This window comes from Culex quinquefasciatus, chromosome 3, assembly GCF_015732765.1.
Source record: "Culex quinquefasciatus strain JHB chromosome 3, VPISU_Cqui_1.0_pri_paternal, whole genome shotgun sequence".
Lineage (NCBI taxonomy): Eukaryota > Metazoa > Arthropoda > Insecta > Diptera > Culicidae > Culex > Culex quinquefasciatus.
The window spans coordinates 187,049,853-187,333,562 of NC_051863.1; the positions used below are offsets into that span (position 1 = coordinate 187,049,853).

A 283,710-nucleotide genomic window follows, 5' to 3' on the forward strand; every position below is an offset into this window, starting at 1 on the left:
TTTTTTTTAGCGAAAAAAAAATCTTTTCAATACTTGGTTATTTTGAAAACTAATGATTGCAAAAAAACTGGGAAGGTGTAAAATGCACTTTAAAACACTTTTGTCATTCAAATGTTGGTTTGTTATTTCAATTTTTATATATTTTTTTATTTTATAATGGCAATTATACATTTTATTTGTTTCGATGTTTTTTTGCTTTAGTTTGCACATTTATTTCATAGTCTGGTTGATTTTTAAAAGAAATTGGAGTTATTTTTCAGGTATGTCTTTGTTAAAAGTTCATTGTCAACTGTGCTTTTCAAATTCCTTAAAAACAAATTTGTCCAATAAAAAAGTTTGGAGGGATGGAACAAGGCAAAGCCTTTTGATGTGTGAGAGTTGAGATTTTTCTGACTTTTAAAAACTTGTTGTTCATACACTCAGAGAAAAAACAACTTTTACAATATATTGAAAGAAGGTAAAGATTTATTTAAGCAAATTGCAGTTTATTTTAAGATTTTTTTTAAACAGCTTGCAGGTAGAGGGTAACGAGCAGGAATTTCCGGGAAATTTTACCCGGGAAATTGACCATTTTTGGACCTCTCGATTTCCGGAAAATTCGGTCGAGACTTAAAAATATCGAAGCAAAATTATATAAACTAATCAGATAAACATTTGAAAAATTCCAAATTGTTTAGAACATTGAATGTCCAATGTTCGATGTTCTAGTTCGAATAAGCCAATGTTTCTTTAATCTTCTTATTCAGAAAGTGTAAATTTTAACTTGTCAAAAATTCCAATAACTATAATCTAGAGAAGCCAAAAAAAAGGTGGACTCCAAAATTTACCTTAAACATTATTTTGCAGTTACACCCCAGATATGAAATCAAATGTTATATTTTCAAATATTATTTTTTCTAATTATTTGTAAAAGGGAAAAGCTTTTCCAAGTTAAGTTCAATTTCCATATCTTCTCTTGAGCATAGCAATCCAATCTAGTTTTATTGTGAACATTTGGCCAGGAAAACCCTGTAAATATTTCTTCAATGAATATTTAATGTTGAACTAAAAAATTACATAAAACAATTTCATTTGTTGTTTTGAGTCGTTGTTTATCATATTGCAAAATTCCCGATAATGGGAAATTATATATAAGCTATATTAGTTATTTTCTTAAAAAACTAATAACAAGTTTGTGAAACTTTTGAAAAATCACTCAGTGCGAATTAAGATTCGTAAATATTTTAAACTACAATTTTGAGTCTTGAAAAACTCAAGAAACGGTTTTGTTTTTTGCAGATTCAGAAAAAAAATTCAAAATTTTTATATAGTTCCTCAAAACAATGAGGCTGCTTAAATTAACGTTTCATAGAATTAGTATGAATTAACAGAAACTGAATTCATTTAAAAAAACAAATTCATTACTTTTCATTTTAAATTTTTGACACTGTTGGCGTAGTAAAAAAACTCTCAGGTCCCGGAAATTGCCAAGTTCAACTCTCGATTCCCAGGAAATTGAAATTCTCGAGAATCGTCACCCTCTACTTGCAGGTCATAAGCGATCTGATACCAAAGTAAAATGTTGTACAGTAAAACTTTGTACAGTATACGGATTTTCGTTCAGCAAGAGTTGGTAAAACAAAAACAATATTTTTTTGGGTTCAAGCTTGGCTGTCTAAAAAACATAAATCCATAAAAAAAATTATAAATTTCTGAAGAAAAAGAAAAATAAACTGCAGTAAAAATTTCATAATGTTCTCCTTTTATAGTTAATAAGTCTAAAGCGGAGAACATTATGAAATTTTTACTGCAGTTTATTTTTCTTTTTCTTCAGAAATTTTTAAATTGAATCCAAAAAAAAATTCCAGCGCATTGACAAAAACACACGATTTAGTAAAATCAGCACAGATTGTTTCACTTTTCAGTTTTTTTAAAATATTTTTTGTTTTGATCGGTGAATTTACTAAGTACATGGGTGTTTGGCATAAAATTCCATTCAAAGAGCGCTTTTGAAAATCGGTAAATTACATGGAAATGGAACTCAATCTTTAAATAGCCAATGATGCGACAATTTACCGTAAAATTTAACAGAAAATAAGATTGTGGTATTAATTTATTCTATAATAAAAATATACAGGATTATAATTTTCAAATCGATTAAAAAAATATAATTCCGGAGACATCAAATGTTAAAGAATACTAATTGACTTATATTGAAAAGTCAAAAGCAAAAACTATAACAAAATGTCTCACATTTAGTTCCCAAGGATCTTCATAAAGGGATTTACATGAAACTCTGCAGATATGATGATTTCGACCAAGGTTCAAATAATATTCAAATAACTTTAGAGATGGATATTTAAATTCGATGGATCTATTTTAAAATTGTTAATATATAATGTATGGCATAAAAATCCTTCTTACCTCCTTCCTCCTTCTTATTCAAACTGTAAAATTAATTTTACAAATCTCAAATCAAACCACGTGAGCAACCACCCTTCAGAAACATCCACTGAACGCGGCCAAGAAATCAGAATACATGTTGTATGCACACAACGTCGACTTGCACGCAAAGAGTAGGCCAGCAAGCTCGAAACGTACAATAACAAACGGCTTCCGTCTCCTTCGCTCTTGCTGCTTAGGTATTCCACAGTGTCACGTCCTCCTCGTCCGTGTCGTAGCAGAAGGAACGTCAGTCGTCGAGAAAGCAGCCGTACAAAAGGTATTCGCAAGAAGTGTAGTGTGTAGTTTGCATTGCCTTGCGCTGCTTCAATTGACTTCAATAGGTAAATTGGCGAGTCGCGAGGATCACGCTAATAAATCCGACCGTCGGCGTAACCAGATGGATCAGTAGATCTGCGAGCCTCCTCCGCTCGAGATGTCGTCGTCGAAGTTGATAGTGGTGGGTTGTCTGATCCAGCTGTTGCTGCTGCTGGTGTCCGACGGAACCGATGGCGCGGGTGTGAGCTTGTACGAGAAGCACCTGCTGAAACGACAGGCCGATAGTGCCGTGTCCAGCAAGGACGAAAATACCGGGTTGTATGATAGCAACGATTCGGTCATCTCGCTGAATGCTGCAAACCTGAAGGCGCAGGTGTACGGAAAGTCGCACGCATCGCTGGTGGAGTTCTACAACTCGTACTGCGGCTTTTGCCGGCGTTACGCCCCAGTCTGGAAGCAGCTGGCGAGCGATATCCTGGGATGGAATAGGCAGGTGAAGGTGACCGCACTGGACTGCTCACGGGACGAGAACAACGCCATCTGTCGGGAGTTTGAGGTGATGGCCTACCCAACGATTCGGTTCTTTGCGCCGTACTACGAGGATGGTGATCAGAAAATTGGTGAGTTGGTTCTTCTTGAAGTACACGTCCTCAAAAGATGCTGGGTGAGTGTGGCACACACGTAAATAGCAGGTTGTGCGATAAGGAACAGCATACGTGAGGAGCTGCTTTGGGCAGGAGCGATAAAACAGTCAATTGATCGACGGATGGATCCATGAAGAAGCTGGGCTATCAATTGTTTGAATTCATTCAGCGCACACGAATTGCTGCATTTGAATAAGCAAATGTTCTTCCAGCAGCAACTCTGCCTTATAGTGTGAAGATTTTTTCCAGTAATTGTTACACGTGTATGCCCATTAAAGATATCGAGATTACACATTTGCAGGCATCAAGAGTCCGCAGCAGGTGTGTTTTTGTAACACAGGTTGAAACTGTTTGATAAACAACCAAGCCTGTAGACTGTACAAACTGGCGATCGATTGCTCAAACATTTTCACTTTTTTGGGCTCTATGAACAGAATGGTTTTACAGTAGAACAAAAAAGCGATGATGAATCAAAATATTCCCCCCTTTGCATTTCACGCTCGCACGATCTGATTCAGCAGTGCTTTGACCTAGACGCAACGAAAAGCTTTGCACTTTGCCTGTTTGCTCACCGGAGGCAACATTGTCAACGATCATACCATGCTGAAAGGGTTAGATTTTGGGAGATTTTTTACTTACTTGAGATGTGTCGTTTGGTAAAGGTTGAAGAATTATTTTGAGTGATGCCTTCTTATGTGCAACGAAGCAATTGTTAATATCTACAGCTGGTCATCTGAAATACAAGAAAACTTATGAGAATTCATTTAAGCAACTTTTAAATTGGCCATACATTACAGTTTTTTCTACAAATAAGTAAAAGATCAATTGGATTTTCTGATAAACATAGCTCTTTTTTCAAGAAAGAGTGAGTAATTTGGCCTCCACTCTGTATTACTCGTATTTCTTAAGAAAATTAATAACGATCGCATTCCTCTCAAAAAATGAACGTGTTACGTCTCTTGCAAGAATTTTTACACCCTCATTCCGGACATTCACACAAAGATCTCCCATTTCAGGCGACTCGCTGAGCGCCCACGCCGAAGCCGAGGTCATCAACGCGCTGATCGAGCACATGCACAACGTGACCCACAAGCCATCAGGCTGGCCCGAATTCGCCCCGCTGGATCTGTCCACGCTCAAAAAGGCGGACCTGTTCGCAACCCCGGAAGGTCGCACGGTTCCGCCCAAGTACGCGTACCTCGTCAACGAAAACGAACCCAACGGAACGACTGTGGGTAGTCAGGTTATTCTGGACTTTGTGGATACTAGTTTGGCGGTGGTTCGGAGGACCACGGATAAAACGGAACCGAGTGGGTTGAAGGTGATTGTCGGGGGGACGATGGGTGAGATTCGGTTGCCGGTGGACGAGTTTAGTCGGGAGAAGGTGGCCGGGGCGATCCGGAGGCACTTGAACGAACACCACATTAGTGTGACTGAGGTGTCGACCAAGTCGACGAGTAAGGACACGGTAACGGAGCAGGACATATCGGCGATTATGGAGCAAAAGCAGGAGGAAGCGCTGAAGGAGAGGGTGCAGGAACTGGGGCCGACGGTGATCTATCAAGCAGATTTGGAGGAGGCGGTACGGTTTGCACTGTTCAAGGAGGTGGCGAGGTACAAGAAGATTGACGGAGAGCGGTTGCTTGCGTTGCAGCGTTTTCTGAACGTTCTGGTGCGGTACTTCCCGTTTAATGATAATGGGATGAAGTTTTTGAAGGAGGTGCGGCAGTACGTGCTGAACGCGGAGAGTGAAGTGAAAGCGGAAGAGTATACGGTGCAGATCAAGCAACTGGAGCAGAATCGAGCGCCGGTGTTCAGCTCGACCCGGTGGATGGGATGTTCTAGCGAGAAGGATGGCTTGAGGCGGTATCCTTGCGGCCTTTGGACACTGTTCCACTATTTGACGGTGCAAGCAGCAGAGTCGGAAATCTCCACAGATCCGCTGGAGATCCTACAGGCCATGCACGGCTACATCAAGTACTTCTTTGGTTGTTCCGACTGTTCCAGTCACTTCCAGCAGATGGCTGCGCGGAACAAAATTTGGAACGTGACTAGCAAAGACGACGCGATCCTTTGGCTGTGGTCGAGTCACAACGAGGTCAACAAGCGACTTTCCGGTGACGCTACGGAAGATTCGGACCACCCGAAGATCCAATTTCCAGACGCCGAAACGTGCCCCGAGTGTCGCAAGAAGATGCTTACCAATCACCACAACCACCGGCAGTACACGCTGGACGACGGCCACGAGTGGAATCTACTCGAAGTGTTGGCGTTCTTGAAGCGAATGTACGGATTCGACAATCGTCATCCGCTGGGACTGCAGGAAGCTGGACTGGTGCCGCAACGATTAGTTCACGGCGATAGCTATCATCCTGCGGGAGGCAATCGGATCTTTGGAAACGTGCTGAACGAAATGGACATCCGGATGGGAGCGCTGCTGTGGGTGTTTTGCGTGGTGATACTGGTGATCGCGGTCAAGTTGGTGGTGCGACGGGGCTACCGCAAAAAGTTGTACACGCATGACATTCTTGGGAAGGTGTAGACGCCAAACTTACGCTAGTCCGCACGCAGAGAAGCTAACCGACAAGACTTTTAACCTATACCAGAATAAAAGGGGAACGTTCTTTCAGTCTCTAATTGACACACTCCGTTAAGAATTAACGCTGATTCTTGTGATTTTAGTAAGAAATAAATAAAATTGGTTTATTTAGTTGGCCAACATTCCAAATGTAAACAGAACGCTGTGTTTGTGTTGTTTTGTGTCACCATCCTTGGAGCGATAGCGAAGAATGTCTTTCTCGCTAACCCTTAAGTCGCAGTTGTGCCGGGCTGAGTCACAATCGAGAATCTCGAATGGATTCACGTCCCATTGATCGCCGCGCGACAAAGACTCTCACAGCAGGTAAGGAATCAAGGCGCGCCGCGTCGAAGGGTACTCCTTAAAGTTCTCCCGATACCACTGGTGGGTGAGCCAGGCGTTCATCATCTGATTAGAAATCACCCAGCCGAGCACGTACAGACTGGACGTGTTGCGCCAGGTGAGTCCGTAAAGTGCGACGTACATCACGACCTCGAAGAACATGTGCGGCGACGAGACGAGCTCAAAGTATCCTCCCGGGAATGGAATGCTTTTGGGTCGTGACGGCACCGGTGCGATCCTTGCGCAGGTTGGCGAGGATCAGGTTCGACTGAAACTGATAGCGCCACGCGTAGATGAAGATCGCAATCCAGAAAGCGATCCGCGGGGTCAGCTCGAAGCGGTACGGCATCAACGAAGCGGCAGTGTTCTCCCGGACGAATCCATCAGCTTGCGATAGGAGCGCAACAACTTCACCAAAATAGTGCACGTAACCCACGAGGTAAGCGGACAGGTTCATTTTCAGCTTGCTGGAAAACACCTGCACAAACTGCGTTTCGTAACACCGACGAAGGCACTGGATGGTTATCAGCGTGATGGCCACCATGGTCTCCGTAGGGGTTGCTGAAAGAAAGCGCGCCATTAACTGAAGTCTCCCTTGAAAAATGCTCTTGCATAACTCACTTCTAACCGTTCGCTTGCTGGTGGCCATAATGTCCAAAAAGTCCACCACAAACCCGGGCGTCGGGCGGCCCATGAAGTAGGCATTCACCATAAAGTAGAACCCAGCCACAGACCAGACCGCGGCAAACACGTAAAAGTGCTTGAACCACGACTTGGGAACCTCCAGCAGGGACGTAAAGCGGTCCTGGGGACCCTGGAAGGCGTGTTTGCCATACCGGAACGACTGCCTGATGGCGTTCGGCAGGTACCGCTCTACCGTGGCAATTAAACCACCCAAAACCACAATCAGGACAAACAGTTGCACGAAGAGAAAGTTGATCAGGTTGATCGAACGCAGATCCAACAGCGTGTCCAGCATCTTGGCTTTATATTATTCTACTAATATAACGGTACAATCACCTGTGCCACATCACACACTGTAATTAATCGAACTTTTCTGAAAGAAAATCAACCCATTATTAATCACACACAGAAAAAACTAAAAACTTTGGCCAGGATACTAAACCTGTTTCAGCGACGAGACCACACCTGATTAGCACCTCGCTCGTCTTCACAACTCACCTTTAAAAGAAGTAAATCTTCGCGTGATAAAAGTCTTGGATCCACTCAAAAATTCAACACACATCAACCTTCCCGTGTGATCACGAACTTGGACGGCCACCAACACCTTCCAACATCGCAGCCAACAACAACAACGTCGTTTTGATTTTTTGTTTACTTCCAAAACAGTGCGGTGCGGTGATATCGGATAGGGAAGCTTCGTGAATTTTATGTATTTCCAAGCGTTTGAAAAACGATGAAAATTAAATTCTAAATTGGGTCTTCAAAATTAAGCTTAAATTTTTGATATTATTTTTCACATCGATAAAGCTTATTTTTTTGAGTACAATGACCCTTTGAACGACCGCAAGGGATTCAAAATGGATTTTCAATTCAATTTTTAAAAATTTACTTCACCGCCCTTCTTGACAGAAAAGGTCCTACTTGATAGATCGTTGACCAAGGGGACCATAGTTGATCCTAATCTAATCTAATCTAATCAGACCCTAGCGCAGCCAATCTTTCGAAGGGATCCTGGAGAGTGCCTTAGGTTAGATGACGCCTAGCACTCTTCTTGTCATTTATTAACATTTGTAGTGCGTCATTGCATTGAAATGCATTGAAACATTACAAGCGTTAAAGCGGCCAGGCCTACTGCGTAAAGCCGTATCGCAGAGATGACTCGTAATCGAGAAATTAAAAGTGAGAGTGTGTGCGTGCAACATGGAGTTAAACTTTTCAAAGTGCCATGGGAACCTTCACAGCAACTGCACAGAAAGTTTAACTCCATGTTGCACACACTCTCACTTTTAATTTCTCGATTGGGTTGAGTTTGAGCACTGAGTGTTCGAACAACAACACAATTCTGAATCGACAGGGGAGGAAGAAGCGTGGGGACACACCACCATACGCTCCGAGATTTGGTTGTATTCGTTGGGAGCACCATGCTAAGAAGGTTTGGTACTCCGGGACCCTCTGGGATGGGACATTGTATTTCCACGAATGCCCTGGACACTATTTGCCGTGGTTAAAGCGCCACAACTCGCTCTCTGTAACAGTATTCCTAATTCCTGTCCACGCTCACCAAGTCGTCATGGCCTAGTGGTTAGCATTTTTGCTTACCAATCCAAAGGACGGGGGATTGAACCCCGCCTCGAGCGACTTTGATTTTTCGTTCATATTTATCATTTCAAATTCATGTGTTCTTAACTTTCTCGTTGGGAGCAGATGGGCATCGAACCCAGAACCATTCGCTTACAAAGCGAACACCGTAACCAGTCAGCCACGGCCGCTCCTTGACCAAGGGGACCATAGTTGATCCATCAAAAAAATGTTGTCTTGTCAATAATTTTTGTTGAATGAAAAAAAGTGATCAGAAATGGTTTTTAATCGTGTTTTTTACCGTTGTACATAGAAATTTACAAAGAGCTTTAGTACCTAATTATTTTTTTCTGATCTTTTGTAGATTGCTAAATAATGCTTTAGTGAGCTTAAAAATCGGCTACCTATTTATCAATAACCATATCATACAGAAGGTTTTAAAATTTCACAATAAGGCGTGGTCTGGTTTGTGATACATAATTGACAAATAATTCAGTAAATAATAAAATACATACACAAAAAATGAGGAGCTATCATTTTTTTTATTATTGCTGATTCAGGCTTTTGATTTGATATTAATTCCCGAAATTTAATTTAAAACAAATGTAAGGAAAGAAAAGAACACAGTACTTCAGTACTTCGCATATTTAAAATGCGAACATAATTATTTGAAAACAAATGTGATGTCTTTGGAAAAGTTATTGCACGCAGAAAAAAGTTTTGTAGAATCAGCCTGTACGAGGTTTGAATCAACAAAATTTTTGTTGAATATAATCAACGCCGATTTTGCGTTGAAACAAACCTTGATTTTCTCGATTCCACAAAAGTCTTTTGTTGTTTTGAAAAAGCTGCTTTGACGTTTAGCGTTGATTCAACAAAAAATATGATTTTCAAATCAACAAAACGTTTTGTTGATTCAAATATGCCTTATTTTTCTGCGTGTGCTAATCGTAAGAACAACTCTTGAATTGGGTCCTAAAATGAAGCTTAGATTGCTGATATTATTGTTTACAGCGATAAAGCTTATTTTTCTGAGTACAATGACCCTTTGTACGATCACAAAAAGTTTAAAATGGATTTTTAAATCAATTTTGAAACATTAACCTCGCGGTCCTTCTTGACAGAAAAGCTCCTACTTGACAGCTCGTTCCAAGGGGACCATAGTTGATCCATCCAAAAAATGTTGTCTTGTCAAAAAAAAAAAAATTGCATTAAAATGAATAAAAAGTGATCAGAAATGTTTTTTAGCGTGTTTTTACCGTTGTACATAAAAATTGACATAGGGCTTTAGTACCCAATTGATTTAATATTATAGTAGTTCACGTTTAAAGTGTTTCAAAAAATCTTACTTTTTACGAATATTTGTAGGGGTTTGTTCACTTCTGGAAAGTTATAGAGCCATTTAAACAACTTTGTTGATGACACTAAAGTTTTACCTCGCATTAAATTAGCGAACTTCCAAACGAATGTCGCATAGTTCAAAGAGGCAAACCCGTATTAAATTTGTATAAAGTCCAGACTCGATTATCCGAAGATCGATTATACGAAGGTTAGTATCGGATAATCGAATCATGAAAAAAAAAACTTTTTTTTCTTACTTTCAACATTAAATTTGTGTTCTGCGACCCAATATTAGTCAAATTTGAATAATTGATTTTCAATTAAATTACAAAATGCATTGCTTTCAATGTTTCAATGTCACTTTTTACACAGCGCTCATGCACACTATCAAAACAAACGTTTGGTAGTATGTGTGAACTTCGTGTAAAAGGGGTGTCAAACTAAAAAGTGACCCCGTTCGTTTGACAACAGTTGGTGCCAAACCAACGGGGTTTGAGTGTACAATATAAATTTAAGACATCGGAAAAAATGTGATGTAATTAAATATCCGAAAGGTTTTTTTTCAGGGCGTTCGGATAGTCGAGTTTGGCTTGTATAAAGATGTGTAAATAAATTTTATTTTAATAATTTTAAACAGTTTTCGCTAACATAGCAATTTGTAATGATAACGATATCCTGCCAATTTTAAAAACTTTGCTCAAGTCAAAACAGCAACCGATAAGAATAATTAACGCAGTTCCAAATAACCCAATTTAAACATTGTGAAGTAAAATGATTTTTGTTTTCATAAAATTGAATTAAAGACTGTATAAAAACTGAGGTTGAGGGTTAACCACCACGTTTCGACCATTCGGTCCAAATCCACCACCCCAATGACAACTCACCACCCCAGATTTGATGACGTTAGCTAGCCACTAGCACGAACTGTCAAAAGCCAACATCACTTTCAAAACAACAAAAAAAAACCACCCTCACCAGCAGCAGCAGTACACGCACGATACTGTAGCCAGAATTCCTTCAACTAATTTAATACGGAACCCACATTAAACCAATTCAACAAACATGGTGTTCGCCAAATCCTGGGAGGACTTTGAGATCGCGGCGGAGAACATGTACATTGCCAACCCGTGCCAGTGCCGGTTCACGATGAAGTACACCCACCAGAAGAACCAGGTCGTGCTGAAGCTGACCGACAACGTCAAGTGCGTCCAGTTCAAGACCGAGGTGCTGTCCGACCTGAAGCGGATCGAGAAGTTCAGCGGCAACCTGATGTGGCTGATGGCGTCCAAGGAGTAGCGCGGACGTCCCTTTGAGGATTTTGGGACTTTGTTTACCGGGGAATATGAGGGGAAGTTTCCGTGAGTTATAGCGTGAATTGCAATGGTATCTATCTAATGTAATAAAACTGATGTGTATTTCAAGTGTGGAAGTGGTCCGCAGAACTAAAATAAACTTTGTTTAAAATATTTGAGAAATTTTGTTTTGCTTGCCGGAGAGATATGCGAAATCGCTGTTATCTTAAACTGAATCCCCTAATACACATTTTTAAACTTTTTTACCAGGTAAAAAATCAGGTATCATAGCCAATTAGAAGGATTTTTTCTATTTTCTATTTCCAAACAGACATCTGTCTGTGATTTTTATTTAACTTGCATTTTTATTTACGAATTTTGTTGTTACAAATACCAGTGCTTGAATCAAAACGAAAATCCCATCCCATCCCCAAAGCCACGGAATTTTTTAACGGGTGTAGGGACACATCACACAGACGCCCTTGTTTAACCGTCACGACATTAAGGGTATGAGATGTCGCAAAATTAATAAGCAAACTACCCATAGGCGAACCTTCAACAGAATGCCGGCAATCGAACACTCACAGCGAACGACCAGGGTAGTAACCTACTGCGTATATAGTAATATTGGCGTGGTTTGACTTTAGTGGCGTGTGTGTAGGTTAGAGTAAGTGGAAGAATATTTGTATGAATAAAAAAAGGGTTCACCATCGTGTATCTTTAAATCCCAATCTTCAATAATTTTGACATAGGACTATGTCTTTACTTACTATACTGGGGGGCCAGTTCAAAATTTCGATCCCAAGCGTCACATTTGGCGAACGTTATTTCAAACGGTAATATCTTCATCCAGACACATTGAAATTACATAATTTTTGGACCATTCGATTCGGAAAACATTCAGCAATTTTCTATAAAATTCACAGTATTGGCAGAATAGTATAACTATTCAAAAAGTCAAAGTAGTTATGTCACAGACATAACCGGAATGGCGTAGACTTACGTAAAATTTAGATATGTGGACATGTGGGTTTTCCATATATTAATTTGAAGAATTAGCTATATTCTTTAAATAGATTTACGGAGTATGATCATGAATGGGAGATGGAATTCAGCTAAGGGCGTTATTTCGGGGTGGTAGTGTTTGGTGGGAATGATGAACAAGAAGAACTCTTTCGTGAGAAAATTGGTGGCCCTAAAAAGGACCGATTAGAGTTGGATGGTGGCGTTGGTCGCAAGGCTGCAGCCGGGAGATGTTCTGTCCAGATAGGTGATAGGCCGCGGTGGATGCTGCAGGTGCTGGCGTTGTTGATGGATGCGAAACCGACAAAGTTGTTTAGGAAAGCGTGTAGTATTTGCAAATGATTGTGGTGCGAAATTTATATTAGGCTGGTGTATCAACCAAAGTCAAAATCGGCCGATGATAACTAAAATACGAAACATACCTTCGTGACTGTGTCAGAACATTTCTACCAAAAACAAGGTCAAGGCATGTGCGCCCAAAGGATTGGAAAGCAGATCAAGCTTGAGGTACTCTTTCATAATTCATAAAATCAACAAATTTCAAATTTTCCGGTTTGAGGATATCAATGTTAAAATCCCCAGACACAACAATGCGGATGTCCTGCTTTGCATACCAGAACAAATTCCGGATCAAGAAAGAAATTTTCTGTTTGTATGTTGCACTTGGCGAAATATACACAACAACAAACAATGTTTGAATCCCATTTTCTGAAACTTTTGTGGCACAAATATCCCCAAACGAATCAGCCTCGAGTAAAATTGGATCATGTTCCTCACTTAACTGCTCAAGATCGTGAGGCATGGCCGTCGAAGAAGACGAACGAACGGCAAAGAGAGGAAAGAAAGAGACGAAGGAATTTTAGCGAGCCGAATGGGGGAGGGGAGAGGGGCATAGGGGTTGGGGGCGAGAGCAGCCTCAGAAAGCTGTGCAATCCGTCGCCCCCGAAGACCAAAATTTGTTCCTGAAATTTAAATTCAAATTAGCTCGCTGCCTCGTCCCGGGTGGGACGAGGGCAACTCTTTCAACACTAGAATTTGATGAGACGTAAACCAAGGCTTGACCCACGAGAGGCTTTTCGGCGGAAGGCAGCAGGCGCGCGCCTCATCTTGTTGATGCCTCGTCCCGGGTGGGACGAGGGATGGGGATTGAATCACCTCCGAACCACAGCAACCACGAAAGATCCTAACGGTCCGGCCATCGAGAGGCAACTGGCTGACGGTGACGACGAGAAGGCGATGCGCACTTCTTTTCCAGTTCTGGTCCCTCTCTCCTGCTGCTGCTGCTCTGGTCTCTCTCCTGCTGCTGCTGCTCTGGGCTGAGCTTTCCTGCTGCTGCTGCTGCTGCTGCTGCCGGTCCGACGTCTGAGACGTGAATGATGGAATGGGCTCTGGCGCGCGTTCTTATGTATGATTTCGGCCCGCTACTTCCCCTCCTTTTTCGCGACCGACACTCGGTCGCGTTGCTCGGATGATTTTCCCCTCAATATAGGTACTTGACATTCCCGTCCGTGAGTGGGAAGCGCTCATTTTGCTTGCAAAATCTCTGCATTTTGAAAACATTTTAAAACATTCAATTGTTTCAATAGTTAAACTATTTTGCCAACAATGAAAGTTTTATAGCAAATTGCTGAATAATTTTCGAATCGAATGGCACATAAATCGTGTCGATTCGATTAGAGGGAAGGAAGATATAAGCGTTTGACGGATGACGCAGTAATCCAGGGCCTTCGGCCCGGGTTTTTTGGAATGACACCCCAGTACCTTCGACAAAGACGTAAGTCTAAGTCAAAAATTCAATGTTTTAAAATGCTTAGAAATAGCTAACAAAACGAACGCTTTTGAGGGGAAAACCGCCGCAGCAGAACTGGCCGTCGACGATCGTGAAAAGAGGGGAAGTAATAGGGAAGTAGAAGTATAAAAATGCGTTCTACCCTTTCCACTCCACTTAGTGGCCACCGAGATGCTGAACAAGTCGGGTCGGCTCATAATTTCTGAGCCGCGGACGGGTGAAGCAGCAGCAGCAGGGAGAGAGAGAGCCTTAGCAACGCAAATTCTCTTCCGGAGAAGGATTTCTTCTGAAAAATCACCTTTATTTTCTAGGGAGAGAGAGAGAGAGAGAGAATCGGAGAGCAGCACCGAAGAGGGCAAATTGTGTGCGAATGCCGTAGAATGACACACCAAATGCCGTAGGATGGTAGATTCAAGAAAATTGCCAAATGCGCGTTCACACACACATACACACACTCCCGTTTCATGGTACACGCTGATTGGGTTCGATGCGTCGAGTTTCCCTTCCACGGATGTTCGATTGATGTATCTAAATTCGTCACCTGAAAATGCCATCAGAGACTGCGACCAACTACAGATACACCCGGGGACGAGCAAAACCGCCAGCGGAGGCAACTTTTGGGCACTGGAGTAAAATCGCTTAACCTAGTAGACTGTGTGAAAATTGTTGTAGCCCTGTTGTATGGGTTAGTACAACGAATCTACTACGAGCTCGGGGGGGGGGGATGCACAGCCGAGTCAGTCAGGAAGCTTTCCCCAATTCGTTCGAAGATTTCGTTTACGCAGCCTTCGAGGAAATGCCCGTGTCCGGATGAACTTGTTTGGTTTTTGATACTGAACATGAAAATTGACATTTCGACAGTGATGGCTAAAACCTGGATCTCAAAGCAGGTTCCCCTGGGGCCCGGAGGGCCTTTTACAGAACCATAAGAGTTGTGGCAATATGGGTATCAAAATTTATGGTTTTTGATACTGAACATGAAAATTGATATTTCGACAGTAGTGGCCACAACCTGTACTGACTGGTGCCCTCGAAGCAGGTTCCCCGGGGGCCCGGAGGGACATTTACAGAACCATACGAGTTTTGGCAATATGGGTATCAAAATTCATGGTTTTTGATACTGAACATGATAATGGCCATTTCGACAGTAGTGGCCACAACCTGGAGTGGCCGGTGCCCTCAAAGCAGGTTCCCCTTGGGCCCGGGGTAACATACGAGTTGTGGCAATTTTTGCCGATAAATCTATGACGGCAGTTTTCATTTGACGAGCTCTTTAGACCTGTTCTGGCTGGAATCGAAGATGAAAGAAGAGCAAAATTGCTCAAAGCATTCATTAACTACATCGTCTTTGTTGACAAATGCGCAACAACTGCTATTGATGTAGCTGTCTTAGAGTTTGAGCTGAGCCTGATCTGAAAGTGTAACCACTGTCGCGCCCGGAGGTCCCGGGCCCCCCTGACCACAAGCTACAAGAAAAGTGGAACAGGGAACACCCTCCGGCTCCTCCGGGGTGCCTGGTACTGACACCCCAACGAAGGATCCACGGAGGCGCTCGGGAGACCCGGGGCCCCCCTAACCACAAGTCTTTGGAGGAGTGGAATAGGGACAACCCCCCGGGCTCCTGAGACCCCTGGAAGAGGACGCAAAAGGGGCAAACCCCCATCCCCTCGGACGAACTCAGGATTGAACCCCGGACGATTCAGCAAGTGACCAGGATCGACCAGTACAACACCATTATCAACGGAAACAGCAACCTAGAAGAGAAAAGTGTTTATTTTTGATTTTTTAGGATATCCAAATTAGGTTATCAAATTCTTTCTTATTTTTAAGTATACCAACAAATAAACTATATTTTATTGCAAAAAAAAAAAAATCTGTGAAACAAAATAATCTTATTCCAGATTTCACTAACAATCCAAAAACTCATTCAAATTGTTTGGTCCTATGTCTTTCGGTTATGTCTCTGACATACCATCTTGAACTTTTTTATTTCAAATCCTCAAACAGATGAACTTCCTATGTCCGACTTGATTTCCAGAAGATGTCACGATCCTTAGCTCATAGAATCTGTAGCGACGGTTGGGATGATCGAAGCGGGACCGGAAACACAGGGATATTACTCTCCATGGCCACAAGCACACAAAGTTGATTTGATGCTGGCCTACAGATGCTCTCGGCTGTCTTGAGGTGACACTTCAAAACCGACTTGTACTGCTACAAACGCCAAATGTCCGCCACAGGAATCACAAAGGGCCTTCCAGTAAAGTGATTTCTGTTCATCATAGATATTATGGCATAATTTTTTTTTTTTTCAAAAAATAACACACAAAATTAAAATTTGCATTTTTCTTTATAATACCTTACTAAAAATGCTGGGATTTTTCGGTAATTTCGGTAAAGTAGTTTACCGAACACAAAAAAAAGTTAAATACGAATTCCGAATATTGAGCAAAACATGTCTCATAGTTTTAATGCTAAAAACTATATTTTAGAAGAATTTGAGTATTTTATCTAATCAAGCTTGAATTTGATATTTAGAATTCTTAACCGAATTCGATAGTTGAAAATCGAAAACGAAACTATTGGCACTACGCCCCCCGGGGCATGGCCTTCCTCTAACGTGGGATTTCTGCTCCAGCGCCTCTGACGAGACAGGAGTTGAAAATCGGTAAAGTTTAAATCGGTAAATCACCTGTCAAAATGAACGAAATTATACCGAAAATCGGCAGTACAATGAACATAAATGAACATCATTACCTAATTTCGGTTTTCAGTCATTGATAAATCGGTAAAATTGACCGAATTCGGTAAAAAAAATCTAAGTTTAAAGAATGAAAAAACGCACTTTTTATTAAACGGTAGCGAGAGCAAGCCAGAGATGGAAAAAGCCCAAATAAAACCTTTTTCTTGATTTTCTTATAAATTTAAGGCTGGTACAAATTTTATTTAATGTTTTGTCACCCCCTTCAAATTTGGCCCTAAAATCAGGGGGCAAAAAATATTTTTTTCAATAACTTCAAAATGTCAATGGAAATTTAAGTGAAATCAGCTAAAATTGATTTAAAATGCATTTCCCTGCGTTTAAAGTCATTTTTAGCATGTTTGGGTTGATTTAAAAATCTTTTGAATTTTTTAAAATTTTCGATGTTTGTTTTCGTCAAATCTTACATTTTTTGAAAACTAATTATTGCAAAACAATTGAACTAGTGCAAAATGCATTTTAAAATACTTTTTGCATTCAAATGTTGACACTACGGCTAGTAGTTTCAATTTTTATATTTTCCCTCTCCTTTGTTCTACTGTTCGTAAAATCATTTCATGACCTCTTTTCTTGGGAGGTGCGTATTGGTCCTAGCCCCTAAATTACACTAAAGTGATGTTGAATTCTTAAATTCAATATGGCAACCAAAATGGCGGAGATGAAAAATTTAAAAAGGCATAGTGGAATTTAATAGGAAATCATTAAAATTTGACTAAAATTGATCTTTTAAGAAAGGAAAAAAATAAATAGGTAAAACAATGTGTGCATGGTTCGATTATCCGATAACTCATAGAAATTTACGGAAAATTGAACATTGGATAATCGAAACCTCAGATAATTGAAGGAGGTATAGGACTAGAACAAACAAACACAAAAACTTGCAAACAAACAAACCTCAGAACAAACTTTTTGACAGTTTGCCTGCTTTGTTTGTTTGTTTGTTTGCAGAAACGTCAGCCTGCATACATTTGGCTTTGTTTGCGAGTTTGCCACAAACATTTTTGCGAGTTTGGCAAACTGTCAAATATAAAAAAGTGCGAGTTTGTTTGCCATATTCTAATGCCTCCTTGAGAGTTCGGACTGTATCGGCAGATTTGTAGGAAACTTCTTAACAGATAATTTAAAGTTGATTTTTTTAAGGCTTTCTTTCGCATTCTACCGAATAACAACCAAGGTGACACTTTTTTTTCTCCGTACACTTCCATAAGAGATTCCATTATATAGAGTATAGACGATTTTTTTTTGGTTTGGTAAGCATTTCGAACCTTGACCCCGACCCAAATTCGACACCTATATTGTTGTTGTTCACGTGTGTTTCTTTGTGTAGGTGTGAATGTTTGTGTAACATGTATATAGTTTCATATAATACTTGACTTGTTTTGTGTGTTTGTGTTTGAATATAGCGAAATGTTATCAAATGTAGTGTGTTTGTTATTCGAGTTTGTTTTGTTTGTTATATTTTTGTTATATTCGATTTATAAAACTATGCATCTGGTGTGCCATCTGGTTTGGTATTTTGTATTTTAGTTTTTTTTATGAGAAAGGCGTGTTAGAGGTGAGTTTTGCATGTGTTTGAGTAGAGAAAATTTACTTTTCGGGAGGGTGATACAGATTGAGACATTGAGGAAAAAGTGAGGGGGGAAGAAACAGACGAACCCAATCGGTTTTGCAGAAGATTATTGGTTTTACATATTTATTAGAACGTCTCAGATGGTTGAAACAAACACAGACATTGGTTCTACTTGTAGATGTTTTGTTTTTTTTTTTTAAATTTAACACAATGTTAATTTGTTTTATTTAGTTTTTGGTATCATTTAAATGCCGTACCCATCTTTCGAGAAATGCCGTTACAAAATATATTCTTTGCTTTTAATTTTTTGCGATTTTTCGATAAATATTTTGTTTGCTAATAATTGTTTTAGTTGATCAGGTTCGCGAACGTTTTTGTTATACTCAAAATTTTGCACATATAATCAATGTATAATTACGTTTTTTTTTAATGAAATTGAACGACAAGTTTTAATGGAAACGACATCTTTAAATGGGGGTCCCACTACACCTACAAATGCTTGTTTTTGCTTGTCACACTATTGTTTGTTAGAGGGTCGTAGTTTTCGCTATTTTATTTGATGATTTCACTTTACACAAATAAGATGTCCGTTTAAATATCATTTTGTTGTCATTCGTAATAGAGAAAGTGTTCAACAAAGCGAGCACTAAAAAGAGACATTCGCCTTTTTCGAACAATTTGCTAGAGTTTGTGTGTTAGCTATAGATAGGCCAAACGAGTGGATGGAACAACATTGCGCGCGCGCGCGCGAAAATTTCGCGTTAAGTTTGAGAAAAGACGTGAACGAATACTTGTTGTACGAGAATGATCATCTGGCTTTTTTTTGTGAAATTTTTGGTTCAATTTTTCGTGTAATATCACACTGGGTTAATTGTGTTGTTTTTTCGGTCAACGACTTTTATGAGGAAAGTTAAAGATATAAAGAAATACCATCCCAGAGCACGGGCGCGAGCCAACTTTCCACGTTTGTGATGAAAGTGGTTTTTATTTCCGGTTTTAAGTTGTGCAAAATTAAACGCATTGGCAGTGAAATTACACACGCTTTAAAGGTGAATTTCGTTTACGATTTCGATGCTTTTGCGGTGATCGTAGTGGAAAGTCGACTCGTTAAAATTAAAAGTAACAAATAAAACTGTTGGAAATAAATTCCAAAGGATATTTAAATCTTTCAACTTAAAACTATAAAATAATAAAGAAATCTGTTCGTCGATATTCTTAAATATACAAAAATATACACAACAGAATATAACAGAAAGGAAAGGAAAAAAAAAACGAACTTACCAAACCAAGGCAAAACGATAAACAACGCGCTCCAACTCTGGAACGTTATGGCTGCCCTTTTCTTTTTCGCAAATCCACTCACCGCGGCGGGCCATCATAATTCAAGGGGAAAGAGGAGTGGGCGCGCACCCGGACACGTTCCGTGCACAACTTACGTCTACTATCGGTTGTTGCGGTTGTGACGAATGTGGACCGAGAAGCGCTCACAAAATCAACAGAAGGTCGTCGCCAACCTGTGTGCGGTTCTAACCAGCGTGAACCGACTGGAAAATTTAGAGTTTAAGCGCGATCCCGGACATTGCACATGGAATTGGAGAGAGGGGAAAAAGAAGAGGAAATTAAAAATCAACAAATTCGCAATGAGAATGAGGTGATGTGGGTTTGAAAAAGATCTTAAAATGTGTGTGTTTGAGAGTCTACAACTAGCAACTACGAAAATGTTCGAATCTACCTTCTCATCGCGCTTCAGCTTCAAAAAATGGCTTTGTTCTGTAGTGTTGTGGGGTTTTGTTGGCAGTTTCTGTAGTGTCGTTTGAAAGATGATGAACGGAAGGGAAGGAAGGAGCAAACTAAACGGCAGTGTGAATCGGGGGGAAACAACCACCACCACCTCAGACAATCACCTCCTCGGGATGTCATTCGACATACTCATCCGAAGGAACGTCGAAGATCGCCTGCCGAACGGAAATAGAAGGGAGGAAGGGGCTAGTAAACGGCATTTTTGCTTCATTTTCTACAGAAATACTTCTCTAGTTGGGATTGTGATTCGCCAATTTCGGCTCTATTCTAGTCTGATTCACTACCGACCAATTCTTCCTCTAATACTGAGATTCATCGAGTTTTGTCCATTTGCTAATACTAAAGTCTTCATCTAAACTCTACACCGATCGATTGAATGGAGTTTAATGAGTGTGTGTATGTGTGATGGATGTTCTCATGTGTGCGAGCGCAAGTTTAAATGTACTTGTGGTTTTGATTTACCCGTGAAATGTCCACGCCAGTGATCGACTTGACCAGGTCCGGGATCTTGTTGACGATCTGGAGCACCTCGCCGGTGAGCTTGACCGCGCCGACCTCGCCGGTGCCACTGGACACCATCGTGATCTTCTTGGCCTGGGACAGCGGGGCGGCCACCTCGGCGGCAACCTAGGGGAGAAAAGAACGGTGAAATGTAATGCACTGTAATTTACACAGGGTGGCCACTCAAATCTTATTTGGAGATTCCCAATATTTTGACACCTTCTATAATATCTGCATATTGATCCAAACTCGTATTTTCTTAAGACGACATTTACTCACGATAAAAGTTTATAAACAAGTTCGTAAAAATATTAACCCTTAGGTACAAATGTTTTAAAAAAAAGCTTTATAAAATGTTTCATTAGTGCTTAAAACAAACCTTTTAGCAATTCCGTCGTGAAACAACTTACTTTTCCTGTCATTTTTGAACGACGAAATAGCCTACTTTTCTGTACCAAAAATAACAGAATCGAATAGCAACACTTTTCAAAATAAATGCTGAAAAGTTCTACTTTTCAGCACTGAAATGGGTGCTGAAAAGTTGAACTTTTCAGCACTTGTTTCGAAAAGTAACACTTTTCAACTTTTTTTTTTATTTAAACGATTTATTGACAAAATACATGAAAATTCGACTTAAAATTTCACTCAATGGGTGTTTTTCGAAATTGCAAAAAATGTTGTATGGAACTCGTTGCAAAACTTGATTTTTTCAGCACTCGTCGTATTTATCCAACTCGGTGAACCTCGTTGGATAAATGTACGACTCGTGCTGAAAAAAATCCTCTTTTTGCAACTTGTTGCATAAACTACTATTTTACTGTTTTTTGCAATTTTAATTTTGAAAAATTCAAAGAGCTGAGGTCATTGCAAATTTTATTTAAAATTTTTGTCCACTTCTACTTTAAATATCTCTTAAAATTAAAAACAAAAAAAAAGTAAAGTCCCGCCATCTTAAATTTGAAATTCTAAATTTTAGAGTAGTTTAAAAAAAATTATGGGTCATACTTAAGCTCGACCATAAAAAATAAGACAACGGAAAAAATCGTTATTCGATTGTCCGAAGTGAAATTTTTGCGAGGCCTTCGCTTCGGATAATCGAGTCTGGACTGTACCAATCAATCAAATTAAAATCTGTTTATAAAAAGACATAAAAAACGGTATTTCGTGAAAAAATTTGTATTTCTTTAAAAAATAGCCGAATGCGTAAAGTGTAAGTGTAAAAGAATGCAACATTTCAAGTCGATTGATACCCATATTGCAAATTATGAAAATTTGAGTAGTTAAAAAAATGGTATTTTGTCAAAATTTGAGTATTTTTTGAAAAAATACGGTATTTTGTAAGAACTTTTGTGAAAAACATACAAAAATTCGCTGCGTTTAATACCTATATGCAAATTATGTAAATTTAAATACTTGAAAAAAACAACGGTATTTTGTGAAAAATTTAGTATTTCTTAAAAAAAATCTCAAATACAGTGCAAATTTGATTGATACCCATATTGCAAATTATGGAAATTTAAGTATTTAAAAAATACGATATTTAGATAAAACTTTAGTATTTTTTAAAAAAATACGGTATTTTGTGAAAATTGAAACATTCAATTTCAAAAATACTAGAACAGTAAAAAAATATACCAAATTTTGCTTCGTTTGATACCCATGCTGCAAATCATGAAAATTTGAGTACGTTATAAAAAAACAACGGTATTTTGTGAAAAATTTTGTATTTAAAAAGTACGGTATTTTGTGAAAACTAGAACATTCAATTCTGGTTTTTTTTTTTTGAAAAGGATAAATAAACCAAATTTCCAGTTTTTGCCTTTGGGTGTTTTTGAAACCGCCTTGAGTCAGGGGTATTGAAAAACACCCAAAAAGCAAAAACTGGAAATTTGGTTTATTGGTCCTTTTCAAAAAAAACTCCAGAATTTCAAAAATACTGGAACAGTAAATCTCGGATTAGTTTTCAAAAAGTCGTAAGAGCCATTGGTAAACAAAGTCATTTTTGCATGGGTATTCGACCTGCTTACGAAAAACCAATATCAAAAATGCTCGAAATTGTTCATCTACACGTCCTTCAAGCGCCCCATACTTGAAATAAATTAAATTTTGTTTCATTTTCGCGAAAAACGAAAACTATTGTCAGAGGTCACAGTGGCTCTTACGGCGTTTTGAAAACTCACCCGAGAAATGAAATATACACTCAAACACCGATGGTTTGACACCAACTGTTGCCAAACGGAGGGGTCACTTTTTAGTTTGACACCCCTTTCACACGGAGTTCACACACACTATCAAACGTTTGTTTTGATAGTGTGCGTGAGTAAAAAGTGACGGTTCGTCACTTTATAGTTAGACCTTGTCCAACCAACGGGGTACAAACTAAAAAAGTGTCAAACGAAAAAGTGACTAACCACCAGGGGTTGAGTGTACCAAATTTTGCTTCGTTTTATACCCATGTTGTAAATTATGAAAATTTGAGTACTTAAATAATACGGTATTTTGTGTTTTTTTATTTAGAATTTATGCTTTGAAACTTACCTTATTATCAAAAAATAATAATATCGTTCAAAAACAGTGAAAAAGCATTCAAAATTTATAGTTTGACACTCACATTGCGATTTATATTTTTTTAATATTTTCGAAAAAATGATTTTTTGAGATTTTTTTAGTATTTATATTTTGAACCTTACCATGTTATAAGAAAAAAAATCTAATAAAGAGTTTTTAAGATTTAGCATAATATGGCTGGATTAAATCAATTTTAGAAATATATTGAAAATAAGTTATCGCCCGTTATCGTAAAAATACAAAATAAAAAATCTACATAAAATGAGTATAGTTTATTTAAAAATTATACCAATTTTTGGCAAAGTCCAACACCATAAAATAATTTTAAAAAATATATTACCGCCTTATTAGTAAAAAAAATATTAAACTCCCAACCTTTTCGCACATTTTGTCAAATTTCAGACTTTTCCCGGCTTGAGTGGCCACCCTGTAATTCGCACCGAGAGCGTGCCCAACTTACCTTTGGCAACGTCTCCAGCAGCATGTCGACCATGGCCGCCTCACGGTACTCCCTCCAGGCCTCGGCCTTTTTGGCCATCTGCTCGGCTTCGGCCTTGGACTTGGCCGCGATGGCGAACGCTTCGGCTTCTCCGCGGATCTTGATCTGAAATAAACACAGGCAAATTACAATTTCATCTTTTAATTTTCAATCTCGTCATCCTCACCGCTTCCGCTTCGGCCTCCGCCTCCAGGATCACCCGGTTGCGGTTCGCCTCGGCCAGCTTCTCCAGCTTGAACTTTTCGGCCTCGGCCGGTCGCCGGATGGTGGCCTCCAGCTCACGCTCGCGACGGGCCATTTCCTGCTCCTGCACGGCGATTTCCTGCGTGCGCTCGACCACCTTGATCTGCATCTGTTCCTCCTTGATGCGCTGCTTGGTCTTGGCCGCCTGCAGCTCGTACGCCATCTCCGCTTCGGCCTTCTTCGTCTGCACCTCCACGTCGTAGACGGCCTTCTTCAGCTCAAAGTCACGCTGCGCCTTGGCGATCTCGGTGTCGTTCAGGAAGCGCGCCGCCATCCGTTGCTCCTCGGCGATGGCCTCCTTGATCGTGGCGTCGCAACGGGCCTCGGCTTCACCGATTCGGGCGTCACGCTTGACCTCCGCCGTACGGGCCATTCCCAGACTCTTGAGGTAACCCTGCGGAAGGAGCGGGGACAAGTCGGGACCAGAGAGAAGACAAAATCATTTCAGTCACGGCCAAGTTCAATCCGCCCAAGCACACCGGAAACGGAAATCAAACGAGGCAAAACAATTCTCGTTTTTTTTTTGTTTACGTGTGATCTCTAGTTCTTTCACACTCGTCACGCGTGAGCTGACCTGAGTTGATCGTATAAATCCAACAAAAATCAACAAGTGTGAGTGAGAGATTGTGTGCGCGTGATTGTCAATATTACCCAGAAATCTTACAAACTAAGTCTATTTAGAGCGGAAGTAAGCCTAAAAAGAAGCTACACAGATAAATACCACCCTAACTAAGAGTATACTCAGGAAATGAAAGAGAAATAGCACGTGTGAAAAAGTTTAGGTAAAACAAATCCAGCAAATAAGACTAGACAGAGAGAGAGAGCGCGCGAGAGCCCACAGAGAAGAGACACAACTGGATTTCACTTGCTGCGTGAGTGTTTTATGTGGTGTGTGTTGTGTTGTCTGTCTGTGTTGGTGTTTTTTACAGGAGTGACTAGCGCCGAAGCTGGCAAGATTTATTTACGCAGCTAGTAGCGACATCTATCGCGACAACAAACGTTTCATTTGGCATAGTGTTATGTTTTTCATAGGGACAAGACAGCAAGCGAAAGAGCAACTCTCATAGCAAGCGGGAGTAAATAACAGTACTCGTTCGGTAACTGGGCGTTGTTTAGCTGGACTGCTTTCTAACTGGGCGCTGTAGCCCAGTTAAAACTCAGAAAAACGTAACAAATCAATAAAAAACGAAGTGATCTGATCGATGGGTCAGTGGATGCAAATATACTTTTTTTTCATAAATATTTTGTCAAAGTACAAAAAAATCAAAATGTGCTCTACGAATATTTTTAAGAACATTTTTTAAATTTCTGTTCTAATAAAAAAAATAGTATAAAAGATCCCCTCAAAGCAGCACTCGCATGGCTGATAGCATGACCCAGATGCCGAACATGTACTGTATAGGAAAAGAGGGATAGAGAGAATCTTGAAGAATGAGAGTTTCTCCCTTGTTTACTGTTTTGCCCCGATTTTTTTCTGATTGAAATGCTTTTTCCATGAATTTTTACTTATTTTGTTGGAACTGTAAAAATATTTTTTAAATTGTTGGAACTTTTTGTTGCGGTGTTTGCATAAAATGTGCATGTGTGCTCTCTTTCACAGTGCATTTGTGTAACTCTGTCACGTGTTAGGTGGCGTGTGTTTGTGTGCAAGAAAACAACAACGAATGAATGATTCAGTGTGTACCTATGTGGTGTTGGTGTAGTTGGCATTTTTGTGTGTGGGTGTGTGTTCACATGTGTATGTATAGCTTACTGCGATTTAACACACACAGAGAAAGAAACAGAGGCGAAAGGTGAGATTGGTTTTTTTGTTTTGTTTTGCTTTGGTTCGGTGAAAAACAAGAGCGATTGTTTCTTTGTTGTTGTTTTTTTGTTTTGCTTGCCTTCCCTAAGGGGTTTTTAAATCATCAACATACCTTAGCACCCTTTTACATTGTTTTTCAAATTATTGTAATTGTAGCGGAAAAATATACGAAGAAAAAGAAAGAAAGAAAAATACACATTGGAGAAAAAACTATGTGTGTCTCTTTGGAAGAAGAAATGGAATGGAGTGGGTGTAGCATTTTTTTTACTTTTTGAAGATGGACTATTTTTTAAATGAATACTATTTGTCGAGAGGATGACTACGAGAGAAGACAGAAAGAGAGAGTTGATAGAGAGCCAGAATGAAACAAGTACAGAAAGAGTAAGAGACTAGAGATAAGATTTATGGGGAATTTGCGAACCAGTGTTTGCTTTGCTTTGTAGCAGTACTTTTGCACGACGGTAGAAAAACAAACTTAAGAATGCGTTTAGTTGAGGAATGTTGTGATGTGTGTTAGTTGAGCATTGCTTTATTCATGATTGACTAATATTACGAAGGAATGAATGACGAAATAAGTAAAGAGAGTGTTGTTGTTGAGCGATTACAAATATGTTCTGATAAGACAGCGAATGAAATTGTGTTTTTTTTGTACTGCTATCGTTGTAACAAGGTTTGGTTCTACTATCACTGGTGGTGATAAGGATATATTGTGGGGTGCGGGAGGGATAATTGATCAATAGAGAACTGAAAAGAAGATAGATAAAAATCGAGACGAAAAAAGTGCCAATTTAAGATTGTTGGACTAACTTCTACCAGCGACACCTCATACATCAGCTTGTACCGAATTATTGCACTTTGTTATTTTTAAAATTAACAATTGTAAGAATTTAAACAACTTTTGATAGCAATCCTAACGACTTATTTACCTCACTGGTAACATAAACTTAATACGATTTGTATTTTTAAAATTCATGGAATCTAGAATTCTAAGATCCGAAACATTTAATTTTTAGTTATTCTTAAATTCTTGAATTCTTAACTCTTAAAATTCTAAAATTGTACAATTCTAAAATTCTAAAATTCTAAAATTCTAAAATTCTAAAATTCTAAAATTCTAAAATTCTAAAATTCTAAAATTCTAAAATTCTAAAATTCTAAAATTCTAAAATTCTAAAATTCTAAAATTCTAAAATTCCAAAATTCCAAAATTCTAAAATTCAAAAATTCAAAAATTCTAAAATTCTAAAATTCTAAAATTCTAAAATTCTAAAATTCCAAAATTCCAAAATTCTAAAATTCAAAAATTCTAAAATTCTAAAATTCCAAAATTCTAAAATTCTAAGATTCTAAAATTCTAAAATTCTAAAATTCCAAAATTCCAAAATTCTAAAATTCTAAAATTCTAAAATTCTAAAATTCTAAAATTCCAAAATTCTAAAATTCTAAAATTCTAAAATTCTAAAATTCTAAAATTCTCAAATTCTAAAATTCTAAAATTCTAAAATTCTAAAATTCTAAAATTCTAAAATTCTAAAATTCTAAAATTCTAAAATTCTAAAATTCTAAAATTCTAAAATTCAAAGATTCAAAAATTCTAAAATTCTAAAATTCTAAAATTTCAAAATTCTAAAATTCTAAAATTCTAAAATTTTAAAATTCTAAAATTCTGAAATTTAGAATCTGTGATTTTTTTTAATGTTAAGATTTTTTAAATTTTAATTCTTTAATTTTTTTGTTTTTTTTTAATTTTTTAATCTTAAAATTTTTAGATTTTGAAAATTTTAATTTTTGAATTTTTTAATTTTAAAACCGTAAATCCAATTTCTTTTTTATCAAGCAAGGTCTAAAATTGTAGAATTACTCAATTCAATAAATAAAAAACAAAAAAATACAAATTTAAAAATTTTAAAATTTAGAATTGCAAAATTTGAAAAAAAAAAAAGATTTCAAGAGGAAAAATGTTGTTCTAATTTAAAAAACTAAAAAGTCAATTGACCGAACTATCAACTACTGATTTCGGTAGTGTGATATTGCTGTATCACTATTTTTTTTTTAATATCATTTAGTCATTTAGTCATGTTTTCATACTATTGAAAGTTCAAAATATTGTTTTACCTATTTCCAATAAAAAAAAACCCCATAAAAAATATTAGTTGAAACACATCATGCCCATCAAAAGCTTGTTATAATTGGTGTTAGTGTCAATACGTTGTTTAGTCAAAGAAATTTTAGAAAAATAATCTTGTTTACATATTCAACTTTATTGCCACGCAGATTGGACAAGGGACCATGAGATGCCGCTGGAACCTAACAAATGAAAACGTTCAAAAGTTGAAAAATAACCAAAACATAAATTTCGTTGGAAACTACAGACAAAGAGAGGTGAGAACGAGAGAACAATAGAAGAGAGAATAGAGGGAAAAAGAGATCTTGAGAGCGAAAACGGTTTGGACCGGGGAGTTTGAATGCCGTTCGCGCCGTATTTAGGCTTACCTCCTCGTCACGAATATCCTTCAGCGTGTACGACACCACGGTGATGCCCATGTTGACCAAGTCGGACGAGGCCACCTCGAACACCTGCTTGGAGAACTTCTTGCGATCCTTGTAGATCTCCTCCACCGTCATCGAGCCCATGATGGCGCGCTGGTGGCCCTCGAGCGTGACGAGCGCAATGTGCTGAATCTCCGACTCGGACTTGCCCAGGAACTGCTCGCACGCCGTCAGCAGCATGTCCTCGTTCTGGCCCTGGATCTTGACCTGGGCGATGCCGGTCACGGAAATCGGCACACCCTGGCTGGTGTACACGGTCGGACTTTCGACCTGCAGCGTCATCGTGTTCAGCGAGATTCTGTGTCGAAGGAGGGACAAATTGGGTTTTTTTTTTGCATAATTCAAACATCAACCGGCGCGCACATAATTGAGCAAACTTACCGTTGAACGCGCTGGATCGAGGGCCATACGAAGGCACGTCCTCCGGGAACTAGCAGTGGTTTCATGTGGCAGCATCCTGAACATGGGGAGGGCGGACGGGGGGAGAGATAATGCAATTTAATCAATTAGTTTGATTGACATGGTTAGCGCTGGGAGCGATAGGTTGAGGGTAGTTACTGGTCAACTGTTGCGTAAAGTTCGATTGTTCCGATTTCATAAAATCAAAACTACGGAAAATCAAATCTTGTCAAATTTGTTTGAAAAAAATCCCATCCAACAATCTGAAATAAATGTTTCAAAAACTCTTAATGTCAATTTGATGCGTGCCACTGCACAGCATCCCCCCTATGATGGTGACCCAAGTAAGAATTGATTGGCGCCACCGCATCCATCAATGATGAACATCATTGCTGCGAGAGCACGGATGAAGTGGGTATCCCCCACGGGGGTGGTGAGATTGGTGTTTATAAATAGACACATTCACGGAAAAGCAGGAAGAGAGTTGCTGCTGAAACTTTTAAATCGTGAATAATTTGTGCGACCTGGAAAAGTTTTGTTACTTTGTAACGCAGCAAAACGCAATTTTTTCTCACGAAAGTAAAAAATGAAAAATATTAAGGCAACAACAACAACCAAAAAAAAAGAATACACAGACAAAAATCGATAGCGCTGTGACACTTTTAGGACAACACGACGTTCGCAGCACGACGCGCCACAGGACGCTCGTCGTCGTCGTCGTCGGTCGTCGTGAATGTATCCTGTTTGTTTGCCTGCGAGCTGTGAGGAAGGAATATTAACAACGCCGACATGAGGCAAAGGGCTTTAATAGCAGCAAACACTGACTGCCGGGAGCCAAAAAACATCCCCCTAAGCCGATCGGGTTACACACCGCCCATCACCACCCGACACTTGCGGAAACATTAGAAATGCACTTTTTATGTTAATGGTTAATGCAGCATAAGTGGCATGTTGGAACCAGAAAATTAGTTAGTTGAATGTTCAACATCGATCTTATTTAGATTATTCTAAAATTATATTTTTTCCTATTTTTGATTTTCTTAGGGGACTATGTATAAACCATGTGGACACTTTTTTCGAAGTTTGGTTTATTAAACCTTTTCAAAAAAAAGTCCAGATTTCTTGACCCCTTTTCTTGGGAGGTGCGTATCGGTTTTTAAATAGTTTATGTAATACTGTAAAAAAACCATGCAAAGTTACAAAAAAAAAACACGACATTCTGAAATGTAAAATTTTGTTTAAGAGCGAGTCTACGAGCAAAGCATACCCATCTCGCATCGACCTCACCAAACTGCCTGAAATTTTCAGGGGTTGTTTGTACATATAAAACTAGCATCTGGCCAAAATATGAGCACTCTAGGTCTACGGGAAGTGGGGCAAATCGGGACACAAAGTTTGAAGGTTCAAAAACGTCAAAAATCGTAAAAAGGCTGTAACTTCTGCAAAATTCAATTTAATTTCAAAATTCAAAATGCATCAGAAAGGGCTTGAAAAATGCAACAAAATGCAGGGTAGAACATCTCAATTGGTTGAATCTAAAGAGAGTTATTGGCATTTTAGTGAAAAATAGCACAATTTTCAAACTCAAATAAAAAAGTGTTCCATCCAGATATCAACTCGGTTCGACCTGCAGCTTGTAGGGGACATCTGGGACTACCATCTGAGACTGAGAACGCTTTGGGTAAGGCAGTTTAACATATTAAATAGACACTTTTACTTTTAGTGAATTTTTTGGCTGTAAATTTTTGCTCGGGGGACCCCTTAGATCCCATTTTCTGATGATAATTTTATCATATTCGTGCTCCTGAGACAATTTCACATTAGAAACATGCATAAGAATGTTTGTATTCATCCATTTTAGCCCTTTAAAAAATGAAAGTTAAAAAAAATCTTCGATTCACATTTATTGAAATTCAAGTTCGTTTCCAAGGATACTAGATGACACCAGAAAAAAGCAGCATCTCATTTTTTTTAACTATCATTTTTAAAGGGTTAAAATTGATGAAAAAAAACGATACTTAATCCACCTTTCGGTGGTTGGTGCCTTCCTCACATTCATAAAGTCAATACATTCAGTAAAAATAGCCTTCCCTTAACATGTTTAACAAATCAATTTTATTACTGATTTCTTTTGATAGGGTTCGCAGACCTTCAATTTTTCTGGCTCATCGGCAACCTTTCCAACGAAAGTTCACATGGAAGATTCAGACAATATTTTTATCACAATATCTCAGATCCGGCCTCCAAAAAGTATATAAATAACACTTAAGTGCCAATAACTTTTTATAGGGTTGTCAGATCCTTGATGTTTTGAAAGGTCTTTCAATTATCTAACTAACGATGGGTCGCATGATGGACCCGGACATAATTTTTACTGAAATATCTGAGATCCGGCCTCCAAAAAGTGTATAAATAGCACTTAAGTGCTAATAACTTTTGATAGGGTTGTCAGATCTTCAATGTTTTGGGCTCATTGGAAAGGTCTTTTTAAAACCTTTCTGAAAATGTATAACATGGTAGGGTTTCTTGCAAAAACCACCCTTTTTACAATTTTCCGGACATACGCCAAAATCGTTTTTTAGCATAACTTTTGAAGTACTTAACTAAACTTGCTGATTTTAAATAGAGACCTATGGGACCCTAAGACGGATCGAATGAGACTAATACGGTCAAAATCCGTTCATCCAGTCCGGAGATAATCGAGTGACAATTTTTTTGTCCACCCAACTACACACATCCACACAGACATTTGCTCAGAACATGATTCTGAGTCGATAGGTATACGTGAAGGTGGGTCTACGAGGTCGAATTAAGAAGTTCATTTTTCGAGTGATTTTATAGCCTTTCCTCAGTAAGGTGAGGAAGGCAAAACATTTTTATGCATGTTTCTATTGTGAAATTGTCTCAGGAACACGAATATGATAAAATTATCATCAGAAAATGGGATCTAAGGGGCCCCCCGAGCAAAAATTTACAGCCAAAAAATTCACTAAAAGTAAAAGTATCTATTTGATGTGTTAAACTGCCTTACCCAAAGCGTTCTCAGTCTCAGATGGTAGTCCCAGATGTCCCCTACAAGCTGCAGGTCGAACCGAGTTGATATCTGGATGGAACACTTTTTTATTTGAGTTTGAAAATTGTGCTATTTTTTCACTAAAATGCCAATAACTCCCTTTAGATTCAACCAATTGAGATGCTCTACCCTGCATTTTGTTGCATTTTTCAAGCCCTTTCAGATGCATTTTGAATTTTGAAATTAAATAAAATTTTGCCCAAGTTACAGCCTTTTTACGATTTTTGACGTTTTTGAACCTTGAAACTTTGTGTCCCGATTTGCCCCACTTCCCGTAGACCTAGAGTGCTCATATTTTGGCCAGATGCTAGTTTTATAACAACCCCTGAAAATTTCAGGCAGATTGGTGAGGTCCAAACGACGTCCCATACAAAGGGGTATGCCCTGTTCGTGGACTCGCTCTTAAATGAAAAAAATACCCTCTTGGGTTATTGAAGATTCGATAGGAAACCCATGGCTCATTGGTTGTTTTGAAAAAGTAATCTAGAAATAAACGTTTCCCCTTACCCCTTAGGACAGAATTTCTAGCAAACCGAAGACGGGTCGGAGAAACTGCTGTGTGAGTGTGTGAAGTAATACAAAAATTAAAAAAAAATATGAAAACTCTAAACTTTAAAAAATAAAAAAAATATATCAGATATAAAATTATAAGAACATATCGAAATTCTTAATTCAAAAATAAAAACGTTGCTTAATCCACCTTTAGGTGGGTGGTGCCTTCCTTACATTCATAAAGTTAATACTCTAAAGAGGCTCAAAATAGAGTATAAATAAGACTTATTTTTATCAAAATGTCTGAGATCCGGCCTAAAAAAGTGTAAATCGGTTCAGCAAATCCGGAGATAATTGTGTGCATATTTTTCGGTGCACGGACTCACATCCAGACTCACGCACATACATTTGTTCAGAATTTGATTCTGAGTCGATAGGTATACGTGAAGGTGGGTCTACGAGGTCTAATAAAGAAGTTCATTTTTCGAGTGATTTTATAGCCTTTCCTCATTGAGATGAGGAAGGCAAAAAGACTCTACAAATTTGTAATTGAAAGCTTTTTTTAAATATTGTTAAGGCTGGTACAAATATTTTTAAAAGTTTTTGTCACCCCCTTCAAAATTGGCCCGAAAAATCAGGCGGCAAAAAAAATATTTTTACAATAAACTTCAAAATTTCAATGAAAATTCAAGTGCAACCAGCTGAAATCAAATTAAAATACATTCTTCTGCGTTTAAAATCATTTTTAGCATGTTTGGGTTTATTAAAAAATCTTAAATGTTTTTGAAAATTTTCGATGCAAAATCTTTTTTTTCGATACAATTTTTATTTTTGTCAGATCTTAGATTTTTTGAAAACTAATGATTGCAAAACAACTGAACTAGTGTAAAATGTATTTTAAAACACTTTTTTCATTTAAATGTGAAGACTATGGCTTGTTATTTAAATTTTTATATTTTTTTATTTTTTTGCCCCCCCCCCCTTGACCTCGGCCAGGGCCGAGGGACAAAAACTTTTTTAAATATATGCATCGGCCTAAGTTGAAAAAAAAAATCAATAAACTATTTTGCATTTTCCCCTTTTTTCCTCTCATTTTTCCCGTTATTCATTTAAAATATAATGAAGGTTGCAGTCGCAGTTTAAAAAAAAATACTTCAAATTGTATTGGATGAACGGATTACCCAATTTGGGTTATTTTTGAAAATGACAGTTTGTTTGTAAGAAATTTATTGTAGAAAAAAAAGAAAAAAAAACTGATCACTTTTGAGTTTTACTTAGCCTGCAGTTTTTTGCATTTAAGCGAGTTTTTAATAGAAAAGATGATTTTTTCAGCACGAGTCGTACATATCCAAGGAGGTTCACCGAGTTGGATAGATACGACGAGTCCAGAAAATTAGACTATTTCGTCGTTTAAGAATGACAGGAAAAGTAAATAGTTTCACGACGGAATTGCAAAAAAAAGTACTTTGAAATGCTGGAAAATGAAAAATCGTTTTTTTTTTATTTTAAATTTCTGGAAATGTAAAATATAAAATTCAGAAAAATCTAAAAATTTTAAACAAAATAATTTTTAGATTTTTCTAAATTTTATAAATTTAGATTTCCAGAAATTGAAAATAAAAAAAAAGATTTTCTGAATTTTTCATTTTCCAGCATTTAAAAGTACTTTTTTGCAATTCCGTCGTGAAAACATTTACTTTTCCAGTCATTTTTTTTTTTTCAAAATGTAATGCATGAAATAAAAATTGCAGTGGCCTGTTTTTGTTTTTATCTCTTTTACAGAAAAAAAACGTTGCTTAATCCACCTTTAGGTGGTTAGTGCCTTCCTCTCATTTATAGTGATTACAAAGCCTAAAGTGTCCACATGTTTATGGATCTCCCCTAGAGGTCCTAATAAAAATAAACGATGAGTGAAAAAACAGACTACCTACAGACTTTTTGTCAAGATTATACAGACACGGCCTTAGAGGAAAATGACATCCCTCTACACGGCTAAAATTGAAATTTCTTGAAAATTCTTACTCCGCCTAAAAGGTCTTCTCATATGCTTTCTAAAAATATATAACATGTGAGGGTTTCATGAAAAAACCACCCTTTTTACCATAATTTTAATTTAATATGAAACAGTTTTTCTAGCATAACTTTTTAAATACATGATAAAACTGCATGAATTTAAATAGCAACTTAGGGGACGTTAAGACGGATCGATTAAAACCAAAATCGGTTGAGCCTGTGACGAGATATTCCAGTGACATTGATTTGGTACACATGTCTACATACAGCCAAACATACAGACATTTGCTCAGCTGGTGATTCTGAATCGATATGTACAAATGAAGGTAGGTCTAGGAGGTCTAATTAAAAAGTTCATTTTCCGAGTGATTTTATAGCCTTTCCTCAGTAAGGTGAGGAAGGCAAAAATTTAAATAATATCCCAACTTCTTAAAAAAAAGAACACACGCACAAGCCGCTCATGTTTTATTTACATTCCTTCGTGGAAAAGCGGCACCTTCCTACTATCAACAACAAAAACAACAAACAGAGCGCGCAAGTCTCTCTCCGGCCCGAACACAACCTCAACACAGACACAAAACAGGTTTATGATGTCATCGAAGAAGAGTTCCCCCGTTTTAGAACCACCCTCCCTGGAGTAACTTTTGAAAAAGACGAATTTGAATATTATTGGTTAAAGTTATTGTTTGGTATAATAAAAGGAACAACATTGGGATTAATTATTTTTTACACAAATTGCCCCTTTTGAAACATTTGTCCACTTCTAGCCCTCTTTAAAAAATATGCACTCATCGCAGAGAAAAATTTTGCCGCAGCTTCCCCCTCCGCTTGGCAGGTCCGAAATTTTCAAAGCTCATTTTTACCTGAAACAACAAGCGCCTCGTTGGGACCACACGTTACGAAGCCCCACACCATGGTCGACGATCGATTGCACAAACTTTCCGCACCGGAAACGCACTGGAATGTCTCTTGCGACGCACTTTTTCACCACCCCCCAAAAACTGGACCACTTTTATTTTTCAGCCCGCGGACGAACGACGACACTCACGGCACGGTCCCGTCACTTTGAACGCTTAACGACGTCTGAATGACAAATTTATGTTGCGTTGGGCTTCGAGTGATTCTCCCGATTCTCCAGAGCGAGAGTGAGTGCCCAACGTGACAGGCAAATGAGTTACTTTTTGAAGGGCAGTGGTGCCAGATGACATTTCACAGACTGTGACCAAAACTGTTTGGGTGCACCTTATCAAAAATCATGATTTCTGCGTTCAATATTCCACTTTCCATACGATTTTTGGAGTTCATACCAGAGCTGAAAATGTCAGGGGTCCTGACGCGAAAATCGGCGACCCATAGAGCTTTATGACGTTTCGCGTACACACACTAGCGCACCATTTGAATTTGCTGTCCGGACAAAATTTAACCTCAATCTTTTTCGTGTACGTACACGCAATACATGCGCACGTAGATTACTCTATACACGATTTTTTGAGATCCATTCACTGAACCGCAAAACCGTGACATAAACAAACCCGACTCAGTCGTGAGTGCCCTAGCTCACTGAGCAGCTGCAATGCGAGGCAGTAGTCGACCAACGCTCATTCGACGTTGCACGCACACACATAAAGAAACAAGTTTTTACACAAAAAGTTCGTATTTATGCGTGGAAATGTAATTTTGAATATAAGTTATGGTTGTTTTAAGTGTTTTGCACAGTCTAGAACCATTCAATTGTTTAAAAATAGTCAAAATAGTGTTTAGAGAGGATTTTACGAGTCAGTCATACGACACGAATTGAGTGAGTGTAGCTCATTTTTTCACGTCTCTCATTCTCCAGCAGCCGACCGGCACGAGTCAGGCGGCAGTGGTTGAACGGACACAGTAGGCTTACAGTCAGATGCTAGCAGTGAACTGACATTTTGGTTTGCTTCATGTGTACGCTAGGTTGGAAACAATTTGCAGGCCTGGTTCATACAACCATAAAAATTGTTATATGGGTTGAACTGAAAAATTCGTATGAAAAGTGGGATATTGAACTCAGAAAAAAATTTAATCATGATTTTTGTTTATGTAAGGTATGCACTTCGGAAGGAACCGGTCAAGGAAAATTTCAAATGGGCAGCAGCGGTAGCGAAAGCAAGCCAGAGAGGGTGAAGAAAAGCCCCAAGAAAACGTTCCCTCTTTTTTGTTCTGCCGTTCATAAAGCTGTTTCTTGACCCCTTTTTTCCGATCTGCGTACTAGCCTTTAGGGTGTAACAAAGACTGTCACACTCGCTCATTTCAAAACACCAGGGGTCAAAACTGAACCTGCTCATAAACAAGGGGTTGGAAACTCTTAGAGCTATAATTATTATGTAAACCAGTATTTTCTACGGTTAGTATACTAACAAGTATACTGGAATATCGTTAGTATACTCAGTATTCTTAAGTAATATTAGAGTTTCCAGCCCCTTGCTCATAAATGATTTAAACGTGTTAAAACTGTAAAATTTGGATGAATTTCACTCAATAATCGTTGAATTCAGAGTGAAATTCACTCAAATCTGACAGTTGCCACTTTTAATCATTTCTGAGAAATCAAGATCATGGTAAGAAGCGAGGATAGAAAACAAGTAACTTAAAATCAACAGTATGATTAATAATCGAAGTTATTTATTAGAAAAAAACTTCATAATTAAAAGAATCCAACAAAATTAAAGATGACTTACTAAACCAACTTCAACTTATTTGGGATATATTTATGAGTAATATATTTATATCGAACGCGTTCAAATTCAACCATTATTGTTCACAGACTCGCACTTTTGCCGCCAGCGCTTTGACGGTTTCGTCGACCAAGTACGGGTGAGTTCTGGCCATTTTCCTCCATCCGGCCGATTCGGTCACCTTGCCCGCAATGCTTCCGCTGAAAAATTGCAAGACATGCTCTTCATTTCCGGGTCCTGGTGCGTGTCGGCAAGCACCAACGTTTTCGCACCCGTTTTCCAGCTGAGCTTTTGCAGGATGTGCTGCCGGCACCGATCTTTCAACGACGAAATGGCGTATTTATCGGCCGCCGCGTACAATTCGTGGGCCACCGCGTCCAAACCAGACAGCTGGTCCGTGTAGATGTAGTGCAGCAGTACCTTAAAAACCTCAGGTTTTATATCGCTGATGGAAACGGAATTCTCAATGTTTTCCTGCATTTGGTGCTCGAACATCGAAGCAAATACCGGGCTTCTTGCAGAAAGGATTCCTTTGTAGGCTAGGAATCGCTGGTTTCCGATGTGTATAGTGACATCGCCGAACTTCTGGCCATCGACTAGAGACTGTAAATCCGTGGACAAGCCGCCTTGCGTCAGATTCGGTTGATTTCCTTTGACAGCTCCTGGTGGAGACCCATTGACGAGTTCTACATGCACGGTTATTTCACACCGTATGTTCAGTTGATCAGCTGGTTTCACCCTCTCAAGCAATGTATTACGCTCGACAAAATACGGCCAGCCCCAACTTTATGCACCTTGACCTGATCAAAAGTGTAAACTGATAAGTTATCGTATCTTATAAACCTTTGAAAGGCAAAATTGTATTACCAAAGCATGCCTTAAACCATTTATGAACTATAGTAAGCCCTTTTGAATCTGTAGCATTGATTTCGAAATATGCTAACACTTTAGGTTCCGTTATCAACGGAGAAGTCATCTGCACATATAGGGAACAAGACGTGTCGTGATTCAACGATTGGGGAACATACTTCAAAGTCCATTGATACTGCTCATCTGGTCCAGGTGGAAATTTTGGCGAAAATTGTGCTCCCTCCACATTCGCCTCCCAAAGGCTGAAATTGTGCATGGTCCACGTAAAACCGAACTTGATGGTCTTCATCCCAGTGGAGTACACATCTTGACTGGTTCCCGTCATGGTCAAGAGTACTAGAAGTAATTTAAATTAATTAAGCAAGCTTAGTGTAACGTACAGCTTTCTACTGGATATTCCACGAATAGTGATAAACGGAACCTTCGGGTTGGTGTTTCCAAGTCGGATTCGGATGGTTCTCCAAACTTTGAAGCGGGAACTAAACACTCAAACTGGTAACGTAAACAAACGACAAATGCGCGCCAAAACTAAAATTGCTGTCAGCCCGTAGACGCCACTTGAACGGATGATACGCTTGAAGAATAATTTTTCACCATCTGTTATTGTGCCATCTGTGATGTCTATTTAATTTCAGTTTTTTTAAAAAAAGGTCCTATATCTATTGTGTTTTATATACTCTAGATTTTTTTTTTTTGTAATGCTTATGTGCTGTAAAACTCTTCACATCCAAACGAACTTTTTCCACTTTCCATGTGCATACTGGCGTGGCGTACTCCCTGGACGGCACACAAAGCTGTCAAAAATGAGTTCCCCGCTGAAAGTCGGGCCGCCTCTGGCAACACTGCCACCGCACTCAAACGGTTGATCGCCGCCCATCAGAAATTCGAAATCGTCGACCGTTCAACCGCGAGCCAGGAAAAAAGGCAAATCACAAAAGGCGGAGTGTTTTTTGCGCAAATTTACGGCAACTTTTACGGAAACAGGATGGACGCAAGCAGCGGCAACAACACGAGCAACGGAAAACCGCTCAAATGCAACCAAAATGTGCAGGTTTATCTGCGCGTCAGGTAAGTTGCGGTTTGAGCGTTCCGAAAGGGGAACCGTTTTTAGGTCAACTGTCAACTTTTTTTGTAGGCCCACAAATGCCCGCGAGAAGTTGATCCGGTCACAGGAAGTGGTGGACGTGGTGTCCAGCAGGGAGGTGATGCTGAAGCCGACGTTGTCGGATACGCGGACGTCGAAGAAGTTTACGTTTGATCGGGCTTTTGATGTGAACTCTAAGCAGCACGAAGTGTACCATGCCGTGGTCGCGCCGTACATCGAGGAGGTACTGGCCGGGTTCAACTGTACGGTGTTTGCCTATGGACAGACGGGGACGGGGAAGACGTTTACGATGGTGGGGGAGGAGCAGCCGGAGTTGAGTTCGGGGTGGGATGACGATACGAAGACGGGTATAATTCCGCGGGCATTGAACCATCTGTTTGATGAGCTGCGGATGACGGAGTTGGAGTTTTCGATGAGGATTTCGTACCTGGAGTTGTACAACGAAGAGTTGTGCGATTTGCTGTCGACGGACGATCATGTCAAGATTAGGATTTACGACGATGTAAATAAGAAGGGGTCGGTGATTGTTCAGGGTTTGGAGGAGGTGCTCGTGCACAGTAAAGATGACGTTTATAAACTGTTGGCGAAAGGGCAGGAGCGTCGCCGGACGGCGTCGACCTTGATGAACGCTCAGTCGTCCCGTTCGCACACGATTTTCTCGATCATTGTTCACATCAAGGAGAACGGGATGGAGGGCGAGGAGCTGCTCAAGATTGGCAAGCTCAACCTGGTCGATTTGGCCGGAAGCGAGAACATCACCAAGGCCGGCAACGAAAAGGGCATTCGTACGCGCGAGTCGGTCAATATTAACCAGTCGCTGCTGACGCTGGGTCGAGTCATCACGGCGCTGGTCGAACGAACGCCACATATTCCGTACCGTGAGTCTAAATTGACCCGTTTGCTTCAGGAATCGCTCGGAGGACGCACCAAAACGTCCATCATTGCGACCATCTCGCCGGGCCACAAAGACTTTGAAGAAACGCTCAGCACGCTGGAGTACGCCCACCGTGCCAAAAACATCCAGAACAAACCGGAGGCGAACCAGAAGCTGTCCAAAAAGACCGTCATCAAGGAGTACACAGAAGAGATCGATCGGCTGAAGCGTGAACTTCACGCCACTCGCGACAAAAACGGAATCTACCTGCCGGAGGATACTTACAACGAAATGCTGTACAAATCGGAAGCCACCACGAAGGAGCTCAACGATAAGGTGCAGCTCATCAGAGTCCTGAAGGAAGATCTCGCCAAGAAGGAGGCCATCTTCAAGGAGGTCAGCCTGAGCCTGGTCGAAAAGGAGGAAATTCTGCGCAAAACCGAGGGCGATTTGTGCGTGACCAAGCACGAACTGGTCAGCACGAAGCGCAACCTGAACATGGTGAAGAACCGCTACGTCGAGAAGAAGGCCATCATCGATCGGCAGGTCAAGACGGAGGAAGCGCTGACCAGCCAGGCGAAGGAGCTGATCGAGGTCGTCGAGGACGTGAAGGCCGACACGGACGGGCTGCACGCGACGATCGATCGCAGAAAAGAAACGGACGCCAAGAACCAAACCGTGTGCGAGCAGTTTGTGGACCAGATGCGCACCCGGATGCAGAACATGCAAGCGAACGTGACGAGTCTGACGCAGGGATGCGCCCAGATCACCACTTCGATTGGTCGCGACTGGGAAAAGTATCTGGTGAAGCAGGACACGTTGCAGCAGGATACGAGGGCTCGTATCGCGGCGTTGGAGAGCTTGGCGGAGACGGGGTTGGCCAGTGGGGCAGCGCTCGTGGAGAGTTTCCAGCGGGAGCATTCCGAGTGGACGGAGGGACAGTTGAAGGTGGTGGAGAGTTGCGCTGGGTTGGTTGATCAGGCGGTTGAGGGTTTGCGGAAGACGTTGGCGGGGAATGTTGAAGCGTTGCGGAAGATCTTGGAGGAGCAGCAGGGCGCGCAGAGGAATCTGCTCGAGAGCACTCTCGAAAGCTGTCGGCGGAGTGACGAGCAGTGTTTGGCGTTTGCCAATGCTCAACGGCGGAATTTGGGCGAGATGGACCAGCTGATGGTGCGATTCGGCGAGAGCGGAGTTCAGATTGAGCAGTTTGTGGAAAAGTCTAAGGAGTCGGCGCAGAAGAGGATGGACCAGCTGACCGCGTTCTACAACAAGATGTGCGAGGAGATGCGAGCGGAGGAAGCGGGGTTGGACAAGCTGAAGACCGTTTGCCAGGACGTTCAGGACGCGAAGAGTGCTGCCCAGCGGTTGATCAGCACTGGCGAGACCCAGGTCGAAGAAAGCATTCGACAGCGAACGGCTTCCGCGGAACAGCATGAAGAAAACGGCCGCCAGCTGGATGATGTCTTGAAGATGCAACGGTTCGTCGTGGAAGGATGCCTCAAGGAAACGATTCTCCAACCTCTGGAAGCCAGCTGTACTGCGCAAAAGGAGTCCATCACTCAGCAGCGCCAAACGTTGCAAGCTCTCCCCGAATCCACCAAGACTCGGTGGACACAATTCTCAACCGCCTTCACAAATCACCGCACCCAGCTTTCCTCGTCGCACAGCGCCCAAACCGAATCCCTCGTCACCAAACTAGCCTCCGACCGTACCGAACAGTCCGAGTTCCAAACGACGACCGTCGCCCTCAACAAACAACTCCAGCGAAACATCACCACCTACCAGAACCAGACCAACGCCAACCTGGCCGAAATGACCGCCCACATCGGCCGATTCCACCGCGAAGAACTGCAACTGTACCAACCAACCGGCCAAACCCCGATCCGCAAAACCATCTCCTACCCGAAAGACCTCGCAATGACCTCCCCGCACGACCGCATCGTCCGCCGGTTCTGGCGCGAGCGGGAACGAGATCACGACCTTTCCATCTCGGAGGTAATTCAAGCAAAATCTCAAAATTCCAACAACTCAATTCGCTTTAATTTTCAGCAGGACAACGAGGACGTGAGCATGCTGTGCGCGAGCCTGAACGGGGACGAAATCCGCAACTCGACGCCGCTGGCTCCCCGCCACAACGTGCTCGCCGAGGACCGGAAGCGCTTCAAGGCGCTGCAGATCTCGAACATTGCGTCCAAGGTGGGTTCGGGTTGAATCATTTTGTTAAGGTGACACTACAATTCTTTTTTGTAATTAATTAGGCTGGCGCCGAGCTTGAGCTGGAGGAGCACAACAAGGAAAACATGGACACGATCGAGGAGGTGGCGTAGACACCGTGCGCACCTGCAGAGTGACCGACAAGAATCCGTGCTATTTTTTTTTCTTTTTAATGCGATATTTTGACCATGCTTGCTTGCGTGAGGCGCACAAGCGGGGTAAGTTCACGACTGTTTGTCCTTTCTTTAGAAGTATTTTTTTTACATAATATATTTTGTGCCGTACGAGATGGAGCGTTCGTCTGGAAAAATGTTTAACATTGATCGTAATAGCTTAGAAACTTTAAGAACATGTGGGGGGGGTGTGGAAGCTGTTTGTGTACATAATCGAATTGTTTTAGTATTGTTTCGTATGTATAACACTGACTACGTGCACTTTTAAGACTTGAATAAAAAAACATAATACTAAACAAAAAAAAAACAGAAATATGTTTTTTTCGTTAATTTTTTAACAAGCAACATATGTTTTGATTGTTATTTTTAAAGTATAACATCAAAAAGATGACATTTCCCTTTACTAACTGTACTCGATTATCCAAAGTTCGATTATCTTCATTATCCTTTTTCTCAGTTACACGGCAGTAGAGAAGTGAGCAGTTCTCTAGGATTTCGGTCATTCATTTTTTTTTTGTATTTTTTAATCCGACTGAAACTTTTTTGGTGCCTTCGGTATGCCCAAAGAAGCTATTGTGCATCATTGATTGTCCATAAAATTTTCCATACAAATTTGGCAGCTGTCCATACAAAAATGATGTATGAAAATTCAAAAATCTGTATCTTTTGAAGGAATTTTTTGATCGATTTGGTGTCTTCGGCAAAGTTGTAGGTATGGATACGGGCTACACTGGGAAAAAATGCTACACGGTAAAAAAAAATTAGGTGATATTTTATTTAACTTTTTATCACTAAAACTTGATTTGCAAAAAAACACTATTTTTATTTTTTTTTATTTTTTGATATGTTTAAGAGGACATAAAATGCCAACTTTTCAGAAATTTCCAGGTTGTGCAAAAAATCATTGAATGAGTTATGAATTTTTGAATCAATACTAATTTTTTTCAAAAAATCGAAATATTGGTCGCAAAAATTTGTCAACTTCATTTTTCGATGTAAAATCAAATTTGCAATCAAAAAGTACTTTAGTGAAATTTTAATAAAGTGCACCGTTTTCAAGTTAAATCCATATTTAGGTGACTTTTTTTTGAAAATAGTCGCAGTTTTTCATTTTTTTAAATTAGTGCACATGTTTGCACACTTCTGGAAAAAATATTTTTGAAAAGCTGAGAAAATTCTCTATATTTTGCTTCTTCGGACTTTGTTGATACGATCTTTAGTTGCTGAGATATTGCCATGCAAAGGTTTAAAAACTGGAAAATTTATGTTTTCTAAGTCTCACCCTAACAGCCCACCAATTTTTAATGTCGATATCTCAGCAACTAATAGTCCGATTTTCAATGTTAATATATGAAACATTTGTGAAATTTTTCGATCTTTTCGAAAACAATATTTTCAAAAATTTCAAAACAAGACTAACATTTTAAAAGGGCGTTATATTGAATATTTTGCCCTTTTGAAATGTTAGTCTTGATTTGAAAATTTTGAAAATATTGTTTTCGAAAAGATCGAAAAATTTCACAAGTGTTTCATATATTAACATTGAAAATCGGACCATTAGTTGCTGAGATATCGACATTAAAAAATGGTGGGTTGTTTGGGTAAGACTTAGAAAACATAAATTTTCCAGTTTTTAAACCTTTGCATTGCAATATCTCAGCAACTAAAGGTCGTATCAACAAGGTCCGAAGAAGCAAAATATAGAGAATTTTATCAGCTTTTCAAAAATATTTTTTCCAGAAGTGTGCAAACATGTGCACTAATTTAAAAAAATGAAGAACTGCGACTATTTTCAAAAAAAAAAGTCACCTAAATATGGATTTAACTTGAAAACGGTGCACTTTATCGAAATTTCACCAAAGTACTTTTCGATTGCAAATTTGATTTTACATCGAAATATGAAGTTGACAAATTTTTGCGACCAATATTTCGATTTTTTGAAAAAATCAGTATTGATTCAAAAATTCATAACTCGCTCAAAGATTTTTTGCACAACCTGGAAATATCTGAAAAGTTGGCATTTTATGTCCTCTAAAACATATCAAAAAATAAAAAAAAATGAAAATAGTGTTTTTTGCAAATCAAGTTTTAGTAATAAAAAGTTAAATAAAAAAATCACCAAATTTTTTTTACCGTGTATCATTTTTTTCCAGTGTAGCCCGTATCCATACCTACAACTTTGCCGAAAACACCAAATCGATCAAAAAAATACAAAAAATAAAATTGAAGAAAAAAGACCGATTTCGTAGAGAATTGCTCAAGTACAAAAAAAAATTTTTTTTGTGATTTTATGAAATTTTTTTTTTTTTTTTGTAAAATAGAAGTTTTACTCGACATTTTTTTTACTTCACTTTTTAATGTAATTTCCAACAAAAAACTTTTAAAAATATTTGTACTAGCCTTATCCGAAGTGGATCTGGGCTGGGACGGGACGGCTGGATAGAGTCTTTTTTTGAGTGTTTACGTTTGTATTCTTCTTCGTTTTTTTTTTGCAAGAAAATTCGTGTTCGAATACATATATCAAGCATGGTTAAAATGTTGTTTAGTTTTTCCTCGCAGATTTTTTTTGAATTTGGCTGTTAAAATTTGTGATTGGACGTGGGTGGAGAATCCTGAGTTTATGTTCCATCGTTTTACGGTGGATCCGTTCATAAGGAGCTGCCGGATACAAATTAATTGAAATGGTTGGCAAATCAAAGATGACTCGAGGTCACACTCGAGGTAAATGATACGATACGATCACGACGAGTCAAAAAAATTCAATTGCAATTTTTACACAACTAATGCGAAAGTTAACATTGCAGGCCAAGGATTGATACCTAAGAGCATGCAATGGCACTGACCTTGTTGCGTGCTCTTCGGTTGACGTCCACGTAAGGAACATCCTGGAAGGAGCGTAACTAACTACATCCGTAGTTCTGTTAGATCATCCGAACTATCTTGATCAGAACAGTATAGCTCTGGTTCCTTGCGAGTGTCCTATTTTCTTACCTCCACGTTGGCTTGGTTTTCATGATGACCTAGCTGGTGGCCTGTGGAAACGGATCGTAAACCTTTGACCACCGCGGGTCAGAGTCGAGACGGCTAAAAGAAAAGGGCGCGACAATGTGGGAAAGGGAAGTAATTTGTGATTGTAGACGGTATTGTTTTGATTCGCTGTATGTTGAGTCAACTGCTGTGGATGTACCTGAAACATCGCACAACGGGGTTTCTCTTCTCTTCATTCTCAGCTACCACCTATCTCCTATTTTTGTTTTGCTCTTCTGATTCCCAATTCTTCACTGATTCTTCTATTTAATATCCAACATTTGATTTAAATGTTACTAACTTTTGATTCTCTTATCTCTCAAAGCTTTTCCACTCTTTTCTATCAATTGATACTGCTTTAAAAACTTTGTGTTTTTCATTAAAAATATACTTTTCCTTAATGTACTAGTAATATCAAGTCTATTGTTCATTTGCCTAATCTTTTTTGATTTTATTGCGAATGTATTTATTTGAATAATTCTTTATCTGTCCTATAAATTATCATTACTATAATCTAAGCTTGTTTTGCATCTCTATTTATTAACTATTGTCTAATTTTACATCTAATACATCTAGCTTCTCATTTTTATTCTTCAAAATACGCTCATCATTCTCTTACTATTGATACTTGATTTTTATAAAATAAATTCTCTTTTACTGTCTATTGTTTTCAATCTTCACCCTTTTTTCAAACAAGTGAGGTTTGAGCCCTTACTCAATTTATGGAAGGGTTAAAGGATTAACACAAATATTACTATTGTAATTTTGGTAAACTTTTATAACATGCTTAGGACCAAAAAATTGTAACAAAACACCGCGACAGAAGAAATAGCAACAGATTAACACGACTCAACATTAGGGAATATTTCAGGAGAAAACAATACACAGTAAATAACAATAAGTTTTTGAATTCAAACTAAAAATAAATCAGTATTTGCTTAAATAAAAGTTGATAGGCACACTTTAAATCGTTAGGCGCTTATACTTACATCAATCCCTACGTAATGTACCACCCCCGGCCGAGTTAAAATGCGTAACCGGAAAAGAAGGTGTGCATGCCTGGCACGAACACTCAAAGCGTGTTCTAGCGTGCTGCTCGTACTGACTCAGAGCAAGGGTGAGATGTAGGTGTAAGGGCAGTGCGTGTTCGTCGGGAACCTGGTGCATAAGATCGGTCAAGGCCCGTTCTTACACTGAAAATTGCGAATTGCGAACTAATGCGAAAGTTAACATTCCATAGGTCGCACGCCCTAAGGCGTCAGAATCGAAAGAAATGGCTGGCAGAAAAAAAATTAAAATTTGTTTTATTTTATTTTTTTCAACTCAAATTACAATACTTCTCATTTTCTCCTCATAAGAAAGAACTGGTTTAGGTTGACAGAAGCGGCCATGTTGAAAGTGATTTAGTTTGACAATAGGTTTTTTTTTTCTCTTTGTTTATCCCATCCCAGGATCTGGGCTGTACCATCAAATTCCTATGTACATTACTATGTACAGTCCAGACTCGATTATCCGAAGGCTTTGGCAAATTTTCACTTCGGATACTCGTAACTTCGGATAGTCAAATCACGGTAAAAAATAGTCGTCTTATTTTTGATTGTCGATCTTAAGTATGACCCCTAAACTACTCTAAATTAATTTAAAAATTTTTAATCCAAGATGGTGGCAAATATGGCGACGATAAAAAATTGAAAAAAATGCATATTTTAATTTAATAGGCAATCAACCATTCAAAATTGACTAAAATTGGGTCGCAGAACTCGACTTTGATTTTAAAAGTAAGAAAAAAAAATACGTAAAACTTTTTTTTGTTCATGATTCGATTATCTGAAGTTCCATACAAACCTTCGGATAATCCAACTTCGGATTTTTTTTCCACTACTTTCACAACCAGCTTTAAATTTCCAGTCTATAATATATATTTTTTTCCATTTCGGGAAAACCGGGACAAAATATAAAACTTTCCGGGATTCAAGAATTCCCGGTTTTCGAAAAATTGACTGGGATGGACATGTGTATTTTTGTCCGTGGAATGTCAAGTCCAGCTGCAGGAGTCGTTTCACTGGAAAAGAAAAGAAAAAGCCGCTTCCGTATAGTCGCTGGTAGACAGTTGGATTTGCAATCCATAGGCCGTCTGTTTTGAATCCCGGGGTAGATGGATAGCTACATAGCATAGGCTTAAAAAGAGGTTTGAATTGCCTCATTTCATTTCAAGTCTTCGGATGTCTTGTTTCGGGTAAGGGATTTTGCAACTGATTACAAAAATATAATAATATTTAGACTATTGAACAAAAATACATTTTTTATTTTAATAATTGCTAAGATAAATCGATAAAATATTGTTTGATTAACTTGATAAACATGCTTAAAAATATGATAACAATACAATATTAAAAACATGGCTACTTTTTGTCTGTAAACTTAACCTGAGACCTTTTTAAATCATCACATTTCCGGTATCACTTTTTTAACATTGCGTTTGAAACAGCAACTTTCCAACCAAATTATCACAGCATTTCAGCATTTTTTTTATCACCGATTAAAAAGTCTTCTTTGGAGATCAAAAGTTGGTAAATATTGCGTACTATCCGAACCATACAATTGACGAGGTTCATTGCCCATAGTGTAAGCTGTAAGTTGGCTCTGAAAAACAAATAGTAATAAAATACAAAAAAAAATATGTTACATAACAAAATCTTTTTGCAATACGCACCGTAAATTGAGGTGACTTTGATAGGGAGTCCAAAGTGTAAAAGCCTCAAAGCTAACATGATCATTTTACTTATTGAGCAAAAAAAATTGAAAAATTGCTGATTCCATTTTCTATTAAAGATATCCCATCAATGTCATCTCAGTTTCCGGTAATAACATTTTAGTAATCCTAGTCTTGATCTATGGGAATCTCTCGAGTTTCAAGTCTGTCGTGACCAAGAGCTAATCCATCATCCATCCTTTCATAATTTGACTGTTCAGTTTGTTTTAAATTAAACCGATAAACTTGTTTAAGCTTTTTTTAAAGAAAATATTCGGTAGATATTTCCCGTCAAACTAGTCCAAAATTACTGATATCAATTGTAAAATAATCTCAACATGTATGTTCCTGTACCTTCTTGTGAATCTCGAGAGGAAGTAGTGCTGCCCTAAGGCAACTCATTTTTGGTGTATCCTTTCTGTACCCTGTGGGAAAATATGTTTTAATCGTTTGCTATTGATTTCCTCTTAAAGACCGTTTTTACTCTTTAGGCATCAGGACATAATTCCAAAATGTTTGCCTTCCGTTTTGGTAACTCGTGGGTTTCCAGATTTGAGCTGCTTTACGGCTAGTTCCCAAGCGTCGCGTAGATCTTGCCCTTTTTCACGACCGTTGATCGCCTCAAACCAACGCGTTTTAGGTTTACCCGTACGTCTTCTATTGTTCACGACAGGAAAGCTTGCTTCGATGACCACTCTTTTTGCGGGTTCATTGTTCCACATCCCAGCGACCTGTACCGCCCACCGTACTTGTCTAGCATTTACAACACACATGATAGGTCTGCAAATGTCTGGTTGCTTCGCACCGTTGAATATTGCTCTTAGCATATCGTCTTCAAACTTGACGAGCATGACTTCTCTACTGGCAAGCACAGTCCACGTCTCACACCCTTCAAGGACTCTGGATCGTATTTGCTCGTCGTATATTCTCCATTTCTTGAGAATATCTTGCTCTGATTTTAGCATCTTCTCGTGATCTTCGAAAGTGCGTTTTCCGATTTTAATACATCTCTCGATTTCTATGTTGCAGCTGTTGTCCCAAGTCACTAATGATCCGAGGAATTCGACCTCTTTCACCATTTCGATTTTATCACTCGCTATGGTCACCGAGCCACTTTGCGGTAGTTTCCCATTAGCTAACATGTACTTCGTTTTCGATGTATCAAGAATCAGACCAACTTTCCCGGCTTCATCCTTGAGTCTAACGTACTGAATTTCAACATCTTGGATCGTTTTTCCGATTATGTCCACTTCGTTGTCGTGGCAGAGAACCAACCGAGAATTTTCAAAAACTGTGCCCTCCATCTTGAGTCCCGCTCGTTTCAGAACACATTTTACTGCCAAATTTAACATGACAGATGAGTCGTGTTTCCCAAGAGTTTTGGTTGAGAAACCATTCTTGTCTAATAGGTCCATTAGTTCTTTAAGCTTCGCTGTTTCGTAATCATTTTTGAAAAAGACGAATAAATGATGTGTATCTTTTTCCTGAAATTCTCGACTTATTTGTAGAATTTGTCGCAACGTAAATATTTGTTTGTTTGGTGATGCTTCTTCTGAATAGCTCTGGTATTGATTGTTATCCTCAGCTTGTTCAAAAACCTTATTTTCAACATCATCTTCTCTATCTGTTGCTGTTACATTACTTCCATCACATTCCTGCTTACTTTCTATTTGGCCTGTTGTAAGAATGTATTTTATTTGTTCGTACAAAAGTTTAGCAGTTTCGTCTATTGCTCCTATCTGGTTATCCCGATACAAAAACTCTTGCAGTGATTCCTTTATAGTTGAGAGAACTGGGTTTTCGTATGCCTTCCAGTGATTTTTTGCGTGCTCAGTGTGAAACTTTTGAAACATTGATTCAACCCATTCTCGATTAATATATTTGTGTTTTCGATTTTCCTTAACACAAACCCAATCAAAAAGCTCTTCTCTTAGAAATTTGATCCCAAGTTTAGAGTCCATTTGCTTGGTTTTCCTAATTTCTGCTTCAATCTTCTTGCACAAATTATTAAGATTCAGATGCGCCACAGAAAGCATGAAATTATCGCAAAAATCACCAGATGGATTTAGCTTCTTAATACTTTCGTTTTTTTTGTCATTCCAGATCTTTAAGAATTCACCGGTTTCTAAGATACTTTCAAGTAAAGACTGATTTGAACACCTTTCAAAAAAAATTCTCGCTTTAACTTGCAACGGTCTGTTGGTCAAAAACACGTAGGTCCATTTTTCAGCTGTCCTGTACCGAGCTATTTGCATCTTTCGGCACTCTTCAAAAGAATCATAATATTTGTACAGGGAAAATGCTTCATTAGAGCTCCGATTATTCGGTAGAAGCATACCCGCCGTCAGATTGCTACCGTCTGAGCAATGCTTAACCTGTATCAAAATCTGTTCACCATTCATCTCGAGCCAAATATCGTCAAATTCGCCAACTATCGGATCCGTAGGTTCCATCCGAAGCCTGAAATCTTGCCTACGTTCAGAGTAGCTGTTATAGGCTCGCAGCAAAATGTACATCGTCACACACAGTTGGTATTCGGTTCCACGAATGCCATTGTGAATTCCGGATATTCTTTCCGGGTTTTTGGAATTTTTGGGAGATTTCCTATGAAAATATGATGTACAACAAGAATTTTAAACATATTTAAAACAAAAATAAATTCCACTCACTTTGCTTTAACAGGCGTTGTCATTCCGGGCATTGTTCAAATGATTAATTAATCACTGATGAGAAAAATTGATAAGGTTATCTTAAACCGTACGAAAAATCAGTAAAATAAAAGTGACCTTATTAAAATAGCTCAAATTTGATGTACTAAGCCTTTATCCCAAATTTAAACTCGATTGGACAAATAATCATGTAATTTTATCATTTTTCTTTATCTGCGCATCGTAGTTCAAGTGATTGATAAGTAAGTGCCAGTGACTCATTTACTTTCGCATATATTTTATACTAGCACACACAAAAGTAAGAATTTATCAGTGACAATGCTTCACACATTCGAACAAAAAAGCAAGGCGAATTTGTCCCACCGAATTCGGTAAAGTTTACCGAATTTTCAACTGCTGAACAGTTTAGTAAACTGAAAATTACCGAATTCGGTAAAAACTCGCCGGAATTCGGAAATGCAGTTCATTATTGTACATCGTACAACCGAAGTTCGGTAGAATTTTGTTCATTTTGACAGATTGTTTTACCGATCTAACCATTACCGATTTTTCAACTACCGAATTCGGTACAAAAATGTAAGTGTGTAGTTATGAAACAAACTGTATTGTTAACTCAAAAATGACAAAATTACATATAGGACGAATTTTCTTTAGTTTATGAAAACTTTTGAAACTAGTTTGAAAAGATCAATCCTTACCCAGCACTCTTACTCGCGTGGCGTTTCACCGAATAGTGCTGATTTGATAGTGCCGCGGCAACGGGCAACTGAAACGCGAATGCGTGAGTGTCTGTGTGATACTTGACAACTCTGCGCAAAACAGCCAATCGAGGAGGGATTTCCGGGACTCTTCAGAAATCACAAGACTGCAAGTTCGTGGCATTTTTGGTTATGGTTTTAGATTTTTGAGTTCTTAAAAAAAACTATTATTAATAAAGTTATCTTTTCTTGTTATTTTCGTTATCTTAAAATCTTAATTTGGAAAATTTGTTTGTAGTCATAACGAAGACTATAGATTTAAAAAAATATATGCCAGATTTATATCCATTCTACAACAAATTTAGAAATTTATTGCATCATGCTACAGAATTGGATCTGGTGGCAACAAAATTAGATATTTTTATAAAAAAAACCTATTTCAGATGAATTTTGATCCAATTTGAAACTTCTTATTTACTTAACCTAAAATGTATATATATTTAGAATAAGTTATAGATCCTAGTTAAACAAACATTTCATGGTGGATTTTTCAAATAAAACATTCAAAGTAACCTTACCAATTTTTAAATTAACGTAATGAATTGAATATGCACACTTTTACGCTAAAATTTGAAAGAAACACAGTGAATATCAAAGTCACCCCGGTTTTTAAAATAACGTGTTTTCCCATATGAATTATTATTTTTAGAGGAGGCGCATGGTGGCTTAAGTAATTTTTTATAATTTGTAAATAAGCCTTATTATATGTTGTTTATTTTTTCAAAATGTTTCACATTTCTTTAACCTATATTTAATAAAAATTCAAAAAGGTATTTTTAATCATATTTTCTAAAATTATTATTACAGTAGTTGTTCGGTAACTGGGCTGCTTTTTAACTGGGTGCTCGAAAACTGCCCAAGTAACCAATCAGCACTAAAACAAGTCAGATTGCAGCACTACAAGCGCTTTACCAGCTGTGGGTTACAGCTAAGTTGTTTTGACATCTGCACTAAATGCGACCATGGACCGTAGCCCAGTTAAAAAGCAGACAAACGTCAAAAAACCAAAACAAACTGAAATGACCGAGGGGTTAATGGATGCAAAAATCATGTTCAATAAATAAAAAACTTTTTTCAAACTTTTATTTTATTTCATGTTACAATTAAAGAAATATGAAAAGTAAGCATTGTAAATAAATTTGAGTACCTTTTATTTTTATATTTCATCAGGAAAATATTATGCATCGTTGTTCCCCTCGTAATTTTTCATTCAGCCCAGTTAGCGAGCAGTATTCGGTGCCTGGGCTACATTCTCAGCCCAGTTACCGAACAAGTACTGTAGTACTAGGCGTCTCCATTAGTATGAAAAACACTTTTTTCTTAAAAACGCAATTTTCACCGATAGAATATTTTTAATCGTTAATAGTCTTATTAAGAAAGATGAAACACAACTTCTATGGATTAATCTCCCATGGGTCAAACATGATCACTCGATCACAAGATGATCACCAAACTTTTCAAATGCTTCAATTATCATATTGCTGAAAATTCGTAACTGTAGTGCACTAAGATTGTTATAATTGAATAATGGCATCATTAGAGCGCTGGCAGTGGGGACGCGTAGTCTTGTTTTTGTGTTACACTGATTTTTCATCGGTGTGTTAGATTGGAAACAGCTATGCGAAAAAAGTCCTTCCTTAATCATCGTTGATCGGAAGGCACGCCGTCGGTTTAGTTCATCGAGGTTGTTGTGGTAAAACATACTTTTCAAATACAGAATCGGCAAAAATCGACCAACAGTGATTTTTTTTTCGAGTCGAGTGTCTACCCAGCAGTGGAAGCGCGTGGTTGTAAGAAAATTATTTGTTGTTTTTTTGTGTGCTTTTATTGAGAAATTTTGTTGTAATTGTTAATGTATTTAAGAAGTCCTTCCTATATACTCGTTGATTGGAAGGCAAGGCGTCATGAAAATTCATGCATGTGTAAATGTGTAAAATGTTCGAAGTGATCAAAATCTCTGCTATACTATAAGAGATAATAAGTCCTTTCTATATCATGGTTAATCGAAACGCACGCAGACGGTTTTGGCGTCTGGTTATCTATTTGTTAGACGATATGAATTTCGCTTTTGCTTTACATTAAAACATATATTTAAACAACTTTATAAATTTATTTAGGCTCTTCTTAAGATAATAAACTCCATCTTCATTTTAATAATAGATATTATGTAAGACAAAACAATACAATTTCTTGTCTGTAAGCTGAGACATTTATAACTCATCCCTTTCCTTTATCACCTTTTTATCATTGAGGTTTAAAACAGCAAGTTTCGTACAAAACTATCACATCATTTTAATATTCCTAAGTCCATATTGCTTTATGTATCAACGACTTAAAAGTCTTCTGTGGAGATCCTAATCACTTGGTGAATGTTGATTGAAGTCGCGTGCTATCCGAACCAATACAATTGACGAGGTTTATTGCCCATATTGCGGAATCTTGTAAGTTGACTCTCGATGGTTGTCGCTTTTTTTGTTGCTTTGCAACTCATTGTCCTCATACAAACTTCACGGGCTCACAGAATCAAATTAAATCACCCTAGCTAGTGCTCTCCGCTTAGTGTCTGTTTTACTCTTCTTCGGGGCCACTTAAAAGCGAAGAGACCTGATTCCACCATCTCAAAATGGTTTGCATTGCGCCTTGGTTACTCGTGGGGGAGCCCTTTTTGAGCTCCTCCTCTGCTAGTTCCCAAGCGTCCCTTAGATCTGGTTCTTTTTTACGATCATTGATCGCCTCGAACCATCGCATTTTCGGTTTACCTCTGCGTCTTTTATCGTTCACGGCAGGAAAGCTGGCTTCGATGACCACTTTTTTCGCGGGTTCATCGTTCGACATCCCGGCGACCTGTCCCGCCCACCGTACTTGTCTAGCAGTTACAACACTCATGATAGGTCTGGTGCAGGTGTCTGGTTGCTTCTCACCGTCGAATATTGCTTTTGCCATATCGTCTTCAAATTTCTTTAGCTTGGCTTCTTCACTTGCTAGCACAGTCCAGGTCTCGCACCCCTCGAGGACTTTGGATCTTATTTGCTCTTCGTATATGCTCCATTTCTTGAGAGTATCTTGCTCTGATTCTAGCATCTCCTCAAGATCTTCGAAAGTGCGTTTTCCATTTTTTATACATCTCTCGATTTCTATGTTGCAGCTGTTGTCCCAAGTCACTAATGATCCGAGGAATTCGACCTCTTTCACGATTTCGATTTTATCACTCGCTATGGTCACTGAGCCACTTTGCGGTAGTTTCCCATTAGCTAACATGTACTTCGTTTTCGATGTATCAAGAATCAGACCAACTTTCCCGGCTTCATCCTTGAGTCTAACGTACTGAATTTCAACATCTTGGATCGTTTTTCCGATTATGTCCACTTCGTTGTCGTGGCTGAGAACCAACCGAGAATTTTCAAAAACTGTGCCCTCCATCTTGAATCCCGCTCGTTTCAGGACACATTTTACTGCCAAATTTAACATGGCAGGTGAGTCGTGTTTCCCTAGATTTTTAGTTGAGAAATCATTCGCGTCTATTCACCCAACTGGCAGTCGCATGATTTTGATGCATGGCGGCATGAAAGTATATCAGAATCTGCATGAAATCTGTCCTCATGCATTTTTTGCGATATAGGTGTTGGCGCCAACGCCAAAGTAGATTTAATTTGCCCAAGAAATGATTTTAATCTTAAAAGAAATAGTTTCCAACCGATATGATTTTTTAACAGTGTCAGGTAGAGTAAATTTGCAAAAATAATCCATCCATTTCCACAGTGTCAGTTAATCCTTCCATTGTTTCAAGCACATAACACAACACAAATGTACCCGCACATACACGCCACACATTTAAGAAGAAAAGAAACAATAGCATGTAAATAACTGCAGACCAACTCACCATTCGTGTCCTTTCCCTTTCACACCAGTTTCGTTCATGTATCTCACAGCACACAATAGGCTCAAGCCGCGCAGCGCGTCTGAACAGGCAGCTTGCGCAAACAGACCAATAGGAGAGCAGGGAGTAGGGATGAATGAAGTAAATGAATGGAAAGAAGAAGTGGCGTGTACATGGTTTAGGGAATAAGGATTGCGCACCCGAGAGGAGATTAAATAATAAGAATATTTTTGCAAAGAAGATTCGGGAAGAAATGCCGAAGTTTTAGTTATAAAAATCAAATGAATTTGTTAGTCCGTAAGTCAGTTTAAGCTTGTAAATATAGAAGTTAACATCGTGAAACAAGCTATTTTCTTGCATCCTGGCCAAAGGAGTCCACTGAAGGAAAAACTCGTGAATACAGTCCACTCGCCGATTGTCGCCTTGAAGCTGTGTTTTGCCACGGAATTCCCTGCAACACAGTGGAAAGGTTGGACAATCATCAAGCCCTCCTGGAGCCGGGCCTAGCGCTCCTACATGGTCCTTCAAACCGGATTTGTGTGAAGTGTTCGGACCTACAAGGTCCTTCAGACCGGAATTGTGCGAAAAGTGCGGACCTTCATGGGGTTTCAACCCGTTATTCTGTGAACGTTCAATGAGAGTCGCCAACCGGAAGTAAAAGTGATCCGTCAACCCGGACATGTGAAAGTGGCCTTTAGCGGATGCGAGGAAGAACTGACAAGTGGGTCTAAAGAGACCAAAGTGAAGCACAGCCAAAGTGTTTTACAAACCAAAAACTCGTGTGCCAAAAAAGTTGGCAAAGTGCGTCCACGCCGTGGGCAAAAAGTCGCAACAAGCAAAAGGTTGCAAAAGTGAACTCAAACTTTGAGACACAAGTGAAGTGAAGTGAGAGCGCCAAAATGGTGTTACACACGCCAATGAAGCAGCCCGTGAATACAGATGAAGTGAAGTCGCTGATTCATCAGCGGGGACAGGTCAAGGGAAAAGTGACGAGAATTAAGAGTGCCCTTGACGAAGCCAAGAAGAACCCGCAGAGGATTACCAAGGCGACGCTGAAGGTGTACGAGAAGAAGCTGGAAGCGCACTACCAGGAGTACGTGTTGCGCCATCGTGAAGTGATCGAAGTGGTTGCCAATGACAAGAAGGAGGAACAAGATGATGTGCTCGACGTGTTTGACCAGCTTCACACCGAAACGCTGGTGCTGGTCGAAGAGCTGATGGAGATGTTCAACCAGCCGGTCGCTGGCCCCTTTCAAGTCGGTGCCAACGGAGTGGCGCCTCAAGTGATCGTGCAACAGCAACCTCTTCGAGCACCGATACCGACCTTCGACGGGCAGACGGAGAACTGGCCAAAGTTCAAGGCCATGTTCGAAGACCTCGTCGGTCGCACCCGCGATTCCGACGCCATGAAGCTGCATCACCTCGACAAAGCCCTGGTCGGTGATGCAGCTGGGTTGATCACCGCGAAGATGATTCAAGACAACAACTACGAGCAAGTTTGGAAGGAGATCAGCGAGCAGTTCGAGAACCAACGTGTCATCGTGGATACGCACATCGATGGATTGTTGCAGCTCAAGCCAATCACCAAGGGAAGCTACAAGGACTTGCAGGCGCTTACCAAAGCCTGTGATCGCCACGTCGCCGGATTGCAGTACCAAGGACTCGTCGTCGACAAGCTGTCAGGACTTATCATTAACAAGCTAGTGGTAGGGTGCTTAGATGATAGTACTAGACAGCAGTGGGAAAGGACGCAGAAACAAGGTGAGTTGCCAGACTTTAACCAAACATTGCAATTTTTGAAAACCGAGTGCCAAGTCCTTGAACGTTCCCAAAATTCGCGCGTCTTGAGCTCAGCAAAGGAGCAAAGCAACACCAAGCCATCTTGCCCCAAACCAACCCCAAAAGCCCATACTGCCACATCTGCAAAGGTCGCCAAGTCATGTCTGGTTTGTGGGGCGGATCACCGTCACTTTGAATGTTCGAAGTTGCTGGCGATGACAGTTTCGGAGCGCAATGCCAAAGTTAGTGAGTTGAAGTTATGTTTTAACTGCCTCCGAGCTGGTCATCGACTTTCTAGTTGCTCCAGCAACCTGAAATGTCAGACTTGCCACAAGAAACACCACACCTTGCTCCATAACGACTCTTTCTCCAAAGCTCAAAGCGTAAGACCAACCCCAAGCCTCCAAGTAACGAACCCTACAACACCTCAGTCTGAATCTCCCAACCATCCCACGTCCACTACACTGAGTCAGAACCTGCAGCAGCAAACCCCTCTCAACTCTTCATGTTCATCCAACCATTCCCAGAGTTTGAAAACTGTGATGTTGCTGACGGCTCTTGTCCTGATCGAGAATGATGGAGATCCCGTTCCTTGCCGTGCGCTTCTTGATAGTGGTTCGCAAGTGAACTTTCTCTCCGAGCGGATTGCCGACAAGTTGAAGGCCCCTCGTGAGTCGCTGTACGTTCCGATCGCTGGTGTAGGTGGGTCAAAGATGTATGCTAGGGAGAAAGTCCGGGTAACCGTTCATTCGAGATACTCGGCCTTCGCCGCCAGTATCACATGTCTGGTGGTTCCAAAGGTGACTGGAATCATCCCCGGATCGAAGATTGATGTTTCCTCCTGGTCGATCCCAGTGGGAATCCAACTTGCGGATCCAGAGTTCAATGTCCCCGAGAGAATTGATATGTTGATTGGTGCCTCCATGTTTTTCAGCCTGCTTAAGTCAGGACAGCTGCACCTGGCAGATGGTCTGCCAGAGTTGCGCGAAACTCATTTCGGCTGGGTATTTTCCGGCGAAATCGAGAATTCTGTGAACCATTCACACATCGCGAACAACGCTTCGTTGGATGTGCTGAATCAAACGATTTCTAAGTTTTGGGAGGTCGAGGATCTTGCCGATCCAACGCCCCCACCCTCTGATGTTGATGAATGTGAGAAGTTGTTCGTGGAAACGCATAGTCGTTTGCCGTCAGGTCGATTTGTTGTTAGATTACCGTTTCGTGAAAATGTTTCAGGGTTGCCAGACAACCGTTCGCTCGCTCTTCGTCGGTTCCTGCTGTTGGAGCGCCGTCTCAACAGAGAACCAAGTCTGAAGCAGCAGTATGCTAAGTTCATTGATGAGTATGAAACCCTTGGTCATTGTCGTGAGGTTGATGAGTCCAAGGATGTAGACCAGCATCGGTACTACATGCCCCACCACGCCGTCCTGAGGCCGACGAGCTCGACCACGAAACTGCGAGTAGTGTTCGACGCGTCGGCCAAGCAAGGTTCTACGGCGAAGTCGCTCAACGAGGTTCTCCACGTTGGAAAGCCGGTCCAAAGTGATTTGTTCAGTATCCTCCTCAGATTTCGTAAAACCCCATTGCATTCACTGCCGATATTGAAAAATGTATCGGCAAGTGCTTATCGACTCGTCTCAGACGAGGTTCCAGAGAATTCTGTGGAGGAGTGACTCTTCAAAGCCGATTCGCGTGCTGGAGTTACAGACGGTAACTTACGGTACAGCAGCTGCCCCGTTCCTCTCGACCAGATGTCTAGTTCAGTTGTGTCAAGATGAAAGAGAGAATTTTCCGCTAGCAGCTGAGGTGGTTCGTAATGATTGTTATGTCGATGATATCCTTTCCGGTGCTAGCTCCGCTGACGAAGCTGTAGTCGTCCAGCGGCAGATTCGAAAGATGCTTGAGTCTGGAGGTTTTCGTGTCCACAAATGGAGCTCGAATTGCCAGGAAGTGTTGAGTAGTGTTCCCGAATCTGATCGCGAGAAACTTGTGTGCCTCGATCAAGGAAACGAGGTCGTCAAGGCACTGGGTCTGACATGGTGTCCCCAGTCTGACGAATTTATGTTCGTGGTGCGTCTTCCAAAAGATGTCACCGAATTCACCAAGCGAAGTATTTTCTCTGAAATCGGCAGGTTGTTTGATCCCATCGGATTTCTATCCCCCGTGATTGTTGTTGCGAAGCTTTACATGCAGAAGTTGTGGTTGATTGAGTTGCCATGGGACGCTAAGGTCGAAGGAGATCTTCTGGCGTCGTGGTTGTGTTTCCGTAGAGCCCTCCCCAAGGTTAGTGAAATTCGGATTCCACGCTATGTTATCAGCCCGTCGACTGTCGCGATTGAGCTTCATGGATTTTCCGACGCTTCCGTTGTTGCTTACGGTGCAAACATTTACGTCCGGTGCATCTTGTCCGACGGTAGAGCTCAACTTCGCCTCCTCTGCAGAAAATCCAGAGTTTGTTCGCCCAAGAAAGATCTCAACATTCACCGCAAAGAGTTGATGGCGTGTGAACTGTTGGCTCGCATGATGGTTAGAGTTCTCGAGACTGTCAAGTTCAAGGTAAGCCAAGTCGTACTCTGGACTGACAGTCAGGTGGTCCTCGCATGGCTTAAGAAGTCATTGGCGAAGCTCGATGTGTTCGTCCGGAACAGAGTTGTCAAGATTCTTGAGCTCACCGCAGGATTTATTTGGAAGTATGTCATGTCAAAGGACAACCCCGCTGATATTGTTTCCAGAGGCATGCTTCCCGAGGCTCTAATGTCGAAGTCCGAGTTCTGGGAAGGCCCATTCTTCCTGAGAATCGAAGTTTACGATGAGGAAATCCCCCCAGAAATTCCCGATGATGAACTCCCCGAGTTGAAGCTTGGTCCGATCATTGCAACCCCTGTGTTCAATGAAGACCAGCTTCCGGTGTTTACCAAGTTCAGTTCGTTCAGAAAGCTTCAGCGTGTGATGGCATACGTGCAGCGTTTCATCCAAAATTGTCGTCAGAAAGATCCGTCTTGTCGAGTGTTCATGATTCACCCAACGATTCCTGAGTTGCGCGCTTCGCTGGAACTGATCGTGAAAATAACCCAGCACGAAGCACTCAGTGACGAAATTTACCGTGTTCAGAATGACGAACCGTGCAAAAAGATTGCAGGTTTGCACCCATTCTACCAGGACGGTGTCCTGAGAGTTGGAGGTCGGCTTCAGCAATCCTCGCTGTTGTTTCACTCCAAACACCCCTACATTTTGCCGAAACACCCTGTAGTTGACCTTTTGATTCGCGCTTACCATGAAGAAATTTTGCATGCAGGTCCCAAGAGTCTGATCGCTGCTTTGAGGACAAGATTTTGGCTGATCGACGGAAGGTCGTCAGTTCGCAGAATCACTCATCGTTGCGTCACGTGTTTTCAGGCTCGCCCGAAGGTCGCTAGTCAGTTGATGGGAAATCTTCCTGCATATCGTGTCAACCAAGCTCTGCCGTTCGAGGTCACAGGTGTTGATTACGCAGGTCCAGTTTATGTCAAGGAAGGTCGATATAAGCCCAAGATCGTAAAGGCTTACATCTCGGTGTTTGTTTGTATGGTCACTCGAGCCGTACATTTGGAACTCGTTTCAGATATGAGTACAGAGACTTTTCTCGCAGCTCTGAAACGCTTCGTAGGTCGTCGAGGACTTCCCGAGAAATCCACTCCGATAACGGAACCAATTTCCGCGGAGCGAAAACCGAGCTACATGAGCTCTATGAATTGTTGAAGTCCCAAGTCACAGTCGATGAAATCGCTCAGTTCTGTCAGCCTCGTGAAATTAATTGGTCGTTCATTCCCCCCGAAGCCCCCAACTTTGGTGGTATTTGGGAAGCCGCCGTTAAGAGTACCAAATTTCATTTGAAGAGAACTATCAAGGAAGCCAAGTTGTCCTTTGAAGAGTACGCTACAGTTCTGACTCAGATAGAAGGAATTTTAAATTCTCGTCCTCTCTATGCTGCCTCTTCAGAACCTAATGATTCAGAGATTCTCACCCCCGGACACATTTTGATTGGTCGTCCCCTGACCGCCATACCTGAACCCAGTTGTGAAGGTGTTCAGATAAATCGGCTCAGTCGCTGGCAGTACATGCAGCGATTGCGCGATGAGTTTTGGAGAAAGTGGCATCGCGATTATTTGCAAACCCTTCAACCCCGCGGTAAGAATCGAGTCAAGTCCGCCAACATCAAACCAGGTATGATTGTTTTGCTAGAAGAAAAAGATGCACCCGTGCAGGTTTGGAAGTTGGGAAAAATTACAAAACCTTCCCGGGAAAGATGATTTGGTGCGTACGGTAGAAGTGCAGATCGGTACAGTAGTGTACAAGCGGGCGATCCATAAGATTGCTGTTCTGCCAATCATTGATAATGCAAATTTGGTTAAGGTCACAGAGATTCCATCTCTGCCCGGCGGGAGTATGTTGGCGCCAACGCCAAAGTAGATTTAATTTGCCCAAGAAATGATTTTAATCTTAAAAGAAATAGTTTCCAACCGATATGATTTTTTAACAGTGTCAGGTAGAGTAAATTTGCAAAAATAATCCATCCATTTCCACAGTGTCAGTTAATCCTTCCATTGTTTCAAGCACATAACACAACACAAATGTACCCGCACATACACGCCACACATTTAAGAAGAAAAGAAACAATAGCATGTAAATAACCGCAGACCAACTCACCATTCGTGTCCTTTCCCTTTCACACCAGTTTCGTTCATGTATCTCACAGCACACAATAGGCTCAAGGCCGCGCAGCGCGCGTCTGAACAGGCAGCTTGCGCAAACAGACCAATAGGAGAGCAGGGAGTAGGGATGAATGAAGTAAATGAATGGAAAGAAGAAGTGGCGTGTACATGGTTTAGGGAATAAGGATTGCGCACCCGAGAGGAGATTAAATAATAAGAATATTTTTGCAAAGAAGATTCGGGAAGAAATGCCGAAGTTTTAGTTATAAAAATCAAATGAATTTGTTAGTCCGTAAGTCAGTTTAAGCTTGTAAATATAGAAGTTAACATCGTGAAACAAGCTATTTTCTTGCATCCTGGCCAAAGGAGTCCACTGAAGGAAAAACTCGTGAATACAGTCCACTCGCCGATTGTCGCCTTGAAGCTGTGTTTTGCCACGGAATTCCCTGCAACACAGTGGAAAGGTTGGACAATCATCAAGCCCTCCTGGAGCCGGGCCTAGCGCTCCTACAATAGGAGTATGACATTTTTGCCCGTTACCGACAATTATCGACATTACCGACGGCTTTTTGGTTGTATTTCACAAAAAAAATAACTTAGCAGAACGTGTATTGAACCACCAACTTCTTGGTTATTGATCCGACACGCTACCACCGCGCTATGGCGCTTGATGTAAAGTGAGTGAAAGAGAACCAACATATGCTTCTCTTTGGAGTGTTACTCGGGGACGGGCCAGCATTATATGTGTTGGTGAGAACTGCAGATCGCTGAAATTTTTACACGCGGGCAAAAATGATCTACGGGCTTGCTGCAAAAAATGTTATAAATATGACATTTTCTGCAGCAAATCCAATGTTGCAGATTTTGAGGTATATTTTTCCTTTGGGTGTTGGGTTCATTAGTTCATCAAGCTTCGCTGTCTCATAATCAGCTTTGAAGAAGACGAATAAATGATGAGTATCTTTTTCCTGAAATTCTCGACTTATTTGTAGAATTTGTCGCAACGTAAATATTTGTTTGACTGTTGATAATTTTTCTGGAACGTCCTGGTCAACATCATTCCCTCTATCTATTGCTGTCAACTCACTTTCATCACATTTCTGTGTGTTCTCTGTTTGACCTGTTGTAAGAATGTATTTTATTTTTTCGTACAAAAGTTTAGCAGTTTCGTCTATTGCTCTAATCGGGTTATCCCGATACATAAACTCTTGCAATGATTCCTTTATTGTTGAGATAACTGGGTTTTCGTATGCCTTCCAGTGATTTGTGTGCTCAGTGTGAAACTTTTGAAACATTGATTCAACCCATTCCCTATCCATATATTTGTTCTTCCGATTTTCTTTATCACAAACCCAATCAAACAGCTCGTCTCTTAGAAATTTGATCCCAAGTTTAGAGTCCATTTGCTTGGTTTTCCTAATTTCTGCTTCTATTTTCTTCCGCAATTTGTGAAGATTCAAATGCGCCACAGAAAGTATGAAATTATCGCAAAAATCATCAGATGGATTTAGCTTCTTAAAACATTCGTTTTCTTGGTCATTCCAAAACTTGTAGAATAAATTGGTATCGAAGATGGTTTCTATTGACGACTTTTTTGAACACTTTACAAACATTTTTCTTGCCTTCACTTGCAACGGTCTGTTGGTCAAAAAAACGTACGTCCACTTTTCATCAGTTCTGCTTCGGGCTTTTTTCATCTTTTGACACTTTTCAAACGAATCATAATATTTGTACAGGGAAAATGCTTCATCAGAGCTCCGATTATTGGGTAAAAGCATACCCTCCGTCAGATTGCTCCTTTCTGAGCAATGCTTAACCTGTATTAAAATCTGTTCACCGTTCATCTCCAGCCAAATGTCGTCAAATTCGCCAACTATCGGATCCGTAGGTTCCATACAAAGCTTAAAATCTTGCCCGTGGTCAGAATAGCTGTTATAGGTGCGCAGCAAAATGTACATCGTCACACATAGGGGAAATCTACCCATTTTAATCCTAATAAGCGGTCGTGTTTGAATGATGCTGGATAATCTAGAGTCTCCCTTGAATTTTACTAAAACCAAGTACACCAACGAGTAGAGCAAGTTTTTGTGAACATTTCTGTTTATTTTCACTTTCACTAAAAGTTATTATATTTCTTTACCAAGCATTTAACAAAAAAAAAAAATCCCAAGGGTATTCTAATCGAGGCGAATGCATTGGGCCACGCCCATTTTTCTAATATCGGCTTAGTTCTTTTTTCTTCCAACACTCTGTCGAGTGTTGCCATTTGCGCTGACAGTTCAAACGAATACTCACGAAAAGTGGCATTTATAGGGAAAGTTTCCTGGCATCGCTGGCTGTGCTGCTGGTGGTGTTGACGGCCAGCCTTTGTTCTTTTTTGCCTTCGTCTCTCGATCGGTTTTCTTCAGCCTTCGATTTGAATGGGTCGTCAAAAGTCAAACGTCAAACGACTTGGCGCGTTTGTTTTTTTGATGGCGCTTGCTAATTTATTACATTTTTCGGGATTATTCTTGAAGTGAGTGCCTTACTAATGATCAAAAGAACATGTTGCCGGTAGTTGGAAGCAATTTCATATCTTAAGCGCCGTGAAAAAGTAAGCGAAAGTGAAAAGTTAATTTTGGCGATATTCATTAAGCGTTTGAGGGATTCTCGTGTGTGTCACTGTGTGTGCCAACAAAATGATGAGAAGTGGTCTCGCAAAATACAAATTATGATCAAAAGTGCATTAAATGTGATCTTTTTGGCCAGTAAGTGGCATACATTTGCGTGCTTACTCGAGGCGGTACTGTTGCTGGTAAGTTTATAGCCCAAATAGTGTTTTTGGAGCTTTAATCGAGCATCAAACTCTCCATATGACGAAGATAGGTTTTTGATTGGAAAGGGTAGATTTCCCCTAGTTGGTATTCGTTCCCGCGAATGCTGTTGTGAATTCCGCATATTCTTTCCGGACTTTCGGAAATTTTGGGAGGTTTCCTATGAAAATGGATAAAAATCACATTAAATTAACAATATTTAAATCAATTGGAAAAAACACTTACTTTTCTTTAACAGGCGTTTTCATTTCGTCCATTGTATAAACTTTCAAATCAATACTCAATTACTGTAAAGATAAATGAGAAAAAATAGCATTTGAGAATTAAAGAGTCCAAACTTGATTCTCTCTCGTTTCACTCATTCTGCGCACCATGGTTTATATGCTTGATAAGTTTATGCCGGTGAATCATTTGCTTTCGCATTTCATTCGTAACCTACACTATCACACACAAACCACAGACTACTATCAGTGGCATAGCCTGTTCTACTTAACATCTTACGCTAAATTTCAAAAGCTCAAAGGTGTAAACACGTACCTGCATGCAATTTAAGGAAAACTCTCAAAAACTTGTTAAATGTTGATAATCTTCACCCGGCACTATGTTTCTTGCGTCGAATTTTGTCCAATAATGCTGCCTTTGGTGCGATGCAAACGCGAATGAGTGTATGCGAGGAATGGCAGCAGAGCAATTCTCTATCAAATCGGTCGATTTCCAGAAGTTCCATTTTTTTTTGTCTGAAATATTTTGAGGGGGTGAAAACTATTTTACTCATACTTTTCCGTGGCTAAATTGTTGGTTTTTAATATATAAAAAAAAAAATTCGGGAATTTCACGTTTTAAAAACAAAATATTTATTAAAAAAATTGTGATTTTTTTAGAGAGTAATTATTTTTTTTTAATGACCTACAAACTTTGCTGAAGATACCAAATCAATCAGGAATCCCGTTCCGGAGTACAGCTTTTCGAACATTTACCTACCATTTTGTTATGGACACAACATAATTAATACAGATTTTTTCCAGAAGAGACGCAGACACTGCTTAAGCAATGTGGCAACCGGGCGATACGCATGCAAGGGGGTGTGGCTGCCAATCCCCCGCGTGGTCAGACCAAAATCCCTACGCATGCTGCGCGACTCTCGCGCGTAAGCAAAAAGACCCGGCCTTTGAGGTTATGCAAAAATCACCCTTTTTTGTAGCTACAAAAAACTTTTTCTTGGCATAACTTTAAAAGTACTTCACTAAACAGAATAAAATTTAATAGGGTCTTAGGGGACCCCAAAACGAACAGAATAAGGCGGATCCGGCCAAAATCGGTTCAGCCAGTTCTGAGATAATAGTGTGGAAAAAAAAATCATGTCTACACACATCCCCACAGACATTTGTTCAGAATTTGATTCTGAGTCGATAGGTATACGTGAAGGTATATCTAGGAGTCGTATTTAAGAAGTTCATTTTTCGAGTGATTTTATAGCCTTGCCTCAGTGAGGTGAGGAAGGCAAAAAGATGAAATCGAATCCATTTCCGGTTTTCGTGGAGAATTGCGTGCGCAAAAAAGTCCGGTTTAGCGGGACGCAACTCGGCGCACACCGCGAGTCGCGGAAGGGGACATACTACAGAGGACACATTACTCTGCAATTGAAGTTTTAAAATAAGGCTTTAAATTATGTTATGTGTTGATGGGAATCTGTTTAGGTAATTTTTCTTTATTCTGATGTTTTAAATTTGATTTGGTTTTGTCACCCTATTGGATTTTTTTTGTTTAATTTAACCGTTTATCCGACACTTCAAAAGGAACTATTTTCTTTTGCTACCGAAAATTGACACATTCCGATTAAAACTGCAGTAGATCACATTCTTAACATTATTGTATAGTGTACATTTTGTTTTGCATTCTTATCAAATAACCAGTGTTGAAAATCCGATGACTATGATTATTTTTGCGATTAATCGTTACATCCCACGAATAAGACTGCTGAGATTAGTCTTAATTCTAAAATTGCCACGACTAGCTGTCATTCGTCAAGAGTGCAGCCGATGATTGTAACAACCCATGACTGCTGGCGGTAAATAGGGGGATGGCGTCGCTATTTTTAGACCACGTTTTCCACTTTTTCTCATCGAAACCGACTACTTTATCGACTTCATTTTGATGGGCGAGATAGGACGCCGTCTATTTTTAGACGATGACTCAGCACCTTTACACGAGGTGGCAGCACGATGTAACGCCACGTCCCTATAGGGACGTGGCGTTACATCGTGCTGCCACCTGGTTTTTTTAAGCGCAAGAGTGTAAAAGTGCTGAGTCATCGTCTAAAAATAGACGGCGTCCTATCTCGCCCAGCAAAATGAAGTCGATAAAGTAGTCGGTTTCGATGAGCAAAAGTGGAAAATGTGGTCTAAAAATAGCGACGCCATCCCCCTATGGGGAAAATTGTAATCAGATCGCAGCAAGTTGACGACTAAACCCAATCATTCAAATTTTTATTCGTGGCTACCACACTCAGCGATCAATTGGCAGTCGGGGAAAACGAGATCAAAGCATACTCAGGGGAATTTCTTCAGGCAATCATTATTCGCTCGAAGAGATTTTTTTTCAACCTTGCAAATAACTATTAACTCTAGAGGCTTTATCAGCTCTATACTGCCGCTCTAATCGTGTCCGTCCCATATGTAAAAACAGCAAGCCGAGAAAAACGCGTGTCAAAGTTGTCCCGCCCATAAGGCTACGTGTTAGAATTTCACGAAAAAGTTGATTTTCTCCGGCTTTCTAGAACAAAGTACTTCATTTTATTGGTTTTACTGATAGTTTACATGATTTTGAACCAAACTGCTTCATTACCTCAAAATTGACGAAATTACATATGAGACGGACTAGCTTCGAGCGGCAGTAGGGGAGCTGGGGGTAAGACGGCCAGGCGGGGTAAGACGGCCACCCCACTGTTTTAATAAGTATACTAATGAATATTACTAAAATGTTCAGCAATACTGTTCCTCATGCTAAATAATGCATATGGAGTCACCTTTGCCAGAAATATTGTTTGAAATAGTATAAAAATAGCTCAAAATAAACAAATAATTTTTGAACTTGAAACTGGATGTAATTTTCATGAATTACAACTTAGGCATTTTTGTTAAATAACAATATGTTTTTCGATCTTCAAATATTTTTTCATGTTAAATTGAAGTTTTCCCTAGATTATGTCCCTCGAAAAAGTTCAAAAAATGCAATGAAAAGTTTACAAAAAATGTTTAAAAAAATAATTTATTTGGGGGCAAGACGGCCACCTCCTCCGGGGGTAAGACGGCCACCCGTAATTTGTAGATTTTATTTGATATAGGTTATATTTTTGACGGTTTTCGACTATTAAGACATATTTGTAGACAAAGGAAAAGCATTTTCAATAAAACTATCCATTTTTTATCAAAATGCTGTTAACTACCGTTTCGACAACATTCTTTACTGTGATATAGCAAAACTCATTGAACAGTATGAAATCCTATCAAACTTTTCGTAAAAATCGCTAATTTAATATTGTTTACATAATTTTGATTTACTTATTCTAATCGAAATACATAAATTATTTTTTTTTGTATCAAATTGTGTTTGTTTTGTAGCAAAAATTCATAGTTTATCATAAAATGTGGTCGCAATAATATGAAATTCACTGAGCCAAAATATGAAATTTTTTAAATAGTATTTTTCTTCACATTTGAAACCTGATTTTTTCAACCAAAATAGTTATGATGTTCAGAGAAGTCTGTTGAACCAACTATGTAGGTGTTTGGGTGGATTTAGCAAAGTTATTAAGTTAATTTTTAGCATTGGCCGTCTTACCCCACATGGGTGGCCGTCTTACCCCGCGTATTTCATATATATACGATTTCAATTATTTTTTTAAAATTGCTGAAAAGTATTGAAAATTGGTTTTTAGACCAACTAATTTATGTCATTTCTATAATGGACTAGTAGTAGAACAATATGTACGTAACTTGAGATCAAAATAATCTGTTGTGTAAATTTTATTAGACTTCTCCCTTAGGGTGGCCGTCTTACCCCCATCTCCCCTATATGATGTTTATAAATACCTATACAGTAGTTGTTCGGTAACTGGGCTGAGAACGTAGCCCAGTCACCGAATGCTGCTCGCTCACTGGGCTGAACGAAAAATTACTAGGGGACCACCGATGCATAATATTTTCCTGATGAAATATACAAATAAAAATTACTTAGATTTATTTACAATGCTTACTTTTCATATTTCTTTGATTGTGACTTGAAATTAAATAAATGTTTGAAAAAGTTTTTTTTTATTTGTTGAACAGGCTTTTGGCATCCATCAACCCCTCGGTCATTTCGGTTTGTTTTGGTTTTTTGACGTTTGTCTGCTTTTTAACTGGGCTACAGCCCAGTTATCGAGCGCCCAGTTAAAAAGCAGCCCAGTTAAACAACGCCCAGTTACCGAACAACTACTGTACCATTGTAGCAATTATGTATAAAAAAGATATTTTACTCCACGCAACTTCTTACTTTATTTTAAAAATATCATTCAAAATATACAGCGTTTCTTACCTTTTTCTTTACGCATTCCTCCTAATGTAATCAGAACCAGCGTTTTGTCACACTCCGCGTTCTCTCGACGAATACGGGCGTTTTAAACATCAACGAATAAGCATGCACAACTTCAAATTAGGCGCGGGGAATCCCAGAGTGTCTGCAGAGTTCTCATCAATACACAGAAACAAATTGATTACCGTTATCGTGAATTGTTATTGATTCCATATAAATTTCCCCTTTTTCTCGAGCTTGGGAGTATTGGTGTTAACAGGTGGTGAAAGGGATTTCTTTTTTTTTATTATTATGTCAAAATGTTAATATGACATGCTTTGCTTTATTCAAATAAAATTGTTATTAAGCTTTTTTTTTCTTCCTTCTGTTGTTCATGCACTGCTTTCTACCATACAAGTTTTTGAAATCCATACTCGAATGCTCACACGAAATATTCTTTTATTTCAAACGGATGCTGTCTAAAATGTTCACAAACGCGAGCTTCGGGCGGAAATAGTTTCGGAATCGAAGGTATTTTATCGTATTCTTCTTTCAAGCGATAAAGTTTGAAGGATTGGTCGGCAGAAGTTGCATGCTCCAACTGCTTAATTTTATCATTTGTATCTACGTACACCACGACGGACCGAATGGGTGAAGCTGTATAAAACATCTTCAGCAAATCGATGTGATTTTCCTCCAGGTCAGCGTCAAGTTCTGCATCGATCATCAAAACAACATTTTTTGGAGACTGTCGAAGGTATAATTCTACAATGCTACAGTTCAGAGGATCGTCCTCTTCTGAGCGGTACCATTTCTCAAGTAGACGTTTTAATTTCTTTAATTGTGGATTGGTATCGTTCGGGAGAGAATTATGAATCTGTGACAGGCTAATCACATCGGCATGCAACACTAAAGTAGTTTTATTTCGCCAACTTGCCTCACAAGCAAGCATGTGTATCGGAGATGCGAAAAGGTCCGTTTCATCGGCACATTTTTTACATGTAGGAATTACCATTTTTTTGTTTTTCGAAACAATAGCAAACTTGTGCTCAAGTAGCTTATCAAGCGAACCGTAAAATGTGTCCGCTAGTGGAATAGTGTAGTTTAATTGTGTTATTCGATGCATCCAAGGTATAAAATAAAACGGATGCTTCTGACCAACGCAAATTGGTTCGTTCAACGCAATGTATTCTAATGCTCCGTTTGTAATACAGTATTTGCGAATATCTTCATGTAATTCATGAAAATTTATATAGTTGCTTCCATATGAAATTACGTAATTTTCAATCATATTTATAGATTCGCTTGTAAGGTCCATTTCAACTGCTGGAATAGATTTTGGTAATGGGTGTTTCAGTGAAACAACCAGTTTACATTTTTGTGAAATGCTTTGGCAATTTTGCAAAATAAATTTGCAATTTTCACACTCATCTGAACCGATGGTATTACAATCCAAATTATGAATTAAAACCAACTCCACCTTATTTTGTTCGATGATTTCGTCAATTTTGGTACGAATTTGCACGTTTTTCAACATCCAACCAGGAACGTGGTAAACAGTACCATTCCCAAGTTTTAGATATTGGCATATTCGAGCTGATTCTATAGCATCATACACAGCAAAATATGTGCCTTTTTGTCCACTTTTGAGGTACTGTTCAAAATTGGTTAAATTCGGAATTGGTTCCTTAAATTGAAATTTATTGTACTTCAGTCCAGCTTCTGCGGAATGCAGCTCAAGTGCTTCTTGGTGCAACTGTGAAATAACTGTTTCTACTGAGGATCCATGAATTTCGATTCCTTTGAAAAAATCAACAAACTTGTATTGCAATCTGACGAGCACATAAAGGGGATCTCTGAACAACGTTTTTGCACTAAGTTGTTTGTAAACCAGGGAATTAAATTCTACTTGCGTGTATCCAACGCAAAATATCTTTAATTTTCTGTTGATACTAAAAACCAAATCGTTGTAAATCTCAATATCATTCCATTGATATGCATTCTCGGTTACTGTTAGCTTTTTTGGATCCGGATCAGGGTAAATTTCTTGCAGAAATGTTTTTATGCTTTCTGTTTCTTGATGATTTGTTATTTCATCGAAGCTTGTGCCATACTTTTTCTTTATGGAAATAATATAGTCTTTCAACGCTTCATAATCAGTGGTAATTAAAATATAGTCGTTTGCTATTTTTATAAGAATGCTATAATCATTCTTTTCCAAAATCTGTATTGATGCATTGATAAGGTTAGGCAAATATAGGAGCAGCAGCAAAAGCATGTTACGAGCTTCGGTTCTTTTGTAACTGTCAAGAGAAACTGCTGTGAAATTATTCAAAAAGTATGACCTCATTTCAAATTGTTTGCTCCTATATGCCACCATGATGGGATCATATCCATTAGTGTCAAGTTTTGTTAGGCTTAGACTCCCGGCTTCACCTTCAAGTTCTCGAGCAATTTCAATAGATCCAGCTTCAGCGGCCACGTGTAGCAGTGTTTGGCCGCTAGCATTGATACTGTTCTTTAGTGACGGTTGCTTCTGAATAATATCTTTCACAAGTGAAATCTGTTTAAACTGAACTGCGGCTTGTATTGCCCTGTTAGGGTCACATTTTATCCAAATCCTTGTTAAAATTTTGATAACATGATTAAGCATTTCATTTTGCAGCAGATATTTCAAAAACATGGAATAATTCCGGCTGCATTTGTACCTTAAGGGAACCGCTGTAATTATAGCCAGAATCTGTTTCATTTTCAAATTAACGCCTTCGTTATTATTTGATTCCATCTTTTGATAGAAAAACGTACTGACCAGCCCGTCCGTAACCAACGCTGGACTAAAATTTTCCCAAAATTCATGCATACTTTCGGCTCGAATAAATTTAGTGTACATAAACACTGCAGCGTAATATTCTGCGTAGGATTGATGAACAAAACGTGATCCAACTATAATCTCACTGCATGTTAAATCACCTAAAGAATCCCGTGACAGCTCCTCCCAATCATCACGATCGTTTTTAGCGAAAAATCGACCAACATGCTCGTTAGAATAGAGTCCTTTTACGGCAATTAGGTGAAAATCGCGACAATAACTTTGTTGCAGTTTCGGTATATCTCTGCTTCGGATGTAGTTCTGCCCCAAGTTCATTTTGGATTTTTCTGTGAAATATCTCTTCAGAATGTTGTCCATAAAAACTTCAAACAAATCGTAAAGTGTGAAGCTGTCGGACAAAAATCTGTCCACTTGATGGGGTGAAATTTTCGACAACATTTGTAACACCAAAGGTACTCCTTGCATGATGTCCTTCAGCTTAAGATCCATTTCTTCAACTATGGCTTTGGCCTGTTTAGCTGTTTTTTCCTGGGCACTCCACAATGATTCTATCATTTCAACACACTCTTTCTTTGTCAAAAAGGTGAGTCGATAGCTAGCCGTTGAAAAGTGCCTTTCAAGTTCCTGCTCATATTGTGACCGCGTGCTCACGTAAACACGTTGAACGCCTAAAGCGACCAGTACATCAATACATTTTAGCACTCCAGCTTTGTACGTAGGACAAGCCTCATCGAATGCATCCAAATAAATCACCACATTTTGAGCATCTTTGTTCATGCAAGCTTCGAAGTACGGTCTGTCCTGTTTCACTGCAATGAGCTCGCTAAGTAATTTCACAGCAAAATCCTTGGTTATTAAGGCATCATTTGCGAATTCCTTGTATCTGGCAGTTTCAGTGTTTAAATCAACATAAACAATCCAGGTAGAAGGATGATTGTTCTTTTGAATATTTGCCAGTTTAAGAAGGGTAGTACTTTTGCCCGTACCAATGTCACCTGCCAATATGATTACCTTTTTGGGAAAATCTTCAATTAATTTATGGAAATCTTCTTCTTTAACATCTTTTATCCTAGCACACCATTTAGCCTTGTGTTTAAAAACTTCTTTTCCAAAAACTTTTTCCCTTCCAAGTGATTTTTTGAAATAGCAGTAATCTTCACTAAGTTGCATGAAAACACTAAAATATTTTGGTTTTGCGATTGGCTCTTCAATTGATTCTAAATCATCTTCCTCACTTATTAAAATGATGTAATGTACATTGCTACTTGCATCAATATCTTCTGCGCTTTCCACAAAACGAATTTCGGAGTTTTGTTCCATTTGTTTGGTATTAAAAAACATTCTAGACATCCACAGACTTCTTGGCACATAATGTGAACAACGCGCTTCAACACAAGGTAAACCAATGCCAATTTCTATGGGATAACGATCAATGAGGGCTTCCAAGCGTGATCCCGCTAAATTGGATTGGAATCCAGCTAGGTTCGGTAATAATTCAATTGGGATTGTGCAACCTTGAAACGAAACAGGCTCTTTTATCAATTTATCTATGCTTTCTTCTGATAAATCTGCCATTGTAATTTCACCAGAGTCTAATTTAAATAAAACATTTTTCGCGCGATACTCATTCGCTAGTTCATGTGCCACCTCTGATATAATGATTATATTTTCGCAGTCTTCTTTTAGTTCCTCAACTAATTTAAATGTGTTTGTAGCATTTCCGCAATCATCAAGAAGTATCAAAACATAATTTTGCATTTTTTCCTGTTTCAGTGCACGTTTCATTTTAGTTCTTATGGTGTCGCTTTGCATTCGACTGAACAATACAAACGTTAACATTTTATTGTGGGCGCTTTGATAAGCTTGCTTCATACGCATTATAGGAGACTCTTTGAATGATAGGATGATGTTGATTTTATTTTTTTCTACTAACCACTTTTTGAGAGCATTAACTTTGCTATCATTCACATTTACATGTTCATAAAACTCCAACCGAGCTGTGAATTCCTGATAGTAGGCATTTACAATCCTCTGGTAATCAGATTTAATTGTTTTAATAAAATCTTTAACCCATTTCCTGTTTATATATTCTTTATTTTGTCTCTTTTCCTTATCGCAAACCCATTTGACTAGTTTAACCCTGAGTCTATGAAAAGCATACTCGCCATCCTCGCACATTAGTCTTTCGATTTCATCCTCAATCTTTTTTTGCAGATCACGTAAACGAGTTTTACCAGTATCATTGGTATTGCTAGAATCGGTTCCTTTTCCTGCAGAGAGCAAAAAATCCTCGTAAAATGCATCAGATGCTTCGAATTTTTTGGGGTCTTTTTCTATCTGTTTTGTTTTTAATTTGAGCAATTTTCCAACGCCTATGATATGGTATGGCATATGTCTATCATTTAAATCCTGAAAGCTGTCCTGAAGATCTTTGTTCAGGGGTAAATTAGTCATCAAGATACACCAACAGTTTTTTACTCGTTTTTTGTGCAATGGGTTGATAAATTTTCCGTGAGATTTTTGATACTTTGAAAGAGAAAAAGGATCGCTATCTCCTTCCAACAGAACCATACTTTTTGTTAGACTTTTTTGTACAGAATTATGCTTGGCCTGAATGAACATTTGTTCACTTCCCACCTTGAGCCAAATGTCGTCAAATTTGCCAGCATCCGATTCGGACCGTTCCATCATAAGCCGAAAATCGTACAGTGGATACTTGTTGTGGGCTCGCAAAAGAATGTACATTGTCATAAAGATTTGGTACTCATTGCCACGAATGCCGCAATGAATACCGGATGAGCTTCCACGTTGATCGGTTGTATCTGAACTGTTCGATTTCCTTAAAATAGACAAACCCAACATAACTTTGTGTTCGATTCACCTTCCTTTAATATGTACTACTTACTTTCTCTTTTTTGGTGTCGTCATTGGGACAAACTTTGATGTGAAAGTTTAGTTTGAATGAGCGCCTATGTAGAAAATTGAAACATTGTTTTTAGTAAAGAGTCAACGCAGGACTGCATCTATATAGATCTTATTTTGACAGGCTTCACTTCCTTGAACGTTATCATCAAGCATAAACTTATCCGTTATCTACAGTTTAATGTTTTATAAAAAAAATAGGTACAAGTGTAACTTTATTTTATTTTAACGCTCATTTTTTTTTTCAATTGATAAGATTTTTATGAACCATATATTTTATTCCCGCCTATACATGTGCACTGCTTACTTTGTTGGTTAGGGGTTTGAAATACATTTGAAGTATGTTTCATAAAATATTACAATTTACAACAACAATTTAAAGCTGATAATGATGCATGAATCACTATTATGCTGGTAATTCCTAAAACTTTGAGTATATGATTGACTCATGCTTCACTTACACTCAAAACGTCTGATGTTGAAACTTATTGTATATGATTTTGTTAAAAATTTCTAAATTAAAAAAATAGGTGCTTTCCTATTCGTGGCTGATGATTTGATAACGCTTTTAATTATAATAAGATAATTTCAATTCCAAGCCATTTGATTTGCATTTGTATAGTTTTACTCATTTTAAAATCAACTATAAAGTTGGAAATTTTAAATTTGAAGGCAATAGGTATTTGAAAGATATCGATTTATAATAATTCGCTTGCGCTGCGCCATGATTAAGTATGATTGTACTTACTTTTATAATGTTGCTGTCGATAAGTCGCACCCAACACCATCCCTCTTGGTATTTCTTTTGAAAATGAAGTTGATAACGTGAAGCCGATCACACCAATCCCAAAACACGAAATTTGTGAGCGACAGCGACCACTTGTGACTCCGAAATAAGGCACGTCTTTTTATTTGGTAATTTGTTATAAGTTATATTGAAATGCGAGGAGATTTTTTAAAATAAATTCAAAAAATATTCGCTCTACAGCATTGCCTTGGCGTTCTCAATTGCGAGATTCCTACTCGAAACTAGGTGTCCGAAGGCTTGAGGCAATTGCAAACCTCTTTTCACACCTAAGAGCTTCCATCCACCCCGGGATTCGAACTGACGACCTGCCTAGCAGCGACTCCACCGAGGCAGGACCCAGGAAGACGCCTCCTACACCTGGACTGAGCTAGCGACCTAACCTCTAGGTTAGACCGGGGCCAACATTTACTTCCTCGTCCGACGGAAGGCGTGATCAGACAAATTTCGTCTCGAAAAATGTCACCGGGACCTTCTGGGATCGAACCCAGGCCGACTGGGTGAGAGGCAACCACGCTTACCTCTACACCACGAATCCCGATAAATAAATGTACCTACTTTAAATATAACAAAATAAAATATCTAGCCAAAACCCCATTCTAGAACTAAGTTCAAACATCACACATGAAGCTAAAATCGATTTTGGTGTTCAAAATGGGAATGGCACGATTGAATATTATCTTATCAAAATAATTCCAAGAACACAATCTGATTGTTACGTCTAACCTTCATGAAAAAAAAAATGCTTATATTCTTATTATTTCTATTTATCCATCGTTATCATTTTGTTGTTAGATTAAACCATGCACATAATTTTGGGAAAAGGCGAATCTTGTGAAAGCATAGTGTCATGAGTCATAGGGAACTTTTCTTATTTTGCAAACTTTTTTATTCTTTTTGTGTACATATTTTCTGTTGTTTACAAAAATGAGGATAGTTTATTCGTGCTAAATGGCAGTGCTTTCAATTTATTTTAAGATTTGCTTAAGTTTTCTTAGGGACCATTCATGAACAACGTGGAAACTTTAGGGGAGAAGGGGGTTCAATATTCCAAGCCTCATACAAAAAATCTTGGGGGGAGGGAGGATCTGAAATTTAAAAAAAAATTATCTACGTGGTCAATGGACGCCCCCTATATGAAATTTTGATAAAAGCCCTATCTTTGTGCAGAGTGAACAATCTTGAACGTTACAGACTCAACGCCACCAATTCAGCAATCCAAAACGCTAATAACCCGAGCATAGGTACATAACAAGGGAAATGCGTAATAATACCTTTCTCTGGTATCAATACCAAATTTTGGTATTCCTGGACCCTTTAAAATTTGTCTTGAGGATTATGCAAGAGCAAAATGTGCTATCATACCAATTTAAGGTATTGTTTTGATATTGCAAAATTGCAGAATTTGTCAATGATCGAACACCACATTTTGGTATTCTTTTGGTATTACTGTATTTTATCAAATTCCTCTGAAACTATGGGAAAATTTTGACCAATTTTGACAAATTCATTAATTTTGCACTAAAATGATGTCTCAAAGCGAATGCTTTCATTGAAAACCGGAAATTTCAAACTTGATCTTAAACATTTTTGATTTACCCCCTACAGAAATGACTTGAAATTGTGGAAAATTTTCTAAATCAGGATGGCACATTGGTATTGAAAGGTTTCGTCAATTTTCTCTGAAACTATGGGATTTTTTTACCAATTTGGACAAGATAATAAATTTTGCGCAAAAATGACTTGAAAAAAAAATGTTAAAGCTGGTTTTAACATTTTTTGATACACCCATTAAGATTTTTTTTAAATTGTTGAAATTTCTCTAAGTCGGAATAACCAAATACTTTGAAAAAAGAGTCAATCGAAAGATTATTGAATTTTGGTGAATTTCAATCCAGTTTCATTTTAATAACACTTATTTTTCAATCTTGTTATTTTTCAGAAGCTTCAAGAACTTCAAGCACAGGCCGTTCATCAATGACAAATGCATTCGGTGTGGTGAAGAATATCACTAAGAACAACATGGAATCATCAGGTGAGTAGATTTGGCTGTTGCATATGGATCATTACCGTTTTTTCACTAACTGCAACTGCTGCACTAAAAATGGTATGAAAATACCAAATTTTGGTATTACTTGTTCAAATACCAGCGACCATAATGTGCTCTTGGTTGCCCAGTAATAGATGGTAAAATACCATCAAATCATACCAAAATCGTGTATGTGGAAGACCACAGGAATACCAAAAAATGATTTTCCAAGGGCGCGGGAATACCTAAAATTAAAACCATGGCAATAACAAAATTTTGGTATTTAAGCAATGTTCAAAAATCCAGAAGACCTCAACTTGGTATTGAAATGGTTTTATTTTGAGATATTATTTTACCCTTGGAATAACATGGTTTGGTATTGTTGTGCCCTTCCACATACAAGACTTTGGTATGATTTCATGGTATTTTACCATCTATTACTGGGCAACCAAGGGCTTATTTTGGTCCCTGTTATTTGCCCAAGTAATACCAAAATTTGGTATTCCCGTGTTATTTACCCCTGCTCGGGAACTGTTTTGATTTGGAACTAAAATAAAAAAAAATGATACAAATTGAGAACTGGGTTTTCAACGGCTAGTCTCAGTGGCTCAGATGGGTGCCACTTGGACTCGTAACCATAGTTGGAAGGATTCTAGGCTCAAGGGAGGTTTGATTGCTCTCTCCAATCTAGCGATTATTTTCAACATCACTGGCCAGATCCTTATGCAAGTTTTGATACATATAACTCATGTTGGTATATCTTACTAAACATACTGCACAGAATAAAAAATCATGGTAATATTACATCTGGGAAGGGGTACATCTTTTATGTCAGAAAAAAGGTGTAATCCCGAGCAGGGGTAAATAACACGGGAATACCAAATTTTGGTATTACTTGGGCAAATAACAGGGACCAAAATGTGCCCTTGGTTGCCCAGTAATAGATGGTAAAATACCATGAAATCATACCAAAGTCTTGTATGTGGAAGGGCACAACAATGCCAATCAATGTTATTCCAAGGGTAAAATAATACCTCAAAATAAAACCATTTCAATACCAAGTTGAGATCTTCTGGATTTTTGAACATTGCTTGAATACCAAAAGTTTGTTATTGCCATGGTTTTAATTTTAGATATTCCCGCGCCCTTGGAAAATCATTTTTTGGTATTCCTGTGGTCTTCCACATACATGATTTTGGTATGATTTCATGGTATTTTACCATCTATTACTGGGCAACCAAGAGCACATTATGGTCGCTGGTATTTGAACAAGTAATACCAAAATTTGGTATTTTCATACCATTTTTAGTGCAGCAGTTGCAGTTAGTGAAAAAACGGTAATGATCCATATGCAACAGCCAAATCTACTCACCTGATGATTCCATGTTGTTCTTAGTGATATTCTTCACCACACCGAATGCATTTGTCATTGATGAACGGCCTGTGCTTGAAGTTCTTGAAGCTTCTGAAAAATAACAAGACTGAAAAATAAGTGTTATTAAAATGAAACTGGATTGAAATTCACCAAAATTCAATAATCTTTCGATTGACTCTTTTTTCAAAGTATTTGGTTATTCCGACTTAGAGAAATTTCAACAATTTAAAAAAAATCTTAATGGGTGTATCAAAAAATGTTAAAACCAGCTTTAACATTTTTTTTTCAAGTCATTTTTGCGCAAAATTTATTATCTTGTCCAAATTGGTAAAAATCCCATAGTTTCAGAGAAAATTGACGAAACCTTTCAATACCAATGTGCCATCCTGATTTAGAAAATTTTCCACAATTTCAAGTCATTTCTGTAGGGGGTAAATCAAAAATGTTTAAGATCAAGTTTGAAATTTCCGGTTTTCAATGAAAGCATTCGCTTTGAGACATCATTTTAGTGCAAAATTAATGAATTTGTCAAAATTGGTCAAAATTTTCCCATAGTTTCAGAGGAATTTGATAAAATACAGTAATACCAAAAGAATACCAAAATGTGGTGTTCGACCATTGACAAACTCTGCAATTTTGCAATATCAAAATAATACCTTAAATTGGTATGATAGCACATTTTGCTCTTGCATAATCCTCAGACAAATTTTAAAGGGTCCAGGAATACCAAAATTTGGTATTGATACCAGAGAAAGGTATTATTACGCATTTCCCTTGTTATGTACCCATGCTCGGGATTTTACCTCTGGAAATGTGTAATTTTACCACTTTTCTGGTGTAATGTCTCTTTTTCAGTCTAAATTGAGGTAATATTACATCATAAAAGAGGTAATATTCAACCTTCAAAAATTAAAGCTTCCAAATTTACATTATTTTTTTCTGTGTGTAGTCCCGATTTACCTCAGTTGTATTCTGATTTTTTTTATTCTTCCAAAACAAGTTTAAACTTTATTGTCATTGAAGACAATGCAATGTTTAAAGGTATAAAATAATAATTTGTAAATGTTTGAACAGCACATTTCTTTGATTATCCTTGTGTTGAATAAATGAATAGATAAATTGTAATTCATATTGTAACTATTTGAAAAGTGTAATCGTTTATGTAGGTACCTTTTTTAATGAAGGCTCCAATAGTTAACCACTACTGTGTTCAACGATTGCGAATGGATTTTGCTTGAAATGTTCACAGACGCGGGCATTCGATGGAAACGGTTCGGGTATCGATAATTTATCCCTTGATTCATTGCTGTTATCCCACTCAGTCCAATTGTATAACTCAAATCGACAAACGGTCGCAATTTTTGCCCGTATCTGATCCCAGTTCTCGTCAGAATCTACAAACACGAGCACGGACTGAAAGTTTGCTTCAGCAAAGTTCGTTTTCAGTAAATCGATGTGATTTTCCTGCAGATCGACGTCCAACGCGTCTATCATTACTATAACACGTTCGGGATATTTTTCCAGATAAAATTGTACCCAGCTGAACGAAAGAGCATCATCTTCTTCAGTTTGGAACCATTGTGTGAGCAGCTGTATTGCGCTTGGGCAGTTTGAAATTTCCGACAGCGAAAACAGGTGAGTGGAAATTACTAATTTATCTTTGAAACGCCAACTGGCCTCACATGACAGCATGGACAGCGACGTTGGGGAAAGAATTGTTTCGTCACACTCCTTACATGTGGAAATGACGAGTTTTTTCGTGTTGGATACTACTGGAAATTTGATGCTGAGAAGCTGATCAAGTGACTCATAGAAATTATCAGCTAGTGGAACTTCTTCTGAAAACTTTCTTATCTTGTTTCGCCACGGTAAAAAGTAATTATGATGAGTTTGACCTAGGTAAATTGGTTGACTTAGTGCAATGTACTCCAAAGCTCCATTTTGAATACAAAATTGAAAAGAAATCTCTTCTAAATCACCTAAACGTATGTAATTGCCCTGTTTAGTAACGCTGTACATTTTAACCATGTTTACAGTTTCATCATCGAGATCTTTAATGGCAAGATTTGGTCCTGCCAATGGATGTTTCAATGAAACGATGACTTTACAAACTTTTGAAATGTTTTGGCACTGATCCAAAATAAGTGTGCAGTTGTCACAATCATTGTTATTCGTTAGCTTTGAATTGCAATCCAAATGATGAACTTGAACAAGTTGCAGGTTTTTAAATTTTTCCATAACGATACCAATCAAATGTGCGTCCATTAGCATCCTTCCAGGCACGTGGTAATTAATACGATCTCCAAGATAGTGGCTGATTTTAGCCGATTCAATGCTGTCATTAATAATGTACGGAACACGTTGCTCACACTGGAGAAAGGACTCCAAACTTGGCAACTTTGAAACAGGTTCTTTGAACTGAAATTTTCGGTATTTAAATCTTGCTTCTTCGTTATGTAGCTCCAACGCTTCCTGATGCAACTGTGAGATAACCATTTGTGCAAATGTCCCGTCCATGCGAATGGATTTGTTCAAAAAGTCAATACACAAGTGTTGCAACCTTAACAGCGCGTACTGTGTATCTTTGAGTAAAGTTTTTTCGGTAATTTTGTTCAGCGCTTGAGGATGGAAATCCATTTCCGAAAATCCGACGCAAAATACTTTCAACCTTTTGTCGAAACTATAGAGCATGTCTTCACTTGGGTCCCAAGACGCTTGAAATGGGTCGGTTGTTTCCTTGAACATTCTCTTCGGATCCGGATAGGAAGCGTGCAAAAAAATTAGAATGTCGTCGGTGTCTTGTTGATTGGAAACTTCTGCAAACATTTCTGTATCCTCTATGATTGATTCTATGTATTCTTCCAGATCCTTGGTGTTATCGAGGGTGATAAGAATAAAGTCATTATTAAGCTCAACAAGAACTCTAAGATGGCTTTTTTCTTTGATTCGTAATGTTGCTCCGGGGAAATTTGGCAAATGCAGAACCAATAGTAAAAGCATATACAAAACTGCAGGACTTTGGAATTCATCAAGGGGATCTTCGGGAGTTTTATCTAGGGTATATATGTCATATTGTTTGCTTTTGTACGCTAATCTGGAAGGTGTATTTCCTTGTCCATCTAAAACATCAGGTTTGAGGCCACATATTAAAAAATATCCATAAATATCAGTGTTTCCGAATTTAGCAGCCAAGTGCAACAGTGTTTGACCTCGTGCATTAGTATGCGAAATGAAAGATTTGTCTAGTTCTATAAATTCTCTTGCAAGTGAATTTTGATGGAATTGTATGGCGATTTCAATCGCTTCAAAGGGATTAATTTTGAACAGAGAACTTATAAATTTTTCTCTAATTACGCTCATGTGTTTATTTTGAAGAACATGTTTTTTAAACATAGACAAATTCTGTTCACTTTCATATCTTATTGAGACGCTTAAAACTAGCTCAAATAACTGCATAACTTTTGATTGGGTGTCATTATTGAAGTTCGAAAATATCTTTTGAAAGAAAAAATCACTCACGAGCCCTTCCGCAACCAACGCTGGCCTGTAATGATCCCAAAATTGTTCTCCGTCATTTTCTTGAATAAACTTGTCGTAAATGAAAACAGCAGCGAAAAATTGGGCATAAGACTGATGGACAAAGCGGGATTCTTTTATAATTTCACTGCACGTCACGTAAACAATTGGTTGGCGAGATAACTTTGTCCATTCGTCATAGTCATGTTTCGAGAAAAACTTTCCAACATGATCTTCAGTGTACAGTAATTTGATAGCAATCAAATTGTAATCTCTGCTGTAACTTTCCTGCAATCTTGGAATATCCCTGCTTCTTACAAAGTTTTGATTGATGTTCATTTTAGATTTTTCAACAAAGTATCTTTCCAAAATGTTTTTCATGAAAACTTCAAAAAAATCGTACAGTGTAAAACTGTTTACCATAAAATTATCAACATCTTTTGATGGAATTTTAGCCAACATTTTAAATACCATCGGTACACCTTGCATAAAATGCTGTAATTTATTATTTATTTCCTTAACCATTTCACATGCTTGTTGCTCTGACCGTCCTTCTTCTTTCCACAGTGATTCCAAGAGACTAACACATTCTTTCTCATCCAATGGATACAAATTATACGTAATCGTGGAAAAATGCTCCATGAGCTCCCCTTCAAACTGAGTTCTAGTACTGATAAAAATACGTTTGACGCGCAAATCAACCAAAACTTCTATAAATTTCAAAACACTGTCTTTGTAAATTGGACAAGTTTCATCGAAGCCATCCAGGTACACAACCACGTTTTCAGGATCATTCATAACGCAATCTTCAAAATATTCACTGTCCTGTTCCGTTGCAACCAGATTGCACAATAATTGCACAGCAAAATCTTTTGTGATTGATTCTTCGAGCTCAAATTCCTTGTTTTTAGTGGTTTCAGTGTTGAGATCAGCAAAAATGACCCATGTTGAAGGATAGGCTTCTTTGTGATTGTTGGCCAGTCGGAGGAATGTCGTACTTTTTCCTGTGCCAATGTCTCCGGCTAATATGATTGCTTGTTTGGGATAATATTGGGTACGTTCAAGAAACTTGTATTCGTCCTTACCACCTATACACCAATCTGCGTAATACGATCTGCGCGTACGTAGGAAATTGAAATGTTTGTCACAATTATCACAATTTAATGATTTTTTCATGTAACAATAATCTTCAAAATACTCCACAAACACAATCAATTTGCTGGATCCATCGATAAGGGCTTCAATGTCGATTAGTTCGTTTTCATCTTTAATAACTAAACCATAAAGTAAATCGTTATTTGTATCAATTTCATGCACGTTTTCCACGAAACAAACCTCATCATCTTCCCTCAATTTGGATTGCGAATAGTAATTTGAGCTTATCGAGCTAAACCTTCTTCCTACATAGAACGAACACCGTGACTCAACACTTGGTAATTTAGCACCAATTATCACCGGATATCCATCGATCAGTGCTTCAAGACAAGCTCCGGATATGTTTGATTCAAATCCTGGCACATTTGGAAGCTCTTCAATCGTTTGTTCAATTCCTTGAAATGTAACCGTTGATTTGGATAGATAGTCCTTAGTGCTAGTAGTGAAATCAGCCATTGTGATTTCTTCAGAATCTAACTCAAAGGAAATATTGTTGGCGTTGAAATTGTCTGAAAGATCTCGTGTCATTTCAGATATAATGATTATCGTGGTGCACATGTTGTGAATTTCCTGTGTAAATTCAAACAAGTTTTTAGCATCTTTCCGATCATGCAGAATAACCAAAACATTTTACTTGAGTCATTTTGTTTCAATGCATTTAGCACCTTTTCTCTGGTTGAAATATTTTGCAATCTACTGAATAATAAATACGTGAACTTTTCATCCTTAAGAATCTGGTAAATCTGTTTCAAACGCAGTATTGACGACTCTACGATCGACAGTAGAATAATCTTCTCGTTTTGCATGCATTGCTTCAATCTATCAACTCTTCTATCCCCTATAGTCACATGTTCATATAATTCCAATCTATCCTTAAGCTCGAGCCGATAGGCCTCTATAATCGATTTATAATCACTTTGTATGTCTTTGAAAAAATCATCAACCCATTTCCTGTTGAAATGTTTCTCGTCCCTACAAATTTTATTGCAAACCCATTTCACTACTTTAACACGTAGTCTGTGAATTGTATGCTCGGCATCCTCGAACATCACCCTCTCTATTTCATCCTGTATAATCCTCTGAAGTTTTTTAAAACAGGATTTATTTGTTTTACGCGTTTCACTTCCCACGGAAAGTAAAAAATCCTCATAAAACTCTTTCGACGCACCAAGCTCCTTTTGCATTTTTCCAGTTTTAAGTTTCACCAAATCTCCTGTTCCCAACACTTTAGTCAGCATACAGTCGACATCGAAACTTTCAAAAATATCCGATACCTTCCCACTCAGCGGAAGATTCGTCATTAACACGTTCCACCAGATTTGCTTTCCCCGTTGAGGTGCGGCTAGTTTTCTGCACTCTTTGAACGATTTACTGTACTTGTAAAGTGAGAAGCGATCATCCTTTCCTTTCGATTGTAGCATACCTTCGGTCAGCGTTGGACTAACCGAGTCGTACTTAACCTGAACAAACACCTCCTCATTTCCCACCTTGAGCCAAATGTCGTCAAACTTGCCCACTTCCGGTTCCGGACGTTCTATACGCAGCTCGTAATCCTGGTGCGCAGGATACTTGTTGTGGGCTCGCACGAGCATGTACATCGTCATGAAGATCTGGTACTCGTTGCCCCGAAGTCCACAGTGAATTCCGGACGTGCGATTCGGTATGGTTTTCCTTGAGGAAAACTTTAAATTTTATTTGTTCACCTCACTAAAATTTCGACTTACGCCTTTTTGGCTGGTGGTGCCATTTTTCAGCAGAAAAAAAAACACTTGGAGAAACCCGGTTTTGCAGTTCTGCTCTAAAGCTGCGTAATCCAAAGAATGAATTTATTCACCGTTGCGTGAAGAGTTTTATTCACTTACGCAGATATGTACGGCACTGATAAGCCGTAGTATTTTTGTTTTTGCAACGGTCGATTGCTAATTGCAATGTGAGATTTTACTTTTAAGAAAGGAAGACAAGTCTTTTGAAAGTTAGTAAAGTTGATAGCGTCGAAACCAAATTTAAAAGAAGCAGAACTGCTAAATGCAAACAGTATAGGTTATCTTTAGACATTACATTAAGGCACGTCTTTATTTTAAATAAAACTTTTTTTGTCATGCAAATCAACATGATGTGAAATTTGCTCGTTTTTAATTTACTTTAATAATAAGTAACTTTTTTAATGGGTTGTGCAATTTCTAGGAAAAAAATTACTCCATGAGGCTATCCTTATCAGAATGTTTTGGCTTTGCTCACCTTTTGTGACTTCCATGAAGTCAACTCAATCCGTTTGTCGAACAAGTGTCGAAATCGTTCGTCGAATATTTAATTAAAGACCGTCAGCTCGCTGCTAGATACACGTAGGTGGTGATAAAAATGTTTGAAAGCTTTCAAAATTTCAACGGAAATAGAAGTGCAATCAACTGAAAGAGGATTTAAAAGCAATTTTCTGCATTTTAGCAAGTTTGAGATTTTCCAAAATTAGCAAAAAATTGTTTTCACGTTTTTTAGATGATTAATTTTATCAAAAAATAAGTTCTTATAATCAAAGTCTAACCAAAGCAAAGCAAATGTCTGTGCGTGTGGATGGACGTAGAATTTTTTTTCTCACTCACTTTTCTCGGAACTGGCTCGACCGATTTTGTCCGGATCTATGTTTTTGGATTTGCCTTCAGGTTCTTTAAGTCTTTTTTAAATTTCATCCGGCTTGGTGCAGTACTTTAAAAGATATGTTCGAAAAACTGTTTTGGTTGATACTAAAAAGGGTCATTATTTACATAATTTGAAAGCTCCGGCGGATAGCTGTCGGAACTTTACGCTCAATGCACGCACACAAACACTGCAGTGCTTTCAAATGGTTCATTAAATTTATCATACCTAGATGGCAGCACTCAGATATATAGTGTCTTTACTAAGTAAGCGTTAGCCAAAGCTTTCGTAGTGTGTGGTTGCAAGGCTTTTAGGAGGAAGGCAGCAACCACCTTCCGGTGGATTAAGTAACGTTTTTTAAATAAGGTCATTGCAAATATTTTTCAAAGTTTTTGTCACTCCACCACCCCCCATCCACCTTTAAAATTGGTCCAAAAAATCAATGGGAAAAAATTTTTTTCAAAAGACTTCAAAAATCCCACGAAAATAGAAGTAAAATCAACTAAAAACAATGTAAAATGCATTTTTCTGCATTGATAATCATATCTCGACATTTTTTTGATTAGGTCCTATAAACATATGAAAGACAATAGCATATTTATATATGGCAATAGAATGTTTAGGCTCGTTTAAAAATGTTTTGAAATTTCATAAAATTTCGATGCACCTTACAGCACCTTGAAAAAAAAAATCACATAAAGTAAAAAAAAAATCGTCAATACTTAGATATTTTGGATACCGTCATCAGGTGACATTAGGTCTGGGGGTGAAATTGGGTCATACAAATTTCAGCATTTTTGTATGACCCAATATCACCCCTGATGACGGTGTATGGTGTATGCTGCCCACCATTGAAAAAACGGCTAATATCCACTTTTGGCAAAAACGAGATATTAGCACCAGTTGGTAGAGGATGTTCCAACGCATCTTCTGGAACTCGAATTTCACTTAAAAAGTGTTTAGACTTGGCTGCCGATGCGAAAAACCAAACGGCTAATATGCAACTCTTATGGGAAATTGCCTTGACGGAGATTTTGTGACAAACACTAAAACGCGTTTTTCTCGGAATACTTGATTTGGCATAATAGCCGAATTTTCAATTATGGGCAGTATAATGCATTATTTGCAATTCCGTCGTGAAACTACTTACTTTTCTTGTCATTCTTGAAAGACGAAATTGCCTACCTTTCTGTACCAAAAATAAAAGAATCAAATAGCAACACTTCTCAAAATAAATGCTGAAATGGGTGCTGAAAAGTTGAACTTTTCAGCACTTGTTTCGAAAAGTAACACTCTTCAACATTTTTTTATTTAAACGATTTATTGACAAAATACATAAAAACTTGACTTAAAATTTCACTGGATGGGTGATTTTCGGAAATGCAAAAAATGTTGTATGGAACTCGTTGCAAAACTAGATTTTTTCAACATTCGTCGTATTTATCCAATTCGGTTAACCTCGTTGGATAAATGACTCGTGCTGAAAAAATCCTCTTTCTAAATCTAAATTTTATTTGATTTGATCAGATTAGATTGGAAGACCTCAACATTTAAAAGAATATAGAAGTGTTAAAAACAGAAGCGTTAAAAACAGCTTTTCATAGCTCCTTTTCAATATTCATGCGTTTAGCTTCACATCAAAAGTTATTTTTGAAAAAGAAATATTTTTAAAAAATCGACCCTTTGCCCTTTTGACGTTTTGTCCATTTGACCTTTTGGCATTCGGTCTTTCGTCCATTCGACATTTTTTCCATTCGACCTTTTGTCATACATTTAGTTTTTCATGTGACTGTTTTTTTTTTTCTATTTTTTTATTGTTTTTCACATTTTCTACCAACAAACACAAAAAAATCCGAATGTTACATCATTTATGATGTAACTTGGATGTAACACATTTAAATTTAGATGCAATTTGATGTAAATTTGCAACAAATTATACGTAAAAACATGATTTTACGTGTAATTTTACCGTTTGCGTCCAATCTCACGTCTACATCAACTGAGTTTACATGTGATTCATGTTTTCAGTATCGAGTAAATTAACACTTTTTTATGCTTAAATAAAATTATCATTTAAATTGTAAAGAAATGCTTAGAGGCAACAAAAATTACTGCATACTTATTTTCACATAATATAGAGAAATTTTTTAGTATGTAACACAGCCAAAATTGACCCCAGAAAAGGATGATATTTTTAAAAGCATTGGCAAAGTAACACTTCCAACCTTGGAATTTTCTCAAGTTTTATGAGTTTTAGAGTTTTTTTGTAAAGGTCCTATAAACTATTGGGTTTTATATGTTTTCAGGCCCTTAGCTAAAAAAAACTCTGAAGTTCTTCTTTCCAATGCTTTTTATACCTAGATCGAAAATTGGTTGAAAATAGATTTTTGGCGAATTTTTAGCTCGAAGCCTGCGGGGTTGGGTTGCAGATGGTTAAACAACACCAGTGTTATCGAAACATAATAGGAATAACGACGGTAAAGGAATTCAAACGAAATATATAAAAAAAAAACAAAAAAACACGAGAAGTAAAGTTTATCGTAGAACAAAATTTGCTCAAAACGACCTCCTGAACACGGGAAAAATAAAAATCATCGAAAAAAATTTGAGCAGTAGAAGGTTAAACATAACTTCCATTTTTTATAATAATGATTAGAATGATGTTCGAAAAGTTCAACTTCTTCTCGAAAAACTCCTCAATCGCTTCCCCAAAGCCCCGCGCCAAACGCCACCGTACCGCTTCTCGGCCAGCTCGAACCCCAGAATGACCGGTGCCAGGCCCGTCACCCAACCCATCAGCTGCATCGCAAACAGGGCGTCCACCATGGCGATCGGATCAAAAACGCTATCGCCCAGGCAGGGCGGCTTCCCGGTGTAATGGGCTTCCGTTTCGCGCGCTTGAAAGCCCCTCTCCCGTAGCGCCAACAAGCTGAAGGTGGTTTGGGGAATGTGTGAGGATCGTTTGGTTTAGTGTGTCGCTTAGTGATCGTACCCGACTTTGATGTGCTCTACGTACGGGGAGTTCTTCGATATTGAGTAGTATCCGTTGAGCGGGATTAACTGATTGATCGCTTGCAAGTTACACTTTTCCTCCTCCTTGTAGTGATCGATCATGTAGCGGTAGATCAGGTTGGTATCGCCATGAAAGGCGTACAGACCCGCACGAATTCGATCAGCACCTTCCGGCAAGGGTACGAAGCCGTGCTCGTTGGTTTGGTTCGGCAATCACGAATGTTTGAAGAATTGCGGTTCAGAAACTTACCAGTGACTCACCCCGATGAAGATCCTGTTGATACGATCGTCCTGTACGGTCAGTTCCATTCCAGATGCACGCAAATCCCCCAGAGTACGAATCGTCCGCGACGGGGACTGTATCAAGCCCACGATGTTAGCGGAAAAGCTAATGTACAGGAACATCAGGCTGAACAACATCACCACGCTGAGCGTTCTGGAAGAGATCGTTCGCGACGCGATCAGTACCTCCTGCTGGCTGGCGAGACTGATCATGCTGAGCAAAACTCCGGCGAAGCTTCGGTCACGTGGGTTGTCGGTGTGGACCACTGCGCGATCAACGCGTATTATGACCACCTGGATAACCGTTGCCAGCAGGATAAGGCCCAGGATCGACAGCCAGACGCGGTAGTGGAAGGCCACTGCAAAGACGTTATGAGTATAGGACAGCTTCGGTGACCGGAATATGAACTTGTAGTCTAGCGGTCCAGTCATGGCTAGGAAGTGGACCTGCTTGAGTCGTTCGGTGGTAATGTATGTTGGCGTTGCGATCAAGTCCACGTCATCCCCTTGACGGGCGGCTTCCCAGGCCTTGAAGCACACGAAGTTGATCGTGACGTTGAGAAGGAAGGCCAACTGTTTGGTGAGTTCAACGTTCATCAAAGTTGCGCTTTGATCAGCCGAACTGTTGCAAACGATCGCGGCTTTGAGGATCACCCCCAAGTTGAGGTTTCGGGATGGAGTGATCATTTGGAGGGTTTCGTTCTGCCAGCTACCGATCAACTCTTCGATCAGCGGACCGTTAACGGTGTAACGAAAGACACTTTTGATATTGTAGCCATCGCCGGACTTGACCACGGCTAGGACTTTGCTTGCCACGGTTATGTTCTGCGATGCAAGGATGTTCAAAAACTATGAAGAGTTACTGTTGAAGTAAATCCACTGAATTTTTGAACGTTCTTTTTCTGACACAAACGATACATTTTGACAAGCTGTGTCCGTTACGATCACCGATCTTTGACTAGGGGAATCAATTGCTCTTCCGAAGCTTATCAGGCTGTTTTCACTAAACAATTTGTGAAAGTACACTTCTTCTTCCGAAGACCAACAAGTTCGAAGAACAACTTGTAACGGCACATTTTGATGTGATATAAGTTGCTCCAGTAAAGGGATAACACTACACTTTACTTGTGACAAATTGTAAGTAAGAATAACCCACAGAATAAAGTTGAACTGAATCATTTTAGAAGTCAAAGTTTACTGTCTGGGAGCAAACTGATTGCAGTACAGAGTGAGCCTCTTTTATATATCCTTGATTAAATGGTTCAATTAGATAAAATTGAGTTATTATGTTCACCTAGTAATTTCCGAATAGGGACAATTGATATGTCATCCCTGGATTTAAACTACAAGCTAAACTATATACAATTTGAATATATTTTTAAACATAACAATTTAACAACTCCGACTCAAAGTCACACTACTGCGAAACATTGTCCAAAATCGTAATTATTCCACACGCAATCCGACCTCCTACGGTGTCTTCCTCTCCCTGGAATGACACCGGATTGTTGATGGACAGATCCGGGAACCGGTACACCTCCGAAGGCTTCTCGTGAATCACAATCGAACGGCCAATAATCCCGGCAAATCCAAACAGATTCACGTACGGACTGTGAAAATCGATCATCGCATTGCCGTCTTCCTTAACCTCAATGTTGCCAATCTAAAACAACAACAAAAAAGTAAAACAATTCAAAAATCGTAAGGATACTTACGATGCTACTCCGGAAGTGGGGACCGGTCGACTTGCAGCCCTCCTTCATGTCGCCGAACGCGTGCACGTGGACGGCGTGCTTTCCCACCGGCAGCCCGGTCGCGTTGATTGCCGTCTCCACGTGGCCCGGGGCCCACTGGCGGAACGAAATGGTGCCCATAATTTGCTGCTCGGGGTTGTCCGCCACCAGGGTGGCGCCGGCCTTCCACGACGGTTCGGGCTGTTATTAAAGTTGAACAAACGTATTACAAAACAACAGCTTTAGTTTTATTTATTTGCATAAGAAATTAAAGATAAGCTGATTCGTTTATGAGAAGCAGCCCAAAAAAAAAACCATTTCAAAAAAGTTTCATTAAACTTCTAGTCTGTTTTAATTTTTCAAAATATGAAAAATGAATTCCTATTTTTTAAAGAGGAAGAAAAACAACTTTAAAAACAATTTTAGCTAACTTTAGGGGAATTGCCTATGACCAAAGAATTGATTTTGCACCACATACAATTTTGGCAGCTGTTCATATAAAAATGGTATGTAAATATTCTAAAATCTACGTAGTCACAAAATGTGAAACTGTACAAAACCGTATATTTTTCACATCTTTTTATTTGTTTTAGGTGGCCACAATGAAGCATGGACAAAAATTTCTCGGAGATATGTTTTAAAAAGCTCATGATTTTTCAAAACTTATGAAAATGCAATTTAAAAAAATTACTAAGTTTTTTTTAAAAGAAATATACATTTTGCAATCGATAAAAGTTTGAAAACAGTTGTATTTTCAAGTGAGGCCAATAAAAATTTTATTTCAAGTTTGTTCAAAACTTCCCCAAAAAACAGGGAGCAAAAAAATGTATTGCTAATAATTTAAATTATCATTAAAAAAACCCGATTTAATCCCACCAGGGGTGACATAGAGCCTTTCTTACTAAAGAATATAACATATCTCAATTCACAACATCGACTTGATACAAAAAATCTTATGATGAGAGCAAGGTATTATTAATGATGTGTTTTCTAAAAGAAATTGAAAATGCAATTTTCACCTATCTAATATTTTTAATCGTACAAATTCTTAGCTTCCAATGCGCAAGTGACGACACACACCGCGGTTTTGGTTTTCTAGTTTTGGTACGAGCCCAAAACCGAACAAAGCAGGCGCAAAGCAAAACCGAGTTAACCGCACAGTGGGAAGCTTGCCATTCAGCGTCTACGAAAGTGAGAGAGTCAGAGATAGATATTTTTACAACCGCACCACTACACACTCAATCGCAATACCTTTGGTAGATAGCCATTGGCGTCGCGAGCATTGAAAACTTTGAAAACGATATAAAGCTTAGAAGCTTCGAAAGCTCCTATTGGAATCCAATGAACTCTGTTAAATAAAACGACACGACAAATGAAGCCTACTTAAAGGCGATTTTAGGAGCACACGGGAAACAAATTGATTGTACCCGGATGAATGTCCTATGTCAAAAAAGTTTTTGCATAAACATTGGACAGTTATGCAAAAACGGACAGAGCAAAAGAAACCAAAAAGCTACGATATCTTACATGTTGAAGGAAACATCGGTAGACAAGCTACTACGAACGAGTATAAGTCGAGCCGAAACATATGCGCCAGCATTCTCGCGCCAGTATTCGAAGCTCAACTTGACAACTTGGCGACGAAGCGTCGAAAATCGCTGCAGTGTGATTTTTTAGCGATTTTTCGGTTTAAAATTCATGCTGAATCGACATATTTACGAAGCTGGAAATGACGTCCTGGCTTAAAGTAAAACCTATACCTTTCTTTAGTAAGAAAGGCAAAAAGTAAATCGATCTAAAAATTGATCGGGATTGCCGATCGATGTCGAATTTGTTTCAGATGCTCACTTATGGTCTGTACTATGAATGTAGCAAGAAATTTCGAATAAAATCAGAAATGAAAAATGTTGGCGAAGGTCACCAGGTGGGCTTTTACCTTTTTTTAGGGAATTTGTTTCTTATGGTAGGTCAATCAAACGGCTCTAACTCCAGAACCATATTATGAATCTGGATGAAAATTTGGGAGGTTGTAGGGCTCGAAAAATGCAATTTTTGAGATAAATAAAAGGTATGAAAATGAAAAATTTTGACCATATTTTCATTTGAAAACTGTGTATTTTCTGGAAAAGTCTGGCCGCATCCGAAAACAGATGGATAATTCGAAATTTGCGCGGCAACTCGCCCAGGTTCAGCACACTAGCTTTCATCTGCATTTAGGAGAATCGAAATCGGATTTATGGGAGCTGAGAACGGCGCGACACAAAATTTAGCAAAATTTTACCACATACGAACATCACTCGACCTCCACGGAATTTATTTTCTCAAAATTCGAGGGTTCGAGATAGACGAGTTTTATCAAGGTGAATCGATAGAGCGTCGAAAATCGCTGCAGTGTGATTTTTTAGCGATTTTTCGGTTTAAAATTCATGCTGAATCGACATATTTACGAAGCTGGAAATGACGTCCTGGCTTAAAGTAAAACCTATACCTTTCTTTAGTAAGAAAGGCAAAAACTGTAAAATTGATTGTTTACTATTGTTGAGACAGGCGGGAAGGTGCTACTCCGGGCACCGTTTTCGTGAGCATGTGGGAAATAAAAGAATTTTTTTTTTTATTTAGAACAAATTGCATAAAGCTTATTTGTGCATTTTAAATTAAATAAAAGGGTAATTCTCAACCAACTTACACGTATTCGTGTTAAGTTTTGAAAAAGTTGGTCGTCATCGATCATGGCCGTTCATGGTCACCCGCGACAGACACGGACGACGAAACAAAGGAGCAATTCTCTACCAAAACCGGAAATGGATTTTATTTGTATTTTTTGATTTGGCTCAAACTTTGTGGGGGCCTTCCCTATGACCAAATATGCTATTTACAAGTCTCCTATGCCCATACAAGTCTCCATACAATTTTGGCAACTGTCCATACAAAAATTGTATGTAAATATTCAAACAGCTGTAACTTTTGAGTGAATTTTCTGATCAATTTGGTGTCTTGGGCAAAGTTGTAGGTATTGTTGAGGACTTTTGAGAAAAAAAATAGGTACACGGAAAAAAATTTGCAGATTTTTTAATCAACTTTTTTTTCACTAATACTCAATTTCCCAAAATACGTATTTTTTGATTTTCGAGATTTTTTTATATGTTTTAGGGGACAAAAATCCGCAACTTTTGAGCTATAGAGAAACATGGTCAAAAAATCTGACGCCGAGTCATGATTTTTTGAAAAAATAGTGATTTTTGGAAAACATCGAAGTTTTATGCAAAAACAAGTTTGACATTATTTTTTAATGCAAAATTGAATTTGCAATCGAAAAGTACTTTACAGATTTTTTGATAAAGGGTTTCGTTTTCAAGATATAGCCACCGAATGTTTGATTTTAGCGAAAAATTTGTGACCATAAGTGACCATTTCTAAAAATATATTTTTTGAAAAGTTCAGAAAATTTGCTATAAAATTGTCTAAGAGACGTTGAAGATTGGACATCGGGTTGCTGAGATAGAGCCGCTTTAAGAAAAAGAAACACGAAAATTGAGTTTTCTAAATCTCACCAAAATAACCCACCATTTTCTATTGACGATATCTCAGCAATTAATGGTATGATTTTCAATGTTAATACATGAAACATTCGTGAAATTTTCCGATCTTTTCGAAAAAAATATTATGAAATTTTTTAAATAAGACTAGCATTTTAAATGGGCGTAATATTCAGTATTTGGCCCTTTTAAAATGTTAGTCTGTTAGTCAATATTTTGCAATTATTTTTCATGCAATTTTCCCTTCTTAAATATTCAACCATTATAAGGGATGTACATTTTTTCTTACTTTAAATATCTGACAAATGAGTAGTTATGAAATTTTCCCTTCTTTTATTTTAAATTCAACTTTTAGAAGGGAAAATTTCTAAAAAAACTTTTTGAATGTTTGACAATTGAGTTTGTTTATGAAATGTTCCCATCTTTTATATAAAATTCAGCTAATAGTAGAAAAAGTCTCTTTAAAGATCCAAATTTTGCCACTCTTTAAACGTTTGATAATCGCTTTATTTTTATGTTTTCATGTTCCTTCTTTAAGATTAGTTTTGAATAAATACAAGAAGGGAAAATTGCATAAACAACTTTATTGCAAAAAATAAAGCGACAGAGAAAAAATGTGCAAAAATTATAGAAATGTTTAAAGAGAACATCTATAAGAAAATTTGTCTTCTTAAAGTTGAATATAAAAAAGATGGAACTTAATTGAAAATATTTAAAGAATAGCAAAATCGACATCCCTTCACCCAAAATACAGGGTCGAGAGTATTTTTCCATCAGGTACCAAATCATACCTGCAAAACAATTAATTTCTTTAATTAATTAAAACAGTAAATCTTCAACAAGAGTCATAAATCGACATCTGACTACTCTTGTGTCACCAAGCTGTTGTGGCCAAGGCAGTTTAGTCATTGAGTTATTCTATTAAAGGTCCCTGGTTCAATTCCCGTAGACAACACTTCCGGAGTTTTTTTTTTTTTTTTTAAGAGGTCCAATAAACCAAATTTCCAGTTTTTGGTTTTTGGGTGTTTTTGAAACCGCCTTGAGTCAGGGTTATTTAAAAACACTCAAAACGCAAAAACTGAAAATTTGGTTTATTGGACCATTTTTTTTTTAAACTCCGGACTTTTGTTTTGAAGGATGAACTTTTTCTTGGAATGGACTCGAGGGCATAATTCTCTCGGTCATCTAGAACTGTGTTCTCTGTGTCTGTGAATTTTACCGCAACTCTCGTGTCGGACGAGTGCTGCCCAGTTCTGGATGTTCTTTAGGTTGAATTCGAAAAAAAGAAGGGACAAATGTGAATTTATTTAAAGATTTTTCCTTCTTCAAGTTAAATTATGATCAAAAGAAGGGAAAATTGCATTATAACAGCTCAATTGTCGAAGATTTGAAGAGATTTTTTCATCTTTTAGTAGAATTTTAATTGAAAGAAGGGAAAATTGTATTTAAAAAATATTATTGCTAATTATATTGAAAGGGGAAAAATGTAAAGCTAACAAGAGATATTTCCGTCATTAAACTAAATTTTCAATAAAAATATCGCAATTTCCTTCAAAAATTTATTCTGAATTAATCAAAAAGGGAAAAAAATTCTATTGGGGAAATAATATAGAGATACCAAATTTTCGAAAAAAAAAGATAATCTCTTATAGTTATTAAAAGGTAAATAAACAATACATTTTCATTCGTGAAAATGAGGAATACTCATAAAATAAAACAAAAAAAAAATCTAGAAATGACTATGCCCAACGTCCATTATGCCAAACGTCCATTATGCCAAATATCCATTATGCCAAACGTCCCTGGTGTCTTGGAGCAATTATGCCAAACGTCCATTATGCCAAACGTCCTTCTTAAAAACCCGTTATGCCAAATGTCCATTATGCCAATTTGGGTACACCCCATAAAAAGGATGGATTGGTCTTCAAAATCCAAAGGGTATCTTTCAAAAACATATGAAAATCTTGTATAATTTGTACCACCACACTACTTTTATCATGTTTTCAACCGAATATTATCGAAGGGCCTGTAAGCATGTAAACACTAAAAAACTAATTTATTCAGCAATGACGATAATGTCTAGTTAACATTTCCTCCAACACTTGTCGATCAGTTTTAATTTCCCTTCCTCCATAAATTCACACGCGCTTGATCTTGAACAACACAACAGTTTAAGCCGTTTGAGAGCTTCACGAGTATTCCCGCGTCATTCAGTCTAATGTATGTTTCCACGATGTGATCTGGTACGCACGATAAGCACCCCCCCACAACAAACAATGCATTTTCCCATGGGGCCCGGAATCGATCAACCCCCGCGGGCAGTCCCTGACCGCGTCCGTTGAGTTCAGGTTCAGGGCGTGCAACACAGATTGATCACACCGCAAACGTGATCACCTTCACGTTTTTTCCACGAAAAACTTACTCTGGGCAAAATCTCGATGCCCCGGAAGCCTCGTGGCCCTCCGAGGGGACCCAATCCGACCGGTCCCAACCCTCCGGCGTTCGGCGTGATGAACTCGACGTCGTCGTTGATGGCTCGCTGGAACTTGGCCCCCGTAACGGTCGTAACTGCCACCACCACGAGCAGGATCGGCAGGAGTTGGCTGGTTGCCATTGTGGTAGAGTTTTTTTTATGGTTTCGAGGAAAATGGTACGCGCCGCGGAACCGTCCAGATTAACGATTCTAACTAAACTGATGAAATACCTTTGGTTTGCAGGTTGTATTAATAAGCTTCCGAAGGGAGTGGGGAAAATGCACGGCGAATTCCGCAGCGCTCGTTGTTCTATTGTGGACGTCATCGTTGGAGTTGCGATAATTGCTGCATCAGTTGTGATGAGAGCGAAAATGAGTTGAATGGTCATTCGAGCGATAGTAGCTCAGTTTTATTACATAATTGCCACAGCAGTAATGTACGTGAACTAAATTAAATTGGTATGAACTGAACATGTCAAACGAGATTACCTAAAAAATACAGAGACGCGAGAAATTCAATTTTTTTGCCCCAAAAAATATATTCAAACTTATTTTAATTGAGAAAATCATGGTTTAAAAACTTTTTAAACATTGTTGAAAACAACTTCTTTAGGTAGTTTGACCAACTTTCTACCATACTCAGTATGGTTCCATACCATTCTGTTCATATTCAGTTTATTAAATCAACAAGTTTTACGCGTTGTTGAAACAGAATACAAATATTTCTTCTAATTTATAAGCATTTTCATGAGAGAAAATCTTGGCAAATTTGAAAAGCTGTTGATTCATGGTAAAAAATTGTTTTGATGAAAAAAATGTCTATTTATTTTCATGAGAAAAACAATATTTTTCGCATAAATTTTCAGCAAGTTTGTAAATATTTATTTGTTTATGGTCAAAATGTACAATTATTTTCAGTAGCGTACCCAGCTCCTTGAATAAGGTGGGGCAATAATATGGAGGTTTCGAATATTACGTCTTTTATGGACACCCCCTGACCAAATTTAGAACAAATTTCTGAGGATGGTGGGGCAGTTGCCTCATGTTGCCCCACCCTGTGCACGCTAGTGATTATTTTACTTAAAGTTTGTAAAATACACAGAAAAAAAAATATGGTACATATAAACAACCATGCACCTCCCTTAAAATGAAATTAAACTTAATAATAATAAAACCAATATGTATGACAATAATAACTAAAAGAGAAAATGGGTTTCTAGTGCCTTTGCAAGTTCAATACTTGAATGTGCATTCATACAAATATGGATCTACAATACAAGAAATTGAAAACTTAAAGAATTAAAGGAAAGATTCAAATAAATCAATAAAACTTAAATAAAAGCTGCCCGTTGACATCACAGACAATTGTACCAAAAGAAAAAAAAATCTGTTGACTGTGAACAATGTGCAACACTTGTACCAACTTGAGAACTTTGAGAAAATTGAGTATAATTAAAAAGTTGTGTTGATTTACTTCGCTTTTTCATAAAGTTTCTCAAATATTGCGCAATACCCACTAACTTGGACTTCACACTAAATTATTGCTATCGATCGCACTATTGTGACTTGTCAAACTGGCATAGGATATTTGAAATTTACTCAAAAATGATCAAAGTGAGCCTAGCAACAATGTAAATAAACAACGAGTGGTTGCCTAGTTTTTCAAATTTTGTTGTCAAAAGTGCGAAGGAAAAGTGCGGGCAAAATCCAAGTTACAGTGAAAGGATCAATATTTTAAATGTTTTATTAGAAAAGCTGCATTTTCATGAAAGTAAAATAAAAAAAAAACATTTTTCTTTTGGTACAATTGTATGGGAAGAGGGGGTAATATGCACCCCCGAGGCAAAATTCACCCCCTGCTTTTCTTGGTATTGGGACAAATTTTCCGGGAAAAAATCATAGAAATCATGTTAAGCTTCCATTAACATTGCAAAACTATGCTGAAAAAATTAGAGCATCGTAGTATAAAAACAGATTAAGTTAGCAAAACTTTAAAATGTTGTGTTTTCATCTAATTTTGATTGAACTTTCAAAATAATTTTTGGGCAATATAAAAAGCGTTTATTGATATTGTAATTGTTGATTTATATAGTTTTTGTCAGTTTTTGCCCCGTTGTTGTAGTGCATTTTGCCCCAAAGTTGGGGTGTATATTGCCGCGCATGATTATTTGAAATGAATCGAAAATGTTTTTAGAAATTTGATATTTTCGATCAATTTTGAGGTTTTTAAAGACTTTTTCACATGGATGACGAAGAATATTATTTGTGTTGTAACATCGAACAAAATTCTTCCATAGAAATGCTTTTTTAGTTGGGAAATCATAGTTTTCCCTTAGGGGGCTCTCCCCTTATGTGGTGTTAATGGGCAGCTTTGATAATAGTTCAGCCCTCGGAAATGGCAAAAAAAACATCTTTTCAATTCATTTGCTTAATTTCCGGTGAATTAAAGTAACAAAATGACCTTTTCGCAATTCCACTGTGAAACTGTCAACTTTTCCTGTCCTCCTTGAGAAATAAAACGGCCTACTTTTCCCTACCAAAAACCTACCTGTGCTTTTCAGAACTGAAATGGGTGCTGAAAAGTTGAACTTTTCAACACTTGTATCGAAAAGTAACATTTTTCAATATTTTGTTTTGTTTTGAACGGTATATTTACTTAACTCATGGAAGTTTAACACAAAAGCGTTGTAAGAAACTTGTTGCAAAACATGATTTTTCATGTACGACAGCTTTTTGCAACTTGTTGCATAAACTACTAGGGGAAATTCTCGTATGTTTGGCAGGTTAAGCACTCGCTCCTAATTCCTGATTATCAATATTTCAACAACTTTTTTTGAAAAATGGTAAATAGAAACTTGCTTGCTCACTTCCTATTGAGCTATTTATCACTCGATATCAGTTGAAATCGCTTTTTATGAGCTGTAATTGAACGTCAAAGTGCTGATATGGCAACATTAGAGGCACGCTGGAATTAGATGATCTTCCCCTATTTTATCGTCACCAATATGCATTAAAGCACTCATTTCAGAACTGAAAAGTTCATCTAATTAAATTGATATTTTTTATTGGTTTTGAGCTGACCAAACACATGGACGCCAAACTAAAACGAAAAAAAAGTTTCACTATCAATTAAAATTCAAAACAATATTTTTTCTTAATTCTTGAAAAAAAGAAACTCTTTGCAAAACTCGATTTTGTTATATATCTCGTGCTGAAAACGGTTTACAATACACAAACTTATTTATACCATCGATAGTTTTCCATATTTTTTTGCATAAATCATTACAAAATACTCTCCAAGTCTTTAAATATTAATATTTATAATTAATTGAAAAAAAAAATCAAGTTTGATTAGGAATCATTGAAAATACATGAAAGAAACCTTCTGACGCTTTTAACACTTGAAAAAATAATTTCTAAATTTCTTAAAATTTGATAATTATAAAAGTTTTAGAGTTTGAGTTGAGTATCAAATATCATAAATGGAGCCTAACATTTCAAAAGGGCACATAACTTTTGTAAACAATAGTGTATCCCTTTCACTCAAATGACAGTTCACATAAGGTGTGACTCTTGGTTATAAAAGTTATGTACCTTAATGAAATGGCAAGCACGAAATCTCTCAAATCGTCGCCGTCGTGCTAACTTGTCGTACGTGCATTTTGGGCCAAATTGAGTTTAGAACGCCATTTTGTGCAGCTCACATTGCCTCACCTTTTGACCTTCACAGATCCCCAAAATTCGATTTCAATCCTGACATGTTCAACGAAATCCGAAAAAACTCCATGCATTTTTGTCACTTTACTTATGAAAGTAGTTTCAACCTTGTCGTGCAACTGGCCAAAGGAGTTTCAGGACAGAACGCGTTTGACGCACGTACAAGTTAGATTACCGTAAACATTTGTAATTATAACTCGGGACTCCAGCAACCAACTTCAACCAAACTTCGGGACAACGCACATAATAGTCAGCCAAACGAAACGTGTTTGTTATTGTTAACATTGCGTGCTTTCGTTTTTTTTAACCGCGTTTTGCTCGAAACGTCGAAATGGCGAGTGTGACAAGATAGCACGACGACTTCGAAATGATTTCGTCCGTGATTTTGTTTGCAAATATTCTTCGATAAATTCTTCAGCAAATTACCAGCACGTGTGCAGCACAAGCTCAAAAGTAAGCAACTCTTCTCGACCCAGTCACGGCCACACGAGGGTGCAAGTGCACGTACATTGTGCAAATATTTCCGGCACCGGAACTGACCATCCGTGACCGGGGGACAAGCCACGACCTCATTAGGCATTCTCTAGAACCCACATTAGACTTGATAATGAAGATGCGCAGCCTAAAGCTGTTGAAGAACAAATCGCCGTAATGGGTACTCTCTGGCGCTTGATTTTATTAGCGAGTGTAATCGGCGGGTTTGCAATCCAAACATACAATCACTTGAATCATTCAGGTGAGACCCCCACAACAGGGGGTGGAAAATTATAGTCGTGGATTTAAAAACTTTCCGTTTTATTTCTAGATCAAACAAATGGAAAGAACTATGCTAATGACCTTCGCATGTGTTGGATAGAATTTTCAATTATTGTTTTAAAATAAAACAAAAATCTAATTCCTCGTGCCTTTAAGGTTCTTATTTAAAATTCCGATAGAAGAAAACCCATAATCTGAATAAGTTATGTTCAAAATTCCAAAGCAATGCCGCTCTTATAAAACGTGACCCCCATCATGAGAGCGGAATCACTCCAGAAAAGTCATGCAGTTCCGAAGCATTTTTCTCGCCCTAAGTGTCCTAAATGGCTGCACTTCTTTACCAATTTTCACCGCCGTGGCCGATCTGATCCGCTGTCTAAATTACCCCGTCCAGATAACGGTCATGCAGGACGGCTGCTGGACCGATCCCGAAAAGACTTACCTTTGGCGCGAATTGGCCTCGATTCCAGCAGCGGTCAGATTTTGCGGACTCGACGTTGGTGATCTTCCCTGGGACGATCCCAACCAACATCGCAACCTGCTGGTGGTGGACGCGAGCTGTCCCGGAACGAAGCGGCTGCTGCAGCAAGCTGGACAGCTTTTGTACTACCGAGTCAAGTGGATCGTGATCGACAGGAGTGGTTGGGATTGTGGGAGGTTTTTGAGGTTCTTTGACGATCTTAAGGTGTTGATCAGTAGTGAGGTTTACTATTTGTGTGCTGGTGAAGGAGTTGACGGATATTCAATTCGTCAAGTGTATAGATATTCGATTGAGAGTAGCTTGAGGGAGGAGGTTTACGGCTATTGGTATCGTGGAGTGGTTGTTCGGAACGATCAGGCCGCGATCGCGGCTTCCGTTCGTCGGCAGAACCTCAACCGATTCAAACTTCGAGCATCGGTAGTGATCACCCATAATGCCACCTTCAACCACCTGGAAGACTACAAGGACAAGCACGTGGACACGATCACGAAGAAGAACTACTTTCTTACAAAGTACATGATCGAGAACCTGAACGCCACCGTCCAGTACAGCTACGTCAACTCGTGGGGCTACCGCAATCCAAAGACAGGTCGTTTCAGCGGAATGATCGGTGAACTCCAAGCAGACCAAGCCGATCTCGGCGCTACCGCCCTGTTCCTAACAGCTGATCGCATCCGCGAGATCGACTACCTCTCGATGACCACCCCAACACGGGCTAAGTTTGTTTTCCGCTCGCCGAAACTATCCGTAACGGACAACGTGTTCATCCTTCCCTTCAACGGAACCGTCTGGATGTGCATCATCAGCTTCATCGTCCTGTCCGCGACCCTCCTGCTGATCATCATGCTTGTCGAGTTTCGCTACACAACCGTCCGGTACGGATCGTTCCGTCCCACCCTGATGGACACGATGATGAACATGTTTGGGACGTCCTGCCAGCAGGGATCGTTTATGGAACCCAAATCGCTGCCGACCCGGTGCCTGATCCTGCTGAGCTTGATCGTGTTGATGTTTTTGTACGCGAGCTATTCCGCGAACATTGTGGCATTGATTCAGTCGCCGTCGAGGAAGATCAGGACGGTGGAGGACCTGCTCAACTCGAGGTTGGAAACTGGGGCGGAGGATACGGTGTACAATAAGTACTACTTTATGGTAATATTTGTTTTATTTTTCTTTTGGTTTTTGAACGTAAATTGCAGCAAAGAAGATTCGTTGAATTGAACAATCTGTTTTTTTTTTTTTTTTTCTTCCAAATGCCAGCACGAAACCGAACCAATCCGGAAGGCCCTCTTCGAGCGCAAGATGCGGAGCCGCGACGGCAGTCTGGACCGCTTCATCCCGCTGGAGAAGGGCGTCGAGCGGCTGCGTCGGGGACTGTACGCCTTTCACGTGGAGCTGGGCGTGGGCTACAAGGTGATCAGCGAAACGTACCAGGAGGACGAAAAGTGCGGCCTGCAGGAGATCGAGTACCTGAACATTATCGATCCGTACTACGCGGTCCAGAAGAACTCGTCGTTCAGAGAGATTGTCCGGCTGAGCTTGTTCAAGCTGCGCGAGTTTGGCATTCAGGGCAGGGAACACTCGATGCTGTACACGAAGAAACCGACCTGCAGTGGCGGCAGCAGCTTCATCCCGGTGACGATCGTGGACGTTTGGCCGGCGCTGGTTTTGCTGTGGTGGGGCTTTGGAATTGCCGCTGGGCTGGTGGTGGGGGAATTTGGGTTGAAAAAGCGCAGGGATATTCGAGGACGGTTCTTCAAACGATCGCGAGTCAGTGGAGTTAAGCCGATGGGTTTATCTTAAATGTTTAAAATCTATATGTATTCAAGTTAACTGTGTAAAATATTGTGATTTTGGTCTACGCTCCCGTGTAGAATACTAAGCGCACTGTTCCGTCACGGACACATCAGATACACACACACACGCCGCTCAGCTTAGATTATATCACTTTCTGTGGCACTTTCAACGATGCAATTAAAAAGTTCCGTTCAACAACCTTAAAACAGAGTGAGAGATTCAATCGTCCTTTAGAAAGTCCTTCCGGGTGATGATACCGCGGACGCGGTTCTCTTGTGTGACCACCACCAGGTGGCGCAGGCCAACGGCCCGGAACAGCTGGAACAGGCGCGGCACGGACGTGTCCGGGTTCACCGAGTAGGGCGAGGGGTTCATGAACGTGCTCATGTCGACGGTGTAGTTTTTCAGCGTTTTATCCTCGCTGATGCGAAGGTCCTGAATAAGAACGAATCACAATATGAATGGCGATAAAAACAGATAAAAAACCAGTTGAGATTGATGTTGACATTTCCGGATGACACCTGAAACTTACATCAATCGTTGGATAGCGCGGGTACTCCTTGCGGAACTGCTCGATGGTGACCAGATCGCGCCAGTGTCGTTCCGTTTCGACGTACATGCTTCGTTTCAGAATGACCACCAGCTGCGATCGTAGAATCAATCCGATCAGCTTTCCGTCCTCGCGAGTGTCCTAAAAATTTCAGCGTTGAATTAATTGTTCCAAATTTCCAAAGCAAACTTCCTCACATTTTCATCACTCTCAATCACCGGAAATCCGTTGTGGGTCGTGTTCTTCAAAATATCGATAATGTAGTTGACCTTTTCGAGTTTTCGCACGCAAACGACGGGCGCGTTCATGATGTTCTCCGCCAGTTCGTTCTCCAGCCTGGGTTCGACGTGCCAGGGCAGCATCGGCACCTTGGACGTCCGAATCTGCGTGTCGTAGATGCCTTCGTTGAAGTAATCCCCGCTCCACTTGGCCGACATCAGCGTGATGATGATGGGTAGCACGAAGGCGATGTTTCCGGTGGTTTCGAGCAGGATTACGCTGAGACTGAGCGTCATCCGGACGATTCCACCGAGCTGGGCTGCGGCTCCGATGAGGGCGTACTTTCCGGGATTCATGAACACGCTTGAAGCTGGGAAGGCGAGGACGACGAATGAGGCAAAGAGACGACCCCAGGCGGCGCCGACCAGGAGAGTTGGGATGAAGATTCCGAGCGAGACACTGAGGCCGTACGTGATGCAGGAAAGTGGGTAGTAGATGAGGACAAAGACGGCCAGGGTTAGGATTGTGTGGGAGCCGGGAGGATCGTGAAACAGGGCTTTCACGGTAGCTTCCGGAGTTTGGAACCAAAGAGCGGCTGCCGCGTTGTACTCGTTGTCTTCGCAAAACAGCTGAACGGGAGTTTCCGTTGGATCGTTGCCCAGTGGGCGGCAATCGTTGAGGCTGTAGGCCATGGCACAGGCAGCGGTCGCTCCGATGATCGCGACAAAGGCCGCTTCCATCACTTTGGCCCAGCGATACTTGACGAAGCGTGCCCGGAACAGGTTGATCCGCGTGTTGACACTGTTCCAGATGGCTCCGGAGACTCCTCCCAGAACTCCCATCAGCATGAAGATCGGCAGTTCGTAGTACTCGAACGGAAGTGGTTTAAACTCTCCCAAATTGAAGAGACCACGATACCGGAAGCTGCTTAAACCGTGATAAGCTGACAGTACGACGTTCAGCGTAAAACTACTGATGATGGATGCGAAGAACGTACGCCAGATCAATGACTGGTTCCAAAAACTTGCCGCTTCCTCCAGCGAGAACAGAATCCCACCAATCGGTGCTCCAAAAGCCGCGGCCACACCCGCCGCCGCTCCCCCAACAACAAAGTCCCTCTTCTCGTGATCATCCCGGAAGTATTGAAACACCTTCATGTCTTTCTGCAGCGTGGTACTCTTTCCCTGGGATATCCCAGCAGCAATAACCGCCCCGCTGTGAATCATCGGTCCTTCCTTACCCCCCGCCAAACCCCCAATCACCGACGTGACCACCCCCACCGCCTTCACGGCAAGTGTCTTGATCCGCACGATCCGCGGCACCTTCACCCCGTTCAGGTAACACTTGACCTGCGGAATCCCGCTGCCTGCCGCAACCGGTTCCACGTACGCCACCAGCGTCGCCCCGATCAACACCGGAACCACGTTCAGCAGCACCCACCACAGGTACGGAATGGCCAGATCACCCCCAAGCACGTTCTCGTCCACGGCTCGCTTCAGAAAGCCGTACTTGAGCCGCGACACCTCGTCAATCACGATGTTGATGGCACAGGCGACCAGCGCGGTCCAGATGCCAATCTGCATCGAAATGATCCACCGGGAAAAGTCCTTCCGCACCGTGAACCGGGGCACGATCTTCCGGTGCTCCTGCTGCCAGAGGACATTTTCGCACACGTCGTAGTCGAGGCTCTGCAAGTTGAAATGGTTAGATTAGTTCAGGCTACGCCTCTGATTCAGGTAGGTCAACCTCAATGACGTCAACCGATTTCGTTCGAGTAGGACGAAGCTGGGAATACATCGTTTCAGCTGCATTGCGTTTCTTAGACTAGTTTTAGCCCTGTGATAGAGTTGCAATTGCAAGGAATGTGAGTCATGTTTCCCTCTTGTTGAGTTGTTAGTACGTGGTCGTGGTTATCTTTGCAAATATCAGTCGAAGGGAAAGTACCTTCTGTGTGAGCGATATCGTGGAGTTATTAGAACCCATCCTCTTTATTTTGTCAATAGAGTTGTCTTCTAGGAAATCGTGTTTCAATGGAGACGCATGGCAGTCGAATATTTTTCCATAATTGATCTTGAACTGCCATGCGTCTCCACTGCTTTTTATTTAAAAGACACTTTCGATGGAGACGCATGATATTTTAAACAAAATTTGAAGACAACACGGAAAAAAATCAGCACACAGTAACCAATTTAGCAGAGTTTAAAATGCTTAAAAATATGCAACGTAAACTGTATTCACAGTTCCAGCTGTTGTTTACGGTCTGACTAAGGGCGTGAAAATCGACGCGCTTGGTCGATTTCTTTCGACACACTCAACTTTGAGATAAGCCGTATCGTCGCGACTCTGTTTAGCATTTCTCTGCCCATGTCGTTCTGATATTTGCTCAATCTGGTTCGATTGATGAACCGCGTGTAAGATGATGATGCAATCGATCGGAAGTAGGCCTAGGCATGCTGCGCATACTTTGTAATCTGGACTTTGCAATTGAATGCGAACTTGTAATATAGAACTTACCTCATATGGAGACTGCCCCTTTTTCTTTCTCTGCCTGACGGTAAATGTCGGTCCATTCTCCTGTCGATCTTGTTCCTCATCGTCCGCAGGTATGGGAACGGAATATTCCAGCTGGAAAAAAATCAAGGTTCCAATGTGTAATCCAGGAAATCTAATATTTTCCTCAACAACCTACCCTTGAACTGCCGTTTTCATTATCGCTGTCCGCGTCGTCGGAGTCGCGAACCAGTTGCTGCTTGAGGGACATTTTACCAAAATTGTTGGAAGTGGAATTCCGCTAGAATCTGACCTTGATGTGATGTTTTCAATTTGTTGTCAATTGGGGCATTTGCATTATTGTCCCGCTGGTCACAAAGATCGAGCACTTAATAACACTAAGGGAAAACAGCACGAATACACCTGGGCCTCCCGTTTTAACGAGTGATGACTAAGCTAGCTAGTATACAATACAGCGACTTGAGCGCATCATTTACTGATAGCTTTGTTTTGATTTCAAACGTCAGATTTATTGCAACTAGTTATGGTGTTCTCACACATAGAGGCGCTAATGCGCCCCAACCTGGTGGGACGGATGAGGAGGCCCTTACTGTTTTTATGCTTTCATGGCGTCGCAAATAAATGAGGAAAAAGTGGCGACGCTGCCTATTTTGATGTAATGTTGGGAAATCGTGCGTCTCCATTGCCACTTTTGCGTAATGTTTATGTAATTTCTAAGGAGCAGCAGAAATTATTTTAAAACAATATTTATGATGTTAAATGATATCAATAAAATATGATTACAAATTTAAAATAAACATAACATTAATCTGCTTTAAAAAAAACAACAGCTCCGTTTGAAAAAATCATTTTTATTGATTCTTTATTAATGTTCAAGTTATGAAAGTAAAAATATTTCTAAATTCTTCATTCGTTGCACTGGATTTCAAAATAGTTTTTGTAAGTTTCGATGATTATTTCAATAGTTATTTTTTTTTAAACAGTATTCTCACAAAGTACTTACTCTGTGGTATTCTTCCAGTCAACGACGCATCATTCGTATATTTTAAGCTTAAGTTCAAAAACTCAAAATACCACAGTTCATCCCGTCCAATATCACAAACACATTACATTTTTGATGAGAAAGCTCTCACATACAGACACAAAGCTCCATTGACGGCTCTCTGTTTGTTATGCTTCAACTCAACCTCTATGGAAAAAGGTACCTGCCTGTATGAATGATTTCATTTCTCTTCTTTTTATGTTTGATTTCTACTGAACCAAACTGGTGTGCAGATGATATCGTAGTGTTGAATGAACGAGCGCAAACGTGTGCTAGTGTATTGGGGGATGATACATTAGAGTGATTCATGTTGTAACAAAAGTTTGTTGAATATTTATGATTTATTTAAATTCTGTTAGGCCGTTGCAAATATCTTTCAAAATTTATGTCACCTCCCCCCTCCATTCAAAATTGGTTCGAAAAATCAGGAGTTTTTTTTTTCATAAAACTTCAATGGAAGTAGAAGTCGAATCAACTCAAAGCAATCTAAAATGCCTTTTTCTACATTCATAATCATGTTTAGCTTGTTTGAGCTTGTTTAAACATATTTTGAACTGTTATGAAATTACAATGTTTAGCACCGCAAAAACTTTTTTTTCTCACAAAAATAAAATTTTCGTCAAGATTCATAGAAATTCATAGGAAACTTATGATTGCAAGCAACTGGACAAGTGTATAATACATTTTAATAGTAGTTTATGCAACAAGTTGCGAAACAAGATAGTTTCAGCACGAGTCGTATATCCTACGAGGTTTGCCGAGTTGGATAAATACGACGAGTGCTGAAAAAATCCAGTTTTGCAACGAGTTGCTTACAACTTTTTTTGCAATTCCGAAAAAAAACTTTTTGAATGGAATTTTAAGACAAACATTCATGTGTTAAGTAAATTCACCGTTCAAAACAAAACAATAATAAAAAATGTTACTTTTCGATACAAGTGTTGAAAAGTTCAACTTTTTAGCACACATTTCAGTGCTGAAAAGAAGGACTTTTCAGCACTGGTATTAAAAGGTATTGATTTTTAAATCTGTTATTTTTGGTAGTTTAAAGTAGGCCGTTTCGTTTCTCCAGAAGTACAGATAAAGTTGACAGTTTCACAGCGGGATTGCAAAATAGTAGTTTATGCAACAAGTTGCAAAAAGAGGATTTTTTCAGCACGAGTCGTACATTTATCCAACGAGGTTCACCGAGTTGGATAAATACGAAGAGTGCTGAAAAAATCAAGTTTTGCAACGAGTTCCATACAACATTTTTTGCAATTCCAAAAAACACACAATGAGTGAAATTTTATGTAAAATTTTCATGTATTTTGTCAAAAAATTGTTTAAATCAAAAAAATGTTGATAAGTGTTACATTTCGAAACAAGTGCTGAAAAGTTCAACTTTTCAGCACCCATTTGAGTGCTGAAAAGTAGAACTTTTCAGCATTTATTTTGAAAAGTGTTGCTATTCGATTCTGTTATTTTTGGTACAGAAAAGTAGGCTATTTCGTCGTTTAAGAATGACAGGAAAAGTAAGTAGTTTCACGACGGAATCGCAAAAAAAAGTTTTTCGTTGTCTTGTTATATCATTATGCCGGCCAAAATGGCGGTTATGAAATATCAAGAGAAGGCATTTTTTAAATGTAACTGGCAATTAAATACTCAAATTTGGCTTAAATGGAGTCGCTGGACACAAATTGAATGTTATTTGTAAGAAAATAAAAAAAGTTTTTTTTTTTCAATGATTCGATTAACCAAACTTCTGAAAACCTTCAAGTCTGGACTGTATCATTTGTTTTGGTTCGTTTTGAGTGATACAAATTTCTGAAGTGAAATTTTGCAATGACTTCGGTTTGGACTGTACATCATCTAGCGGTTCAATCTTTGTATTGTCTTTAGAAAAAAAGGTGCGGGTGGTTATGTTACACATGACCAGTATGACAAAGAACTTTGCAAGATGGTTGTTGAAATTTTCGATTACATTGTCTGGTCCAAATTTCCCAAGATTCACTAGATTCATAATTACCATAAAGTTTGATACCCATATTGCCCCTACTCTTATGGTTCGGCAAATGTCCCCCCATCGGAACATCCGCGGGGCCTCCGGCCACTCCGGATTGTGGCCACTACTGCCGAAATATCAAATTTCATATCCAGTATCAAAAACCATAAAGTTTGACACCCATATTGTCCCAACTCTTACGGTCCGGCAAATGTTCCCCCATCGGAACATCCGCGGGGCCTCCGGCCACTCCGGATTGTGGCCACTACTGCCGAAATGTCAAATTTCATATCCAGTATCAAAAACCATAAAGTTTGATACCCATATTGCCCCAACTCTTACGGTCCGGCAAATGTCCCCCCATCGGAACATCCCCGGGGCCTCCGGCCAATCCGGATTGTGGCCACTACTGCCGAAATGTCAAATTTCATGTCCAGTATCAAAAACCATAAAGTTTGATACCCATATTGCCCCAACTCTTACGGTCCGAAAAATGTCCCCCCATCGGAACATCCGCGGGGCCTCCGGCCACTCCGGATTGTGGCCACTACTGCCGAAATATCAAATTTCATATCCAGTATCAAAAACCATAAAGTTTGATACCCATATTGCCCCTACTCTTACGGTCCGACAAATGTCCCCCCATCGGAACATCCGCGGGGCCTCCGGCCACTCCGGATTGTGGCCACTACTGCCGAAATGTCAAATTTCATGTCCAGTATCAAAAACCATAAAGTTTGATACCTATATTGCCCCAACTCTTACGGTCCGAAAAATGTCCCCCCATCGGAACATCCCCGGGGCCTCCGGCCAATCCGGATTGTGGCCACTACTGCCGAAATGTCAAATTTCATGTCCAGTATCAAAAACCATAAAGTTTGATACCCATATTGCCCCTACTCTTACGGTCCGACAAATGTCCCCCCATCGGAACATCCGCGGGGCCTCCGGCCACTCCGGATTGTGGCCACTACTGCCGAAATGTCAAATTTCATGTCCAGTATCAAAAACCATAAAGTTTGATACCCATATTGCCCCAACTCTTACGGTCCGACAAATGTCCCCCCATCGGAACATCCGCGGGGCCTCCGGCCACTCCGGATTGTGGCCACTACTGCCGAAATGTCAAATTTCATATCCAGTATCAAAAACCATAAAGTTTGATACCCATATTGTCCCAAATCTTACGGTCCGGCAAATGTTCCCCCATCGGAACATCCCCGGGGCCTCCGGCCACTCCGGATTGTGACCACTGCTGCCGAAATGTCAAATTTCATATCCAGTATCAAAAACCATATAGTTTGATACCCATATTGCCCCAACTCTTACGGTCCGACAAATGTCCCCCTATCGGAACATCTGCGGGGCCTCCGGCCACTCCGGATTGTGGCCACTACTGTCGAAATGTCAAATTTCATATCCAGTATCAAAAACCATAAAGTTTGATACCCACATTGTCCCTACTCTGATGGTTCGACAAATGTCCCCCCATCGGAACATCCCCGGGGCCTCCGGCCACTCCGGATTGTGGCCACTACTGCCGAAATGTCAAATTTCATATCCAGTATCAAAAACCATAAAGTTTGATACCCATATTGCCCCTACTCTTATGGTTCGGCAAATGTCCCCCCATCGGAACATCCGTGGGGCCTCCGGCCACTCCGGATTGTGGCCACTACTGCCAAAATGTCAAATTTCATGTCCGGTATCAAAAACCATAAAGTTTGATACCCATATTGTCCCAACTCTTACGGTCCGGAAAATGTCCCCCCATCGGAACATCCCTGGGGCCTCCGGCCACTCCAGTCCAGGTGGTGGCCAGTTCCAATGATCGACTCCCGCGACTGCCATGTCTTAGCTGGTCCTTGCCTCCAAGCCATCTACTCCCAGACGTCCAGGCCGTCTGCTACCTGGCCACCAGGCCATCTGCTTCTGATGTGTTCTCGTCGACGTCCAGCAATAGAATGAATTTTCGGGACCGACCGAGCCGAGTTTTGTTGGCTCGTCGACGATCCGAAAATTATGAGGTGGAGTAGGGGTGATTTTAGATACATCAATCTCACGTCTCTCGATTGACTGATTGGGAAACGTTCGTTCATCCAACCGGCGTGCACCAAAAAGAGGGGAAATTTGCCGAGAGGGGAATTCGTCACGTAACGTTTTCGCTTCGCGAAAATTTTGGATTGACACCACGTATAGAAACCTTAGGACAAAGTTCTTTGTCAAAACATCAAAATTTCAAAATAAATAACTTCTATTATCACCCTAACCAAAGCTACAAACAAACTCCACCACCATACATTCATTCATCCACTCATTGAAGTTCCCGATACACGCCTCAAGTGCCCACATCCACAACGACGACGACCAGTCCCATCGGCGCAGTGTTGGTTAGTTCAAATCATTAGCAGTTGGAACGTCGAGTAGTGCGGACGTCTCTTTCCCGTCGGTTACAGCTCGCGTGTTGAAGTTCCCCCCCGCGCCCGCCAACGAGGTTACCTGTTCCGTGTGTGTGAAACAGTGTGCGTTTGGAGACCTCCGCAGGGTGTGGTATTCCAGTTTGGGGCCGCGCGACCTGTTAAATAAGCGTTTTTCGTGCGTTTTGGAAGTGAAGTTTTTCCTTTTTCCCCCGCGGGATGAACAATCTAAGGGTCGAGATGCTGGTGCTCGTGGGAGTCCTGTGGCCACTGGTGGTCATGGCCCAGCGAACGCCCTCGATTTCGTACATCACCCAGGAACAGATCAAAGATATCGGCGGAACGGTGGAGATGGAATGTTCCGTGCAGTACGCCAAGGAATACTCGGTCCACTGGATCAAGACGGGTCGCGATCGGTCGGACGTGGTCTTCCTGTCGACCGGAAGTGCGCTGGTTCTGAAAGATTCCCGGTTTGCGCTCCGGTTCGACCCGTCCTCGTCCAGCTACATCCTGCAGATCAAGGACATCCAGGAGACGGACGCCGGCATCTACCAGTGCCAAGTGGTCCTGTCGGTGACCAACAAGATCACGGCCGACGTGGAGCTGCAGGTGCGCCGTCCGCCGATCATCTCCGACAACTCGACCCAGTCGCTGGTCGCGTCCGAGGGCGAGGCCGTCATGATGGAATGCTACGCCTCGGGCTATCCGCCGCCGCAGATTACCTGGCGTCGCGAGAACAACGCTATCTTGCCAACAGGTCAGTACAAAACCAGGGGTTCCTCCCGTTTGTTCGCTCGGGAACTTCGACGTGAGACTATGCCGCGGGACTCCGGGAAGGGAGAAAGGGGCTTCGATCGCAGGTAGCGAAGAAGAACAAAAGAGAGCTCCATCAACTCCATGGCGATTGAGGTGGTATTGGGTTGACGATGATTCATGTCTTGGCGTTTGGGAGTGTGTGCGTTTCTCGTGTAGAACGTGGAGTAATTGCCAGTGGATCACATCACTTGAGTCAACCGTTGTAAAGTGTGTATGATGCACTTCTTCGCAGCATGACGAATATGAGGGGAGATATGTTTGAGAGCTTTGTAGGATTTACACGTTCTGAGCACGGTCGTAAACAATATAAATTATCAATTAAACATGTTGCTTCAGACTGCATGTGTTGAATGAATCATTTTTGTTTGGATTGTATAACGGCAATGCCAGTTTGCATTCCAATAAACTTTAAAATTTGAGGTCAAATTGATATTCTTGAATCTTGAACTATGATATTTTTGAAGCATTTGAACAGGGGAAAAAAATAAAGCTGCTTCTCAAATCAAATCCATCCCGAAACCATAGTGACTGTTGACAGAGAAAAGCGATAAAAGATGTCAAGCATTTTTCGGCTTCCATAAAGAACACATGTGATACAGATGAGACGATATGCGTGAAATCACGAATGATTCTTAAAACAAACTTAAAAAAATAATCTGTTCCTATTTCCATCTGGCAATCAATTTTAATTAATTAACGTTATATTATTGCTTCTTAAGAGCGATTTCATCTGTAACCAAGTAATATTATATAATAAAGCTTAGTTTAAATTGAGAAATCTAAATTTTATTATAACATTCATAAAATAATTATTATATTATTTAAAATTTGTTTATTCAGTGTGAACCGGCTAATGTGATGAAAGTAGAACCAAACCTTTAGCTTAAAATAAACTTTTAAAAATGTATAAACAATATATTTTCTAAAATACGAAACAAATTTATAAATTTTCAATAGGTGCTTTTTTATAGAAGAGCAATCCTCTACGAAATGAGTATTTTTTTCAATCTGACTTTTAGGGTTTCTTTCATATGCCTAAAGAAGCCATTTTGCATAATTATCACGTCCATGAAAAGTTCCATATAAATTTGGCTGCTTTCCATATCTAGAGTTTTTTTTGAATAGGTCCTATAAACATATGAAAGACAATAGCTTATTGGACCTTATTAAAAAAAACTCAAGATGTACAAAAAGGAAAAAAAAAACTACACGGGATAAAAAATTTCCTGGTTTTCCAAATCACTTATTGTTATGTACTTGAAAACGATTTCCAGAAAACACTATTTTATTTATTTTTTCCATGTAAAATGCCATCATTTCAGAAAATATGATACATATTATGTTTATTGAAAATATGTTTTTTTTTAAATATGGTAATTTTAAGAAAATTGGAATAAACGGTCAACATATTTAAAAAAAAACAAAACTAAAATAAAAAAAAACACAATATTAAGCCCTTTTGAAAAGTTAGTTATGATTTCAAAATGTTATTTTTTTATCAGAAAATTTCACAAGGTTCAAATTTTCTCAGCTGGGCACTATTTAAAAAGAATTGAAAAACTACGGCTTTAAAAAAAAGTTACATGTCACATGAAAACGGTACCCCTAATCAAAATTTAACTGAAGTACTTTTTGATTGTAAATTTTATTTAACATTAAAAACTAAAATTAAAATTATTTGTTGACTCAATTTTTAATGTTTAAAAAATAAATGTTGTCTTGTCAAAAAAAATATTTGCATTAAAATGAAAAAAAAGTGATCAGAAATGGTTTTTAATCGTGTTTTTTACCGTTGTACATACAAATTGACATAGGGCTTTAGTACTCAATTGCAATTACGTTTAAACAAAACAATAAAATAATTCCATTGACAGTCCGTTCTTACACTCAAAAACAATATTTCCGAATGTTACATAATTAATGATGACGTGACGTGCATCAATCATTTAAATTTAAGTGCAATCTGATGTAAATTTACAACAAAAAATACGTAAAAACATGATTTTACGTGTGATTGTGAGTTAATATGTGATTCATTTTTCCGTGTCGAGTTAATTCACATATTTTTTCAGTGTATGTCGCTCGAATCAGATGTTTAGAGATCTAAACTTTCCCAATTTTTCAACTACCGAATTCGGTAAAAAAAAATATATGTGTGTTAGCATAGAGAATAGACAAAGTTTTATCTAAACTAACTAAAAAAAGATAAATAAAAGCCTATTTTAAAAGCGCAGAAATGCTTACTACAAAAATCGGCTTTTATATCAAATATTGCAAAAGATTTTTTTGAAGTGATTGTACTTTTTTCTATTTTTCAATCTTTGCTAGTGCGTCCATCCCGGGACAAAATTCCCGGGATTTTTCCGAAACCGGGAATTCACGAAACCCGGGATTTTTCAGAATATGTCCCGGGAATTCCCAAAATTAAAAAAAAAAAAACAATGTTTAGTCTGGAAATTCAGATTTGGTTGTGGAAATAGATGAACAGTTGAATACCTCATAATAGACAATAATTTTAGAGCATTATAATTTGTATTCGGCATAAATCAGCATGATTTGGTGTATTAGGGAAAACTGTTGAAATGTTAGTTTACCGATCTGCAAAATGCCTAGCGTTTCAAAAAAAGATTGAGATATCTAGGTATATTTATGATTTAAAATAAAAAAAAAATCAAATCAAATTGTTTTTCATCAAACACTGCCATGTGGGGCAAGTCAGAACAAATGAAACGAATTAAGCCACATACTTAACCATTTTTTGCATAATGTTTTGAAAAACTTTGGTTAAAACAGGAACAGAACAAAACAATTTCACAGAACACCGAGTTTTATATTTATTGCTCTTAAATCTACTTACGTATTCAGACTGTATTCCTGTTTTTTCCTAGTTGTCGGAAGAAACTCAAAGATTATTTATAAAATATGTTTCTTGCTAAAGTTTTTTTTTTGTAAAAGTTTTACTTTTAATTGCAAGTATCAATAAGTATTTTATTTATTCTTTTCTTTTTCAATTTTAACGGTGAATTTAATTAACACATGGATGTTTGTAAAAATTTCTTTCAAAAGGCGTTTATTCAAATTCAAAACATATCGAAACTTATATAAAATTTTACTTAACTGTTGTTATTTTATTTGTTGTCGTCTCTTTTTGTAAGATATTTTCAAATAAATTTTTCAAGCTTTTCTGATCATGCCATATAAAAAAGGAATGTATTTATATAAGCTTGTTTAATTTGAATCAATTTGTAGTTCATTTCAAATCCAAACCACAACAAAAAACAAAAAAACTTATTTTAATTCCCTTTAAGCGAAAACATAGATTTTATTACTGTTTCATAAATTTCCCGGGAATTCCCGGGATTCCAAAAATATTTTTCCCGTTTCCCGGGAAATTTGGACGCCCTAATCTTTGCCATCCAGTGAATAATATTTGGATCAAAACGCTAAAGTCCAAGGAAATTAAAAATAATAAAGAATAAAAAAAGGAAAATAAAACATTTCCAGCGTTTTTTTTTTTCTTAATTTTTTTTTGCTGAAGGGTCTAATAGATGCTTGTAATTCCAAATATAAGAACGTCTAAAAAAAATACCCCTAGATTTGTTTTGAACGCGCTAGTCAAAAATTAAGTAAACTGCAACTCTGTACTAAAACTGAGTGCTAACAAGGAAATCTAAACGCACACTTTCCTCGCGTTCAAACAACAACAACGCCAAGCCGTCCAAAGTCGTGACCGCCATCGGTGGGAAAACCGGTTCGGAAACGGTCGCGATCGTTGTACCAAGAAACGATCCCGCGTGTTTTGATTTCAAACGCGTAGCCGAAGGCTTTCCAGGAACCGAACTGTAAACACTGCCCCGGACTACCGTACTACCCGGAACGATTCGGTAGAAGAAATTTGTTTTTATTTCGAGAAATCGAGATGATCATGTGACACGTGACCAGAGTTCACCAACCTGCGTAGGAGTGCCGGACCCTGGTGAGTTATTAATTACGGCTCGGTCCCCCAAATCCCAGCTGAATGGCGCAATAAATAATATTTTTCTCGCCCGGGTCCTAACCCAGGTGATAACGGGAATGCCGCATCCAAGTAGGCATTTTTTGTGGGCATTCCTACGATCCCTGAACAAAGTAGGCTTGGCGCGTCCAGAAAATTTCATCGCTCATCCGAGCTGAAGAAGAATCGATTAGTTTTGTCCCAGCCGAAGATGGCCTGCTGCGATGCATCAGCATCAAGGGTCTATCGAGCGGTTCTACCGTTGGTTGGCAGGTCGGACAAAGCCCCGTGTGGAACGCCGTGTCCAATCGCGCGCGGCGGCTAGCCATGATCATCAGCAACCGGCCTACTATACAGACTTGCTAGGTCGATGACTCTTTCTCTCTCGGTGAACTGTGCTGCACGATCAATGGCAAACTAATCTGAGGCTACTTTCTTGCGGGTTCTCTGCTCCGTGTCCACGATCTGGTGTATTGTTGATCGTAGACTAATTGAGTGAGTTCGGAAACCGCGCGGAATTGCAATTTCTGTGCGATGAGAAAAAAAAAACAGGGTGGTCACTTGGATTTAGAAAATGGGCAGCAAGTTGATACACTGAAAAGTTCCCGGTTTAGTTCGACCAGCAATTTGTCAGCTTGGATTGATCGATTCAACCACAATGGGTGCGCGCAGCGAACGAATGGAAACCGACCAACTTTTCATCAATTAAATTCTGAGCCGGACATCTGCGTGAGCAGAACATGACACGATAACTACAAACAATTTCAAGTTATCGTGGTCATCGCGTCTAGCCCCGTTTTGGTGATATCTGACGCGAAGCAGAGTGTCAGCTGGCACTAAGTCGCTTGGTCCGTTAATTGTATCAATTAAATTATGTTTTTTTTGCTCGATGTCGGTTGATGTGACATAATTTCACTGCTGTTTAATCGTCGTTTGGAGATCGCACTGGAGGTTGGCCGATCAAATGAAAATTGATTGCACTTAAACGAACGAATTTGCCATGCTTTCTGTCGGCTCGAACTCTCTCCTCTAACAATTGTTAGGATTTTGCAGAATCCTACCCGTCTTTATTTGTGGAATTGAAAGTAAACATTTCTGTTGAGCTGTCGTAAAACTCATCGTCCTGCATTGTTTGCCTTAGACAGCAACAGGTCCGTTTACGGCCGCCATAAAAGCGGATCCTCCTTCCCTTCAAAAATACACTGCGATTTGTTTAGGACCTCGGAAAATAACGTCAAAAAAAGAGGACGAAAAGATGGATCACTTCTTCAAAATTTCTTCGCCCTAAACCTTTGTCTAGACGGTGAAGAAAGAACAACACAACAAATTACAGCACCAGATGCATGCAATCTGCTTTCACCCGAGGTACCTGTTACCTCCGAAGACGAAGACCCTTGAAAAAAAACAGGGGGCTGCGTGAAGCCCGAGAAGTGTTCGGAGACCTTGCATTCTCGGGAGACCTCAGGAAAGGAAATGCGAACGATTATCTCCCGCTCGCTTGAATTTCTCGCTTCTGACAGGTTTGAAATTTATTTAAATTACTAAATGGTTATTAATTGAGGCTTTCGCTCGATGCAAGTGGGAAATCTCCAGAGAAATGCTGCTAGCTGAATTAAATCAACACGTTGAAAGTCGTATATACGATCTGAAATGCAGTCGAGGGTGCTAAAATAAAAATTGTTATTGCCTGCGATAGAATCTTTGCTGCTGAGCCTTGGGATGGGAGCCATAGTTTTATTGCCACAGAAGATTACACCAAATTTGACTTAGGTAAACGTGGGAAGAGAATTGAGATTGCTTTGGGGGATTTTCTTGTTCTGGCGCCAAAATGGTTGAATTCTGGTCCGGATTATTTGTGAATTATTTGTGTCTTCAAACAAACAAGCCACACAACTTTTTGGCGTTTGACAGTTTACCTGGTCAGCCATATTCTTTCCCTTAAAGCTTGTTTACAGACAACTTTTACACTATTGTCCGTTTCTCTCGAAGGTACACGCCGCGCGGCATTTCAGAATGTGCTGCAGACATTGTTGCCAGCGATTTTCTGCACTTTTGGTGCAATAAAAAACTTACCCGGCAACAATGCCATGCGATTCGAGGAAAAAGATCAACAAAAACAAACACGCATTTGCCGAAAGGGCGGCGCGTCGTTTCGAGGCTGAAATGCCGCGTGTCTTTTTCGGGAATACGCGCAATACAATATTTCAGTTCCCCTCCTTACTTTAAGTTTGTTTTTGGAGTGTTTTTATTATGATTTTGTCTACCTAGTTTGTCATATTATCGGCCATGGATTGCGATATGGTTTGCCATAGTCTAATGACTTCTTAAGGAATGGGTGCAAGTCAATCGAAAAGTTGGCTTGTGAGGCAAATTGTCTAGGACTTTTTTCACAATTTCGACACAGAACAAAAAACTGAGGAGTGTTCAATTTCTAAAATTCGTAATTCTGAATCTGATTGTCAGTGCCATCTAATATGCCTTAATTTTTCAAACCGCGATTCTCGGAAACTATTATTGGTTCGATTGCGAATGGTAAAAAATTAAACTTTATTGTAATTGTTGTGCTCCCTTCTTAAAAAATATTAGGAAAAAAGAGTAACATTAAAAACCAAAAAAAAACATGGACAATTTCAAATATTGGGCTTGATTTTTAAATATCGAAATTATTGTTTTTGTAGAAAATTTCACTGTTTCTCAGGAACCCGCAGTCCAATCGACGAAGTCAAGAAATTGTAAGAAAATTTATAAGCTTTTCGAAGAAATCGCGGGGTGCTTTCTCTTCATAAAGTATTTTCAAATGTTAAAAAACTACACATTTTTCGAAAAAAAAACACTCTTATAGAGCAATTCCATGCCAAATAGAGAATCGGTTATACTCAACTCTCTTCGATATCATAGAAACCGTTTATGTGTATATGGAGACAGTAGCCTTCGACAATGGTATTTGAGAAGAGCGTAAGCTCCAAAAAGTGGTCAAAAATAAATATTTAGGAAATTTACGGGCATTCTGGAAAAATGGTTCTCCTACGAAAGGCCGAATCTCAAAAGGCCGAATCCCGAAAGGCCGAAATTCAAAAGGCCGAATTACTCAACAGGCAGAATTGTGATAAGGCCGAATCCCAAAAGGCGGAATGCTCAAAATTACGAATCTCATAAGGCATTATTATTTTTACAAACCATAGTTGTGTAACAAAAATTGGTTTCGAAATAAAGAAGGCATTACTATCTAGGATTGCTTCTAACTAAATTTATAAAGTTTCTATTTATTTGCTTTTTGCGGCAAATAAATAGAAACTGTAAAAATTTATTTAGTAATTTATTGCAATAATTTAAATTCATGTATTATGAATTATTAAATTTCAGTTATCGTCACCATAATTCAATAAACAACAAGACTGAAACACTTTTGAAATGTGAATGCAAAGAGACGAGTTGTTCCTTTTAATTCCGCTATATATTTTTAATATCTTGACAGATACGTATTTCGTCTACTACTTGCAGACTTCATCAGTGTTCTGTTCTCGACTCGAGAACAGAACACTGATGAAGTCTGCAAGTAGTAGACGAAATACGTATCTGTCAAGATATTAAAAATATATAGCGGAATTAAAAGGAACAACTCGTCTCTTTGTATTCACAGTAATGCATTCTGCTAAAACGCTCAACCAAACCACAACTTTTGAAATACTTTAATTCATTCTACTCTACTCACTTGTATGCATGGTAACAATATGATTGGTAAAGAGAAACAGAATGTACTCATTATGTACTTATTTCGCCTAAAATTACAAAAAACAGTTTGTTAGTTTACTGAATCTTTGAACATCATAATCAATGAAAATCGTAAAAATGTGAAGAAAATTCTGAATTCCACATAGGGGAAATTCTCGTATGTTTACCAGGTTAAGCACTCGCTCCTAACTCCATCCAATTGGCTGATTTTCACTGTTTAAACAACTAATTTTGCAAAACTTCTTATTGAGCTATTTATCATTCGATTTCAGTAGAAAACGCTTCTAATTAGCTTAAATTCAATGTCAAAGTTCTGACCTGCCAACATTAGAGGCACGCTGGAATTAGATGCTGTTCCCCTATATTCTGCCTTTCGAGACATTCAGCCTTTTGAGTCGTTTTGCCTTCTGAGCAAAATACAAAATTCGGCCTTTTGAATTTTGGCCTTCCGAGATTCTGCCTTCTGAGTTTCGGCCTTTGGAGGCAATCCCGAAAAATACACTGAAATAAAAATACACACTACTTATACCAGTTATACTTATACTAGTTATACAATTTTTTCATCATTTCTCGCCTATTACTTTTAAAAGGTGCATTTTATATAAAAAAAAGTATGTAATCATTTTCGAATGCTAATTAAATTTTGCATCTGAAATAGATTTTTGAAACTTAGTTTGACTATATTTTAATTTTTTTTAAATTTTTGTCAAAAAACCATAGCTTTATAACCCTAAAAAAAATCAAAACATTTCGAAAATTTCAACTATGTATTTTGGCAATTTAACTTTATGTCATGAAACGTTTTAAACAATTTATTTTTGTGTGTCTTTTTTGTGAAAGGTTTTAATCATATCCTAAAACTTATTTAATTAAAAACGAATTTCAATAAAGTTATATTTTTTAATAAAAGAGAAACCAAAATTAATAATTATGAACCCTTCTTCGGGGTGGGTCAAACAGAAATGACGCGGCCAGCAAAAAGAACGCTCAAAATGAAAACAAGCCATAAATTTGTTATCCGACGGACCAGAACCAACCAAATAAGGGGGATGGCTGGGCAAGGTGAAAGTTAGAACGTTTTTAATTTTCGATAAAGAAATGCGTCTAGAAGGTGGAACTTTATCGCACCTGGATATGTGATTGGGAGAGGATTCAAGGGAAGCAACAACAAAAAAAAGGTGTGGAATTAACACGAAATTATCGGGAACAGTTAATTAGTTGGGCCTTTCTTGATGACCCCACTTTTTTTTGGGTGCAGGAAGTTGTTGTTCAAGAGGAAAAATATTAATTTAGATTTTGAGTTTGAGCAACAAATAGGAATGCTTTGTAGTTTTACTTTGTATTTCACGCTAAATTTGTCTTTTCAAAAACAAAGTTAAGTTGCTTAAATGCATTTAGTGCAAACAATAAATATATTATACACTGAAGGCATGAATGCTGCCCGAGCGAAATTTGATGTCATTCTAAACCAAGGGGAAAACATTCCTTGCAAAAGCCAAAAAGTTAATCCAATTTAGATTGTCAAACCCATCGAAATTTATTAAAACTTCTATTACCAAGTCAAACGTCACGTGTCATCAACAAACCCGCATGATTTGTGTCACTGTTCCCAAGCTAGTTCCACACACTTTTATTGCACTCCGAGAAAAAAGTTTTATTTTTCTGATGCGTACTCCTCCGCCCAACACTTTTTCCCACCCGCGGTCATTGTATTCTAATTTCAGTTGCCGCGCTTATTTGTTCCTTGAAGTAATAACAAATTTAAATGAGACCAGTAGCAAGAGGCGGCCAGGCAGTGCGGCCAGTCGTCTTTTAACGAGCCAAAACTGACAGCCGCTGCGCGGCTAAACTAAAAGCAATGGCGTCCAGACCAAATTTGTCACGGGGCTTGAGTTTTGCTTTATTTCATGCTGCAACGAATGCAGTTACGGTGCAGTTTTAGTCCAAATATTATTTCAAGGGCTTACCACCGGGGAACAGATCTTCGCCGGATGACCGGTCGCGCAAAATAGAGGTTATGTTAGGGAGGCACTGAGAAAATACATCAGGAGAAAATTGTTCGTTTTGTTCGTTTTTTTTCTGATGGAAAGCATTTGTTCGTTATCACTCTAGTGTGAAATTCCCCTCGGCGTGCGTCTTTTCAAAACTTCCAAATCTATAAACATAAACCGTCTCTATTTCGGTGTTCCATCAACAAAAAAAAAAACAGAGCAAATACAGCCAACAAGGAATTATGACATCGAAGCACAATGCACCGTTAATTGGAAGAATTTTATTCTACCTTTCCTCCCGATTTTCACCTTTGCTGGTTTCGATGGTGGAATTGCACACTCACTCTCAAAATTGTGCCATTAAAACCAGTCGAGGGATTTTCGATTGGGCCGCAAACCACAAAACCAAACGCAAAAGGGCCCTAACCTAACCTCACACCATTTCTCTCCCCAGAAAATTGCTTTCGCGTCCGGCGTGCCCTTAATAACAACGACAAATTTACAACTTTTCCGCTTAGTCGTTTTGATACGATTGTTATTGTTTTATGGCATTTTGTTTGGGCCGCCGGGGATAGCTGTCTATCAAATAAACAAATTAACATGCATATATTTGCTTCGGGCTTTCCCGTATATTAAACGCCGAAAAAACAACCGTTTCGAAACCAAAACGGGGGTTGCAAAAGGTGCTTTTTGTAAGAAATGCCCCGAAAAAAAAGAAGGCGCCCAAGGGGCTAGACAGTAGCCGACGCGCGTGGTTTATGACGTTTGGCTGCCACCCGCACGATTTTGTTTATGCGTGTACGTCGTCGTCGCCCCCTTTGGAAACATGTTAAACCCCTTGTTTGTGTTGTGTGTTTGGTAGTCACGCGAATCTAAAATTAAAATTTCTTGGATTTTTCCTAAACTCCAACCCTACTCCAGGAAACGTCGAAAAGTTAACTAGTCCCGTGGACGCGTCGTCGCCAATTTAGATAATTTCTAATTAGTGGTGGCGGGACCCTTCGGGAATGCTGGGCATTCCTAGGAGGGATTCTAGCCAAACTAAGGGGAGACTCGAAGCGTGAAATTACTACAAAGTTTTGAGGTTTGGGCCATCAGGACCGCCCAACTTAATGAAAAGAGTGCGCGCGCTAATGGTCACGTTTAAGGGGACACTTTAGGCGCGGAAAAGGTGGTGTGGCCAGCTTGGCGTTGTTTACGAGCAGTTTAAGCTGGGACACCGCCTTTATCAAGATGGGTGCGTGAACGAGTACATGCGGCTGTCGTTGGCAGGTAATTGGGGCGAATCACGGAACGAAATCTTGGTTAATGTTTTAAATTACACATGATTGGATCAGCATTGCAGCCAAACTTTTAAAAAGTAATTTTGTAAAAGTTTAAAGTAGTGCATTGCTTTCCATCTGCAACATAATTTTGAAAATTACTAGTCTTTCAAGGACGGTTCTTGTAATTCTTTTTGAATTTACATTTTTCACAGATTGCATTCTTGTCAATATCGCCTTTGCAGAAATTTTTATCAAAATTTTCAAAGATAAAAGCTAAAATTATGCTATAAATAACTTCTTACACAGTCTAATTAATCATATGTGTTAGAACCAGTCTTCCCGAAACGCGCGCACGCCGTACACGCCGTACAAGTTTTCAGTGCAGATGAACCTCAAACACACCAGGCTGCCATGTTCGAGTTCTCCCCGCACGGCGCACTCAAGTTTACACGCGGTGTAAACACGGGGTGCACACCTCGGGTGCAACGCCGTGCGAGCGAAGAGCGTGTAAAGAGACGAAAAAATGACTGCTTCTCACTCTCTCTGTGGCAAACACTGTAGTGTGACTGCAGCGGAGAATGAAACACGGAAGGAGCGTGAGGGAACTATTTTTGTCTCTTTTCTGCGTCGTCGGCTTGCACGGGGTTTGTACCCGGGGTGCAAGGTTCGGTTTTAAACTCGAGGTTCGTGTGCGCGTACAGACTGTACACGGCAGAGTTTAGGTTTGCTTGTACGCGTGCACACGCGGTGCTGGTGTTTGATCGAGTACAGAAAACAGAGAACGCGGTTGAACGCGGTGCACGGGGATCACTGGTTAGAACTTTACTAAAATGGCAATTCGATTAGGCGTCAGAAACGATGTTTTTTTTTTTTTTTTTTGGTTTGCTGTTTTTATGCCAAATAAGCTTTTTTTTATCATCCATTCTTCCATACAAATTTCAAATAAATATTTTCAAATTTGTAGGTAAAATAATCAAAAATTCTGAAAACAGGCTCAAATACCATCTTTAGAACCAACGCAATGTAGCCCAGGCTGTGTTTTAAAAATAATTAGGCCGCCGCAAATATTTTTTGAAGTTTATGTCCTTCGATCTTGACCAAAATCGATGGTATTTATCTTTATCGAAGTCCGCGAAACGATCCAAGTTAACCCTGACGAGTTATAAGCGATTTAAAGAAGGCGTTTTAGCATGAAAAGAAATTTTTTTCATCACATTAACAGTCAAGTTGCACAGTTACTTATGTTTAGCTAAGAATCGAGCCATAGGATATCCCTGATGACATTTTTTTTTTATTGTCGCCAGTTACTGTCGAATATGTAATTAGTTTCCAACATTTCTAAGCATTTACAATTTTTTGCCGAAAAAAGGTTTTTATGGTTCTGTTTTTGCGGTAGTGTATATTCGATTTCATCAAAATTCAAAATATTTGTAGATGAGCCCAAACATGTTAAAAATGATTATCAAAGCTGAAAAAATGATTTTCAGATTATTTTCAGTTGATTAAACTTCTATTTTCATTGAAGTTTTTAGAAAAATTCTTTCGATTCTGCTATTTTTGGTGAAGTACTTTTACGCCGTTCCGTAGTTTCACAAATAAATTGCAAAAAATATTTAAAACAGACAATTAAATTCTACATCACAAATTCACAACACTAACACAATTTTAACATAGGCGGTGTGAACTGTCTGTTATGGTTAAAGTAATCGTGGTATGCTAGATTCGTAATAGTCTGTCGTGTGAATATTTTTAAACTTCAAACTTAAAACACAAACCACATTTCAAACAGATCGGAGTCATTTTGAAACTGGTAGAACCCCAAAATTCGCCTTGATTTTGTCAAAGGCTTTTTCAAAATTCAACATAAAAAAATGTTGAAACAATTTTATTGTTTAAGCACATATAAACAGTTTTAAAAATTCGTAATAAATAAAACTGATAACTCAGAACTATCAAAAGATCAACAACGTTCATAAAAACACTGAAAAAAATAATACTTTGAATTGAAAATCTTGCATGCCATGAGCCTTGAATGCCTTGAAACGCTGGTGCAATTTTGACAGTTTGAACTGATGTGAAAACGGTGACAGATTACACCATCCCAGTCACGACGTTCTAGCAGGATTCTAGCAGAGTTCTCACAGAGCTGGATATTCTTACAGCATTCTAGCAGAAATGTTCCACCGTTCTAGCAGGATTCTGGCAGAACCAGCTCTGCTAGAATATTTCGTGACTGGGATACAGTTTTAACTAACAAATTTCGCTAAATCAAGTTTTTGTGATAAACGCCAACTTAAGAAAAAGTTTTTCTGTGTAACTAGTCCAGCTCATGACGTATAACTTAGTTCAAGACACTATATCGATCAGGAAATCCTTTCTCAAGATACAGCTTTTCGAATATATTCTCATAGCACTTTTGTATGAACAGCCCAGACATTTGTATGGAGAAACCAATGCACAGTGGTCGAGATCTCAAATTTAAGTGGAAATTGGATTCTCCGAAGTTTTGTTTTTTTTTCGAAATTGTTAGTGGCATCTTTTGGTTTGATTGCAAATTAGGTTAATTCACAAAAACGGTATTTTAAAAAATCTATATTTTCTGAAATATTTTTAGGATTTTTTTCTCTTTAAACTTTTATGTGTCAAACATCGCATTTTACTAATTTTAAAAAAAGCATCAGAGCAAACCCTCAAAAATCTATCAACAAAAATAGCAACTCAAAGGTGTTCGGAGAACATTTTGAGCTCTGAAAAATAAACATTTTCTTTTTCGAAAAATTGGATGATGAAAAGTGCCTTTTTTGAAAAAAAAAACAAACATTCCAAAGGTGAGTTCGAAGTTTTCACCAAATCAAAAAATACAACATAAAAACATCGTTTGCCAACTATCTGAAATTACAAAAACTGTAATACCTTGTAGTCCTTTCATGTGCTATCAGCAAAAGCTTTCATTAGATATGATTTGAGCAAGAGTTGTTGTTCATTCGTAAATCAAAATTAGATTTTAAAACTTGTCGTGATTGACTTAACAAAAAATATCGATGTGTAAAAAACGTAGCTGTTGGGAATTGTGAAGATGTTTTGATACATTTTGAGTAATTCTAAAAGAACCTGGATTAAATTTAATTACCTACAATTTTTTTATTTAGAGAAAACTCGAGCTAAGCCTCCCAAGTAACAATTAATTAAATGAGAAATCCTCCCAACACACCTTCCGTTGAACACTCCCTGTTTGGGCACAAAACTAGTCACATTCGTACCGTATTTTAGTTCCAATTTATCCACGCCATAGATCGGTATCGGATCTATGTATCTCTTACACACAGCCCAGTAATTTTCTACCGGCAAAACAGAGAAAATCATTCCTATAAGTGGATCAACCCTCGAAGGGATCGCAATCAGGATAATGCAGTTATAATAACAGTTATTTCGTTTTTTTTCTTTTCGGTTTGCCATCCTAGACAAAAAAAAAATAGTTTTGCCTTGACTTAAATAGGCATAAAATTAATGCCCAACAAAACATCAGATGGTTACCAAAATTTCTGCTCGGCAGAAAATTTTCACCGAGAGTGTGATAATTTTGCTCCGATCTGTGGGACTCTCTGGCAGAGGGACCGCTCAAAAACCCGAAGGGATCGGTGGTTGTTTTGTGTCTGAGGTTACGCTATAAGTAGATTAAGTCTGGTCACAAAAGGCAGGGTCCCGGAAATTGTAACAGACTTTTGAGTTTGAATGGCAAGACGGGTCTGTGTTGCGGTGCTGCTGCTGCTTTTTCAGCTGGCACTTTCCCGAAAAATTTCAATTGGGAAACAAGCTGCGCATAGAGAGATAGAGAGGGGATCGGGACGATCAAATGCGATTTACATAAATGCCCTGGCCCAGAAACTGGCTAAAGCTACAGTCAATTGAAACTCAGTAAGTGGATTATGTCACATGTCTCTCATCCAGCTGATTAAGCCCATCGTTTGCATTTCGGGTTTAGCTTCCCTTTCACTTGAAGGTTTAACAAATGTGGTGTGGTGAAGTTTAAACCGTTGAGTGAAACTGTTACAAAACTGCACCAACATAGTCGCCCTTCAGGCGTTTCCCCGTTTTCCCCACCAGATGTCTCTGCTCAATTTCAGCGCAACAATAACAATTTACCCCCTTTAAAAACGACGATTCACTCAACGATTGAAAAGGTGCTAATCAGCGTGATTCGTCACGGCTCAATACACGTGAAAATATGCTAATTGCCGCGGCAGCACCAAACTCCCAGTGAGAGGTCCTTCGTCAGGACCCCTTCCTCAAATTTTAACATCACTCTCTGTGTAACTAATACGGTTCGGCGGAATCACGAGAGCACGGCACAGATGAATGGGTTGTTTGAAACCTGGCAATTAGAGAGCAGTGTGTGTGTGTTGATGAAAAGAGATTCAGATCCAGGAAGGCAGGAAGGAAGCTAAATTGCCCGTTGAAAGGAGGAGGGAACGTGAACGACATTTTTCGCTTCTCTCCAATTTTGTTTTTAAAAAAGTATATATTTTTATGATGCATTGTTACCCTTTCGAACTTGAAATCGAAGCGCACGGGGTTGGTCTGGGGCATGTGTGAGAGGGAAAGAGACGGCACGAGGCGCAATGTGCGGAACGTAAATGGCTACTTCCGGTCCGGGGGACGAAATTAGCTATTCGTTATGGCAATGAATCGGTTATTTTATGGGGGGGTCGAGAGGGTTGCACCCGGGGACAAAGCAAAACGGGCACGGTTATTAGGGGTGATTTAGATTGATAATCAAGCAAGGATTTGATTTTGAAATGATACATATTGCAATAAAATGTGTGATTTGAATTCAAATGTTGAATAAACTGAAAGTAATTTTACCGAAGTAGTGTCAACTTACAAAAACTGCCGAAACCGTTAAAAATATTAAATTTCTTTCATAAAAAATAACTTTAATTAAATGAAGGAGCAAAATTAATGTAACAATCTAAAATAAATGAGTAACAAAATCTATTTTAAAGATTTACAAAGATCTGTTCGTGTTTAAAATGCAAATGTTCACAAAAATTGATATTTTTTTATGAAATTCTAACGTCTGCAATAATGTATTAGCTACAGAAATGGAATTATAAAAAAAACTCTTTTTTGATATCTGGACATGTTCAATAGAACGCCGAATCTCATAGAAAGTTATATTTTACAAATCTGTTATTTTTCAAAGCACTAAGATGTATCGAAAAAACACATCAATTATTGCACAAAACATTTGAATGAGCAATTATTTGAGACTCCGGAAACGATTTTTTTTTTTGGCATTTTTTTGATTTGGTTGTAATTTTGTATGTACTTTTTCTGTGTCCAAAGAAGTCATTTTCCATCATTTGTTTATCCGTTCATACAAAAGACTATTTAAATATCCAAAAATCTGTATCTTGAGAAAGGATTTTTTTTATCGATTTTCTAGTTTTCAATAGGGGTTCGTTTTTTACCCCAAATAAAGATAATTTTATGGTGCATTGACTTTCTTGAACTTAGTAGTACTTATCTATCTAAAGTTCAATTTTTAGGGCTTAAAACCATTTTACTTTTGCATGAATTTTATTTGCTGGTCCGATGTTTGCAGAAATACCTTACTTAGAAAATTTCAAATATTAGATCAATATGGCCAAAAAGTGACTTTTCTCATTAACTTACACCAACCATTTTTTTAATTTACCCTAAAATAAATCAAAAACCCGAATAAGAGCTTTCATGGTAAAAATGAAGTATCAAAATCCCGCACCACCATGAACCTTTTTTGTAACATTCAAACCAAACATTATAAAACACATTTTTTGAAAAATGTTTAGTCAAACCGAATATGGTTTTAAAATGTGTACTTTCCTCTTTTCATACAAAAGAATAGCTCTTTAACGCGCATTTCATGTGCACCCATAAATTACCGTTTTCAAGTTATCATCCTGCGACAAGAGTGTGCTCATTGTGCCCTTCACCCTGGGTTCCATTACACTTCAACAAGAGGGATGACACCCTCTGCTGGGCCCACCCGAAAAAAAGTGCACTCTTTTATGCTTTACCTCTCTCTCGAAAAACAACCCAAACCCATGCTGTTTCCAAGCCCAAAAAGAAACGACAAAAAGTTAACTCAAAATTGCGCCCATCGTCACGCCATCAACGCCTGCTATGGCTAGACTTTGTCAGACGAGTACCGGAGAGGCTTGTCATCACCACCCGCGTCTGGTGGCGTGGGTCTACGGTGCGCTACCGCATCGACTGCAATGTTGGGCTGGTTGCATAACGTGCAGGGGTGACCCCCGAAGAAACGGTCGCGTCGCGACGCGTGATTGATGTCAATGCGGCAGTTTTATTTTGCCGGCCGGTCTTTTTTTAAAGTTACATCGAAGTAAACATTCGCTCCATGGTAACGTTAGGGTGGAGTGGGAGGTTAGTTTGCGAATCAATGGCCTACTTGGACGTACCTGCATTTTGAAATTTTTATATTCGGGAAATTTCACGCTTCGCGGTTTTATAGATAAGATATGTGTCCTTTTTATCGGAACACCCATCTAGCAACTGTTACCGGGCTTTCGTAGTAAAAGCAGTAACATTATTCATGAGCACGTTCCACCCCATAACAATAACATTATTGGAAACCTTCCGCCATCTGTCCCGACACCTTGTCCTACCACGCCGGGCCCCGATAGAACAGATAAAACGGTTTGACAAATCGCTTAAAACCGCAAAAAAGAACTCCTTACTGCACCGGAAGCACTTTTCCTAAAACTCTTCAGCTCTTTTTTTCCTCTCTCTTCGTGCGCCATGTGACGCTTACACGCATAATGTGAGGTAATAAATTTTAAAATTTGTTTTTTTCTCCTCCGTCCTTCTCCTGCAGGTGGTGCAATCTACACCGGAAACGTGATGAAGATCAACTCGGTCCGGAAGGAGGACCGCGGCACGTACTACTGCGTGGCGGACAACGGTGTCAGCAAGGGCGACCGGCGGAACATTAACCTCGAGGTGGAGTTCTCCCCGGTCATCACGGTTCCGCGGCCCCGTCTCGGCCAGGCCCTCCAGTACGACATGGATCTGGAGTGCCACGTGGAAGCGTACCCCTCGCCGGCCATCGTGTGGATCAAGGACGGCGTCTACCTGTCCAACAACCAGCACTACAGCATTTCCCTGTTTGCCACGGCGGACGAGTTCACCGACAGCACGCTGCGAGTCATCACCGTCGAGAAGCGCCAGTACGGCGAGTACACCTGCCAGGCCACCAACAAGCTCGGCCAGAACGAGGCCAAGGTCGAACTGTACGAATCCGTCATCCCGGTTTGTCCACCGGCCTGTACCACGTACTACGGCGGCGATGCCGGAGCGATATCCGTGTCCACGTTCCTGCTCCTGGTGACCGCGCTGGCAGCCCTGTACTAGGGACCCCTCGGGAAAAAATCGCACAAACAGTAGGCCACGCCCTGCGACGCAACGACCAGCCAGCAAAATCCAATTAGAATCCGCGTAGGCCACAACCTTCCAACTCACCCCTCCCGAAACGCTGTGCGAAACATTTGGAAGCAATTTTTAACTACTAGAGCAATACCGCTACCAATCACCGAGCAGGATTAGATTCTTCTCGGCCAACATCCAACAAAATAAAAGAACTCCACAAAAAAAAGTGTAACATAAAAGTTTAACAAAAGTAGTGCTATAAGATAAGCGGCGACGACAATTGAAGATGATATTTAGATAACGAATCTCATGGTTTGCACATGATTGCAATTCCAATTCCGTAACAAAAATCGAAACAATAAGAAAAACCCGAATCTCCAGGAACCACTAGCAACCGTCCAAAGTGAGCTCCGCCGTCCAAATACACACACATTCCAACGACACATATGCATTCTACTTTCATTTTATCATCTTCCGAGTATTTTTTTCTGTAATTTGTAAGATAAAAAGTCGTGAACGAGTAGAAATTTAAAACGATTCATTGAAAATGCCACAAACATTGGATAGCATAATGATAAAAAAAAAGTGAGTGAAAAAGATGAAAAAATATGTTGCATTTTAGGTGAAGATCGATTGTCTTAAGAATAAAGAATGTTTTAAGAGAAAAACAATGAAACATGTTTTTTTTTATTCCCATGATTAACAAACTTTCAAATTTTTTCGCCGAAGAAACACAACTCGACATTTTTGAAGTTGTTTACTGACACCAACTTCAATTTTCTCAAGGTATGATGGGTTTATGCTCCGTGAACACGCTCCAATCGACAGAACTGAATTTTAGTCCACCACAAGTCCACCAATAAAATTGAAAATTTCGGGCATTTACTAACATCGATAGGGCTAGTGATTTTTCACGATTTCACAGAGGCCGCGTAATCCGTAAAATTTTTACTTGGCCGTGAAATTTGGTAAATACCATGAAATGACGTAAATACCAAAAAAAATCGAAATAATTTGTTGTAAAATTGCTCCTCAATTTTTGAACATTTCAGTTAAATAAGGATAAATCGTAAATTTAAACGATGAAACTACTACAAAGTTTCTCTAATTTAAGGTTGTTTATTTTTTGCCGTGATTCCATGAATATGTTGTGTCGAGGGGTTATATTTTGTACATTGAACTTCTGCTAACTTTATCTGTAACTTTCCTGTGCACAATTATTCGAAAGTAACATTTTTTGCGTTTATTTTAAGTATATTTCAGAGTACCTCGAAGAATACCTATCGTGAAATTCCCGTGATTTGTAGTTGGCGTGCAGTGAATTTTTTCCCGTGAAAAATCACTAGTTTTAACTTCATATGTTGAGTTGTGAAATAGGTAGGGGAATTAGGGGCAAGTGTAAGAAAGTCTAAACCAGTGGTCCAAAGCGAAATAAACCTCACTATTCACAAATCAGACGAAAATTCGAACAAGATTTAAAAAAAAGCTTAGAACATTTTTTTTGGGCTGGTAAATAACTGATTTTAATATTGTTTTCATATTATTAGCTAATTATATTTTTTTTAATATTATTGCTTGGCTTCAATTAAATATTACAAATTTTTAAATGCTGAATAAAATCATTAAACATTGGCTGACGGCTTACAAATTTGGCTCAACATTCAAAAAAAGGTAAAATTTTACAGATACCAGGCAAAATATCCAAGTAACTAAAATATTTGAAATTTCTAGTAATAAAAAAATACAATATTTCGTTATGCACAACATTGTCGATCAAACTGTTAAATTTATTTAATTATTGATCTACCAATAATTAAAAGAAATTCCAGTATCAATAATTAAAACAATCAAATTTTTTTTTTCGCTTTAAAAAGTACAGAGACCACATTTCATGGCCAAATAATGTCCTTGATAAAATTAGTTCAAATTTTGCCATAGTTCTGGCCTTATCATGCAAATAAAAAAAAACAAATTGGGTTATGGAGCAATTCCAGCTCAAGTACCCGACCCTCTCCGATTTCAATGAAACTTTGTAGACATGTTATCCTAGGCCTATATAAGCCATTTTTGTGCATATGGAGCAAATAGTACTCTAGAATAACATTTGAGAAGGGCGTAAGGTATTTAAATATTTTTGTATTCTGTAATTTAAAAATTACTGTATCTCGAAGCCATTGCGTCGTATCAAAAAGTGGTCAAAGACAAACTTGTAGGAAATTGGACGGGCTTTCTGAAAAAATACACTGAAACAAAAATACACGCCACATCTATGAGATTTTTTGACTTTAAGTTTCAAAGTTTAATTTAAAGGTGATGTCACGATTTTTTTTCGTTCAAAATTTTTGAGGAAATAGCCTAAGATGATACCAAAAGACTAACGAAAAATGCAGGATGGTATGTCTCTCCTAAAAAAATAATCATTTACTAAAACTGTTTTTTGAAAAGTGGTCTAAACGTCAAAATTTTTTAAAACCGGTAGTGGCAATCGATTTTCCAGACAATTTTACATAAAAGTTTCCGTATTGACCATTGTCCTATACCCAATCATTGGGAAGATACAGCGGTTTTAAAAATAAAAATTTTTGGTGGTTTTTGACAATTTATATATGACAGACTTGGGTTTTCAGTCTCGTAAATATTTTTAACGGAAAACTCGTCCAATTTCCCATAAGTTTGCCTTTGACAGTTTTTAAATTGGATGTAAGGGCTTACAGATATAAGCTTAATTACATGGCTTATAAATGAAAATGAGAAATTATGGGAAATTGGACGAGCTTTCCGGTAAAAATATTTACGAGACTGAAAAACCAAATCTGTCATATAGAAAATGCCAAAAACCACCAAAATCCCGTTTTTTCAACATTTTTATTTATAAAACCGCTGTATCTTCCCAAGGATTGGACATAGGACAATGGTCAATATGGAGACTTTTATGTATGGGGAATCGATTCCCACTACCGGTTTTTAAAAATTTTGACGTTTAGACCACTTTTCAAAAAAACAGTTTCAGTAAATGATTTTTGTATTTTTTTAGGAGAGACATACCATCCTGCATTTTTCGTCAGTCTTTGGTAACATCTTAGGTATTTCCTCAAAATTTTGAGCGAAAAAATCGTGACATCACCTTCAAATTTAACTTTTAAACTTAAAAATTGAAAAATGACATAAAAGTGGCGTGTATTTTTGTTTCAGTGTATTTTTATCAGAAAGCCCGTCCAATTTCATACAAGTTTGTCTTTGACCGCTTTTTGATACGATGCAACGGCTTCGAGATACAGTAATTTTTAAATTGCAAAATACTAAAATATTTAAATACCTTACGCCCTTCTCAAATGTTATTCTCGAGTACTATTGGCTCCATATACACAAAAATGACTTATATAGGCCTAGGATAACATGTCTACAAAGTTTCATTGAAATCGGAGAGGGTCGGGTACAAAAGTACCAGAAAAAATTTTGATTTGAGCTGGAATTGCATGGACACTTAGAAAATTTTCGAACAAATTGTTGATTTCCTCAGGGAGTATTTCAATAATTAAAAAATCAACATTCATTTTTTAAATTTTTAAACAAGTTTGGTATAAAAACCACAATTCATATATCAAAATACTAAACTTTACAAAATTCATATATGTATATTCAAAATACTTAACTTGACAAAATTGGTCAACATTTACCCATAGTTCTGACAGTATTTAGTAAAATAAAAAAAAATATAACAAATTTTGTTATGGACATTTAGAAAATTTTCGACTAAATTGTTGATTTCCTTATAGGGTATATCAATAATTTCAAATATCAACTTTCAAATATTTCACTTAATAAATTGGTATACAGTATTAAGACCACATGTCATTTCCAAAACAATGTCCTTGACAATATTGATCAAAGATTTTCCGTAGTATTTAGCTAAATAAACAAAATAACAAACTGAATTATCAACAATTGATCAAAATTTTCGCATAGTTGAAGAAAATTCAACAATAAAAAATAATAACTAATAAGGTTATGACTGATGATTGTTTTTTAAGAGTTTATATATCACATGATTGATTTCATGAGTTTCCATATTTCACACATTGAGTTTTTATTGTCTTACTCTTTTGTAAAATCTGTTGAATAAAATTTGTTAGACTAAGTTTTGGAGATGTTATTATTTTTTCTTCTCATTACCGATGATCATGACTTTCTGATAACAAAATTAGATATTTTAACAGAACTTGTTATTGCAATTACCTTCGTTTTGTTATTCCCACCTGCCCGGGATTATACACCAATCTAATTGTTTTGTTTTCTTCTTAAAATATTGTCAGCCTTTGTGCCATTAATTTGAGCGATTAAATGTTTCCAAAAAACACCAAAATTGTATGTTTAACAGCACTGCTTTGATTGTTTTTGCCGCTAAATCTCAATCCAAAATTATCACGCAAAACGAAATAGTAGAACCAGCCGCCGGTTGAAAAACTCTATAATGAAAAATAAAAAAAAATAAACAAATGATTGGTTTGCTGTAAAATATTGCGAGTTTTTTTGTAACTTTTTTCAACTCAGTATGGGCTTTTGTATGGAAAACTCACTTTTTCATTTATATTTTTTTCCAAATGAATGCCACACACTCTAAATTATAAATTTCAACAAACAATAAAACAATTTTCAAAAGTTCAACAAAAAGTTCCATGATAATAATACCATAAACGAAAAAAGTTCCAAAATAACTTGTTCAATATAACAAAAATTCTCAAAAGTTTATCCAAGACACAAACCTCCATTCATACCTTTAAAACTGTTATATATCTGTAGTTCTTTCATTCGCCACGAAAGCTTTTTCAACCTTCTCAAAATTCAAATTGATTCAAAAGCGTGCACTCGCTTTTCGGTTCATTTTTCGTTTCTTTCATTTCCCGCCAAACTCAAAAGCTCTCTCTCAAAATCTCTCATTTTCCATAAAATTCACTCTCACCAACACGCAGCAAGGACATCAAACCGGAAAACGGAAGAACCACCGACCGGTTCGCATCCTCTCTCGCTCCCAATTCTCCCACAACACACAGTAAACATCTCTCTCACTTGGTCAGCGTCGTCGGAAAACCTTCCCTGCCGCCGCGACGCCGCCGCCGTCTGATTCTGTAATGATGTGATGATGAGAGTGAGTGAGTTTTCCGCGCGCGGCTTCTGCCAAGTGGCTCTCCGACGTCGACGTCCGTCAGTGTGATGTAGAGCTTTGAACGAGAAACACGACCCCGACGACACGCGGACCTACAGCTCGAATTCCGGCAGGACCACCCTAACTGCGCCAAAGACGCCTAGCCTCAAACGGAGGAGGGACGAAAAAGGACTTTGGTCTAGCACCCGCGCGCCAGTTTTCCGAGGAAATCGATTATTTTTGACGTGCGCGCGTGTGTCATTGTGCGAGTGTGTGTTCGTCTGCGGGACAGAATTTTCCCTTTTTGCCGAAAATTTTCCCAATTTTTCATCCTCTGTCGCCGCCCACAGGAGGCTGCAGTTTTTCGTCTCGTTCTCTCACTCTTTCTCGGGCTCACTCTGGTGTCATCAATTATTTGCAAGTGATAGAAGATAATTTGTCGCCAGGAGAGAAGAAGAGAGCACTCAAAAGAGTGTGTGTGTGTGTTTTTGGGGAAAATTCAAACGACATCGCAAGGAAAATAAGTAACGAAATCAAAAAATCGATCAACCGTACAAGAATGTGGAGAAGAGCAAAAGAATGATGGCAGTGAGGAGTGCATAAGAGCCAAAGAAGCAAAAGAAAAAAAGCTGAACCAGACGAAATTTCTCTGTGATTTTTAGTTTAAAAATACGAATAATTCAAGTAGCAAAAGAAAGCGACACACACAGTGACAAAATAAGCAGAAATAAAAATCATCAAAAGAGTGCAAAAAGTTCACACATCCAAAAAACCAAAACCAACACCTAAGGTTTCGCTGTCTCGCAGCATCCGAAAAATCGCCAAGTAAAACATCTCAAAAAAGTAGCCAAAACCAACCACAGCAAAAATGACAACCACGACGGCCGGACCGGCGTCGGCGGCGGTGACCAGCAGCGCCCAAAACACCCAACGGATGGGCTCCATCGTCCTCAAGAGCCTCTCCATTCTGCTAGGGTTGTTCTTCATCTTTATCGGGCTCATGAAACTGACGCCCCACATCAGCAAGGAACTGCACCGGGATCTGGTGAGTTTACGCAAGCAAGGAAGGAGGCGTCGCGACGCCCCTGTGTGCGCAAACATTCATACACTCGCACGTGGCTGTGTGTGTGTGTGTGTTTGTGGAAAAGGAAGAATGTAAACAGAACCACCCTTCGGGGTGTTTTCGTGTGCTTGGGGGGTAGAACTACCCTCGTGACCTTTTTTATTTGGGTTTTTTTAAGTTAATAATTTTTTATTTTCTTTAAAAAAATGTAATTGTTAAAACCCTTTTTAAAACATACCACCCTAAATCAGCTTTTACATCATTGATGGGTTCTTGTTTGCATATAAATGCGAGACTACGAGGTCGCGGATGGCAATGGCAAATATGGTTCTGGCTAGCTCCACGGCGAAAGGATCTCGTCTCTGGTATTCAGCTATTCAGCAGCAGCGGATACACAATTTCCTGTACCCCAAGATTGGCTGGTGACTATTTAATAAAGTACTGACCTAGATATGAAACGGCACTCGTGCTGAAGCTCAGTAGATACCTTTATGACTTTTTTTTTCAAATGAAACAGGAACTCTTGGTTTAGTTTGAGTAAGGAATTTATTTTTTATTAAAACTAAAATACCTACACATCGAGAAGTTGTTTCGGAAAAATGTTAGAATTAAACAAATACAGCTTGGCTGATGTAAAATATTATATTACATCGGTAAAAACTGTGTTTTTTTAATTATTTAGGTTTCCTGTTATTTTACCTACCTATTTTAAATTTCATAGCTGCAACCGAGCCACGTAACGAAGCCGTAACGCTTTCGCCAAGTGAGCGGAAGATCGGGGTTCAAATCACGGCTTGGACCAACAAAACTGGCGATCTTTCCCTTCTGGATTACATTGCTTAGTAAAGGGAAGACTAGTTTTATCAAAAGCATAAAACTCTTTTTATTTAACGTAGCAATACAGGGTTGAAAAGTTTAGAGACTTTGCAAAATAAACATTTTCGTTTTGGAACAGTTGATTTCGGATTAATTGGTCAAAATTTACAGTCATTTTAAGGTATAAATCTCAAATAACTCGAAAAAGCGCGAGCCAATTTTTATGTTTCATTCGTAAGGAGAGTTTTAGCTAACGCTGAAAAGGGATTATTAGCTTTCTACAAGATACATATATTTGAAAATGACAATTTTTCAAAGGCAAAGTGTACAGTACCACCCTAACGAAATTCAAAGATTGTCCAACTCTATGTTTTTCTGTTTAATTTTGTCCGTTGAATCAGAATCTGCTCTCAGAATTAAACCAAAATGTTGAAATATCAATTATTGGAAATATTTTTTCATTTCCAAAAGTTTTTTTTTATGATTATTTTGATGGAATGTTAGAATTGGCTTGCGCTTAATCGAGAAATTTTAATTTGAAAATTGCATATTTTTTATCTTTAAAGCTATATTTTCTGACCAACAAGGCTAACGAATTTTTTTCAACGCGTAATTGCTCCGTTTTTTTAAAATACTCAAGGCAGACAATTGGACTCAGTTGCGAGACAGTTGATGTTTATCTTTCACAGCTGACTGTGGAATGAAATAATCATTCGAAAATCAGTTGAATGATGTTTTTATTGTTAAATTTTGATGAAGTTTTCCAAGAAATTTTCTAAACATTTGAATAAAATTAAAGCTTAAAAAAAATATTTCAAAAAGACAACAATTTGTGTGTTTTAGTACATTTGAAATGTTATACTAGATTTTGAACTTTTGAAAAAATATGTATTAGTAAAATCGACTTATTTACATGTGTGCAATTGGGTCCTAAAATAAAACTTAAATTTGTGATATTGTTGTTCACAACGATAAAGCTTTTTTTTCTAGTACAATGGCCCTTTGAACGACCGCAAAGGATTTAAAATTTATTTTTAATTAAATTTTGGAAAAAATGCGTGAAATAAAACAAAAAGTGATCAGAAATTGTTTTTAAGCGTGTTTTTAATCGTTGTACATCAAAATTTACATAGGGCATTAGGACCCTATTCTCTACGAAATCGATCCATTTCGTACATTTTTACGGAATGGTCTGATAAGTGTGGTGTCTTCGGAAAAGTTCAAAGAAATCAATTCCCCAAAATCCTTACTTCTAAATTTTGGATTTTTTATGTGTTTTCAAGGAAAACACATGCAATTTTTTAAGCATAGACACGCACAGACAAAAATTTTGCCGACGTTTTCGTGATAGAGACACTCACAGTTCGATTTTTGATTAAAGAAAAATGATAAAAAAGCTAAAAAACAGTTCAAAAAGATTTCTATACATTTTTCTTAAAAACATAGAAGATTAAACCTCTGATTGCTGAGATAAAGCGGATAAAAAAAGGAACATTTAAGTTTTCTATATTTCACACAAACATTCCCCCATTTTCTACTGTCAATATCTCAGCAAACTATTGGTCCAATATGATAAAAAATCAAACAGTCGAAAAAAAATTTCAAGCTCAACAAAACAAAATCTGAATTATCAAATCAAGACTATTTTTGTAATAGGACCTAATATAAAAATTTTGTTGAAAAATTGTTTTCTTTTTGCGTAAAAAAAAAACTGGCATTTTTTTCTGGTAGAAGCCTTTATAACACTTTATAAGCAACTGGGGTTGACTGGGATTGAATCCAGCTTTTCTGATCTCTTTCTTTTTATTTTCAAATGAAACTTTCTGTCAATAGAGGTCGTGATCCATTTTTTCCAAATTATTCAAGAACTCATTTTAAACATTTGTTGATGTACAAAGTTTTATTAAGCCCATATAAGTAATCGTTATCTTTATATGTAATAAAATAAGCAATCTAAATACGATTATAGGACCTACTTGTGTAGTTGTACTACGCTTAAATCGCGAATATGAACTCGGTTGGAAAACTCAGGCAGCCCCAGCCAAGTAAATTTTTTGTACGAATATAAAAAGCACTTTTTCAATAACAGTCATTTTTTCGCCAACTTGTTATGATATGTTTGGTATACCCAACTTTGAACACTTGAGCTTCCTGGAGCTAAAAATATGCATTTAGAATATATCATCTCCCTCATGTTGAAAACCAACTCATTTTAAAATAAAATACAGTGGACTCTCTCGTTGTCGGTACATCGTAAATCAATGCAATCTATTTGAAGAACTGAACATTTTATTGACAGCTAGAGCATTATTGATATCGAGATGATCGACGGCCAGAAGGTCCGCTGTATTCGCCATAAACCAAATCCAAATATATTTTTTAAAGCTATTCACAATGTTGGTTTTTGAAGGGACTGAAAAATGTATTGACAGCTGGAGCAATATTGATATTGAGAAGATCGACAACCAGAGAGTCGACTGTATATTCAAATTTCCAGCTTGTAGCTTTCTCAACAAAACACAATAACCCGTCATCAGAAGAGTTTCTTTTGACACTCACTAGAAGAGTAATTTGAAAGAGAACGTGTCGATCCTCTCTCATATACGAAATATCTATAAAAAATAAAAAAAAAATACAATAAATATAAAAAAAATTTGCAATTCCGTCGTGAATCTGCTTACTTTTCCTGTCATTCTTTAACGACGAAATAGCCTACTTTTCTGTACCAAAAATAACAGAATCGAATAGCAACACTTTTCAAAATAAATGCTGAAAAGTTCTACTTTTCAGCACTCGAATGGGTGCTGAAAAGTTGAACTTTTTAGCACTTTTTTTCGAAAAGTACCACTTTTCAACATTTTTTTAATTTAAACGATTTATTGACAAAATACATGAAAATTCGACTTAAAATTTCACTCAATGAGTGTTTTTCGAAATTACAAAAAATGTTGTATGGTACTCGTTGCAAAACTTGATTTTTTCAGCACTCGTCGTATTTATCCAACTCGGTGAACCTCGTTGGATAAATGTACGACTCGTGCTGAAAAATCCTCTGTTTGCAACTTGTTGCATAAACTACTATTAGAGATTAGAGATTCCGAGGTAAAATTCAAATTTTCATACTTTATTTGCAGGATTGCAGGTGGATCGCCAAATGTCGAAAAATGACCTGTTAATTTTTCTACATAAACACAATTACAGAACAAAATTATTACTTTGTAATTGTGTTAACAGTGAAATACTCGCAAACACGTTTAATAATTTATTTTCTTTTGGAACTTTTGGGAGAAAGTTTCATTGTTGTTCCTCACCTTCTCTCATTTTAAGATTATTCGATCTTTAATTGTTATGGTTTTTTAAAGATTTGTATAATGACTTAATCGTAGTATCACGTTCCGGTATTTAGAATCCATGTGGTGTGCGTCAAATAACACAGTTTAAGTCGGTATTATCTACCGTACCATGTTGTGCGTCATTCATTTTGCTCATCAGCTGTAGGACGGATTGGCTGATTACTTTTTAAACCACGCACAGCACTCTGTACTGTTACATTTGAGGTTAAGTGACCGCCGAAAAGCCGTCGCCAGTTTACCACTTTTCAGAAATAATTTCATATTTATGGTATGTTTTGGTTGTGTTTCTTTATTTTCGTTAAAATTAGTTTGCTCCACAGAATTTCGCGTGTCCCGCCGTGGCGTATGATATTTTCTGCTCACGACAAATCCACCCCCCGAAAAAAAAAATCTCAAAAATCCCGCCATTCCGAGTTTCGGTCATTGTCACACATAAATACAACCGAAATTTCGCTGGTTTGGTGCAAAATAATTTGGTTAAGTCTGTGTGGCAACAGTAAATATCACCTGCAAACCCAGTGCCAAACGAACACTTTGTTGTGGTGATCGTGAAGTGCAGTGATGTCGTGAGTCGGTACGTGCGACAATTCCTTCCCATAAGAAATCACGAAGCGTCGACTTGCGGCCAACGCAAACGGTTCCACGTTGGCAGAGGACGACGACAACGACAGAAACGCGTGCTTGTCTTCTTCTGGTCGCGTCGTGTCAGTTTGAGAAATTCTAAAATTATCCTGCGACGCGCCGTTATCAGAAGGACTGTGTGTAGAGGAGATAATTGCTCTAATGGTATGAAGAGTTTGAAATTTTGTTAAACTCTATTTTATGAAGCATAAGTTTGAAGCAAATTAAAAATCCAAAATTAGAAATTTGATAATCCAAACTAGATAAAACTAAACTCATGAATCACATTTGACCACTAAGTGGACACTGACTGAAGGGAATGTGATTTAATTTATGTGTCGTTTTACAAGCATAATGAGCCATGAATATGACATGAAAGCACAGACTGTGATGAAAGCAGATTTGTAGCATCCTCTTAACCCGATCGTGAAGCTATATAAGCAGTGTTGGCTACTCTGTTGATTGGCACTCTTGCTACAAGATGTCACTATTTTTGCCTTGAAAATTTACACACAACAGAGATATTCAGTAGGTTTTTCATCTGTTTGACCTTTTTGCAAAACTCACATTATTTTGGATTTCTTAAGTTTATTTTTTTTAATATTGCTGTTTTCATTTGAACTTAGCAAAATCAAGATATGCTGATTTTTCACTGAATTGGGTACTAAAGCCCCTATATCAATTTTTATGTACAACGGTAAAAAACACGATCAAAACCATTTCTGATCACTTTTTTTTCATGTTAATGCAAAAAAATAATGACAAGACAACATTTTTTAGATGGATCAACTATGGTCTCCTTGGAACGAGCTGCTTATTTTTCTGAGTACCTTTTGTACGACCACAAATGATTAAACATGGATTTTTAAACCAATTTTGAAAAAAATACTTCGTGGCCCGTCTTGACATAAAAGGTCCTACTTGACAGCTCGTTCCAAAGGACTATAGTTGATCCACAGAAAAAATGTTGTCATGTAATCAGCGATGGAATAATCATCATCAATAGAAAATCTTTGAATGCTCATCAAGAGAAAAAAATCCAAAGGGAGCATGGCTCTCCTCTCTCGCGCACGAAAGATCGGTAAAAAGAACCTAAAAAAGTCATCATCTTGATTATTCGGTGGAACATCTTTTTCACTACTACACTTGCAAGTATAACGTCACACGTCGAAAAATGACCTGTCACATTTAGTTGATGGGCAATGTGTGTAAACAAAGTGAAATAAATATTTTTAAGTGGTGCTGGCAAGGAAATTCACAAAAAATCATCAGCAGATTGATTTTCTTGGAGAATTTCGGGAGCGATTTTCTTATGCGTGATTTGCCTCCTCTCTCTTTCGCGGTTGAAGAAAGTTCGCAAGCGAAATAGATTTTTTTGCGATTATTCCATCCCTGCGTGTAATTTTTTTTTTGCATTAAATTGAAAAAATGTTATCAGAAATAGTTTTTGTTAGTGTTTTTCACCCATGGTTCATAAAAATTTACATATCGCTTTAGGACCCAATTAATTTTAATTTTGTGTGAATGTATTTGAAAAACGTTACTTAATCCACCTTTAAGTGGTTGGTGCCTTCCTCACATTAATAAAGTCAATACATTCAGTAAAAATAGCAACATTCCCCCTTAACATGTTTTACAAATCAACTTTATTACTCATTTCTTTTGATAGGGTTCGCAGACCTTCAATATATCTGGCTCATCGGCAAGGTCTGATAAAAAACCTATTCAACGATAGTTTGCATGGAAGATTCAGACAATATTTCTATCACAATATCTGAAATCCGGCCTCCAAAAAGTGTATAAATAACACTTAAGTGCTAATAACTTTTGATACGGTTGTCAGATCCTTGATGTTCTAGGATAATTTGGAAGATCTTTCGATTATCTAACTAACGACAGGTCGCATGATGGACCCGGACATAGTTTTTTTTTGGAAATATCTGAGATCCGGCCTCCAAAAAGTGTATAAATAACACTTAATTGCTAATAACTTTTGATAGGGTTTATCTTGCAAAAACCACCATTTTTACAATCTTCCGGACTTACGCCAAAATCGTTTTTTTAGCATAACTTTTGAAGTACTTAACTAAACTTGCTGAATTTAAATAGAGACCTATGGGACCTCAAGACGGATCGAATGAGACTAACACGGTCAAAATCCGTTCATCCAGTCCGGAGATAATCGAATGACAATTTTTTGTCCACCCACCTACACACATCCACACAGACATTTGCTCAGAACATGATTCTGAGTCGATAGGTATACGTGAAGGTGGGTCTACGAAATCGAATTAATAAGTTCATTTTTCGAGTGATTTTATAGCCTTTCCTCAGTAAGGTGAGGAAGGCAAAACGGCTCAAATATTCTCAATACTACGTTTTGATTGCAAATTCAAATTAACATATATAGGGTCATCAAAACCCTATATTCGAACCAGCGACCTTTGAAGTGTTAACTTTTGATCCAGTAAAACCTTGTCAATATTACAATTTTCAAATGCTTTAGCGCAAACTGATTTTGAGTAACTATTTTTTTTATGTCTTGCCAATCCCCAAAACCACCGTTTTGAAGATTTCTCGATTATTATAAAAAAAATAATTATAAAATCACTTCTGTAGTCATAGGCAAGGCCCCCGAAAAGATTGATCAAAATCAAAAGTCGAAAGAAACAAAAAAAACTAAATACAAGTATTAGAATTTATCTCAACCAAGACTAGCATTGTATTTTTCTCATTCATGAGATTTTCATCATACTAATCAATGACGGTTTCAGAGTTCAGTTGTGTTCAATGTTCTAGTAACACACATTGGCCGCCCGGCATTGTTAGCCATTAGACCAACAGTTATAATTAACGACTAGAAAATACGGCCAGTGACATAGTCCCTGAATTTTCCCATTAGCAGTAACAGCAGGGTGGCAACCAAATACAAACAAACAAAAATATCAGCCATAAAGATGTCAAACAGCGAACAACAAATGATGCCCGATTCAAAACAATGCAGCCAAAATTCCCCCCACGAAAAATTACTTTCAACGCCTCGTATCGCGGCCAATGACAATATTGTATTTCTTCTTTTTGGTTTTGTGGTCCTTTCGGGGTTTAATTTTAAATTTGTACAACAAAATCCTCAAAGATGCTCTGTGATGCCCACTCCTCACTCACTCACGACAGCCAACCAAGGTCAGCTGACAGACCATGGGCAAGTCCACCGCCAAAACTGTGAAACTAAAATTGGGGTGGGAAAAATTCTAAACACAAAAAAAATCCGTCTCAAATCCAACCACTTTGCACGCGAACATATCTCGGCCTCATATTATGCAAGTGGGATGCAACTGCCTCGCCACGGATGGGTTCGTTTCCGGGGGAGGTGGGATTTGGTGCAGTGAAGGATGCTGCGTCCCCTTGCCAGCAAATACTTTCTCAAACAGATCTACTCCATCGAATTTCTCGACGGAGAGATATTAGCAACAGAAATAACGCAAACATCGTGTTTCGAGAGTGCATTTCCTCACGGCATTGACTAGTCTGGTGTTTGAGCAGCGTATATATGAATAAATTTCAGTGCACTCATGAAAGTGGCGATCTGAATTAGACTGGTTCTAAATTATGTCAGCTTAAATCTATGGTGATTTATTTTACAAAAAAAAAATCAGCGAAATAAATTTTGAAAAATATTTGCAACGGCCTAACTTGCACTTAAAAAATCAACAATATTTTGGTGATGTATAAAAAATACTTTTATTTTTCCTGTTTGCTTTTCTTTCAGAGCCGGTATCTTTGCACCTATTAGATGTGAGGAAGCGTTTTTTTTTATTATGATAATTATTATAATTATTTATAAATTTGGATTTGGATTAATTTTGGACCCCCTCAAACCCCTCGTAATAAAATTTGCCATCAATTTAAAAATATTTGTATGGAGCGTAACACGGCCTTTGAACCCAATTGTAATTTAATGTAATCTTTATTTTTCATTTTTAAAATCAAGATATATGAATCATATTTGCAACACTATTTCTTTTATGTATTTGCTTTAAAAGAACCGAATCATAAGAAAATTGAAAAAAAAAGCGTTTACTTTTTCAGCTTTTATCAAATATTAATTCCGGCCCGCCTCTGCTTTAGAAAAATCAGATCTGGTCCGCAGGGCCAAAAGGTTGGACACCCCTGCCCTAAACGCTACCGAATAAGTTTTGACTTGTGCCACAGCTCAAAAGATCTAAACCAGTGTTTCACAACCGGTGAGGAATTCCCCCCTGGGGGGGAATTTGGCCATTCTAGGGGGGGAATGAGGATTCAATAGAAATTCAATGTCTTCAAACGCATTTACAAAAAATAAAACATAAATCATTATTTGACAATTCTATGCAACTTCCAGTTTCTTTGATTAGTAAGAACGACATTAGTTTTTTCCTAAAATTTATTATTTAAGGTTTGACCCTTGAAAATAACGAAAAATGGGGGATGAAGTTCTTAAAAATAAGCCAAGGGGGGAATGGAACGCAAAAGGTTGAGAAACACTGATCTACACATTTGCTGAAGCCACCGAATCGATCACAAAATCCGTTCTCAAGATACAGATTTTTGAATATTTTAATAGCCTTTTTGTATCGACAGCTGAGCAGTTCTCTCAGATTTTGGTCATTAGATTTTTTTTGTATTTTATAATTCGGCTGAAACTTTTTTGGTGCCTTCAGTATGCCCAAAGAATCCATTTTGCATCATTAATTTGTCCATATAATTTTCCATACAAATTTGGCAGCTGTCCATACAAAAACGATGCATGAAAATTCAAAATCTGTATCTTTTGAAGGAATTTTTTGATCGATTTGGTGTCTTTGGCAAAAATGTAGGTATGGATAAGGACAACACTGGAAACAAATGATACACGGTAAAAAAATTGGTGGTTTTTTATTTATCTTTTTGTCACTTAAACTTGATTTGCAAAAAACACAATTTTTATTTATTTTTTCATTTTCTAATATATTTTAGAGGACATCAAATGCCAACTTTTCAGAAATTTCCAGGATGTGCAAAAAATCATTGACCGAGTTATGAATTTTTTAATCAATACTGATTGTTTCAAAAAATCGAAATATTGATCGCAAAAATTTGTCCACTTTATTATTGTAAGTAAAATCATGTAAAATCATGTATGCATGCATGTAAAATCAAATTTGCAATCAAAAAGTAGTCTAGTGAAATTTTGATATGAAAAAACGAAGTTGACTTTATAGCTGATGATTACCATTGCTAGTACCAACCACTAGTGTCTTCCTTTTTATCTACAAGGACTTCGCCGCCCTGGGCTCCTAAGTGTATGAAAGTATGGCACGGAGCGACGGCGCCGAATACCCATATTTACACAAAGAATTTTAGAGCGCCCGCCGCGGGATTCGAACCGGCGACCTCTGGATTGTGAGTCCAGTGCGCGGTCCGATTGATCCACAAGGGCGGGACAAAAAAAATTGATATAGTGCATCGATTTCAAGTTAAATTAATTTTTAGGTGACTTTTTTGAATTTTTTTAAAAATAAGTGCACATCTCGGGTGAGTTTTCAAAAAGCCGTAAGAGCCACAGTGACCTCTGACACTAATTTTCGTTTTTCTCGAAAATGAAACAAAATTTCATTTAATTCAAGTATGGGGCACTTGAAGGACGTGTAGATGGACAATCTCGAGCATTTTTGATATTGACATGTTTTCCCACCTTTAAAAAAATATTTTGAAACGCTGAGAAAATTCTCTATATTTTGCTTTTTTGAACTTTGTTGATATGACCCTTAGTTGCTGAGATATTGCCATGCAAAGGTTTAAAAACATGAAAATTGATGTTTTCCAAGTCTCACCCGAACAACCCACAATTTTCTAGTGTCGATATCTCAGCAATTATGGGTTGGATTTGCAATGTTAAAATATGAAATATTCGTAAAATTTTCCGATCTTGTCAAAAAAAATATTTTTAAAATTTTTAAATCAAGAATAACATTTCAAAAGGGCGAAACATTCAATATTACGCCTTTTTAAAATGTTAGTTTTGGTTTAAAAAATTTTAAAATATTTTTTTCGGATAGATCGGAAAATTTCACGACAGCTGTCAAATTTGTATGGAAAATTATATGGACAAACTAACGATACAAAATGGCCGAAGGTACCAAAAATGTTTCAGCCGGATTAAAAAATACAAAAATTAAAATTGAAGAAAAAAGACCGTTTTCGTAGAGAAATGCTCAGCTGTAAAAATTGTTTGGACGATCTCATGATGTCTTCTTTGGTCATAGAAAATCAAAATAAAGAACTTATTGCGTTTTGTTTTTGTGAAGTAGGTACCAAATACAAACAGAACGCAATGCTAGAACCCGTCTAATTCACCATATCGAATGCTTCCTTTTGCTCCCCATAAACTGGTGGTTGGTTATTATTATAGATTTATTAATTTATGTACTCAGCACATGGCACAACTCGCCAAAAATGGGCGATCTGCCGAAACGATGATGATGCTCGCAGCTGGTCGGTGGGTAAACCGAAGAGTTTCCTCAACTAGATACAACGAAACAAGTGCAATTCTTTGAATGTGTCCGAGTCTGTGTGAGTGGGTGTGGGAGGATGTGTGGCAAGTGTCTTATAAATTTCCCGATGTGAATGTTCGATTTCAAGATCAAAACAGCAGAGCATACATCTTTACCTCTGAAAGGGATTTATTTATACATCGGGGCGTACCAGTTAAGTGTGTATCGTGATTAGCCAAAGCATCAGGTTGGTTTGTTTATTTTTGAAATTTGGTAAACGTTACACCATGTGAATTATGATCGCGTCGACGACGATGGAAAAGGGCATGCGAGAAGGAAAGTTGGCTTTACGAAATTCAAGTTCAAAAACACTTGCCACACACCCTTGATTGGTGCAATTTTGAGAAACAGGAATTTACTGGACCACGGCTAGTTTGGGCGTGTGCAATCGTCGAACCAGCGCAAGCAAATCGATTTCCCATTAGTCGTAACGAATTGGCATTAGGCTTATGTATTGGAACCGAAATGAAAATAAATCGTGGATAATTTACGAGTGCTCATTTCGTATTCAAACCTTTTTCTCACATATGTTGTGCAACCCTCTCGGGACACGTACATCAAGTGCTGGGGAAAATAATTCCCCAATTAGGAAATTCGAAGAATGGTTGATCAATGACTAACATATTGTACAAGAACATTTCGAAGAAAAGTGTCGAAAACCGTTGAAGTTATTTATGATGAAATTTCTTTTTCAGGAAATTGAATCAGTTTTGTTTAGTGATTAACTCACCTATTCTTGAATCTTGTTTTTTTTTTCAGTATTTTAGTATGCAATAATAATGTTCACATTTATTTCTCCAAAACCTTCTGTTTTTATTTTGCAATGAAATTTAATTCAAAAAAATAATATCAATGCACAAAGGCATTTTAAATTTGGTTTGCTTAATATGTCCAGTCAAAAAGCATTGAAACTTTGAAAATCAAATTGTATTTAATTAAATACACTCAACCCCCAGTGGAAGGTCACTTTTTTGTTTGACACTTTTTTAGTTTGTACCCCGTTGGTTGGTCAAAGTCAAATTAAAAAGTGACGAACTGTCACTTTTTACACAAGACTCACACTTACTATCAAACCAAACGTTTGGTAGTGTGTGTGAGCTCCGTGTAAAGAGGGTGTCAAACTAAAAAGAGACCCCATTCGTTTGACAACAATTGGTGTGAAACCATCGGGGTTTCAGTGTAACAGCATCTTAAACAATTTAGAATCGATTGTATTTGCCCACGTGACATGACATGTGTTTACAGTCAAACAGTTTCTCCACTCAGCCACTAAAAATACTCAATGCTGAGTGCATTATGTAATCTCGTCACACAGCACCAGTTCCTTAACTGGATCTATTTGCGTTTGACGGTGATACAAAACCATATGACGCGATGACGTTGACAGGATTTCATCTCAAAAATAAGATGTGTGAAAAGAGTGAAGACTGAAACGTACCGACAAAAAAAATCTGATCCATTCTGAACCAAGAGCAATGTTTCGGTTATTTATAAACATTCGCAAGTATTCACGACTGCGGGTAAATTGTTAATTGTCGATCATCGGTTAAAATTAATATCAATCTTTTTCAAACAAAACACTCTTTTTGATTTTACATTCCTTGTTATGTCTCAATTACCGGACACTGGCGACGGTTGTAATCCTCTTCACCGCAAAGGTATTCGTACCAATGAACTTGAGGAATCTCCCAACCCACGGTCCTATTAACACTCCTCCGTCCAAGGCATCCCGTACTTACACGAACGACCAAGGCGGAAAAAAAGTTGGAACGCTAACTTCAACTCGCTGGTTCTCAGCCAAAACTCAACCAATCTGGATGATTCCTTTTTCCAGAGATTTGTACGGATCTCCAGATGAGCCTAGAACTTTGCAGATCTCGATTTGATCAATCCTCTAATAACTACGACTAAATTAGTCGGAGCAACTTTTTTTCCGCGTGTATTTCCGAAAACGACTCAAGCGGGAACATTTTTGCTACGCTGCAAAAACACAATAACTTTGCTAAAATGTTAGCAAAACCCATAAAATTATATATCAAAATTTCCGTTATGATCTCAGGATTATGATGAGCTTCTCAAATTTCCATTATTTTAACAAAAAAAAATCACAAAACTACGTAAAACTACAGAAAAAATAAAAATGTCTCATTTTATGACTAGAACTTTATGGTAAAATCATTGATTTCATTGATTTTTTTATGAAAATGTTTCAAATGATCTAAATTATATGTTTCAGAATCATTCTGAGTGTGTTTTTTCCTGAATACTACAAAATTTTACCAAAACTACGTAAAATACAGAAAATTTGATACATTCCTTTAGAACTTTATTTGCTTCATGATAAAATCATTGATTTATTTTATGAAAATGTTTCAAATAATCTAAATTACAAGTTTCCGAATTATTCTGAGTGTGATTCTTACTGAGTACTACAAAATTTTACCAAAACTACGTAAAATACAGAAAATTTGATACTTTCCTTTAGAACTTTATTTGCTTCATGATAAAATCATTGATTTAGTTTGTGAAAATGTTTCAAATGATCTAAATTACAAGTTTCCGAATTATTCTGAGTGTAATTCTTCCTGAATACTAAAAAAATCTTCCAAAACTACGTAAAATACAGAAAATTTGATACTTTCCTTTAGAACTTTATTTGCTTCATGATAAAATCATTGATTTATTTTATGAAAATGTTTCAAATGATCTAAATTACAAGTTTCCGAATTATTCTGAGTGTGATTCTTACTGAGTACTACAAAATTTTACCAAAACTACGTAAAATACAGAAAATTTGAAACTTTCCTTTAGAACTTTATTTGCTTCATGATAAAATCATTGATTTAGTTTATGAAAATGTTTCAAATGATCTAAATTATAAGTTTCCGAATTATTCTGAGTGTGATTCTTCCTGAGTACTACAAAATTTTACCAAAACTACGTAAAATACAGAAAATTTGATACCTTCCTTTAGAACTTTATTTGCTTGATGATAAAATCATTGATTTAGTTTATGAAAATGTTTCAAATGATCCAAATTATAAGTTTCCGAATCATTCTGAGTGTGTTTCTTCCTGAATACTACAAAATATCACCAAAACTACGTAAAATACAGAAAGTTTTATAATTTTTATAATTTTATGTTGGTATTAGAATGTAGAGCATTGTTTTGGAAGCTGTATGGGAGCAGTTCTCTACAGAATCAGTATTTTTTCTTTAATTTTATTTTTTGTATTTTTAATCCTGCTGAAACTATTTTGGTGTCTTCGGTATGCCCAAAGAAGCAATTTTGCAGCATTGGTTCGTTCATTTAATTTTCCATACAAATTTGGCAGCTGTCCATACAAAAGGAGCGGCCGTGGCTTACTGGTCACGGTGTTCGCTTTGTAAGCGAACTGGGTTCGATTCCCATCTGCTCCCAACGAGAAAGTATAGGAAATATAAATCTTGAAACTCTGAACATGAACGAAAAATCAAAGTCGCTCGGAGTCGGGGTTCGATCCCCCGTCCTTTGAATTGGTAAGCAAAAATGCTAACCACTATGCCTTCGCGACTTCGTGAGCTATGACTGGAATTAGGAATACTGTTACTATCAACTATATACGCGCTGGGTCCTTGTCCATTTGACAAGGGTTCGGAAGTTCTAAATAACGTTTGAATCCGATTGGTCCAAACGTTCTTCAGGGCGGGGCTTGTCGATAAAAGCTGAAGTACCTCGCGCTCGGCTAGCCAGTGTAGAAATGGGTCACCGAAGCTCGGCAGAGCTAACACCTTCCAAATGCCTATGCGAGTTATTTGCATGTATAGAATGTAGATCTAAAAATACATGGAAACAACTCAATTTGTAAGAAGCGACCGCGTGGTCCCGTTTGGTTGGTTGCACACACACACACACACACCCAAATTTGGCAGCTGTCCATACAAAAATGATATGTGAAATGTGAAAATTAAAAAATGTGTATCTTTAGAAGGATTTTTTTGATCGATTTGGTGTCTTCGGCAAAGTTGTAGGTAGGGATATGAAAAAAAAAAATGATACACGGTAAAAAAAATTTGGTGATTTTTAATTTCACTTTTTGTCACTAAAACTTGATTTGCAAAAAAAACACTATTTTTATTTATTTTTTTTGATATGTTTGCCAACTTGATATGTATGCCAACTTTTCAGAAATTTCCAGAATGGACAAAACATCATTGACCGAGCTATGATTTTTTGAAGCAATACAGATTTTTTCAACAAATCGAAATATTGTTCGCAAAAAAACTTTCATCTTCATTTTTCGATGTAAAATCGAATTTGCAATCAAAAAGAGCTTCAGTGATTTTTTTTATAAAGTGCAAGTTTTCAAGTCAAGCTATTTTTAGGTAACTTTTTTGAAAAAAGTCGCAGTTATTCATTTTTTTAAATAAGTGCCCATGTTTGCCCACCTTTGAAAAAAATATTTTTGAAAAGCTGAAAATATTTTTAAAAGGGCCTAACATTCAATATTATACCCTTTTGAAATGTTAGTCTTGATTTTAAATTTTTGAAAATTTTTTTTTCGAAAGGATCGAAAAATTTCATAAATGTTTCATATTCCAACATTGTAAATCGGACCATTAGTGTCTGAGATATCGACCTTAGAAAATGGTGGGTTGTTTGGGTGAGACTTAGAAAACATGAATTTTCCTGTTTTTTAACCTTTGAATGGCAATATCTCAGCAACTAAGGGTCGTATCAACAAAGTTCAAAAATATAGAAAATTTTCTCAGCTTTTCAAAAATATGGGCACTAATTTTAAAAATGAACAACTGCGACTTCTTTTCAAAAAAGTTACCTAAAAATGACTATAACTTAAAAACGGTGCACTATATAAAAAAATCACTAACATACTTGTAGATTGAAAATTCGATTTTACATCGATAAATGAAGTTGAAACATTTTTGCGACGAATGTTTCGATTTTTTTTTAAATCTATATTGATTCAAAATTTATAACTCGGTCAAAGATTTTTTTTTGCCCATTCTGTAAATTTCTGAAATGTTGGCATTTGAAGTCTTCTAAAACATATCAGAAAATAAAAAAAAAATAGTGTCTTTTGCAAATCAAGTTTTAGTGACAAAAAGTGAAATTGAAAATCGCCAAATTTTTGTTTACCGTGTATTACTTTTTTTCAGTGTAGTCTATTTCCATACCTACAACTTTGCCGAAGACACCAAACCAATCAAAAAATTTCATCAAATGATAAATGATTTTTGAATTTTCGAATATCATTTTTGTATGGACAGCTGACAAATTTGTATGAAAAACTATATGAACGAACTAATTATGCAAAATGGCTTCTTTGGGCATACAGAAGGCACCAAAATAGTTTCAGCCGGATTAAAAAAACAAAAAATAAAATGACCGAAATCTCAGTGACTTGCTCATGGGTGTTTTGAAAGATTTTCATAAAAAAATTTATCAAATTTTCCTACAACAGATGATTTTTTACAGAACTGTGAAATTTTCTGTATTTTACGTAGTTTTGGTGATATTTTGTAGTATTCAGGAAGAAACACACTCAGAATGATTCGGAAACTTATAATTTGGATCATTTGAAACATTTTCATAAACTAAATCAATGATTTTATCATCAAGCAAATAAAGTTCTAAAGGAAGGTATCAAATTTTCTGTATTTTACGTAGTTTTGGTAAAATTTTGTAGTACTCAGGAAGAATCACACTCAGAATAATTCGGAAACTTATAATTTAGATCATTTGAAACATTTTCATAAACTAAATCAATGATTTTATCATGAAGCAAATAAAGTTCTAAAGGAAAGTTTCAAATTTTCTGTATTTTACGTAGTTTTGGTAAAATTTTGTAGTACTCAGTAAGAATCACACTCAGAATAATTCGGAAACTTGTAATTTAGATCATTTGAAACATTTTCATAAAATAAATCAATGATTTTATCATGAAGCAAATAAAGTTCTAAAGGAAAGTATCAAATTTTCTGTATTTTACGTAGTTTTGGAAGATTTTTTTAGTATTCAGGAAGAATTACACTCAGAATAATTCGGAAACTTGTAATTTAGATCATTTGAAACATTTTCACAAACTAAATCAATGATTTTATCATGAAGCAAATAAAGTTCTAAAGGAAAGTATCAAATTTTCTGTATTTTACGTAGTTTTGGTAAAATTTTGTAGTACTCAGTAAGAATCACACTCAGAATAATTCGGAAACTTGTAATTTAGATTATTTGAAACATTTTCATAAAATAAATCAATGATTTTATCATGAAGCAAATAAAGTTCTAAAGGAATGTATCAAATTTTCTGTATTTTACGTAGTTTTGGTAAAATTTTGTAGTATTCAGGAAAAAACACACTCAGAATGATTCTGAAACATATAATTTAGATCATTTGAAACATTTTCATAAAAATCAATGAAATCAATGATTTTACCATAAAGTTCTAGTCATAAAATGAGACATTTTTATTTTTTCTGTAGTTTTACGTAGTTTTGTGATTTTTTTTTGTTAAAATAATGGAAATTTGAGAAGCTCATCATAATCCTGAGATCATAACGGAAATTTTGATATATAATTTTATGGGTTTTGCTAACATTTTAGCAAAGTTATTGTGTTTTTGCAGCGTAGCAAAAATGTTCCCGCTTGAGTCGTTTTTCGGAAATACACGCGGAAAAAAAGTTGCTCCGACTAATTTAGTCGTAGTTATTAGAGGATTGATCAAATCGAGATCTGCAAAGTTCTAGGCTCATCTGGAGATCCGTACAAATCTCTGGAAAAAGGAATCATCCAGATTGGTTGAGTTTTGGCTGAGAACCAGCGAGTTGAAGTTAGCGTTCCAACTTTTTTTCCGCCTTGGACGGAGGAGTGTTTAGGGTCATTTATTTCCTTCCCTTGGGGACTCTTGTCGAATTAAAAATACAAAACCCACTTTGAGAGACGCGTGGCGGGGGTTGCGACAGGTCCAAGGTACGCGGAGGACAGACAACTCTCTCTTTGCCCCATTTTTCTCGCACTCTCTCTCTCTCGCGGGGGACGTTTCGTGAAATATTTTTTTTCTCGTTTTTGATTTGTTTTTCTACATTTTTACGAACTCTTTGACCGTACTGTAAACAAATCTCGACTTGATCGACTTGATTTCCGATTCACACCACACACACGCCGCTCAGTCGACAAGGTCGACCGTCAGTGGATGTGCTGAAATATTTATCGCCGGGGATTCTCCGGAATTTCTAAGCATGATCTCTTCACAAGTCTATAAAACCTATATGCTCACAAGTGGTTTCCTCGTGTCGGAACGCGCGATAACCCGCGTTCTCTCTTCAGAGATGTGACGTCAGACGGGTAAACCGTGACATCAGCCAACGCAGTTGACCATGGTCACCGGCAGGCGGCTTGAAGAGTTGCCAGACTACACGCTGGCTGACCTGCAGGGCAGATCGTAGCAAGCGGCGACGTTGTCGTCGTCGTCGCGATCGTTAAAAATAACCGCAACGACGCTCCCTGGATTTGTCGTCGAATGACCGACCGGCACCGGATTTGTCGACCCCATGCGGCGACCAAATGAGTAGCGTAGGTTGCCATGACAATGTCAATGCGCTCTTGGATTGATGGAGACGGGTGGTATTTGATGAACGCAACTTAGGCATGGCGTGACTCCATGGAATGTGGATTGCTCGGAAGTGTGATCTATTTTTAAGTCAACTGGTCAATTTTCAAATTCAAATTTCAGAGAACCTTTCATTAAACACCCAACACGATCCAGCCTCTCCACCAAATTCCAAACCCGAAATTGGATCTCGTTCCAAAATTAGACCCTCATTCCGTGCGTCAATCACCGCATCGATCCTCGTCGACCCATTAATCGGCCGTTAATTTATCACCCCGGTTTCGATCGGGAACGCCCAAACAAACCACGTAAAATACCACCAAATTGACCGGGCTCTCCCATCTTCTCTCATTTCAGCGCAAAAACTACGTCAAATACGCAAAGGTGTTCCCGTGTTCGACGCTGTTCGACTTCAAGCTGCCCTCGAAGTGGTACCGCCGGTCCGTCGGCGGCCTGGAGGTGCTGTGTGGCCTCGCGATGGTACTCATTCCCAGCCGTAAGTGATTAACTGATTAACTTTGGGTTTAAAAATGATTCCGCTGAAGCACCAGGCGTCTCCTCCATTATGTTATTATGTGGATTTTTTGAAAATAATGTACATTTTACACTCGGTTATCCGAAGCCTCGATTGTCCGATGTTTCGATTATCCGAAAGTTTAATCGCAATCTTTGACCCCATTTTAGTCAAATATGAGTAGTTGATTGCCTTAACATTACCAAATGCATTTTTCAATGTTTCATCATCGCCATTTTAGCCGCCATCTTGGATTTAAAATTCTAAACCTCTTTGGAGTAGTTTAGGGGTCATGCTTTTTAAGTTCGACAATATGAAATAATCTAATCTGATCTAATCTAACCCTAGCACAGCCAGTCTTTCGAGGGCATCCTGGAAAATGCCTTAGGTTGATTAACGCCTAGCATCCTCTTGTCATTATAAACATTTGCAGTGCCCCATTGCAATAGATTGCATTGAAACATCACAAAACGTTAAAGCGGCCAGGCCAACTGCGTAAAGTTTACCGCAAAGATGATTTGTTGAAGCATATTGAGTTTAAGCACGAATGTTCAAACAACAATACATTTCTGAATCTACAGGGGAGGAAGAAACGTGGGGATCCCCCGCTCTCGTTCCTGTTTGTTTGGGTAATTAATCGTTGGGAGCACCATGCTAAGAAGTTTTGGTGCTCCGGGACCCTCTGGGATGGGACATTGTATTTCCACAAATGCCCTGGACACTATTTGCCGTGGTTATAGCGCCACAACTCACTTTCTGTGGATGAGATACAATATAAAATAAAACAACGAAAAAAAAAGTTTTTCGTGATTCGATTATCCAAAGATTTGATTATCCGAAGTGAACTTTCAACAATCTAATTGTAAAAATAGGCATATTTTGTTGTAAATCGCTTCGGGGATGAATAAAAAATATATCGATAGTTCCCGTAGTTTCGAAAATACTAACATATCTCGACGCCGTCGTGCTAAGTTGTCGTACGTCGCTGTTTGACGTTCCGAGAAAAACACATTTTAATGTTTGATCTTGAATAAACAAAAACGAGAGCACACAATGTAAACAATAACAAACATGCTTTAATTACGGTAGGTTGTTTACGGTAGTCGTGCTCGTACCTGTGTCAAACGCGTTCTGAACTGAAATCCCTTTGGCCAATTGTCGCACTTACATCAATTTTCAAGCTGTGTCAAGATAGCACGACAAAATTAAAACTTCTTTCATATGGAAAGTAACAACAATGTACCTACTGAGTTTTTTTTCGGTTTTTATTGAATATCACAGAATCGACAAGTTAGCACGAGAGCGACGAATCTGTAACAAAAATCTTGGTGCAAAAGCCAAAAATGTATCTCATTTGATTGCAACATTAGAGGCACTTTGGCAACATTGAATTTTTGGTATTTTTGGATGTTTGAACACCTATAATTTGATTTTAACAAGAAAAACTATGACTATCAAAGTCACTCCGGAATTTAAAATGAGAATTTTTAACGTAACTATTTTTCTGAACATTATAGAAAAATAACTTTTTCCAGAAATAGTGCATGAACTTTGTGTGGCCTACCCCAGTACATGTTTTAAAAATAAAAATCTTGAGAAAAACATTTCCAGTTGGGAAATATTACAAAAATTAATTGAAATCCTATCAAAGTCACCCCGGTTTACGGTACTTCAGGTAGTTGATTTTATTTTAAAATCCTTTTAACTTTTGATAGAACCAACCAAATAGGATGTTTTCCGTTGCAAAAGATCCGGAATTGGGTCCTAAAATTAAGCTTTAATTTGCGATATTATTGTTCACAACGATAAAGCTTATTTTTTCTGAGTGCAATGACCCTTTGAACGACCACAAAGGATTTAAAATGAATTTTTAATTCAATTTTTAAAAGTTAACTTCACGGCCCTTCTTGACAGAAAAGGTCAAACTTGACAGCTCGTTCCAAGGGGACCATAGTTGATCCATCGAAAAAATGTTGACTTGTCGAATTTTTTGGCAGTGATCAGAAATGGGTTTTAATCATGTTTTTTATCGTTGTACATAAAAATTGCCATAGGGCTTTAGAACCCAATTGCTTCTAGTTTACACTGACGGAAGAACGAAAAATTTGGTCCAGGTTTATCGGAGATATTCCGGATTGCATTGGGGTAGGTTTTTTTTCGGTGATTTGAGATGTTTGGGAATAAACTATTTACAATTGCATGATATGGCCAAGGCCTCCGGGGACCATGGAACCGGTTCAAAGTGGCCATATAATGACCCAATGTTGGTGCATTGATGCAATTGTCAAATACATCGCGCGGCACACTTGAATTAATAACACTCTGAAGATGTAAAAAACTCAGTTAGTGGCCAGATGCCCAGTTTTGGCCAGCTTCGGTGAATCCGGAATTCCGGTTCCAGTTGAAGATTTATTCAAAATGTTCAATTATGTTAAATGAAATGTCGAAACAAGTCTTTGGAAAAATTTCACTTGTATAAATTTTGTGTCCTCGACTTGGGTGAACGAGGTGGTGATGGTCGAGGCACAAAGACAATAATTACACATTAAAACTACATTTATTAAACAAATAACTAAACAGTACAACGAATTAAAACTAGCAGCGCCAAACGCGCTGGCTGCGCGCGATGGCGGCTGGAGCTCTTTTGGTGGATGTCGAGCTCTTGTGACATCATCTGTGTGGTAGCTTTGCTACCACCAGTGAGTCTAGCTGACGAGGGATGTCCATTTCTTGCGTATGCAACATCTCCCCCCTTAAATTCCTGTTCCGGCGTCACCATCTAGACGATCTGCGTTGAGACGTCGAGGGAGCCGAACAGCAGGAAATACGGTTGATGGTCGACTGCGTAGGCACGTTCGTTCTGCTTCACCGCCACTGTCCGAGTCAAACCAGTTCGCTTTTTGGCAGACTCCTTCTGAACTTGGCGATCTTCCAGACATCAAACCGACTGGGTGCGATGCAGTCGACAAACAGTTTGTTTTTGTTGATCACGCGATGATCGTTTTCTGCTGCTGTGACCCTTGAACGGCGGCGGGTCATCTTCTGGACCAGAATTCCGCAGGTGGATGATAGCTGGTCGTGCGACTCGCTGTGCAGGTGCAGGTGGTTCCAACGGCCTGCCTCCTGGCGTGATGCTGCAGAGCCCTTCGTGTGCTGAACCTCGGCCTGTGTACTGCAACTGCGATAGGTGTGGAGTCGCAGTGTGTGTTTGTGTGTGTGTGTGCGCATGCTAATGTAGGACCCGTCCGTGATGACGGTCGTTGCTGAAGCTCGCGGTGCGAGCAGGTGAGGTATCCAAAGCTGATACCGATGCTGACCTGCTGATGCTGCTGCTGCCACCGGGACGTTGCTGCCGAGGAGGGATTGCGCTCCAAAGCTTCGATTGACCTCTCCAAACCAGCCCTGATGGCCCACCTTGAACTGCTCCTGTTGACAGTCGTGGCGCCATTGCTGTTTGCTGAGCTCCTTCTGGCTCCCGGTGCAGATGGTGGAGGATCGAGAATCAGCTGCTACCGGCGACTCCGTGCCGACGACAGGCAACCACAGCTGACGATCCGCTGGTTCCTGTCGACGATGTCCCGGCTGGCCAGTGTTCTTCCTGCTTCCTCCCCGCGCAGGTTCCGGACGTCGGCGAAACATGCCATTCGGCAACGTCCGAAAATCCTCGTCGCCACTTTTGTGTCCTCGACTTGGGTGAACGAGGTGGTGATGGTCGAGGCACAAAGACAATAATTACACATTAAAACTACATTTATTAAACAAATAACTAAACAGTACAACGAATTAAAACTAGCAGCGCCAAACGCGCTGGCTGCGCGCGATGGCGGCTGGAGCTCTTTTGGTGGATGTCGAGCTCTTGTGACATCATCTGTGTGGTAGCTTTGCTACCACCAGTGAGTCTAGCTGACGAGGGATGTCCATTTCTTGCGTATGCAACAATAAATAACCGAATCACATTTTTTTTTTTGCTGTGTCTTGTTTTGACCTCAAAAATATTCTAAAATGATTGAAATTACAAATCCAAGATGGCGGTCAAAATGGACGTGATGAAACGCATTTTGTAATGTAACAGGTTATCAATCACTTCATTTTTAAAATTGGGTCGCAGAACTCGAATTTGATGTTAAAAGTGAGAAAATAAAAAACACGGACGTGCGTACTTGGCCTTAGCCAAAAAAAGATTAACTTTTTTCTGATCTAGATTTTGACCGAATTTTCATTTTCATGTGATTCCAATACATTTTTTTATCAAAAGTTTAAAAAATAATGGGACATTTGTACATTATGGTGGAGCCGCACGGTACTTTAGATAGCATCTAGAAATTGTAATTCAATAACTTTTTTCAATTCGATTCCCACAGATAAAGTGAAAAACGTGGCCAACGTGACGCTGCTGATGCTGATGTTCCTGGCCGTCTACTCGCACTACATGGTGAGCGATCCGTTCGAGCGGTGCGGTCCGGCCCTGGTGTTCACCTTCATGCTCATCGGCCGGCTAGTGATATGGTATCAGGTATGAAACCCGATCAAGCTTACTGTGGTGATTAATTAGCCTGTCTAATTTGTCGTTTTTTGTCTTCTTGCAAATTTCAGTCCAGCAGACGGGAGGCGCAACTCGCCAGCGACAAAGCCACCAACAATGGCCTCAAGCAGGAATAAGCAGCCAGGCGTTCGCAATCTCTGATCTCATCAATAAATAACAAGCAGCCGAGCGGAAAATAGAACATTGCAGTACCCAGCAGGATAACGAGTCCTCCTACTCCTTCTGGAGCCCAAACTGGAGCTCCTCGTCGAACAGCGGCATGCGGCACCCACATGTGAAGAAGAACAAGATGAAGAAAATGAACAAACTCGCGGTTGATGTTTCTCGTGTTCACAAACCTACACTGGTACACACACTTACACAAAAAAAAACACACACATACACTCACCTTCCTAAGTGTAAAAGAAAAGCAAAAAAGAGAAGAGACTCTACAAGGATCCGCAAGGATTCCACTACTAACTTAACTAATTAGAATATCTCTATTCAACGACCAGAGCAGAGCTGGAATCTTCTGCCTTTTTTTTTCTTTGGAATATAACACGGAATTTCCCTTCGACCCTCAACGAGCAGCAAAAATATGATTTCCTCCCTTTTTTCTTTCAATTATCGAGGAGAATTCCCACACCAGACGAACAACAAAGTTTGTTTATAGTTGAATGTGTTCATTAGAACAAGAAACTCTACCATCTCTAGTCAGTTGTATAATTTCTTAAATAGCTAATCAAGTAAAGGTTAGGGAGAACTAAAGCGGCTCGAGGCTAGCGCAAATTTCTGTTGTAATTTTTCGTTCTACTCGCGACTCGCACCCTCGGTAACTCCCGCGGGTGGGAAAGTTTCAAAATCTAAAACTTATCTATTTTGAAGATAAGCTTAAAAGACTTCGGCGCAACTGTTTCTGTTTTCTCCCAATTAATTGAAGGCACTGTAACTTGTTTGTAAAAACCGAGAGAGGTGAAAATCATTTAAATTACACTGAATGTAATCAACCATTGCACAACTAAGAAAAGCACACAACAAACAAAAGCAAGCAGTTTCATTAGCAGTTGGAGTAAGTTAAAACTAATAACTTGATCATTGAAGCAGCACATTGTAACAACTTATAACAATTATTACGTCTGCGTCCGTGTGTGTGACTCGAAACAAGTGAATTTGATGCTAGGGTTTTAATCACCAAGAATGTAAGAGAATAAAAGACAACCTTTAACCAAATAAATGAAATTATACTTGCACAAACGTTGTTTCAAGAAAAGAAGTTATTTGCAGCTATCGCAAAGATTACCGAAACAAGCCAACTAAAAAGGCATAAACTCTCTAAAACAGGCGAAAGGCACTCAACAAAATATCACTACATTTTGCAATAGATCAACGCTGAACAGCATCAGACAACCCAGAGTTACAAGTAAATAACCATTGAACAAACGAGACACTACAGAAGCAAAATAGCCACACTCACAAAACAAATTACTGAAAGTTTATACGAAAAGGCAACAAAAATAAAGTAAAATCATTTTCGAAGGAGAAACAAACTTGGTTTTTATTTAACTTGTGTTTTTAACTTGTTACACGTTTCAATGTGAGTCATCAGGTAGAAAAAAATCGTACGAATACGAACGCAATCACTTATCCGCCTGAGCGATCCTGCAGGCCGCCAGGGCTTTGACCATCTCATCGACCAGGTAGGGATGAGTTCGAACCATGTTCTTCCAACCGCCGCTTTCGGTCACCTTGCCCGCCTCGCTTCCACTCAGGAACCGCAACGCGTGCTTCTTCATCTCCTGGTCGTTGTGCATTTCGGCTAGCACCAACGTTTCCGCTGCCGACTCCCAGTTGAGCTTCTCCAGGATGTGGCACAGACAGAGGCTCTTCAGCGTGGGCATGGCGTACTTGTCGGCCGCCGTATATAACGAGTGGGCCATCGTGCCCAACGAGCTCAACTCGTCCGTGTAGATGTACCGAAGTAGCTCTTTGAAGACATTCGGCTCGACATCGCTAATCGTGACGCAATTCTGGATGGTTTCTTGCATCTGGTGGTCAAACATGGCAGCAAATACGGCGCTCCTGGCGGCGAGGATTCCTTTGTAAGCCAAGAACCGGTGGCCGTCGATCAGGATGGTCACGTCGCCGAACTTCTGTCCGTCGACGAGGGTGTTGTAGTCCTTCGACAAGGAGCTTACCAAGGGTTTTGGCAAATGCTTCCTGATCACCTCGCTGTTAATTACTTCTTCGACCAGAATCTTGCATTTTATGACAAGTTGGTCATCGTCTTTAACAGCTTCCAGCAATTTGTCCGTGCGGATCCATTTATTAAGCCCCCGACCGTGTTGAACAAAAAAACCATGTTTTAAGGATCTCTGCCTAATAGTTTCACCAGTCGAGTTCTCCATTTTTAGCTCAACCTGGGGAAACACCTTGTCTTGTGATCCTTTCTTCGAAATTAAAAATAAAAACAATGAACAGTAGTTTTTATCCTTCTCCGATTGAGGATAAAACTTCAAAACCCATTTAAATTTATCATCAGTTCCGGAAGGAAATTCTTTGGAACGTTGAATCTTTCCTTCCACATTTACACGCCAATTGCTGAAATTGTTTATAACCCACGTAAACGCATATTTGTGCGGCATCCAGTACGTAGTCATGCTCTCTTCGATGTTGCTGCCGGTCTCCATGATTCTGGAAAGATAATTCAAAATGTTGTTGTTGGTTATTCATTTATTTCTGGCAGCTTTAACCTTCATGGTCATTCGCTGCCCTAATTCAAAATGATCATAAATAACAGTATAGGGAACAGCATCTAATTCCAGCGTGCCTCTAATGTTGGCAGGTCAGAACTTTGACATTCAATTAAAGCTATTTAAAAGCGTTTTCAACTGAACTCGAGTGATAAATAGATCAATAAGAAGTGAGCAAGCAAGTTTCTATCAAAAGTTTTGCAAAATTAGTTGTTTAAATAGTGAAAATCAGCAAATTGGATGGTGTTAGAAGCTAGTGATTAACCTGCCAAACATACGAGAATTTCCCCTAGTAAGCTTAAGACATACAATAACCGTACCTCCCAGCTCCTGAAGACAAAAAAAAACCAAACCAAACCCAAGCACGCCGAATTCACCAAACTTCCGTTTCGGATCAAGTTCCGGCACAACCCGCAACGGTTCCGAGATTTTTTTTTTCCTTTGGGCTGACAGGCTAAGACACGGTTCCGAGATTTGCGCTTCACGAACTGGAAAACCATCGAAATCAAAATCAACACAACTCAAAATGCGCGCCAAAAAAAATTAAAACAAAATGCGCCGCGAATGCAACTGTCAAAGAGCAAGATTTAGTGCACTGTAAAAAATCGCACTTTGAGTTCGTTTTCGCACTTTCATATGATTTTTTCAGTTCGACTGCGATTGCACAAAACGTGTAATCGCAGTCGAACTGAAAATCGTATGAAAAAGTGCGAAAACGAACTCAGCAAAGTGCGATTTTCAGTTACAGTGTGGAAAGAATTCGAAAATTACGTTACGCATTTTGTCTTTTCAGCACCCAGATGAAGCCTATCGAAATTGGGTCTTAAAATGAAGCTTAGATTGCTGATACTATTGTTTACAGCGATAAAACTTATTTTTCTGAGTTTATGACCCTTTGTACGACCACAAAGAATTTAAAATGGTTTTTTAAATCAATTTTGAAAAATTGTCCTCGCGAACCTTATTGACAGAAAAGCTCCTACTTGACAGCTTGTTCCAAGGGGACCATACCCAAGTAACCATCCAGCACTAAAACATGGTCACTATTTAGCACTGATAGCGCATTTACAGCTGCGAGTAAAAGCTTAACTGCTTTGGCATCAGCACTAACAGCTACTCCTGTGCTGAATAATTGCCGAGTTTGGACTTTTCTCGGCTGATTTAGTGCTGGCCCCTACTGTTGTTATCCACCCCTGCAGAAAATGTCAAAAAGTTAAGAGAGGCAAAAATATTTCTTTCTCTCCCTTTACTTCTGCTCCCTATGCTATTTTTATCCGGTTTGTTTACTCTGTACTTCATTACCGACACAGCTGACTGAGTTACGAATATGAATAAAATACTTACATTCTTTTTCCAGCAACCAGCTAAAGCTACGAAAAAAGGCAAGCAAATGTTGACATTTCACCATGAAAACATTCTATTATCCGCGCACCACCAAACCGAAGTGCGCATCTCTTCTGTTCCGCAAAATCTGTTGCGCCATACAAAAATTGAGTAGTTTGTCGTAAGCGTGTACATCAGCCCGTGGCGCAACAGGCATTGACAGGTTGCGCTCGTATTATGATTTTTGTCTGCCTTCACAATATCTCGCTCACTCTTCTTACGCGAGCGAGGCCGTGATGCCAGTTTTATATAAATTGATAAACACAGTTGCCAGCACCAGCACTTACGCTGCACTAAGTCAGCATTGCTGGGTGCTGTGATCTTAGTGCTGATTTGCATTTACACGTGCTGTCGCATGACTAACATGCACTTGAATGCTGAAATATTGCTGTTTAAGTTTTTGTTTTAATGCTGGATGGTTACTTGGGTAGTTGATCCATCGAGAAAATGTTGTCTTGTCAATATTTTTTTGCATTAAAATGAAAAAAAAGTGATCAGAAATGGTTTTTAATCGTGTTTTTTACCGTTGTACATAAAAATTTACATAGGGCTTTAGTACCCAATTTAAGCTTAAGCGCCATTGGCATGATTTCGACGGTAACATTTCAAAGGCATCATGTACATTTTGACACTTTCTGGGTCATTGCATATTCTAAAAGTACTCCTAATAAGCTACCTCTCCACCAAAAATGAGCAAAAATTACTTCAGTAAAGTCTGTTTAATGATGATTTTAAATAAAGTAACATAAACAAAATCTCTGCTATCAGCAGTCCCTGTTTATATAGCTCTGTCTAGAGCGTCCAATTTCCCGTTCCGAGAAAAATTCCGGGAATTCCCGGGATTTCCCGAAAAAATATTTCGATCCGGGAAATTTGTAAATTTCCGGGAATTCCGAAATTCAAGCGGAAGTATACATTTCTTAAATTTTTTGAACTTTGTTTTGAAAATGCTCTGAAAAAATAATATTATGCAGCTTCCACCAAACCGAAGTGCGCATCTCTTCTGTTGCGCCATACAAAAATGGAGCGGTTTATCGTAAGCGTGTACATCAGTCTGTGGCGCAACAGGCTTTGACAGGTTGCGCTCGTGTTTCGGGTTTTGTCTGCTTTCACAATAAATGAACAAACTTAACATGATTTTGTTAAATTAAATGTATTGTTTGGTTTATATATAATTAATCAGATTATCAGAAATTATGACATCAGAATTATTTCTGATAATACGAATTTTTAAGGCAGCTGGGAATAGATCTTGTTTAATGAGTATTAAATTATTACAAATTAAATTATTATTAATTTTCAACAGATTGATGTAATTTAATCAAAACAATATTAACTCTTTACCTCCAAATTAAAATTGAGATTTTTTAACGTTTTTTTTTGTTCACCATGATCAAATGAGACGAAAATCGAATTTGTGCAAAAAGAATTAATTCAATTGGTTGAGTACCTAGTACTAAAGAAATTACAATTTGAAGTAAAAGAATTATGGAGCACTGGTGCAACTACAGGTGTTAGAGGGTTAAATGTGAAAAATAAAAGACTTTTAGTGGATTGATGTTAGTTTATCGTGTAATTTAAATTATACAACATGATAATACAAAAAAAAAATCATTAATAAATTACTTTCTATTGTTTGTTCTCATAAAATGCAAGAATATATTCAAAGTTTGCTCAAATATTTGAAAACATTGGGTTGTGTGGAGTAAAACCAACACTAAAAAGCTTTACCATTTGTTCAAGAGCTGAAACCAGTATTTGTCATGAAAAACATAATTTCTGCATGTTTGTTTTCATTTCAATAAACTGGTCACACAGGCATGTTTAAAATTTCTCATCAAAAAATACCAAAATACATTTTCTTGTAGTTGAATGATTTTTTACATGCAATCAAGCTGTTAATTGATCTTCACACTTATTTAAACCATTAATGTTGATATCCTATACAATTGTGTTGCTTAATATTAATTAATACCAAGACCATAACAACTTTCAATAAATTTAAAATTTCCTGAATTCCGGGATTTCCCGGGAAATTTGTAACCCCGGGAAATTGGACGCTCTAAGCTCTGTCAAAATGTCAAACAAAAGACTACATGAACCTCGTGACGAAAAAAAAGCATCATGAAAAAAGCGCCATGTACATTCGGCGAAGAAAAACGAATCATAATGTTTTATTGAATTTGGATGAACAAGTATCAATAAAAGCAAGGGTTTTCATCGTTTGTTATCATTAGAACATCTTATTTTGCTTTTATATTAAAATGGGAATTGAAAATGGATGCTCAACATACAAATGCGTTTTTCCCAAAAAGGATAGTGTGTACATGATGCTTTTTAAAATGTTGGCATCGATTTGTGTAAAAGTGTGATATATAAAAAGTCATGAGGAAATTAATTGAAAGGAAAAATACGTAATAACTTTATTGAAAAAATGAACGGAAATAATAATATGATTTAAAAAAAAACATTTGGCGAAAAAATACCCAAATTACGCGCCACGCCCTCGGTGCACACGGCCACCTGGCGTGTAGTTTGGGTATTTTTTCGCCAAATGTGCTTTACGCCTTATGTGATTTTCGCCTTTTGAAATATTTCGCCTAAAGAATTTTTGCCTTTTGTGATTTCGCCTTTCGCCAAACGTAGGAGACCAAGTAGGAGACTCAAATTAAAGTATCCTATCTGTACAAAGAATACCTTTGAGCTGTGTTGATTTGACAGCATCTGATTTTTTTTTTCAGTTCAGCGTTCTGTCTTTATTTTTGGCGCGGTTTTGCGCGTTGCGTGTGCAGGTCCAGTTCGGAAAGGTATTCTACGACAAACGGAGGATCACCCCGTGTTTTTCGACCACAAAAAAAAAACAAGAAAAATTGTAATTATTGGTGGTCTGTAAATAGTTTGTTTGCAATTTATATATAACGATTATTTTCAGACTGCCAACCATGTCGGAGTTGAACAACGTCATCGTACATGGGGAAAAAAACGTCACGTCCGTTCGATCCAGTCAGTATGATTACACGTGGGAGATCAACAATTACAGCGTTTGGAGCACCATGGTACGTGGGGCCCAGTACACCCCCGTTTTTCCGTCTGGCCAGCACGAGCCAATTCAATGGCAGTTGAAGTTTGATCCCAAATCATCCCAAAACCCTACTTTTGCTTCATTGTTTGTTGAGTTGGTCGTTCCCATTCTGAAGGAGGATGAGAAATTCCATGCTGGATGCGAGATTACCTTGGAAAACGTCGACGGAACCACTATTTTTGTGAAATCCTTCAAAAGTGACAATGGTTGGAATCAAGGCTGGGGATGGTCTTCTAATCGAATGTGAAGCGCTGCATCAGGCCGTAATGCCGGAGGACAAGTTGATTATTCGCTGTAAGATTATTGCCAACACTTTGATCGTCACTGAAACGATCAAGCAAAACTTGAAGAAACTACCGGAACCATTGTCGAGCAGCTTGGGGCAAGATTTAAAAACGCTCATCGATGATAATAAATTCGGAGATGTTGCCATTCTGATCGACGGCCAGCAGTTTTTGGCACACAAGTGCATTCTCACTGCTAGGAGTCCCGTGTTTGCTGCCATGTTCGAACACCAATTGCAAGAAACCATCCAGAATTGCGTCACGATCAGCGATGTTGAACCGGGCGTCTTCAAAGAGCTGCTTCGTTACGTCTACACTGACGAGTTGACCACTTTGGACACGATGGCCCACGCGTTGTACACGGCGGCCGATAAGTACGTCATTCCAACGCTGAAGAGTCGCTGCCAGTACCACATCCTGGATAGGCTTAGCGACGAAACGGTAGCCGAAACGCTGGTACTCGCCGAAATGCACAGCGACCAGGAGATGAAGAAGCGTGCCTTGAAGTTTCTCAGCGAAACCATGACGACCGAGGTGACCGAAACCGAGGGTTGGATGAACATGGTGCAAACTCACCCTTACCTCGTGGACGAAACGGTCAAGGCGTTGCTGGAGGTCAGGAAGACTGTTGGCAAGGAATGATGAGGCAGTGATTGATTGTTTTTTCTTATTTGATTTTTGTTATTAGATAAAAACTGGAGAAAATTTTCTTCTAAAACTAACCTTGAATTAAACTAATATGAGATATGAATAAACGCAATGTAGTTGGCAAAATCGTTCAATTCTTTCTATTATTTAAATGCATGTTTTAAAAAAAAAGTTAATTTTAAAAGGTTTTTTGACAAAGAACTTTTTTTAAGGGCTCTATAGCTTCAAATTTAATCTGTATACAGATTTCAATAGAAAAGTCTGCACCCATCATCCCCCATTTATCTGCCATCACTGTCCCGCAAACGTCAAACTAGTGCCAGCTCCAACTCCAATCTCAAACGAGTAATTCGCGATTAGTGTGCAGTGTGGTGTCAAGCAAAAAAAAAAAAGACGCAAACGAAAAACAAGCTTCAAAAGGATTCTAAAGTTGAAATCCGGATTTCGTTCCGGAAATGTTGTGAAATCTGGCCAAACACGGCGTCAAAGTGCACCGCAACTCCCCAATTAATCCGTAACAGTGGCGATTGTCAGCGATAATCTCAGTTTCGAGCGCTATTTTCTCCAGAAAATGCAGGTGAGATTTGCGTTTCGGGTTTGGCCATCTTTTTTTCCCTCGCCCCACGGCCTGCTTCGGTGGCGTAGTTCTAATAAAATTTTGTTTTTGTTATTTTTGGGTTGTTCCGGCGGCAGCAAGTGGACGATCCCCCATATTTGACTGTCGGCACGGAGGTTAGCGCCAAATACAAGGGGGCGTTTTGCGAGGCCAAGGTCCGCAAAGTGGTCCGGAACATCAAGTGCAAGGTCGCGTACAAGCAAACCGGCCTGGGCTCGGGCGTCGTCTCGGATGAGCAGATCAAGGGCGCGTTGCGGGTGGGCGCTTCGGTTGAGGTGCGGCATCCGGAGCGGAAAGAGTACGTGGAAGCGACGTTGACCAAGATTCAGGACTGCTCGCAGTACACGGTGGTGTTTGACGACGGGGACATTACGACGTTGCGACGAAGTGCGCTCTGTCTGAAGAGTGGGCGCCACTTTAACGAGAGTGAAACGCTGGACCAGCTTCCGCTGACGCATCCGGAGCATTTTGGGAATCCGGTGATTGGTGGACGGCGTGGTCGAAGATCGCGCCATCTGCTGCAGGACGATAGCTCGGACGAGGACGATGAACCGGCGTCCAGCTCGCGGTCGAACGTGGCCGGTGACAAGGAGGAACACATCGGGAAGGTCGTCTGCGTGGAGACCAGCGATAATAAGAAGAAGAATCCCAAGGAGAATTGGTTTCCGGGGCTGGTGGTGGCACCGACGGCGCAGGACCAAGTCCGCATTCGCATCAAGGACGAATACCTGGTGCGCTCGTTTAAGGATGGCCGCTACTACACCGTCCCCAAGAAGGAAGCCTCGGACTTTACCCGTGACAGCACCAACAAAAGCGAAGCGGCCGCCGTATCGGCCGCCCTCGACTTCATGGACAATGACACGCTGCCGCCGCATTGGGACCGCGAGGTTCTGTTCGGAAACGCGGGCAGCTGCTCGGACTCGGAGCAGGAGCTGGAAACGGACAGCTCGGACGACGAGCCCACCGAGGAGAAGGACCACTTTGTGGCGCAGCTGTACAAGTTTATGGACGATCGCGGCACGCCCCTGAACAAGGTTCCGTCGATCATCAACCGGGACGTCAACCTGTACCGACTGTTCCGAGCGGTCCAGAAGCTGAACGGTTACAACCGCGTCACCAGCCAGAACCAGTGGAAACAGATCGCGCTACGTCTAGGATTCTCACCGGCCACGGCCAGCATCACAAACCTCGTCAAGCAGGCCTACAAAAAGTTCCTCTTCTCGTTTGAAGAGTTCAACCGAAAGCTGGGCTGCACGATGGTCCCCCATCCGCGTACCAATCGCACCAAGGGACGCAGTCTGGTGCGCGCCAGCTCCGTACAATCACCCAAAACGACGGAAAAGGACAAACCATCCACGTCGAAGGCGTCGACCTCGGCTGCTGCTGCCGCCGCTCAGGAAGCTGCCTCCAGCAGTGCCGTTGAAGAGTCTGGAAGTGAATCGAGTGCGGCCGAAACGCCACCAACGAGCACGGCCAAACAAGCTCCGCCGGCGGCGGCCACCAGTACCAAGCGAAAGCTGTCCGGAGCTGGCGTTGGCAAGGTCAAAGCGCTCGTGGACAAGTTTGAGGAAAAGGAAAAGGAGCGCGAGAAGGAGAAGGAAAAAGAAAAGGAAAAAAGCAAGGAAAGCGTGAAAAAGCAGGAAGAACCTGCTGTGAAAAAGGAGCCCAAGACTCCGAAGCAAGCGCCGCCACCGCCTCCGGTGAAGGCGCCGGTTGAAAGTGAGAAACGTGGCCGGAAGCGGAAGGAGACCGATTCAACGGATTCGAAAAAGGACGACAAGGATAGTGGAAAGGGTTCTTCCGGGGGTGGCAGCAACAGCTCCGCTGAGGGTGGTCCCGGAGGTGGCCCAGGGTCAAGTGGCGGCGTCAACGTGGCAGTCGATGCCAAGGAAACGAAACGAAGCGGAGACTTCCCGATCGAGGTCGGTGACAAGCTGAAGGTTTACTACGACGAGCAGAAGGTCACGTACGAGGCGAAGGTCATCGAGATTGCCATGCAGGAGGAAACCCAATCTACCTGGTGCACTACACCGGCTGGAACACACGATACGACGAGTGGGTCCGCAAGGAACGCATCGCGGAGAATCTCACCAACAGCAAAAACACCAAGAAGAGCAAATCCGAACGTAACAGCAGTGGACCGCCGGGCAGCTCCGGCCCAACAACACCCGCGACCACTCCGAAAGCCTCCAAGCGCATTCGAGGCAACTCCAAGGGTGACATCACCGCCACCCCCACCACAACAACGACCACCACCCCGGTTCAAACCCCGTCACTCCAAGCACCTCCGCAGCGTCCTCCCAGCGCAACAAATCGCCAGCATCCGCCCCTCCCGGTCCCGGTCACCACCGCCGGCCGGTAACGCGCGGCGGTCACCCGCACTCTTCCTCGCGCCGGCGCACCTCCAACAACACCGACATCTCGTCGCTGTCCATCGCCACCGACGACAACACCAGCGACGACTCGGAGGACTCGGACTCGGTGCCGATCAAAAAGTGCCCCACCAACACCAACAGCTCGGCCTCGTCGTCGTCGTCCACCTCGTCGAGCAGCAGTCTCAGCTCGAGCAGCACGAAAGTAAGTACAACGGCCGAGGCGGGTTCGTCTTCGGAGGCGGCGGCCATCTCGGCGGATGAGTTTAGCAACGGAGCCTCCAAGGGTCGCGATTACGATCTGAACCAAGTAAATTTCGGGGTTTGTCGCCTCAATATCTCTCTAACCACCAGCTACTCTGTACACACTCTGTCTCTTCCCTCTTTCTTCTCTATTGTTCTCTCTACACACAATGCTCTCGTAACTGTACTCTCTATTGATTTCCGATTTGTGTCTGCTTCCGTTGTTTTTTTTTTTTTTTTGGTTTTATCTCTGGAAAACAGTGCTGATTTGTGTAACTTGAGTTTGAAGTTTTTTTTCTGTAGTAGTTTTGGGTAATACTTTTTTTGCACCGTATTATTTTCTTCTTCCAAGCGCTGCTCACCGGATGTTTGTTAGAAGTTTGAACTACGCACCACAAATTGAAGGCGGTCAAGTTGGATGCCACCCCAAAATTTTACAAATCGCTGAACCCGATCGAAAAAGACAAAAAGGATTAAAATCGGTTCAGCCAGTGCTGAGATAATTGAGTAAGAATTTGTCGGTGCACACATCCAAACACATACAGACTTTTGTTCAGTGTTTGATTCTGAGTCGATATGTATACGTGAAGGTGGGTCTAGGAGGGTAAATAAGGAAGTTCATTTTTCGAGTGATTTTATAGCCTTTCCTCAGTAAGAAGAGATAGGCAAAATGATTTTCTGACTTATTTATTTTTGTGTGCATTTTCAATTCTCTCCATAAAACACTATCTTTTCAAAAAATCATAACTCGGCAAAAAACGTCAATCGTACCCTTAAAAGTTATCACTCTAGTAACGTGGTGATTATTGCATTCGATTGTAATATTTCGATCGTAATTTTTCGACTCACGATCGAGATTTCTCGATCGTAATATTACCATCGTTATTTGTCGATGGTAACTCGTAATTTGTCGATAGTAGATCATTCGATCGTAATTTCTCGATCTACCATTGACAATTAACGACTGACGATCGAGAAATCTCGATATGTGTTTTAAAAAATTCAATCTTTGAAAAAAATAAGAAAATTGAAAAAAAAACAAAAAAAATCAAAAATTTCAAAAACCTTTAAAATTTAAAAAAAATCAAAAACTTTAAAATTTTTAAAAATTTTAAGAATTTCAAAATTTTTATAAATTTTAAAATTAAAAAAAGCTAAAAATTCGTATTCTAAAATTTCGAACATTTTAAAAAAGTTCAATGTTTTAAAAAATTAAAAAAATTAAAAAAAATAAGTTTTAAACATTTCACAAATTTAAAAAAAAAACAGAATCAAATTTTCCAAATTTTTCAAATTAATATTTTTTTTTTGATTTTTTTAGATGTTTGGGATTTTTAAATTTTATAAAATTTTCAAAATGTTTGAAATTTTAAGTATTTTAATTTTTTTAAATTTGTGAAATTTTAAATATAAATATTTTTTTAAATTGCATAGAAGCAATTCTCTACCAAAACCGAAAATGGATTTTATTTGTATTTTTTTATTTGGCTCAAACTTTGTGGGGGCCTTCCCTATGACCAAATATGCTAATTTGTGTTATTGGTTCACCCATACAAGTCTCCATACAATGTTGGCAGCTGTCCATACAAAAATGGTTTGTAAATATTCAAACAGCTGTAACTTTTGAGTGAATTTTCTGATCAATTTGGTGTCTTCGGAAAAGTTGTAGGTATTGTTGAGGACTTTTGAGAAAAAAATAGGTACACGAAAAAAAATTTTAGAGATTTTTTTATCAACTTTTTTTTCACTAAAACACAATTTCCCAAAATACGTATTTTTTTATTTTCGAGATTTTTTGATATGTTTTAGGGGACAAAAATCCGCAACTTTAATAAAGGGCTCCGTTTTCAAGATATAGCCACCGAAAGTTTGATTTTAGCGAAATATTTGCAGTTTTTCAATTTTTAAAAATAGTGACCATGAGTGACCATTTCTAAAAATATTTTGCAGTTTTCTAAATCTCACCAAAATAACCCACCATTTTCTAATGACGTTATCTCAGCAATTAATGGTCCGATTTTCAATGTTAATACATAAAACATTCGTGAAATTTTCCGATCTTTTCGAAAAAAATATTTTGAAAATTTTTAAATCAAGACTAGCATTTTAAATGGGCGTAATATTCAATATTTGGCCATTTTAAAATGTTAGTCTTGATTTAAAAATTTTCAAAATATTTTTTTCATTGAAAATCGGACCATTAATTGCTGAGATATCGTCATTAGAAAAAGGTGGTTTGTTTTGGTGAGATTTAGAAAACTTCAATTTTCGTGTTTCTTTTTCTTAAAGCGGCTCTATCTCAGCAACCCGAGGTCCAATCTTCAATGTCTCTTAGACAATTTTACAGCAAATTTTCTGAACTTTTCAAAAAAAAAATTTTTTAGAGATGGTCACTATTTTTAAAAATTGAAAAACTGCAAATATTTCGCTAAAATCAAACTTTCGGTGGCTATATCTTGAAAACGTAGCCCTTAATCAAAAAATCTGTAAAGTACTTTTCGATTGCAAATTCAATTTTGCATTAAAAAGTAATGTCAAACTTGTTTTTGCATAAAACTTTTCCAAAAATCACTATTGGAAGGGGTAGGCGTGGCTGAATGGTTACGCTGTTCGCTTTGTAAGCGGAAGGTTCTGGGTTCGATTCCCATCTGCTCCTATCGAGAAATTATGGAAAGAAGGAATTATGAACACTTGAATACGAACGAAAAATTCATTAGCTCGCGGCGGGGTTCGATCCCCCGTCCTTTGGGTCAGCAGACAAAATGCTAACCACCAGACCATCGAGGCTTAGTTGTCTAGAAGGATTAAGAATGCTATAAGAATCCAAGAAACTTGATTGGAATCTGTGTGAACCTAAGAACAGGAAAATGCAATATTGAATGCAAGTTGAAATCAAGGACATTGGTTGCATAATTGTTAGGCGAATATTGAACTTTCAACACGACCAGAATTCACCACAAAAAGCTTGGTGAACCGAATTGGAAAGCTTCCAAAAATGAATCCAAGAACATACGAAGAATTAAGGACTATAAATAGATTTGACCGGCCGCATCACTTACCACGGTGAATCCTGGCTTCACACCCATCTTACTAACACCCTCAAACCTCACGTGATACTTTGTCGAAGACGCAGCTGATTTAGCGGTCTTCATCACTCAAGTATCGGACTAAAATTCCTATCCACTTCCCCCGTGTCTTACCACTGGTCGTGGCCGGCGCTGTGATTGGCTAGCATGATAGGGACATTTGAGAGTTGCGAAGTGGTGATGATTGGTTCCTACTCTTCATCTGTGGTCCACGGAGCAATTCTTGGAGGTCCTGGTCAATAACAGAGTTGCAACTACGGGTAGACACCAATGCTATGCTATGCTAAAACTTTTCCAAAAATCACTATTTTTTCAAAAATTCATAACTCGGCGGCAGATTTTTTGACCATGTTTCTCTATGGCTCAAAAGTTGCGGATTTTTGTCCCCTAAAACATATCAAAAAATCTCGAAAATCTAAAAATACGTATTTTGGGAAATTGAGTTTTAGTAAAAAAAAAGTTGATAAAAAAATCTGCATTTTTTTTTCCGTGTACCTATTTTTTTCTCAAAAGTCCTCAACAATAACTACAACTTTGCCGAAGACACTAAATTGATCAGAAAATTCACTCAAAAGTTACAGCTGTTTGAATATTTACATACCATTTTTGTATGGACAGCTGCCAAAATTGTATGGAGACTTGTATGGGTGAACCAATGACGCAAAATAGCTTATTTGGTCATAGGGAAGGCCCCCACAAAGTTTGAGTCAAATAAAAAAATACAAAAAATAAAAATGGTCGAAATCGGCCGATTTCGTAAAGAGTTGCTCATAGTTTTTAATTTCTTCAAAAAAATTAAAAATTTCAAAGAATAAAAAAAACAAAGAAATTCAAACAAAATCAGCATTTTTTTTTTAAATTTAGGCCGTTGCAAAAAAATTTCAAAGTTTATGTCGGTCCCCCCTCGCTTAGATATTTTGGAAATTAATGATGGCAAAACGACTGGACAGGTGTAAAATGCCCTGTTCAGCATTGATAATGATGTTTAGCATGTTTGGGCTCGCTTAAAATAATTAAACATATTAGGTATGGAATTCCAATATAAATCATCGCAAAAACTTTTTTTCTCGCAAAAATAAAATTATCGTCAATGCGTAGAAATTTTGGAAACGAATTATTGCAAAACAACTGGACAGATGTGTAATGCATTTTTTTTATCTTAATTCTTTTAGTTTTTGGAATCATTTAAAAAATAATTAAAGATTTTTTTTTTAATTTTTTTTATTTTTGAAAACATTTTTTTTAATTGAAAAAATTTAGATTTTTTTGTTTTTTTTTTTAACTTTTAAAAAAATTAAACTTTTTGAAATTTTTGCCAATTTTGAAATTTTTGTAAAAAATTTAAATTTTGAACTTTTTGAAATTTTTTAAATTTGAAATTCCGCTTAAATAAAAAAACAAAAAATGGTATTACAAATTACGCTTGTAATTTCTCGATCCACGATCGAGATTTCTCAACAGTAAAATTTCGATCGTAATTTCTCGATCGTACATAAATCAAGATTGGTCGAATCTCGATCGGGAGTCAAGAAATTACTATCGAAATATTACGATCAAATGCAATAATCACCTAAAACTAAAAAAATTAAGAAAAAAAACGAACGTTAAACATCAAGTTTTTGTGTTCAAAATTTATTTGAAAAATTGAATTCAATTAGCACGGTTGATGCCAGAAATTGAGCGTGTGATTAGAAGGCACGACGTCGCATGAATTGTTGCATTAACCCATAATGTAATGTTTGTAATGGTCAAAGTGATTAAAATATCTTTCGTACAAAAGTCCTTTCTACACTCAACCCCGGTTGTTGGTCACTTTTTCGTTTGACACTTTTTTAGTTTGTACCCCGTTGGTTGGCCAAAGTCAAACTAAAACGTGACGAACTGTCACTTTTTACACGGCACTCACGAACACTATCCAAACAAACGTTTGGTTGTGTGTGTGAACTCCGTGTAAAATGGGTGTCAAAATAAAAAATGACGAACGGTGGTGTCAAACCATCGGGGTTTGAGTGTATATCATCGTTGATCGAAAGGCACGCTGCCGGTTTGGGTTGTCGAGGTAATCATTCAATAACGGAGCAGCAACTCATTTGGCAATCAACCATGACCATGCTTTAAAGATTATTTTAAGAAAGAGGTAAATTTTGTTTTGGGTGTATGGGTGCATTTTCATAACTCCAGAATTCATGTTCTTGAATTCATGTAACCGGTTCAACTTTGACATGAATTATTTTTCAGCAATTTTCCGTTTATTTTTGATGAAGCAACTCGAAAAAATGCTTGCTTACTTGAAACAAAGTGCCTCACATATTTTTTTTCATAAATTCGTAATGAAATCTTTGAAAAATTTGATGTTGAAAATTCGATGTGAGCGGGACAAAAATTGAATTATTGTTCGACAATAAATCAATTCTTGTCGTACAAGAATTCAATTCTTGTCGAGCAAGAATCAGTTTATAGCGAACAAAAATTTGTGCTATAAATCGGTTTGACAGATGTTTGTGTACATTTTTAATATTTTTCGATTCGCTTTGATTGAGAATGTTGTGGTGCGTGCCCCGTTCGGTCCCGTTTCCGCCAGCATCGCGTAGGACAGCGATTCTCAACCTTCTTCTAGGCTGGTACCCCCTTCCATGTTAATCAAGTAGGCCCGGTACCCCCGTTGGGAATCGCTGGCGTAGGACAAAACGTCCACACGTCAATTTACCTGGCTGTTTTCCATCTTTTGTTCTTTCCGTTTTTGGATGCCGTTTCGGTTCTCCAAGAGAGCGTCCGGATCACTTCCGCAACGGAGGTGATCGACCACGGGGATGAGATCGTGCTTGGGCAGGTCGACCAATCATTGGACAGACGGAGCTGGGTCGTTTGTCAAATTGAAGGGGTGAAGCGAGTTCGGAGCTTCCATCAGGTGCTGACTATTGTTTTGACTCTGCCGGCCATTTGACACAAACTGGGTGCATTTGGCGATTTGGAGTTCGACCTGGGAGGTGAGCTGAGTCCGATGGAAAAATCGCCGCGCAGAAGGACGTTTCCACAGAAATGGTCTCTCTCCGCGGTTCCCTTTACATCGGATGGCAGAGTTCCGACAGTCCTGACTCCCGGAATAATATTATTTGTTTTCTCTTGCCGCCATCCAGGACATAGTCCGCTGTCCGTTCTTCTTGAAATGGTCCTCCATTTCAACATAGGGGAAAGTGGGGCAAGTGTAACAAGCTAAGGAAATGATCGTAGTAACCAATTGAAAACGTCAAAAATCCGTTGGATTTTTAAATAATCATCTTATTCAAGGTCTTGACTAAGACTGTGATAGAACAAGTTTTCAAAAAATCCTGTTTTTTAATGCAAAAAATTGATTTTAAAATATTTGATTTTCTGTTCGTTCTACTCAACTAGTGAGGCAAGACGAACAACCCGTTGGGGCAAGAAGAACAATGCATGAAACAACATGTTAATTTGTTAACTATTGATCTTTTATTACTTAGATACATTAGATTAGGATGTATTTGAAACGTTTCTTTCATTTTTAGATTAAATAATATTATTTTACTAAAAATATGATCGTTTTTACGAAAAAATATTACTTCGATGAAAAAAAAGGAAATTTTCATAATATCACTATATTTGGTATGGACAATTTTATAAACAATTGTTTATCAGTTATTAAGTACGTTTAGGTATTTATTTCCCAAAAAAATATGTTGTTGCAGCAATTCGTATTTTTTCCATACTAAAAATCCATATGGTACACTTGCCCCACCTGAACAAGATTTTTTAAAAGCTCTCAACAAAAATAACCAATAGTTAAATCATACTTTATGATAGGTGCAAGTCATTGGAAGGGACACTACTGATCTAGGAAAAATTTCATTTTGATAAAATGAGCCTTAAAACGAACCCTAAGCCTTATTTTGTACTTTCCAAATATTGAGCATGAGCATGAGCATGGTACTTTCCAAATATTATAAGAAAACAGGGGTTTGTAAAAAAAACTTCATTAAATCTTATGCTCCGTGGCGTTTACGTCGTTTTGGCGGTTATGTGGTAGTAGAATCAGCTAATTGCATTGCTAGCAACAATTCCTCATATTTGAAATAATCAAAATTGTAAAAAATACGGCCATACGAGCGATTGTTCCTCTTGCCCCATATGGTCGTCTTACCCCACCTTCCCTAACAACAATGCAATGTGCAGGAAAGCCAGGTTCTTAGTCGGAGTCGGCCGAGAATAGGTAGGGTGGCCAAGATTAGCCAACTCCGACCACAAGCTGGTCTAAATAAAGCTAAATCATGGAATTTTGAGACTTGCTCTCTCGTTTTGTGGACAATTGTACAAACAATCATAAATACAAATCATTAAAAAATATATGGAGTGTGGACAATCATCTCAACTTTCTGAAAAGTCTCCACCATCCCTACTCCATACAAATTCAGCGATGGTTAAGGTGTTTGGAATCGCCTTATTTCGAGACTTTTGTAAAATTTAGTAATTTTATTTTATTTTTATGCGCATTTCGTCAAAATGAGGCCTTTTTTAATTTGTTTTGCATAAACCAACATTTTATCAAGATCTCCATTTTGTGCGCGGTGTTAATTTTTTCACCAGCTGATATTGACAGCAACATGACATTTCTCGGGAGTTTTCACCGCGGACGCAACGCATTTTGGTTGCGTTGCTATAAAATTGCATGCAACTTTGCACCGGTTCGGAACCGGTTTGACAAGAATTCAGCAGCAAGAAACAAGAATTCTGGAGTTATGAAAATGCACCCTATAAGGGACCATCCATAAACCACGTGGACACTTTTTGGGAATCTGTTAACCCCTCGTGGACAATTGTCCATACAAAAACTTTTAGTATGGATCGTGGACAATCGCCATACCCCCTCCCCCTAAAGTGTCCACGTGGTTCATGGATGGTCCCTAACTAAATTTTCTGAATTTTCTTCTCGAAATACAGATTTTTTAATGTTTTCATAGCTCTTTTCGATGGACTGCCACCAAATTTGTTTTGGATGATTAAATAACTCAGGTTTTTTTTTTTTTGGCGAAATTCTAGAAAACTGCTCTTCTTGCTCTCTGGAGTAATCAGCAATCAATGATTCGTGAGCAAACTTTTGGCTTAGAATTACATATTGTTTAAAAGTATAACTGGTGTTTCAGGAGGATTGGTAACTAGGAATGTAGATCTCTCTCCCAACAAGTCATGATTATAGCTTGATTTTTGAACAGTTAAAAGAAACCATTTCAGTAACCATGAAGAATGGATTGAGAGTACTCGGCCAAGCAAGAGCTTCAAACTAGATTCTCACCAAACAAATATTCTGGAAGTGTTGTGCACAGTTCGTTGAGCAGTTGTTTCGTTCAAAACTACAAGAAGAAATGCTTTACCTACTTCTATTGTTGCGTAGTACCCACTCGTTAGCATGCACTGGTTGTTTTTTTTTTTTAGTAAATCTGCACTGTCACAAAATATTTGTAAACCAGCGCACCCCGTATTGTTTGCACTTTTTGTTTCGTTCGATAAACGCAGCACTGTTTTCCAACCCACCGCGTCGACAAGCCCATAGCGATCCGTACTAACCAGGGGTTCCCAACCATTTCTTTCTTTTCTTCAACCCCGTTTTTTCTTTCGTTGTTCTCACAAAACTTTCACAAATCTAGATCCGGTCCGAGCTCAAAGGCTTCAAGGAGCTCAAATCTCCGGCCTCGCCAGCCTCGGACAGCACTGCGACGGCCAACACCGAAGGTGTCACCGCCACGGCATCCTCCTCCTCCCCGAGCAAGGACCAACCGGAGAAGAAAGCCGTCGATGCCGACGATGTTTCCACCTCCGGCTCACCCACGACCACGCTCAAGGAGGAACCGGCCGAGGAGGAGGGAACCGCCGAAGAGGAGGACATCGACGCCAAGTCGACCGAGTCGGAAACGCTGTGCAGCGAGGAGGACTCGTCGCAGTCTTCGAACAAGGCGTTCTCCAGCTCACCCATCACGGCGATGGTCGATTCGGAGGACACCGCGCCGGAAGCGCCGGTTCTGGAGCCCGCTCCGAAGCCGGTTGTGACGGCGACGACGACGGTGGTGGCAGCGAGTACGGTTAGTTCGACCGTTTCGGTTATTACGGGTCCGGTGGTGAAGAGTACGACTGTGGTTAAGGTGGTTGAGGTGAAGTCCGTTGAGAAGGAGAAGCCTCAGGAGAAGATGGTTAAGGCGGTGGAGGAGAAGGCTGGGTCGATGCCGGTGAGGCCACCGCTTAAGACGTACGGTACGGAAGCTGCGATTCGGGCCAACGCCGAGAAGGATGCGGTCAAGTTTGCGTTCAGCACGATTATTCGAGAAACTGAACCGTTGGACGCGCTGCCACCGATTCCCGTTGGAAGTGGTGCTCCGTCGACTTCTAGTGCAGCTTCGACCTCCGTTGTCAAGGAGGTCGCCCAGATTGCTCCGGTCATCTCCAAACCGTCCCAACTGCTCCACGAAGACAAGCCGAAAGTGGAGAGCAAACCGCACCACCAACCGATACAACGTGGAAATCCGTCGGCATTTGCTTCCACTTCGGGGCCAGCGGTCAAGGCAACTCCTGCTGCGCCGCAACCTGCAGCTCAACCACCACAGCAACCGCCAGCGACGGTCGCGACACCCCTGAAGAGTACAAAGCTGATCAACGTTCAGGACGAGATCGTTGCCACCGTGATCAACAAGTCGGCGATCGCTGCGGCCACAACGGCGACAGCCGTATCGGCGGCCCTTTCGTCCACAATCCCCGGAACTGCTTCGTCGGTCAACGCTCCAGCCGTACCCGTCCCGGTGGCCACACCAACTCCGCCACCCGCAACCACAACCAGTACGACCACGTTGGCGGCTCTGCGCGCCGAAAAGAAGCTGACCGGAGACAAGAAGGTCGAAAAGGTCATCCCGTTGAGCAAGCTAGCTCCCAGCAGCTCATCGGCGACGCTGCTTCCCACAGAGAAGAAGCTGTCCTCGTCGACGCTGACGCCGGCCCAGAACAAGCTGCTCAGCAAGGAGGCACTCTCGATCAAGTCGATCTTCGAGTCGAGTGCGGCCAAGCTGGACGACAAGATCACCGACGTGTACGAGTTCAAGGACGTCGAGTTCGACATGGAACCGAAGGGAAGCGCCGTAACGGGTGCGGGCACTCCGCGCAAGCTTGTTTCGGATGTGCCGCAGGCGGAGGTGGTCAGCTCGTTGATTCCGGCGTTGCTAGTTGAGGAGAAGAAGGTCGTAGGGCTGAAGAAGGGATCGCTCGTGCGGAAAGCCGACCCGTTGGCCCTTGTGGACAAGAAGGTTAAGAAACCTTCACCCATCAAGGAAACGGACAAGCTCAAGCTGGTTCGTCGCGAGAAGGAGCGCGATCCGGAAAAGGAGAAACTCTTGTTGAGCGAGTTGGAAGGTGCGGCAGCGTCGTTCAGCAGCACGATGACGACGACCCCGGAGAAGTCTTCACCGCACTTTGCCGGATTTTCGTCGGCGTCAGCTACCAAGATTGAACATTCGTTTGATGTTCTGCGCAAGTCGCCCAACTTTAACGTGGCTCCGCATCGTGATGAAAAGGAAGAGGTCAAACCGGAACCGGCCAAGCTGGCCACCGTGACCAAGGGGATCTTCACACCGGTGATGTCCCCAACGGGACTGGAGTGCACCGAATCCATCAAGAGTCCGTTACGGGTGGAGGAGAAGGTAAAGGAGGAACCGACGCTGGAGAACTGTAAAAGTACTTCAACGACATGAACTTTGAGTTTGATGCACCGAAGGTCGAGAAGCCTCCGTCGATTGCGGACAAGGTGCTGAAGGCGCTGAGTCAACAGCAACAGCAGCAATCTGGTCACGGAAGTACCGTCAAGACGGAGTTCCCCAAGTACATCATACCAACTCCGGTTCACAAGCACCATCCCACGCCATCGGTGTCCATCGAACCCGTAATCGCCAGCTCGGTGACTCCAATCCCAACTGCACCACTCAAGTTTGAAGCGACCAACTTTGCAGCGGTCATTCCAATCATCCCCGTTAAAACAATCCCCCCGCAACCGCTACCCTCGCGGAACCACCCAAAATCGAGCTGCCCAACATCATCCTGAAGAAGGAGATTGACCTGTCCAAAACGATCCCCGTCGTGGCGACCCCACTTCCCAAAATCCCGTCCACCTTCACCGCCATCAAGCCGGAGATTCTTCCCCCGACGACCTGCACCAAGAGTCAAGATCTCACCGAATCCATCAAAAAGCTCGAAACGTCCAACCTGGTCCAGGCCGAATCCTCCCGCTTCACCCACCACGACGAGGACAGCACCGACAGCAACGACTCCGAGCATCGCCTCGTCATCGAAGATCCGGAAGCGCTGGACCACCCCAGCGTCGTCACCACCCCAAACCAACAAACCGACTTTGAAAAGCTCATCAAGGTCGAAGTCGAGGAGAAGCCGCACATTTCGCACGTTGACATGCACTCGGCAGCGTCCGCCGCGGCCGTTGCCGCCGTCGCCTGCAAGGAAAAGCTCGTCTACAAGACGGAACCATCTCCGGTCGAGCTCGTCAAGGACGAATCCAAGCCCAAACCGGCCAGCATCCTCGAAACCATCATCCAGAGCGAGCTGAACACGGCCGCTAGCCGCGGCATAGGTTCCCAAGGCTACCTCAAGCTCAAAGACCAACAGGACTCGTTTGCCCAAAACGAGCTCGAGCGCTTCGGCGCGAGGAACAACTCCAACAGCAGCAGCAACAAAACCAACCTCCCCCCTCAAACCCAACCCCACAACCCGTTGTCGCAGAACCTGCAGACAAAAAAGCCGACTCCAGCACCGGCAGCACCGAATCCCTCTCTCTCCTGCTCTGCGAAGAAACCATCCCCGGATCGCCGGCCCCCGTCTGTGGCGTCTCGTCGGCCGCCGCCCAGAAAGAGTCCACCAAGGTGTACGCGGAAACGGGCAGTTCGTTCCTGCAGCCGCAGAACATTGCAGCCGCCGCCGCCGCGTCCGATCTGAAGCCGGTCCCGATGGACCTGGAACCGGTGGCGGACACGACGATGAATCCGGCGAGGAAGGCGGCGGACACCGTCGATACGCCGACCAGCTCGCCGCGGGACTCGGTTAGCCAGGATGAGAGTGAGTTTTGCGAGCTTAGCAAATGTGATTCTTGAAAATTAACGGGGGAAGTTTTATCTTTAGATCAAGAGCCGGACGCATCGCCCACCAAGAGACGAAGGCAGCGGAAGGCCAGCGAAGAGCCGACCATCAAGCGGAGACGAACCGCTGCTTCAGGGGGTGGTTATGGTTCGCGTGGGGGTCACCGGAACGTGCCCAGCAACGGTAAGTACACGTGGCACTGCATTTTCAGTTTACACATATTTTTTTGGCCATTTCCAAATGTCAGTCGTGAATTAAAAACTAAACATTTATTTTCGAAAGGATCGGCGAATTAAAGAATGTTGCAATTTTTTACATTTCTGATTTATTTTTTAAATTAAATGTTGCTAGGGTGACACAACTCTCATTTTATAAATCGACTTTTTTTTACAAATTTTACATGTTACAAAACTTTAAAATTTCAAAGTTTTAGGAATTTAAAATATTAAAAATTCAAAAAGTTAGGAGCTTAAAATTTAAGTATTTCAATATTTTGAAATATTATAAATTCTAGAATCAGGGCGGCCATTCGAGTCGAGAAATCGGGAAAAAGTCGGGAATTTGCAGGGTTGTTACGGACGGCGCGGATCGCGAGGATGGCGCGAATCGCGCGGATCTGGCGCGGATTTGCTGGCTAATTTTGCTTAGGCGCGGATTTCGCGCGGATAGCAATTTTGATAAACAAAATAATTGCGAACGATAGAATTTCTTTCAATTTACAAAGGAAAAAATTATTAGGAATTGAATAAATTCAATCTTTTTCGTTGAGTGCGAAAACATCAATTTCTAAAAAGTTGTTAATGAAGAAAATTTTCTTCTAAAAATTATTTATTTTTTTCTTAATACGAAACATCGAAATAATCTTCAAGGAGCGATTTTTTTAATGCATCGAGATTTGTTATATAAATTTAACATTACATTACAACTCATTATTTTTAAAACAACTACTTAACAATTCATATTAATAACAATTTTATTAAAATCAAAATAACAAAATTCGAAAAATTACAGAATTTCAAAAATTTGAAGCTATGAAACTTGTTACATTTTCTAAGTTTCTTCTATATAAAAATTATTTTTTTTAAATTTTTGGTTTATTGAAAAGTTGAAAAATTATGTTGCCACTCTGATTCAGGTAGAATTTATTCTACTCCCAATTATCACAACATGACGAAATTCACTTATAGCAATCTGATAAAATATCCGTCTAAAAGCGAAATATAATGTCAATATTTAAAAAAATAAGAAATCTGGAATTCAACAATTTGAAATTTCAGAATTTACATATTCAAATAATAAATAAAATAGAATTCGTAATTTGAAAAAAGTCAAAAGTACGAATTATTAAATTGAAAAATTGCGAAGTTTTACAATTATTTTTTTTTTAAGAAAGTTCTTAAGTTATGAAATTATTAAATTATTTTATTATTAAATTATTAAATTATTAAATTATTAAATTATTAAATTATTAAATTATTAAATTATTAAATTATTAAATTATTAAATTATTAAGTAATTAAATTATTAAATTATTAAATTAATAAATTATTAAATTATTAAATTATTAAATTATTAAATTATTAAATTATTAAATTATTAAATTATTAAATTATTAAATTATTAAATTATTAAATTATTAAATTATTAAATTATTAAATTATTAAATTATTAAATTATTAAATTATTAAATTATTAAATTATTAAATTATTAAATTATTAAATTATTAAATTATTAAATTATTAAATTATTCAATTATTAAATTATTAAATTATTAAATTATTACATTATGAAATTATGAAATTATGAAATTATGAAATTATGAAATTATTAAATTATTAAATTATTAAATTATTAAATTATTAAATTATTAAATTATTAAATTATTAAATTATTAAATTATTAAATTATTAAATTATTAAATTATTAAATTATTAAATTATTAAATTATTAAATTATTAAATTATTAAATTATTAAATTATTAAATTATTAAATTATTAAATTATTAAATTATTAAATTATTAAATTATTACATTATTAAATTATTTTATTATTAAATTATTAAATTATTAAATTATTAAATTATTAAATTAATAAATTATTAAATTATTAAATTATTAAATTATTAAATTATTAAATTATTAAATTATTAAATTATTAAATTATTACATTATGAAATTATGAAATTATTAAATTATTAAATTATTAAATTATTAAATTATTAAATTATTAAATTATTAAATTATTAAATTATTAAATTATTAAATTATTAAATTATTAAATTATTAAATTATTAAATTATTAAATTATTAAATTATTAAATTATTAAATTATTAAATTATTAAATTATTAAATTATTAAATTATTAAATTATTAAATTATTACATTATTAAATTATTAAATTATTAAATTATTAAATTATTAAATAATTAAATTATTAAATTATTAAATTATTAAATGTTATTTTTTGCCATTTTCGTTAGCTATTATTTTCGGAGTCATATTTTAGTTTAGAGAAATTTAAAGAAGAAAAGAATAGAAATTTCGTGTTTCGATTATCCAGAGTAAAATTTTGGCGAGAATTATCAAGTACAAAATCGCTAGACTTTATCATTTGGTGATTTATTTTATGGTTTTAAATTTTTAAATTTTTGAATTTAAGTTTTTTTTCCTGAATTTGTTTTCAAAGCAACGATATTTAAAGTGCTACAAAAATGCTTATATTGTTTCGGAATGGCAAAAAAGGTTCCACTTGGTGCAGGTGGGATATGAATCCACATCTGATCAACGGTACTGATCCAAATGCTTTCTGTATTATTCTTTTTTCGTTTGAAATTTTATTCATTATGTTACCCTCTTCTATGTTTGTCGCGATTTTTTTTACATGGCGCGGATTTCGCGCGGATTGGGTTTTGGGGTCGGCGCGGATCTGGCGCGGATTTTTTTCCGACTTTGCCGTAACAACCCTGAATTTGTGATTTTATGTTAAAAAGTCGGGAATCCCAAGCATTCTTGTTTGAAAATATTCAATCTATTTTAGAATGAAAAAGCGATTTTAGACAATAAAAATTCTAATAAATATTGGCTGGTAATGATGGTGCATTTAATAGTTTTTTTTTTTTGTAATATTTTTTATGAATCAAGGGTTTGACAATAAAACCAATATGTGAAATAAGCATAATTTCAAATATCAGCCTAAAGTTATGATTCTGCTTCATTTTAACACATTGCTTAAATATTTTCTATCTTTTAAACTAATTAAAAGAAATTTTCAAAATCGTTGAAAGATTAATAACTGTAATCATGTGTAAAGCGTTCTTCGATAAAAAATAAAAACATAAGAATAAAATTTTAAATTCAGATGCCTTCAACTTTTTGTCATCTTCTTTTCCATTGGCAGTTGAATTGAAGTTTGAAAAAAACTTTTTAATTGGCAATTTTAAAAATAAACACTAAAATTATAGGTATCATTAAGCTTTCGGTTATTTTTCAAAGACTGAATATTTATGTTTTTACTCTGAATCAAAACTATGCTTTAATTTTTGAAATGAATTTTTTAGGAATTTATTGTTTAGTAGTTATTACTAAAACTGTCAGTAGTTTTTTTCTAATTCTGTCCAATGGTTGTATTGACTTATTCATAAAGAGTTTTTGGAATCATTTTTCAGATAAAAATAAATGCCTATTATTTGAGGAACTTTAAAAGTCGGAAAAAATCGATAATTTAAAAATGGGATTTGAGTGGTCACCCTGTAAAATGATAATATTTATATGTTTATTTTTTTTCCAAAAAATTTCAAGAATTAAATAAAAATCAGGATTTAAAAAAATCTGTGATTCAAAAAATGAGGAACGAAGAAAGTCAACAATACAAATCCATTCCAGACTCGATTATCCGAAGGAAATTTTGATATATAAAATAATTGAGAGATGAGAATTCTAAAATTCTGAAATTCTTAAATTCTAAAACTTTTAAATTCTTTAGTTCTTAATTTTTTAATTTTTGACATAGGACTATGTCTCTACTTACTATATTGGGGGGCCAGTTCAGAAATTCGATCCAAAGCGTCACATTTAAGCGTTAAAAAAGGGGACATTTTGAACGCTTATATCTTTTTTCCCTGTGAATCAATCCAGACGGTTGGACCACCAATCGAAAGAGGAAGACTTCAGCTATTGTTTAACTACATAGATAGTTTGACTAAACATAGTTAAAGCACTTAAAACATGCAATCAAAATGAGTAATTTTTCAGTACAAATCGGACAGATGACCAATCAGAGCGAGCGTATGCATTCGAGACCGCGCCCCTTTTGTGCCGTTCTCCGGCTCTGCCGCTATTTAAGCAGAAAATTTCGCAAAAGCAAGTCACTTTGGAACGAGCACTCGAACTGTGCACGTCGGGCAGGCGCGGAGCAGCAGCAGCAGCAGCGGCCAATAGAAGAAGAGGACCAGCAACTAGAAGGAAGAACCACCAGCAGCAGAAGGAGGAAATTCGAGCGAAGCGGACCGCGTTGAAGCCACTATGATGCGGCGGTTCTCATGAAAAATTTCGAATTGATGGTGGAAAAAACCTGGAGTGGCCGGTACCCTCGAAGTAGGTTCCCCCGGGGCCTGGGGGAACTTTTACTGAACCATACGAGTTGTGGCAATATGGGTATCAAAACTCATGCTTTTTGATACTGAACATAATAATGGCCATTTCGACAGTAGTGGCCACAACCTGGAGTGGCTGGTGCCCTCAAAGAAGGTTCCCCCGGGGCCCGGGGGGACATTTACAGAACCATACGAGTTGTGGCAATATGGGTATCAAAATTCATGCTTTTTGATACTGAACATAATAATGGCCATTTCGACAGTAGTGGCCACAACCTGGAGTGGCCGGTGCCCTCAAAGAAGGTTCCCCCGGGGCTTGGGGGGACATTTACAGAACCATACGAGTTGTAGCAATATGGGTATCAAAATTCATGCTTTTTGATACTGAACATAATAATGGCCATTTCGACAGTAGTGGCCACAACCTGGAGTGGCCGGTACCCTCAAAGAAGGTTCCCCCGGGGCCTGGGGGGACATTTACAGAACCATACGAGTTGTGGCAATATGGGTATCAACATTCATGGTTTTTGATACTGAACATAATAATGGCCATTTCGACAGTAGTGGCCACAACCTGGAGTGGCCGGTGCCCTCAAAGAAGGTTCCCTCGGGGCCCGGGGGGACATTTACAGAACCATACGAGTTGTGGCAATATGGGTATCAAAATTCATGCTTTTTGATACAGAACATAATAATGGCCATTTCGACAGTAGTGGCCACAACCTGGAGTGGCCGGTGACCTCAAAGAAGGTTCCCCCGGGGCCTGGGGGGACATTTACAGAACCATACGAGTTGTGGCAATATGGGTATCAAAATTCATGATTTTTTGATACTGAACATGATAATGGCCATTTCGACCGTGGTGGCCACAACCTGGAGTGGCTGCTGCCCTCAAAGAAGGTTCCCCCGGGGCCTGGGAGGACATTTACAGAACGAGTTGTTGCAATATGGGTATCAAAATTCATGATTTTTGATACTGTATATGAAAATTGACATTGACAATTGACATCCTGGAGTGGCCGGTGATCTCAAAGCAGGTTCCCCCGGGGCCTCGAGGGTCTTTTACAGAACCATACGAGTTGTGGCAATATGGGTATCAAAATTCATGGTTTTTGATACTGAACATGAAAATTGACATTTCGACAGTAGTGGCCACAACCTGGAGTTGCCGGTGCCCTCATGGAAGGTTCACCTTGGGAGAACATTTATGACAATTTTGCCGACAAATCTATGAAACAAAATAAAATAATTTTATTCCAGATTTCACTAGCAATCCAACAACAATTTCAAATTGTTTGGTCCTATGTCTTTCGGTTATGTCTCTGACATACCATCTTGAACTTTTTAAATTTTTAAATTCTTAAATTTTAAAATTCTTAAATTCGTAAATTCTTAAATTCTTAAATTCTTAAATTCTTAAGAGCGAGTTTTTCACCGATGTGAAACAGGTCGTATCGAGGTGCTCCGATTTGGATGAAACTTTCAGGGTTTGTTTGTCTATACATGAGATGAACTCATGCCAAATATGAGCCCTCTACGACAAAGGGAAGTGGGGTAAAACGGGCATTGAAGTTTGAGGTCCAAAAAACATGAAAAATCTTAAAATTGCTCGCATTTCCGTAAAACTTCATCAATTCCAACTCTCTTAGATGCATTCGAAAGGTATTTTAAAGCCCTTCAAAATGTGCTATAGACATCCAGGATTGGTTTGACTTTTTCTCATAGCTTTTGCAAATTACTGTTAAAAATGGATTTTTAAAACCTTAATAACTTTTGCAACAGCCTCCAACACCCATACTCCCATAGGTCAAAAGTTAGGAAATTTCATGGACTATAAGCCTACGGTATTAACTTTTGGCCAATCGCAGTTTTCTCATAGTTTTACGATTTTTCTATAACAAACATTTTACAGCGTTAGTTTTTGGCCTGTAGGCCTCCAAAGAGGCACTTTTTGGTCTCAATTTTGACATATTCGGAATCCTCAGAAAAATTTACATTAGATTGAGGTGTTGGAATTTTGAATTTGATTGGAAAAATTGGGAAAAATGCCATTTAAAATTAATTAAAATATTATTTAGCATTTTGTCGGATTAGGGGTAAAACAAGTTTTCGCCTACTTGATACAGCATTTGACGTATTGATCATAGGGTAAATATGATCTATTTCTTTTTCAAAATGTTTTATTTAATTATTATTTAAATCAAAATTACAACTCCAATACTTCTAACTTACGTGAAATTGTCCGAGGATTCCGAATATGACAAAATTGAGACCAAAAGTGCCGCTATGGAGGCCTACAGGGCATAAACCAACGTTGTGAAATGTTTGTTCTAGAAAAATCGTAAAACTATGAGAAAAACTGCGATTGGCCAAAAAGTTAATACCGTAGGCCTATAGTCCATGAAATTCCCTAACTTTTGACCTATGGGAGTATGGGTGTTGGAGGCTGTTGCAAAAGTTATTAAGGTTTTAAAAATCCATTTTTAACAGTAATTTGCAAAAGCTATGAGAAAAGTCAAACCAATCCTGGATGTCTATAGCACATTTTGAAGGGCTTTAAAAGACCATTCGAATGCATCTAAGAGAGCTGGAATTGATGAAGTTTTACGGAAATGCGAGCAATTTTAAGATTTTTCATGTTTTTTGGACCTCAAACTTCAATGCCCGTTTTACCCCACTTCCCTTTGTCGTAGAGGGCTCATATTTGGCATGAGTTCATCTCATGTATAGACAAACAAACCCTGAAAGTTTCATCCAAATCGGAGCACCTCGATACGATCTCTAGAACAAACCGAGCAGAATCTACAAATACTGCCTCTTAAATTCTTAAATTCTTAAATTCTTAAATTCTTAAGTTCTTAAATTCTTAAATTCTTAAATCCTTAAGTTCTTTAATTTTTTAATTCTTTAATTCTTTTATTCTTTAATTCTTTAATTCTTTAATTCTTTAATTCTTTAATTCATTAATTCTTTAATTCTTTAATTCTTTAATTCTTTAATTCTTTAATTCTTTAATTCTTAGATTCTTTAATTCTTTAATTCTTTAATTCTTTAATTCTTTAATTCTTTAATTCTTCAATTCTTTAACTCTTTAATTCTTTAATTCTTAAATTCTTAAATTCTTTAATTCTTTAATTCTTTAATTCTTTAATTCTTTAATTCTTTAATTCTTTAATTCTAAAATTCTTTAATTCTTTTATTCTAGAGGAAGCACCGCAACGAAGGAAGTTGTTGTCTTCTTATTCCAAAATTGTCAAACTTACAGACCCAATCCTGCAATTACGGGAATGTAAAATTAATCAAACTTTGTTGTAAAATACTTTGTAGACAGTACTTTAGGGGATGAATAAAAAAATATTTTGATAGTACCCGTAGTTTTGAAATACTAAAAATCTGGGTGCAAAAGCTCTGGTTGATGTGCACCATGTGCACCGTTAAATTCTTAAATATTTTAGGTTAAAGATTTAGAAATATTGAAAAGAAAAAAAACTACAATATCGGTAATGATTTTTTTTATGACTGAAATTTTAGCGAGGATTTTGGAATACAATCTGTATTTAAGTTCAATAAAAAAAATCAAACCATCCACATTAACGACCACCGGGTCTTTTGTGGTCTCTATTGCAAGTTTCTGCTCGAACCTAGGAGTCCGAAGGCTTGCATGGGGAGAGCACCCAAACCTCTTTCTACTCCAAGGAACCTTCCACCCCAGTGTTTGAACTGACGACCTTTTGGATTGCGGTTCCACCGGAGTAGGCTTGGTTTGGTGTGTTGTTTGTACTTATGGCATGGAGACGACTCATACACTTGGAATGACTTAACGGCCTAACAATCAAGGCCGGGATCGACATTTTACTTCCTCGTCCGATGGAAGGTGTATTTAAGTTCATATATTTTGATTTTTTAGACTTTCGATATTAAATTTTTTGATTTTGGTTTATTGTTGAGCTTGTATTTTAGAAGTTAAATTTTATTTATCAGATTTTTGAATATTTTATTTTTTATTTTGTTAATATTGGTCAAAATTATTGTTTATAAGTATATCTGGTTTGCAAAAGATTTTTTCATGACACTTTCCTTGACGTTTTCCTGAGGTATTTTTTTTAAAGGATTATTTGCTTTCATTCTGTGTGCATGACGAAGGCCGATTTTCAAAAACATTTTTTTTCATATAAAAAAAAATCAAAAGTTTTTGATTTCCTGAAACTATCAGAAGTGATTTGAAATCATCTTTTGAAAGGATTTGATAAATAATTGGAAATATGAATTTTAAGGTTTTTACATTTATGTTACCCTTAAAAACGCATTTTTCAGTACTTCATCGCCATTATGACCGCCATCTTAGATTAAAAAAATAAGTCTTTTTAGAGCAGTTCAGGTGCTACTGAAGCTGAACAATAGAAAATAAGACGACGAAAAATATTTCTTTTTAGTTTTCGATTATTCTAAGTGAAATTTTTCCAATGTCCTCGGAAAATCGAGTCTGGAGTGTATTAAAAAATGAAAATCTTTAAAATTCTAAATATTTTTTTTGCTTCAAAAATCTTTTTTGACTTATTAAATGAAAATTCAAGTTATATCAAAGCTTAACTTGAATGGTGAGGAACCTTATACTTATTCGAATAGCCTAGTTAGAGTTTTTTTTATTAAATATAATATATTCTAGATCCGATTCCCAAAGCTTAGAAGACTTAGAGGATTTCTAAGGAAATTCGGATGGTTTTTTATGTTTTTTTATTGTCATCATGGATTCCCAAATAACTTAAATCATTTTTGGTCATATTTAAGATATTATCGTGACTTTAGAAAATAAATTCTGGTAGCATTTATAAAAAAAAAAAACGTTTTCAACAGAAATCAAAAGGTAGAACTATTTGGTCTTGCTTCTACCTAAAAAACAGGTATAAATTTAGTAAAAAATCAATTTAAAGTAAGCAAAATTAACCCAACTTTGCCACAGTGCTCAAATCCCTATCCTATCTAACTCGTGCTGTTTCTATTCTCGTCACGATGCATCTCCGCTCCCACCAAACCGGCACCGGTCGGTCCTCGTTCCGTTCGATCTACATGGTTCACCGCAACGCTTCCGCAACCACTCCTACAACACCCCGGAACCACGACGACGATTCCGACTACTCCGACACCGATGACGACTGCGACGACATGCTGCTTCCCCCTTCTCTAGCAGCCACCGACTCGGAGGACAACTCGGACTCGATGGCCTTCCAGCGAGGCGCCTCGGCCGGTGGCAACACGTCCGGAGCCGGAGGCGGTTCCAGCTCGGCGGCGTCCCTGCCGGGGGAAATCGGGCCGTCCCTGTCAGTACAACTTTTTGGTCAATTTGGGTGAGTTTTTTCGGATTACTAATTTTTGAAGGAAGTTTTACTAAATTGCCGTTCCGTTCTCGGTTTCCAGATCCCGCCCTCAACAGCGCCCAGCGCGTGGCGATCCTCAAGAAGAAGATCCAGGAGCTGCGCAAAACGTACAACGCCATCAAGGCCGAGCTGGCCAGCATCGACCGGCGGCGGAAGAAGCTGCGAAGGCGCGAGCGCGAAAACAAAAGCAGGCCAAACTGGCGGCCGCCGCAGCTGCTGCCGCCGGGGCGGCCAACAATTGAACATTACAACAAATCGTGTAACTTTACGAGTGATTAACGTTTAAGCTAATTGTACAAGAACCTCAAGCAGAAAGGTGAGCAGGATTGTGTTTAGAGAGTTTTCAAAAGGGTTTTGAAAAGATAGTAAGTTATTTTTGTCTAGTTTGAATTTTTACTTTTATTCAAAAGACGCGTACTGTTGATGCTCTGGGCGAGCAGAGTTGGAGAGATTTTAGTAGCACCTTTTTGGCCAACCGATCATGAAACACAAATTTAGTTTAGATTTTAGAGTTTTTCATTTCAGTTAGCATTAAGAATCAACATACATTAAAAAATGCAATTTTAAACGTAGAAGTTAAACCCTGTTAAAATTAGCTAGAGCAGTGTAGAGATAGAGAAAGCGCAACTATCAGGAAAGTCAAAACAATTTTAATCATCATCCAAGAAGCAAAGTGAAAGCACCCGTAGCAGCAGATAAGAAAGGCAGTTTCGATTGTAGAACGCTCAGCTGAAATAACAATTGTATATAAAATATACAGCAAAGCAAAGTAAACAGATAACCAGTAGTAATGAAGAGAAGCAATCACAAAATTTGGAAGCAAAGTAGAAGAAATTATTCAAACATGCTGCATGATTCATCCAACAACTTTTGTCAGTTTACATTAAAAAATTGTGTTTAGAAATGTAAGAAGAAGCAAATCAGTTCATACACTCACACTCACAGAGATGGCTATTTAAACATTACTAATAAAAAAGTATTCAAAAAACGGTTGAGTTATTCTTTATTATTTAGAGAACAGTTCCTGGACCATTTTGCGGACAAGCAAAGTGAGGGTCGCCACAAAAGAAATGATTGTGTGCTGTCCGGACAAACGAGTTCACATTTGATGGAGACACGTTGCGTTGGAATGAAGTTTTTATGCGCAAAAAAAAACGATTTTGTCGCCCACTAATATTCATCTTTGCGGATTTTTATTTGCCAACAACCTAATTTTACAAACACAATTTAAAACTTTTGATTGCATGACATTTTTTTTATATTTTCACTTGAAAAACCTAAGATACTTAAATTTGAAACTGCAAACTTCTTAATAAATATACATTTTTTAAATTCTTTTTTCAGTTTTGATTTTTTGTTTTTTTCGTTTTGTTTTTTTATGTTTCTGAACCCAAAAATAGACATCACACCGTCTTTTCAGACTGAATTTACTAACTAAACGGGACAAACACAGAACACCCAGAGGAGATGGACGGGAATCGAACCCGGGCCCCTTAGCAAACATGAGGGATCGGCAGCTGAAGCCGCTAACCACCGCGCCACGGGGTCCTCCAAGTTTAGTATTTAATCCTGGGATTCTTTAATTCGAAATTTTAAAATTTCTAAAATATTTAAAATAAAACATATTTCCTGAAATTTTATTAATTTTTTTTATGATTTTAAGTTTTTAAAAAAATATTATTTACTGCTTCCAGTATTTTTTTTTTGCTTCTTTTTCACATTTTTCAAAACAAAACAGAAACAGTTCAAGTTAACTATTTAATCCTGGGATTCTTAAATTCAGAATTTTAAAATTTAAGGTTGCATAATTTTTTAACATTCCAACGCCCAAGGCTCCAAAAAAGTTAGAACGTAACTTCAACTCAATGGTTCTCGGGCATAACTCAACCAATCAAGATGATTCTTCTTTCCAGTGATTTGTTAGGATGTCTAGATGATTCTAGACCTTTGCAGAACTTAATTTGATCAAATCTGTAATTTTTGCGATCAAAAACATCGTTCCAACTTTTTTTTTCGCGTGCAAAAAAAAAATCGCCGAAGATTCCGCGGAGGCAGTCGTTTAAAAAAAGTTGGAACGATGTTTTCGGTCGCAGAAATTACAGATTTGTTCAAATCAAGTTCTGCAAAATTTTAAGATCATCTAGACATTCTTACAAATCACTGGGAACAAGAATCGTCCCGATTGGTTGAGTTATGCCGAGAACGGGCGTTTGAAGTTACCGTTCCAACTTTTTGGGAGGCTTGGGCGTCCGTGTAAGTTGGACATGCGTTGGGCGTTCCAGTGTTAATAAAAAAATGTGTTAAAAAAAGATCATTTTTTAAAATTTTTCTTTTTGGTTGTTTTTGAAACCGCCTTGAGTCAAAAGGGATTCAAAACACACAAAAATCGAAATTGGAATAAAAAATAACTTTTTAGGTTTTGGACACCTTGAAATAAAAAAAAACGAATTCTGATCTTAGTTTTTTTAGTTTCTCAGCCCCAAAATTCTTGAATACACTCAAACCCCGATTGTTTGACACCAACTGTTGTCAAACGAACGGGGTCACTTTTTAGTTTGACACCCCTTTTACGCGGATTTTCCACACACTACCAAACGTTTGTTTTGATAGTGCGCGTGAGCGCCGTGTAAAGAGTGACAGTTCGTCACTTTTTAGTTTGACTTTGACCAACCAACTAAAAAAGTGTCAAACAAAGTGAGTGTAAAAAAAGATTCAAAATTTTCGTACCTCGGCTCTAGCTGAGGCAAGGCAGGAGGAGTAGAAGTAGGGGGGTCATGAAAAAAGTGTTTTAAAATGGATTTTAAACTAGTTCAGTTGTTTTGAGACCGAGCCTCGTGGTAACGCTTCAGCTTCGTAAGCGGTAGATCGTTGTTTAAATCCCGGCTCGGACCAACACAACTGGTGATTTTTTTCCTTCTGGATTCGATTGCTTAGTAAAGTGTATCGTCACAAACTGGACCTTATCAAGATACCTTAGGAAGACAACCTATGGAATGTTAACATTAACCTTAACATGTTAACATTGGGTTTATTAATAAACTGTCCCTGTTCCCCTCAAGAACTGGAAAGATTTACTTTTACTTACTTTCTGTTGTTTTGCAATCATTAGTTTTAAAAATCGACGCCAACATTTAAAAAAGCATCATGTACAAAGCATGCGTTTTGAGAAAAAACGCATTTGAATGTTGAGCATCCATTTTCAATTCCCATTTTAATATAAAAGCAAAATAAGATGTTCTAATAATAACAAACGATGAAAAACGTTGCTTTTATTGATACTTCTGGAGTTTTTTTGAAAAGGTCCAATAAACCAAATTTTCAGATTTTGCTTTTTGGGTGTTTTTCAATACCCCTGACTCAAGGCGGTTTCAAAAACACCCAAAAAGCAAAAACTGGAAATTTGGTTTATTGGACCTTTTCAAAAAAAACTCCAGACTTGATCATCCAAATTCAATAAAACATCATTTCCGTAATTTTATTTGAGTAAAACAAACATAACTCCTTTTGAAATCACCAACGTCGATATCACCCTGCTGTCACTGAGGGGGGCGCTTTGTTATGATTCGTTTTTCTTCGCCGAATGTACATGGCGCTTTGTTCATGTTGCTTTTTTTTTCGTCACGAGGTTCATGTAGTCTTTTGTTTGACAGGTTGACAGGGCTATATAAACAGGGACTGCTGATGGCAGAGATTTTGTTTATGTTACTTTATTTAAAATCATTATTAAACAAACTTTACTGAAGTAACTTTTGCTCATTTTTGGTGGAGAGGTAGCTTATTAGGAGTACTTTCAGAATATGCAATAACCCAGAAAGTGTCAAAATGTACATGATGCCTTTTGAAATGTTACCGTCGAAATGTAAGATTTCACGAAAACAAAAAAAAAATGCGAAAAAAAACCCTTTTTGCACATCGAAACATCGACATCGAAAATATTCAAAAATTAAAAAAAATTAAATCAACCGAAACGTGCTAAACATGATTTTAAACGTAGGGGAATGCATTTCTTCAGCTGATTGCACTGAGAAAAAAAAAATACAAAAACAGAAACTCCAGAAATTTATTTAATTTTTTTATGTTTAAACTTTCTAGGTTTTGGAAACTCTGATTTTTTTTATTACAAAATTGATTCCTGAAATACTAAAAAAACGAACTCATAATTTGAGATTTGTTAAATTTCTGTGCCTCAAAATCCTTAAATATGAATATATATGAATGTTTCTGATTTTTTTTGTTTATTCCAATGCCTTTGAAATTTTTAATTTTTTTAATTCTTATAGTTCTAAATTTCAGATTTTTTTACCTTTTTTTTAGACAATTTTTTATTTTGTTTGTTGTTTTAATGTTAACAATTTTCTTTTGATTCTGATTTTTGCATTTTCTGTTTGAGCCATTGCAATTTTGTTCAAAGTTTTGTTTAACCCGAAGTGTTATCATGAAATTTGCATAATTTTGTAGTTTTTTGAATGACTTTAAACTTTGAAAAGTTCTAAAAATAAAATTTTATTTACATTTTTTTTAAATTTGAAATCTTTTTTTCAATTTGAAATAAATTACACTTATTTTGAAATTATTATGTTTAATTAAGGATTAGTTTTGCATTTTTAGTTTTGAAAATGATTTGTAACTTGTAACATTTTTAAGAGCGAGTTTTTCTAGATAATGTCACAGGTCATAGCAAAAAAAATATTGGGGATTCAAAAAAAAAAAACTTTTGACAGCAATTTGCACATGTAATGAGCTCCGTTTTAAACACAGAAGAAAAAAAAAATCCGTAAAGTATACCACATAAATTAAAATATGTTATTTCCTTTTAGAATTTAGAAATTTTAAAATAAAAAAATGATTTTGAAACGAAAAAAAGTCGGATAGCTTAAATTTTTTAACTTTTTTAAGTTAACTGAATTGATTTTTATTATTTCTGGTTTATCTCCTTTTTTTAAAAAAAAAAAACTTTTCCAAATACTTTAACAAAACTAATCTCTAAAGCAAACTCAATATTCAGGTCGTTGTCAAGCCCACTAATTAACATCATAGCTCTTTTGGCACGTCGGCGAGTTTCAATAGTCTCCCAACAAAAAATTAAACTCGAATACACTTTCCTATCGAGTCACCGCTGAATCAGCACACAACGAAAAGTCCTGATACTGACTTGACCTTTTCACTCTCCATCGACTCGCGGCTTGTTCTACCGCTTTCTTCGTCAGTTTCAATCTATCGCTCGATCCGTAAGCAAGTCCGTCTCGTCTTCAAACGACTCTCAACGTTCCCGTTCGTTCACTTTGTGCAACATAATCAAATTAGCGCCGCCCAACGATGCGGCTCGCAATCGGCGGACTACTCGGCGTAGTTCTGCTTCTCGCCGGCGGCGTATCCGGCCGCTTGTTCATCAACCCGTATCCGCGGTATCGGGCGCTTCCACGAGCCGTTGGTGACGCCGACGTTGGTGCGCCGCTCTTTCTGACGCCATTTATCAAAAATGGCACCGTCGATGCCGGTCGTCAGGCGGCCAAGGTCAACCATGGCGCCATTCCGGCCGACATTCCAAGCTATTCGGGATATCTGACCGTTGACGAACAGTACAATTCGAATCTGTTCTTCTGGTACTTCCCGGCCAAGGCCGACGCCCAGGCCGATGCACCGGTGGTTTTGTGGTTGCAGGGTGGTCCTGGTGCTAGCTCCATGTACGGACTGTTCACCGAGAATGGGCCGTTTTCAGTCGACGCCAAGATGAAAATTCATCCCCGGAAGTACTCGTGGCACCTCAATCATCACCTGATCTACATCGATAACCCCGTCGGCACCGGGTTCAGCTTCACCGATCACGACGAAGGTTACTGCACGGACGAGAAGAAGGTCGGCGCGAATCTACACGAAGCGCTGGTACAGTTCTTCCAGCTGTTTCCGGATCTCCAGAGTCGCAAGTTCTTCGTGACCGGAGAATCGTACGGTGGAAAGTACGTGCCAGCTGTGTCGCACGCGATCCACCGAAACAACGACAACGCCAAGGTCAAAATCAATCTGGCTGGACTGGCGATCGGCAACGGACTCTGTGATCCGTTCCACCAGCTCGTCTACGGAGACTACCTGTACCAGCTCGGCTTGATCGACTCGAACGCTCGCGATCAGTTCCACGCTTACGAAAAGAAGGGCCGCGATTGCATCACCAAGAAGGACTTCAACTGTGCCTTCGACGCGTTCGACGCCCTCATCAACGGCGATCAGTTCCCCAGCGGTTCGCTGTTCAAAAACGTGTCCGGCTTCGATACGTACTTCAACTACCTGCACACCAAGCCCGACGCTAGCGATGAGTTCATGGTCAAGTTCCTGACCCTCCCCGAGACGCGCCAGGCGATCCACGTCGGCAACAACACATTCCACGATCTGGACAGCGAAAACAAGGTCGAAGAACACCTCAAGCAGGACGTGATGAACTCGGTTGTCCCGTACCTCGAGGAACTGCTCTCCAGCTATCGGGTGGCGATCTACAACGGCCAGCTGGACATTATCGTGGCCTACCCGCTGACGATCAACTACGTTCGTACGCTCAACTTCCCGGGTCGCGATCAGTACAAAAAGGCCCCGCGGTACATCTGGAAGGTTGACGGGGAGGTCGCGGGATATGCGAAGGAAGCGGGAAACCTGGTGGAGGTGCTGGTGCGCAACGCTGGCCACATGGTCCCCAAGGATCAACCCAAGTGGGCGCTGGATCTGGTCATGCGGCTGACCCACGGCAAGGGTTCGCCAAGTGAATTGGTAGGGGATGATCTACGCCTGAAATAAATATTATATTTTGTAAAAAAAAGAGTATTTAAATACAACACTACACAAAAGCACCACGTTGAATGAAAATATCCCTGCCCCGATAAAAAGTTTTAAGGGACGCAGGGGCGCCGACTCTGGGGGGGCACGGTACTTTTAGCCCACCTTAAAATTAGGCTAAAGGGGCAGCCCATACGTTGTGCCCTCCAAGAAATTTTGGAAAAAAATATCCTTACAAAAAAAATCCCAGGAGAAATTGAAAATTATATTTAAAACATAATTGAAAAATTGTTTGTACACATAGATAGAATTTTTGTAAGCCGTTTTTTTAACAAAATCGTTCACAATTTTCTGGATTAAGATGCATTTTTTTCTAAATCAAGAACGTTACTAACTAGGTAGGAAAACCAGCAAGCTTAGTACAAGAGAAGAGCACAGAGGCATCGGTATATGATTCGAGAGATGTCGTCAACATAGATTTTACGGTTTTGTTCATAAGATTTCTATCTGTGTATGTTTTTCCAAAAACAAAACCAATACATTTGTTAACCGTTGAAATTCTTAAATTCTTAAATTTTTAAATTTCAAAATTCTAAAAATTCTTAAATTTTTAAATTTCAAAATTCTAAAAATTCTGAAATTCTTGAATTCCTAAATTCTTAAATTCTTAAATCCTTAAATTCTTAAATTCTAAAGTTCTAAAGTTCTAAAATTCTAAAATTCTAAAAATTCTTAAATTCTTAAATTCTTAATCTAATCTAATCGAACACAAGCCCAGCCAGTCCGAAGAAAGCATCCTGGAAGAACTTGTGGTTAGATTACGCCCCAACTTCTTTCTTGTCAATATTAATAATTACAGTACATCCGAGTTACCCCGAAACTGTATAGCAAAAATTAAAGTGGCCAGGCCTACTGCGTTGCATTAACCGCAGAGACAGATTCTGTAAACGGATCACATTTCACAGAATCAACAGGGGAGGAAGAATGCGTGGACATACCGTACCAAACGCTCCGAATTAGTTGGGTGTGGTGTGTTAGTGTGAATTGGCAATTATTTATATTTTTAGGGGGAAAGTGGATATGGGGAAATTGGGTTTGGAGAAATTGAGATTTAGGAATGGGAATGTGGGGAAGGGGTAGGAGGGTTATTAAATTTATAATATTATAATAGTCAAATTAGAAATAATGATGGAAAGCTCTCACCAAGGAACAGCATATCTTCAAAAGACACAGCCAGGTGGTATCCCGATCGTCAGCCCTAGGTTCTTAACAAGAAATAGGCCGATCGGATGAAGTGGAAGTGTTCCTAGCACCGAATATCTCCACTCCAAACAAATATAACAAAATCTCTTGAAACAGCATCCTCCGTATCCTCCACTTACTTTTCACTTACTTCCTGATTCTTGGCAGTTTCGAACGAAATTCACTTCCAACGACAACAAGAATCAGAATTCCCTTAACACAAAAAAACCTTCTTAAATTGAACAATTTTCAACGGCTCAACACTTTTTGCAAAAAAATGGAATGGAAATGGAAAAAAAATGGAAAAATGACGCGAAGTGAAAAAGTTTTCCAACCCTCTTAAATTATTAAATTCTTTAATTCTTAAATTTGAAAAATTGTTGATTTATATATTTTTTAAATGTGTATTTTTGAATTTCTAAAGTTCTAAATGTTTGCTTTTTTTATTCTTTTTACTATTGACTGTTTCTTCTAAAAATAAATGAGTATATGCTCGACACAGCCACATGCTCTTTCTCTTTTCTCTCTCTCTCTTGTTTGTGCTGTGCTGCGTGGTGACAGCAATCAGTTGAATGCAGTCATGGGGAAGGTGTTCGAACAGTCTCCGTTCAGTGAATATTTCGAATGTGCCCAAGCCGTGACCAGCAAAACAGCAAATGAAGTTTTTTTTAATGTTTTATCTGGATTCTGTAAATTGATTTCAAAATACAAATAAAATAAAATTCGGTGCACGAACATTTTTTTTTAAATTTCGGATTTTTTATTCAAAAAATCAAATTAATGTTTTAAAAAAATATGTTCAGAACTTTTAAAATTTCAATATTCTTAATTTTAAAAGCATTACAATGTTTATAATAAAAATAAAATCCAGATTATAGTTTTTTTAGATTGCTTTTTTTTAATTATTAAGGTCACGTCAGAAAACAAAACAAAAATGGGAGTGTTGTTAGTAGAGAAAAGAAGTTTTAAAGCAGTTTCCAGTTTATTAGTTTTGAAGCATTTATTTCTATATCCAAGCTTAAAAATAACCTAATACTAGTAACTTGCCAAAGAAAAATATCAAGCAAGGTTCATTTAGTCAACGACTACAGCTCTAATCCTCTATAATCAACGTGAGAAAACGCAAGTTTGATCTTCAATAAATAGTAATTTAATTTCGGCAGCAACTCCGCTCAGTTCGTGCCCGCTCCGCTGCCGAGCGATCGCATCAGCTGGTAGCACTGCTGCAGCCGCTTCTTGTCGCCGATCCGCTCGAGCGTTTTGGCCGCCTCGCGCAGCATACTGGTCCGCTCGCCCGGCGTCGCCAGGCACGGTTCCGGCAGATGTTTGCAGGCCACGTACAGGGCCGCAGCTCGTTCGCGTCCTCCGACCAGCTGCTGTTGGGCCGCGTTCCGGTCCTTGCCGCTGCAGATGATCGAAGAGCGCGCGTACCGCTGGCGTAGACTGTGTCCGAGCAGTTGCTGGGTTGGACCCGGGGCGGCTCCGGCCATCAACCGGCAGACGGCTTCGTACAGGAAGATGCGCGACTGGGCGTTCGGGATTTCGTTGGTGACGGTGCGGAGGGAATCGAGGTCCTTTTGGAACTTGGCCAGGACGGCGCCGGAGACCGGGATGTACTCGCCGGATTGGCTCTGGAACTTTTCGTTGTCCGATTCCCAGAGGGCGGTGCGTGCTTCCAGCAGCCAGTCGCAGGCGAGCAGTTGGGCTAGGAGTTTCAGCTGGATCGGGCTTTTGCAGATGTTCATTGTTAGACTGTCCTCGAGGAAGCGACTTCCGGCGTTGCACTTTTGAAACACGCGAATCGAATCGTAGTGGGGCCGGCTTAGGAGTTGTTTCTTGGCGTGGAAGGCGGCGAGGAGGGCTTTCGGGAGGGTGTCTTCGGCGTTGATTAAATCTTGCGGTAGATTTTCAATGTGCGAATACAGCAGTTCAGCTTCCATGTCTTCACCGAGCAACCAGTGAGCGGCAATGCTGAACAGGCTGGACCACCAGTGAGCTAGACGGTCTTGTTTGCTGAGACAGTCCTTCAGTAGCTCGACAAAGTGAAGCACGTTGCTGATCTGGCAACTGGAGTACGGATAGTTCGTGGATTTGGCGTTGTCCGACTGCTCTTCCTTTGCGTCTTTAGCTTCAAGAGGCTGCTGCGCATGCTTCCAGTTGATTTGTCCCGATCCAACGAGGCACTGGATCGACTTCCGGAGCAGGTTCTCGCGGTAATCTCGCAGAATGTACTCCAGCGGATCCGCTCGATTGCCCAACATGGTGAACATCTGCGATTCCGGGTGTTCCTCGAACCGAACGGCGTGATTCGTGAGGAAGCGAAAACCAAACGACGTAAACGCCCAGCCGAACTTGCCCTGCTCCATGGTTTCGCCCAGCTGCTTTGCCTTGGCCAGATAGTAACGGCAGAAGTACTGCATGAACCGGGGGTAGCTCTTCTTGACGCGCAGCGCTGCCATGATGTAAATCTCGATGGTGTCCTCCGGAGAAATGACCGCCGCGGCAGTTTCAGCCATATTGACGGCGTACAGCGACATCATGAGTCCGTTGCGATCGGGTTGATTGGACACGAGCGACAGCTGATTCAAGCGATGAAACAGCAGAGCCAATTCTTTCGCCGAGTTCAGCGCGTCCTGTCGCTCGGCATCGGGCTTGAACAGTCCACCAGTGCGGCGGGAGAGCCAGCGACCAACGTAGATCCGATGCAAGAACATCCGAATGAACTGCCAACCGGTGGTGGTGACCGTTTCCAGACGACTGTCCGGGATTGTAATCCCGAACGTTGCAAGACACCGTTTCGACTCATTCAGCGAAGCAGCCACATTTCCACGCTCAAAGTCCAAGTCGGATTGCTTCTTGTGCTTCCAGTAATCGGTGGATGCCTTCGAACGAACCGGAAGTATCGGATCACCGTAAACAAGCAACTTGATCAACCCAAACGCCAAAACAGCAACATTTACCGCGAAGATCAGCACCGACGAAGCCAACCCACTCCACGAGAAGAACGGTTCGTCCACGGTCAAGATACGACGACTCGTGCCCGGATCGATCTGTTCATCCGACCCTGCCGACAGGAAGCTTCCAAACGGATTGATCGTCAGCACGGCCAGCATGAACATGCAGAGCGTCAGCCGCGAGTGCGCAGACATTCCGTGCACGTTCGGAACCATGACATCGTCCAGCATAGATTCGTCCGCGGAGGACGTCGTGCCAAACGGAGACGGTGGCATCGAGTTGTCCGAGTTGTGCGACGGCGACGAGGACGGAATCGACGATTGGTCGCTCCGTGGAGGCGTGGTCGGGCCGCCAAGCTGGCCCAGCTCGCTCTCCGAGACTTTCGTGACGAGCAGATCCTTCAGCGAGTACTTTTGGTTGTTCATCTTTGCCTTGAGATACATGTTCTCCTGTTTCAGGCTGTTGTTTTCTTTTTGAAGATGGCGTATGTGATCCAAAGCCTTGCGGAGAATGGCGGACTTGTTCAATTTGGCATCGACCCCGACGAGCATGTTCTTCAGCTCAACGATGCAGCTGTTGATTGAGGTCCGGTAGCGACGCTCGATGGCGTTGTGAGCCGAACGCTTGACCTCCTTCACCTTGGGCTGTGGGTTGAGCTGCAACTTGCCGGGATTCTCAACGGATGCTGAAGAAGATTCCATCACCAGCGGAAGTCCGGTCGTTATAATGGGTCCAGTTACCACGGTGTGAATGTTTTGCGCTGGGTTCGCCTGAAGCAGAATCTGGTTGTTTCCGGCCGTTTGGAATGTAAACATCTGCGGCATAACGGGGACCGTCGTTTTCACAACCGGAGTCGGAGCCGACGTCTTCGGGAGAATGGTCTGCGGGACGGTTGTCGACGTGGTACTCGTTGTCGGCACGATGGTCTTGATGTAAGAATAACCCGGAGGAGCATTCTGCAGAACGATTGTAGATCCATTCGTCGTGATGTTGGCGACTCGGTTCTGGGTGAGGATGATCGGAGCCGCAACGCTGGTCGTCGTCACCGGTTGCTGGTGGACCACGATCGGCTCCTGCTTTACGACGCTTGAAGTGATCGTTTGCTGCTGCGGTACATTGACCATCATCGGATCCACCGATACCAACTGCTGCTGCTGGGGCTCACTCTTCAGCAATCCGGAATCTTCTTGCTCCATATCCAGCGACGGGTCGTTCAGCGAATTCAGGAACGGAGATGTGGTCGAATCCGGCGACGCCTGCTGCCCCTCCCAGCTGTACTGGCTGAGGAACTCCTCGTTCATAATATTCATCAGCTTTTCCTCGTTTAGCTGGTACATGTCCGCAATATCGTTGATCAACTCGTCCTCCTTGAAGACATCCATGGTCGACGGGAATTCACTCCAGCCGCCACCGGCGCTACCCATCTTTGCTTTTCCCACGTAGCACTTGTAATGATGAACCTTTCAGCACAACAATCAGCTCGCCAAACGCACAAAAATCAACTCAAATTCGAGAAAAACTTCGGACCTCGCTCCACAAAGATGATGAAACTTGGAGGCAAACTTTTTGCGTGCTGGCCACAACATTGGAGCGGACCAATCAGAGCGCAGAACGGAGTATCGTATGATTTTTCCTTTCACGCACGGCAAGCTGTCAAAAAAGGAAAACAACAACACACGCTCAATTTGAAACAGTCAACAACAGCTAAAAAAAAACGTTCCGAGGATTTGTTAAGTTAGATTTAACGTTTCTTTTAACGTGTAAATATAAAGTACAAAATTTTAATTCAATTTTTTTTACAAATAATGTCTGTAGTTTTTTTTTTGAAAAGGACCAATAAACCAAATTTTCAGTTTTTGCTTTTTGGGTGTTTTTTAATACCCCTGACTCAGGGTGGTTCTAAAAACACCCAAAAAGCAAAAACTGCAAATTTGGTTTATTGGACCTTTAAAAAAAAAAAACTCCAGATATATATTATGTAACACCGACTTATTTTTTTTTGTGTTACTATGAGATTTTGGATATCCGCTTTTTGCTAATTTATTTTTCTCTAGCTGAAACTCAAAAAAAGGAAAAAAAAATTTTCTCAGTGCTCCTCAATTTTAAATCGCAGGATTCCGATTTTTAATTGTGAAAATTAAATCATGTGATCTTTTCACGGATCTTTTCAATAACAACATATTTTGAAATTATAATCAACTTTGTGAAAGGGTCAAAAAACACTTGTTTTAACATTTTCAAATGCCGGGTAGATTTTTTTTTTTTTTGAAAATTTGACAATATAAAAAAAATAGTTTTACATTGTAAAATCAATTTTTTTAAAATCCTGTCCTGCTTTTTTGTTCTTTCTGGAATTTTCTGAAGTTTCATGTCCTCTTTTTTAATATTTGAAAAACGAAAGCACCTTAATCGTTTCGGCCGCAATAAAAAAAACTGATCGCTCGACAGATAAAAAAAAAATACAGTTAATAGGATCTAAAGCCCTGGTGAAAATTTTTATGAACAACGGTAAAAAACACGCTGAAAAACCATTTCTGACAAGATTTCTGATCACTTTTTGTTATTTGAATGCAAAAAAAAATTGACAAGACAACATTTTATCGACGGATCAACCACTAGGAACTTTTCTGTCAAAAAGTAACGCGATGTCAATTTTTCAAAATTCGCAATTCGCAATTTTCAGTGTAAGAACGGGCCTTGATCTTATGCACCAGGTTCTCGACGAACACGCACTGCCCTTACACCTACATCTCACCCTTGCTCTGAGTCAGTACGAGCAACACGCTAGAACACGCTTTGAGTGTTCGTGCCAGGCATGCACATCTTCTTTTCCGGTTACGCATTTTAACTCGGCCGGGGGTGGTACATTACGTAGGGTTTGATGTAAGTATAAGTGCCTAACCATTTATAGAGTGCATAATTGACAAAGGGAGCGCGTGGTCGTAAAAAAATATTCGGAGTGAAAAGTGTTTTTTTTTGTGTGAGCCTTTTGTTTCGCATTTTTGTCATGAATTGTGCGCTGCGAGGAGAAGAATACCCTCCGAAAATGCAGCGTCATCAGTGCATAATTGATAAAGGGAGCGCGTGGTCGTAAAAAATATTCGGAGTGAAAAGTGTTTTTTTTTGTGTGAGCCTTTTGTTTCGCATTTTTGTCGTGAATTGTGCGCTGCGAGGAGAAGAATACCCTCCGAAAATGCAGCGTCATCAGTGCATAATTGATAAAGGGAGCGCGTGGTCGTAAAAAATATTCGGAGTGAAAAGTGTTTTTTTTTTGTGTGTGCCTTTGAATTGTGATATAGTTTTCGATAAAAACGATCCGAGTTCGCTAGGTTTATCGCGTAACAAAATTATTTTGATTCATCAAGAACGTCGTGTGGTGCGCGAGTCTTTTTTGTGTTGAAAAGACCTTCCCATAGCTCCGTAGCTCGGAGGGCTCGACGTCGGTTGTTTGTGTGTTAAGCCCTCTCCATAGCATCGTAGCTCGAGAGGCAACGAAAATCAATACCTTATCTAGCTAATAGAAAGAAGATAGGAAGGCACTTGATGATTGAGTTCGTCGCGTCTATTCCGTAACAAATTCATGAACTAAATGATTATATAATTAAAAATCAGACTACGCTATCATTGCAGCATTGCGTTTAACACCTCATTTTATAAATAAATATTATTTGGTTATATCTTTCCACAGCCGGCTGTCTAAGATTAAACCATTTCATTAAAAATTTAACAACAGTTAAACGGGAAATGTCTCATCCGCAGCAACCGATTGTTTGCCTTGAGAATAATATATAAAACATTTCAACAAACACTATGATTTTGGGTCGCATCATCATCTTCTATGATGAATTCTGACCAAACACCCTATCCTACTAACAAATTTTCAGGTTCCTGGCGCTTGTGGGGTGTAAGCACAGAGTAAATCAGCTGCCCTAGTAGCAACCTGCGCTAACTAACATTCCCGTCCCTTAAAATCGAGATCTACAAACTGACATGGCGGGCGCCGTTGGTGGCCAATGGCTGTTACCTATTCGCAACTGATCTTGTTTTGGCAATCATGGTGTTTTATCTTTTCAGCGCATTCATATATGCTGTTGATAAGGGAAATACCACTTGGTAGTCGAAGCCTATGATCAGTAGTGCTGAAAGGATATTACGGTTCTGTTCAGCAACGGAGAAGGACAACCATGGGTGGTCTCTCATGCTCATGCTCATGCTCAGTATAAGTGCCTAACCATTTATAGTGTGCCTATCAACTTTCATTAAAGCAAAAACTGTTATATTTTTAGTTTTGAATTTATCAAAATTGATTTAAAAATCCATTTAAAACTCTTTGAGGTCGTACAAAGGGTCATTGTACTCAGAAAAATAAGCTTTCTCGCTGTAAACAATAATATCAGCAATCTAAGCTTCATTTTAGGACTCAATTGGGTCCTAAAATTAAGCACGAAACGCGAGGTTAATTTTTCAAAATGGATTTAAAAATCCATTTTAAACTCTTTTTTCTTAAAAAAGAGGCATTGCACGCAGAAAAATAAGCTTAATCGTTGTGAACAATAATATGATCAATCTAAGCTTAATTTTAGGACCCAATTGAGCCCTAAAACGAAGCTTAGATTGCTGATATTATTGTTTACAGCGATAAAGCTTATGTTGCTGAGTACAATGACCCTTTGTACGACCTCAAAGAGTTTAAAATGGGTTTTAAATCAATTTTGAAAAATTAACCTCGCGGTCCTTCCCTACTTGACAGCTCGTTCCAAGGGGACCATAGTTGATCCATCGAAAAAATGTTGTCTTGCATTTTTTTTGCATTAAAATAAAAAAAAAGTGATCAGAAATTGTTTTTGATCGTGTTTTAATCGTTGTAGTTAAAAATTACTCAATTGGGTACTAAAGTCATATGTCAATTTTTATGTACAACGGTAAAAAACACGATTAAAAACCATTTCTGATCACTTTTTTTCATTTTAATGCAAAATTTTTTTTGACAAGACAACATTTTTTCGATGGATTAACTATGGTCCCCTTGGAACGAGCTGTCAAGTAGGAGCTTTTCTGTCAAGAAGGACCGCGAGGTTAATTTTTCGAAATTGATTTAAAAATCCATTTTAAACTCTTTGTGGTCGTACAAAGGGTCATTTTACTCAGAAAAATGAGCTTTATCGCTGTAAACAATAATATCAGCAATCTAAGCTTCATTTTAGGACGGAGTTTGTAATTTGTTTCCGCCAAGCTTAAGATGTTCCGTTTTCGGCCGAATTCTTCCGAATTCAAAAATCAATTCCGAACAGGTATGTAGATTTTTTAAATTTTGGGATTTTTTAGTTTAGATAAATTCAAGAATTATTGTATGTAGAATAAATGAATTTAAGAATAAACAAATATGTTTAGGAGGTATTAGACAACGGCAAACAATCAAACAAACAAACTCGCACATTATGACAGTTTGTCTGCGTTGTATTTTTTCCTATATTTTGTCTTTTTCTAGTTTGCCGCAAACAAATTTGCGAGTTTGGCAAACTGTCAAACGCGAAAAAGTGCGAGTTTTTTGTTTGTTACCACAGTCTAATACCTCCTTTAGAATCAATTTGGATCAAATTTGTAATTTTGATATTGTAGAATTGAGGAATATTAGGAGATTAGAACTACAGAACCTGCCATTTCTATTTTTGTTGCAGTTGAGTAATTTGGGAAATTTACATTTTTGAATTCAAGAACATAAGATGTTAAAGCTTTATATTTTAAGTATTTTCCAAAGTATTGAAGAATTCTTTGAGATAAAAAACCATGATATTTTAGAACCACCGCACTTCAGAGTTTTAAAATTTTAGAACATTAAAATTAAGAAACTAAGATATTAAGAATTTCCACATTTCAATTTTGTTATGTTCAAATTTCAAATGTCGAACTGTTTTTTTTTTGAAAAATAACAAATCAGTTCAGTTAGAAATCGAAAATTCAGGTCATTTCAAACATCAAAACATGACTAGAATTCCAATAATTTTAGGTACCTGTTATTTATATGTTTGATATAACAACAGTTTTTTATATTCTGAGATTTTTGAATCAATATAAGTTTTTCAAGAAAATGTGATAGTTAATAATTTGTTTGCTCGATTCTCTTTTGATACAACATTATTTAATTTCTAACTATTAGTACTTATTGTACACATTTCAAAGCCTTTCAAAGCCACAAACTCACCTCGCACCAATCCTTCCTAGACAAACGCTCGACACAGCGCCAGCGTATGATCCACGCCGCAGCTAATCTTCATCACGCGCGCACTGACGGCCACCTTCAGCGGAAAGAACTGATCCTTTCGGTCGCCAAACCCGAGACACCCGTGCCGATTGTGGCCCCACATGTACAGATCATCCCCGTCCGTTATCGCTCCGCTGTGGGTGAGGCCGCAGTAAATCGCCCGCACTCGCGAAGCTGGGTTGAAGTCGTTCCTGCCGAAGAGGGTGGCCGGGATGAGGCGAGGTCGCGGCTGGTGGACCACTTCCGGTCCGAAGCCCAGGATGCCGTAACCCCAGGCAAACACGTCACCGGCTTCGTTGAGCGCCAGGCAGTAGGAACCACCGGCGGCGATATCTACGATGCGGCCGCAGTCCCGCAGGAAGGTCAGATGACGGGGGGAGTTGATTTGGGGCGTTTCGTCGCCGTCTGAGGGGAGTTGGCCGTACTCGGTGTTGCCCCAGCCGAACACTTCGCCGCGATCTGTTTAAAATGTCGCGATTTTTTTTTTAATTTTTTGAATTTTAAAATAACCCATCAGCTTACCATTCAGCGCTAGTACCGTGTCCGAAGACCCGGTAACTTTGGTCACCACTTCACCCTTGAGGTCCCCTCGACAAGTCCCGGCGTGCTCACCAATCCGAACCGGCCCTGTCCAGTTTGACCGTCGTCACTCCACCCGCACGAGAACAACCGTCCCGAGCGCGTCAAAAAGAAGCTGTGATCCTGACCACAATCGACCTCCTTCACCGGATCGTCCGTACCTCCCAGATCCTTTATCCGATGGATCGTCGCTTGATTGAAGTAGTCCTCGTCTTTGATTATCTCCCGACCGCACTGCCCATACGAATTGTTCCCCAGCGCATAAACCGTCCCGTCCTCACCCAACGCCAGCTGATGTGCCCGCCCGGCCGCAACCCGCACAATCTGCACCTCACTGTTATTCCCCGCGACCGAGGCCAAATCCACCGGTGCCGGGTAGATCAACAGTTCGAACGGTTTCCGCTGCTGTCCGCCCAACTTGTGGAACCCAATCTGCGCGTCCGTATTAATCCCGGTGCCCCACAAACTCTTACCCCCACGACAGGCCGTCGCAAAGCTCGAGAACCCGTACCCGGCGGCCACGTCCAAACACTCCCGATTCTCGGCGAAGCTCAACCGGCTCGGATGTTGGACCACGTCCGTGTGCACCTGGGCTTGCTTCTTCACAGAGGTTTGCACTCCGAGGGCACCGGTTGCCGCGAGACCCCACACGTACACCCGGGCGTCCGAGGGCCGTGCGATCGGATACTGGTGGGCTGCAAATAGGAGGAAACCAAAAGTGGTCAAAAACATCTTTAGCTACGGAAGGATTTTTCAGGACTCACTTGGAATTTTGGTGCGATCCTGGCGGAGGACACTTCGGCGTGCGGCGGATGTGTAATGACGGACGAGGCCGGTTCCTAGGGCGAGTGACCGAATGTGGTTCATTTTGATGATTTTGAACTATTTTTCACTTAAAAACTATGAATTTATTCAAACTTTTGTAGCAGCATTTTGAAGTCGTAACTTATGCACGTTCTTTTATTTACAAATTGATATCAAAACAAATCGGATTTGGGGGGTCCATAAATTACGCAAAAAAAGGACTAGCAAAGTCCAATACAATACAATTAAATTACGGGAGTTTTTTTTTTTGAAAAGGTCCAATAAACCAAATTTTCTGTTTTTGCTTTTTGGGTGTTTTTTAATAAAGCTTTCTAGTCAGAAATTTACCAACACAAAAGTTTTTTTGTCAGGCAACTTCTAGCAGGTTTTTTTGACTGACCGCCCGATATGTCAGCCAACATGCTTCGCAGGGCTGTGACAGCTCAAGCTCGATCATTAGGTCTATTCCCGTACTTGCAGAATTTCTGCAGCTTCTGTAGAATTCTGCAGCCAGCATAAGTCACTTTTTTGCAGCACGTTCCCGTACTTTTCAGCCCGCTCTCTTCATCTCTCTCTTTTGCAGAAGTTCTGCAAGGAGAGAAGCGGCAAAAAATTTGCCTGGGTAGCGCGTTCCAGTACTTTTTCTGCAACATTGTACACAGTTGAGTGGATTTACTCAAATTGGGTATTATTATTTTTTAATTATTTCGAAATATTTTTAAAAAATGGTTGACAAAAAAAGTAATTGAAAGAAGTTTACCTCTAGAACTGGAACATTATTGTTTTATGCAGCACAACATTTTATTTAAAAAAACCAAGGATGTATTATTTTTTTAAGTAACTAGAAATTAATTATGCTTAGGTAGAAGTTATATATTAGAAACAACATAACAATTTTACATTAGGTAAACAATTTTACAAATGAGAGTGGCAGGTACGTTTAAAGATATGATAAAAAGACAAACAAAGTTTTATATAGAAGGGACCATAAATACATGTTTAATAGCAGAATGTTTGAAAGATTATTCAGGATAACATAAATGAATTATGACTGGATGTCACATGAAAGAAGAACAGTGACGCAGTAAAATTGACAAATAAAAGAAATGATCACAAACTCAAAAATTTTGATACACATAAATTAAGCAATCTGGAAATTAAGAAATCCATAATTAAAAATATATTTAAAGAAAACTAATATTTCCACATCAAGAAACTTAAAAAACATTAAATCAGATATTTGAGAAATTAAAAAATGCAAATAATTATATCAGAAAAATAAAAAAAAACAATAAAAACTGTTGCAGTGAGAAGATCGAAGCAAGCCATGAATTGAAGTTGTACTTCCAAACCATTACTATTCTAACTATCGTAAAATAAACACACTACTATAGCGTACTCTCGATAGGTTATGGGCCTATCACTTTAAAAAGTTTAAAAATGTCAAACGGTTCCGGAAGTCGCGCGGATGGCGCAGTAGCTGGGAGCTCCAACACGGGATCCGGCGTTCCGGGCCTCGAAAGGCTGGTGGGACGAGCGAATTGGAGAACGTGGAAGCTGGCGACGAAGACCTATCTTCAGCTGGAAAAGCTCTGGAGCGCAGTGAAGCCGAAGCGGAAGACGGACGGAACGTTCGAGGCGGTTGAGGAGGAAACGGATCTTCGGGCGAGGCTCAAGATCATCACTCTGATCGATCCGTCGCTGTACGTCCACATCGAGAACGAAGAATCTGCGCGGACAGCCTGGGACAGTCTGGAGAACGCGTTCGAAGAAAAGGGCCTGGTCCAACAGGTCGGCCTTCTCCACAAGCTTCTCCGTTTGACCCTGGAAGCGTGCAGCTCGATGGAGGATTACGTGAATCAGGTGATTTCTGCCACGAACCAGCTCAGGAACGCGGATTTCAACATCCCGGATCTGTGGGTCGGAATGCTCCTGCTCGCGGGACTTCCGAAGGATTTCAAGCCCATGATCATGGCGTTGCAGAGTTCCGGCGTGGCCATCACCGGAGATTTCATAAAAACCAAACTTCTCCAGGAGGAGGAAGGTTTCTATGGCAACGAGCAAAACAGTCCGGCCTTCGCAACCACCAAACAACCTGGTCGCCACGGTAAGCAAAAGCAGCAGCAGCCTACTTCGTCCAAAGGTCCCAAGTGCAGGAAGTGTCAAAAGTTTGGCCACATCGCTAAGGACTGCAAGGACAACAAGGAGCAGAAGAAAGGTGGCAGCACGTTTTGCACCGTGCTTTCGACGTTCGATTTGGGCGACGCCGATGACTGGATCTTCGACTCGGCCGCGTACGCTCACATGACGGCCAACAGGAGCATGCTGGACAACTTGGACAACGGGTGCGGTAAGGTCATGGCAGCGAACGGCGGACTGATGGACATCGTCGCCACTGGTACTGCCGAAATTTGGCCGAAGTGTTCCGGCGGCAAGGACAGCGTGACGATCAGTGAAGTGCAGTTGATTCCGTCGATTGCGGCGAACCTTCTCTCCGTGAGCAAGATTGTGGAGAAGGGTTACGCGGTGAACTTCACGAACCAAGGATGTGAGGTGTTCAACTCCGACGGCGACCTGGTGGCAACTGGGAGCCACGTCAACAACCAGTTTAAGCTGGAAAAGATGTGCGGCTCGAAGGTTGCGATGGCGTGCGGTGCTGCTCAAGGCATGGACCTGTGGCACAAGCGCCTGGGTCACCTCGGTGCGGACAACATCCGCAAACTCGCGAACGGTGCAGCAGATGGAATCCAGATCAACGCAAAAGCTACGAAGGATTGTCGGATCTGTCCGATGGGCAAGCAGGCGCGGTTACCATTCGGGAAGAACGGATCACGAGCTTCGGAACTGCTTCAGTTGGTGCACTCGGACATCTGCGGGCCGATGGAGGTGAACTCCTACGGCGGCAACCGTTACTACATCACGTTCATCGACGACAAGTCTCGGCGCATGTTCGTGTATTTCCTGCAACGAAAATCGGAGGACGAAGTCCTGGCAGTGTTCAAGACCTTCCACGCGATGGCGGAGCGCCAGACCGGAATGAAGCTGAAGACGCTGCGCACCGACAATGGTAAGGAATACATCAACAAAGGCATCCAAGGTTACCTGCGGACCGCAGGGATCCGGCACGAGACGACGAACGATTATACCCCCGAGCAGAATGGGATGGCGGAACGCGCCAACCGGACTATCGTGGAGAAGTCTCGGTGTCTTCTGTTCGAGGCGAAGCTGGCGAAAGGCTTCTGGGCTGAAGCTGTGTCGACCGCAGTATACCTGATCAACCGATCGCCAACCCGTGGTCACGAGATGACCCCCGAGGAAGCCTGGACTGGTAAGAAACCGAACCTTTCGCATCTCCGTGTCTTTGGCACAAAGGCCATGGTCCAAATCCCGAAGCAAAAACGTCGCAAGTGGGACGCCAAATCCCACGAATGCATCCTTACCGGTTTTGACGAAGAAACCAAGGGATACCGGTTGTACGACCCGAAGCAGAAGAAGGCGCTGATAAGTCGCGAGGTGATTTTCCTGGACGAAGGAGTCGCCGAACGCGGCGAGGTAGCAGCGCAGCAGGTCAAGCCGATCCCGGTGGTAACACTGGACGTTTTGGACTTTGGAGAGACGAGGTTGCAGCCGGCTCCGGCGGAGCCTGTTCCGGTCGAAGCTGTACCGGACGCCCCGATCGACCCCCGATCGGACGATGAAGACGAGGAGGAGCAGTCTGAAGCTGACTCGAGCGGTGAGAGCGATTCATCCACGGGAACGTTGACCGACCTTGTGCTCCCTCCGCAACAATCTTCACAACCAGCTCGGTCACAGCTGTTGAGGCGCAGCGGACGGGAGCACGCGTTACCAGGCAAGTACAAAGATTTCTCTGTCAAGTGCCCTGGTCTCCCCGGTTTCAACCCTCCACAGGCAGTTGCATCTGAGGACGAGTTTCCTGGTTCCTCAGACGACGACTACGAATCGGCCGACGAACACGGCTTCGCGGCGATGGCAGCCGGGTCATAAAGGGCTACTCGCAGCGAAAGGGGGTAGACTTCGACGAAACTTACGCCCCGGTCGTTCGATACAGTTCGCTGCGGTACCTGTTCGCCCTGGCCGCGAAGCACGACCTGGCTGTGGATCAAATGGACGCCGTGACTGCCTTCCTCCAAGGAGACCTCGACGAGGAGATTTACATGGAGCAGCCACCATGTTTCACCGACGTCGAACAAAAGTCGCTGGTCTGCAAGCTGAACAAGGCGCTGTACGGGCTCAAGCAGTCGAGTAGAGTCTGGGATCAGAAGCTGGACGCAGCTCTGAAGAAGTTCGGACTGGCCCCGACGAAGTACGATCCGTGCGTCTATCTCAGCAAGAGCGATGGCAACATCCTGATCGTGGCCATCTACGTCGACGACCTGATGATCTTCAGCAACAACAACTCGAGGACGAACAAGCTGAAGAAGCAACTCAGCAGTCACTTTCGCATGAAGGACTTGGGAGCCGCGAAGCACTGCCTCGGAATCCGGATCGAGAGGACGGAAGATGGAATCGCCCTGGACCAGGAAGCGTACATCGAATCCGTTCTGAAGCGGTTCAACATGAGCGAGTGCAAGCCGGTCAGCATCCCGATGAACGCGAGCGAGAAGCTGTCGAACGAGATGAGTCCGAAGACCGAGGCCGAGACCGCGCTGATGAAGGACGTCCCCTATCAAGAAGCGGTCGGCTGCCTCATGTATCTGGCCCAGAGCACGCGGCCGGATATCCTGTTCGCGGTCAACACCCTGAGCCGGTTCAACCGGAACCCGGGACCGAAGCACTGGAACGCGGTGAAGCACCTGCTGCGATACCTTCGCGGCACAGTTACGCGCAGGCTGGAGTACAAGCGGGACGCTGAGTCGGAGATTGTCGGCTACTGCGATGCTGACTGGGGATCGGACCCGGACGAGCGCAAATCCACAAGCGGATACATTTTCCTGGCGCAAGGAGGAGCGATTTCGTGGTCCTGCAAGAAACAACCCACGGTGGCGCTCTCGACGTGCGAAGCCGAGTACATGGCGGTGTCTGCGGCTGTCCAGGAAGCGTCGTGGTGGCGACGGATTTCAACGCTGTTTGGATCCAACCAACCGATCGAAATTCGGTGCGACAACCAAAGTTGTATCGCCATCGCCAAGAACGGTGGCTACAACCCCCGCACGAAGCACATCGACATCCGGCATCACTACATCCGTGATTCCCTAGAGCAAGGTGTGGTGAAGTTGGAGTATGTGGGCACGGACAACCAGATTGCCGATGGGCTCACGAAGCCGCTGCAAAGGACGAAGCTGGAAGTGAACAGGAGTTCAATGGGCATCTCTTCATCTTCAGGAGGAGTGTTGCAGTGAGAAGATCGAAGCAAGCCATGAATTGAAGTTGTACTTCCAAACCATTACTATTCTAACTATCGTAAAATAAACACACTACTATAGCGTACTCTCGATAAAAACACAAATTCAATGCTTAAAAATCAAATAATTAAAAACTAAATATTTCAAAATTATTAAAGTTATAATAAATCCTTATTTAAAAACTTTAAAATAAAAAAACGTTGAAAAAAAATCGAAATAAAATAACAACAGTTTTTTTTTGTTATAATTATTAGTTCAGAACACAACTATTTCAAAAGCTACAGTTAAAAATAATAAGATAGAAACTTAAAGAAATTATAATTTCAAATACAAGTAAAATTAAAAAATCTGTAAATCAAAACTTTTAAAACTCAAATATAAATAAAATAGGAACAGTCAAAATTTCCAATCTCAAAATCCTCTAAATTTGAGTTTCTAACCTGAAATATGACATCAAAAAATGTGTATTTATTATGATTCAAGATGGCGTAGAAATTAAAAGTTCAAGAATTTGAGAATTTAAGAATTTAAGAATTTAAGAATTTAAGAATTTAAGAATTTAAGAATTTAAGAATTTAAGAATTTAAGAATTTAAGAATTTAAGAATTTAAGAATTTAAGAATTTAAGAATTTAAGAATTTAAGAATTTAAGAATTTAAGAATTTAAGAATTTAAGAATTTAAGAATTTAAGAATTTAAGAATTTAAGAATTTAAGAATTTAAGAATTTAAGAATTTAAGAATTTAAGAATTTAAGAATTTAAGAATTTAAGAATTTAAGAATTTAAGAATTTAAGAATTTAAGAATTTAAGAATTTAAGAATTTAAGAATTTAAGAATTTAAGAATTTAAGAATTTAAGAATTTAAGAATTTAAGAATTTAAGAATTTAAGAATTTAAGAATTTAAGAATTTAAGAATTTAAGAATTTAAGAATTTAAGAATTTAAGAATTTAAGAATTTAAGAATTTAAGAATTTAAGAATTTTAAATTCGACAAAATAACATATTTTTTTTGGTTCATATAAGAATACAAATTGGTAGCGCCGTTAAAGGTATAATTTATTATTTACCAATTTAATTTACCTGTTATTTAACACACATATTTAATGTATCCCGAGGCATATTCAAAAACAATTGAAGATCAAAAATTATTCCTAAACAAATATTTATTTGAAATTATTAAACTAAAAAGAAATGTGTCTTTTAAAAGTTTTTAAAAACTATTTGTTTTTATAGTAACATTTTTTGGGTACTAGCCGTGCTGTAATACTATGGCTTAAGTTATCAATTTTTTATCAGGTAACAATATTAACACTAAAAAAATCGCTATATCACTTAGGGACCATCCATAAACCACGTGGACACTTTTTCAGGAATCTGTTACCCCCGCCCCCTTCGTGGACAATTGTCCATACAAAATAAATCTTTTTGTATGGATCGTGGACAATCGCCATACACCCCCTGAACATGAAATCGTTAACATAGAAAAAAATCGTTCTCAATATAACCGGGCATAAAAAAAACTACCCCAAAATAATGTATCATTACAACTCATAATAAAATGCTTAATTTCACCCAACTTGCAGATTTTATGTAAGCGTGTAGTCAACATCCATCACACCAAATTGCAGTAACTTTTCAACAAGAAAGAGAAGAGAGAGCTTGCAGAAAAGTACGGGAACGGTTTTGCTGCAACTTCTACCTCTCTCACTGCAGAAGTTCTGCCTGAGAGAAAAGTTACTTTTGTTGCAGAAAAGTACGGGAACGCTCTGCTGCCGTTTTTGTGCAGAATTGCAGAATTCTGCAATACGGGAATAGACCTATTGTTTGCATCAGGACACTGTGACGAGAAGTTCGTCATTTTTGTGTTAAATTATATTTTTTTCACTGGGCCTAGAAAGCCTTATACCCCTGACTCAAAGCTGTTTCAAAAACACCCCAAAAGTAAAACTGGAAATTTGGTTTATTGGACCTTTTTTTAAATAAAAACCTCACAATTGAAATAGATAAGAAACAAAATTTTCATAAATTCAATATTCATAAAATTGAGAAAAGTGAACCCGTACGTAGTTTAGAGACGACCACTCAAGACGTTGGGGGTGGCAATGTGGAAAAATTTGAATTAAAAATGGCAATAATATATATTTTTAAATTTTTAATTTCACGATAGCTATTGTGAAAGCAGACAAAAATCAAAATACGAACGCAACCTGTTGCGCCACAGGCTGATGTACACGCTAACGACAAACCACTACATTTTTGTTCGGCGCAACAGATTTTTTCGCGCAACAGAAGTGTTGCGCACTTCGGTTTGGTGGTGCGCGGATAATATTATAATCCAGCAGGACTCGATTATCCGAAGTCCTCAGTACATGGAGGCCACTCAAGTCGGGTATTCGCAAAAACACGAAAAAAAATCGAGAAAAAGTCGGGAATATGTGATTTTTTTCAAAAGATTATGAAAAGTCGGGAATCCTAAGCATACTAGTATACTCTTTTGAAAATTATTTTCTAGATCTTAAAAATTATTTTAGTATTTTAAACAATTTTCAATCACTCAATTTTCGCCTTCCTCACCTCAATGAGAAAAGGCTATAAAATCACTCAAAAAATGAACTTCTTTATTCGACCTCGTAGACCCACCTTCACGTATACCTAACGGTTCAAATTCTGAACAAATGTCTGTGCGTGTGTCTGGATGTGAGTCCGTGCACCGAAAAATATGCAAACGATTATCTCCGGACTGGCTTAACCGATTTGGACCGTTTTGGTCTCATTCGATCCGTCTTGGGGTTCCACAAGACCCTAGTTATTATTATGAAGTTTAGAAAAGTACTTCAAAAGTTATGCTAAAAAACGATTTTAGCTTAACTTCGGAAGAAGAGAATGAAGCGATTATTTAAGACATTAGAATTTCTAATAAATATGACACATATATTCATGATATTTTTAACAAGAGATTTTTATTATTTTTGGATATCAAACAAGAGGTAACATTGGTCTTAAAACAAAGTTAATGAAAAACTTATATAAAATAGAGCCTAATTTTAACGATTACTACCAGCGTAAAAAAGGGTGAAATAGGCTGACAATCGAGGTGTCAATAAAAAATCGACATCAGGGATATTCAATTCCTTATGCAAAAATAAGTAACTGTGATTTTTTTTAGTGAAATCGGTTAAGGGTTGCGGTCGTTTGCGGTCTTCGATAATAAAATTTAATATAAGAATCTCACACTTGACAATGATCCGGCACATTTAAATCCACATTTTGACGGAATTGCGAAATTTTTGCTTTTAAAAAGCGACCCTTAACCCTAAACCGATTTGGCTAAAAATTGGCACATGTTACTTATTTTTACCTGAAGAATCTAGCTAATCTCTTACGATTTACTAAAATTTTATTTTTTTCTTGTCTCCCTCTAGGGTGAAGGTGCCTTTTTTCAACTATTATTTTTTTGTAATTCTAAGTCAATCTAGAAAAAAGCAAAATATGTATCCAAATAAAATGTGATGTGTGATGAAGAATCTATGCTTTTTATAATGTTCGTATCTGGCAAAAATTAAGAAAAATTTGGTCGAAACTCTAATAAATTTTAAGATAAATGTATGTGTTTTCCTCCAGCTTCTCCAAACCGTTTAAAAGTGATTTCATACAAAAAATGTATTTCTTGAAATAATAAGCAATATTTTCTTTTTAAACGAGATTTCTGCAGCTAGAGTTTCAAAATTACGCAAATTAAAAAAATATCTTCTGAAAGTCTACTCTACTATTTTGGGCTGTTTGATGAAGATTTGCTGTTTCTTGGTGATAGCTTTCCATTATTATTTGTTAGTAAATAATATTATAAATAAAATAACCCTCCTACCCTTTCCGCACTTTGTCCTTTCCCAATCCCAATTTCCCCAACCCCAATCCACCCTCAAAATATAATTATTTGCCAATTTACATTTACATTTTTTACACCACACCTAACTGAATCGGAGTGTTTGGTACGGTATGTCCACGCATCCTTCCTCCACTGTTTTTTCTGAGAAATTTGATCCGTTCACAGAATCTATCTCTGCGGCTAATGCAACGCAGTAGGCCTGGCCGCTTTAATTTTCTTTGCATTTTCGGAGTTACTCGGATGTACTGCAATAATTAATATCGACAAAAAAGGCATGGGGCGTAATCTAACCACAGGTTCTTCCAGGATGCTTTCTTCGGACTGGTTGCGCTTGTGCTTAGTAAGATTACAGTCATCCCACATATTCGGAACACTTTTGTGATAATTTGTCAATAGCATGCCAAATGCATTTTTTCTGTCGCCCCTGCCATTTTTAGGACATTTATTTGGATATTCTTTTGCTATTTCACTAGTAAAAGTAGTTCATTTTGGACAAAAAACTGCATTTCGAGACTATTTTATTCAGAGCAGCAAAACACTGCCTCCAAATTGCCCGTTCCATAATTGTGGGATGTTATTGTGCCTCCCACAATTGTGGAACACCTGGATTTTACTGATATTTTCACAAAAAAGTTATCAGACCATTCATAAAACATTACTAAGCTTGAGTTTCATTGATTTCAGTTAATGAAGTCATTATTTTGTAAAAATTATGTACTCCAAGAGAAAATCAAAGTTTGTTTACATCCGTAAGAAAAAGGTGTTCCGAATTTGTGGTTTTCATGGGTCAATGTTTTTCTTCAAACACTTGATAGAAAAGGTAAAATTTGCAGTTGTTTGATACAGATTTCAAAAGATCGCAAGGATAGCTTTCAAATGAAGGTAAAAGCTAATCATTATGTTCAATTATCGATTTGCTATGATTTGTTGAACATTGGCCGATCTGTAAACTGTTCCGAATATGAGGGATGAGTGTACATTGAAGGTGGAAAATCGACTCAAAAGTGGTCAATTTAAAATGTACGCAATAAAAAAAAATTATCAGAAATTGGTTTTGAGCGCGTACGTTGTGCATAAAAATTAAAATAGATCCTTAGTTAGGATCATATTTACCATCATCGGGTCTGGGGCTTTGTCTGGGAAGTGAGATTTGGTCATACAATTTCCTACAAATTTATAAAACCCAATCTCACTCTCAGATTCAATATTTTTTTAGATCTGGTTTTGTCATCAAATTTAATTTAATATAATTTTTTATAGATTCATAATTGTTTGGGTTTGTAAACATTCAACATTCTTTATTATAAACAGCAGTGTGTGTTGTTATTAAAAAAAAGTTAAATGCATTAAAAATATCCTTCAGATTTAATTTATGACCACTAAACCAAAACACATTGTCCCACAGTGCAAACATTACATAACCTCGAAAGTGTGGTTTGACAGTACAAAAAAAACTTCGAAGGCACGGAACCAGGTCGCGTTTGTTTTTAGTATAAAATCCGGATTTTCCTGAGTAAAATAATGGCACTGCGACAGGTACGCGACAGCACTCGTCAAACACTAACAACTAAACACTAAAAGTATGATCTTTCTCCCCAGATCGTCCCGTGGTTGGTTCGCCGAAACCCGATTCGTCACTTTTCCGCCAACATGTACGAGCCGCCGTACCTGGAGGTAAGTCTCAGCGAGCCCACCGTTCGCGCAGGTACAGCGCCAGGTTCATGTCCTTGGGCATCATCGTAACGCGTTCCCGGTGAAGCGTGCACCGGTACGCGTCCTCGAACATCTGCGTCAGGTAGATTTCAGACGATTCTTGCAGGCAAAGCAAGGCCTCCGGGGTTATTCGCAGGTTCCGCTGAGAATACTGCTGCAGAACTTCGCGAATAAGCCGGGCAAAGGGTAGCTTCGGGATCAGTAGGTCTGTGGTCAGCTGGAGACGGGTGATTTCCCGGAGAACGCGAGCTCCGTGGAGTCGAGTTGGCCGCGCGTTGCGCTGCTCCGAGCGCGATCGGGACATTCGGGGCAACCGGTAGCTACGATCGTCCTCGCTGGAGCTACTGCTGTCGTCTCTGTTGGCGGAACGTCGCGGTTCGGACCGCGAACGGCGGGATGACCGAGTGCCTGCCCGGGAAGGCCCAGCTTCCTGCAAGTCTCGTTGGGATGGCTGATTGCGGGACGAACCGGCACGCTGACCGTCCTTGGCCGATGGTTGGGGCGGGATGCGTCGTGGTGGGGTTCTTACGCGGCGCGGCATTTTTAACGAACTTGTGATTCCTTCTACGCCGGATGTTCCGGATTCTTCGGTTGTGATTGAAACGACGCCGCGTATTTTTTGAACTTGCAGCCGACGGTTGCTGTGTTGGGCGCGCAGTGACGTTGACAGTTCGGTAGACTGGTCGTTGTTTTGCTCATGCACGCAAAACTTTGTTTGGAACAATGGATTGAATTTGATGAAATTTGAGTTAGTACTCAAATTTGAGTTGAACATGACGCACTCATTTATTGCGTCAGTTGACCTTTTATCGGAGCATTTTGGGAGCATTGGTTTTTTTCATTTTGTTTAGAAAATCATTTACTTTCGGGATTAATTTTTATGTGCATTGAAATATTTGAAATTGCATTTTCATACACTCAAAGTAAAAAGTATTCTTTTTTCAAGTTCACCCGTCGTCACCCTTTAAAAGGGTATCGAAAATGTACTGAATTTGACATACCCTTTTAAAAGGGTGACGCCGGGTGAACTTTAAAAAAGGATAGAGAGTATCCTTTTTGAGGATTGAAAGTACCCTTTTGAGGGATAATTCTGACTTTGAGTGTAGATCTAGAGTTTTTTTTCTCAAAATTTATTTTCCCTAAAAGAGCACGCAGCTAGCAATATCTAAACTTAGAAACATGTAAAGGCTTATGAATTGATCTCAGTTGAAAGGTTCCCCAAATCTCTGAATAACAAATGTAACGTCCTGGAGCAGAACTGTTAAATTCTAATAAACACCAATTGAATTGAATTGAAATTGCATTTTCAATAAATTTTATTTATTTAATAAAAATCATGCCATTTTAAAACGGTTCTTTCAAAAGACTAGAGTTTGAAAAAGAACCGCGGTTCTTTTTTTGTAAGCCACGGTTCGTTCGCTCTTTTCAGTAAAACGGCTCTTTGAGCGGCTCGCTCTTTTTTGCCCACACACCACTTAAAAATATTGATTTCACTTTGTTTACACACATTGCCCATCTACAAAATGTTTCCTTTCACCGATCTTTCGTGCACGCGAGACGAGAGCCAAGCTCCCTTCGGATTTTTCTCTTGATGAACGTCCAATGATTTTCTTTTGATGATGATTATTCCATCGCTGTGTGATGTTAATGAATTTTTGAAATTTAAAATTCTTTATTTTTTTTTCAAACTTCAAAATATGTTTTTGTTCAATTTAGATTTTTTTAAATATAATTCAATATTAAGTTGTGTTTTTGAATTTCTAAATATTCGTATTTTAAAATTTTTGTTTTTTTATTTTTTAAATTATTATTTGCTTGAATTTTGGAATGTCTGAATCCTGAATTTGAATGTTTGAGTATTTGTTTATTTATTAATACTTTTTGAATTTTAAAATTATTTGTTTTATAAAAAAATAACCAGGATTTTTTTTATTTATAAATTTGCGAATTATTGATTTTTTTTTGTAAGGAAATTAAATATTTTTTTTAAGATGTTTTCTTTAAGTCTTCGGATAGTTAATAAATACTTTTGTTAAGTGAAATTTAAGTGAAAACAGTACAAAATAAAATATTACAGTATCCCTATATCGCTATTTTGGTCAACATCTTAGATTACACAAAACCGGATTACTTTGGAGCATTTTGGAGTCATATTTCAGGACAAAGACCTAAAATTTTGTTAAAAATAAAAAAATACTGAGTTGACCATCTGAAGAAGAAAAATTTTGGCACGAACTTCGGCGATAGGCGATTTTAAAATTTCCATCACCTGGAATCCGACGAGCGTCACCAAATCGATCCGAGGACCAAACACAGCAACTACATACATTTTAATCTTCCCGTCACTCTCCCTTCCCAGAAACTCCGCCCCAAGCACCCGCTGTACAGCACGCTCAACGTCACCGTCAAGGGCTACGACTACCCGCTGCTCGAGAGCTACCAGCGCTTCATCCACAACGTGGCCGACACCATGGACCTGGAGATTGCCGACTGCTGGGCGCAGCCGCCGCAAAAGTTTAACGTACAAAAGTTCAAACCCGCCTCGGCCATCGTCGAGACCGACTACAAGCTGACGGTGTACGAGCGGGTGGTGCAGATCGCGAACCTGCAGGCGCCCCTTTACCCGATGTTTGTGCGCGTGCTGCAGGGGGCGCTGCCCGAGGGCGTCACGCTGGCGGTGAGCGAGCACACGGGCGAGGTGGACGATGCCCGATACGTTCCAGACAAGGACCTGCTCGACCTGAAGCAGAAGCTGGACGAGATGGGCGGCGCGAGGGATGCCAAGAAGTAGGAATGGGTTTCGGTTGTAGAATACATTTGTAAAAATTATGGTTGGTTTTGATCTTGATAGAACTGAAAGAAGTTTTAAATTTCATGCATAAAATTTAATCATTGCAAGGCGCTTTGGTTTTAAACCAATTGAATAGTTCCACTTAACCGTGTCCGCTGACAGTTCGCAGAAAGTTTGTGTTCAAAAAGTTGTTTACATTGCACGGAGTCGCCGCGGTGCAGTTTTTCCCCGGTGAGAATCGGTCGCTTTTTGTGCGCCCTCCATAATGGAAAGCTCAAAGCAGGAACCGGTTGAGGAGTCGTCGTCTGCTACTGCTGCTTCTGGTGTCGTCGAATCGACGGATTTGGAGCCGGGTGGTGAGATATTGGAGAAGTTAAAGGGTGACCGGATTGGGGAGACGATGTACAGCGAGCGGTTCGTATTGTCCACGGTGCTGAAGCTGCCCCAGCTGGAGACGCCGTTGGCCGAGGACGAGGACTTTGAGAAGGATTTGTGTAGTTTGTGGGACATGACCATTGAGGCGGATGTGGTTCTGTTTTTGCTGAAGCACGATGTAGTTGAGCTGTTGATAGGGTTGGCGGAAGGTTCGGAGGATCATCGACTGGTGGAAATTCTGCTGGGGATTGTAGGGAATATGTGTTGCTTGGAGGAGACCCATAAGGTTCTGTACGAGAACAAGTCGCTGTTTTTGAGCTTGTGCGGGTTTTTGGAATCGAGCGATACTTTGACGCTGGTTCAGTTGATGCGGATTTTTACGACGATTTTGGACAAGTCTGACGACGAGGCGTTCTGCTGGTTCAAGGTGATTCGCGAGCAGGAGGACATTACGGAGAAGATGGCGTTTATACTGAGCAGCACGACTAGCAGCGAGTTGATTCAGCACACGCTGGAAGCGGTTCACGCGATGGTCAATCGATTTACCGAAGCCGAAGTCGATTACGCTCAGTTGAACGAGTTCTACAAGATGTTTGCCAAGCCCTGCTTGATTGAGGGACTCATGGAGGGATTCAAACAAATCTACCCGGAATCGGGTGCCGTCAGTCAGTTCGAGGAAGAATATCTCACCAGCAAAGATCTAAAAATCATCCAGAAATTCCTGGAAATTCACGAAAACTTCATCATCAACGCCAACGAAGTCTACGCCGACAAAATCGAAGCGATCGTTTACTGCGTTCACCGGATTCTGATCCCGTTGAGCAGCGACGGGTCGCTTCTCCCAATCTCGAAGGCCCACGTCCGGATCTTGGTCTGCATCAACAGCATCTACAGCGCGATCGTCTACCACTTCCACGCCGGAACATTCTTAGCTCTGGTCAAAATCTACACGATTCTAGCCAAAGTCCAAGAGCAGACCGGCGCCAAAATTTCCGAACCCATGGACGCTGATGCTGAAGACGACGACGCCGGTTCCGACGGGGAGTTCGACATTCAAACCGCACTCGGAGAGACCCTCGAGACGCTCTACTTCATGGCGGAACCGATCGACGGGCTGACGATCTCGAACGCGCTGAGGGCGAGCACGCTGAACGAGGAAACCATCGCGAAGCTTTGCGCGGCCCTGCGGGAAACGATGGCCGGCGACCCGCTGCTCGGGAGAACGTGCGATCTGCTGCTGGAGAGTGCGCGCCAAGTTTGGGGACAGCAGGAGCGGGGTCGGTCGTAGAATGAGGTTCAATAAATTGCATCGTTGAAACGAAGCTTAAAAGTTTTTTTTTTCTTATCACAGTCCAGTGACAGTTTTGGCGCCTGCGAATTGCAAGCTTGAAATTCACACAAGACAACAAAACCCAGTGCAGACGGCCATGTCGGCCAACGTTTCGCCGCCGCGTCCGAGTGCGCCTCCCCGCGGGGAGCCCGACCAGCAGCGGGTCAAGTTTCTCGTCAACAGCGAGCTCCTGTCGGACGTTTCGTTCCTGGTGGGCGCCAAGGGAACGCTCATCCACGGGCACCGCTTTCCGCTGGCCGCCGGCAGTGACGTGTTTTACCGGATGTTTACCGCCGAGAGGGGTGCTCCTCCGACGACGGGTGGCCCCATCGTGGTCAGCGACGTCGAGCCGGACACGTTCCTGGAGATGCTCAAGTACGTGTACTACGACAATCCCACGATTAGCGAGGACAACCTGGTGGATTTGTACTACGCTGCGGCCAAGTATAACCTTATGGGGCTGAAGGACCGGTGCCGGAAGTTTGTGGCCACCGAGGAAGGTTCCGTCATGAAGATCTACCAGGCGAACGTAAAGCATGGCTTCGAGGAGCTCAACGATGCCTGCTTGCGGACCATTTCGCGTAATCCGTTGGTCATGTTCCGGAGTTCGGACTTCCTTGAACTCCCCCTAGACCTGGTGGAGCGAATTTCTGCCGGAAGTAAGCTTCGCTGCAACGACGACCAGCTGATGGACGCCCTCCGAAAGTGGTGCAAACACCAGCCAGAACACCAAACCGAACACTTCAAGAAACTCTCCGATCAGGTCAAACGCCAGCGCGAGCAAACCCGCGACTACCGGTGCCGGAAGTGGCTGTTCTTCGGACCAATCTGCTACACCATCGACCCCTGCAAGGGAACCTTCCACGTGACGGCCCAGCGAGAAGTGCTACACCTGTACGGCGTCGGGATGTACGTCGGATGTCACGAAAACGACCAGCCGATGTCGCTTTCGGTTGTGGTCATGGACGGCGAGAAGATGATCCGCCGTAGCCAAGCGAACGTCCCACCGCGGGACGATATCTACGTGTACGATTGCATGTTTGAGCGCGTTTCGTTGCGCGCTGGGACGAAAGTCACCGTCGTGTGCGACGGACCGCGGCGCCAGGGCGAGACGCCGTTGAAGAAGTTTACCTTCTGGAATCGGGGGTTCACCTGGACGGGGGACTCGACGGTGCTGAAGATCGAGGACGAGCGGAACTACGAGCACACTGCCATTGCTTATCTCTTGTATCAAGTGAAGGAATAATTTTGGGATTATTTTCAATATTTGAAAATGTAAGTGAAATTCAATGAATTCGAAATACGCATAAAAATAAAGTAATATCTAAGTAACTGTTGAGAGTTTTTCTTCAAATCCAACCTAATTTAAAAATATTTTAGATAAAAACTTACTCACAAAATCGATTTCAAAAACAGCGATTTGACTCTAACCACCACGATCATTCGCGCAGTGCGCTCGTTCTTTTGAATTCTACCGAAATTTCGATCACCTTCCTCATGACTGCATTCAACTGATTGCTGTCACCACACATAACCGCACAAGAGAGCAAAGAGATAGGAAAAGAGCATTCTTTTGCGGCAACTTCGTGTGTGCGTGCCAACCGACGGTCGCATCCAAAAGACGATCATGACCGCAAAAAAAAAGCCCGTTAATAAAAGCTTTTTAAGGTAAAATACACTCTTTGCATCTACCAAATTAGGCTAGTACCCCCAAAAGTTCAATGAACATTGAGGTGCAATCATCTGAAATCAATTTAAAACGCATTTCCCAGAGTTTTGAATCATTTTAAACATGTTTGAGTTCATTCAAAAATCTTTTGGTTTTTTGAAAAAAGATCCCTGAAATTTTTGTTTTCGTTAAATCTTTCATTTCTGGAGCAACATTTGAAAGGGGCGGTACGACATTTCTCTTACGGCCTTTCGTCCTATTAAACGCGTGTTATGAAAGGCCGTAAGAGCAGTGTCGTACCGCCCCTTTCAAATGTTGCTCCAAATTTATTGAAAAATAATGATTACGAAACAGCTCTAGAGTTTTTTTTAAAAAGGTGTTGGTGTTATCGCGCTCTCGCGAGAAAATTTTCTCTCTCTCGAGTTCTCGCCGCGAGTCTCGAGCTGCCGAGAGAAACTCACCGATTTCCCGTGCTCTCCTCCGCTCGCGAACGGGCTTTCTCGCGAGCCAGAATTGCTCGTTCGCGAGAAGTTGAACGTGTTAGAAACGAACAAAAAACAACACAGCGATTGAAGTTACACCTCTATACCATCGCCTGGTTCGTATTCATAATCCTGGTAAACAAATTGCTAGCTTGGGGCGAACGGCTAGCACGAGGCGCTCGCGAGCGCTCGCGGCGAGAGCGAGAACGCGAACGAAAATGCGAGCGCGAGCGAGAAGAGAAAAGTACTACAAGTTCTCTCCCTCGTTCGCGAGCGAGAAATGCTTTCCTTCTTCTCGCTCGAATTCCAACAATGTGCTAGTGTGTTTCATGTTTTTTTTTAGTATTACTGCCCATGATCGCATAAATGTCCCATGAGCAAAAACAGCATGTTGAGAAAAACGCATTTGAAGTTTGTCCCACATATAAGGCTACGTGTTATTGCGAAAAAAGTGGATTTTCTTAAGATTTTTAGAACAAAGTACTGGATGTTATTGGCTCTTCAGAAAGAGCACTCGATTTTGAACCAAACTACATCAATAACTCAAGAGTGATGAAAATTCATATGGGACATTTATGCGATCATGGGCGTTATGGACCCATTCAAAAAAAAAAAAAAAAACTTTAGAACTGACTAGTGTAAAATCTGTAAAATGCATTTTAAAACATTTTTTTCATAAAATTTTTGGGACGATTCAAAAACACAAACGATCAAAAAAATATTCCAAGAATTTTAGAAATCAAAGAATTCAAAAACTTAAAAATAAAAAAACGGAAATTAATTAAATCAGCAAATAAAAAAAATTAGAAATCTTGAAATAAACAATCATTAAAAAAATTTCGATTTCAAAAAATTAAAATAAAAAAAAACATAAGAAATAAAAAAAACTTTACATATGTCAATATTCGAAATTTAAAAATACAAAAATTCAAAATAAATATTTTCAAAATTCACAAAAAAAAAAAAAAACAAAGAACTAATCAAAACTCAAACTATCCGCATTAACGGACCCCAGCGTGGTGATTATTGCATTGTGATTATTTAGTAATTACGATCGTAATTTTACTGTTGAGAAAACTCTATCGTGGATCGAAAAATTAAGATCGTAATTTGTAATACCATTTTTTAATTCATTTTTCATTTTAACGGAATATTGAGTTCAATATTTTTAATGTGAAAAAAAACAAAATTTAAAAAATGTACGTGGTGATTGTTGCATTCGATCGTAATATTTCGATCGTAATTTCTCGACTCACAATCGAGAGTTCTCGATCGTAATATTACGATCGTAATTTATCGATAGTGAGACGTAATGTATCGATAGTAGAATGAGATCATTCGATTGTGAGACGATCAAGAAAATCTCGAGATGGGTTCAAAGCTCGTTTTTAAAACTTTTGACAATTCATATTTTTAAAAAATTCTGAAATAAAAAAAAATAAAAAATATTGAAATTCTTAAGTCTAATTTTTTTATTTTTTTTTTATTTTTATGTTTTTTTAAAACTTTTTAAAATTTTTAACAATTTTGAAATTTTTAAATTTTTTGGAATTTTTGAAATTTTTAAATTGTTTGAAATTTTTACCATATCGAGATTTTCTCGATCGCCGGTCGTAATTTCTCGATCTACCATCGACAAATTACGACCGACGATCGAGAAAATCTCATTATGGGTTCGAAGCTCGTTTTCAAAACTTTTAAAAATTCACAATTTTCAGAAACATCAAAAATTTCAAAAATATCAAACATTTATTTTTTTTTAATTAAAAAAAAAATTCGAAATTTTTAAAAATATTAAAAAATTTCAAAAATTTAAAAAATTTCGAAAATTTAAAAAAAAAAATTTTGATTTTTAAAATTTCTATATTTTTTAAGTTTTTTTTATTTGAGAATTTTTAAAAAATCATGAATTTTTGAAAGTTTTAAAAACGAGCTTTGAACCCATCGCGAGATTTTCTCGATCGAATGATCTCAATCTACTATCGACAAATTACGACTTACCTTCGACAAATTCACAATTTTCAGTGTAAGAAAGGGCCTTGACCGATCGACGTTTTACTTCCCCATCCGATGGAAGGTTGGAGCAGATGGGAATAGAGCCCATGATGTTCAGCTTACGAAGCGGACAGCTTAACCATTCGGCAAAGCCTTAAAACAAGGATCTGGTGATTTGAAAAAATAAATTAAAAAAAAAACAGGTAGGCCATGTCAAAATTTTGCTCCTGAAAAAATATTTAAGAATGAAAAGAATTTTAGAATCTCAAAATTGAAGAATTCAAGAATTTTGGAATATTGAATTTAAGATTTTAAGAATTATTAATTTTGGAATCTTAAAATTATAAAATATTTTTTTTTTAGTTTTAGTAAAATTTTAGTTACCAGTTTTTTCACATTTTCATTTCAAATTCTAATATTTTTAAATATTTTAGTATATTTTTAGATTAAAAAAATCCATTCTGCAATTCCAGAGTTTTTTTTTTTTTTTTTTTTTGAAAAGGACCTATAAACTTTTGTCTTTTATATGTTATAGAACCAGATAGGACCTATTCAAAAAAAAAAAAAAAAAACTCTGGAATTGATAAATAACACATAACCACAAAGAAACGCTCTCACGTCGATGTACCTCCCGAGCACCGATAATATGAAGCCGGTTGTTTTATGTTTAAACTAAGACCCGTGGTGTAGGGGTACGCGTGGTTGCCTCTCATCCAGTCGGCCTGGGTTCGATTCCAGAAGTTCCCGGTGGCAAATTTTGAGACAAGATTTGTTTGATCACGCCTTCCGTCGGACGGGGAAGTAAATGTTGGCCCCGGCCTAACCTAAAGGGGTAGGTCGTTAACTCAGTCCAGGTGTAGGAGTCGTCTCCCTGGGCACTGTCTCGTTGGAATCGCTGGCAGGCAGTTGGACTCACAATCCAAAGGTCGTCAGTTCGAATCCCGGGGTAGATGGTCTCAACAATCAAGCCTTCGGACATCTAGTTTCGAGTAGGAATCTCGCAATCTAGAACGCCAAGGCAATGCTGTAGAGCGAACATTTTTTTAACAGGTGGTAAAAAATATGAAATCAAAAATGGCTTGTTCGGATCATTTAGACAACGCCAAAACAACCTACTTTTCACGTCTTCGCATCTATTCTCCAAGTAAACAAACAAATATATCTCAATCCTCCGCGTACTCACCGGCCTCACGCCTCTCACTTTGCCTTCCCCTTCATCTTCTTGTTGATCGAGCGCTTCTTCCGGGCCAAATTCTTCAACCGGGCGACCTTCTCGCGCGCCAACTTTTCCTCCTTGTCCAGCCGGGTCTTGGCAATCTGTTCGACCGAGCGCAGCTCCGACGTTCCCTCGCGTTGCTTCTTCGCAGCCACCTTGGCGTTGTGCCGACCCCAGTGCGTGTGCGGGAAGTCCATCCTGGTGACGGTAGGTCGAGCTCCGAACGAGTCTTCCTCGTCGCTGTCGTTTTGGCGGGCGCGTTCCTGCTCGTCCACCTTGGTGCGCTCCTTCCACTTGTCGTAGCGGCCGGTTTTGTAGGACGCCGCGATCCAGACGCCGTGCTCGGTGCGGATCTTGCCCGCCTTCGGGTTCACCACGTTGACCATCTTCTTCTTTTTGCGGTCCCACTTTTGCAGGCGCTGGTGTTGGCGCTGGTCGGCGGCCGTGTCTCCGATGACCGACAGTTCCGCGTTGGATGCTTCCTTGGCGAACGAGTTGATAGCGTAACCGTCCTCTTCGACGTGGTCCTTGGCCTGGTACGAAATGTAGTTTTCGTCGTCCTTGACGGCGGACTTCTTATCCTTGGACTCTTCATCAGCCTTAACGGCCTGGGCAGCCTTCTTCTCCTCTTCCTCTTCCAGCTCGGCCAACTTGCGCTTGTGCTTTTCGATCTTGATCGTGTCCTTTTCGCGCTTTTCGTTCATAATCAGCATTCTTTTGGCGTTGCTTTTGGGATTCAACTCGAAGATGGTCGTCTGCGGGCGGTAGCTCTTCATCTGCGCTAGGAAGCTGTTGCGGAATTCGTCCGCATCTACCACAGGTTTCTTCTCTTCCTGCTTCGCCGTCAGTGCCTTCTTCTGCTTTTTCGCCTTCTTCCCCAACAGCTTGTCCTTTTTCTTGGCCTCGTTTTCCTTCTCCATCGCGGCCGCGAACTCGTCGAGCACTTTTAACTCGCTAATCTTGAACCGTTTCGCCTTCTTGTTGGAACTCGCGGACGCCGCCGGTCTCGTGACGATGTACTGCTTGTAAGCGTTGTTACTCACCCTGAAGGCCGTGGCCAAGTCGATGTGCTTGATGCGTTCCAGCACGATCTGGTGCTCGGATTCGACCGCTTCCGGCGGAGCTCGCCCCATGTTTCGCGAATCCGTCACGTCCAACGGTCGCGTCAAAAACATGTGCAAATCAATCATGTGCGCGATGTCGTCGTTGGAAAAGATGTTGTAAGCGGTTCCGGAACGACCGGCACGGGCACAACGACCCACCCGATGGATGAACAGCTTCGGTTTGCCTGGGAAGTGCACGTTCACGACGTAATCCAGCGTCGGAATGTCCAACCCGCGGGCGGCAATATCCGTCACGACCAGCACGTTGACCTTCTTCATGGTGAACTTGGCGGTGTTGATCTTACGCGCCGACGCGTCCAAGCCGGAGTATACGTGCGTGCACGGGATCCCGGACTTGGTTAGCAGCTGCAAAAAATATAATTATTTAAGAAAGTTTACCTTAAACATCGTTCAAACATCCAACTCACCAGCGAAATCAATTCCACGTGATGCTGCGTTCCGGCAAACACCACAATCTGGGCGTTCTTTGGAATTACCTCACGTATCAGAACCAGCAGCGTTGCGTACCGTTCGTCCGGCCGGCAGTAAATGAACCGCAAGTCCAACGTTTCCGGAATCTTGGACTCAACGTCCAACCGGATCAGCGTCGGATTGCTCAGCCCAGCCTTGGCAAACTCCACCATCACCTTGGGCAGCGTTGCGCTGAACAGCACCATCTGGCGCGAGGACGGAAGCCGAGCTAGCGTCTCCGTCAGTTGCTCCCCGAAACCCATCTCAAACAGTCGATCGGCTTCGTCAAAAACGCAGTACTTAATCGCCGACAGCTTCAGGTCCATCTCGACACACAGATGCAGGAACCGCCCAGGCGTGGCCACAATAATGTCCGGCAGCGTGTGAATCGCCGCAAACTGCGTGTCCATCGAATCACCTCCCAGCACCAGAATCGTCTTCAAGTCCATAAACTTCCCCAGCTGCTTGATGAACTTGAACGTCTGGATGGCCAGCTCTCGCGTCGGCGACAAAATCAACGCCCTCGCGCCCTTCTTAATCTCCCGCTGCTTCAACTTTTCGAACAACGGAATCAAAAAGCAACCGGTCTTTCCCGAGCCCGTCTTGGCCATCGCCACCACGTCCCGCCCCTCCAGTATCAACGGAATCGTCTTCCGCTGGATCGGCGTCGGCACCTTGTAGCCCATCTTCAGGATACCCTTCAGCACAGGCATGGCGAGGCCCATGGCCTGGAATCCGCCCCCGTTCTTCTTCTTTTTCTTGCCGCCCTTGCCCGGCTCATCGTCGTCGTAGTCCAGGTCCACGTTTTCCACCGAAAAACCCGGAATCACGTTCGGATCATCGAGATCCATGGTGGCGCGCGACTTGAAGTCAGCTGATTTTCACTTTTCCTCCAGAAAAAAACTAACTTTTCACGATTACAATCACGGATTTCCAGAAAGAACCGACGGAACGAACCGCATTTCGACGATTTCAAACGGGTAAACAAAAACACGTGCGGGCGAGAACTTGACGGTTTGACGTTTTAAGGATTAGGTCAACAGGCAACCCAGTAAAAAATGTTTTAAGATTGTGTTCGATCTCGGTAGACCGACAACGACGATTTCTTTTTTTTTAAAGGTCCGCTTAAGGGGTTACATACATGAAGAAAATCACAAAATTTCATATTACAGAAAATGTATTGAATCCACTTAAATGATGATTTTCAATCACTCCTGAAACTTTCATGAAGATATTACATGATTTAACTGAGTTAGAGACGATTTTCAGCTCAACATTTTGCCGCGCGCAAAGCAGACTGTCAAACTTTCTGAGCGTTTTTCTCGAAACACCGAGTTGATTTACGGGTGCCACGATATCTCGAGATGGGATGGACCAAATTGGCTGAAAATCGGAGTGAAAACTCTCAAGAACTATCCCGTGTGCATGACGAAGCTCGATTTTGAAATTTTGCTTTTTAAAAAAATACATAAATCAAAAACTGACGATTTTTAATATGAAAAACACAAAAATATTTTTATCTTTTTTTAAAATAAGTTTTTGAAAATCGGCCTTCGTCATGCACACAGAACTGGTTTAAAGAGTCTTCACCAAAATTTTGAGCCGATTTGGTCAAGGCAGTGTTGAGATATCGTGGCACCCGTTTTTTGAAACTGCTAACTTCAAATAGCTATATCTCGGCAATGATACAACCAAATGTCTTCAAATTTGTTTTGATAATAGATGAAAATGTATATTTTAAATCCCTGAAAACAGATTTTTAAATAAAATTAAGTTTGTGCTCACACCAGCCTCTGACTTTTCTGTCGATTTACATGTATGTAACCCCTTAAGCTATTGTCTTTCATTTGTCTTATATTTGTTTAAATTCCATGTTTTGATTTTTTGTATTTAAATTGGGTTTTAAAATTAATTATCTGATTTTATAAAATTTAATTTCTAAACAAACATTTTTTATAAATCTTTGAACATTACAAAAAAAGAAAGTAAGACGTTTAAATATCTATTATTTTAAAATTTCAATTTTCATTTTTTCTCAAATTTGAAATTTTAATTTAAAAAAAAAGAATTTCGGGATTAATTAGGGGAACAGCATCTAATTCCAGCGTGCCTCTAATGTTGGCAGGTCAGAAATTTGACATTCAATTGCTAATGAAAAGCGTTTTCAACTGAAATCGAGTGATAAATAGCTCAATAAGGAGTGAGCAAGCAACTTTGTATCAAAAGTTTTGCAAAATTAGTTGTTGAAATAGTGAAAATCAGCAAATTGGATGGAGTTAGGAGCGAGTGCTTAACCTGCCAAACATACGAGAATTTCCCCTTTTTTGTGCCTTTTTTAGATTTTAAGAATTTAAGAATTTTAGAATTTTATAATTTTAGAATTTTAGAATTTTAGAATTTTAGAATTTTAGAATTTTAGAATTTTAGAATTTTAGAATTTTAGAATTTTAGAATTTAGGAATTTAAGAATTTTAGAGTTTTGGAATTTTGGAATTTTAGAATTTTAGAAGTTTAGAATTTTAGATGTTTAGAATTTTAGAATTGTAGAATTTTAAAATTTTAAAATTTTAATATCTTTATTTGGCTCGGTAAAATCGGTTGACCTAATTGCCTGGCGGTAAAAAAAGACCAACTCCTCCGCTCTCAACCCTTCTGTCAAAATCAGCCGTCTGCTCGCGCGTTGTAAACAAACCCCGAAATATCGCACCCGTCAGAAACCATGGAGCTGGAACCGCAATTCATCAGTCTGTCCACCAAGTTCCTGTTCATCAACTACGGCGGCCAGTTCAGCGACTACCGGAACGAGCTGAACACACTTCTCAACGAGCTCAACAGCTTGGACTACAAAAACCAGCAAATTACGGACGTTAAGGTGGGGTGGTTTGCTTCGGGTGGAACAGATGGCTAAAAGTTTGTTTTTTTTCAGGCCCCAATCCGGCTGATTGAGTCGTTCGTCAACATTCCGACCGCCGAGGACACACTGATCGTGAAGGCGTGCTGTCTGGTCAAGACGCTGGTGAATCGACAGAAGATAACGCTGCCGGGGAATGTTGCCGTTTTGGTGATTTCTTGGCTGTTGAAGTGTTTGGACCGTTGCTTTTACCAGGTGGTTTGCGAGGTGTTGGGGACGGTTCAGCTGCTGCTGAGGCACTGCGGGGACCATGTGGGGGTGTTTGCGGACGTGTTGGTGGGTGGGAATGGGGTGCTGGTGTGCTTGCTCGGGGATCCGGATTATAAGCGGATTGAGAGGGGTGGGAATTGCGACCGGAGTTCTTCGGGGGAGATTTACTTGGCGGCTGTGACGTGTTTGGAGGGGATGTTGGTGGCGTGTGAAGAGGGGGGTCTGCTGGAGAAGCAGCTGCCGTTGATTGGGGACGCGGTTTTGGGGTTGGCATTTCGAGTTAAGGTTGATGTTCTGCCGGAGGCGTCGTTTTATAGTTTGGTCATTTCGACGTTCAATTGCTTGAGATTGGTGGCGGTTCAGCAGGAGGAGTGGCTGGGGGAGCATTTGGGACAGTTGTTGGGACTGGCTAAGGCGTACGTGATGTACGGGATTCCGGGGATTAATCAGTTGACCCCGCAGAAGGTCATGGTTTCGCAGCAGGGAGTTCCGGAGCCGCAGCACATTCCGATGAACAAGGGAGGGAAGGTTCCCAAGACACGGAAGACGAGAACTCCTGCCAAGGGGGTTAAAGGTGGACGGAATGAAGGGAAGCGGCCTGCTGGGAAAACTGGTTCCACCTGGGATGAGAACAGTCGACAGCCGTACTCGGAGCATAGCCTTGTGTTGGAGCCTCCAACGGTTACAAACTACAACTCTAGTAACGCTTATAGAACCAGCGATTCGGACTTTTCCGAGAGCGAATCTTCGCGAGTTCAAATCGACCGACAAAAGTTGTCCAAGCTAAGATTGTCGGCGTTGACGTTGATAAGCACAATTACGCAGAACGTGGAGAAAAGGATCATGTTCGGCTATTGGCACGCTCTGTTTCCCGATGAGAGCCGAACGCCGGCCACGGTTTCGCTGCTGAACTGCGTCCTGAAAGATCCTTCGCCCAAGTGCCGGATAGCGGCCATTCAGGCCACTTCGTTCATGCTCTACAAATCGAAACCGTTCCTGATCCAAGCAGAAAGTAGCAAGAAACCTCCAACGTCCTTTACTCCGTTCTCGATCGCTCTCGGCAACATTGTCCACGAAATGTACGACATGATGACCCAGGCACTGGCCGACGAAAGTGACCTGTCCGTGCTGACGCAGATCCTCAAGTGCCTTACGGTGTTCATCCAGGCCACTCCGTTCCACCGGTTACGCACCGGAATCGTAACGAAGTTCGTTCGGTTCGTCCGAATCCTAACTCGGCACAAAGATCCCACCATTAAGGTGGGTGCCCTCATGGTCATGGGATTCCTCATTTCGGTCAGCGAAATCACCCCGGAAATATCCGCCGTGGTCGGAATTCCGAGAACCGAAATCATCAACAAAAGCAACGAAACACGCAAGCGAAACACTGCCGAAGCCCTCGCGGTCCAATTTGCCGACGAAGAGGAAGAGTACGTCCCCTCGGATGACGAACCGGAACCACCGTCCTCGGAAGACGCCTCCCCCGACGATCAACCTGTCAAAATCTCCTGGCTGCTGCAAATCGCGCTCGAATATCTGGGCGTTACGGTCAACGCCAAGCACCACATCCAAGGCCCCTCGGCCGTTATGCCTGTCCGGATGGAGTGCCTTCAGGTTCTGTCGGCGATGACATCGCACTATTCGCTGCTGGTGGAGCATCTGCCGTTGGTGGCGCAAGCGCTGCAGGCCTCGTTCCGCGACGCCATTCCTGAGATTAAGCTGTACGCGGGCAGAGTGTTAGACCTGCTCGGACACGCCATCAATACGTCGCTGCTGTTGAAGGGTAAAGTTGTTTCTCTTTTCTAAAATATCATCAATAGTTTGATTAAATTTTGCCCGATTTTTTCAGTCACCATCGACCCGGACGAACTGACCAACTCGGTGGCCTTCTGGACCGCGATGCTCCCGACCGTCACGGAGCAGATCCAGGACATGCAGCAGAACGCATCGCTGCGCGCAATTTGCTGCGACGCGCTCGGAAACTTGGGCGTGCACGTGTTTGAAAAGTTGCCGGTGAGTCCTCTTCAATGTGTACGAAGTTTCTCCAATATTGAAAGTGATCTTCTTTTCCAGAGAAAGCCCCAACTGGCGCTGATTTCCCTCCTCACCGGGTGCACCTTCGACGAGGACAGCGGAGTTGGTTCGGCGGCCGTCCGCGCCCTGTCCGTTTACATTCTGTTCCCATCACTCCGCGGCGACTTGTGCTACATCGAGAACACGGTCGAGGCCATTCTGCGAATCCTGCGGGATCCGAACGTGGCCGCCCGGGTCAAGGCAAGCTGGTCACTCGGCAACATTACGGACGCGCTGGTACTCAACGGAAACGGCGTAGGGGATTCCGTCGAACGCGTCGGAGATGATCTGCTGCGCAGGGTCTTCGAGGTGGCCATCGTAGCCGCCGGAGACAACGACAAGGTTCGCTGCAACTCGGTCCGAACCATCGGCAACGTGCTGAGAATGCTCCGCGAGGACCACCTCACAAAAGCCGCCTGGGTTGAGCTGAGCCAGAAGTCGATCGACAAGCTCGTCCAGAACATCCTCAGCTCCAACAACGTCAAAGTCAAGTGGAACGCTTGCTTCGCCGCCGGCAACCTCATGCGCAATGACTTCATGTTCTCGCCCGAAAGCAACCGGATCGACTGGCAGCGCCAAATCTTCCCGGCCCTCAACCAAATCGTCATCAACTCAAACAACTTCAAAGTCCGCATCAACGCAGCGTCCGCCCTGGCCGTAGTCGAAAACCGCGCCCACTACTCCACCCACTTCATCCCGATTTGGTCCGCCCTGCTGAAAGCCCTCGAACAGTCCGACAACCTGATCGACTACAACGAGTACAAGCACCGGGACAACCTGCAGGAGCAGCTCTGTCTCTCGTTGTCCCACTTCCTACGGCTCGCCACCCGAGACGACCTCCCGCCGATGGGGCAGGAACTGCTTCCGCTGGTGGACGCGGTGCGGTCCAACTGGGATCGGGTCGTCAATCGGATACTGCCGGAAAAGTCCGCCAAGATGATCGAGGCGCACGTCCGGCTGAGGGAGATGCAGCCGCTGTTGAAGAGTTCGGAGGCGAAGACGGCGGCGGAGATGATTATGGGCTGCTTTAGGCAGTGAGAGAGAGAGAGAGAGAGAGAGAGAGAGAGAGAGAGAGAGAGAGAGAGAGATAGAGAGAGAGATATGTGACGGTTGAAATTATTAATTTATTTTTTTCGTTGTTTAAAGAGCATTGCTTTACTATATTTGCACACGCTTTTAACGAATTTATGTAATATTGAGCTTATGAAAATGTAATTTTCACAAAAAAGATCGCTTGATTGGCAACTTTTATTGAAGAACCTAAAAGAAAATTCCAACTCCAATATTTTATTGTTACAAAATAAATTTTCAGAAGCACACATTTAAAAAAAATCAAAATTGATTCAACCTTTTTGCGACTTCAAAACGGATTCTACTCCAATATGATCACATTTGTCCGAAGATAAAGTATGTTGAGGAAATCCAGCTATAAAAACTGCAATAAAAAAAAACTAATAACTAAACCTAAAAACTTAAACTTCAAATACTTCAATGCAAAAAACATAAATACATAAAAAACATTAAAACATTAAAACATTAAAACATTAAAACATTAAAACATTAAAACATTAAAACATTAAAACATTAAAACATTAAAACATTAAAACATTAAAACATTAAAACATTAAAACATTAAAACATTAAAACATTAAAACATTAAAACATTAAAACATTAAAACATTAAAACATTAAAACATTAAAACATTAAAACATTAAAACATTAAAACATTAAAACATTAAAACATTAAAACATTAAAACATTAAAACATTAAAACATTAAAACATTAAAACATTAAAACATTAAAACATTAAAACATTAAAACATTAAAACATTAAAACAATAAAACATTAAAACATTAAAACATTAAAACATTAAAACATTAAAACATTAAAACATTAAAACATTAAAACATTAAAACATTAAAACATTAAAACATTAAAACATTAAAACATTAAAACATTAAAACATTAAAACATTAAAACATTAAAACATTAAAACATTAAAACATTAAAACATTAAAACATTAAAACATTAAAACATTAAAACATTAAAACATTAAAACATTAAAACATTAAAACATTAAAACATTAAAACATTAAAACATTAAAACATTAAAACATTAAAACATTAAAACATTAAAACATTAAAACATTAAAACATTAAAACATTAAAACATTAAAACATTAAAACATTAAAACATTAAAACATTAAAACATTAAAACATTAAAACATAAACAACATAAAAAATATATAAAAACGTAATAACATAAAAAAATTAAAACAACTTAAAAAACTTGAAAAACTTGAAAAACTTGAAAAACTTGAAAAGCTTGAAAAACTTGAAAAACTTGAAAAACTTGAAAAACTTGAAAAACTTGAAAAACTTGAAAAACTTGAAAAACTTGAAAAACTTGAAAAACTTGAAAACTTGAAAACTTGAAAACTTGAAAACTTGAAAACTTGAAAACTTGAAAATTTGAAAACTTGAAAACTTGAAAACTTCAAAACTTGAAAACTTGAAAATTTGAAAACTTGAAAACTTGAAAACTTGAAAACTTGAAAACTTGAAAACTTGACAAACTTGAAAACTTGAAAACTTGAAAACTTAAAAACTTGAAAACTTGAAAACTTGAAAACTTGAAAACTTGAAAACTTGAAAACTTGAAAACTTGAAAACTTGAAAACTTGAAAACTTGAAAACTTCAAAGACTTCAAAACTTGTAAAACTTGTAAAACTTGAAAACTTGAAAACTTGAAAACGTGAAACACTTGAAAACTTGAAAACTTGTAAAACTTGAAAACTTGAAAACTTGAAAACTTGAAAACTTGAAAACTTGAAAACTTGAAAACTTGAAAACTTGAAAACTTGAAAACTTGAAAACTTGAAAACTTGAAAACTTGAAAACTTGAAAACTTCAAAACTTCAAAACTTGTAAAACTTGTAAAACTTGAAAACTTGAAAACTTGAAAACTTGAAAACTTGAAAACTTGAAAACTTGTAAAACTTGAAAACTTGAAAACTTGAAAACTTGAAAATTTGAAAATTTGAAAACTTGAAAACTTGAAAACTTCAAAACTTGAAAATCTTCAAAACTTGAAAACTTCAAAACTTCAAAACTTGTAAAACTTGTAAAACTTGAAAACTTGAAAACTTGAAAACTTGAAAACTTGAAAACTTGAAAACTTGAAAACTTGAAAACTTGAAAACTTGAAAACTTGAAAACTTGAAAACTTGAAATACTTGAAAACTTGAAAACTTGAAAATTTGAAAACTTGAAAACTTGAAAACTTCAAAACTTGAAAACTTGAAAATTTGAAAACTTGAAAACTTGAAAACTTGAAAACTTGAAAACTTGAAAACTTAAAAACTTGAAAACTTGAAAACTTGAAAACTTGAAAACTTGAAAACTTGAAAACTTGAAAACTTGAAAACTTGAAAACTTGAAAACTTGAAAACTTCAAAGACTTCAAAACTTGTAAAACTTGTAAAACTTGAAAACTTGAAAACTTGAAAACTTGAAAACTTGAAAACTTGAAAACTTGAAAACGTGAAACACTTGAAAACTTGAAAACTTGTAAAACTTGAAAACTTGAAAACTTGAAAACTTGAAAACTTGAAAACTTGAAAACTTGAAAACTTGAAAACTTGAAAACTTAAAAACTTGAAAACTTGAAAACTTGAAAACTTGAAAACTTGAAAACTTCAAAACTTCAAAACTTGTAAAACTTGTAAAACTTGAAAACTTGAAAACTTGAAAACTTGAAAACTTGAAAACTTGAAAACTTGAAAACTTGAAAACTTGTAAAACTTGAAAACTTGAAAACTTGAAAACTTGAAAATTTGAAAACTTGAAAACTTGAAAACTTCAAAACTTGAAAATCTTCAAAACTTGAAAACTTCAAAACTTCAAAACTTGTAAAACTTGTAAAACTTGAAAACTTGAAAACTTGAAAACTTGAAAACTTGAAAACTTGAAAACTTGAAAACTTGAAAAACTTGAAAAACTTGAAAAACTTGAAAAACTTGAAAAACTTGAAAAACTTGAAAAACTTGAAAAACTTGAAAAACTTGAAAAACTTGAAAAACTTTTAAAATTTGAAAAACTTGAAAAACTTGAAAAATTTGAAAAACTTCTAAAACTTCTAAAACTTCTAAAACTTCTAAAACTTCTAAAACTTCTAAAACTTCTAAAACTTCTAAAACTTCTAAAACTTCTAAAACTTCTAAAACTTCTAAAACTTCTAAAACTTAAAAAACTTAAAAAACTTAAAAACTTAAAAAAAACTTTAAAAACATAAAAAAACTTAAAATACTGAAAAAAAACTTAAGGACAAACTAAGAATCTTTAAACTTGAAAAATCTTTATAAAACTTAATAAAAACGGAAGGCTATTTTTTTTTAATTTGCGTAAAATTTCAACATTACGTGAAGCATCCACACCGTTTTCTAGTAAAACTAAACTTAGTTTTTGCTTGCTTCAAACTTTATAGAACACATTAGGGGGCGTTCTTTTATTACGTAACGCAAAAGTTTTGATTTTTTTATACAGGGGGTGGGGAGGCCTTGTTTAAAAAAAAACTCCCAACTGCGTTACTTAATAAAAGAGCGCTCTCTTAGGCTGTTCAAAATATTTTTAAAAGTTTATAAGCGTTTGTTTGTCATATGTTTTATGTTTTATAAACTGCAAACAACCTAAAATGCCAGAAAATGTTTTCGTCAGTACATAAAAATATTGGAAAATAATAATTGCAAAACAACTAAACTGGTGTATAATGCATTTAAAAAAACTTGTATCATTCAAATGTTGAAATCATGACTTGTGATTTAAATTTTTAGACTTTATTTTTCTATTTTTGTTGACTCAATTCTCTAATTTTCAATCAAACATCAAACCGCCAAGCCTTGCCGGATCAATTGGATCGTATGAAGAAATTCAATTTTCCTCACAAATTGAGTGCTACATTACAAGCTCTGGTTTCCAGCTTTGAAAAGACCAACCCACCAAAATCACTTTTATTAACCTGTCTCGCAAAGCTGCCGAGCGCGTTCAACATTTGCGCCCATAAAAAAACAGCCCATCCAAAAGGTCGTAAAAAATGTGCGTATAGTAGTCACATCTTATACCCTATCTTCTTTTAAAGCGAAGAAGGAGGAAAGGTCGGCTATATTGAAAGCAGCAGGTATTTTGCATTTCCGGCATGCCTCCACCGTGCAGGAAATGACGAGCCAGCAGTTCGTGATTGTGGTGAAAGGAAGGCAAATTTTCCGGTTTTCCTCCGTCCCTTAAGTCTGGCCGGTTTGGCACGTAATCTCTGCGTCTTGTCCTGTGAAGGTGGTGGTTGCACACGCGATTGGCATTCCACAATCTATCGGTCGTATGGGATCGTAAAAAAGGTATTACAAGTAAAGGAAGTCTGGGAAGAAAGCAGCAAAGGATGTCCTTTTCTTTGGCTTGTGGACTTAAGTCTTGACTTTACTTATTTTATGAGGCAGCGACGCGATTGTTGTTACGTTTTATGCATCAGGTTTGATTTTTTGTGCAGGTTGACTAATGATAAGCTTTTGTTGGAATTGTTTCGTAACTTGCATGAGCCTTTCTCTGCTTTTTGCAATTCGACCTAACTTTTTTTGGTAAGTGTGATTTTTTGTATAAATGTCTTATGTTTAACTATGTTGTTATTTTGTATAATACCTTGAAATTAAAAAAAATGACAATAATTTGAATCTATCATTGCCAAAAATCGTTTTTAATGAACTTTATTCATTTTTTCATACTGGTAAAAATGCAAACGTTTGTCCTTTAAAAAAGGGACGCATCAAGTTTGATCAAATTATGAGTTTTGGAAAGTATCAAATAACTCTCGAAAAATTGTTGTTGAAAAATTATTAAGTGCAACATTTTCGAGGTAAAGTAATTTTGATGTAATGAGCAATTCCATGTCAAATAGGGAATCGGTTGTACCCGACCCTCTCCGATTTCAATGAAACTTTGTAGACATGTTATCCTACGCTTATATAAGCCATTTTTGTGTATATGGAGCCAGTTACACTGGATAATTACATTTGAGATGGGCATAAGTGTTTTCAATATTTTTCTATTTCGTAATTTAAATATTGCTGTATCTCGAAGCCGTTGCTTCGTATCAAAAAGTGGTCAAAGAAAAACTTGTAGGAAATTTGATGGGCTTTCAAAAAAAAAAAAAAACACAGAGACAAAAAAAACCTCTCCACTTTTATGAGATTTTTTTATTTTTAAGGTTGAAAGTCAAATTTGAAGGTGAGCCCACGATTTTTTTCGTTCAAATTTTTTGTAAAAATAGCCTAAGATGTTACAAAAAGACTCACGAAAAATGCAGGATGGAGCAACCCACCTAAAAAAATCAAAATAATATTTACTGAAACTGTTTTTTTCAAAAGTGCTCTAAACATCAAAAAATTTGCAAAAACCGATACGGGGAATCGATTCTCCAGACATATTGACCATTGTCCTAAGTCCAATCCTTGTAAAGTTACAGCGGTTTTAAAAATAAAAATGTTGAAAAATAGGTTTTTTAAGGTTTTTGGCAATTTCTTTATGACAGACTTGACTTTTCAGTCTCGAAAATATTTTTACCGGAAAGCTCGTCCAATTTCCCATAAGTTTGTCTTTAACAGCATTTCAATTGGATTTATGGGCTTACAGATATAATCTAATTACATTGCTCATAATTCTATTTTTTCAACATTTTTATTTTTAAAATCGCTGTAACTTTACAAGGATTGGGCTTAAGACAATGGTCAATATGGAGACTTTTATGTAAAATTGTCTGGAGAATCGATTCCCACTATCGGCTTTTGCAAATTTTGATGTTTAGAGCACTTTTGAAAAAAAAAAAAATAGTTTCAGTAAATATTTTTTTGATTTTTTTAGGTGAGTTCTTTTTGCATTTTTCGTGAGTCTTTTTGTAACATCTTAGGCTATTTTCACAAATGAGGAGCGGCCGTGGCTGACTGGTTACGGCGTTCGCTTTGTAAGCGAATGGTCCTGGGTTCGATTCCCATCTGCTCCCAACGAGAAAGTATAGGAAATATAAATCTTGAAACTCTGAACGGGTACGAAAAATCAAAGTCGCTCGAGTCGGGGTTCGATCCCCCGTCCTTTGGATTGGTAAGCAAAAATGCTAATCACTAGGCCATCGCGACTTGGTAGGCTATGGCTGGAATTAGGAATACTGTTACTGTTACTATATACGCGCTGGGTCCTTGTCCATTTGACAAGGGTTCGGAAGTTCTAAATAACGTTTGAATCCGATTGGTGCAAACGTTCTTCAGGGCGGGGCTTGTCGACAAAGCTGAAGTACCTCGCGCTCGGCTAGCCAGCGTAGAAATGGGTCACCGAAGCTCGGCAGAGCTAACACCTTCCAAATGCCTATGCGAGTTATTTGCATGTATAGAATGTAGATCTAAAAATACATGGAAACAACTCAATTTGTAAGAAGCGACCGCGTGGTCCCGTTTGGTTGGTTGCACACACACATCTTAGGCTATTTTCACAAAAAATTTGAACGAAAAAAAAAAATCGTGGGCTCATCTTTAAATTTGACTTTTAAACTTAAAAATCAAAAAATCTCATAAAAATCGAGTGTTTTTTTTTCGGAAAGCCCGTCAAATTCCCTACAAGTTTGTCTTTGACCACTTTTTGATACGAAGCAAAAACTTTGAGATACAGCAATATTTAAATTACGAAATAGAAATTGATATATCTAGGGAACGGGAAAAACAAAAATAATAACGCGGTGGCATGCATTTTGTCCATACTTTTCTTTGTCTCAAAAGGTTGCGGTCCCCTAGACATATCATAACTTTTCAAAAATATAAAAAAAATGGATCTGTATTTTTTTTTAAATAATGTTTAATAAAAAGTCGGCATTTTTCCCATGCACCATTTTTTTTATTATTCCTCATCAATACCTACAACTTAACCGAAGACACCAAACCGATCAGAAAATTTCTTCAAAAGATACAAATTATCGAATATTTACGTACAATTTTTGTCTTCTTTAGTCATAGGGATGGCCTCCAAAAAGTGTAAGCAAAATAAAAAATATACACGAAATCGCCCGATTTCGTAGAGAATCGCACAAGGAGGAATTAGACTAAGACAAACAAAATTGCCTTTTTTTTCATTTTGACAGTTTGACAAACTCGCAAACAAAGCAAAGTGTATGTTGGCTGACGTTTATGCTGTTTGCAGACAGACAAACAAAGGGAAACTTTTAAGCTTTAAAAACTGCGAGTTTTTTGTTAGTTTGTTTGTTTGTCATAGTCCAATACCTCTTTCAGTGGTTTCAAAAATAAAAATGTAGAAATGGCAGGTTTCGGCCATGTTTTGTGGTTTTGGCCATTTCTATAGATAAAACTTGATTATTCAGTCACCAACATAGTTTTAGTTAAGAGTTTATCTAATTTCCCATAAGTTAGCCGGAAACACCCTTTAAAATCAGGGTTTGAAAAATTGGAAACACGTTTTATAATGCCATTGATTTTTAATTCTTACACTGGTGGGTCTCGCGGCGCAGGGGTAGCGGCTTCGGCTGCCGATCCCGATGATGCTATGAGACGCGGGTTCGATTCCCGCCTTTATCCACTGAGCTTCTATCGGATGGTGAAGTAAAACGTCGGTCCCGGTTTCTCCTGTCTCGTCAGAGGCGCTGGAGCAGAAATCCCACGTTAGAGGAAGGTCATGCCCCGGGGGGCGTAGTGCCAATAGTTTCGTTTTTTTTTACTGGTTTAGGAATATTTTTTAAATCGTTACAAAATTGATAAAATAATATTTTACGTGTTTTTTTAGTAATTTTATTAGTTTTATTAAATTCTTAAAAAATTCATAGTCATAAAACGCTGAAAAATAACTATTAATAGATATCACTTAAACAATAATAAATTTAAACAAAAAGATAATGATATTTTTTTGGCTTTTAAATATATTTTTAAGCAATAGTGTTTTTAAGCAATAGTAATGTCTATTAAATATTTGATCATTCATTTGAACACTTTTGCTCAAAAATATTTTTAAAATCCAATATTAAATTTAAAACGACCATTCACCTCAAATTTAAACATTTGTTAAATATCAAACAAATCACGAACTAAAATTCTGGAAATTTTGTGGATTATAAAAAAGGTTTGTCAATTTGGCGTGGAAACAAAAATCAAGATTAAATCAAAATATTTATGCGTTGAATTATTGGCCTTCCATAAACCACGTAAATACTTTTGCTTCAAAATGGACACCCCACTTGTGGACAATACGACATTATTTGATAATTTTGATTTTGTTAATAAAACTTCCTTTACATTTTTGTCAGTTTGCCAAAAACTGGATTTTAAATGAAATCAAAAACTTCTTTTTGATGGGATAAAATGAACTAGGTAAACAAATAATATTGATAAATTATTAATTTTAAATTTATTAGAAAATATTGTAAAGCTGACATTAGGAATGTAATAAACAATAGTAGTTAAAAAATAAATTACAATTAATAAACCTTCTTAATTTGTGTCGTGTTTCGTTCAATGAACCCGCACCCAAATCCATGTTAGAGCTACTGTGAACTTGGAGGGGTCGCGTTTTCTATAGAACCATCCTATTGGTGCACTCTGTTCAATGCAATGTTGGCCTGAGGGCGATGATGAGGGCATCCACAGGAGCCAAAACTATTCAATCATTATTGGATTTCCTCGCAGTGTCAAAGCCATCGGTTTGGCTCCCCTCCCTCATCAAACGAAAAAAAGTACCCTGAAGAGAAACATTCTTCTTGCTCAAAAACATCACCCTACTGGGAATAAATCGACACACACGCACTTTTCCATCACTCTAGCTAGATTTTCCCCCTCAGGACTTGAATTTCCGAGCGGCACTCAGCAACGAAAACAGTCGTCAGCCGGGCAAATGTGTGAGCATAAAACTAGAATAATGCTATTGCTACCACTCCATATAAAATTAGGTGCGGTGTTTAGGGTGAATTAGATTGTTAGGGGGAGAGGGCAGAAAGATAACAAAAAAAAAAAAAAACAGCAGACTGTTGCGTGTCCCACCGTCGTGTGCCGAATTATTTTCATTTTTTAATTTCCATTAAAACATACCGAAATGTTCTGGTATCGAAAGCATATTGAAAAGTAAATTGTATCCAGTTGAAAACGCGAAAATTGTTATTTTCACACATTTTCCAAGAAAGTTCCGCCGAAATTCGAACCGAAGCTCTTTGGGTTACATTCTATCTCTTTACCATTGCGTTACGAACTCTTGTTCAGTGATGGCATTCTCGCACTCTTGGGAGAAAAATATCATCTTTCTCGAGTTCTCGCCGCGAGTCCCAAGCTGCCCGAACGCTCGCGGCAAGAGCGAGAACGCGAGAAAAAAGGCGAGCGCGAGCGAGGAGTCAGAACACACTTAGGTTTTGGTACACGTACAACTCTTCAACTGCAAAAAGGTGAGATGTTTTATTCGTTGATTGACAGAAAAGCTGACAACGTTTGTCAGTGGCTTATTATTCACCGGATGACAGCGGAATCAAGTTTTTGTGTAGTAATATTTTAGTTTAAAGAAATGTTTTTGCTAATCAGCATGGAATCAAACTCAGTTGAATCCAGAAACGACGTGAGTAGTGCCACGTGCTGCAACATTTGCTCAAATAGGGGTCGTAGCGCATGAGAGTCGGAAGGATATCAACGGTGTCCCCGGAACGGAGTTTATTTACGGTTCCCAAAAGCCTTTGACTAATGACGCTACTGTGGATGTTTCCCGCCGGCCTTTTTCCGTCTCACTGCCCGCAGGATTCGATTTTGCGATGCTAATGATGATTCATCCTTGCGCGCGCGGCGTAGACGAGACCGATGATGCTTCTTGGTGATAATGGTTTCCTTTCAAGGCCCCTTCCCGGTGTGCGTCGCGCCCGGTGACCTTGGTCCTAATTTCGGAGGTAATCGGACGTGAAAATGGTAGACCAGACGAAAAACGGGCAGACTTTTACGCGTCACTGGTTTCGCGTGAACAGGATGTTGGAGCGTCCTTTAAAAAATATAAAAGCAATATTTTTTCACATTTTCTCAATATTTCATCATCGCATTTTTGCCGCCATCTTTTGGATTTAAAATTTCTAAAACATTTTAAAGAAGTTTTAAACTCTTTAATTAAGGGTCATACATAAGCCCGACAACCAAAAATCAGACAACAACAAAAATCGTGATTCTATTTTCCGAAGATTTAAGATTTAAAGATAAAATACATATTTTGGAATTTTAGCATAAAAAGAATAATTTTAGCTATTAAAATACAACAACAGAGAAGTCTACAAAAAATTTTAAAAATAAAAAAAAAATTCAATTAAAATTTTAAAGCATTAAAATTTTAATATTTTTAAATTTCTGTATTTAATTTTTTGTTATTTAATTTTTGGTGTTTTATGATTTTGAAATTTTATGATTTTACAATCTATGAATTTAATTTTAGAATCAAAGATTTCAATTTTTAATTTCAGACTAAAATTTATAGATATAGTACATATTTTGGAATGTTAGAATTTAAAAAGTTTTGAATTTTAGCATTTAAAATATTGTAGTATTTCCATAAAAAATGAATGAAATGAAATAAAATAAATGAAATTTAAAATTTAGCTTTGTTTATTTGCTGTTTAAAAATTGTTTTATTTTAAAATTAAAGATTCTTTTAACTATTTTTTTTTTATTTTAATGTTTAATATACAGTCCAGACTCCTTTATCCGAAGCCTCGATTATCCGAAGTTCGTTTATCCGAAGGTTTGTATGGTACTGCGTATAATCAATCGAATCGTGACCAAAACAAGTTTTTTTTGTACTATTTTATTTTCTTGCTTTCAACACCAAATTCGATGTTTGTGGCATTATTTTAGTCAGTTTTGAGTAGTTGTTTGCCTATTAAATTACAAAATGATTTAAAAATTCGTAATCACTTTAGCGCAGTTCTGGGGTCATACTTAAGCTCGATTATTAAAAACAAGACAATTCGATTATGCATAGTGAAATTTTTCGAATAATTGAGTTTGGATTGTATTGAAATTTTATGATTATTAAATTTCTTGATTTTCATATTTGTATTTATTTTGGAATTTTGCATCATAAGAATTTTAGGAAATTAGAGTTCTAAAATTTTTATAAATTTGGGAATTTAAAAATATTTGAATTTTAGAGGCATCGAAAGAACTTTTAAGTGCCAATGTTCTAAAAATCTTAGATAATAGTTCCAGTTAAAAAAAAATAATTGTAAAAATTTTAAAATATTTGAATTTTCGAATTTTAGATTTCCAGAATTACGAAAATTTGAAATTTAAGTATTTCAGGATATATTATTTAAATATTCAGAAGTTTTTGTTTCGCTTTGATTTTTTTTTGAAAAAGAATTACATGATTTATCACAAGATACTTTATTCTGAAAAACAAGAGGAATTTTATTTTTTTTTGTACGGTTTTGTACGTATTTTAAACTGAGCTGGCTCATAAATCTTTGGAAAATATTTGTTACAACAGATTTGTAGAGAAAAGTTTTACCTAAAAATCCCTTATGCAGTTATTTTTATTGTCAAAGATATTTTAATTTAATCACAACCATACTTAAGGCTGTTTTATGTAATGGCATTCGAAAATTAATATGAAATAAATGGATGTCTTTAATGAGGATTATCTTTTAACAATCAAAACAGATTTAGAAACATTAAAAGAGCACTAAAGATAGGAATTTTATCAAAAATCTGCTATAACTAATATTTTCTAATGTCGATTTAACATTTCGATTGGCCTTCTAGGTCTGTTAAAAATCCGTACAATCTTAAACCAATTTTTTCAAACGCCGTGTTAACCGATGGATTATTTTTATCTATAGAGTTATCTACGTGCGCATGTATTGCGTGTACGTACACGAAAAAGATTGAGGTTAAATTTTGTACCAGCCAGCAAACCAAATAGCGTGCTAGTGTGCGTGAGCGCGGGCTTAGATAACTCTAAACTGGATAATCTTTTTTTATATAGGATAGTGTGTGTGAACTCCGTGTAAAAGGGGTGTCAAACTAAAAAGTGACCCCGTTCGTTTGACAACATCGGGGTTTGATTGTAATTTTATGAAAAAAGTACATAGCTAAAAAACGTCAGCAAGCAACTCTCCATTGCTGATGTTCTGAAAATGTTGTTTGAATAGAGGAAAGCTGCAAAAGTGATGAAAATAGGTCTAAAGGGTTAGTGTGATGAAAATTGATAAATTTTCCCCAAATTCTGATTCAGGCCGGTGAAACCTCGATGGAAACAGAATCGGCGTGGATGAAGCCAATTATTATAAATTATAATAAGATACCCCATCCAAGATTCATTCACAGAAAAATGTGTTTCACCCGAGGTTTCCATTCTTTTTTCAACAAATCTGTACTCTTTCTAAAAAAAATCTGCGTGGCAGCAAAGCCCGTAGCGTAAGCAGAGTCCGCTCCCCTTTAAGTTTTGCTCCGCTCTCTCGCTCGTGTTCTCTCTCGCTGGGTCTCGCCGCTCGCTTGTGCACTTTTCTTCTCTTCGACCACAGACTTCAGTTTCCAGCAAACCTTCGTCGGGTGCAGACGTGTGTGGTGCCGTATTTCTGTCCGCGCGTGTGTTCCGTTTGATTTCGTGTGTGTGTTGTTGTGCCTCACCCACACAGGGGTTGGATATCTACTACCGTGGTGCGGTTTTGTCGGTGTGCGTGTGTTTGCAGCCAACATTTTTGGGGCTGGATTTGCCTTTTTCCGAGGGATTGTTGCATTTTTATTCCTTTTTTGTGGAATAAAACGTATTTTTTTTTTTCCACAAGTGACAGCTCGCTCTCTCCGTGGGTGTGTGGAATTTGGCCGCAAGAGTGCGCGGAAGGGCAGCGGATCCCTGATCCTGTTGGAAGGGAATGAATGAAAAGAAAAAGTTTGTCAGATTTGTGTGCTTGCTGGCCTCTCTCTACAGTGTAAAATCTGTGCATGTGTGCGGTGTGTGAGCAATTTTCGATGCAGTTGTCATCCGGATTGCAGCAAAGTTCGACGGGTTGAAGCGTTTTGATGGTTACAAAACAGTTAAATCGTAGCTTTAACAATGAAACGCGTTGAAATTAGCGAAGATTTACTGCAAAATCTACATCCAAAGTGACGTGAGAGAGAAAGGGGAAAACGAGAAAAAAAGGCAAAAAACATTGCGTACAACGCCTGCTTTGTGTGCGCGTTTGTCTGTGGGTGACTCGTCGTCGTCGTCGATGTGTGAGTGAAATATTTACCACAGACAACAAAACGTCGTCGTCGATGTTGTTTTTGTTGTTGGCGCAAATTTATGGTGCATTTTCGAAAGGAAAGGAATGAAATCGCGCTGGTTTCGATGAAAATGGAATCAAATTAAAATTTTCCGTACAAAAGTGAAAGAGATCGTGATTGCGTGTTTTGAAAACAGTGTTGGTAAAATTTTAAAGGAAGCATTGTAGTGATTTTTCAACTCAAAAGTATACACACACATATCAAAAATCAAAATAGAGTAGATTTTGGATTAGAAGCGACCTCGATACACAGCAACCCGTTCCCGTCCAGCATCGTAAAGTAGAGGAAGCAACAACAACATCAACAAGAGAGTTTCGGCCTGTTGGCAGTTTTACCTGGAGATTTTGACAAACAGCATCGTAAACATCAGCGGAGTCAACGTGAAATCGACTGAAAGGTAAGTGCAAATGACAGTTACCGAAAAGAGGTGACACCATACACGGTAGAGTGGTCAATGGAGGAGAGTTGGGTGCAATTAGCATGTTTTGCCGCGCCGAGCATTAGCGGTAGAAACAGGTTCCTCCCCTCCATGGCCGGGCAAGGTGCTTCCTGTTGGAAATTTGTCTCTTTGTCACAAGCGTAGCATGAAACTTATTTAGAATTTAAAAAAAATCTATATTTAAGAAATGTCTAGGGAATTTTCTTAAAATTAAAGTATCTTGTCAATGCTATGCTATGCTATGCTAATTAAAGTATCTTGTCTTATAACATGATTCATTTCCATTAATAAACGAACACTTTGTTTTACAAGTTGAATAATTAAAACTTTTGATGTAAAAATATGGAAAGTCACACAATATAAATCATTTATTTTCTATAATCAAAAATAATTATAATCAAAAAAAAAATCGGATATTTTTTCCTGCTACATATTTTTTCCTAATAGTTCTATAAGTTTGCCGATTGATTGATCAGAAAAACTTTTTCAAGGTACAGATGATTATATTTTTGCATTTGAGCAGTTCTTTGAGATTTTGGCCATCCGTTTTTTTGCACAGATTTTTTTTGCTGGTTTAAATCAGTTTTTTTTTGTTACTTACATAGATTTTCTAAAACATTTTTTTTTTGGTTTTTGATATGTTTAGGGGACTTAAAGCAATATTTTCAGAAAATTTCAGAATAAGCAAAATATCTTTTACTAGATCTTTTATCAGTTCAATAGTTTTAAAAAGGTCCAAAAACAGTTTTTTTTAATTTTGGCTTTCTGGGTGTTTTTGAAAGTCCCTGACTAAGACTGTTGTTGGCCTTTCTAATCTCTAATCTAATCTAATCAGACCCTAGCGCAGCCAATCATTCGAAGGGATCCTGGAGAGTGCCTTAGGTTAGATGACGCCTAGCACTCTTCTTGTCATTTATTAACATTTGTAGTGCGCCATTGCATTGAAATACATTGAAACATCACAAGTGTTAAAGCGGCCAGCCCTACTCCGTAAAGCCGTATCGCAGAGATGACTCGTAATTGGGTTGAGTTTGAGCACTGAGTGTTCGGGGTGGATCGAACCCCGCCTCGAGGGACTTTGATTTTTGGTTCATATTCATAATTTCAAATTTATGTTCAAGAAACAGAATTTCCTTTTTATGCTTTTTGGGTGTTTTTGAAAAAATCCTTACCAAGTTGTTTTTTTCTGTTTTTTTTCAAATGTTTTTTTTGTGTGTTGAACACAAAAACTTAAGAGGCAATTTTTTTTAGAATTTTTTTTTTGAAAAAAAATCTTAAAGAAGGTTTAAAAAATAATAAACTTCATTTTTCATCGCAGTTTTCAAATTTGTGGAAGTAGTGCCCATGTTTGGTAAACTTATAGTTTTTCTTTAAAATTTTTAGGTCGCAGTTTTTTATTATTTTTAAAGCTGTGCCTTAACATAAAATCTAGCCCAACATTTGAAAATGTTAAAAAAAATCATTGTTTTTAGCTCTCTCAAAAAGCTATTCTTGATCAGGGGCCATCCATAAACTACGTTGTCATTTTTTGGAAATCTCATTTTAGTATAGAGCGTTACTTCAAAATGATTTTAACTTGAAAACAATGCATTTTATCAGTATATTTTGTTATTTTTGTTTTTTTGAAAAACAAAATTTTTTAAATGGAAAAACACGGGCACTACCCTTAAATATTTCAAGATGGCGACGGTTTTTTCAAAAAAGCACACTTTTATCCTTTTATTTTTTTAAAATACATTTTTTTTGTCAAAAATATGTAGGTTGGCGAAAGATTTTTTTTGACTATTTTGTAATCTTTTGCAAAATAAATAAATAAATAAAATAAACGTTTTATGTAGTTTTTTTTAAGGAAACTAATTTTTTAAAGCTAAAAATTGCTTCAAAAGATACAGATTTTTGAGTTTTCACATACCATTTTTGTATGGACAAGGGTGGTCCAAATCTGGAATCAAAGATTGACCCATCACTAGGCTAAATTCCAAATTTGAGCTCATTCTGACCACGGGAACCCCTTCCTCTAATCGCTTGAAGTTTGTATGGGAAAAATTGTTTAAATGTATGGAAAAAAGCAACTATTTCCTATGGAATGCGCAAAATCTATCCAATTCTTACCAATTCTTGGAACTAAGATCTTGATTATCTTCATCTTAGAATTTTTGTTGGAATTTCTGATAAATTATTACAATGCCTTAGCAAAACTCATCATAAAAAACACCTTGAAAATTAAAGAAATAATTTGACACTGAATAAAAGCTACTGTAAGTACTATCAGTTAAACTATAAATTGTTTCACATCTCAGTAAAACCTCAAACACCTTGATCCTAACAAATGTCGTTTCTGTCAGGAGGTCAGGAATCTTCCAGGATTCACTCCCAACAAGAATTGCTCTCACACGCTCACTCTCCAAAAATCCTGCCCGCGCTCTCCCTCAAACTTTCTGCACACTTGTGTTGGTGCACTCTGGATCCCCCACCCTAAGAAGGGTGAGGCCGCTGCCCTCCGTCCCTTCGTTCCCTGATTCCCCGGCAAAACCGGGAGCTAATGAAATATATCCTGACCGGGAGCAAACCAAGGAAGCAAAACGTAAACGAATCAAATACGGCCAAACCCTGCGGTTCTGGATTGTCGTAAAAAAGTTGTTATCAGCAAATGAAGAAAGAAAAAAAAGGGAAAAGTCAGCAATTCCACTCTTGCCGACGACAGTCCTTGTGACAGAGTGTGTCAATCTGCAAAACAAACCTTTGGCTATGAGGACGATCAATAAAGTTGGCGAATGAAGCGGTCTTGTACAGTCAGGCTCGTTAATCAAACTTAAAGTACCCCGAAGTTCAGGGCCTGAACTGTCGTTATCACGACTTCATTAAACCCATGAAAAGCTTTGCAGATTAAGAATTCGGAACAATAAAAACAGCGCTCATTAAAATTTTATCACTTGCTCTGGCGCCCATTATCGCGGGCCGTCGGGCAATTTTGAGTAAAAATTTTGCTCGTTCCAATTCGGGCACGATCGGGCCGAAAATTTCCACGCAGCACACCGTTGTGTAATGCATTTATCTTGTTTTTTCCCCCGTTGCTGCTGATGCGCCTGAACATCACCAACAACAACCATTTTGCCAATTGAATTGCCGAAGCCGATAAAAGATGACGTTAATGCTATTTAAATTTAACAATTATACCGTCGGCGGTACCGCTTTGGCTCCCGAGAAAAAAAAATGAAAAAAAGGGTAGGAAGTGGAGGGGCACTTTTACTCTTTCGGTTAATTACTGTGTTTTTTTTCTGGTTTTCTTTTTGCCGCGTTGAACATAAGATAGCACAGTGTAAAAATTTTAAATTTTAAAATATAGATAGATAAAAGCATAATGTACTTTTTCACATTCTTTCTATTAAGTCAAACTTTTGAGTAACAACATTTATTGTAAATGATGGTTTTATACACGGAGAAAAAAGAGTTCCCAAAATCGTTAACAAGCGTTCATGAAAATGGGAACCATGAACAAAGTGTTCAAATCCCATGGTACGATTTCCAAAAACGTACCATGGGATTTGAACACTTTGTTCGTGGTTCCCATTTTCATGAACGCTTGTTCACGATTTTGGGAACTCTTTTTTCTCCGTGTACACAGAGAAGACTGGCGCCTTAGCCCGAGTGACCATGAGCTATATCAGCGTGACATTTCTATCGAGTATCCCGTACTGATGGGCTACATACACACAGAAAAAATATGTGAATTTACTCGACACAGAAAAAATGAATCACATGTAAACTCAGTTCATGTAATCTTGAGATTCGACGTAAACGGTTGAATCACACGTAAAATCATGTTTTTACGTATAATTTGTTGCAAATTTACAACAAATTTTAAATTTCAATGTTAAATTACGTGCAAAAGTGTTACTTCATAAATGACGTAACATTCGGATTTTTTTTGTGTGTATCTGTATGTAATATTACATCAAGTTTAAAAAAAGTTTTTTTTTTTGCACCTGCACCAAGGCTTAACAATTTGTTGGTTTGATATTACCTTTTGCCTTTCTTACAAAAGAAAGGTTTGAGGTTTGCTTTTAGAAAAACGCTTTTTTCAGAAATCTTAAAGAAATCGTGCACGGCGAGGATTCGTCCCAGGAAAAAATCCTATTACTAAATTGAAGGTTTAGATGCGCTCTTTCGATTGAATTTTGGCCCGAAACCCGGAACTCAAAGTATGATTTTTGAGAGCTCTTTTTTTCTGAAATACATGGGCGATGTCTGTATCCACTCTTAAAAATTTATGTCTTCCATCACTGGAAAACCGCTCGTAAAACCCACAATTTTTATAAGTCAGATCTGTAGCCGTGGGGTCGGAGACGAACATTTTATTTTTCGATTCACAATTTTCGACCAGTAAATGTGGTCAAAGCCATTTTTAGAGGTATTTTTTGGACTATTTTACAGATAACACTATCAAATTTAAAGAATTCAGTTTCAAACAAAAAGCCATTCGAAAACATGCGCCATAAACTGTTTGGGCTCAAAATTTGAAGCTTTTCCAACATGTATTTCCAGAGATATAACGATTTTAGTGTTTTCCGTCTTATTTTTACCCTATTTTTTCCTGTTAAATTTTTGGATTTATACAAAATCATATACTGAACATCAAATTCGAAGTCCCGACTCGTTCTCGCTCGAAAGCTCGACAAGTTAAGTCGAAGCTTCAACGCCAGCGCGTTTACGCTTGCGCGTGAAAGTGTTCTTTCTGGCTTCTCATAATTGATCGACAAAGTGCAATAGCGATACATATTTTTTTAAGTTAATCATAGACTAACATTATAGACATTATAGATCCTTTATTTTTTTCTAATAATGTCAATCCAATATGTTTTTCATAATTAAATTTAAATGTCTTGCGACAAATAATGTACTTCTGAAATTAAAAAAAAATTGGCATTTGAGGTTTAGCCTAAAAAGATTCAAAGCTTTAGGTAAAATTCTCACTGGATGGTATCATTATGTTTTTGAAAAATTTATTGCACCAATATATTTCTCGGAGTTTCATCATTTTTTAAGAAGGGCTCCATTTTACCTCTGGTGATATTAAATTGGGTGTTGTGATTTTACATTCATTTATGTGGAATGTGATAAATTACACACAAAAAGATGCAAATTTACACATTTTAAAAACAACTATCTCCAATGTTGTATCACATTTTTTTTCGTTTGTATACTATTGTATAAAATAAGCAAAATAATGATTCCATGAACATATTTTTTCCTCTAATTTCCAATTATGTGTTTACGATCTGCGGCTTAAACTTGAAAATATTGTTTAAGGATCAAAAAAGGGTTTAATTTATTATAAATGTTTCGAAAAAAACTTACCATCAATTTTATGTGCTTTTCCAGTAAAATTTTCTTTTTTCAGCATTATTTATTGAAATTAAATTTCAAAAGTTGTTGATTATTTTTAAGAAAATTTTGGAATGGGTAAATCATAGGTTTTCAGAAAAAACAAATGCTTTTCTCCTAAGATAAAAAAAACCTAAATATCAAATTTCAACTTAATTTTTAGTAAACTTCAAGTGAACACTATCGCAAATTCAGGGTGGCCACTCATGTCGGGAAAAAGTCGGGAATTTGCCAAAATCAGCAAAAATCTGGAAAAAGTGGAGAATTTGTGATTTTTTGTCAAAGAAAAGTCGGGAATCCCAAGCATACTTATTTGAAAATTATTTTGTAACTCTTAAATAATTTTGTCATATTTTTTAAAATTTTCAAATTAAATTCATTAATTTTTTCTTTAGTAACTTATTTTAAATTTAAGGTTCTTTTCACTCTTTCAATCTTTTTCAGATAGAGGGTGACGATTCTCGAGATTTTCAATTTCTCGGGAATCGAGAGTGGAATTTGGCCATTTCCCGGGACCCGGGAGTTGTTTTTTTGACTATGTCAATAGTGGCAATAATTTAAAAGAAAATGTGAAAAATAAGTTTACTAATTCTATGAAATGTTAATTAATTATCCTCATTATTTAGATGAATTTTATCTACCTTATGGTTGCTTTTTCTAAAAAAAAATCAGCCAAAAAAAATCATAATCTTTTTAATTCTTTATTGAAAAGATTAAAACAGTTAAATACTGACAACTGGATAAATCAGATCAAAACATAGAAGAAATTTATTTTTTTTTTGAACGGATTCTCAAATATTTTTGAAAATTCTTTGAAATCATGTAATCATGTTTTGAGCGTTCTTTGATTTTAAATAAAATAAAATTAAACCTATACGTTTTCCAGTTTTAAAAAATTAACATTGAAATTATAAGTATTTTTAAGCTTTCAGTTATTTTCCAAAACTCATTTCGTTTTATTTTTATTAGGTTGCTTTAACAATTACATTGGTGCAGTTGTTATCCTGAGCTGAGATATGGACTACCTTTCAATCAGCTCGGCGTCGTCATGCTATCTTGTCGCACCCGCCATTTCGACGTTCCGAGAAAAAAGCATTTTAATGTTTGACTAAAAAAAAAAAAAAAAAGAGCACGCAATGTAAACAATAACAAAGACGTTTTGTTTGGCTAATTACTATGTGCATTTTCCCTAAGTTTGGTTGAAGTTGGTTGCTGGATTTCCAAGTTTTAATTACAAATGTGTACGGTAGTCTAACTTGTACGTGCGTCAAAGGCGTTCTGACCAAAAATCCCTCTGGCTAGTTGTCGCACTTACATCAATTTTCAGGGAATGACAAGATAGCACGACAAGATTGAAACTTTTTTCATATGTAAAGTGACAAAAATGCACGGATTTTTTTTCGGATTTCGTTGAATATCTCAGGATTGAAATCGAATTTTGGGGATCTGTGAAGGTCAAAAGGTGAGGCATTGTGAGCTGCACAAAATGGCTTTCTTAACTCAATTTGGCCCAAAATGCACGTACGACAAGTTAGCACGACAGCGACGAGCTGTTGGTGCAGGATAACAACTGCCCCAATGTAATTGTTAAAGCAACTTAAGAGCGAGTCCACGAGCAAAGCATACCCATCTCGCATCTACCTCACCAATCTGCCTGAAATTTTCAGGGGTTGTTTGTACATATAAAACTAGCATCTGTCCAAAATATGAGCACTCTAGGTCAGCGGGAAGTGGGGCAAATCGGGACACAAAGTTTGAAGGTTCAAAAACGTCAAAAATCTTAAAAAGGCTATAACTTAGGCAAAATTCCATTTATTTTCAAAATTCAAAATGCATCTCAAAGGGCTTAAAAAATGCAACAAAATGCAGGATAGAGCACCCCAATTGGTTAAATCTAAAGGGAGTTATTGGCATTTTAGAGAAAAAATAGCATAATTTTCAAACTCAAATAAAAAAGTGTTCCATCCAGATATCAACTCGGTTCGACCTGCAGCTTGTAGGGGACATCTGGGACTACCATCTGAGACTGAGATCACTTTGGGAAAGGCAGTTAAACATATCAAATAGACACTTTTACTTTTAGTGAATTTTTTGGTAGTAAATTTTTGCTCGGAGGACCCCTTAGATCCCATTTTCTGGTGATAATTTTATCATAATCGTGTTCCTGAGACAATTTCACATTAGAAACATGCATAAAAATGTTAATTTTGATCCATTTTAACCCTTTAAAAAATAAAAGTTAAAAAAAATTAAAAGCTGTTTTTTCTGGTGTCATCTAGTATCCTTGGAAACGAGCTTGATTTTCAATAAATGTGAATCGAAGAATTTTTTTAACTTTTATTTTTTAAAGAGTTAAAATGGATGAAAACAAACATTTTTATGCATGTTTCTAATGTGAAATTGTCTCAGGAACACGATTATGATAAAATTATCACCAGAAATTGGGATCTAAGGGGTCCTCCGAGCAAAAATTTACTACCAAAAAATTCACTAAAAGTAAAAGTGTCTATTTGATATGTTTAACTGCCTTTCCCAAAGTGATCTCAGTCTCAGATGGTAGTCCCAGATGTCCCCTACAAGCTGCAGGTTGAACCGAGTTGATATCTGGATGGAACACTTTTTTATTTGAGTTTGAAAATTATGCTATTTTTCTCTAAAATGCCAATAACTCCCTTTAGAATTAACCAATTGGGGTGCTCTATCCTGCATTTTGTTGCATTTTTTAAGCCCTTTGAGATGCATTTTGAATTTTGAAAATAAAAGGAATTTTGCCTAAGTTATAGCCTTTTTAAGATTTTTGACGTTTTAGAACCTTCAAACTTTGTGTCCCGATTTGCCCCACTTCCCGATGACCTAGAGTGCTTATATTTTGGACAGATGCTAGTTTTATATGTACAAACAACCCCTGAAAATTTCAGGCAGATTGGTGAGGTCCAAACGACGTCCCATACAAAGGGGTATGCCCTGTTCGTAGACTGGCTCTTAATAAAAATGAAATGAAATGAGTTTTTTTTGTTGTTGTTGAGTTTTTTTTTCTACGCAAATTGTAAGTAGTTTGATTTTTTTTATTAATTAAGATTTTTCTCGATCGTTGTTGATATTAATTCTTTTTTTTTATAAAGAGTTTTCTGTTTAAAATCATTATTTCGATAAGAAAGAAGAGTTTATGGAAAAGTCGGGAAAAAATCGGGAATTTGAAAATGGGATTGGAGTGGTCACCCTGCAAATTGCTTTATATTATTGCAATTATGCTATTGTCACAAATCTGCAAAACTATTATTAAATTTTTGAACTTATTTTATCTGTATTCCCAACATTCAAAATTCGTAAAAAGGTATAATAAGCATTATACATTATATTCTGAACCGTTTAATTAAAATTTACTCTTTGTGCACTTACGCCAACAGTAGCAGCACACAGTTTGTCCTACATATTTGAGAAATTTGCGTTTTATTATTCTCTCAACTTCTTCTACCGAAGCTGCTGATGATGATGAAGATGCTGAGCGATCTCTTTCCCAGAAAAAAAGACCGCACAAAAAAGGCAAGCAAAATGCACAAGATTGTGGGAGTGATTGCAGATTTTCCCGGGCTGTCTGCAGTTTGGTGGAAACAGGAAAAAAAAACAAAGCCGCAAAAAAGAACCAGAAATATTTCAATCATCTTTCCGCTTACTCGGGACCGGCTTCAATGGGGCAAGACGAAGTGAGAGAGCCAATTCAAGTGCGCAACACACCGACCAGAAAAAGCGGGATATTTCTCAATCAACTTTTTTGTTTTAATTTTTTGATGTTGATGTTGTGGCTACACAGCAAAAAAAAAAAAGATTGTAAAATCACATGCAAAAGTTTTGTAAACACAAAAAAAGTTGCAACCAACGGGATTCAAACCCAGCACCACCAGTTAGGACTGGCGCCTTAGCCCTCTCGGCCATCAGACCAAAGGGAAATGGAAAGGATAAACGCATGTAGGAGTTTGAAATTTCGGTCAACTGGATTACTACTTTTTTTTTACTGTGTAGTGCTAATTTGTGATCTTAACATTTTTTGAGGAAAATTGTTGTTTTCGACATTGAAGTAATATTTATTGAAAAAATATCGTTACAGATATTTTACAAAGTTAGGCTCACTCGATTCTTCCCACAAAATGTGTTTTTTTCGGGGTTAAGCTAACCGTTTGATTTCACGCTTATTGCGCAAATCGAAAAAAATGAAAGGAAAAATCCGAGAGGCAGAAAAAAAAAAATAAACCGAAAACCCGGGTGAGCTTCGGTTGATGATTTTTCCGTTTTGGTGAGTTCTTTTTTATTCCTTTGCATCAAAATTGGAAGGTGAAAATGAAACGTTTCGCACGCAAACTCACTCACATGGTAAGTGTGTGTGTGGTTTGTGCTGATGTTATTGTTTACTTTCTGGGTCTGGCAGAGCAGAGCGCAGAGTAGGTTCCGAATTGGGCCACAAACTGTTGTTGGTAGGGCCACTGCACCACACACCGGCCAATCAGTTGCGGTCCGATTGGGTTCGATGATTGCTTTCTGTGTTGTTTTTTAGGTCTGTTGTTTCTTTTTTCAATTGTACATCTTTGAGGGAATTGGAGAAGATTTGAGGAATGTGGTTGTTTGGTTTTGATTGAAATCCAATTGAACAAACACCTGTTCGATCAAAAATTTGGGTCGTTCCAATAGGCAAGTTTAAGGTCAATAGTTTTATTCGTTAAAATTTAGGACTATAATTGATTTTTAATTTCAAAAAAATAATGCAGTGCTGCCAGTTTCCTGATTCAGATGAGTGCAGTAGCGCCAGTTTGAGTCTTTCCAAATGACTTCTCATCTAAACTTCACCAGTCACACTCTATCAACTACTGAAAATTACTCATTCAAATCTCGTCCTCCGGCACGACCGGCTCTAATCGCGCAGAAATTTCTGGTTCTGCCACATTTTTAAAATTCCATTCTTCCCCCCCCCCCCCTCGCCACACCGTCCCCATCCAGTTCATATATTTGTAAACAATCATCACGATTGTCAGGTTTGCCCAGTCGCTACTGTATATACTGTTGTCTCTTTCGTGCGTACGATCGCCTCCAGCCAAACAAACAACGCTGCTGGCTGTCAGTTTGATAACCTTCGAGGCCCTGGGTTGGAGTTTCGGCGCGGCCATCGCGCATCGGTCGTCGATTGTGGCCATGAAGAAGCGAGAGAGAGGGAGGGGGGTCACCCACCATAATAAACCCAGTCAGAGTTTGAGTTCAGTCGATTGAGTGAGTGGCAAGAATGGGGTAATTCATCAAAAACGCAGTTATAACACAGTAAAAAAGGTGGTGTAAATATACTTCTTTTTAAATGTAATTTTACCTAAATTAGCATGCTAAAATAAAATTTTGAAGAAAAAGTTCAAAATACATCAGAAGCATGGTAAAAAAACAGCAGTGAGGTGAAATTTACGCCTTTTTCTACGTAATTGACTTTTACATGTAAATGTAGGTAAAATTACATAAAACAGAGGTAAATTTACAATTTCAAATTTATACTCGCCACATTTTTTTTTGCTGTGTAGTTTCGAGTTGGTTATAAGCTCGAAATTGGACGCGCCATTTTTTTAACCATTTATTTTTTTCCATTCAGTTTAGTTTGGATTCATTGTTTCGGTTCGTTGTAGTCATTGTTGGTCTGCGTTTTGTTGGCTGTCAGGTTGATTGTTATTGACTGACTGGAGAAGGCACCCCAGCAGATTGAGCTATGCGAAGGGTGATTGAGCAACGGTGAACGCAAGTTTTCGATTTAAATTTCATCCTTTTCTAGGGAATATTCGGATAATTCAAATGTGTTATCTTAGTTTTTTTTCAATTATTTCGCTGTGCTTGTGTTATTTAAATTGTCATAAGTCCCTTTTCAAAATTGTTAAGTTTGGCAAAGTACACATTTTGGATAAGTTCCGCAAGAAATTTCCATAAATTCCGTAATATACTAAAAAATCTGTACAAATATTGAAAATTATGGAGAATTTTGAACATGTTTTTTGGGGCAATTTGGATTTGTTGAAGGATGAAATCTAGGCCAATCCGTCATGGGTTTCCTATGTAGATAGGACCCTTTTGAAAATTAAACCTAGAAATAAACATTTTATTTGAGCTTGTTTTTAAGAAACTTTATAAATCTATTTCCTACTTCATCTAAACCAACCTGTATAAAAACTGAAGGTCTACATTTATAATTTTAGTCTGATTTTGACTGAGAAAAAATACAGAATAAAGAAAAAAAAAACAAGTTTTGTAAAGATTTTCATCGCTACTTTCAATATTCAGTGTTTTTACTCTTTAAAACCAATCAAAAACTCAACCATAATTTGGTTTGTACAAAACGCAAAAAAGCATGTAATAACAAAACATTTTCTCTTGCTCGCCCACAAAAGCAAGTAAATCAAATTTCTGTCGCGCTGTAATTGGTTACACAAACAGACAATCGGTCCTGCAATATAATCACCATCAATAACCCATCGAACCGAGCAAAAGCGGCCGGGGTGGGTGGATGGAAGTTAATTACCGCACGCTGAACGTAGTATTTATGCTCGCCGTCGCCGCCGAGAGTTTTACAATCGGAGACATGCCGCTTAATTGCTTTTCTCACACCATTTCCTCCGGAGTTTTCCAGCAGTCCCACACAGTCCCCGTTTGGCGTTGTTTCCGGTGTAGTAGTTGCCACCACCACCACTAATTGTGAATTTATTGTATATTTAGTTTGCGCTCGCCGCTCGGCGAGGTGAAGGCTGCAACCGACGCGGTGAAATCCGAGCCGCCCCTCGACCCCGGCCTGTACACATAATCGTCGAAAAGATCGATAAAGAAAAAAAAAGCTACGACGCCTTGGCCCCGCCAACGCGCCACACCTGGCCCGCGTAACGTAACCAATTCGACCTGCAGGCCTCATAGTTGTGTGTCGACAATGAGAGAAAGGTGTTGTCGTAATGTGTGTGTGTGTGTGTGTGTGTGTGCGCATTGTTATGAACTGAAAGGGTTACCGGTCACTGCTGCTAAACTGGCCGTCAGCCAGGTCGTGGCCAGACCACTTTCTTTCCCTTTAAAACCTGTAATACCAGATGGAGGGATGCCTCTGCCGTACACGCTCTTCGCGTAATGAAGGCCGGCAGGTTGAGCCTTTAATTTGAATGGCCCCTATGTGTTTTGGATCGACTGTTGATAGGTACACAATGGTGCGAATCATTGTCTGTCTGTATGCTATCTTATGCAATAACTAGGAGATTTTCGGATTTTCTGATCATCAATTTACGTAGACAGTATTTGAAACATTTAATGATTTTTTTTGCAACAGCTAGTTTTCAATATGTTTGCATGAAGTAATACAACGACTTCCCCTTAAGATCCGGGAAAAAAGCTAACTAAACAACTATTGAAAAGAGTGATTTATCATTTTGAACCTATAATTCTTTATAGAATTCTTGCATTTGACAGGATGAGCCAGTTTTTTAAACTTAATAATTCTAGCAGGACCAAGTCGGCTTGGGTTTGATCCCAGAAGGTCCCGGTGGAAAATTTTGAGACGAGATTTGTTTGATCACGCCTTCCGTCCGACAGGGAAGCAAATGTTGGTCCCGGTCTAACCTAAAACGTTAGGTCGATAGCTCAGTCCAGGAGTAGGAGTCGTCTCCCTGGGTCCTGCCTCGGTGGAGTCGCTGGTAGGCAGTTGGACTCACAATCCAAAGGTCGTCAGTTCGAATCCCGGGGTGGAGGGAAGCTTAGGTGTAAAAAGAGGTTTGCAATTGCCTCAACAATCAAGCCTTCGGACACCTAGCCTCGAGTAGGAATCTCGCAATCGAGAACGCCAAGGCAATGCTGTAGAGCGAATAATTTGATTTGAACGATTAGGTTGATTTTGAAAATCTTACTATACAGGAATATTTTTGAGATTTTTTTCGTCTTCTAGAAAGTTGTTGGGCTTGCCAATTCAAGCAACTTTGTCGAAGACATCAAAATTTCATCTCGCAATCTACGTCTTCTACGATCAAATTTTCAGAAAGCATCTGAGCAAACCTTCAAAAATCAGTTTTTTGAACGTGGCAATTCAGGGTTAAGTTTTAGAGAAAAGTGATGTTCTGAGAACTTTTAGAACTTTAAAAAACAAACATTTTTCTTATTTGACATGTCAAATTGGGCTTAAGGGTCAGCCATTTTAAGGTAAAATAGATGAAAATTTAAAACTTAAATAACGTCATGATTCGAATTCCCGGACGCTTCAACACCCGGACACTTCAACTTGTTTTATCAATTATTTGGATATAAGTTCGGATTATGAATGTCAAAACTGTCTTATTTGATGAATTCCAACATCAACTTTCATTTAAAGTTTGTTTGAACGCTGCAGTTAATGCCAAAACAATTAAATAAAATAAAATTATAAGTTTACCAAAAATGCGAAACATTTCAACGGAAATATTTCATAGGCGTCCGAAGCACCGTGAAGGCAAAGCAGAATATTGTGGTTCTGATTTTCTTAAATTCTAGCCATTTTTTATTTGAGACCTAAAGAATGCCATTCACTAACATTTCAGTCCAAATTTGTGCGATTCATAAGCAAAATCGAGTGTCCGGATTTCGAATCAATTTTTATCAGTGTCCGGGATTCGAAGCACAAAAAGTCATTTTAATTTTCAAATTCTGATGAAAAATTGTTAGAAAAGACATATTTTGCATGCATTCTCTTAAAACTGACTGTTTATACTAAATCCTGATGTTATTTCTACATTTCCAACTTATTACATGATTCTTTGTCAGCTATAACAAAAATAATATGGTACTAAGTGTCCGGATTTCGAATCATGACGTTATCTCGAAAAGGCGCAAGCCAAATTTTAAGCGAGGTTGCATTTGAAAGAGGAATTCCAGCACTACAAATGCTGAAAAAATCTCAGGGTTGTTTTTCTTTTAACTTGAGATATCTTCAATTGAAAAAGTCTAATTTTCAAGAGAAACCCATATGGGACCACCCTAACGAAATTCATTTTTTTCCAAATATATGTTTTTCCATGTAATTTTGCCCACTGAATCTGAATCTGCTCTCAGAATTGAGCCAAATTGTCAACAAATCGATTTTTGGTCATATTTTGGGTTTCCATGTAAAATTATCATAAACTCGAAATATTACCAAAAATCGATTTGTTGACAATTTGGCTCAATTCTGAGGGCAGATTCAGATTCAAAGGGCAGATCCAAAAATATTTTCAAAATCACCCTAATCGTGAACCACCCTAATTTCTAAACTAAATCAAAAGTTGCCCCTTTCTTTTCGCAACAACTCTTCTGAAGACACCAAAGCTCCAAAACTTAAACATTTTTCGGAAAATCCATTTTCCACTTAATTTTGCGATCTGGACCACTGTGCAATGACTTTCCCATAAGATCCGGGAAAGCTGACTAAACAACTATTGAAAAGAGTGGTTTATCATGTTGAACCTGTAATTCTTTATAGAATTCTTGTATTTGACAGGATGAGCTAGTTTCTTAAACTTAATAATTCTAGCGAAAAACATGGTATTTTTTGCTAATTTACCACCTGAACCAAATGTTTTTAGTTAAAAAATGTGAGTTGGTTACAGCTCTTTTTGTTCTCATTAACTTTTCAACTATAATAAAGTCAATACACATTTTATACAAAGTTTTTTTTTGAATCAAGCCTAAAATTTCAAATAGGGGGAATATTGATTTTTTGGCCCTTTTGGAATGTTAGTCCTGATTCCAAAATTTTCATAATATTTTTTATTCGAATAGATGTTATGTTGAATTTCTCAACACTCAAAATTGGACCATTAGTTGCTGAGAAATTGGCACTTGAAAATGTGGGAATATTTGGATGAGACATAGAAAACTTCAATTTTCCTGTTTCTTTTTCTTTAAACCGTTGTGTCTTAGCAACCAGGGGTCCAATCTTCGATGTCTCTTAGACAATTTTATAGAAAATTTTCTGAACATAAAAAAATGGATCAGGAACGGTCACTTATGGTCACTATTTTTAATAATTGCACAGTAAAAAATTTCTGTGTAAAATCGCATGCAAAAGCATGCACATCACCTTTGTGAGCAAAAGCATGTAATATTGTATGAGAAAACGTGTACACAAAAAGCATGTACAAAAGAAAAATAAATTAATTTTGCACACCCCAAAAATAACCATCAATCTGTTGACAGTCATATCCAGATTACCAAGTCCGCGCCCCAACCATCTCGGCTATCTCGCCGCTGTGAAATTCGCTGGATCAACACCGATGTAGCTGTGCGTTCCCCATACATCGTATACAGTTAATTCAGTATTTGACGTACGGGAAACCTACTGCTACATCGGCGTTGTACACAAGTTTTACAAGACGGTGAGATAGTCGAGACGGTTGGGGCGCGGACTTGGTAATCTGAATATGACTGTCAACAGATTGATGGTTATTTTGGAGTGTGCAATATTAATTTATTTTTCTTTTGTACATGCTTTTTGTGTACACGTTTTCGTATACAATATTACATGCTTTTGCTCACAAAGGTGATGTGCATGCTTTTTCATGCGATTTTACCATCGGATTTTTTGCTGTGTGGAAAACTGCAAATATTTAGTTGAAATCAAACTTTTGAAAAAATCACAATTTTTTAAAAAGCTCGCGGCAAATTTTTTGACCATACTTCTCTATGGCTTAAAAGTTGCGGATTTTTGTCCCCTAAACATATGATATCAAAAAATCTTGCAAATAAAAAATAAAGGATTTTGAGAAAATGAGTTTTTGTGAAAAAAAAGTTATTTCGAAAATAGACAAATTTTTGCCGTGTAATTTTTTTTCTGAACAGTCCTCACCAATACCAAGAACTTTGCCGAAGACTTGGTGTTGGTGATCAGAAAATTTCTACAAAAGTTACAGATTTTCGAATATATTCAAGTACCATTTTCGTATGGATCTGCCAAAATTGTATGGGTAAACCAATGACACAAAGTTGCTTTTTTGGCCATAGAAAAGGCCCCCACAAGGTTTGAGCTAAATAAAAAACATACAAAGAAATTGTCGAAATCGGCCGGTTTGGTACAGAATATTAACCAAAAACACTTTTGAAAGCTGTAATTTATAATCAAAGTTCAGATAGGCCGATAATAGAATTAGGCCGAGAAAAGGGTATATTTCCCTTAATTGTCAATATTTCGGCTTGGCCCGAAAAATCAGGGGCAAAAAAAAATAAAAATCAAAAAACTTCTAAATTTTAATGGAAATTTCAATACAATCAGCGTTTCCCTGCGTTTAGAATCAAGTTTAGCATGTTTGAGTTGATTTTAAAAATCTTTAGAATTTTTGAAAATTTTCGATGTTTAAGTTTTTTTTCGCTAAAATTTTTGTTTTCGTCATCTTCCATTTTTTGAAAATTGATGATTGCAAAACAACTGAACTAGGGTAAATGTATTTTAAAACACTTTTTCATGCAAATGCTGAAACTATGGCATGTTATTTAAATTTTTTATTTTTTTTTTGCTGTTTAAATTTACTATTATTTCTCAAATTACAAATGTATGAATTTGCTGTAAACTTTATATTTTGAGCTACTAACTAGTTTGGGAGACCTGGCATACCTTATGACTATCGTGAATATGGAGAAACTTGGTTTTCAAGAGATTTATTTGATTCATTTGTAGTACAACTAGACAATTATATACTTTTATAAATATCGAAATAACAAAATCCATTCCATTAAAACGCTTCCAACAAACTGCACATGACATTCCAGAGGCCATTAATTCGTTTGCATTCACCGTACATATCTTTCACCACTCAACCCTGTACTCAACGCTGTGCTCGGCAGCAGCAATGTCGCAATACTGTCAAGTGCAAGACAATGTTTGACTATATTCCCAGATGGGCCTAACCCTTTTGCTACACTGCTGTGGCAGTGCACCGCTCGTTGAACCAACGCGGTTCCAATTCCTTTCAATTAAAGGCCAAATTCACTCCACCAAAGCGATCGTAAATTTCAATCAACTTTGTTCTAGAGCTCCGGCGAGGGACCACGAGGGAGCTTGCGAAATTTACCTTCCAAAGCTGTGTAGCACTCCCCCACTCTCCGATGTACACAAAGCTCCACCAAGTAAACACTGCTTGGCTTGAAGTGCACGTGTCCGCAGCTGGTGGCCATTTCCCAAACTGGTCCGCTACGTGAACTCGACTCGCGCTGCGAGGCAGTTTGCGTCTAGACTCATGACTAGAGGCCCACCGCCAGCGTTTTTTTCCCCCTTCTTCTTCTTTGCTCTGGCCGAACTAAAGAGTCACATATTTTGCAACCTCCTTCGCTGCTGCCGTTCGTCGTAGTCAAAGTCGTGGCACGGACTTGCGCCAAGTACACGAACCTCCTATGGCTTTAATCGCCAAGTTGCGACGGGGTTGCAGCGCCAGCAGCTGATTGGCGGATTTCATGTGTTGCTGCTCGCAGCTATTGCGGAAACTGCTGCTTACTGACTGACTGCTGCAGTGTGTAGTTAGTTCGTATACGAGGGGCTACTCAATGGCCGCCAACAGCCGCCTAGTTCTTGTGCAACAGACCAAAAGCGGTGCAATCCGCGCGCCCGTAGACTGGAATTCCGCAAGTTGGTCCACATATCCGACGCCAACCAAATTGACCCCCTCGGAAGGTAGCAGTAACCTTGGAGCCTCTAAACGTTCACTTGGCGAATGCTAATCGGTTGTGAGCTGTGTGGAATGGAGTGTGGAGTCGGTTGGCTTTCCGGTCCGTGCTGCCGCCATCTAATGGGCCGATGATGACGGCAGTGGCGACGGCAGGTCAAAGTTATGGGACCCAACGCTCGGCTTCCGGACGAGTTGGCTTGAGGGCTTTTGAGTGGGAATTATTTGGAGAGAGGACCTCATTGCCGAGTTCAGTTTTATATGGTCGAAGAAGTGTGCAATTCTTGTTGATTTCAGCTATAGCAAAATATACAGCTTTAAAAAAGGCATTTCACTTTTACGTTAATTAAACTAATTAAATTAATTATTTAAACAGCTGTAACTTTAGAGTGAATTTTCTGATCAATTTGGTGTCTTGGGCAAAGTTGTAGGTATTGTTGAGGACCATTATGAAAAAAATAGGTACACGCTAAAAAAAAATCAGATTTTTTAATTAACATTTTTGTCACAAAAACTAATTTTCCTAAAATAAATATTTTTTGATTTTCGAGATTTTTTTATATGTTTTACGGGACAAAAACCCGCAACTTTTGAGCCATAGAAAAGTATGGTAAAAAATCTGCCGCCAAGTTATGAACTTTTGAAAAAATAGTGATTTATGGAAAAAATCGAAATATTACCTTTAAAAAAAAAATGACCTCCATTTTTTATGTCCCTCTGGTTGCTGAGATACAGCTGCTTAAAGAAAAAGAAACATGAAAATTTAAATTTTCCAAGTCTCACTCAAACAACTCACCATTTTCTAATGTCGATATCTCAGTAACTAATGGTACGATTATCAATGTTAAAACATGAAATAATCGTGAAATTTTCCGATCTTTTCGAAAACAATATTTTGATTTTTGTTAATCAAGACTAACATTTCAAAAGAGCGTAATATTGAATGTTTGGTCCAGAGGTCCAATTTTCGATGTCTCTTAGACAATTCCATAGCAAATTTTCTGAACTTTTCAAAAGAAATATTTTTGGAAATGGTTACTCATGGTCACTATTTTTAAAAATCGAAAAACTGCAAATATTTCGTGAAAATCAAACTTTCGGTGGCTTTATCTTGAAAACGGAGCCCTTTATCAAAAAATCTGTAGAGTACTTTTCGATTGGAAATTCAATTTTACATTAAAAATTACGTCAAATTTGTTTTTGCATTAAAGGAGAATGGGCAAATTTGTATGGGAGCTGGTCCAAGGATGTACACGAACGGGACCAACTTTTTTCGAATGATCTCGCCGAGACATGAAAAAAAGTCTTCTGGACCAACTCTCTAAACCCCGGGGTTCAAAAGTTACAAGTTGTTGAAGCTTGAGCATTTTGGGTTAAAATGTACAAAAAATCGTATTTTTGCTATTTCTAAAATCATTCATAAAATCTCTGTTTCATTAAGGATTTCGATTTTCTTGACTTCATTCGACGCGTATCAGCAAAAACTATGAGTTCTGATATGTCTTAGCATGATTGAAACATGATTTCTCTTGTTTTTATCCGTTTGAACCGTTTGTTCAAAAGGCATCCCATAGAAACAAGTCGAAACTTGAAGATTTTGAAACCGGGTCCAACCCAGACTGCTTCAGTGAGTATGGAAGGCTTCAGTGCAATGTTGTAACAACTTATTGGGATGGTCTGAGTCATCCGAGAACTCCTTGGAGTTAAGACCGGTGAGTCTACCGCCGTAACAAGCAAGATGTCGGCGGTTTTTGACCACGGACCATACCCGCATGGCTTCAGTGAGTATGGTAGACTACTATGCTGATGTGTTGGAGTGTCCTGGGTTCTCCTAGGACTCCCTGGAGTTAAGATCTGAGGGTCTACTACCGTAACAAGCCAGTGGTCGACGGTTTATGACCCCGGAACATACCCGCATAGCTTCAGTGAGTATGGTAGACTGCTTTGCTAATGTGTTAGGATGTCCTGGGTCATCCAAAGACTCCCTGGAGTTATGATCTGTAGGTCTATGGCTGTTACAAGGACTCCTGGAATGGTCCAGAACATCCCAACATAACAGCAATACAGTCTGCCATAATCACTGAATCTTTGCGGTTATGATGCGTGGTTAAAAATCATCGATCTTTTTCTTGTTACAGTGACCCAAATATCTAAACTCCAGGGACTCCTAGGATGACCAAAGACATCCCAACACATTAACAAAGCAGTCTACCATACTGTTTGAAGCTATGCGTGTATGTTCCGGGGTCAAAACCGGTCGACATTTTGCTTGTTACGGTAGTAGACCCACAGATCTTAACTCCAGGGAGTCCTAGGAGAACCCAGGACACTCCAACACATCCGCATAGTAGTCTACCATACTCACTGAAGCCATGCGGGTATGATCCGTGGTCAAAAACCGCCGACATCTTGCTTGTTACGGCGGTAGACTCACCGGTCTTAACTCCAAGAAGTTCTCGGATGACTCAGACCATCCCAATAAGTTGTTACAACATTGCACTGAAGACTTCCGTACTCACTGAAGCAGTCTGGGTTGGACCCGGTTTCAAATCCTTGAAGTTTCGACTTGTTTCTATGGGATGCCTCTTGCACAAACGGTTCAAACGGATAAAAACAAGAGAAATCATGTTTCAATCATGCTAAGACATATCAGAACTCATAGTTTTTGCTGATACGCGTCGAATGAAGTCAAGAAAATCGAAATCCATAATGAAACAGAGATTTTATGAATGATTTTAGAAATAGCAAAAATACGATTTTTTGTTCATTTTAACCCAAAATGCTCAAAATTCAACAGCATGTAACTTTTGATCCCCGGGGTTTAGAGAGTTGGTCCAGAAGACTTTTTTTCATGTTTCGGCGAGATCTTTCGAAAAAAGTTGGTCCCGTTCGTGTACATCCTTGGACCAAATTTGCCCATTCTCCTTTCGATTTTTTCCAATCCAATTGAGCAATCGAAAAGGCAAATTTAATTTTACATAAAAAATTAAGGTCATTTTTTTTGGTATAAAATCTGTAAAGTACTTTTTGATTGCAAATTCAATTTTAAACAAAAGATTGAGGTCAAATTTCTTTTTGGTATAAAATTTCGATTTTTTCCAAATATCACTATTTTTTCAAAAATTTACAACTCGGCGGCAATTTTTTTGACCATACTTGTCTATACCTCAGAATTTGCAGATTTGTGTCCCTTAGGCTGGTACAAATATTTTTAAAAGTTTTTGTCACCCCCTTCAAAATTGGCCCGAAAAATCAGGGGGCAAAAAAAAAATTTTTACAATAAACTTCAAAATTTCAATGAAAATTCAAGTGCAACCAGCTGAAATCAAATTAAAATACATTCTTCTGCGTTTATAATCATTTTTAGCATGTTTGGGTTTATTAAAAAATCTTAAATTTTTTTTGAAAATCTTCGATGCAAAATCTTTTTTTTCGATACAATTTTTATTTTTGTCAGATCTTAGATTTTTTGAAAACTAGAGATTGCAAAACAACTGAACTAGTGTAAAATGTATTTTAAAACACTTTTTTCATTTAAATGTGAAGACTATGGCTTGTTATTTAAATTTTTATATTTTTTTATTTTTTTGCCCCCTCCTTGACTTTTTTTAAATATTTGCATCGGCCTTAAAATATATAAAAAAAACTCGAAAATCAAAAAATATGTATTTTGGGAAATTGAGTCTTTGTGAAAAAAAAAAATCATAATTCAAAAATCGTCATTTTTTTCCGTGTACCATTTTTTTCTCAATAGTCCTCTACAATACCTACAACTTTGCCGAAGACACCAAATTGATCAGATAACTTAATCAAAAGTTATAGCTGTTAAAATATTTACGTATTATTTTGTATGAACAGCTGCCAAAATTGTATGGAGACTTGTATGGGAGAACCAATGACACACAATCTAACAATACACGCAAAATTCAGATAACACAGATCTGTGTAAAATTTGACACAGATTGCACAAAACCTGGAATACACAGAATCTGTGTAAAAGCCTTGTACACAGATCTGTGTTCAGCCGTTGTCTGTCAAATCTGTGTAATTTTATAAAAGCAATCTGTGTAAAATTTTACACAGATCTGAGTAAATTTTTTCACAGGTCTGGGTAAAATATAACACAGAAATGGTTAAAAATATATATTTTAAGCCAGCGATCTGTGTAAAATTTTACACAGATCTGGGTAAATTTTTACACAGATCTGGGTAAAATTCTACCCCGATTTTTCCCCTGCAAACCTGTTTTCTTTCATAAAACGGATGAAAAAACGAAAATAAACAAAAACAATGAAACTTATTTATTCAATCTTGAGGCAGCGAATCCTTTCCGTGGGAACCGGAGCAGCGAATCCTTTCTTGGTCGCGGGCAGTGAATCGCCGGAAGATCACGAATCAGGTTGTTGTTTCGGCTGGCGCTTCCTTGCCGGAGGACTTTCTGGTCCGAATCTGGCCGAGACGTTCGAAGAAGTTGGGTAGTGCACGAGCGATCTAAAAAAAACAAGAATTAGATTTAATCTAACAAAGTTTATCAAAAAGAAACCTACCGCAAACGCTGGCCTTCCTTGGACGCGGGAACCGAGGCAGCGAATCCTTCCTTGGTCGCGGGAACCGGAGCAGCGAATTCTTTCTTGGTCGCGGAAACCGGAGCAGCGAATCTTTCCGAATCGGCGGAAGATCACGAATCAGGTTACTGTTTCGGCTGGCGCTTCCTTGCTGGAGGGCTTTCTGGTCCGAATCTGTAGCGACGATGGCCAGGAAATCTCGAAATCTCAAAACTGGTGTTCTTGCCGGAGGAGTTGGAAGTTTGGTTCACTCTTTTACAGTACTCGCGAAGATATGCTAAACGAACAAAAAAGTTAGGTTATGGAATTAGTTTATACTTAATCTGGTGAAATTTGTTGTAAAACTATGTTTTCTACTAAGAAATCTACAGTCATGATAAAACCATGTTTGAAATTAAGATTTATAGAAAAACTCAGTTAATAATCACAAAAAAATCTATGAAAAAACGACCAAAAAATTTTCAACCTTTTCAGCTCAGCAGAAGTGCGGGAAATGAACGACAGTGACGCCAACTCTATTTTACACAGATTTAGAAGAGACGCTGTTCAAAAATCTGTGTAATATTTTACACAGAACTGTGTCAGGAAACTACACAGATTTTGAAAGCTAGAACTGATCGTCAAGCTGTGTAATTTTTTTACACAGATCTGTGTTATCCAGATTTTGCGTGTACATTGTAATATGGCCGAAGGCAGGCCCGTAGCCAGGGGGATGGGCTTTGGGCTGAACCGCCCCCCCTCAATTTTTTGGAAGACATATGGGAGAGAGGGAAGAAGAAGAAAAGAACCAAAATTCTGGCTACACTTCTAGCCGAAGCTGAAGTGTAAACAAAGATTCTATCCTGCTCGTTCCTTATGTAAACATCAAAGGACGTGAGCAGGACAGATTCGTTGTTTAAAAACTTCGGCTTCGGCCTTTTTACATTATTTTGCTTGAAATAGCTTCTTTGGTCATAGGAAAGGCCTCCACAAAGTTTGAGCCAAATAAAAAAATACAAATCAAATCAATTTCCGGTTTTGGTAGAGACTTGTTCAATAGAGCAATTCTCTGAGATTTCGGTCATTCGATTTTTTTTTGTATTTTTGAATCTGGCTGAAACTTTTTTGGTGCCTTTGGCCAAAGAAGCCATTTTGCTTCATTAGTTTGTCCATATAATTTTCCATACAAATTTGACAGCTGTCCATACAAAAATGGTGTATGAAAATTAAAAAAAATCTGTACCTTTTGAAGGAATTTTGGTGTCTTCGGCAATGTTGTAGGTATGGATAAGGACTACACTGAAAAAAATGATACATGGTAAAAATTTTTTTGATGATTTTTTATTTAACTTTTTGTCACTAAAACTTGATTTGCAAAAAGCACTATTTTTGATTTTTTTATTTTTTGATATGTTTTAGGCGACATAAAATGCCAACTTTTCAGAAATTTCCAGAATGGGCAAAAAGTCTTTGATCGAGTTATGATTTTTTGAATCAGTACTGATTTTTTTTTGAAAAAATCAAAATATTGATCGCAAAAATTTTTCAGCTCCATTTTTAGATGTAAAATCAAGTTTGTAATCAGAAGGTACTTTGTGAAATTTTGATAAAGTTCATAGTATTCAAGTTATAGTAATTTTTAGGTAACTTTTTTGAAAATTGCAGCAATTTTTATTTTTTTAAAATAGTGCACATGTTTGCACACTTTTGAAAAAAATATTTTTGAAATGCTGAGAAAATTCTCTATATTTTGCTTTTTTGAACTTTGTTGACCCTTAGTTGCTGAAATATTGCCATGCAAAGGTTTAAATACAGGAAAATTGATGTTTTCTAAGTCTAACCCAAACAACCCACCATTTTCTAACATCGATATCTCAGCAACTAATGGTCCGATTTACAATGTTAAAATATGAAACATTCGTGAAATTTTTCGATCATTTCAAAAAATATATTTTCTAAATGTTTAAATCACGACTAACATATCAAAAGAGTCAAACATTCAATATTACGCCCTTTTAAAATGTTTGTCTTGGTTTAAAAATTTTCATTGAAATGTATATGTTCCGACCTGTGTTTTTTTTTTTTGTTTTTTTTTTTATACATTTTTTGCCTTGTTTTTGTAGCAGTCACTTTATACTGCAGCAAAACACCTCCAAAAGCAAATTTCAGTTTCATTCTCCTACATGTTCCAAAATGCCACCCAAATTACTCCAAGCCGGCTGTGTCAAATTGGCCAGAGAGTCGACCACGCGTTGACAATGGTGGGTTAGGTTGGGGGGACCCCGGCCTAGGTCACCCGTCGTTAAATTCAATCAAATGAAGTATGAAATATTTTTCAGGGTCAATATGTGGCGCATTCCAGAGCGATATTTATTGTCGACGGCGGTGACCCGTGTTGGTGTTCACTCGTTTGGAATCGCAAATAGTTTCGTGTTTGGTGAACCATTCAAGAGCGTATTGTAATTGTGACGACGGCGTACACGCAGAATTGGGCTGGATGAAATCTCGTTAAAATTATTATGGCATTTCGTAGTCAAATTTCGAGGTTTCCTCTGCGTCAAAACCGCGTAAAAACCATCGCCACAAAAATTTGTGATTTAAATCCAGAACGCAGAAATGTGATGAGTAACACATCCGGATGATTCCGGCTGGGTTAGCAACAGTGATTCAAACTTCCCAGGGCACCCACCCAAATCCAAACACTGCCTGTTTATTGTTTATTTTGGAAGACCACTTTGGGCGGTATCTCTTGTGGAGCGCACAAAAAATAACATTCCACTTGTCAGCAAAACGTAGGGGAATTATGCCTATTTTAATCAATGACCTATCTTCAGCCTATCGCATTTTCTAACCTAAATAATTAACAAATAAACTCATTTTAAAGAGCCACAAACCAGCCAAACTATGAGCAAGAAGTGAGCATGCATCCTAGTGAAAGATTTAATCCGAAAAACACTAAATTTTTACAAAAAACAGGAAAAATGTATTTGGCTCGTGTTTTTTTCCTTACCTGACACCGTCATTTAAGCCGGCCTGATAAATCTTCTGACCGCTTAAGCATAGTCCTTTGAATCAGACCACTTTTGTTTTACTTTTTACCTCACTATTTTACACTTTTTAATTATGTTAATTGCTGCAATTTAAACATACGTTTATTTCACATCGAGCTTCTCAATTTTTTTTACGCGAAATGTTGTTTTAATTGAAGAAATACACTTTTAAAAAAAAAATGCCGAAGCACTAGCTCCCAACATATTTTCAACACTTTTGAGCAATCTTCTTAATTGACACCAATACAAGCGTAACTACAGTGTTGCCAAACTGAAACATATTATTTCTCATCTTGGTCCATGCTTGCATAATCTTTTTCGTCCATTTTATTAACATTTGCCTCAAAACTGGCAACCGATGTTAAGAAATGCTTTGAAAAAATATTTAGGCCCTTTGCATTATTGATTGACAGTTGTGATGTGTCAAAATCAAAATTTTCTTCAAGTGTAAACAGCAAAATGATTTCGGGTAAGCTAAAAAAGGGATTTTTTGATGAAGACTGAATTGAACAAATGTATTTATTTCAGAAACAGACGAAGAACCGATGGATTTGTCGATTCCTGGCCGACCCAGCCAGAACCTGGACATTCCAGCTCGCCGGCGATGTTTATTTGTGTCAGCGTCACACCCAGTTGACCTCAGCTATCGCGAAACTATCGGCACTACAAGCTTCGATCGGAACAGCAGCTTCGGCGTTCCTCTCCCGGGCGTAAACGCTTTGGCAGCCTCGGTTCGTCCCCTGGCGGCCAACCAGCAGCGTGCGGTCAGTCCCGGAACGTTCGGCAGCAACAGCTGCCTTGGTGCTCCTCCCCAGGGCGTCAGCGCGTTGATGGCCTCGTTTCGTCCCCTGGCGGCCAGTCCCGGATCGTACAGCAGCTTCGGTGCTCCCCCCCAAAGCGTCAGCGCTTTGACAGCATCGGTTCGTCCCCTGGCGGCCAACCAGCGGCGTGCGGTCAGTCCCGGAACGGAAAGTGAGCTATTTGAGAAAGATCCGAACGCCGACAACGTGACCGGTCCCGGAGGGCTCACCAGCAGAAGCAGCTTCGATGCTCCTCTCCAGAACGATGAGACTGGGTCGGCGTCTCAAACCACGGAAAAAGGTAGGGTATTATTTTTGGGATGTTCTATAGGAAAATTGCGAGTGGTGAGAGCTTACTATTGGTTTGGTAATTGCGTTCTAAAATTAATTGTCTGTCCTTGATGTAGGTAATTTTGCTTTTAAAACAGTTTTTCACTTTT

General features: G+C 38.8%; 27 protein-coding genes and 2 long non-coding RNA genes across 36 annotated transcripts in view; 14 read left to right on the forward strand and 15 right to left on the reverse strand.

Annotated features, from left to right (window-relative positions):
- The first annotated feature begins 2,625 nt into the window (after positions 1-2,625).
- On the forward strand, positions 2,626-6,083 carry LOC6041057 (sulfhydryl oxidase 1). The gene is made up of 3 exons (XM_038266340.1): positions 2,626-2,701; positions 2,766-3,320; positions 4,361-6,083. Exons 2-3 carry the CDS (start codon positions 2,858-2,860, stop codon positions 5,884-5,886), a joined length of 1,989 nt encoding a protein of 662 aa, XP_038122268.1. The 5' UTR covers positions 2,626-2,701; positions 2,766-2,857; the 3' UTR covers positions 5,887-6,083.
- Positions 6,015-7,607, reverse strand: LOC6041056 (polyprenol reductase). The gene is given in 4 exon segments (XM_001850315.2): positions 6,015-6,460; positions 6,462-6,825; positions 6,886-7,321; positions 7,447-7,607. Coding segments are annotated over 3 exon segments (945 nt in total). The 5' UTR covers positions 7,244-7,321; positions 7,447-7,607; the 3' UTR covers positions 6,015-6,237.
- Positions 7,608-10,799: 3,192 nt separating this feature from the next.
- LOC6041055 (signal recognition particle 9 kDa protein) lies at positions 10,800-11,338 on the forward strand. Its single transcript, XM_001850314.2, has one exon. It carries the CDS (start codon positions 10,930-10,932, stop codon positions 11,161-11,163), a length of 234 nt encoding a protein of 77 aa, XP_001850366.1. The 5' UTR covers positions 10,800-10,929; the 3' UTR covers positions 11,164-11,338.
- Positions 11,339-17,913: 6,575 nt separating this feature from the next.
- Positions 17,914-35,345, reverse strand: LOC6041054 (flotillin-1). 2 transcript variants are annotated; one of them, XM_038262127.1, is made up of 8 exons: positions 35,108-35,345; positions 28,649-28,724; positions 28,211-28,565; positions 25,830-25,838; positions 23,837-24,307; positions 23,632-23,775; positions 20,565-20,729; positions 17,914-19,846 (listed from the first exon to the last, which is right to left on the reverse strand). In XM_038262127.1, the coding sequence occupies exons 1-8, from the start codon at positions 35,157-35,159 to the stop codon at positions 19,829-19,831; spliced, it is 1,290 nt and encodes a 429-aa protein (XP_038118055.1). In that variant the 5' UTR covers positions 35,160-35,345; the 3' UTR covers positions 17,914-19,828. The 2 variants fall into 2 exon arrangements, with proteins under 2 accessions (XP_038118055.1, XP_038118056.1); XM_038262128.1 differs by lacking the exon at positions 25,830-25,838.
- Positions 35,346-37,659: 2,314 nt separating this feature from the next.
- Positions 37,660-38,368, reverse strand: LOC119769932. Its single transcript, XR_005278586.1, has 3 exons — positions 38,210-38,368; positions 37,817-38,155; positions 37,660-37,749 (listed from the first exon to the last, which is right to left on the reverse strand). It is a non-coding gene; the product is annotated as an uncharacterized LOC119769932 (long non-coding RNA).
- A 293-nt stretch (positions 38,369-38,661) lies between these two features.
- Positions 38,662-42,479, forward strand: LOC6041053 (kinesin-like protein Klp61F). 2 transcript variants are annotated; one of them, XM_001850312.2, is made up of 4 exons: positions 38,662-38,887; positions 38,955-41,793; positions 41,848-41,994; positions 42,057-42,479. In XM_001850312.2, exons 1-4 carry the CDS (start codon positions 38,805-38,807, stop codon positions 42,123-42,125), a joined length of 3,138 nt encoding a protein of 1,045 aa, XP_001850364.2. In that variant the 5' UTR covers positions 38,662-38,804; the 3' UTR covers positions 42,126-42,479. The 2 variants fall into 2 exon arrangements, with proteins under 2 accessions (XP_001850364.2, XP_038119723.1); XM_038263795.1 differs by having other exon boundaries at positions 41,851-41,994.
- Positions 42,480-47,559: 5,080 nt separating this feature from the next.
- LOC119770701 lies at positions 47,560-51,663 on the reverse strand. 3 transcript variants are annotated; one of them, XR_005278951.1, is made up of 4 exons: positions 51,332-51,663; positions 50,634-50,687; positions 47,926-50,568; positions 47,560-47,855 (listed from the first exon to the last, which is right to left on the reverse strand). XR_005278951.1 is itself a non-coding variant. In XM_038266043.1 (4 exons), exons 2-3 carry the CDS (start codon positions 50,663-50,665, stop codon positions 48,459-48,461), a joined length of 2,142 nt encoding a protein of 713 aa, XP_038121971.1. In that variant the 5' UTR covers positions 50,666-50,687; positions 51,332-51,663; the 3' UTR covers positions 47,560-48,389; positions 48,449-48,458. The 3 variants fall into 3 exon arrangements, 2 of the variants coding, with proteins under 2 accessions (XP_038121971.1, XP_038121970.1); XM_038266043.1 differs by having other exon boundaries at positions 47,560-48,389; positions 48,449-50,568; XM_038266042.1 differs by having other exon boundaries at positions 47,560-50,568.
- A 12,917-nt stretch (positions 51,664-64,580) lies between these two features.
- On the reverse strand, positions 64,581-69,200 carry LOC119770396. The gene is made up of 4 exons (XR_005278801.1): positions 69,127-69,200; positions 65,089-65,288; positions 64,777-64,838; positions 64,581-64,711 (listed from the first exon to the last, which is right to left on the reverse strand). It is a non-coding gene; the product is annotated as an uncharacterized LOC119770396 (long non-coding RNA).
- A 225-nt stretch (positions 69,201-69,425) lies between these two features.
- Positions 69,426-75,820, reverse strand: LOC119770247. Of its 2 annotated transcripts, XM_038264748.1 has the most exons (3): positions 75,603-75,820; positions 74,838-74,901; positions 69,426-74,771 (listed from the first exon to the last, which is right to left on the reverse strand). In XM_038264748.1, the coding sequence occupies exons 2-3, from the start codon at positions 74,858-74,860 to the stop codon at positions 69,545-69,547; spliced, it is 5,250 nt and encodes a 1,749-aa protein (XP_038120676.1). In that variant the 5' UTR covers positions 74,861-74,901; positions 75,603-75,820; the 3' UTR covers positions 69,426-69,544. The 2 variants fall into 2 exon arrangements, with proteins under 2 accessions (XP_038120676.1, XP_038120678.1); XM_038264750.1 differs by lacking the exon at positions 75,603-75,820 and having other exon boundaries at positions 74,838-75,056.
- A 7,945-nt stretch (positions 75,821-83,765) lies between these two features.
- On the reverse strand, positions 83,766-85,506 carry LOC119769832. Its single transcript, XM_038263526.1, has 2 exons — positions 85,459-85,506; positions 83,766-85,405 (listed from the first exon to the last, which is right to left on the reverse strand). Exons 1-2 carry the CDS (start codon positions 85,479-85,481, stop codon positions 84,277-84,279), a joined length of 1,152 nt encoding a protein of 383 aa, XP_038119454.1. The 5' UTR covers positions 85,482-85,506; the 3' UTR covers positions 83,766-84,276.
- Positions 85,507-88,985: 3,479 nt separating this feature from the next.
- Positions 88,986-90,870, reverse strand: LOC119769848 (ionotropic receptor 75a-like). 2 transcript variants are annotated; one of them, XM_038263563.1, is made up of 3 exons: positions 89,639-90,870; positions 89,358-89,584; positions 88,986-89,294 (listed from the first exon to the last, which is right to left on the reverse strand). In XM_038263563.1, the coding sequence occupies exons 1-3, from the start codon at positions 90,344-90,346 to the stop codon at positions 89,039-89,041; spliced, it is 1,191 nt and encodes a 396-aa protein (XP_038119491.1). In that variant the 5' UTR covers positions 90,347-90,870; the 3' UTR covers positions 88,986-89,038. The 2 variants fall into 2 exon arrangements, with proteins under 2 accessions (XP_038119491.1, XP_038119492.1); XM_038263564.1 differs by lacking the exon at positions 89,358-89,584 and having other exon boundaries at positions 89,628-90,870.
- A 142-nt stretch (positions 90,871-91,012) lies between these two features.
- On the reverse strand, positions 91,013-97,631 carry LOC6041052 (superoxide dismutase [Cu-Zn]). The gene is made up of 3 exons (XM_001850311.2): positions 97,351-97,631; positions 91,375-91,593; positions 91,013-91,322 (listed from the first exon to the last, which is right to left on the reverse strand). Exons 1-3 carry the CDS (start codon positions 97,540-97,542, stop codon positions 91,077-91,079), a joined length of 657 nt encoding a protein of 218 aa, XP_001850363.2. The 5' UTR covers positions 97,543-97,631; the 3' UTR covers positions 91,013-91,076.
- Positions 97,632-102,142: 4,511 nt separating this feature from the next.
- LOC6041051 (ionotropic receptor 75a) lies at positions 102,143-104,266 on the forward strand. Its single transcript, XM_038262985.1, has 2 exons — positions 102,143-103,507; positions 103,616-104,266. Exons 1-2 carry the CDS (start codon positions 102,158-102,160, stop codon positions 104,156-104,158), a joined length of 1,893 nt encoding a protein of 630 aa, XP_038118913.1. The 5' UTR covers positions 102,143-102,157; the 3' UTR covers positions 104,159-104,266.
- On the reverse strand, positions 104,149-107,929 carry LOC6041049 (H(+)/Cl(-) exchange transporter 7). Its single transcript, XM_001850308.2, has 5 exons — positions 107,611-107,929; positions 107,436-107,546; positions 104,900-106,609; positions 104,685-104,843; positions 104,149-104,587 (listed from the first exon to the last, which is right to left on the reverse strand). Exons 1-5 carry the CDS (start codon positions 107,680-107,682, stop codon positions 104,372-104,374), a joined length of 2,268 nt encoding a protein of 755 aa, XP_001850360.2. The 5' UTR covers positions 107,683-107,929; the 3' UTR covers positions 104,149-104,371.
- Positions 107,930-112,849: 4,920 nt separating this feature from the next.
- On the forward strand, positions 112,850-132,772 carry LOC6041047 (lachesin). The gene is made up of 2 exons (XM_001850306.2): positions 112,850-113,632; positions 131,551-132,772. The coding sequence occupies exons 1-2, from the start codon at positions 113,095-113,097 to the stop codon at positions 132,084-132,086; spliced, it is 1,074 nt and encodes a 357-aa protein (XP_001850358.2). The 5' UTR covers positions 112,850-113,094; the 3' UTR covers positions 132,087-132,772.
- Positions 132,773-137,291: 4,519 nt separating this feature from the next.
- Positions 137,292-163,816, forward strand: LOC6041046 (transmembrane protein 35A). The gene is made up of 4 exons (XM_038262849.1): positions 137,292-138,289; positions 157,634-157,772; positions 162,152-162,303; positions 162,384-163,816. The coding sequence occupies exons 1-4, from the start codon at positions 138,113-138,115 to the stop codon at positions 162,447-162,449; spliced, it is 534 nt and encodes a 177-aa protein (XP_038118777.1). The 5' UTR covers positions 137,292-138,112; the 3' UTR covers positions 162,450-163,816.
- Positions 163,817-163,840: 24 nt separating this feature from the next.
- LOC119769636 (speckle-type POZ protein B-like) lies at positions 163,841-165,608 on the reverse strand. Its single transcript, XM_038262848.1, has 2 exons — positions 165,383-165,608; positions 163,841-165,003 (listed from the first exon to the last, which is right to left on the reverse strand). The coding sequence occupies exon 2, from the start codon at positions 164,997-164,999 to the stop codon at positions 163,950-163,952; it is 1,050 nt and encodes a 349-aa protein (XP_038118776.1). The 5' UTR covers positions 165,000-165,003; positions 165,383-165,608; the 3' UTR covers positions 163,841-163,949.
- A 3,595-nt stretch (positions 165,609-169,203) lies between these two features.
- Positions 169,204-170,463, forward strand: LOC119769996 (speckle-type POZ protein-like A). 2 transcript variants are annotated; one of them, XM_038264005.1, is made up of 2 exons: positions 169,204-169,252; positions 169,378-170,463. In XM_038264005.1, the coding sequence occupies exon 2, from the start codon at positions 169,731-169,733 to the stop codon at positions 170,451-170,453; it is 723 nt and encodes a 240-aa protein (XP_038119933.1). In that variant the 5' UTR covers positions 169,204-169,252; positions 169,378-169,730; the 3' UTR covers positions 170,454-170,463. The 2 variants fall into 2 exon arrangements, with proteins under 2 accessions (XP_038119933.1, XP_038119932.1); XM_038264004.1 differs by having other exon boundaries at positions 169,230-169,317.
- Positions 170,464-170,811: 348 nt separating this feature from the next.
- On the forward strand, positions 170,812-196,661 carry LOC6041042 (AT-rich interactive domain-containing protein 4B). The gene is given in 12 exon segments (XM_038266003.1): positions 170,812-171,036; positions 171,153-173,073; positions 173,076-173,344; positions 173,347-173,757; positions 182,437-184,498; positions 184,501-184,805; positions 184,808-185,471; positions 185,474-185,890; positions 185,954-186,094; positions 195,694-195,797; positions 195,799-195,850; positions 195,921-196,661. Coding segments are annotated over 12 exon segments (6,591 nt in total). The 5' UTR covers positions 170,812-171,030; the 3' UTR covers positions 196,160-196,661.
- Positions 196,662-201,071: 4,410 nt separating this feature from the next.
- On the forward strand, positions 201,072-202,685 carry LOC6041039 (venom serine carboxypeptidase). Its single transcript, XM_001850298.2, has one exon. It carries the CDS (start codon positions 201,197-201,199, stop codon positions 202,661-202,663), a length of 1,467 nt encoding a protein of 488 aa, XP_001850350.2. The 5' UTR covers positions 201,072-201,196; the 3' UTR covers positions 202,664-202,685.
- A 2,173-nt stretch (positions 202,686-204,858) lies between these two features.
- On the reverse strand, positions 204,859-208,468 carry LOC6041038 (sterol regulatory element-binding protein 2). Its single transcript, XM_001850297.2, has one exon. The coding sequence runs from the start codon at positions 208,261-208,263 to the stop codon at positions 205,057-205,059; it is 3,207 nt and encodes a 1,068-aa protein (XP_001850349.2). The 5' UTR covers positions 208,264-208,468; the 3' UTR covers positions 204,859-205,056.
- Positions 208,469-212,956: 4,488 nt separating this feature from the next.
- LOC6041037 (RCC1-like G exchanging factor-like protein) lies at positions 212,957-214,702 on the reverse strand. Its single transcript, XM_001850296.2, is given in 4 exon segments — positions 212,957-213,560; positions 213,624-213,692; positions 213,695-214,375; positions 214,445-214,702. Coding segments are annotated over 4 exon segments (1,356 nt in total). The 5' UTR covers positions 214,548-214,702; the 3' UTR covers positions 212,957-213,057.
- A 10,310-nt stretch (positions 214,703-225,012) lies between these two features.
- LOC6041036 (histone H3-like centromeric protein cnp1) lies at positions 225,013-226,127 on the reverse strand. The gene has a single exon (XM_001850295.2). It carries the CDS (start codon positions 225,988-225,990, stop codon positions 225,418-225,420), a length of 573 nt encoding a protein of 190 aa, XP_001850347.1. The 5' UTR covers positions 225,991-226,127; the 3' UTR covers positions 225,013-225,417.
- Positions 225,129-228,278, forward strand: LOC6041035 (39S ribosomal protein L48, mitochondrial). The gene is made up of 3 exons (XM_038264821.1): positions 225,129-225,272; positions 225,336-225,410; positions 227,809-228,278. The coding sequence occupies exons 1-3, from the start codon at positions 225,258-225,260 to the stop codon at positions 228,238-228,240; spliced, it is 522 nt and encodes a 173-aa protein (XP_038120749.1). The 5' UTR covers positions 225,129-225,257; the 3' UTR covers positions 228,241-228,278.
- A 136-nt stretch (positions 228,279-228,414) lies between these two features.
- On the forward strand, positions 228,415-229,937 carry LOC6041034. Its single transcript, XM_001850293.2, has one exon. It carries the CDS (start codon positions 228,506-228,508, stop codon positions 229,901-229,903), a length of 1,398 nt encoding a protein of 465 aa, XP_001850345.2. The 5' UTR covers positions 228,415-228,505; the 3' UTR covers positions 229,904-229,937.
- A 42-nt stretch (positions 229,938-229,979) lies between these two features.
- Positions 229,980-231,277, forward strand: LOC6041033 (BTB/POZ domain-containing protein 1). Its single transcript, XM_001850292.2, has one exon. The coding sequence runs from the start codon at positions 230,043-230,045 to the stop codon at positions 231,189-231,191; it is 1,149 nt and encodes a 382-aa protein (XP_001850344.2). The 5' UTR covers positions 229,980-230,042; the 3' UTR covers positions 231,192-231,277.
- Positions 231,278-235,204: 3,927 nt separating this feature from the next.
- On the reverse strand, positions 235,205-237,889 carry LOC6041030 (ATP-dependent RNA helicase DDX54). The gene is made up of 2 exons (XM_001850289.2): positions 236,839-237,889; positions 235,205-236,776 (listed from the first exon to the last, which is right to left on the reverse strand). Exons 1-2 carry the CDS (start codon positions 237,730-237,732, stop codon positions 235,289-235,291), a joined length of 2,382 nt encoding a protein of 793 aa, XP_001850341.2. The 5' UTR covers positions 237,733-237,889; the 3' UTR covers positions 235,205-235,288.
- A 1,654-nt stretch (positions 237,890-239,543) lies between these two features.
- On the forward strand, positions 239,544-243,305 carry LOC119769880 (HEAT repeat-containing protein 6). The gene is made up of 5 exons (XM_038263659.1): positions 239,544-239,753; positions 239,808-241,785; positions 241,852-242,015; positions 242,076-243,122; positions 243,165-243,305. Exons 1-4 carry the CDS (start codon positions 239,601-239,603, stop codon positions 243,111-243,113), a joined length of 3,333 nt encoding a protein of 1,110 aa, XP_038119587.1. The 5' UTR covers positions 239,544-239,600; the 3' UTR covers positions 243,114-243,122; positions 243,165-243,305.
- A 12,364-nt stretch (positions 243,306-255,669) lies between these two features.
- The window catches only part of LOC6053530, a 258,989-nt gene continuing 230,948 nt past the window's right edge, over positions 255,670-283,710 (forward strand). Inside the window, 1 exon segment of the mRNA XM_038263395.1 lies at positions 255,670-256,799. The gene's annotated coding sequence lies outside the window, so the exon portion shown is untranslated.

Excerpts from the sequence above, each read along its gene's own strand:
- LOC6041057 (XM_038266340.1), top strand. The coding sequence starts at position 2,858 with ATGTCGTCGTCGAAGTTGATAGTGGTGGGTTGTCTGATCCAGCTGTTG. Across the intron at positions 3,321-4,360 it reads GGATGGTGATCAGAAAATTG|GCGACTCGCTGAGCGCCCAC; the intron begins GTGAGTTGGTTC and ends CTCCCATTTCAG.
- LOC6041055 (XM_001850314.2), top strand. The coding sequence starts at position 10,930 with ATGGTGTTCGCCAAATCCTGGGAGGACTTTGAGATCGCGGCGGAGAAC.
- LOC6041054 (XM_038262127.1), bottom strand. The coding sequence starts at position 35,159 with ATGGTGTGGGGCTTCGTAACGTGTGGTCCCAACGAGGCGCTTGTTGTT. Across the intron at positions 28,725-35,107 it reads CGAGGCGCTTGTTGTTTCAG|GATGCTGCCACATGAAACCA; the intron begins GTAAAAATGAGC and ends CCCCATGTTCAG. Across the intron at positions 28,566-28,648 it reads TCGATCCAGCGCGTTCAACG|AATCTCGCTGAACACGATGA; the intron begins GTAAGTTTGCTC and ends CCTTCGACACAG.
- LOC6041053 (XM_001850312.2), top strand. The coding sequence starts at position 38,805 with ATGGACGCAAGCAGCGGCAACAACACGAGCAACGGAAAACCGCTCAAA. Across the intron at positions 38,888-38,954 it reads CAGGTTTATCTGCGCGTCAG|GCCCACAAATGCCCGCGAGA; the intron begins GTAAGTTGCGGT and ends CTTTTTTTGTAG. Across the intron at positions 41,995-42,056 it reads TCTCGAACATTGCGTCCAAG|GCTGGCGCCGAGCTTGAGCT; the intron begins GTGGGTTCGGGT and ends GTAATTAATTAG.
- LOC119770701 (XM_038266043.1), bottom strand. The coding sequence starts at position 50,665 with ATGCCCGGAATGACAACGCCTGTTAAAGCAAA. Across the intron at positions 50,569-50,633 it reads ACAACGCCTGTTAAAGCAAA|GAAATCTCCCAAAAATTCCA; the intron begins GTGAGTGGAATT and ends ATATTTTCATAG.
- LOC119770247 (XM_038264748.1), bottom strand. The coding sequence starts at position 74,860 with ATGACGACACCAAAAAAGAGAAA. Across the intron at positions 74,772-74,837 it reads ACGACACCAAAAAAGAGAAA|GAAATCGAACAGTTCAGATA; the intron begins GTAAGTAGTACA and ends GTCTATTTTAAG.
- LOC119769832 (XM_038263526.1), bottom strand. The coding sequence starts at position 85,481 with ATGGCACCACCAGCCAAAAAGGC. Across the intron at positions 85,406-85,458 it reads GCACCACCAGCCAAAAAGGC|GAAAACCATACCGAATCGCA; the intron begins GTAAGTCGAAAT and ends GTTTTCCTCAAG.
- LOC119769848 (XM_038263563.1), bottom strand. The coding sequence starts at position 90,346 with ATGATCACTCCATCCCGAAACCTCAACTTGGGGGTGATCCTCAAAGCC. Across the intron at positions 89,585-89,638 it reads TCAACAGGATCTTCATCGGG|AACCAAACCAACGAGCACGG; the intron begins GTGAGTCACTGG and ends TCGTGATTGCCG. Across the intron at positions 89,295-89,357 it reads GTAGAGCACATCAAAGTCGG|CTTGTTGGCGCTACGGGAGA; the intron begins GTACGATCACTA and ends AACCACCTTCAG.
- LOC6041052 (XM_001850311.2), bottom strand. The coding sequence starts at position 97,542 with ATGGCAACCAGCCAACTCCTGCCGATCCTGCTCGTGGTGGTGGCAGTT. Across the intron at positions 91,594-97,350 it reads GCATCGAGATTTTGCCCAGA|CCCGAACCGTCGTGGAAGGC; the intron begins GTAAGTTTTTCG and ends CTTTAATAACAG. Across the intron at positions 91,323-91,374 it reads CCCACTTCCGGAGTAGCATC|ATTGGCAACATTGAGGTTAA; the intron begins GTAAGTATCCTT and ends TTGTTGTTTTAG.
- LOC6041051 (XM_038262985.1), top strand. The coding sequence starts at position 102,158 with ATGCAGTTCCGAAGCATTTTTCTCGCCCTAAGTGTCCTAAATGGCTGC. Across the intron at positions 103,508-103,615 it reads ACAATAAGTACTACTTTATG|CACGAAACCGAACCAATCCG; the intron begins GTAATATTTGTT and ends TCCAAATGCCAG.
- LOC6041049 (XM_001850308.2), bottom strand. The coding sequence starts at position 107,682 with ATGTCCCTCAAGCAGCAACTGGTTCGCGACTCCGACGACGCGGACAGC. Across the intron at positions 106,610-107,435 it reads AGGGGCAGTCTCCATATGAG|AGCCTCGACTACGACGTGTG; the intron begins GTAAGTTCTATA and ends TTCAACTTGCAG. Across the intron at positions 104,588-104,684 it reads CGCGCTATCCAACGATTGAT|GACCTTCGCATCAGCGAGGA; the intron begins GTAAGTTTCAGG and ends GTTCTTATTCAG.
- LOC6041047 (XM_001850306.2), top strand. The coding sequence starts at position 113,095 with ATGAACAATCTAAGGGTCGAGATGCTGGTGCTCGTGGGAGTCCTGTGG. Across the intron at positions 113,633-131,550 it reads CAACGCTATCTTGCCAACAG|GTGGTGCAATCTACACCGGA; the intron begins GTCAGTACAAAA and ends CTTCTCCTGCAG.
- LOC6041046 (XM_038262849.1), top strand. The coding sequence starts at position 138,113 with ATGACAACCACGACGGCCGGACCGGCGTCGGCGGCGGTGACCAGCAGC. Across the intron at positions 138,290-157,633 it reads AGGAACTGCACCGGGATCTG|CGCAAAAACTACGTCAAATA; the intron begins GTGAGTTTACGC and ends CTCTCATTTCAG. Across the intron at positions 162,304-162,383 it reads GGCTAGTGATATGGTATCAG|TCCAGCAGACGGGAGGCGCA; the intron begins GTATGAAACCCG and ends TGCAAATTTCAG.
- LOC119769636 (XM_038262848.1), bottom strand. The coding sequence starts at position 164,999 with ATGGAGACCGGCAGCAACATCGAAGAGAGCATGACTACGTACTGGATG.
- LOC119769996 (XM_038264005.1), top strand. The coding sequence starts at position 169,731 with ATGGTTGGAATCAAGGCTGGGGATGGTCTTCTAATCGAATGTGAAGCG.
- LOC6041039 (XM_001850298.2), top strand. The coding sequence starts at position 201,197 with ATGCGGCTCGCAATCGGCGGACTACTCGGCGTAGTTCTGCTTCTCGCC.
- LOC6041038 (XM_001850297.2), bottom strand. The coding sequence starts at position 208,263 with ATGGGTAGCGCCGGTGGCGGCTGGAGTGAATTCCCGTCGACCATGGAT.
- LOC6041035 (XM_038264821.1), top strand. Across the intron at positions 225,411-227,808 it reads ACGAGCCGCCGTACCTGGAG|AAACTCCGCCCCAAGCACCC; the intron begins GTAAGTCTCAGC and ends CTCCCTTCCCAG.
- LOC6041036 (XM_001850295.2), bottom strand. The coding sequence starts at position 225,990 with ATGCCGCGCCGCGTAAGAACCCCACCACGACGCATCCCGCCCCAACCA.
- LOC6041034 (XM_001850293.2), top strand. The coding sequence starts at position 228,506 with ATGGAAAGCTCAAAGCAGGAACCGGTTGAGGAGTCGTCGTCTGCTACT.
- LOC6041033 (XM_001850292.2), top strand. The coding sequence starts at position 230,043 with ATGTCGGCCAACGTTTCGCCGCCGCGTCCGAGTGCGCCTCCCCGCGGG.
- LOC6041030 (XM_001850289.2), bottom strand. The coding sequence starts at position 237,732 with ATGGATCTCGATGATCCGAACGTGATTCCGGGTTTTTCGGTGGAAAAC. Across the intron at positions 236,777-236,838 it reads ACGTGGAATTGATTTCGCTG|CTGCTAACCAAGTCCGGGAT; the intron begins GTGAGTTGGATG and ends TATTTTTTGCAG.
- LOC119769880 (XM_038263659.1), top strand. The coding sequence starts at position 239,601 with ATGGAGCTGGAACCGCAATTCATCAGTCTGTCCACCAAGTTCCTGTTC. Across the intron at positions 241,786-241,851 it reads TACGTCGCTGCTGTTGAAGG|TCACCATCGACCCGGACGAA; the intron begins GTAAAGTTGTTT and ends CGATTTTTTCAG. Across the intron at positions 242,016-242,075 it reads ACGTGTTTGAAAAGTTGCCG|AGAAAGCCCCAACTGGCGCT; the intron begins GTGAGTCCTCTT and ends CTTCTTTTCCAG.